This window comes from Dama dama, chromosome X (assembly GCF_033118175.1).
Source record: "Dama dama isolate Ldn47 chromosome X, ASM3311817v1, whole genome shotgun sequence".
In the NCBI taxonomy this organism is placed as follows: domain Eukaryota; kingdom Metazoa; phylum Chordata; class Mammalia; order Artiodactyla; family Cervidae; genus Dama; species Dama dama.
The window spans coordinates 162,916,368-163,204,725 of NC_083714.1; the positions used below are offsets into that span (position 1 = coordinate 162,916,368).

General features: G+C 41.0%; 1 protein-coding gene across 1 annotated transcript; it reads right to left on the reverse strand.

Moving 5' to 3' along the window:
* Positions 1–75,701: 75,701 nt before the first annotated feature.
* Positions 75,702–197,597, reverse strand: LOC133052990 (nuclear autoantigenic sperm protein-like). Its single transcript, XM_061137743.1, is given in 13 exon segments — positions 75,702–77,184; positions 77,186–77,228; positions 77,231–77,551; positions 79,692–79,797; positions 81,152–81,240; positions 105,783–105,884; positions 107,724–107,834; positions 113,365–113,531; positions 138,928–139,060; positions 158,044–158,145; positions 189,403–189,504; positions 190,421–190,531; positions 197,444–197,597. Coding segments are annotated over 13 exon segments (3,024 nt in total).
* Between the last annotated feature and the right edge of the window lie 90,761 nt (positions 197,598–288,358).

Here is a 288,358-nt window from a genome sequence, read left to right on the forward strand (position 1 = left end):
ACATGTTCTGGTTTGGTTTTTCTCGTGTGGGCTGAGGTGGGGGATAACTGCTGAACAAATGTGTTGATTTCTGCAATACTTGCATGTTCCTAGGAAATCGTCTGTAGTAGAGTGGACATTCCATGAATGGTACTTGGATCTGTGTGTGTGTCCTCCATTGCTCAGTCCTGTCCAATTCTTTGGGACCCCTTGGACTGTAGCCCACCAGGCATCTCTGTCCGTGGTATTCTCCAGGCAACTATACAGGAGTGGGTGGCCATTTCCTTCTCCAGGGGATCTACTTGACCCAGTGATCCAACTCATGTCACGTGCATTGGCCGTCGCCTGGGAAGGCACCTGGCAAAGTCACTAGGGGCTCTGACGGCTTTGGGAAACTCAGTGGTGATGAAACATCACGTGAGGAAGCCCCGAGGGCAGAGCTCACTGTGTGCTCTCCCCGGGCTTTCCCTTTTGAGCTCAGTGGGAATCATCTCTTACAAATCCGCAGGAAGGGTTCAAGCCCTGGTGGGCTCAAGGACATGAGCCTCTTCCCTCTGCCGTGTCCCTCTTTCCTTTAATGAGCTGATGCCAGTGGAGCTCCTGGGTTCATCCTCTAAGCAGAATTTTCAGGGCATTCCCTGGAGGCTCACAGGGGAACTGCCCTCCCCCCAGCTCAGAGACCCTGCTCAACCCCACAGCTCAGGGTGTCTTCCTCTCAACATCACCCAGAGATTTCCCTGCAGACAGGGAGGAGACACCCTCAATTAGGCTGGGATTTACATGTATTATCCTTTTGGGTGATTTTTACTTACTTGACATAAAAGTGGAACAGTATTGTGCCATTTTCTTCATCAAACTCAATGTAACGCATGAAAGTGTGGAATGCCCCACCCTCGGTGATCGTCTCTACGTTATCAGCGGCATTGTAATGAGATATCCATCTTCCTGTGAACCAAAAGTAAAAGTCCCTTCAGAAATCTTAGTCCATCTCTGTCAATTCTGCCCAACATCATCCCGCAGGAGTTTCCGGGCCCTTTCACTTGGGCAGAAGTTACCTATCATTATGAACACAGCCCTAGGAGTAAAATCATGGGAAAACTCATGTCTGATACAGGAAATAATTGAGGTATTACTGAGATAGCTTGAGCTATCTTGTCAATGCAAGAGCCCTAATCCAATAGCTATGTGATGTTCCTTCATTTTTACAAGAGTAGTGAACATACATGAGAGCCAATGAAGAGATGGCAGAGGTGATACAGACATCACAAACAGCACATACAGAGCCAGTGAACGGAGCAGTTTTGAATTCCAGGGAGATGGCTAGACTAAGCGATCCACATGACCAGACCTCAAAAGGGACAGTCACACGGATATAGGTTAAGACCTCCTCCCGAGCTTGGACCACCGTTCAAATGCCCCAGTACCTGTGAGTTGTCTGTCTGAGCTTCACCTTCACTGGCCACAAGCAAACCAAGGACAAGACTGAAGAGCAGAACCTTCATCTTGCTGACTCTCAAGACGCTTATTCTCCAGAAGCTGAGGGTGTCCCAGTGGTTGGAGAGGATGCAAAATTGCTGCCACATTTATGGTCTGCATCTGTTGGCGTGACACATCATGAACCAATAGTTGTTGCTCATATGACAGCAGTTACAACAGGAGGCATCTTCAGTATCCTGGTTGGCAGAGATAAACGTTTCTGGCATTCTGTCATTTTAATAATGATATTTGTTTTAAGAGAATCATATGTGGTTGTGGGCATTTGACTTTTAAAGTGAGAAATTGCAGTACATCCAATATAGCAAAGGGACAATTATTTATTTTCCTGTTTATCATGAGATCCAAAATGAGATGAGCTGTCCAAGGCACATATTCCTCACTCCTGCTTAACATTGCTTTTCTAAAAGTAAAAATTGACTGTGTGGTTTAGCCAAGGGAATACTATTTTCTAAAAGACCCTTGGAAAGACTCCTGTTATTCTGATGTGAGGAACAGGTCGCCACTAAGAAATTTCCACCTTCTCCTGCCCCAATGTGGGCTTTTTCCTCTTGTGTACTAAGAGGACGGTCTGGTAAAATGCCACTTAAACTCATTTGGAGAAAGCACATCAGTAGTTTATTTTCAGTAATTTCTTTCCAGACACCCTTTTACCCATTTAATCACTAATATTTTATTTACTCAATAACTCAGTTGTTTCTCCCAGGGAGTAAAAAAGCTGGACAGCAGTTCTTACAATTTTTATAATTTTGAATGGAAAAAACATTTCCTAACTCAAGGTTAGTTAGGAACTAAGTCACTGAAACAGTGAAAGAATCATTTTTTTTTTTTAAATCAAATTTTACTTACATTCATCTTCATTCATGGTTATTTATCAAACAAATACATTAAAAGATTTATTTTGTTCTAGCATAGAAATTAAGAAGTGAGATTCAGGGTTCCTGCGTCACCTAAGTGAGAACTGACCCAGTGCTGCCTGCTCTTGGGACCGATCAGAGCTCTGAATCCTTCATTTGCATTGAAGTCAGACCTTTGAGGAGAGCTTCTCATCTCAAGGGTGTCTTCAGCTCACATCTTCAGAGGATCACTTCCCTTCGTGTTTTCGTCGACTGACAATAGTATCTATGTTTTTTTTTCCCCCCCTTTTATTCTCTTTTCTTTCAGCTGAGCTATCATTATTTCTCTTTTGTTCATACATTCCTCTATATATTATCCTGTCGTATTTTCAGCTGGAAATTGTGCGTGATAGAAGGTTTTCATGTCTCTGAAAATCCTGAAACAGTTTCCTGTCTTTGGTCTTTGATCCAGATACTAATTTTCTATTTTTGACTGTTTCTTTATCTTGGCTGCACCATGCAGCATGCAGGTTCTTAGTTCTCCAAGGGGGATGAATCACTTACGGGCCCTGTGCAGGGGAAAGGCAAAATCCTACCACTGGACCACCAGAGAAGTCCCTGATTCAGATAATTTCAGTACTCATGTCATCACAGCCAACACCCCCTATTATCCCATCATCACCCTTCCACCCCTCCTTTTGTACCTAAAGTATTCCCAGGTCTTCCTTTTTGGGCTCTTCCCAACATGTGTCCCCAGGTAGCATATCCTAGGACCATCCGATCATAGGAAGATCTTTCTAACTGCCAGTCAAGGGGAGATTAGACACTAGTTCCTCTAAGAGATTATTGCAACAGTTGTAATAATCAAGTTGGCTCCCATTCATCTTAGCACTCTTCTTCCCTCACTGTGCTCACTATTCTGTTCTCTATATTTGCATCTCTGTTCCTCCCCTGCAAATAATATGTAGCTGGTGAGAAGTCGGTGAAACACAGGGAGCCCAGAGAGGTGCTTTGTGATGACCTGGAGGGGTGAGATGGGGTGAGGGGAGGGGGCTCAAAAAGGAGGTGATTAATGAATAATTATGGCTGATTTGCATTGTTGTATGGCAGAAGCCAAGAAAACATTGCAAAGAATTCTCCACCAATTGAAAGATAGAAGAGAAAGGAAAAAATTTTCATCCTTAGGGTAACTGATTAAAAAGAAATCCTATTGCTTTCTACTGGAAGGACTCATATGCCCTTTAATCCCTACTCTCATTAATATCGGTCAAAATGAAGGCAATAGAGTAATAAATAACAGCAGAACCATCTTACAAAAACATTACTGCTGTAACGCCCTCCAAATAGCGCTGAGCCCTGCTTGGTACATCTTCCTGTTTTCTCCTCAAATTTATTCAGGTTTTTGTAACTGCGAACTCTCGAGCAACAGGTTATTAATTTTGTTTTACTTGTCTGTTTTCCTCTGAAACCACTGCTTTTACATTTTAGATTGTGCAACTCCTAACTAAACAGTGCAAGGAGGCTATTGATCTTGGCCACTCAAAATTTCAGTTTCCCTCAATGATTCATGACCAAGGTTGCAATGCAGTTAGAGTCTAAAGTTGAGACAATAAAACACAAGCCCACTATTTTAAAGAAAGTAATTGTCTATATAGCTTTTATGACACAAATATTTTTATTTTTATTTATTAAAGAATTTATGTATTTGCACTAGGTCTTAGTTTCAACACACAAAATCTTTGTTTCATCATAGCTGGGATATTTAGTTATGGCACATGGACTCTCTAGATGTGCTACTGACAGACCAGTGAATCCGAAAAAGGAGGCAGGCAGGGACGCAAGGAATGCGACTTTATTTGGACAGTTGGCTGAGAAGATGGTAGACTAATGTCTCAAAGTAACCACCTTATCAGGGTTTGGAGACCACGTGCTTTTACAGAGCCAGAGGGAGAGAAGTTATGACAAACTGTAGTCAAAAGGCAGAATAGAGAGCTAGAGACAGTGAGGAAGCAAAGTAAAAAGGATTTTCTGTCTTGCAGAACATCTCAGGATGGGCCAGCTTTTGGAATGTCTGTGTTAATTTCTTCTTTTCATAGCTGGACAGGGTCAGTTTATCTCCCTGTGAGCTGAGAAAAGGCACTTTAACAGTCAAGCTGAAGGGTAGGGTCTTCTGAGGCAGTCCATAATGTATGATTGTAACCACAATGGCAACAAAAAGCAAGCCAAAGAAACAGTTCCAACATGGAGTCAGCTGTGGTTCCTCACTACAGTTCCCTGCTGTCAAAGTCCATTCCACAGTCTTGTGGAAACAGAGGGCAGTGACCATTCTGCTTCATGAGAAGGATCGTTCTGGGACTATTCACCATTGGTGTCAGTGTTTCATATGTTGAGATTTTGCTTCTTGTTTTCCTCTTTGGAAAGTGTCTACTGTACACCTCCTGTAAAATTCAAAATTCTGAACTTGAAACCCAGGAGACAATAACTCAAGTTAAGGAATTGAGCACTTTTCCATGCATGGGAAGACACAAGGGTCAGGGCTCATTAAAATGACTTCCTTGATATATACTTCAGCTCTCTGAGGGCATAGGATCCTATATTCTCAGCATTTCTTCAGGGTTCACCATAGGAAGTGGCTGTAGACTGACAGAACCTAGATAGCAGATATTCTACTTCTTCTCATCTAAACAGTTAATGTTGGAGGACTGTGATTGTTGGTTACAATTCTCAGGCTTCCCGCTCTTGGTCATGAATGTGACCAATATTTGGGAGATATTTTATGATCAACACTTGTCACGGCACTGGGAGGCTCTGTCAAGTTTGGGCAAAAATTTTTGATGTGCCACTCCAGGTCTTAAATTTTGGATCAGGCCCCATCAGTAGTTAAAAATTCTCTGTGGATTCTGGCTAACTAAAATCCAAGAGATATTTTCCCTTATTGCTTCATCCCATGCATAGAATCACAATGTTACAAGTATTTTATGTTATACATGTGATTTTCTCAAGATGTTTAGCCATGGCAGTATTGTTGGAGGCCTGATTACCCTTTGGGTACTGCGAGAGGCAACAGTCCTTAAAATGAGACCATATATAAAAACTGAAGCTAGTGACATTGACAGTGACATATTTCAGCACAGAGATATAAAGCACAATTTGAAAACAAAAAACAAATGTAAATAATGATTACTATAACTACTTGTAATCCAGTTTCTGCGGTGCTGGAGTTGTGAACAGTGGCTGAAAGATGTGGGAATACCAGACCACCTGACCTGCTTCTTGAGAAATTTGTATGCAGGTCAGGAAGCAACAGTTAGAACTGGACAGGGAACAACACACTGGTTTCAAACAGGAAAAGGAGTACGTCACGGCTGTATACTGTCACCCTGCTTATTCAATTTATATGCAGAGTACGTCTTAAGAAACGCTGGGCTGGATGAAGCACAAGCTGCAATCAAGATTGCTTGGAGAAATAACAATAACCTCAGCTATGCAGATGACACCTCCCTGATGGCAGAAAGCAAAGAAGAACTAAAGAGCCTCTTGAGGAAAGTGAAGAAGACCTATAGAGTCTCTTGATGAAAGTCAAAGAGGAGAGTGAAAAAGTTGGCTTGAAGCTCAACATTTAGAAAACTAAGATCATGGTATATGGTCCCATCACTTCATGGCAAATAAACGGTGGCTGGCTTTATTTTGGGGGGCTCCAAAATCACTGCAGATGGTGACTGCAGCCATGAAATTAAAAGATGCTTACTCCTGGGAAGGAAAGTTATGACAAACCTAGACAGCAGATGAAATAGCAGAGATATAACTTTGCCAACAAAGGTCCATCTAGTCAAAGCTCTGGTTTCTCCAGATTTTATGTATGGATGTGAGAGTTGGACTGTAAAGAAAGTCGAGCGTCGAAGAATTGATGTTTTGGAACTGTGGCATTGGAGGAGACTCTTGATAGTCCCTTGGAATGCAAGGAGATCCAAACAGTCCATCCTGAAGGAGATCAATCCTGAGTGTTCATAGGAAGGACTGGTGTTTAAGGTGAAAGTCCAGTATTTTTGCCACCTGATGCAAAGAGCTGATTCATTTGAAAATATCCTGATGCTAGGAAAGATTGAAGGCAGGAGGAGAAGGGTACGACAGAGGATGAGATGGTTGGATGGCATCACTGACTCAATGGACATGAGTTTGGGTAAACTCCGAGAGTTGGTGATGGACAGGGAGGCCTGGCGTGCTATGGCCCATGGGGTCGCTAAGAGTCAGACACGACAGAGTGACTGAACTGACCTGTGTCGAATTGCAGTTATCAAGTGACCCTGGGAGGGGAATAACTGATATAATGAGCTATCTGCAGTTTCATTGTACTGGCCATGCACAATTATGTATGGCTTAATCTTTGAGACAAGTGTATGTTACTGGCAGGATCAGGCAGGTAGGGAGTAAAAGATAAGTGTTTCAACTTTACTCACAGAAGGCATAACTAACTAGGTTACTAGCAGACATTATTAGTTTGAGTCGGTTTCTCTTACACCTGGAAAACAGGTTTAAACCAGTCATTTTTTTTTGATAGAAACCATAAAAATTATAACCATATTTGCTAGTTATTCAGTCCTATGCAACTAATTCTTTATTTTAGCGGCTTTATGAAGCCATCAGGTTTCCGATTAGAATTATGTATTTATTTATTTTTACTCAGTTCAGCATTATGGTCTGAAAGTCAGCAACTTGTATTTATTCAAAGGCTTTTTTTTTTCTTTTCTTTTAAATCAGTCTTCTTGAAGAGGAGGCATTTTTACAAAGGGATCAGAGTGGAACTGTACCTATCCTTAATGACAAAAGACTCAAGAAGGCAAGTTTAAACCCGAATACAATGTAATTCACACAGAACCTGGTTACTGCAGTGACATACAACACATTTGATAATAAATAGAAATATGACTAATATTCTACCAGGACATATCATGGTTCTAGGAACCCCATATAATCTCTAGAATATCTGCATCATTTAGAATATAACTTAAGACCTATTTCTCATCTGGAAACTCCTCCCACCTGATTTACCATACCACATGAAACTAACTAGATTAAGGGATTTCTCTCAGTTCTTTTAGGGACCCTTTCATGCATCCCAAAGTCAGCTAGAGGTAATTTGATTTCAGAAGTTTAGTTAAAAGAGCATTCAGAAAAAATGAAGTGTTTTAAAACACAGCAGATTCCTAGGTCACTGTGAAAAATAGTTATTTACTTAGCCAAAATGACAATACAAAATTTCAAAGGTAAATACAGATCAGCTAGAAAGAAAAAAAAAGTTAAAACACCTTATCAAAAAGAAAATGCATTTTTTGAAAGCTTGAGTTTTTTAAAAGAGAGAAAAATTAAATTTACATTTGCCTCTGCTTAGTTTAAAGATCCATTTACTCAGTTGAAGTTGTTTTAGAATCAGTCAGTACTGATTGATCATGTACAAAACACTTCTTGGGGTCATTTTCTACAAAACTTTCCGTGCTTAATATATTTGATCACATTTTAAATTCCAAGTTGTAGAATATTTGAAGAGATCATTAAACACTTATTTCCAACAATTCACTGAAAACTCATATCTCATTTGCACTCTTTCCTCAGAGGTTTTGTCTGAGTTACTTTCCTTATAACAGACATAATAAGATCTTATTTAGCTTATATTAAAACTCAGTTCAGTTCAGTTCATTCGCTCAGTCGTGTCTGACCCTTTGCGAACCCATGTTCCGCAGCACCACAGGCCTCCCTATCCATCACCAACACCCGTAGTTCATCCAAACACATGTCTATTGAGTCGGTGATGCCATCCAATCATCTCATCCTCTGTTGTCCCCTTCTCCTCCTGCCCTCAATCTTTCCCAGCATCAGGGTCTTTTCTTCCTTCCTTTTTTTTTTTTTTTTGTTGTTGTTGTTGTTTTTTGAGGGTCTTTTCAAATGAGTCAGCTCTTTACATCAAGTGGCCAAAATACTGGAGTTTCAGCTTCAGCATCAGTCCTTCCAATGAATATTCAGGACTGATTTCGTTTAGGATGGACTGGTAGGATCTCCTTGCATTCCAAGGGACCCTCAAGAGTCTTCTCCAACACCACAGTTCAAAAGCATCAATTCTTTGTCGCTCAACTTTCTTTATAGTCCAACTCTCACATCCATACATGACCACGGGAAAACAATATCCTTGATCTAACCAGTCGATCCTAAAGGAGATCAGTACTGGGTGCTCACTGGAAGGATGATGCTGAAGCTGAAGCTCCAATACTTTGGCCACCTCATGTGAAGAGTTGACTCATTGGAAAAGACCCTGATGCTGGGAGGGATTGAGGGCAGGAGGAGAAGGGGACGACAGAGGATGAGATGGCTGGATGGCATCACCAACTCGATGGGCTTGAGTCTGAGTAAACTCCGGGCGTTTGTGATGGACAGGGAGGCCTGGCGTGCTGTGATTCATGGGGTCGCAAAGAATCGGACACGACTGAGCGACTGAACTGAACTGAACTGACCAGACAGACCTCTGTTGACAATGTAATGTCTCTGCTTTTCAATATGCTGTATAGAGTGGTCAAAACTTTCCTTCCAAAATAGTAAAAATATTTTAATGTCATGGCTGCAATCACCATCTTGGCACAATGAAAATATTCTGCTTAATATTATGTCTTATGTTGGTGACCTAAGGCGTGTATATTACTTAGATCAACAAATTTAAATATTAATACCAGATATTCATTTAATACTATTTCCCAGTTTACGGGAACCTGAAATTCATTTACCTTAATTTCTCTCGTATTGAGAATTGTTTGGTTTGTAAATTTATAAGCACTTCTTCTTTTGAAACCAATCAGAAATTTTTTTACAAACCAACCACGGCATTGTTATCCAAAGACAAAGATCCATACAAAGAGAGATCTGAATTCTTTTTTCAGGATTTCAGTCCTAAGTCAGGTAAGGCATTTTGAAACCCATGAGTTCTCAAAAGAGGTTGGATTAAAATTGGGTTTCTGACAGGTGGAACAAGTCAAGCTCTCTTGCCGAGATGGCTGGATATTTGCAGAAATAGAAGTTTCTAATTATCTTCGACAAGATAATTAGAACTTCTAAATTAGGTTACACTCTCTAAAATTTGCATGTAAAAAAGGCATCACATATTAGTGATGCTGAGAAGACCAATAGGACATTTTCATCTCAAAAACATAAGCATGTGCTGCCTAGAGTGGCTTGTTTTCCTCTTTGTTTCATGTTCACAAGCATCTCAAGATTAAAGGGGAAGGGTTTTGGAGTGAAATGATTTTTGGAGCCACTCTTGTGGTGCTATAAAGTCTATGGTTGTGAAACAGGATAGGCTTGTTTTTCTTTTGGAAAGAATTTGGTGGCCACCTCAGTGAAACTGAAGGACTTGACATATACGTTTACCTGTGTTGGAAAGCTTTATTTTTCCTCATCTAGCTTACGAGAGGAGAACTCTTGGGAAGGCTCAGAGGCAACACCTTGGCTCCTGTGAGTCAGCCTGAAATGACGGGGAAAGAGATGAAGGCACCAGGAGAAAGAGACGGAGGGTTCTGCCTCTTTCTGCCTCGAGGGGAGCAGCCGGGGTTAAGTGGGCTCAGTGCTTTCCTGAGCCAACATTTACCTCATTTGCCCAGAGGTTGTCCTGCTGGGGGCAGACACTGATGGTCTGGCCTGTTCCCTTGCTCCTTATGAGGTCACAGGAAGCTACACGTTGCAGATGGCCTAAGCTTTTACCTGCGTGACTCATGCCCGCAGGAGTCTAGTTGATCTGGTTCTCGGCTCAAGGAAGGAAGCGTAAATGAGAGCCCTCACTTGTTGGGTGGCAGCTCCTACTAGGATACAGTGACCTATGCGGCTCGGAACACACGAGAGAGTAACCCTGGCCAGATTTCCTCAATTACTTCCATAGTCAACAGCCTGTCCAAGGATTCAAGGAGAGAGAAATGCAAGAGTGTGGGCAGGGGGACGTTGGAAGAAACACTTCTCATTTCAGCTCGAGCAGTTAGTACCGGAGGCCTGCCCTTTACCAAAGTAGCCAGAAAAAATCCAAGCCTAGGCAGCTGTAAAGTAGCAGTAACATGATTTCCCAGCCCCTTAAAGACCTTGGAACTTTGTCCAGAAGGATGGAGTTTTCCTTCGCAGGGGGTGCTCCCCAAACTGGAGCTGAAGCTCCCCACTGTCAAAGTTACCTGGGGTTCCTCTAGGGAAATTAAAATCAGACTGCTCGATTCCATGGGAGTATGATGGAGTCCCTGGGCCTCATATTTTATGACCAGAGTGTTACTCTCTTTTGTAAAGTTCTTCAAACTGCCAGATTCTCAAAAAGGGTGTCATTCAGGGATCATTGCACTTTTGGTCTTAACCGATGTTATGTATGTACCAATAAACTTTCCTTTAGAATAAATTTAATGTCTCCCATTTATATAAGTTTGATAACACCAAGACCAAAGGAATGTAGGCAAACTCCAACAAATAAGACACAAGAAAATTCCAGCATCAATGCACAGAGGAGCATGTGTTGTGTCAGGCAGTTGAGTCTGACTCCTTGTGACCCTGTGGACTGCAGCCCACCAGGCTCCCCAATCCGTGGGATACTCCAGGAAAGAACACTGGAGTGGCTTGCCATTCCCTTCTCGAGGAGATCTTCCCAAACTAGGGATTGAAGCTGGGTCTTCTGCTGTGCACGCAGATTCTTTACTGTCTAAGCCACCAAGGAGGCCCTTCTAATAAAGTGAAGTGTTAGTTACTCAGTCATGTCCCAGTCTCTGTGACCCCATGGTCTGTAGTCCACCCATCTCTCCTGTCCGTGGGATCCTCCAGCCAAGAATCCTAGAATGGTTTTTCAAATCACTTCACAAAATATGTAAATAAATTTACCCTACACAACATGAACTAATTCCAACCAGGCTACCCACCTCCACTGGAACTAGTTCCCTAATGAACCAGTTCCAACTGAACCAGTTCTCAGGTAAATAAAAGTTGCCCTAATCAAACAAATGATGACGGGAGCCCTCCACTCTTGGGTGACAAATCGGTCTCAGGGTGGCTAGCGGCGACAGTGAGGCCAGCGAGCTCTCCACTCCAGGGCATCCCAAAACTGTGGTTCCAGCCTTCCTCACACCCCATTCCTGGTGATACCAGCAGGGCCTTTTCCCCAGCCCCTGAGCAGCACGTTGATCAACACTCAGTGGCCCATGAAGCTTTCCAAGGTCAACGAAGACCTGCAGTGGAACATCCAGGGTACCAGGCATGTCGGCTGGCGATGTAGAGTGGCTGAAGGGCATGTCCCTGAGAGTCAGCACCTGACAAAACATGGTCCACTGGAGGAGAGAATGGCAAACCCCTTCAGTATTCAGGCCTTGAGAACCCCATGAACAGTATGGGAAGGCAAAAAATATGACACGGGAAGAGGAGCCTGCCAGCTTAGTAGGTGTCCAATACACTACTAGGGAAGAGTGGAGAAACAGGTCCATAAGGAATCAAGTTCAGTTCAGTTCAGTCACTCAGTCGTGTCTGACTCTTTGTGATCCCATGGACTGCAGCACGCCAGGCCTCCCTGTCCATCACCAGCTCCCGGAATCCACCCAAGCTCATGCCCATTGCATCGGTGATGCCATCCAACCATCTCATCCTCTGTTGTCCCCTCCTTCTCCTGCCCTCAATCTTTCACAACATCAGGGTCTGTTCAAATGACTCAGCTCTTTGCATCAGGTTGCCAAAGTATTGGAGCTTCAGCTTCAACATCAGTCCTTCCAATGAACACCCAGGACTGATCTCCTTTAGGATGGACTGGTTGAAACTCCCTGCAGTCCAAAGGACTTTTGAAAATCTTCTCCAAAACCACAGTTCAAAAGCATCAATTCTTCTGTGCTCAGCTTTCTTTTAGTCCAACTCTCACATCCATATATAACCACTGGGAAAACCATAGCCTTGACTTGATGGACTTTTCTTGGAAAAGTAATGTCTCTGCTTTTTCATATGCTGTCTAGGTTGGTCATAACTTTCCTTCTAAGGAATAAGTGTCTTAATTTCGTGGCTGCAGTCACCATCTGCAGTGATTTTGGAACCCCCCCCCCAAAAAAAAAATAAAGTCAGCCATTGTTTCCCCATCTATCTTCCCTGGACCACCAGGGAAGCCCTATAACTATCTCTGTATCTTGAGTGTTTGCTAGACCTTTGGAATCGAAACACCCTGAGTACTCCAGGGGTGCTGATCAGCGGGCTCTGCCCATTATCAAGGGAATGCACAGTCCTTGGGAATTCTCGCGTCCACTGCAGTTTGAACCATAAGAGGCTGGAAGACGATCTTTAGGTCCAGTGACTATGGTTCAGTAACCACTGCCTCATTAGGCTCTCAAGTGTCAGCTGCCGCCCCATCTTTGATTCCTTCTGTCTCACTTGTTCATAAATATGAACGCTTCAGCTCAACGGCAGAAGTCCTGGGAAGGTCAGACTACACATTACCCCTCCTTTATGCTAATGTCATCCTGCGTTTTCCGCACATAGGCCTTAGTGAGTGGAACATACATTCCTTTCTCAGGAATGAAGAAAGTGCTTTTTAGGGACTTTTCCTTAGTAAGACTCCCCCTTCTGTACAAGAGACTGAAAGTGAAAGTGTTAGTTGCTCAGGCGTGTCCAACTCTTTACGATCCTATGGATTGTAACCAACCAGGTTCTTCTGTCATTGGCATTCTTCAGGAAATACTGGAGTTGTTGCACTTTTCCTCATCCAGAGGAGCTTCCTGACCCAAGGATAGAACCTGGGTCGTCTGCATTGCAGGCAATGTTTTTAAAGTTTGAGCCACCAGTGAAGCCTCTTCCATAAGAGGATCCATAACCTTGTCTCATGATGATTTGGTCTATTTTCTCCCTCTTCCCTGGACACCTGAGGGCATGTCTACCAAATTGTCATAAGGATTGTCACTGATGAACACCTGTCCGATGAAAGGCACAGTTTCCTGTTTACTTATTGTGGACATTTGTGTGTTTTAAATGAGGTGACTTTTGCACAGACATGCGTGTGCAGGGCAAACATTTAATTGATTTATTTAAACCTTCAGAAATCAAGTAACACCAACCAGGACATGATTTAGTGACCAGGAGAGATGAGGCGGGAAAGGGAGTATGAGTGTGAAGAGAGCACGATCATGTTAATCAGGAACCAGGGGAGTCGCCTTCGTGTTGTTGATCTTGATTCCATTGAGATGAGGACGTGTCTGGTCTCAGTTACTCTTTCTGTAGGTGAAGAATACAGAACCAAAGGTTTAGTAAATTCGGCACTGTGACGGCTGACAGGGGTGAGCCTCAGGCAAAAGGCTGTCCAAGGTACAGGGAGCTGGTAGCTGATCCAACGTCCAATTTCAGGTGGACCTCAACACTGCACATCTCTGTGATGGCAGCTTCCCTGTGGAATTGTCCCCAGGATGTCCAATGCTTGGAGATTTCCCACTGGGGATCGATTCTAGGAGTGGTAATTTCAGAACGCATGTAAATGTTGGTGTTTCATCTAAACATGAATTTCAGGCTCTGTAATTGGACCAGGAAACTGTAATAGTGCAACTTCTGTCCTCTGGGTCCTCAATAATTAACCTTTTTACCTTTTTAAATACTATAGTTGATTATCAATGTTGCATGAATTTCAGGTGTACAGCCAAGTGATTCTACACACAAAAACTAGTATCTATTCTTTTTCTGACTCTTTTTCCCATTTGGGTTTTTTACCGAGTATTTCATATAGTCCCCTGTGCTATGCTGTTGGACCTTGTTCTCTATCCATCTTGTACATAAGTGTTTGTATCTACTAACCCCAAACTTCTCAGACAGTAAGGAGTCTGCTTGCAATTCAGGGGACCAAGGTTTGATCCCTTTATTGGTAAGATCCTCTCTAGAAGGGAATGGATACTCATGCCAGTATTTTTTCCTGGAGAAACCAATGGTCAGAGGAGCCTGTAGGGTTATGGTCCATGGGGTCGCAGAGAGTCGGACACGACTGAGCAACTAACCTTTTCTTTCACTTTCTCTTTTCAACAGCAAACATCCCAATACTTCTTTTCCACAATCCCCTCCCATTTGTCAACCACAAGTGTGTTCTCCACGTTGTGAGTCTGTTTCTGCTTTGTAAATAAGTTCCTCCATGTCATATTTTAGATTCCATGCAGAAGTGATATCCATGTGAAAGTGAAAGTCATTCAGTCTTGTCTGACTCTTCCTGACCGCATGGACTATAGCCCACCAGGCTGCTCTGTCCATGGAGATTCTCCAGGCAAGAAAACTGGAGTGTCTCACCACTACTATTCAACATAGTATTGGAAGTTTTGGCCACAGCAATCAGAGCAGAAAAAGAAGTAAAAGGAATCCAGATAGGAAAAGAAGAAGTGAAACTTTCACTGTTTGCAGATGACATGATTCTCTACATAGAAAACCCTAAAGATTCTACCAGAAAACTACTAGAGCTAATCAATGAATATAGTAAATTTGCAGGATATAAAATTAACACAGAGAAATCCCTTGCATCCCTATACACTAACAATGAGAAAACAGAAAGAGAAATTAAGGAAACAATAACATTCACCATTGCAATAAAAAGAATAAAATACTTAGGAGTATATCTACCTAAAGAAACAAAAGACCCATACGGAGAAAACTATAAAACACTGAAGAAAGAAATCAAAGAGGACACAAACAGATGGAGAAATATACAGTATTCATGGATTGAAAGAATCAATATTGTAAAAATGGCTATACTACCCAAAGCAATCTATAGATTCAATGCAATCCCGATCAAGCTACCAATGGTATTTTTAGAAAACTAGAACAAATGATTTCACAATTTGTTATAAGCTCACAGTCACCAGCTATTAGGTGGTGAGATTGAAAACCTCAATTCCTATTTTGTTGATAATAAACACTTTGATCTAGGGCTGTGTCCAAACCAACTGAAATACCCACAAAGGAATTGTCCAACATTTCAAGAAAAAGATACAGGCGTGATGAAATGAAAACAAATAGCAGGCACACAGTAATATAGAGTCAAAGGTGTCCAGTGAAGATACACAGTGGACCTTTCTCTGTGGGACTTGTCCTCTCTGAGAGTAGTAGCGTTAGTTGTTCAGCCGTGCCTGACTCGTTGCAATCCCATGGACTGTAGACCACCAAGCTCCTCTGTCCATGGGATTCTCCAGGCAAGAATACTGGAATGGATTGCCATTCCCTTCTCCAGAGGGTTTTTGCAACCTAGGGATTGATCCCTGGTTTACTGCATTGCAGGCAATTCTTTACAATTTGAGATACCGGGAAGACTTGTCCTCTCTGATAGTGGCAGGGAATTTTATCTTGTCCACATCTACCTGGAGCATCAAAGTTTCCACAAGGATTAGGAAGGTAATGGAGGACCACGTAATGTAATACTTTTCTGCAAAAGAAAAATAATGGGCTTGTGGTTTATCATCCAAACTTAGATTCTAAGTACACTGAAACTTTGCTCAGAAATCCTTGAGAGGACCAGCTCTTTTTGTGGTCAAGGTCAAAAGATTTATATTGTTTAAAACAGGAGTCTTGCGAGCAAAGTTATAAAACTAATGATCACAGAGAAAATAGAAAATTAAGACACATTTAATGAGCTTGGAAAAGGAGGTTTAATAGTTACAGAAACCTGGAAAAATTCAAGGAGACATCAGGAAGACATTTCCATCACAACGTAACATTATTTTGGACCAGTTACAAGACTAATGTTTTTTCAGGAGTGTTCCATTTTTATTTATTTTCTATTATCCACAATTTGATCAACATTTATTTCATGCTCTTCAGCCACTCTACAGCCACTCTACCTAGACAGCTGACATGCCTGGCACCCTGGATGTTCCACCCCAGGTCTTCGTTGACCTTGGAAAGCTTCACTGGCCACTGAGTGTTGATCAACATGCTGCACGGTGTCTGGGGCAAAGGCCCTGCTGGTGTCACCAGGAACGGGGTGTGAACAAGGCTGGAACCACGGGTGTAGGACGCCATGGAGTGGAGAGCTCCCTGGCCTCACTGTCGCCGCTAGCCACCCTGAGACTGATCTGTCACCCAAGGGTGGAGGGCTCCCCCTCATCATTTGTTTTATTAGGGCAAAGTTTATTTACCTGAGAACTGGTTCAATTGGAACTGGTTCATTAGGAAACTAGTTCTGGTGAAGGTGGGTAGCCTAGTTGGAATTAGTTCATGTTTTGTAGGGTAAATTTATTTACATAATTTCTGAAGTGATTTGGCAACCCACTCCAGGATTCTTGGCTGGAGGATCCCACGGACAGGAGAGATGGGTGGGCTACAAACCATGGGGTCGCAGAGAGTGGGACACGACTGAGTAATTAAACTTCACTTTATTAGAAGGGCCTCCTTGGTGGCTTAGACAGTGAAGAATCTGCATGCATAGCAGAAGACCCAGGTTCAATCGCTAGTTTGGGAAGATCTCCTGGAGAAGGGAATGGCAAGCCACTCCAGTGTTCTTGCCTGGAGTATCCCACGGGCTGGGGAGCCTGGTGGGCTGCAGTCCACAAGGTCACAAAGAGTCAGACTCAACTGACTGACTGACACAACACATGCTCCTCTGTGCATTGATGTTGGAGTTCGCTTGTGCCTTCTTTGTTGGAATTTGCCTACATTCCTTTGTGTCTTGCTGTTATCAACCTTATAAAAATGGGAGACATTAAATGTATTCCAAAGGAAAGTTCATTGGGATGTACATAACATAGTGTAAGACCAAAAGAGCTATGACCCCTGAATGACTCCCGTTTTGAGAATCTGGCAGTTTGAAGCACTTTTCATAAAAGTGTAACACTCTGGTCATGAATGAAGAGGCCCAGAATCTCCCACATACTCCCACAGAATCGAGTAGTCTGATTCTAATTTCCCTAGAGGAGCCCTGACAGTGGGGAGCTTCAGCTCCAGTTTGGGGAGCACGCCCTGTGAAGGAAAACTCCAACCTTTTGGACAAGTTTCAAAGGTCTTAAGGGGCTGGGAAATCATGTTACTGTTCCTTTCCAGCTGCCTATGTTTGGGTTTATTCTGGCTACATTGGTAACATGCAGGCATCTGGTACTAACTGCTCGAGCTGAAATCAGAAGTGTTTCTTCTAATGTGCCCCTGCCCACACTCTTGCGTTTCTCTCTTCTTGAATCCTCTGCGAACAAGCCATGGACTGTGGAAGCAATTGAGGAAATCTGGCTACAGTTATTCTCTCTTGTGTTTCCGAGCCACATAGCCCACTGTGCCCCAGTAGGAACTGTTTCCCAAACGAGTGAGGGCTGTCATTTCTGCTTCCTCCCTTGAGCTGAGAACCTGGTCAACTAGTATCTTGTGGGCATGAGTTAGGCACGTGAAAACCATTAGGTCATCCGCCACTTGAAGTTTCCTGTGCCCTCATAAGGAGTAAGGGAACAGGCCAGACGTTCTCTGGGCAAATTAGGTAAATGTTGGTTCAGGAGAACACTGAACCCACGTCCCGTGGCTGCTCCCCTCGGGGCAGAAAGAGGCAGATTCCTCCGTCTCTCTCTCCTGGTACCCTCACCTCTTTCCCTGTCATTTCAGCCGTCTTACAGGAGTCAAGGTGTTGCCTCTGAGTCTTCCCAAGTGTTCTTCTCTCCTAAGCTAGATGAGGAATAGTGAAGCTTTCCAACACAGGTAAACGGGTATGTCAAGTCCTTCCATATCACTGAGGTGGGCACCAAATTCTTTCAAAAAGAGAAACAAGCCTATCCTCTTTCACAACCATAGTCTTTATAGCACCACAAGATTAGCTCCAAATATCCTTTACACTCCAAAAACCTCCGCTGTTTATCTTGAGATGCTTGTCAACATTAAAAAAAAGGGCGGGGGGGGGGCTCATTCTAGGCAGAAGACGCTTATATTTTTGATACGAAAATCTCCTATTGGTCTTCTCAGCAACACTCATCTGTGATGCCTTTTTTACATGTGAATTTTAGAGAATGTAATGTAATTTTGATGTTGGCTTGTCCAAGGTAATTAGAAACTTTTTTTTTTTTCCTGTAAATATCCGGCCGCCTCGTCAAGAGAGCTTGACTTGTTCCACCTGTCAGAAACCCAAATTATATCCTACCTGTTTGAAAACTGATGTGTTTCACAATGCCTTACCTGACAGTACTGAAATCTTGAAATGAGAATGTTTCTTTGTATGCATCTTTGTCTTTGGATTACAATGCCATGGTTGATTTGTAGAAGAATTCTATGTAATTGGCTTAAAAAATAAGTGTTTATAAACTTACAAGCTCAACAATTCGAAATATAAGAGAAATTAAGCTCAATGAATTTCAGGTTCCTGTTGAAAGGTTGTTGCTGAACAATAAGACGCCGGGATTGTTGACCTCCCTAGGAGACAAATTCAATCTGGGGCCAGAGACGAGTCTGGATCGTTCAGAGCTTTTGTGTAATAAAGTTTTATTAAAGCATAAAGGAGATAGAGAAAGCTTCTGACATAGGCATCAGAAGGGGGCCGAAAGAGTACCCCCCTCCGAGTCTTTAGCTGTAAGTTATATAGTCACTCACAGTCTGTTAATGAAAAGAAAGGAATGTCTTAGAATTTAGAATGGCACCAGATAATTCATCCCTGGCCATAAAACGATTGACTTGAATCTTGTAGAAGGGCAGATTACCAACAAATAGTTTCATTTGCATAGATTAGGGGAACAGTACCTGAGTAAGTAGGTTGGGCTGTTTGGCGGAACTTACTGAGTTTGGAGTAAATTAACATAGCTTTATGATAAACATTTCCATAAAAAAAAAAGTATGGGTTAACTCAAGGTTTGAGAATAGTTAGCTTCAGGTGAAACCCGGTGTCATGGCAACACATCATTTTAAGAGAAACCTCCTTTTAAATTTGTATAGAGAAGGAAAACCATATCACTGGTTTGTTTCCTCCTGCCGCTTAAGAGAGATAAAAAAATGTCTGGCACTTGCAGCCTCTTTCCTCCATTTGGAGACCCCTGGCCTTCCTGCCTATTACCCTCTCACTGTGAACTGGGAAATAGCATTAAACTAGTATCTGGTATTAATGTTTAAATTTGTAGATCCAAGCAATATACACGCCTTAGGTCACAACATAAAACATAATATTAGGCAGAATATTTTCATTGTGCCTATGTTGTGATTGCAGCCATGAAATTAAAAGACGCTTACTCCTTGTAAGGAAAATGATGACCTTCCTAGACAGCATATTGAAAAGCAGAGACATTACATTGTCAACAAATGTCCCTCTTGTCAAGGCTATGGTTTTTCCAGTGGTCATGAATGGATGTGAGGGTTGGAGTGTAAAGAAAGCTGAGCACTGAAAAATTGATGCTTTTGAACTGTGGTGTTGGAGAAGACTCCTGATGGTCCCTTGGAATGCAAGGAAATCCAACCAGTCTGTCCTAAAGGAAATCAGTCCTGAATATTCATTGGAAGGACTGATGCTGAGGCTAAAACTCCAGTACTTTGGCCACCTGATGTGAAGAGCTGCCTCATTGGAAAAGACCCTGATGCTCGGAAAGAGTGAGGGCAGGAGGAGAAGGGGACAACAGAGGATGATGTGGTTGGATGGCATCACTGACTCAATGGACATGGGTTTGGGTAAACTCTAGGAGTTGGTGATGGACAGGGAGGCCTGGCATGCTGTGGTTCATGGGGTCTCAAAGAGTTGGACACGACTTAGTGACTGAACCGAATTGAACTGAGGTTTAATATAAGCTAAAGAAGATCTTATTATGTCTGTTCCAAGGAAAGTAACTCAGTGTGAAAAAACCCGCGAAGAAAGAGTGCAAATGCGATATGAGTTTTCATTGAATGTTTGGAAATAATTAAGTGTTTAAGGATCTCTCTAAATATTCTGCAACTTGAAAGTTAAAATTGTGATAAAATACATTCTGATGAAGTGTTTGTAGAAAATGACCCCAAAAAGTGTTTTTTACATGTTCAGTCAGTACTGACTGAGTCTAAATCAACTTTAACTGAGTAAATGAACCTTTAAACCAAGCAGAGGCAAAATGTAAATTTAACTTTTGTCTCTTTTAAAAAAACTCAAGCTTTCATAAAATTTATTTTTCCTTTGATAAGGTGTTTTAACTTTTTCTCCCTTTTCAGCTGATCTGTTTTTGCCTGGAAATTTTGTACAGTCATTTTGGCTAAGTAAGTAAGTATTTTTCACAGTGACCTAGGAATCTACTATGTTTTAAAACACTTCATTTTTTTCTGAATGCTCTTTTAACAAATCTTGTAAAATCAAATTACCTCTAGCTGACTTTGGGATGCATGGAAGGGTCCCTAGAAGAACTGAATGAAAGACATTAAGCGAGTTTCATGTGGTGTGATAAATTAGGTGGGAGGAGTTTTCAGATGAGAAAGACATCTTAAGTTATTTTCTAAAAGATGCAGATATTCTGGAGATTATATGGGGTTTCTAAATCAATGATATGTCCTGGTGGAATATTAATCATATTTCTAGTTATTATCTGAAAGTGTTGCATGTCACTACAGTAACAAGGTTCTTTGTAAATTGCATTGTAGTAGGATTTAAACTTGCCTTCTTGAGACTTTTGTCACTAAGGTTAGGTATAGTTCCACTCTGATATCTTTCTAAAAATGCCTCCTCTTCAAGAAGATTGACTTAAAAAAAAAGAAAAGAAAAAAAAAAAAAGCCTTTGGATAAATGCAAGTTGCTGACTTTCAGACTATAATGCTGAACTGAGTAAAAATAATTAAATAAATAATTATCACGGGAAACCGGATGGCTTCACAAAGCTGCTAACATAAAGAATTTGTTGCATAGGACTGAATAATGAGCAAATATGGTTATAATTTTTATGGTCTCTATCCAAAAAAATTACTGGTTTAAACCTATCTTTTCCAGCTATAAGAAAAACCACATCAAACAGCTAGTCCCTTGGTAAGTTATGCCTTCTGTGAGTAAAGTGGAAACATTTATCTTTTTCTCCCTACCTACCTGATCCTGCCAGTAACATATGCTTGTCTCAAAGACTAAGCCATGTATAAATGTGCATGGCCAATACAATGAAACTGCAGATAGCTCATTATCAATAACTCAGTTATTCCCCTCCCAGGGTCACTTGATTACTGCAACTCGATACAGTTCAGTTCAGTCACTCTGTCGTGTCCGACTCTTTGTGACCCCATGGGCTGCAGCATAACAGGCCTCCCTGTCCGTCACCAGCTCTCGGAGTTTACCCAAACTCATGTCCACTGAGTCAGTGATGCCATCCAACCATCTCATCCTCTGTTGGCCCCTTCTCCTCCTGCCTTCAGTCTTTCCTGGCATCAGGGTATTTTCAAATGAATCAGCTTTTTGCATCAGGTGGCCAAAGTATTGGACTTTCATCTTCAACATCAGTCCTTCACTCAGGAATGATCTCCTTTAGGATGGACTGGTTGAGTCTCCTTGCATTCCATGGGACTCTCAAGAGTCTCCTCCAATGCCACAGTTCCAAAACATCAATTCTTCAGTGCTCAACTTTCTTTATAGTCCAACTCTCACATCCATACATGACTAATGGAGAAACCATAGCTTTGACTAGATGGACCTTTGTTGGCAAAGTTATATCTCTGCTATTTCATCTGCTGTCTAGGTTTGTCATAACTTTCCTTCCCAGGAGTAAGCATCTTTTAATTTCATGGCTGCAGTCACCATCTGCAGTGATTTTGGAGCCCCCCAAAATAAATTCAGCCACTGTTTCCCTATTTATTTGCCATGAAGTGATGGGACCATATTCCATGAGCTTGGTTTTTGAATGTTGATCTTTAAGCCAATTATTTCACTTTCCTTTTTCACTTTCATCAGGATGCTCTATACATCTTCTTCACTGTCCTCAAGAGGCTCTTTAGTTCTCTACTTTCTGCCATAAGGTTGGTGTCGTCTGCATAGCTGTGGTTATTGATATTTCTCCTGGCAATCTTGATTCCAGCTTGTGCTTCATCCAGCCCAGCATTTCTTATCATGTACTCTGCATATAAGTTAAATAAGCAGGGTAACATTATACAGCCTTGACATATTCCTTTTCCTATTTGGAACCAGTCTGTTGTTCCTTGTCCAGTTCTAACTGTTACTTCCTGACCTGCATACAGGTTCCTCAAGAGGCAGGTCAGGTGGTCTGGTATTTCCATCTCATTCAGGCGCCGCTCACCACTCCAGCACCACAGAACCTGGATTACAAGTAGTTATAGTGATCATTGTTTACATTTGTTCTTTGTTTTCAAATTGTGCTTTGTATCTCTGTGTTGAACTACATCATTGTCAATGTCACTAGTTCATTTCTTAAATACAGTCTCATTTTAAGGACTGTTGCCTCTTGCAGTACCCAAAAGGTAATCAGGCCTCTAACAATACTTCCATGGCTAAACATCTTGAGAAAATCACATGTATAACATAAAATACTTGCAACACTGTGATTCTAAGTATGGGAAAAATCAATGAGGGAAAATGTCTCCTGGATTGCAATTAGCCAGAATCCACAGAGAATTTTTAATTACTGATGGGGCCTGGTCCAAAACTTAGCACCTGGGGTGGCACATCAAAATTTTTTGCCTAAACTGGATGGAGACTCCCAGTGCCATGGGACAAGTGTTGACAATGAAATGTTGCCCAAATCTTGGGCACATTCATGACTAAGAGGGGGAAGCCTGAAAATTGGAACCAGCAATCGCAGCCCTCCAACATGAGCTGGTCAGACGAGAAGAAGGAGAATATCTGTTATCTAGGATCATCACTCTACAGCCACTTCCTATGGTGAACCCTGAAGAAATGCTGAGAATATAGGATCCTATGCCCTCAGAGAGCTGAAGTATATACCAAAAAAGTCATTTTAATGAGCCCTGACTCTTGTGTCTTCCCATGCATGGAAAAGTGCCCAATTCCTTAACTTGAGTCATTGTCTCCTGGATTTCAAGTGTAGAATTTTGAAGGTGACAGTAGGTGTACAGTAGACACTTTCCAAAGAGAAAAACAAGAAGCAAAATCTCAACATATGAAACACTGACACCAATGGTGAACACTCCCGGAAAGATCCTTCTCATGAAGCAGAATGGTCACTGCCCTCTTTTTCCACAAGACTGTGGAATGGACTTTGACAGTGGGGAACTGTAGTGAGGAACCACAGCTGACTCCGTGTTGGAACTATTTCTTTGACTTGCATTTTGTTGCCATTGTTATTATAATCATACATGATGGCCTGCCTCAGAAGACCCTAACCTTCAGCCTGACTGTTAAAGTGCCTTTTCTCAGCTCACAGGGAGATAATCTGACCCTGCCCAGCTATGAAAAGAAGAAATTAACACAGACATTCCAAAGGCTGGCCCATCCTGAGATGTTCTGCAAGACTCAAGACCATTTTTACTTTACTTCCTCACTGTCTCTAGCTCTCTATTCTGCCTTTTCACTTTAGTTTCTCACAACTTCTCTCCCTCTTGCCCAGAGCCAACACACGAGACCCTACCCATGACAAGGCCATGAGGGAGAAAACCTGACGGGCAAGGCGGATCAGGTTTTCAGGGGTTTCGAAAAGGCCAGCTCATGAGATCCCACCCATGACAAGGTCACGAGGAGAAAGCCTGACAGGCAAGGCAGATCAGGTTTTCAGGGATTTCAAAAAGCTGCCCCCAGCGCTCACCTTAAAGATGATATCTGTCTTTCTGATGCCTGCCTCAATGGACTACTCCCTAATTTCTGTGACACAGGCAGAAGGCCTTCCCCGATCTCTTCCCAAATAAGAATCAATTTAGAACTTTAATCAATAAGTTTCCCAGGTGGTGGTATTTTATGAGATTTTTCAGGGTGAAAGGAGTGCTTTAATTTAAACTCCTTTGCTGGCAGTTTGTTAGCCAAATGCATTTATGCCCTTGGTACTAATATGCATGATTGCTTATAATATCCTAATCATAAAAAAGCATAAAGAACCTGATTATATAAAAGCCCTCATAGACATAGAGCCTTTTTAAGGGGTAAAGGAGTCCTATTAGAAAAATTATTCTATAGCTGGTTATTGGGTTGAGATTTGCTTGCTGTGTTTTGCTTTTATGTGCTAAGGTAGTGTTATAGAAACCATTGTTAATATAGATTAAGGTCTAGAGAAATAAAGACTTAGCCCTAGTGTGGTAACAATGAGATGGTTGTTAATTGTCAGCCAGGAGTGCTAGGCAGAGGCTGCCTCACTGAAGCCGCAGAGTCTGTATGGGGTAACCTTCTTAGCTAAATGCAACTGACAACTTTTGCAGAAGGATTAATTTTTATATTAACAAGGATATAATTCTACTCTGTACTATTTCCCTATGAGACTGCTACCATTCAGTTAAGGTCACATAAAAACGGAAAACAGGTTTACATTCACCTGACCTGCATAAAATGTTAATGGCCCCAAGGTCAGAAAATCATGTGCTAAGAATTACTATAGGATTAGAAAGCAAAAAACATCCTGCTTTTCCTAAAAAACAAAATGATGTAATACTAATCCTGTGTAATCATGAGTAAGTATCTTTTACCTTGAAAACGTTCTGTGAAAGGGTGTAAAACCGGTTGTCAAAAAGTAAAACACAGACTTGGCCCTATCAATGCTGGTCTCACGTGTCTTGTCTCTCTCTCTCTCTCTCTCTCTCACTGACACTGTTCATCCTGAGGGTATCCCCTGGATCCTGCCAAGGCTGGACCCCGGCACCCTCTGGCTCTGTAAAATAACATGGCCTCCCAACACTGACAAGATGGTTACTTTGAGACATTTGTCTACAATCTTCTCAGCCATCTGTCCAAATAAAGTCATATTCCTTGCCTCCCTGCCTCCTTTTTCACATTCACTGGTCTGTCAGTAGCACAACTAGAGAGTCCATGTGCCATAACTAAAGATCCCAGCTATGAGGAAACAAAGATTTTGTGTGTTGCAACTAAGACCTAGTACAGACAAATATATAAATTCATTAATAAATAAATATAAAAATATATTTTTTTGTCACAAAAGCTATATACACACTTACTTTCTTTAAAATAGTGGGCTTGTGTTTGATTGTCTCAACTTTAAACTCTAAATGCATTGCAACCTTGGTCATGAATCATTGAGGGAAACTGAAATTTTGAGTGGCCAAGATCAATAGCCTCCTTGCAATGCTTAGTTAAGAGTTGTGCAATCTAACATGTAAAAGCAGTGGTTACAGAAAAAAACAGACAAGTAAAACATAATTAATAACTTTGTGTTAGAGACTTCTCAGCTACAAAAACCTGAATAAATTTGAGGAAACCACAGGAAGATCTACCAAGAAGGGCTTAGCGTTATTTGGAGGGAGATTCATGGGGTCACAAAGAGTTGGACACGACTGAGCGACTGAACTGAACTGAACATCAGTAATGTTTTTGTAAGATGGTTCTGCTTTTATTTATTACTCTATTGCCTACATTTTGACCAATATTAATGAGAGTTGGCATTAAAGGGCATATGAGTCCTTGCAGTAAAAAGCAATAGAATATTTTTTTTTAATCAATTACCTTAAGCATGAAAACGTTTTTCCTTTCTATTCTCTCTTTTAATTGGTGGAGAATGTCTTACAATATTTACTTGGCTTCTGCCATACAACAATGCAAATCAGCCATAATTATTCATTAATCACCTCCTTTCTGATCCCCCTCCCCTCACCCCATCTCACCCCTCCAGGTCATCACAGAGTACATCTCTGCGCTCCCTGTGTTTCACCAGCTTCTCACCAGCTACATATTATTTGCAGGGAAGGAACAAAGATGCAGACATAGAGAACAGACTTGTGAACACAGTGAGGGAAGAAGAGTGCTAAGATGAATGGAAACCAACATGATTATTACAACTATTGCACTAATCTCTTAGAAGAACTAGTGTCTAATCTCCCCTTGATTGGCAGTTAGAAAGATCTTCCTAAGATGGGATAGTCCTAGGATATACTCCTAGGGGTCACGTGTTGGTAAGAGTCCAAAACGGAAACCTGGGAATTCTGGAGGTACAAAAGTACAGATGGAAGAGTGATGATTGTATGGTAAGGGGTGTTAGCTGGGATCACGTGACTACTCAAATTTATCTGAATCAGGGACTTCTCTGGTGGTCCAGTGGTAGGATTCTGCATTACCCGTCCACAGAATACAGGGGCCATATGTGTTTCATCCCCATTGGAGAACTAAGAACTTGCATGCTGCATGGTGCAGCCAAGATAAACAAATAGAAAAAAAAATTGAAAATTTGTATCTGGATCAAAGACCAAAGACAGGAAACGGTTTCAGGATATTCTGAGATATGAAAACATTCTATCATGCAGATTTCACAGCTGAAAATATGACAGGGTAATATACAGAGGAATGTATGAACCAAAGAGATAACTTGATATTGCAACTGAAAGAAAAGGGAATAATAGGAAATAATATAGATACTATTGTCAGTCCACGTGAACATGAAGGGAAGCGATCCTCTGAAGACGTGAGCTGAAGACACACTTGACACAACAAGCTCTCCTCAAAGGTCTGACTTCAATATAAATGAAGGGTTCAGAGCTCTGATCTGTCCCAGGAGCAGGCAGCACTGGGTCAGTTCTCACTTATGTGACTCAGGAACACTGAATCTCACTTCTTAATTTCTATACTAGTGAGAGGGTAACAGGCAGGAAGGCCAGGGGTCTCCAAATGGAGGAAAGAGGCTGCAAGTGCCAGACATTTTTATCTCTCTTAAGCGGCAGGAGGAAACAAACCAGCGATATTATTTTCTTCTCTATACAAATTTAAAAGGAGGTTTCTCTTAAAATGCTGTGTTGCCATGATACCTGGTTTCACCTGAAGCTAACTACTCTCAAACCTTGAGTTAACCAATACATTTCTTTGTCTTATGGAAATGTTGTCTTAAGCTATGACTCTATCTTCAAGTTGGTTCCCCCAAATGGCCCAACCTACTTACTCAGGTATTGTTCCCCTAATCTATGTAAATGAAACTATTTCTTGGTAATCTGCCCTTCTACAAGATTAAAGTCAATCCTATGGCCAGGGATTAATTATCTGGTGCCATTCTAAGCTTCGTGACATTCCTTTCTTTTCATTAACAGATTGTGAGTGACTACATAACAATAATGTACCCTGCCTGAGGACAGTCTTTGGATTAAACCCTCTGGCTAATTCTGTTATCTTAAAACATAAATTATGGGAGTAGGTCTGGTCTTTACAAGAATGTATCCTGCCTAAGGACAATCTTTGCATTAAACCTTCTGGCCAACTCTGTTATCTTAAAATGTAAATTATGGGAGTAGGCCTCGTGAGGTCTTTACAACCTCCAGACATTCTTTGGAGAGTATATAACTCCATTGCTAACACTAACAAAGGGGGTACTCTTTGACGCCTTCTGATGCCTATGTCAGAAGCTTTCTGTATCTCCTTTATACTTTAATAAAACTTTATTACTCAAAAGCTCTGAGCGATCCAGCCTCGTCTCTGGCCCCGGATTGAATCCGTCTCCTCCAGAGGCCAAGAATCCCATGTCTTATCATTCAGCAACAACCTGTCACTAGAACAAAAATAAATCTTTTAATGTATTTATTTGATAAATTACCAGGAATGAAGATCGACATAAGTGAAATTTGATTTAAAAAAAAAAAAAATAAACAAGAAAAAATGACTCTTTCACTCTTTCAGTGACCTTGAGTGAGGAAATTTATTTTTTCCCGTCAAAATTCTAAAAATTGCAAGAACTGCTGTCCAGTTTTTTTGGTCACTGGGAGAAACAGCTGAGTTAGTGAGTACATATTATATTACAGATTAAATGGGTAAAAGGGTGTCTGGAAAGAAATCACTGAAAATAAACTACTGATGTGCCTTCTCCAGATGAGTTTAAGTGGCTTTTTATCTGACCCTCCTCTTAGTACTTAGGAGAAAAAAGCCCACATTGGGGCAGGAGAAGGCGATAACTGCTTTGTGCTGACCTGCTCCTCACCTCAGAGTAATAGGAGCCTTTCCAAGGGTCTCTTAGGAAATAGTATTCCCTTGGCTAAACCACACAGTCAATCTTTACTTTTAGAAAGTAAACGTTAAACTATCTCCTCCATGTTAAGGAAACAATGTGGGAGTGAAGGATATGTACCTTGGACAGCTCATCTCATTTTGGATCTCATGATAAACAGGAAAATAAATAATTGTCCCCTTGCTATATTGGATGTGCTGCAATTTCCCACTTTAAAGGTCAAATCCCCACATCCACATATGCTTCTCTTAAAACAAATATCATTATTAAAATGACAGAATGCCAGAAAAGCTTATCTCTGCCAACCAGGATACTGAAGGTGCCTCCTGTTGTAACTGTGGTCATATGAGGAACAACCATTGGTTCATGATGTGTCACGCCAACAGACACAGACCATAAAAGTGGCAGCAATTTTGCACCCTCTCCAACCACTGGGACACCCTCAGATTCTAGAGAATAAGGGTCCTTAGAGTCAACAAGATGAAGGTTCTGCTCTTCAGTTTTGTCCTTGGTCTGCTTGTGGCCAGTCAAGGTGAAGCTCAGACCGACGCCTCACAGGTACTGGGGCATTTGAATGGTGGCCCAAGCTTGGGAGGAGGTCTTGATGTGCATCCGTGTGAGTGTCGAGGTTTGGTCATGTAGATCGCTAAGTCTAGCCATCTCCCTGCAATTCAAAATTGCTCCATTCACTGGCTCTTCACCTGCTATTTGTAATGTCTGTATCATCTCTACCATCTCTTCATTGGCTCTCACATATGTTCACTGCTGTTGTAAAACTGAAGGAAGATCTCACAGCTGTTGGATTAGGCCTCTTGCGTTTGACAAGATAGCTCAAGCTATCTCAGTAATACCTCAATTGTTTCCTTTATCTGACATGAGTTTTCCCATGATTTTATACCTAGGGCTGTGTTCATAAAGATAGGTAACTTCTGCTCAAGAGAAAGGGCAGGGAAACTGCTGAGAGTTTATGTTGGGCAGAATTGACAGAGATGGACTAAGATTTCTGAAGGGAATTTTATCTGTAGCTCACAGGAAGATGGAAATCCCATTACATGGCAGCTGATAACATAGAGAAGATCACCGAGGGCGGGCCATTCCACACTTTCATGCGTTACATGAAGTTTGATGAAGAAAATGGCACAGCACTCTTCCAATTTTATTTCAAGTAAGTAAAAATCACCCAAAAGGAAAACACTTGTAAACCCCAGCCAAGGAGAGGGTGTCTCCTCCCTGTCTGCAGGGAGCTCTCTGGGAGATGTTGAGAGGAAGACACCCTGAGCTGTGGGGCTGAGCAGGGTCTCTGAGCTGGGGGGAGGGCAGCTCCCCTGTGAGCCTCCAGGGAATGCCCTGAAAATTCTGCCTAGAGGGGGAATCCGGAAGCTCCACTGGCATCAACTCATTAAAGGAAAGAGGGACACGGCAGAGGGAAGAGGCTCATGTCCTTGAGCCCACAGTCCCCACCAGGGCTTGAACCCTCCCTGCGGACTTGTAAGAGACGATTCCCACTCAGCCCAGAAGTGACAGCCCGGGGAGAGCACACAGTGAGCTCTGCCCTCGGGGCTTCCTCACGGGATATTTCATCACCACTGAGTTTCCCAAAGCCGTCAGAGCCCCTAGTGACTTTCCCAGGAGCCTTCCCAGACGCCTGCCAATGCACGTGACATGAGTTCGAACACTGGGTCAGGTAGATCCCCTGGAGGAGGAAATGGCTACCCACTCCTGTATACTTGCCTGGAGAATCCCACAGACAGAGATGCCTGGTGGGCCACAGTCCAAGGGGTCCCAAAGAATCGGACAGGACTGAGCAACGGAGGACACACACACAGATCCAAGTACCATCCATGGAATGTCCACTCTACCGCAGACCATTTCCTAGGAACATGCAAGTATTGCAGAAATCAACACGTTTGTTCAGCAATTATCCTCCATCTCACCCCATCCAAAAACAAAAAAAACAGAAAAACAAAAGAAACCAAACCAGAACATGTAAACTCAGGTATGCATTGGGAGGAGTAAAAATATGAAGAAAAAAAAAAACAAAAACTAAATATTTACCTATAAAACATTTACTTGTTTCTTTTTCTTCATATTTTTACTCCTCACACTTGATGAAAGTGAAAGAGGAGAGTGAAAAAGTTGGCTTAAAGCTTAACATTCAGAAACCTGAGTTCATGGCATCTGGTCCCATCACCCTGAACTGAACTGAACTGATTACATATAACTGCATGTTTCATAGCATCAGTTCAGTCAATTATACCCCACCTCACCCCATGCGAAGAAAACAACCCAGAACATGTAAACTCAGGTATGCATTGTGAGGAATAAAAATATGAAGAAAAGATAGAACGAAATGTTTTATGCTTGGAGATATTGATTTATAAATATATATAACTGATTATATATTATATATAACCATATGTTTCATAGCATCTGTTCAGTTACTCAGTCTTGTCCAACTCTTTGCGACCCCATGGACTGCAGCACGCCAGACTTCCCTGTTCTTCACCATCCATCTTCTGGAGTTTCGTCAAACTCATGTCCATCGAGTTGGCTGTGCCATCCAACCATCTCATCCTCTGTCATCCCCTTCTCCTAGTGCCTTCAAACTTTCCCAGCATCAGGGTATTTTCCAATGAGTCAGGTCTTCACATTAGGTGGCCAAGGTATTGGAGTTTCAGCTTCATCACTTGATAGTATACTTACAGTTAAGTTTAAACCACTCATACAGGAACAGGGAGAAGGCAATGATGACCCACTCCAGTACTCTTGCCTGGAAAATTCCATGGATGGAGGGGCCTGTTAGGGTGCAGTCCATGGGGTCTCTAAGAGTCAGACACGACTGAGTGACTTCACTTTCATGCATTGGAGAAGGAAGTGGCAACCCACTATAATATTCTTTCCTGGAGAATCCCAGGGACTGCGAAGCCTGGTAGGCTGCCGTCCATGGGGTCGCACAGAATCGGACACGACTGAAGTGACTTAGCAGCAGCAGCAGCAGCAGCAGAATATAGGAACAGACTCAAACACATATATATCCTGTCTCAGGGGAAACATTTATGTGTTTCCACTAATTTTTTAAGAACATCTGTAATCATCCTCTTTGCAATATTTTACAATTTCTGTGTCATACGTTTAAATTTTCATGTAGCTAATCTTTCTGAAATCAATTTTGCCTGGAATAAGAAATGACAACCCACTCCAGTATTCTTGCCTGGAGAATCCCATGGACACAAGAGCCTGGTGGACTATAGTCCATGGGGTTCCAAAGAGTCGGACACAACTCAGCAACTGAACACACAAAGAGGTATAGTTACATGTAATTAAATGCACCATTGTGGAATGCACAGTACAATGAGCTTTCACATGTTCACAATTCTTTCACCATCTACACAGTCAAGATATAAAATCCCAGGCTTCCGTTGGTGGCTCAGTTCTTAAGAATACATCTGCCAATGCAGGAGACCTGACTTCCATCTCGGGTCTGGAGGGACCCCACGTGCCCTGGAGCAAGTAAGCCCATGTGCCGCTATGACTGAGCCTGTGGGATATATACTCTACCAGGGAAGCCACCATGGTAGCAAAAAGACACAACAGTCTCAAAAATAAAAACAGTTTTGTTTTTCAAAGGAAAAATATAGAATTTCTCCAGCACACCTCCTTTTCTTCAGTTCAGTTCAGTTCAGTCGCTCAGTCTTGTCTGACTCTTTGCGACCCCATGGACTGCAGCACTCCAGGCCTCCCTGTCCATCACTAACTCCCAGAACTTGTTCAAACTCATGTTCACTGAGTTGGTGATGTCATTCAACCATCTCATCATCTGTTGTCCTCTTCTCCTCCTGCCCTAAATCTTTTCCAGAATTCGGGTTTTTTCCAAGGAGTCTCTTCTGTGCTTCACGTGGCAACAGTATTGGAGTTTTCAGCATCAGCATCAGTCTTGCTAATGAATATTCAGGACTGATTTTTTTAGGATGGACTGGTTGGATCTCCTTGTAGACCAAGGGACTCTCAAGAGTCTTCTCCAACACCACAGTTCAAAAGCATTAATTATTTTGCACTCAGCTTTCTTTATAGTCCAAGCCTCACATCCATACATGACTAATGGAAAAACCATAGCCTTGACTAGACAGAACTTTGTTGGCAAAGCAATGTCTCTGCTTTTCAATATGCTGTCTAGATTGGTCATTCCTTTCCTTCCAAGGAGTAAGCATCTTTTTATTTCATAAGTGCAATCATCATCTGCAGTGATTTTGGTGCCCCCAAAAATAAATTTGGTCGCTGTTTCCCCTGTTTCCCATCTGTTTAACATGAAGTGATGGGACTGGATGCCACGATCTTAGTTTTCTGAATGTTGAGCTTTAATTCAACTTTTTCATTCTCCTCTTTCACTTTCATCAAGAGACTCTTTAGTTATTCTTTACTTTCTGCCATAAGGGTGGTGTCATCTGCATAGCTGAGGTTACTGATATTTCTCCTGGCAAACTTGATTCCAGCTTGTGCTTCCTCCAGCCCAGCATTTCTCATGAGGTACTCTGCAGGTAAGTTAAATAAGCAGGGTGACAATACACTGCCTTGACATACTCCTTTTCCTATTTGGAACCAGTCTGTTGTTCCATGTCCAGTTCTAACTGTTCCTTCCTGACCTGCATACACATTTCTCAAGAGGCAGGTCAGGTGGTCTGGTATTCCCATCTCTTTCAGAATTTTCCAAAGTTTATTGTGATCCACACAATCAAATGCTTTGGCATAGTTGATAAAGCAGAAATATTTGTATTTCTGGAACTCTCTTGCTTGTTTGATGATCCAGCTGATGTTGGTAATTTGATCTCTGGTTCCTCCGCCTTTTCTAAAAGCAGCTTGAACGTCTGGGAGTTCACGGTTCACATATTTTGAAGTCTGCCTTGGAGAATTTCGAGCATTACTTTGCTAGCGTGTGAGATGTGTTCAATTGCTCAGTAGTTTGAGCATTCTTTGGCACTGCCTCCCTTTGGCAGTGGAATGAAAACTGACTTTTTCCAGTCCTGTGGCCCATGCTGTTTCCAAATTTACTGCCATATTGAGTTCAGCACTTTCACAGCATCATCTTTGAGGCTTTGAGATAGCTCAACTGGAATTCTATCACCTCCACCTGCTTTGTTCAAAATGATGCTCCCTAAGGCCCATTTGACTTCACATTCCTGGATGTCTGGCTCTAGGTGATTGATCACACCCTCGTGATCATCTGGGTCATGAAGATCTTTTTTGTACAGTTCTTCTGTGTATTCTTGCCACCTCTTCTTAATATCATCTTCTTCTGTTATGTCCATACCATTTCTGTACTTTATTGAGCCCATCTTTGCATGAAATATTCCCTTGGTATGTCTTATATTCTTGAAGAAATCTCTAGTGTTTCCCACTGTATTGTTTTCCTCTATTTCTTTGCACTGATCACTGAGAAAGGCTTTCTTATCTCTCCTGGCTATTCTTTGGAACTCTGCATTCAGATAGGTATATCTTTCCTTTCTCCTTTGCTCTTTGCTTCTCTTCTATTCACAGCTATTTGTAAGGCCTCCTCAAACAGAATTTTACTTTAATCTTTCAGTGTCCTATCTTTTTGCTTTTTCATACTGTCATTTTCTTCACTCATCATTAAATCTCTACCCCTAGAGCCATAGGTAAGAACAAATCTGCATATTCTAAACATTTCTGACTCTTCATGTGAGAAAATTATGTATTATGAATCATTTTTCCCACCTTCCTTTACTCAGCACAATGCTTAAAACAGTTATCACTGTCTGCATATGCAAGGAATCACGTTTTTGAAGCCAAATGAAAGGAGTTACATTTTTCAAGCCAAATGAAAGGAGTTTGTCTGCTGAGATAAAACTTTGTGTATTTGCACTTATATTGGATAATTGTTGTTTTCCCACTTTGTGATTGCTGTTCAGTGATTTCAATCCATTTCAATTCCCTAATGACTAAGAGGGCTTCCCTGACAGCTCAGTTGGTAAAAAAAATCCACCTGCAATGCAGGAGTCCCCACTTAAATTCCTGGGTCAAGAAGATACACTGGAGTTGGGATAAACTATTGACTCCAGTATTCTGGCCTGCAGAATTCCATGGACTCTATAGTCCATTTGGTCACAAAGAGGCAAACATGACTGAGTGACTTGCAGTTTCACTTTCAATGACCAAGAACACTCACCACACTTCGCTCTGGGCATTTTTTTCCAAGGTGACTGTTCAACAATTAATCCATTTCCTGTAGCGTTATTTCCCTTTCAGTATTAGTTTCATGAAAGTTCTTTCTATGTGCCAAATACACCTTAATTCACATACATGTACAAAGGACATATGTGAAACCACTTACTCTTTTGTTACAGAGGAGACAATCCATATTTATCATCTATTATACTCATACATTTCTTCATAACATCATATAAGCACATCATGTGTACTTAAGGGTTTGCTTGTGCTTGTGTCTCTGTGAGTGAGAAATGTGTCTGTATACGGACATGTGTCTTTCAAGTTTAGTCCTCATATGGTATTGTGATGGAGGAAGAGTGTGTGTTTGGAGAAAATTAAACTTTTTTTAATATTTTGTGATTTTAGGCTCTCAGATTGTCTAATGATGGCTCTCTTGTTGGTTCTGTGTTGGCTCGCATCTTATCTAATAAGGGCTTCCCTGGTGTCTCAGAGGGTAAAGAATCTGCCTGTAATGCAGGAGACCCGGATTCGATCCCTGGGTCGGGAAATTCCCCTGGAGAAGGAAATGGCAACCCACTCCATTCTTGCCTGGAGAATCCCATGGACAGAGGAGGAGACTGGCGGGTCCACGGGGTCGCAAAGAGTTGGACACCACTGAGTGACAAGCACTTTCACTTTCATTGTCTAATGGATCACTGCCAGGGCTGTGACAGCACACAAGGTTCGTCATGACGGCTATGCCTCTCCGTTTTCCGAAACTATATATATAACGGAAAATTTCATTCTTTTTCTTTTTTCCTAAAATTCTAAATTTCTCTATGTTTATTGGCTTTAAACACGACCTGTTTTATATGTGCAGGCTATCTTTGGAACTACTGGTCAGATTTAGTGTGTAGACAAGCCATCCTTGTCACTTGATGGTGACTGGATCTGAGACAAGACATTTTGTCTCTTTTAAAGGTCAAATTGTTCATCCGCGCTGAGGTGATACTTGACACATATTCTTGGGTGTCATACAGAAAGAATCCTAATTATCCATCAAATTTTTATTATCTGAGTTAACTAACTTAAATATGTTTTGTTTTTAAGGGAGGATGGAGAATGCAGAGGGGAATATACCACAGGCACAAAGGATGAAGACGTTTATTCTTTTCAGTGTACGTATGAATGCTTCACTGGAAACAGTATGTTCAGGTAGAAATCAAGGCCTCAACTTTCTTCAATAACCTGATACACTTGAATTCACCTCCTACTAAAACTCAGAGGTCAGGGACAGGAACATATCCCCTCAATGGAGTGTTACTCAACGAGACCAGATCTAAACATCCTAGACGGTGAAGTTGAGTGGTCTTTAGGAAGCATTATATGAAAATACTAGTGGAGGTGACAGAATTCAAGCTGTGCTCTTTAAAATCCTAAAAGATGATGCTGTTGAAGGACTGCAAGCAATGTCTCAGCAACTGTGGAAACCTGAGCAGTGGTCACAGAACTGGAAAAGGTCAGTTTCCATTTCAATCCCAAAGAAGGACAGTAAGAAAGAATGTTCAGACTACTGCACTGTTGTGCTCATTTTACATGTGAGCAAGGTAGTGCTCAACATCTTTCAAGTTAGGATTCAGCGGTACATGATTCGACAACTTCCAGAAGTATAGGCATAATTTAGAAAAGGGAGATGAGCCAGATCAAATTGTCAGCATTCAATAGATCATGGAGAAATAACGGAATTCAAGAAAAAAAAATTTTTTTTCTGCTTCATTGACTATGGTAAAGCCTTTGACTGTGTGGATCACAACAAACTGTGGAAAATTCTTAAGGATATGGGAATACTGGATTGCTTTCCCTGTCTCCAGAGAAACATGTATGTGGATCAGTCAGCAACAGTGAGAATTGGATGTGGAACAACAGACTGGTTCAAAATTATGAAAAGAATACAAGATAGTATTAACTATCATGCTGGTTGTATAACTTACATGCAGAGTTATCAAGCTAAATGCCAGGCTGGGTGAATGACAAGCTAGATTCAAGATTGCTGCCAGAAATATCAACAGCCTCAGATATGCAGATGACACCATTTTAATGGAAGAACATGAAGAGGAAATAAAGAGTCTCTTGACGATGGTGAAAGACGAGACTGAAAGAGCTGGTCTGAAGCTCAACATTCAAAAACACTAAGATCATGGCATCTGGTCCGCTCACGTTATGGGAAATAGAAAGTGGAAAGAGTGGAGGAAGTCACAGACTATTTTCTTGGGCTCGAAAATCTCTGCAGATTGTGACTGCAGCTACGTAATTAAAGATAATTGATATTTGGAAGGAAAGCTATGACAACCCAAGACAGCTTATTAAAATACATTGATACCACTTTGCCAACAAAGGTCCGTTCTGTCAACAGTATGGTTGTTTCTTCAGTAATTATGAATGGATTTGAGAGGTGCACCATAAAGAAGGCTGAGCACCAAAGAACTGATGCTTCTGAATTGTGGTACTGGGGAAGACTCTTGAGAGTCTGTTGGACTGCAAGGAGATCAAACCAGTCCATTGTAAAGGAAATCAGTCCTGAATACTCATTGGAAGGACTGATGCTGAAGCTAAAGTCCCAATATGTTGGCCACCTGATGCAAAGAACTGACTCATTGGAAAAGACCCTGATGCTGGGAAAGTTTGAAGGCAGGAGAAGAAGGGAATGACAGGGGATTAGATGATCAGATGACATCATCAACTGAAAGGACATGAATTTGAGCAAACTCTGGAAGATGGTGGAGGACAGAGGAACTTGGTGTGGTACAGTACATAGGATCATGGAGAGTCAGACATATCATAGCGATTAAATATCAACAAGAACAATGTGACTAAGCATGAGTGTAGAATCTGTATTCCATAGGGTTCTCACAGATAATTTGCAACAGGCTTAAGAACTGAGGTCTCGGGGTCTATCTTGAGATGGCACATTTGTGCCATTCACTTTTAAAAAACGATCTTATAAAATCTTGGTCCACTCAAGGTGAGATGGTTGAACTTGAACTCAAGGAGATCATCGTGATTTCAACCATCAAGGCAGCTTCTATACAAAGCAATGGGGCTGCTGGCTAAGCTTTGTATCTCTGAGCTCTTAATAATGGCCCTAAATAACATTCTTATTTTCACATGGCCTAAGGGAAACATGTTTGATTAAAATTTAAACACATCAATATGTGATCACAACCCTTGCCTCAACTAAGTAGTCACACAGTACATAAGCGATAGCCACAAATTAGTAAAATTCATGCCTGAAATATTTCCCCATACTTTGATCAATAACTTCTGGTATTTGATGTTTTCTAAAGTACGCCTTCCTTTTTTCTTATTCCCACTATATGGTTTCCTTTGGCCGAATCATGAATGTTTTCACTATGTTTACTTGTCTCCATTTTTGTAACCCTTTTTAGCTTGATTGTTACCCAATGACTAAACAGGGAGACAAACAGAAGTGCAAGACTTCTTGGAAGGTCTCTTGGGGACCAGCCATTGCAGCCTTCAGGTTTGTCTTGGGGACTGTGAGGTGTCCCCACATCAGGCCCTGTACCAGCAGTGGCCTTGATGGTGTCCTGACGCCCAGAAGAAAGGTTTCCACACACTGTCCCATCCTTTCATGAACTTTACAGTCAACTCAGTGATGCTGCTATGCCCACATGGGTGAAGCCATGGTTAACCACAGGTGGTCAGTGATAATCTGAGGACACGCATAATCTGACTTAAGCTCTCTCAACGTGAGCAAGGCTGGTGGACTTGACGTGGCCTTGGGAAGATTGCATATTCTTGTCAGGGCTCTGAGACTCTGAAGCTGCTTTGGCTGCTTTTTTTCCCCCCAAGCTCACTAACAATTTTCAGTGTTTCAGACATGGGGCAGTGGTGTTAGCATGCTTCAGGGTCACTGATGGGCAGTTTTACATTTCATGTTGCTGAATAATTGCAGCAAGGTGAGATGGAGGCCAGGAGAGAGAGGATGGATGTAGAGGGTGTAGAGGGGACACACAGTAGGTCAGGGATGCCTCTTGTGCAGACACACGGGCAAGGCAGAGAGAAGGGGCAGCACTCCAGGTGGAGAAGGCGGTCACCACTAGGTGGTCACTGCCTACACGTTCCAGCAAGGAAGCTATTGTCACACCAACAAACACAGCAGTGGGCTGGGTCACAACCCAGTCTGAGGGGCTCGAGAAATAGAATCCTTAAAGTGTTCAAAACATTGCCTGGCCTGGAGTAGGCACTCAGGAACAGAAGGTGATGAATGCTAATTTGCTTTTGGTCAAGAGAAACCAATTTCATAGCTGGAGTAACAGAAATACAAAGAACTTTTGAACCTGGATTTGATCATATGTTTATGCTATTTGAAACACTGTTGGGGAATTCCCTGGTGCTGAATATGAATCAGCCTGGGATATGAATTCCCTGGGATATGAATCTGCCTGCCAGGGCAGGAGACATAGGTTCAATCCCTAGTCTGAGAAGATCCCACATGACATGGGGCAATAAGCTCATGTACCACAACTACTGATCCTGCACTCTAGAACCCTGGGCTGCAACTAGTGAAGCCCACGCACCCCAGAGCCTGTGCTCAGCAACAAGAGAAGCCACTGCAATGAGAAGCCCGCACACCACAACTAGACTCTACTCCCCAGTCACCACAAGTGGAGAAAGCCCATGGGCAGCAGGGAAGACTCAGCAAATCAAAAATAAATACATTAATTCAAAAGCCAAAAAATAATCTGTTAGGTTTATCAGAACACACATTCTAGAAAGCATTTTAGTAAGACAGCAAGGAGTGACTGGTTAAGTTTAGGAAAAGTTGAGGATGAGGACAAGTCATGTCTCCTCTCCTTGCCATGGTTAACGGTACCACTCTGAGCACGCATGGCCTGAGTGGGCCCATACATGAAGGGCCGTTCTTCATGCCCACCATCTGTCACAATCATCTAACTGACAATACTTTAAGGTGGCACTATTTGAATCTTTTCTCTCTCTCATAGACGCGGGTCACACTGAATTTCGGGTCGTTAGAGTGGAAAACAATGCTCTCTTAGCCGATGTTATCAATGTGGATGAACATGGCAAGGAGACACAACTGGTACAATTGTTTGGTAGGTATGACATCCTATAGTTCGCATTGCCATTCTCATGTAACACGTCCCCTGTCAGGACTTTCATTCAGAATATCAGGAGGTGCTGACAGGATTCCATATCCAGGGTGCGAGGCCTGCGTCCTTATGCTCACCGAATTCATGATCCTGGAAGGTAATCTACCAAGAAACAGGAGGTCATAGGGTGCAGAATATCACATCACTAGACATTTCAAAATGATTTCTTACTGTTGAAATTTTAAAATTGAAATTTTAATAGATTATTTTATTTTATATATGTCAGCAAATTTCAAGCCATGTCTATAATGAGGCTGACTTTATTTCATGTTGAAAATTTTATTTAACTTTTAATTGAAGGATCACTGCTTTATCGATTGTGTTATTTTCTGCCAAACATCAACATGAATCAGCCACAGGTAACCAAATGCTTGTGTGAAAGTTGCTCAGTCGTGTCTGACTCTTTGTGACCCCAGGGACTATACAGTCCATGAAATTCTTCAGGCCAGAATATTGGAGTGGGTACCATTTCCCTTCTCCAGGGTAACTTCCCAACTCACGGATCAAGCCAGGGCTCCCACATTGCAGGAGGGATCTTCACTAGCAGAGCTACAATGGAAGCTCATAGGTATATATATGTCCCCTCCTTTTTGAAACTCCCTTGCATCTCCCTCCCCATCCCACCCCTCGAGGTTAATGCAGAGGCCCTGTTTGAGTTCCCTGAGACATAGAGCAAATTCCCATTGGCTATCTATTTTAAATATGGTCATGTAAGTTTGCATGTTACTCCCTCCTTACATCTCACCCTCTCCTCCCCTCTCCCCATGTCCATAAGTTTCTTCTCTATGACTGTTTCTCCACTGATGCCCTGAAAATAAATTCATTATCAGTGCCCTGTTTCTAGATTCCATATATATGCAGATTGCATATGTATGTGTTAGTATACAGTATCAGTTTTCTGATGCACTGCAAGCCTTGGAACAGACACTTGTACGATAACTCTTTCTCCTGTTCCATGATTCAAATGCATTGTTCTTTTGAACACTGACATCACCCCATCACGTAACCAACCACACAGAGGCACTAAGAGGTGAGTGCGCCATGGAGACAACAGGGGTCTATTTCAGAAAAGGCTATGGGGTAGAGTGGTAGGTTCATGAAAGAGCAAGTCACCCCCGGTCATTATGTGTGATGAGGTAAATGTGTCCATGGAAATGGAGAAAGTTGTTTCCTACTAAGTTTGGTGTACAAACAGATATGTGTGGCAGGTACATATATGATGAAGGCGGGAGAAGCACATAGACTCCATATTAGGATGGACTGGGCTCCAAGTTCATGGAGATCCTGGCAAGTCTTTGTGGTCCAGCTCCTGATGGTGAGGAGTAGGGTGCCCTGCTCACCAAGTTGGACTGGGGTCAATTCTTAAGGCAGAAAGCACATGTCAGTGTTGTGGGAACTGTTTGAAGCTCTTAGATTATACAAGTGAACATCTGATTGCACGTTCCATTTCTTTTCTGTAGATTGAGAGATTTCTGTGGGTTTCCAGGGGTCGATAATTCTGCTTTTTGCATGGTGATTTTATAGGCATAGGAGATGATGTTGGACCAAAATGCAAAGAAGAGTTCTACAACACGGTGAGAGAAAAAGGGATTCCAGAAGAAAATATCCTGAACTTCATCGATCAGGGTAAAGGAATTACACTTTTTCCCCTGACCATACCATTCACCTGGCAAAGCAATATAAGAAAACAAATCAACTTATTCAAAATTTCTTCTTCCACAAGTAATATCTTTTTTAAGATCCGTTATTACAAGAAAGAAAGGAAGGAAGAAGGGAAAAAAGGATGAAAGAAAGAAAACTTGGAAATGCTGGGGAATGTTATTTATAAGCAGCTCTCTTATTTCTCCCATTTTGTGTTTCCCCAGATGACTGTCCAGAGGAGTGGGAAAAAAAGTGACTCTGACACTTTTGTAAGTAAACACAGTCCACTATTAATGCTGCCCCTTCCAGATGAAGTTAAGGTCGTACTGTCTTTTCATATGTATGAAATGTTTGTTTGAACAATTTAATTGTGTCACTAAAGAATTTTTTGTTACATAATTTCGCTGCTCTTGAGTCATATTATTGCAAACAGTTTGGTTGATTAATGCCAAGAAGCTGTAGTGAGAGAGTCTTATCCTGCAGGAATCTTGCAGACCAGAGTCATCAAAGAGAAGCAGAAATCCCCACAAGTTGGTGGAAATTATTAGTGTTCCCATCAGTCCTCACCTTGTGGTTGTACACACACATTCATCCTCCGAGAAAATCGGTATTAAATAGAGCTCTGCTTCCCTGATAACTCAGTCGGTAAAGAATCAGTCTGCAATGCAGGAGACACAGGTTCGATTCCTGGGTCGGGAAGATCTGCTGGAGAAGGGCTAGGCTACCCATTCCAATATTCTTGGGCTTCCCCTGTGGCTCAGCTGGGGAGACCTGGGTTTGATCCCTGAGTTGAGAAGATCCCCTGTAGAAGGGAAAGTCTTCTCCAGTATTCTGGCCTGGAGAATTCCGTGGACTGTCATGGTCCATGGGATTACAAGGAATTGGACACGACTGAGCGACTTCCACTTGCATGCTTTCTGCAAGACCAGTGTTTGATTTCATATGATTCTGACAGAACCAGTAAACGGCTTCCAACCACACTGTCTGAAACATGCATTTGCAATATATTCCTAAGCAGAAGATGTTCCAAATGTGAGATATTTAAACTTTCTAAACTAATACAGTCTCCAGAAATGACACTGATCACTGATCTAAAGTATGGTTTTTAATGTTCTGTCGAGAAAGAATCTTAACAAAAAGAGAGACTGAAAGCACTACCGTGCAGGTGAATGTGAGAACAAAGAGGTGTTACATATATTCAATGGAACATTACTCAGCCAGTAAAAGAAGGAAATAGCTCTATTTACAGCAACATGGATGGACATAGATATTTGCCATGCTGAGTGAAATAAGTCAGAAAGAGAAAGACAAATACCATAAATATCACTTATAGATTTCAGTTCATTTCACTGGTTGTCATATCCAACTCTTTGTGACCCTATGGACTGCCATATGCCAGGTTTCCCTGTCCATCATGAACTCCCAGAGCTTGTTCTAACTCATGTCCATTGAGTCGGTGATGTCATCCAACCATCTGATCTGCTCTCATCCCCTTCTCCTCCCGCCTTCACTCATTTCCAGCATCAGGATCTTTCAAAATGGGTCATTTTTTGCATCAGGTGTCCAAAGTATTGGAGTTTCAGCTTCAGCATCAGTCCTTCCAATGAATATTCAGAACTGATTTCCTTTAGGATGAACTGGTTGAATCTCCTTGCAGTCCAAGGGACTCTCAAAAGTCTTCTCCAGCAGCACAGTACAAAAGCATCAATTCTTCAGCACTCAGCTTTCCTGATAGTCCACCTCTCACTTTAGTGGAGGTAAAAGGCCATGGTTCAGATGGTCGTGAACCTGCCAAGAGTGCAGGAGACCTGCATTCGATCTCTGGGTCAGGAAGATCTCCTGGAGAGTGGAATCACAACACACTCCAGTACTCTTGCCTAAAGCATCTCCATAGACAGAGGAGCCCGGTGGGCTATAGTCCATGGGGTCACGAAGAGTCGGGCATGACTGAGTGACTTTCACTTTCACATAGATGTCACTTCTCCATGGAATTTAAAAAATGACATGTAGGAACTTATTTACAGACAGAAACAGACTCACAGACGTGGAGAACAGACTTGTGGGTGCCAAGTCGGAGGGTGTTGGGAAGAGAAGGATTGGGAGGTTTGTGGTTGAAAAGTGAATGTGAAAGAAAGGTTAGTTGCTCATCCGTGTCTGACTCTCTGCGACCCCATGGAACATAGCCCTCCAGGCTCCTCTGTCCATGTGATTCTCCAGGCAAAATTACTGACGAGGGCAGCCATTTCCTCCTATAGAGGATCTCACCAACACAGGGATCAAACCTGGGTCTCCTGTACTGCAGGCAGATCCTTACTGTCTGAGAAGTTTGGGCTTAGTAGATGCAAACTATTATATACATGATGGTTAGAGAACAAAGTCCAACTGCATAGCACAGGAGACTAGACACAATAATCTGTAAAGACCTAAATGGGAAAAGAATCTGGAAAAGAATAGATACTAACTTTTGCATGTGGAATCACTTGGCTGTACACCTGAAATTACTGTAACTTTGGTAAGCAACTATGCTCTAATATTTAAAAAAGTAAAAGAAAAAAAAATTAATTCTTGAGGACTAAAATGACAAAAGTTGCAGGATTAGAGTTGTTTGCTCCAGTTACAGAGCCTAATAATCATCTTTAGATGAAGCATCAGCATGTACATGCATTGTGAAATCATCACTCATAGACTCAATGCCCCAGTGGTAAATCTCCAACCATATGTACATCCTGGGGACAATTCCACAGGGAACCTGCCATCCCAGAGATGTGCAGTGTTGAGGTCCACCTGGAATCGGACATTGGATCAGCTAACAGCTCCCTGTATCCTGGACAGCCTATTGCCTGAGGTTCACCCCTGTCAGCCATCACACAGTCGAATCTACTAAACCTTTGGCTCTGTTTTATTCACCTACAGAAACAGCCATTGACCAGACGCATCCTTATCTCCATGGAATCAAGATCAGCAACACGAAGATGACTTTCCTGCTTCCTGAGTAACATGATCCTTCTCTTTTCACACTCACATTCTGTCTCCCATCTCATCTCTCCTGGTCACTAAATCATGTCCTGGTTGGTGTTACTTGACTTCTGAAGGTTTAAATAAATTGATTAAATGTTTGCCCTGCACACGCATGTCTGTGCAAAAGTCATCTCATTTAAAACACACAAAAGTCCACACTAAGTAAACAGGAAACTGTGCCTTTCATAGGTCAGGTGTTCATCAGTGACATTCCTTATGAAAATTTGATCAACATGCCCTCAGGTGTCCAGAGAAGAGGGAGAAAATAGACTAAACCATCACGGGACAGGGTTATGGATCCTCTTATGGTAGAGGCTTCCCTGGTGGCTCATAAGGTAAAAAATCTGCCTGCAATTCAGAAGACCCAGGTTCTACCCTTGGGTCAGGAAGATCCTCTGGATGAGGAAATGTTAACCCATTCCAGTATTTCCTGAAAAATGCCACTGACAGAGGAACCTGGTTGGCTACAATCCATAGGATCATAAAGAGTTGGACACGCCTCAGCAACTAACACTTTCACTTTCAGTCTCCTGTACGGAAGGGGGAGTCTGATCAAGGAAAAGTCCCTAAAAAGCATTTTCTTCATTCCTGAGAAAGGGATGTATGCTCCACTCACTAAGGTGTACGCATGGAGAGCACAGGATGACATTAGCTTAACTGGGGGGAAATGTGTATTCTGACATCCCCAGGACTTCTGCAGTTAAGCTGAAGGGTTCATATTTATGAACAAGTGAGACAGAAGGAATCAAAGATGGGGCGGCAGCTGACACTTGAGAGCCAAATGAGGCACCAGTAGCTGAACCACACTTCACTGGACGTAAAGATGGTCTTCCAGCCTCTTATGCTTCAAACGGCAGTGGATGTGAGCATTTTCAAGGACTGTCCATTCCCTTGGTAATGGGCAGAGCACGCTGATCAGCACCCCTACAGTACTCAGGGTGTTTCAAATCCAAAGGTCTAGCAAACGCTCAAGGTACAGAGATAGTTATAGGGCTTCCCTGGTGGTCCAGGGGTTAAGAATTCACAAACCAGGGCCGGGGATGGGGCTTTGATTCATGGTCCAAGAAGATTCCACGTGCCAGGATACAGCTGAGCCCATGAGACAGAGCTACTGACCTTGTGCTCCAGAGCCTCTGCTCCATAACAAGAGAATCCAATGCAATGAGAAGCCCGCACATGGCAACTGGGGAGTAGCCACTGCTTGCCACAACTAGAGAAAGTTTGCATGTAGCAGAGAAGACCCAATATAGCAAAAACAGATAACTCTTTAAGGAAAATGATGTAGAAATTATTCCAGGGGCTGGGAAAAACTCAGACATTTGGTCCAAGTCCTTGGAATGTAATACTAGCCCTAAGCGATATGTAACAGAATAAATGTTTTAGTTCCTTATAGATACGGCCTCGAAATGGGCTACAGGTGGCCATTGACAAGGCAACAACAATGAATGTTTCCATGGGTTAGTGGCGAGTCATGGATGTCAGGGACAATGTTCAAGTTCTCCCCCTTCTATAGCAGAGTGTATGCAGTTGGAGTTTTGACTCGTCCTCACTGAATGTCCACAAATGCTTGATTAGATGGGTGGATACACACAGATGCAACTGCACACAAATTAAGAGGCTGAGCAACTGAAGAAACACTGAAAAGGTTGAGCTAGCATAACCACGTCAAAAACCGTGAAATATCTTATACACATGTATGTGTATACATCCATACACACACACACACACATATATGTGTATATATATATATGTATGTATATATATACATACATATATATATATATATATATACAAACATGTGTTCCTGTGTATAACATCAATATTAACAAGAAACAACAATTTTTTTTCTTCTTTCCTCTTACTATTTTCTTTAAATTTATTGAAAAAATTTTAATTTATTTTTATAAGGGGAGGCTGATTACTTTGCAATATTGAGGTATTTGCCATGTATTGAAATGAATCACTCATGGGTATACACGTTCCCCCTCTCCCAAAACCCCTCCCACCTTCCTCCACATTCCATCCCTCCGGGTTGTCCCAGTGCACTGGCTATGAATGCTCTTTCTCATGCATTGAATTTGGACTGGACATCTACTTCACACATGGTAATATACATGTTCCAATGCAACTCTCTCAAATCATTCCACCCTACTTTCGCCCACAGATTCCAAAAGTCTGTTCTTTACATCTGTGTCTCTTTTCTGTCTCTCATACAGTGTCCCTGTTATCATCATTGTAAATTCCATATATATGCATTAATATACTGTATTGGTGTCTTTCTTTCTGACCTACTTTACTCTATATAATAGGCTCCAGTTTCTTCCACATCACTAGAACTGATTCAAACTTTAATAGCCTAGTAACATTTCATTGTCTGTATGTACCACAGCTTCTTATGCATTCATCTGCTGATGGACATCTAGGTTGCTTCCATGTCCTAGCTATTGGAAACAGTGCTGTGATGAACACTGGGGTACACGTGTCTCTTTCAATTCTGGTTTCCTTGGTGTGTGTGCCCAGCAATGGGATTGCTGGTCAAAAGGCTGTTCTATCTCCAGTTATTTTTAAAGGAATTTCCACACTGTTCTCCATAGTGGCTCTACTACTTTGCATTCCCACCAACAGTGTTAGAGGGTTCCCTTTGCTCCACACCCTTTCCAGCATTTATTGTTTGTAGCCTTTTGGATAGCAGCCATTCTGACCAACGTGAGATAGTACCTCATTGGGGTTTTGATTTGCATTTCTCTGATAATGAGTGATGTTGAGCATCTTTTCCTGTGTTTGTACGCCATTACTATGTCTTCTTTGGAGAAATGTCTGTTTAGTGCTTTGGCCCATTTTTTGATCGGGCCACTTATTTTTCTGGAATTGAGCTTCATGAGCTTCTTGTATATTTTTGAGATTAATTTTTTTTCCATTAATTTTTATTAGTGGAGGCTAATGACTTTACAATATTGTAGTGGTTTTTGACATACTTTGACATGAATCAGCCATGGATTTACATATATTCCCTATCCCGATCCCCCCTCCCACCTCCCTCTCCTCCTGATCCCTCTGGGTCGTCCCAGTGCACCAGCCCCTAGCACTTGTCTCATGCATCCAACATGGGCTGGTGATCTGTTTCACCCTGATAATATACATGTTTCAATGCTGTTCTCTCGAAACATCCTACCCTCGCCTTCTCCCACAGAGTCCAAAAGTCTGTTCTGTTCTTCTGTGTCTCTTTCTGTTTTGCATATAGGGTTATTGTTACCATCTTTCTAAATTCCATATATATGCGTTAGCATACTGTATTGTTCTTTATCTTTCTGGCTTACTTCACTCTGTATAATGGGCTCCAGTTTCATCCATCTCATTAGAACTGATTCAAATGAATTATTTTCAATGGCTGAATAACATTCTATGGTGTATATGTACCACAGATTCCTTATCCACTCGTCTGCTGATGGGCATCTAGGTTGCTTCCATGTCCTGGCTATTATAAACAGTGCTGCGATGAACATTGGGGTGCATGTGCCTCTTTCAGATCTGGTTTCCTTGGTGTATATGCCCAGTAGTGGGGTTTCTGGGTCATATGGCAGTTCTATTTTCAATTTTGTAAGTAATCGCCACACTGTTCTCCACAGCGGCTGTACTAGTTTGCATTCCCACCAACAGTGTAAGAGGGTTCCCTTTTCTCCACACCCTCTCCAGCATTTATTGCCTGTAGACTTTTGGATAGCAGCTATCCTGACTGACGTGTAATGGTACCTCGTTGTGGTTTTGATTTGCATTTCTCTGATAATGAGTGATGTTGAGCATCTGTTCATGTGTTTGTTAGCCATCTGTATGTCTTCTTTGGAGAAACGTCTGTTTAGTTCTTTGGCCCATTTTTTGATTGGGTCATTTATTTTCCTGGAATTGAGCTGCAGGAGTTGCTTGTATATTTTTGAGATTAGTCCTTTGTCTGTTGCTTCGTTTGCTATTATTTTCTCCCATTCTGAGGGCTGTCTTTTCACCTTGCTTATAGTTTCCTTTGTGGTGCAAAAGCTTTTAAGTTTCATTAGGTCCCATTTGTTTATTTTTGCTTTTATTTCCAATATTCTGGGAGGTGGGTCATAGAGGATCCTGCTGTGATTTATGTTGTTGAGTGTTCTACCTATGTATTCCTCTAGGAGGTTTATAGTTTCTGTCTTATGTTGAGATCTTTAATCCATTTTGAGTATATTTTTGTGTATGGTGTTAGAAAGTGTTGTAGTTTCATTCTTTTACAAGTGGCTGACCAGTTTTCCCAGCACCACTTGCTAAAGAGGTTGTCTTTTTTTCCCTTGTATATTCTTGCCTCCTTTGTCAAAGATAACGTGTCCATAGGTTCGTGGATTTATCTCTGAAAGAAAACTACAGGCCAATATCACTGATGAACATAGATGCAAAAATCCTTAACAAAATTCTAGCAAACAGAATTCAACAACATTTTAAAAAATCATACATAATGACCAAGTGGGCTTTATCCCAGCGATGCAAGTATTCTTTAATATCCACAAATCAATCAAAGTAATACACCACATGAACAAACTGAAAGATAAAAATCGTATGATTATCTCAATAGATGCAGAAAAAGCCTTTGACAAAATTCAACATCCATTTATGATTAAAATTCTCCAGAAAGTAGGAATAGAAGGAACATAATTCAACATAATGAAATATGAAATATATGTCAAACCCACAGCAAGCATTATCCTCAATGGTTAAAAATTTAAAGCATTTCCCCTAAAATCAGGAACAAGACAGGGGTGCCCACTCTCACCACTACTATTCAACATAGTTTTGGAAGTTTTGGCCACAGCATTCGGAGCAGAAAAAGAAGTAAAAGAATCCAGATAGGAAAAGAAGAAATGAAACTCTCTCTGTTTGCAGATGACATGACCCTCTACCTAGAAAACCCTAAAGACTCTGCCAGAAAACTACTAGAGCTAATCAATGAATATAGTAAAGTTGCAGGATATAAAATTAACACACAGAAATCCCTTGCATTCCTATACACTAACATGAGGAAACAGATAAAGAAATTAAGGAAACAATACCATTCACCATTGCAACAAAAGGCATAAAATACTTAGAAGTATATGTACCTAAAGAAACAAAAGACCTATACATAGAAAACTATAAAACGCTCATGAAAGAAATCAAAGAGGACACAAACAGATGGAGAAATATACCATGTTCATGGATTGGAAGAATTAATATTGTCAAAATCGCTAAAGCAATCTATAGATTCAATGCAATCCTTATCAAGCTACCAACGGTATTTTTCAGAGAACTAGAACATATAATTTCACAATTTGTATGGAAATACAAAAAACCTCGAATAGCCAAAGTAATCTTGAGAAAGAAGAATGGAACTGGAGGAATCAACCTGCCTGACTTCAGACTATACTACAAAGCTACAGTCTTCAAGAGAGTATGGTACTGGCACAAAAACAGAAATATAGATCAATGGAATGAGATTAATTTTTTGTCCATTTCTTTGCTATTATTTTCTCCCAAGCTGAACGCTGTCTTTTCACCTTTCTTATAGTTTCCTTCATTGTGCAAAAGCGTTTAAGTTTACGTAGGCCCAATTTGTTTATTTTTCCTTTTATCTCCATTGCTCTGGGAGGTGACTCGTAGAGGATCTTGCCTGGATTTCTGTTATTGTGTGTTCTACCTATATATTCCTCTGGGAGTTTTATAGTTTCTGTCTTACGTTGAGATTTTCATTCCATTTTGAGTTTATCTTTCTGTATGGTGTTAGAAACTGTTCTAGTTTCATTCCTCTACAGGTGGTTGACCAGTTTTCCCAGTACCACTTATTAAAGAGGTTGTCTTTTCTCTATTGTATATTTTTGCCTCCGTTTTCAAAGATAAGGTATCCATAGGTGCGTGGATTTATCTCTGCCCTTTCTATTTTGTTCCTTTGATCTATATTTTTGTCTTTGTGACAGTACCACACTGTCTTGATGACTGTACCTTTGTACTATCATCTGAAGACAGGCAGGTTGATTCCTTCACTTCCATTCTTCTTTCTTGAAATTACTTTGGCTATTTGAGGTTATTTTGTGTGTGTTTCCATACAAATTATGAAATCATTTGTTCTAGTTTTCTAAAAATACCATTGGTAGCTTGATAGGAATTGCATTGAATCTCTAGATTGCTTTGGGTAGTATACTCATTTTCACTATATTGTTTCTTCTGATCCATGAACATGGTATATTTCTCCATTTATTTGTGTCCTCTTTGATTTCTTTCATTAGTGTTTTACAGTTTTCTATATATAGGTCTTTTGTTTATTTAGGTAGATTTATTCCTGATTATTTTATTCTTTTTGTTGCAATAGTGAAAGGAATTGTTTCCTTAAATTCTCTTTCTGTTTTCCCATTGTTGGGGTAAAGGAATGCAAGGGATTTCTGTGTGTTCATTTTATATCCTGCAACTTTACTATATTCATTGATTAGCTCTAGTAATTTTCTAGTGGTGTCTTTAGAGTTTTCTGTGTAGAGGTTCATGTCATCTGCAAATGGTGAGAGAATTATTTCTTCCTTTCCAATCTGGATTCCTTTTATTTTGGTTTCTTCTCTGATTGCTGTGGCTAAAACTTCCAAAAGTATGTAGAATAGTAGTGGTGAGAGTGGGCACCCTTGTCTTGTTCCTGACTTTAGAGGAAATGATTTCAATTTTTCCCCCTTGAGGATGAGGCTTGTTGTGGGTTTATCATATATGATATTTAATATGCTGAGGTATGTTCTTCCTATGCCTGCTTTCTGAAGACTTTGATCATAAGTGGGTGTTGAATTTTGTCAAAGGCTTTCTGTGCATCTATAAAGATAATTATATGGTTTTCAACTTTCAATTTGCTAATGTGTTGTGTCATATTGATTGATTTGCAAGTATTGAAGAATCCTTGCCTCCCTTGGATACAGCCCACTTGGTCACAATGCATGATCTTTGTAAAATGTTGTTGGATTCTGTTTGCTAGAATTTCATTAAGGATTTTTGCATCTACTTCATCTTTGATGTTGACCTGTAGCTTTTTTTTCTGTGGCATCTTTGTCTGGTTGGTATTAGGGTAATGGTCATCTCATTGAATGAGTTTAGCAGTTGCTATTCCACTGCAATTTTCTAGAAGAGTTTGAGTAGGATAGGTGTTAGCTCTTTTCTAAATTTTTGGTAGAAATCAACTGTGAAGCCATCTAGTCCTGGGCATTTGTAGGAAGATTTTTCATTACAGTTTTGATGTCTGTGCTTGTGATGGGTCTGTTAAGATTTTCTATTTCTTTCTGGTTCAGTTTTGAAAGGCTATACTTTTCTAAAAATTCATCCATTTCTTCCAAGTGGTCTATTTTATTGCCATATAGTTGCTGAGAGTAGTCTCTCATGATCCTGTGTATTTTAGTACTGTCTGTTGTGGTATCCCCACTTTCATTGGTAATTTTGTCGATTTGATTCTGCTCCGTTTTTTTCTTGATGAGTCTGGTTAATGGTTTGTCTATTTTATTTATCTTCTCAAAGAAATACCTTTTAGTTTTGCTGATTTTTGCTATAGTCTCCTTTGTTTCTGCTCTGATTTTTGTGATTTCTTCTCTTCTACTAACTTTGGGGTTCTTCATTTCTTCTTTCTCTAGTAGCTTTAAGTGTAAAATTAGTTTATATCTTTGATTTCTGTCTTCTTTCTTGAGGTAAGCTTGTATTGCTATGAACTTCCCTCTTGGTAATATTTTTACTGAATCCCATAGGTTTTGGGTGGTCGTGTTTTCATTCTCATTTGTTTCTATGCATATTTTGATTTCCTTTTTTATTTCTCCCATGATTTGTTTGTTATTCAGAAACGTGTTGTTTAACCTCCATATGTTTGTATTTTTAATAGTTTTTTTTTTTGTTGTTGTTCCCGGTAGTTGACATCTTATCTTACCTCATTATGATCAGAAAAGATACTTGAAATGACTTAAATTTTCTCGAATTTACCAAGGCTAGATTTATGGCCCAGATTGTGGTCTATCTTGAAGAAGGTTCCAGGTGCACTTGAGAAAAAGGTGAAATTCATTCTTTTGGGGTGAAATGTCCCATTGATATTAATTCGGTCAAACTGGTCCATTGTATCATTTAAAGTGTGTTTCCTTGCTAATTTTCTCTTTCATTGATCTGTTCATACGTATGAGTGGGCTATTAAATTCTCCCACTATTATTGTGTTACTGTTAACTTCCCCTTTCAGAGCTGTTAGCATTTGCCTTACAAATTGTGGTGCTCCTATGTTGGGTGCATATATATTTATAATTGTTATATCGTCTTCTTAGTTTGATCCTTTGATCATTATGTAGTGTCCTTCTTTGTCTCTTTTCATGGTCTTTATTTCAAAGCTTACTTTATCTGATATGAGTATTGATACTCCTGCTTTCTTTTAGTCTCTAGTTCCATGAAATCTCTTTTTCCAGCCCCTCAAATTTCAGTCTGTATGTGTCCCTTGTTTTGAGGTGGGTCTCTTGTAGACAGCATATATAGGGATCTTTGGTTTCTATCCATTCACCCAGTCTTTGTCTTTTGGTTGCAGCATTCAACCCCTTTACATTTAAGGTAATTATTGATAAACATGATCCCATTGCCATTTGCTTTATTGTTTTGGGTTCAATTTTATCAACTTTTTCTGCATACCCTGTCTAGAGAAGATCCTTTAGCATTTGTTGAAGAGCTGGTTTGTTGATGCTGAATTCTCTCAGCTTTCACTTGTCTGTAAAGCTTTTGATGATATCTCCTTCCTATCTGAATGAGATCCATGCTATGTACAGTATTCTGGATTACAGATTTTTCTCTTTCATCACTTTAAGCATGTCCTGCCATTACCTTCTGCTCTAAAGGTTTCTATTGAAAGATCAGCTGTTATCCTCATGGGGCTCTCCTTGTGTGTTATTTGTTGCTTTTCCCTTGCTGCTTTCAATATTTGCTCTTTGTGTTTGATCTTTGTTAGTCTGATTAATATGTGTCTTGGGATGTTTCACCTTGGGTTTCTCCTATTTGGGACTTTCTGGATTTCTTGGATTTGGGTGGCTATTTCCCTCCTCATTTTAGGGAAGTGTTAAACTATTATCTCCTCAAGTATTTTCTCATGCCCTTTCTTTTTGTCTTCTTCTCTGACACCTATGATTTGAATGTTGGGATATCTAACATTGTCCCAGAGGCCTCTGAGATTGTCCTCATTTCTTTTAAATGTCTTTTCTTTGGAAAAGCAAATTTTCACCACAAACCCAACAAATACAGATCATGGGTAAAGTATAAACAGATTTATGTTACTGGAATTAGTACTCCGGATGTAATGTACACATTAGTTGAAAGATGTGTTACTACAATTGACACACAATGGAACAGAAAATTTCACTTGTCCTTTATCTATTAAAGGAATTGATGACAATGTTCCATAAAGATGCAGGTCAAGAAGATTTAACTGAAACTGGAACCTATTATACTGAGTGAAGTAAATCAGAGAAACACCAATACAGTATGTTAAGGCATATGTATGGAATTTAGAAGGACAGTAATGGTGATCCTATCTGCAAGACAGTAAAAGAGACAGAGAAGCAAATGATAGTCTTTTGGACTATGTCAGAGGAAGTGAGTGTGGGATGATAAGAGAAAAGCATAGAAACATGACTATTACCATATGGTAAATAGATGACCAGTTCAAGATTGAGGCATGAAGCAGGACACTTAAAGACAGTGCTTTGGGATAACCCAGAGGGATGGGTTTGGAAGGAAGGTGGGAGGGGGTTCAGGTCATATACACCATGGCCAATTCATGTCAACATACGGCAAAAACCAACACAAGATTATAATTAGCCTCCAATTAAAATAAATTAATTTTTTAAAAAAAGATTTAATTGGAAAAGTTCCAGGCAATTAAAAGAAATGTCACTAGATCGAGGTGAAGCCATCTATAAATACATGATTATATTAAAATATTTAATCCATATTAAGTATTAAATGTTTATAAAACATTTAATATATGTTCATATTAAAAATTTTCCACCCTAATTTACTCCTTAATCCCCTAGACAGAATTAGTACCTTCTGACAGATTTGTTTAAACTCTGTATATATAAGTGTGCTTTTTCATTAATGCACAAGAATACTAACATAATGGAGAGCATTCTTTGCTTTACACATATATGAGAATTAATACATAAAGAGAATCATATTTCTGCTTGTGTTTATTTGAAGTACTAGTATTTTTACAGATTGTGTTGATTCTCAGAGTTATAATTTATGAATGCAATTTCTTACATGTTTTACTATGACTGAGTCAAAGCTACTAGACTCTTGACATTATTTCTAAGTGTTTCACATTACAAAGAGCACACCTGTAATTTTTTTTTTGTGTGTGTGTATGTGTGTGTGTGTGTGTGTGTATGAATTGTTTCATAATTTCTCCAAATAGAAAGCCTTATCAAAGTGACTGAAATGCTATGGAGTTTGCTGTTGGGCCAGTGTTTATAACTCCACCTTCCTATACACTTGGGGGTGTGGGTTCAATCCCTGGTTAGGGAACTAATATCCCACATGCCACCAGGCCAAAACACCAAACTATAAAACAGAAGCAATATTGGAGCAAATTTAATGAAAAGTTTAAAAATGGTCCAGATTAAAAAAAAAAAATTCTCTAAACAAAAAGTCAATACCCTTCTAGAATTTTGACAGATACAACCAACTAAGGGGACCTTTCAAAACACATTTGCATATTTTTTTTTTCTCTCAAGTCCTACTGTGTTATCCTCACACATACACACTTAACACACTCTTCTAACTACCCTCAGAGCATCAATCAAAACTTCTCTATGGAAATATTTCCTCTTTCCAAAACAGGACTACATATACACTCTAAGTTCCCATTGTAATGTTTTATATCACATTTACATTTTATTTGGCAATATTTATGTAGTATTTGAGCTTCCCTCATAGCCTAATCAGTAAAGAAACTGCCTGCAATGTAGGAGACTCGGGTTTGGTTCCTGGGGTGGGAGAATCCCCTGGAGAAGGAAATGGCAACCCACTCCAGTGTTCTTGTCTGGAGAATTCCATGGACAAAGGAGCCTGGTGGGCTACAGCCCACGGGATCACAAACAGTCAGACATGACCGAAGCCAGTAACATGCATTTAGAATTTACCTTTTTTTGTTTTATTTATTTCTTGAAGGGTAATTGCTTTAAAGAATTGTGTTGTTTTCTGTCAAAACTCAATGTGAGTCAGCCATCAGTCAGTTCAGTTCAGTTCAGTTCAGTTCAGTCACTCAGTCGTGTCCAACTCTTTGCGACCCCATGAATCGCAGCACACCAGGCCTCCCTGTCCATCACCAACTCCCAGAGTTTACTCAGACTCAAGCCTATTGAGTCTGTGATGCGAGTCAACCATAGGTATACATATATCCCCTCCGTTCAAAACCCCCTCCTCTCTCCTTTCTCAGGAAGACTGCTCCATGTATGATGAGCTCAATTGGCTTCCTGCTGAATTCTGAGAATAGGCTCTCGTTGGCACTAAATCTGAACTTACTGAATTCAGCACAATGCGTGCACAGAAGGAATCTTACTGAACAAACGTTCTTTTTGATGCATGTGTAGGTACAAGGTGACACAGGTTCCATTTGATGCATGTGTAGGTACAAGGTGACAGCACAAAATTTATTGTCTTGTCTGTTACTGTCAGATAAAGGAGAACTCAAGAATTTCTGCAGGGCAATGAAACTCTTCCAGGTTCGGTGCACACACCTTCAGAATGAAGGGTCTGGAATTTACTGCCGTGGATGCTGGCTTTGGGTTCCACCCTGGTTATTAGCTCACAGTCACCAGCTATTAGAGTAGGGTGGAGAGACTGAAAACCTCAATTCCTATTTTGTTGATAATAAACACTTTGATCTAGGGCTGTGTCCAAACCAACTGAAATACCCACAAAGGAATTGTCCAACATTTCAAGAAAAAGATACAGGCGTGATGAAATGAAAACAAATAGCAGGCACACAGTAATATAGAGTCAAAGGTGTCCAGTGAAGATACACAGTGGACCTTTCTCTGTGGGACTTGTCCTCTCTGAGAGTAGTAGCGTTAGTTGTTCAGCCGTGCCTGACTCTTGGCAATCCCATGGACTGTAGACCACCAGGCTCCTCTGTCCATGGGATTCTCCAGGCAAGAATACTGGAATGGATTGCCATTCCCTTCTCCAGAGGGTTTTTGCAACCTAGGGATTGATCCCTGGTTTACTGCATTACAGGCAATTCTTTACAATTTGAGATACCGGGAAGACCTGTCCTCTCTGATAGTTGCAGGGAATTTTATCTTGTCCACATCTACCTGCAGCATCAAAGTTTCCACAAGGATTAGGAAGGTAATGGAGGACCACATAATGTAATACTTTTCTGCAAAAGAAAAATAATGGGCTTGTGGTTTATTATCCAAACTTAGATTCTAAGTACACTGAAACTTTGCTCAGAAATCCTTGAGGGGACCAGCTGTTTTTGTGGTCAAGGTCAAAAGATTTATATTGTTTAAAACAGGAGTCTTGCGAGCAAAGTTATAAAACTAATGATCACAGAGAAAATAGAAAATTAAGACACATTTAATGAGCTTGGAAAAGGAGGTTTAATAGTTACAGAAACCTGGAAAAATTCAAGGAGACATCAGGAAGACATTTCCATCACAACGTAACATTATTTTGGACCAGTTACAAGACTAATGTTTTTTCAGGAGTGTTCCATTTTTATTTATTTTCTATTATCCACAATTTGATCAACATTTATTTCATGCTCTTCAGCCACTCTACAGCCACTCTACCTAGACAGCTGACATGCCTGGCACCCTGGATGTTCCACCCCAGGTCTTCGTTGACCTTGGAAAGCTTCACTGGCCACTGAGTGTTGATCAACGTGCTGCACGGTGTCTGGGGCAAAGGCCCTGCTGGTGTCACCAGGAGCGGGGTGTGAACAAGGCTGGAACCACGGGTGTAGGACGCCCTGGAGTGGAGAGCTCCCTGGCCTCACTGTCGCCGCTAGCCACCCTGAGACCGATCTGTCACCCAAGGGTGGAGGGCTCCCCCTCATCATTTGTTTTATTAGGGCAAAGTTTATTTACCTGAGAACTGGTTCATTAGGAAACTAGTTCTGGTGAAGGTGGGTAGCCTAGTTGGAATTAGTTCATGTTTTGTAGGGTAAATTTATTTACATAATTTCTGAAGTGATTTGGCAACCCACTCCAGGATTCTTGGCTGGAGGATCCCACGGACAGGAGAGATGGGTGGACTACAGACCGTGGGGTCGCAGAGAGTGGACACGACTGAGTAATTAAACTTCACTTTATTAGAAGGGCCTCCTTGGTGGCTTAGACATTGAAGAATCTGCATGCATAGCAGAAGACCCAGGTTCAATTGCTAGTTTGGGAAGATCTCCTGGAGAAGGGAATGACAAGCCACTCCAGTGTTCTTGCCTGGAGTATCCCACGGACTCGGGAGCCTGGTGGGCTGCAGTCCACAGGGTCACAAAGAGTCAGACTCAACTTACTGACTGACACAACACATGCTCCTCTGTGCATTGATGTTGGAGTTCGCTTGTGCCTTCTTTGTTGGAATTTGCCTACATTCCTTTGTGTCTTGCTGTTATCAACCTTATAAAAATGGGAGACATTAAATTTATTCCAAAGGAAAGTTCTTTGGGATGTACATAACATAGGGTAAGACCAAAAGAGCTATGACCCCTGAATGACTCCCGTTTTGAGAATCTGGCAGTTTGAAGCACTTTTCATAAAAGTGTAACACGCTGGTCATGAATGAAGAGGCCCAGAGTCTCCCACATACTCCCACAGAATCGAGTAGTCTGATTCTAATTTCCCTAGAGAAGCCCTGACAGTGGGGAGCTTCAGCTCCAGTTTGGGGAGCACCCCCTGTGAAGGAAAACTCCAACCTTTTGGACAAGGTTCAAAGGTCTTAAGGGGCTGGGAAATCATGTTACTGTTCCTTTCCAGCTGCCTATGTTTGGGTTTATTCTGGCTACATTGGTAACACGCAGGCATCTGGTACTAACTGCTCGAGCTGAAATCAGAAGTGTTTCTTCTAATGTCCCCCTGCCCACACTCTTGCGTTTCTCTCTTCTTGAATCCTCTGCGAACAAGCTATGGGCTGTGGAAGCAATTGAGGAAATCTGGCTACAGTTATTCTCTCTTGTGTTTCCAAGCCACATAGCCCACTGTGCCCCAGTAGGAACTGTCTCCCAAACGAGTGAGGGCTGTCATTTCTGCTTCCTCCCTTGAGCTGAGAACCTGGTCAACTAGTATCCTGTGGGCATGAGTTAGGCACGTGAAAACCATTAGGTCATCCGCCACTTGAAGTTTCCTGTGCCCTCATAAGGAGTAAGGGAACAGGCCAGACGTTCTCTGGGCAAATTAGGTAAATGTTGGTTCAGGAGAACACTGAACCCACGTCTCGTGGCTGCTCCCCTCGGGGCAGAAAGAGGCAGATTCCTCCGTCTCTCTCTCCTGGTACCCTCACCTCTTTCCCTGTCATTTCAGGCTGACTTACAGGAACCAAGATGTTGCCTCTGAGTCTTCCCAAGAGTTCTTCTCTCCTAAGCTAGATGAGGAAAAGTGAGGCTTTCCAACACAGGTAAACGGGTATGTCAAGTCCTTCCATATCACTGAGGTGGGCACCAAATTCTTTCAAAAAGAGAAACAAGCCTATCCTCTTTCACAACCATAGTCTTTATAGCACCAGAAGATTAGCTCCAAATATCCTTTACACTCCAAAAACCTCCGCTGTTTATCTTGAGATGCTTGTCAACATTAAAAAAAAAAAAAGGGGGGGGGGCTCATTCTAGGCAGAAGATGCTTATATTTTTGATACGAAAATCTCCTATTGGTCTTCTCAGCAACACTCATCTGTGATGCCTTTTTTACATGTGATTTTTAGAGAGTATAATGTAATTTAGATGTTGGCTTGTCCAAGGTAATTAGAAACTTTTTTTTTTCCTGTAAATATCCGGCCACCTCGTCAAGAGAGCTTGACGTGTTCCACCTGTCAGAAACCCAATTTAAATCCAACCTGTTTGAAAACTGATGTGTTTCACAATGCCTTACCTGACAGTACTGAAATCTTGAAATGAGAATGTTTCTTTGTATGCATCTTTGTCTTTGGATTACAATGTCATGGTTGATTTGTAGAAGAATTCTATCTAATTGGCTTAAAAAATAAGTGTTTATAAACTTACAAGCTCAACAAATCGAACTATAAGAGAAATTAAGATCAATGAATTTCAGGTTCCTGTTGAAAGGTTGTTGCTGAACAATAAGACGCCGGGATTGTTGACCTCCATAGGAGACAAATTCAATCCGGGGCCAGAGACGAGTCTGGATCGCTCAGAGCTTTTGTGTAATAAAGTTTTATTAAAGCATAAAGGAGATAGAGAAAGCTTCTGACATAGGCATCAGAAGGGGGCAAAAGAGTACCCCCTTCCTAGTCTTTAGCTGTAAGTTATATAGTCACTCATAGTCTGTTAATGAAAAGAAAGGAATGTCTTAGAATTTAGAATGGCACCAGATAATTCATCCCTGGCCATAAAACGATTGACTTGAATCTTGTAGAAGGGCAGATTACCAACAAATAGTTTTGTTTACACAGATTAGGGGAACAATACCTGAGTAAGTAGGTTGGGCTGTTTGGCGGAACTTACTGAGTCTGGGGTAAATTAACATAGCTTTATGATAAACATTTCCATAAAAAAAAATGTATTGGTTAACTCAAGGTTTGAGAATAGTTAGCTTCAGGTAAAACCCGGTGTCATGGCAACACAGCATTTTAAGAGAAACCTCCTTTTAAAGTTGTATAGAGAGGGAAAACCATATCACTGGTTTGTTTCCTCCTGCCGCTTAAGAGAGATAAAAAAAATGTCTGGCACTTGCAGCCTCTTTCCTCCGTTTGGAGACCCCTGGCCTTTCTGCCTGTTACCCTCTCACTGTGAACTGGGAAATAGCATTAAACTAGTATTTGGTATTAATGTTTAAATTTGTTGATCAAGTAATATACACGCCTTAGGTCACAACATAAAACATAATATTAGGCCGAATATTTTCATTGTGCCTATGTTGTGATTGCAGCCATGAAATTAAAAGACGCTTACTCCCTGTAAGGAAAATGATGACCTTCCTAGACAGCATATTGAAAAGCAGAGACATTACATTGTCAACAAATGTCCCTCTTGTCAAGGCTATGATTTTTCCAGTGTTCATGAATGGATGTGAGGGTTGGACTATAAGAAATCTGAGCACCGCAGAATTGATGCTTTTGAACTGTGGTGTTGGAGAAGACTCTTCATGGTCCCTTGGAATGCAAGGAAATCCAACCAGTCCATCTTAAAGGAAATCAGTCCTGAATATTCACTGGAAGGACTGATGCTGAAGCTAAAACTCCAGTACTTTGGCCACCTGATGCGAAGAGCTGACCCATTGGAAAAGACCCTGATGCTCGGAAAGAGTGAGGGCAGGAGGAGAAGGGGACAACAGAGGATGATGTGGTTGGATAGCATCACTGACTCAATGGACATGGGTTTGGGTGAACTCTGGGAGTTGGTGATGGACAGGGAGGCCTGGCATGCTGTGGTTCATGGGGTCTCAAAGAGTTGGACACGACTTAGTGACTGAACTGAACTGAACTGAGGCTTAATATAAGCTAAAGAAGATCTTATTATGTCTGTTACAAGGAAAGTAACTCTGAAAAAACCCGTGAGGAAAGAGTGCAAATGCGATGAGTTTTCATTGAATGTTTGGAAATAATTAAGTGTTTAAGGATCTCTCTAAATATTCTGGAACTTGAAAGTTAAAATTATGATAAAATACATTCTGATGAAGTGTTTGTAGAAAATGACCCCAAAAAGTGTTTTTTACATGATCAGTCAGTACTGACTGAGTCTAAAACAACTTTAACTGAGTAAATAAACCTTTAAACCAAGCAGAGGCAAAATGTAAATTTAACTTTTGTCTCTTTTAAAAAAACTCAAGCTTTCATAAAATTTATTTTTCCTTTGATAAGGTGTTTTAACTTTTTCTCCCTTTTCAGCTGATCTGTTTTTGCCTGGAAATTTTGTACTGTCATTTTGGCTAAGTAAATAAGTATTTTTCACAGTGACCTAGGAATCTACTGTGTTTTAAAACACTTCATTTTTTTCTGAATGCACTTTTAACAAGTCTTGTAACATCAAATTACCTCTAGCTGACTTTGGGATGCATGGAAGGGTCCCTAGAAGAACTGAATGAAAGACATTAAGCTAGTTTCATGTGGTGTGATAAATTAGGTGGGAGGAGTTTTCAGATGAGAAATAGATCTTAAGTTATATTCTAAAAGATGGAGATATTCCAGAGATTATGTGGGGTTCCTAAAACCATGATATGTCCTGGTAGAATATTAGTCATATTTCTAGTTATTATCTGAAAGTGTTGCATGTCACTTCACTAACCAGGTTCTTTGTAAATTGCATTGTAGTAGGATTTAAACTTGCCTTCTTGAGACTTTTGTCACTAAGTTTAGGTATAGTTCCACTCTGATATCTTTCTAAAAATGCCTCCTCTTCAACAAGATTGACTTAAAAAAAAAGAAAAGGAGAAAAAGCCTTTTGATAAATGCAAGTTGCTGACTTTCAGACTATAATGCTGAACTGAGTAAAAATAATTAAATAAATAATTATCACGGGAAACCGGATGGCTTCACAAAGCTGCTAACATAAAGAATTTGTTGCACAGGACTGAATAATGAGCAAATATGGTTATAATTTTTATGGTTTCTATCCAAAAAAATTACTGGTTTAAACCTATGTTTTCCAGGTATAAGAAAAACCGCATCAAACACCTAGTCCCTTGGTAAGTTATGCCTTCTGTGAGTAAAGTGGAAACATTTATCTTTTTCTCCCTACCTACCTGATCCTGCCAGTAACATATGCTTGTCTCAAAGACTAAGCCATGTATAAATGTGCATGGCCAGTACAATGAAACTGCAGATAGCTCATTATCAATAACTCAGTTATTCCCCTCCCAGGGTCACTTGATTACTGCAACTCGATACAGTTCAGTTCAGTCACTCTGTCGTGTCCGACTCTTTGTGACCCCATGGGCTGCAGCACGCCAGGCCTTCCTGTCTGTCACCAGCTCTCGGAGTTTACCCAAACTCATGTCCACTGAGTCAGTGATGCCATCCAACCATCTCATCCTCTGTCGGCCCCTTCTCCTCCTGCCTTCAGTCTTTCCTAGCATCAGGGTATTTTCAAATGAATCAGCTTTTTGCATCAGGTGGCCAAAGTACCGGACTTTCATCTTCAACATCAGTCCTTCACTCAGGATTGATCTCCTTGAGGATGGACTGTTTGAATCTCTGTGCATTCCAAGGGACTCTCAAGAGTCTCCTCCAATGCCACAGTTCCAAAACATCAATTCTTCCATGCTCAACTTTCTTTATAGTCCAGTTCTCACATCCATACATGACTAATGGAGAAACCATAGCTTTGACTAGATGGACCTTTGTTGGCAAAGGTATATGTCTGCTTTTTCATCTGTTGTCTAGGTTTGTCATAACTTTCCTTCCCAGGAGTAAGCATCTTTTAATTTCATGGCTGCAGTCATCATCTGCAGTGATTCTGGAGCCCCCCAAAATAAATTCAGCCACTGTTTCCCTATTTATTTGCCATGAAGTGATGGGACCATATTCCATGAGCTTGGTTTTCTGAATGTTGATCTTTAAGCCAATTTTTTCACTCTCCTTTTTCACTTTCATCAAGATGCTCTATAGTTCTTCTTCACTGTCCTCAAGAGGCTCTTTAGTTCTTTGCTTTCTGCCATAAGGTTGTTGTCATCTGCATAGCTGAGGTTATTGATATTTCTCCTGGCAATCTTGATTCCAGCTTGTGCTTCATCCAGCCCAGCATTTCTTATGATGTACTCTGCATATAAGTTAAATAAGCAGGGTGACAGTATACAGCCTTGACATACTCCTTGTCCTATTTGGATCTAGTCTGTTGTTCCTTGTCCAATTCTAACTGTTACTTCCTGACCTGCATACAAATTTCTCAAGAAGCAGGTCAGGTGGTCTGGTATTCCCATCTCTTTCAGCCGCTGCTCACCACTGCAGCACCGCAGAAACTGGATTGCACGTGGTTATAGTAATCATTGTTTACATTTGTTCTTTGTTTTCAAATTCTGCTTTGTATCTCTGTGCTGAACTATGTCACTGTCAATGTCACTAGCTTCATTTCTTAAATACAGTCTCATTTGAAGGACTATTGCCTCTTGCAGTACCCAAAAGGTAATCAGGCCTCTAACAATACTTCCATGGCTAAACATCTTGAGAAAATCACATGTATAACATAAAATACTTGCAACACTGAGATTCTAAATATGGCAAGAAGCAATGAGGGAAAATGTCTCCTGGATTGTAGTTAGCCAGAATCCACAGAATTTTTAATTACTGATGGGGCCTGGTCCAAAACTTAGCACCTGGAGTGGCACATTAAAATTTTTTGCCTAAACTGGATGGACCTCCCAGTGCCGTGGGACAAGTGTTGATAATGAAATGTCGCCCAAATCTTGGGCACATTCATGACCAAGAGGGGGAAGCCTGAAAATTGGAACCAGCAATCGCAGCCGTCCAACATGAGCTGGTCAGACGAGAAGAAGGAGAATATCTGTTATCTAGGATCATTACTCTACAGCCACTTCCTATGGTGAACCCTGAAGAAATGCTGAGAATATAGGATCCCATGCCCTCAGAGAGCTGAAGTATATACCAAAAAAGTCATTTTACTGAGCCCTGACTCTTGTGTCTTCCCATGCATGGAAAAGTGCTCAATTCCTTAACTTGAGTCATTGTCTCCTGGATTTCAAGTGCAGAATTTTGAAGGTGACAGTAGGTGTACAGTAGACACTTTCCAAAGAGGAAAACAAGAAGCAAAATCTCAACCTATGAAACACTGACACCAATTGTGAACACTCCCAGAATGATTCTTCTCATGAAGCAGAATGGTCACTGCCCTCTTTTTCCACAAGACTGTGGAATGGACTTTCACAGCGGGGAACTGTAGTGAAGAACCACACCTGATTCCATGTGGGAACTGTTTCTTTGACTTGCTTTTTGTTGCCATTGTTATTATAATCACACATAATGACCTGCCTCAGAAACACTACCCTCCTGCCTGACTGTTAAAGTGCCTTTTCTCAGCTCACAGGGAGATAATCCGACCATGCCCAGCTATGAAAAGAAGAAATTAACACATGCGTTCCAAAGGCTGGCCCATCCTGAGATGTTCTGCAAGACTCAAGACCATTTTTACTTTACTTCCTCACTGTCTCTAGCTCTCTATTCTGCCTTTTCACTTTAGTTTCTCACAACTTCTCTCCCTCTTGCCTGGAGCCAACACAGGAGACCCTACCCATGACAAGGCCATGAGGGCGAAAACCTGACGGGCAAGGCGGATCAGGTTTTCAGGGGTTTCGAAAAGGCCAGCTCATGAGATCCCACCCATGACAAGGTCATGAGGAGAAAGCCTGACAGGCAAGGCAGATCAGGTTTTCAGGGATTTCAAAAAGCTGCCCCCAGCGCTCACCTTAAAGATGATATCTGTCTTTCTGATGCCTGCCTCAATTGATTTCTCCCTAATTTCTGTGACACAGGCAGGAAGGCCTTCCCCGATCTCTTCCCAAAGAAGAATCAATTTAGAACTTTAATCAATAAGTTTCCCAGGTGGTGGTATTTTATGAGATTTTCCAGGGTGAAAGGAGTGTTTTAATTTAAACTCCTTTGCTGGTAGTTTGTTAGCCAAATGCATTTATGCCCTTGGTACTAATATGCATGATTGCTTATAATATCCTAATCATAAAAAAGCATATAGAACCTGATCATATAAAAGCCCTAATAGACATAGAGCCTTTTTAAGGGGTAAAGGAATCCTATTAGAAAACATAAGAAAAATGATTCTATAGGTGGTTATTTGGTTGAGACTTTCTTGCTGTGTTTTGCTTTTAATGTGGTAAGGTAGTGTATTAGAAACCATTGTTAATATAGTTTAAGATTTAGAGAAATAAGGACTTAGTCCTAGTGTGGTAACAATGAGATGGTTGTTAATTGTCAGCCAGGAGTGCTAGGCAGAGGCTGCCTCACTGAAGCCGCAGAGTCTGTATGGGGTAAACTTCTTAGATAAATGTAACTGACAACTTTTGCAGAAGGATTAATTTTTGTATTAACAAGGATATAATTCTACTCTGTACTATTTCCCTATGAGACTGCTACCATTCAGTTAAGGTCACCATAAAAGCGGAAAACAGGTTTACATTCACCTGACCTGCATAAAATGTTAATGGTCCCAAGGCCAGAAGATCATGTGCTACGAATTACTATAGAATTAGAAAGCAAAAAAATCCTGCTTTTCCTAAAAAACAAAATGATGTAATACTAATCCTGTGTAATCATGAGTAAGCATCTTGTACCTTGAAAACGTTCTGTGAAAGGGTGTAAAACTGGTTGTCAAAAAGTAAAACACAGACTTGGCCCTATCAAGGCTGGTCTCACGTGTCTTGTCTCTCTCTCTCTCTCTCTCTCTCACTGACACTGTTCATCCTGAGGGTATCCCCTGGATCCTGCCAAGGCTGGACCCTGGCACCCTCTGGCTCTGTAAAATAACATGGCCTCCCAACCCTGACAAGATGGTTACTTTGAGACATTAGTCTACAATCTTCTCAGCCATCTGTCCAAATAAAGTCATATTCCTTGCCTCCCTGCCTCCTTTTTCACATTCACTGGTCTGTCAGTAGCACAACTAGAGAGTCCATGTGCCATAACTAAAGATCCCAGCTATGATGAAAGAAAGATTTTGTGTGTTGCAACTAAGACCTAGTACAGACAAATATATAAATTCATTAATAAATATAAATATACATTTTTGTCATAAAAGCTATATACACCTTTACTTTCTTAAAAATAGTGGGCTTGTGTTTGATTGTCTCAACTTTAAACTCTAAATGCATTGCAACCTTGGTCATGAATCTTTGAGGGAAACTGAAATTTTGAGTGGCCAAGATAAATAGCCTCCTTGCAATGTTTAGTTAAGAGTTGTGCAATCTAGGGATTGGGATGGGGAAGACGTGTAAATCCATGGCTGAGTCATATCAATGTATGACAAAACCCACTGAAATGTTGTGAAGTGATTGGCCTCCAACTAATAAAAAAAAAAAAAAAATTAAAAAGAAAAAAAAAAAGAGTTGTGCAATCTAACATGTAAAAGCAGTGGTTACAGAAAAAAACAGACAAGTAAAACAAAATTAATAACTTTTTGTTAGAGACTTCTCAGCTACAAAAACCTGAATAAATTTGAGGAAACCACAGGAAGATCTACCAAGAAGGGCTTAGCGTTATTTGGAGGGAGATTCATGGGGTCACAAAGAGTTGGACACGACTGAGTGACTGAACTGAACTGAACATCAGTAATGTTTTTGTAAGATGGTCCTGCTTTTATTTATTACTCTATTGCCTACATTTTGACCAATATTAATGAGAGTTGGCATTAAAGGGCATATGAGTCCTTTCAGTAGAAAGCAATAGGATTTTTTTTTTTTTAAATCAATTACCTTAAGGATGAACTCTTTTTCCCTTTCTATTCTCTCTTTTAATTGGTGGAGAATGTCTTACAATATTTACTTGGCTTCTGCCATACAACAATGCAAATCAGCCATAATTATTCATTAATCACCTCCTTTCTGATCCCCCTCCCCTCACCCCATCTCACCCCTCCAGGTCATCACAGAGTACATCTCTGCGCTCCCTGTGTTTCACCAGCTTCTCACCAGCTACATATTATTTGCAGGGAAGGAACAGAGATACAGATATAGAGAACAGACTTGTGAACACAGTGAGGGAAGAAGAGTGCTAAGATGAATGGAAACCAACATGATTATTACAACTATTGCACTAATCTCTTAGAAGAACTAGTGTCTAATCTCCCCTTGATTGGCAGTTAGAAAGATCTTCCTAAGATGGGATAGTCCTAGGATATACTCCTAGGGGACACATGTTGGTAAGGGTCCAAATCGGAAACCTGGGAATGCTGGAAGTACAAAAGTATAGATGAAAGAGTGATGATTGTATGGTAAGGGGTGTTAGCTGGGATCACGTGACTACTCAAATTTATCTGAATCAGGGACTTCTCTGGTGGTCCAGTGGTAGGATTCTGCACTTTCCCTACACAGAATACAGGGGCCATATGTGTTTCATCCCCATTGGAGAACTAAGAACCTGCATGCTGCATGGTGCAGCCAAGATAAACAAATAGACAAAAAATAGAAAATCCATATCTGGATCAAAGACCAAAGACAGGAAACGGCTCTAGGATATTCTGAGATATGAAAACATTCTATTATGCAGATTTCACAGCTGAAAATATGACAGGATAATATACAGATGAATGTATGAACAAAAGAGATAACATGATATTGCAACTGAAAGAAAAGAGAGTAAAAGAAAAATAATATAGATACTATTGTCAGTCCACGTGAACATGAAGGGAAGTAATCCTCTGAAGACACACTTGAGATAACAAGCTCTCCTTGTTATGCCCGATGTCCGAATCCCCGAGCGGGAATAGAGAAGGCCTCCAGGACAATGCAACTCGCAGCAAGGGAAGTTTATTACTGACTCGAGCCAGGACTCTCTGCCGCAACCAACGCAGAGGTGCGGGTCAGAGAGCCCCGAGCCCAAGCTGTTACATAAATTTATAGGGTCAGAAGTGGATTGGTTACACGTTTGCAAAGCAATTTCATTGGTCAAAACTTTCGCACGCGTGGGACTTTCCTGGGGGTTTCTGCCCCGTTCCTAATTTCCTAATTGGCAAACAGCGGTCAGTATTAAGTGAAAGCTAATTGGTCCTAATTGGCAAACAGCGGTCAGTGTTAAGCGAAAGCTAATTGGTTGTATCCAGATCGCCTGATAATCTTACAAGTAAGAAGGCCTACTCCTAATCTAAGCTGCATTACTTCTGCTCGCCTCACATTCCCCCCTGTCTGTTGTTCAAGTAGAGGAATCTTCCTCTTTTTCATCTTTGGCCACTGGCACTATAAGTGGACCCAGGAGGGTGGAAATTAAGGTAGTCAGCCAGGGGGAGTCTTGAAACCAAGACTCAAACCATCTCTGCTGGGCTTCCCATTCTCTCTTTCGTTGTGCATGTCCCCCTCTCACTTTTACAGAGGCTCGTAGGGAGGAAAGCCCTTGGCCTTGCAGAGATAGTGAAGCTTGGTTAAATTGCACCCATAACTGAGGTACTTGGCCCTGCGGATTGTGCCACACTCAGGGCTACCAAATCTCTGTTTCCTACATCCCATTCCCGGGGCCCATCACAAGAGGTTACACAGCTTCAGCTCCTGCAATAGTCAGCAGGAGAATTAGGAGACCTCCCGGCGGATGAGTCAAAGGATTTGACGGGTGAGGACTCACCTTCCATTCTGCTCCTGTTCTTCCGGTGTGGCTTGCCGCACGTGATTGCAGTGAACCCAGGGTCCAATCCCGTCGACCTTGACAGCAGTAGGAGTGGTAAGGAGAACAACATAAGGGCCTTTCCATCTAGGTTCTAATACACACAGGAGGGGGTCTTCCATACAGAATCTCTTATAAGGGGTGTTATGCCCCCGAAAGAGTGCAAAGGGAAGGAGGGTCACCCAGTACCCGCCAGTCTCTATTGCCAACTTTGTCAGAGTTTCTTTTAGGGTCCGATTCATTCCCTCAACCTGTCTTGACTTCTGGGGATTATCCATTTCATCCCCAGAGCTTGGGCCAGCCCTTGTACAATCTGGCTCACAAAGGCAGGCCCGTTATCAGAGCCCATAGTCACTGGCAGCCCGTACCTAGGCACTATCTCCTCTAAGATCTTTTCAGCAACCACTATTGCTGTCTCTCCCTTAGCGGGGAAGGCTTCCACCCACCCTGAGAAGGTATCTACCAGAACCAACAGATAGCGATACCCGTACTTGCCTGGCCTTACCTCAGTGAAATCTATCTCCCAGTGTTGCCCTGGCTCTTCCCCTCAGTACCTCATTCCTGTGTGCTGCTTTTTCCCTGTCCTCATCAGCTGGCATGCTTTGCAAGCCTGGATTATCTCTTGTCCAGTTGCATTTTCCTCAAACACTGATCAACACGCAGATTCAGTCCATATTTGCTTTCATTTATCTACTGAGTGTACCCAAGCTGCTTCTTCAGAGACTATGGCATCTCAGGGGGAGGAGGGCAAGGGAGCCTGAAGTAGACCTTCACAGAATCATAGATAAACCACTGTAGTGCAGTCAGAGTGCCGATCATGATGATGCGGGCAAAGAGTCCCTTCCATGCACCTCTAAATCCAAGTCTCTTGAGGACCTGAGAGGCACTGTTACCCTTCTCTTTATTCAAAACAGACACCACGGAATCGGCAACAGTACGTTCAAAGCAGGAACCTTAGCAGCTTCCATAGGAGCCAGAGCAATGTCAACAAAGAATTCAGCACTGGCAGAGGCAGCCAAATACAGTGATGTGCACCACAGAGAGGCATTCTCCTCTCCAAGCATGTTGCTGTACAAAACCTTAAAGACTTCATAAAAGCCAAACTTGCAGAGCCCCTGCAGGGAGTAGCCAATGAAGGTCAGGGCCCATCCTTTGGCCAAACCACGGAAATCATCCTCTTTGAGTGTAACTGAAAATCCATTAAAAATGCCCTTGTACTTCTGTAGGTCCATCTGCATACAGCATTTCACTAAATCCAGAGGAACAACAGCAGTGTGTGTCAGACCACAACTTAAGACCCCATCAAAGCCACACAGTGCATAAAACTTCGTGGAGCCATATTCACAACTGTATTCTTCTACCATGGCGGCTCCAGCTTTCCTTTGCTCATCTTTTACATAGCTGCTCCCATCGGTGAACCATACTAGCTCACTGTTGTCTAGGGGTACATCAGTTAAACCTTTTGTGCCACCAGGGCCTCAGCCAGTATCTCGCTGCAATCATGGAGCTACAAACGGCTGGAATGGCTTATTTGGGTTAGGCAGGGCAAGGGCTGGGGCTTCTAGTAGGGCCCGTCTGAGTGTCTGGAAAGCCTGTTTCATTGGCTCAGTCCAAGTCCAGTTTGGGGTCTCTTTACTTCCCTCATACAAGGGCTGGGCCTTCTCAGCAAACCCCATGATCCACAGTCTGCAATATCCAACAGTCCCCAGAAACTCTCTCACCTGGCAGGGGGTCTTGGGCTCTGGTATCTGCAATATTGCTTCCTTCATGGCCTGGGTTAGCCACCTTTGCCCTTGCCTGATCTTATACCCCAAACAGGTGACCTCTTGCCGGGCTATTTGTGTAGCAGAAGGACCTCTGGGTGGCAAGTAACTTTCTGAGTCTGATCTCCACCATAGAGAGGTACAAAGCCTACATTTGACAGGCTAATAGGAAAACATTCCAGATTTTCAGGGTCCCCACACCTCAGATCTAACATGTAATCTTCAGGAGAATTTTCCAGTTCCTCATGACTGCAAGTATACTTCATATACCCAGGACTCGGGGAGGGGTGCCAAGTCTTGACTCCCCTAGTCACTGTCTTTCTCCGCATATAGAACTCGAGTTCCAGGGGAGATTCTCTCTCTCTGGGTCATTCCTCTCCTCGGGTCCCTCTTAGGGTACTCGTTTTTCCAGTGCCCCTGTTCTTTGCAGTAGGCGCACTGATCTTTCTTTATGGCCTGCCTTTTTGGTTTCTGTTTTTCTCCCGTCCAGGGGTCTTGAGGTTCCCTCAATTCTGTTCCGGCTTTTATCCCCGCAAAAAGAATCTGGGCTAGCTCCCTCTGGTTCTTCCGGTTTTCCCTCATTCTAAATTCTCTATCTTCCTTCCTGATCTTCTCAGCTAATTCCCTTTCCTCCCATCGAATTCGTTCTTCCCTTTCTTCTGGGGTCTCCCTATTATTAAATACCTTTTCAGCTGCTTTCAATAAATCCTGTATCGTCTGTACTCCCAATCTCTCTATCTTTTGTAATTTCTTCCTAATATCTGGGGCTGCCTGATTTACAAACGCTAACAGAACTGCAGCGCGTGACTCCTCAGCCTGGGGGTCCATAGGCGTATATTGCCTGAAAGCTTCCATCAGCCTCTCTAGGAAGGCTGCCGGGCTCTCAGTGGGACTAAATTTACCTTTGCCAAATTTGTCAGCTTTCTTGCTGTGGCCCGCAGGCCTGCCATCAGAGTCTGGCGGTACACTCGAAGACGCTCCGTTCCTTCTGCTCACTCAAAATCCCAGTTAGGCCACAGCAGAGGAAACCCCTCGTCCACGAGATGAGGCTGGGCGGTTGGCCTCCCGTCGGCCCCTGGGACCCGTTTCCGCACTTCTGCCAGAATTCGCTCCCATTCTTCTGTGGTGCAACAGCTGCTGACAATTGTAGTGAAAGGAGGGTTTCACCTGGTCGGGCTTCTAGTTACTGAGGCTCACTTATTGTAGGGCCTTCAGAGCCTGCCAGAGTGTAGCCCTGGCCGGGACTCATCAATTGCCCCCACAACCTTTTGCCTGTTCACTGAAACTCCTGAACGAGACCAGAGACAATGCCGGCACACACACACAAACACAGACAAACACGGAGAGCCGAAGACAACCACACGGACAGACGAACGTCGGCCGACAACACAGCGCTGAGTTTTCGGGCCCCCTGAGTTTTCTCACCAGATAGGAAGCTTTCTCCTGTGTCAGATACCTTCCTGCTTCACAGCAGGGCCCCGGATTTACACTGGACTTCCTGCGCCAGACACCTTCCTGATTCACAGCAGGGCCCCAGATTTATGCTGGGCTTTTCCTGTCCTCCTGAGACAATGCCGGCACACACACAAACACGGAGAGCCAAAGACAAACACATGGACAACTGACAACACAGCGCTGGGCTTTCGGGCCCCCTGAGTTTTCCTGAGCACCGGTGCTATTATCTATCCTTCCCCTCTGTCCTGGAAGTGTTCTCTTCCCCCGGTAAAGGGATCCCGGATGAGCCCCCAAATGTTATGCCCGATGTCCGAATCCCCGAGCGGGAATAGAGAAGGCCTCCAAGACAATGCAACTCGCAGAAAGGGAAGTTTATTACTGACTCGAGCCAGGACTCTCTGCCGCAACCAGCGCAGTGGTGCGGGTCAGAGAGCCCCGAGCCCAAGCTGTTACATAAATTTATAGGGTGAGAAGCGGATTGGTTACATGTTTGCAAAGCAATTTCATTGGTCAAAACTTTCTCACACGCGGGACTTTCCAGGGGGTTTCCGCCCCGTTCCTAATTTCCTAATTGGCAAACAGCAGTCAGTATTAAGTGAAAGCTAATTGGCCCTAATTGGCAAACAGCAGTCAGTGTTAAGTGAAAGCTAATTGGTTGTATCCAGGTGGCCTGATAATCTTACCAAGTAAGAAGGCCTACTCCTAATCTAAGCTGCATTATTTCTGCTCGCCTCACACTCCTCAAAGGTCTGACTTCAATGCAAATAAAGGGTTCAGAGCTCTGATCTGTCCCAGGAGCAGGCAGCACTGGGTCAGTTCTCACTTAGGTGACTCAGGAACCCTGAATCTCGTTTCTTAATTTCTATACTAGTGAGAGGGTAACAGGCAGGAAGGCCAGGGGTCTTCAAACGTAGGAAAGAGGCTGCAAGTGCCAGACATTTTTATCTCTCTTAAGCGGCAGGAGGAAACAAACCAGCGATATTATTTTCTTCTCTATAAAAATTTAAAAGGAGGTTTCTCTTAAAATGCTGTGTTGCCATGACACCGGGTTTCACCTGAAGCTAACTACTCTCAAACCTTGAGTTAACCAATACATTTCTTTGTCTTATGGAAATGTTGTCTTAAGCTATGACTCTATCTTCAAGTTGGCTCCACCAAATGGCCCAACCTACTTGCTCAGGTATTGTTCCCCTAATCTATGTAAATGAAACTATTTGTTGGTAATCTGCCCTTCTACAAGAGTCAAGTCAATCGTTTTATGGCCAGGGATGAATTATCTGGTGCCATTCTAAGCTTTATGACATTCCTTTCTTTTCATTAACAGATTGTGAGTGACTACATAACAATAATGTATCCTGCCTGAGGACAGTCTTTGGATTAAACCCTCTGGCTAATTCTGTTATCTTAAAACATAAATTATGGGAGTAGGTCTGGTCTTTACAAGGATGTATCCTGCCGGAGGATAATCTTTGGATTAAACCTTCTGGCCAACTCTGTTATCTTAAAATGTAAATTATGGGAGTAGGTCTGGTGAGGTCTTTACAACCTCCAGACATTCTTTGGATTCATTGGAGAGTATATAACTCTATTGCTAACACTAGCAAAGGGGTACTCTTTTGCCCCCTTCTGATGCCTATGTCAGAAGCTTTCTCTATCTCCTTTGTACTTTAATAAAACTTTATTACACAAAAGCTCTGAGCGATCCAGCCTCGTCTCTGGCCCCGGATTGAATCCGTCTCCTCCGGAGGCCAAGAATCCTGCATCTTATTGTTCAGCAACAACCTTTCACAGCCACTAATGCTGAAGAAGCTGAAGGTGAATGATTTTATGAAGAGCTACAAGACCTTTTAGAACTAAAACCATAAAAGATGTCCTTTTCGTCATAGGGGACTAAAATGCAAAAGTAGGAAGTGAAGAGATACCTGGAGTAGCAGACAAGTTTGGCCCTGGAGTACAAAATGAAGCAGGACAAAGGCAAACATAGTTTTGGCAAGAGAATGCATAGCAAGCAGCTTCTTTTAACAACACAAGAGGTGACTCTACACATGGATGTCACCAGATGGTCAGTACCAAAATCAGATTGTTTATATTCTTTGCAGTTGATGAAGGAGAAGCAATATACAGTCAGCAAACATAAGATCTAGTGCTGACTATGGCTCAGATCACCAGCTCCTTATTGCAAAATTCAGACTTAATTGACGAAAGAAGGGAAAACCATTAGACCATTCAGGTATGACCTAAATCAAAACCCCTATGATTATATAGGGCTTCCACGAGCTGTCAGTTGGTAAAGAATCAGCCTGCATTGCTGGAGACCCTGGACAGATCCTGGGTCGGGAAGATATTCTGGAGGAGTGATAGGCTACCCACTCCAGTATCATTGGGCTTTCCTTGTGACTCAGCTGGTAAAGAATCTGCTTGCAGTGCAGGAGACATGAGTTTGATCCCTGGGTTGCAATGATCCCCTGAAGAAGGGAAAGTCTACCCACTCCTGTATTCTCACCTGGAGAATTCCATGGACTCTATAGTCATAGAGTCACACATAATCAGACACGACTGAGTGGCTTTCACTTTCATGGAATTTTCAGGAAGGGAAAATAGTTTAATATGAGTCATATCATCGTATATCAACGGATGACTTTCTCCAAGTTTAGTAATATTTCTAGTTTACTTCTTGGGTTTGAATTAAACATTCTTGATCTGCAACTTTATGGAGCATTCTACTCAATGCCCTTGATAGATAAAGGGAAGTAAAATTTTTCTGCTTTATCATGCATTAATTGTTGTGACACATCTTTCAAGTAATGTGTCCATTTCAATGGAATGTTAATTTCAATAACATAAATCTCTTTATAGTTTTGTCATGTTCTTTCTTTGTGTAATTCGTGTTGACAATCCATTTTAATATACAGAGTTATGAAAAGACACAGTCAAACACATATGTGCAGGTATGTATGTAAATGAGTGTAATTCGCTCACCTGTATCCAACTCTTTGTGACCCCATAGACCATATAGTCCATGGAATTCTCCAGGCCAAAATACCGGAGTACCGGAGTGGGTGGCCTGTCCTAGTGAGGGAATGCTACCAATATCAGTCCTTCCGCTCATTTGCAGAAGTGCTGGTGTGGTCAGAATATGCGTGTTTCCTCAGATGTGGTCCTTGGCATCTTCCACTTTCTCTGCATGAACCTGAGAGAGTGGAACACAAGTTCCTTTCCCTGTGATGAATACAACGCTTTCTAGGGACATCTTTGTGGAACAGATTGCCCCCTCCCACTGCAGTCAGAGGATCCATACCTCTGTCCCCTGTGCCATGATGGTTTAGTCTTTTTCCTCCTTCTCCCCTCAGTACCTCTAGGACATCTCTATTAACCCATCCTCAGAATTATCTCTGATGGAACACCTATCCCTTAAAAAGAATATGTTTCTGGATGAGTATTTTTAATATGTCTGTTTGTATGTTTTAAAAGAGAGAGTTTCAGTAAAGACACAAGTAAATCTGTTGTATATTAAACTAATTTTTTTTTTTTTTGCTTACAATCTTTATTGAAGTTATACAAAAAGAATCCCCCCAAAGTGAAAAAATACATTATATACAAAACCACTTTCCATTAGGAGGAAGGCTCTGGTCCCTCTTTTAAAATGCAATGCTTTCACCTGTAGCTCTAGCCTCCACTGTCCCCTCCACTGCTGCCCTGCTTTCAGCTTTATTCTCAGCCTCCTCCTCCATGTTTTTGGAAACTTTGGTTCCACTGGAAATAGTGTCCCCACTGCCTCCGTTCACCTCCGGCTCTTGTTTGGCTTTCTTTGCATCATCTTTCCAGGGGTTCTCTTCCTCTGGTTTTCTCTTCTTTCTGACAAGGTGGGAAATATCAGTAACATAATTTGATGAGGAAGCACCATCTGTTGGCTTTCTATTGGCAATCATGGAAACTGAAGAGCTTCCTCCGCTAGGGGTGAAACCTGAAGTAGAGCTCTCCACCAGAGTTGCTTTCAGAGCCAGTTCAGCTACATTCCCACTATGCTGGGACTCCTTTGCATCTTCTATCTTCTCTCTAATTTCAGGGAGCAGCTCCTTCAGCTCCTCAATTTCTTTCTCATATTCAGTAGGTGATCCTTCAGCCTCCTTCATCTGCTCATTTAGTACAGCCATTCTCTTCTCAATGACCTCAATAGATTTGCTGACCTGTGCTACTACTTCATCATACTGAGAGTTGTACCCATAGGCCAAGCCCAGCTGGTAGTGAGTCTCTGCAAGGAGTCGACCATGGGCTTCCAGATACTGTTCCTGCAGGTTTAGGCAAGCCTGGAACTCCTCCACAGCTTGGAGGTAATTCTCAGATTCAACACTAACTTCTCCAAGTTTAAGATGTGCCTGTGCAGCATAAAGCTGAGCCTCCTTCGTGTCTTACCTTTTAAAACTGATCTTTGCTAAATCCAGCATATCCCAGGCAAGCTCCAGGTTCCCAATCTCCTCCTCTTCATTTTCTTGAAGGAACTTGTTTTCAAGAGCTGAATCATTTAGTGTTTCTTCAGCCTTGTCATTTTCTTTATCCTCCTCTTCTGAGCTCTCGGTTTCTTCCCCCTCTTTCATCTTTTCTTCTTTGTCTTGTGCTTCTTCATTAGCAGCTATCTTAACTTTGTCTTCAGGGGATTTCTCAGTAGCCCCCTGGGCCACCTCAGTTTCCACCCCATCTCCGGCTGCTTCAGACACTTCTACAGACAGCTTAGTCTCCTGGCTAGGGACCAACTCTTCCCTGACCTTCTCTAGTCCTGAGCCATCTTTTTTTCCTATCAGTCCTTCTGCATTAGTTTGTGGTTGAGTGGAGGCATGATCCCCTGCAGCTGACAGTCCATTGACTGCACCATCCTGAGAGAGAACTGTGCCCTGCCCTCTAGGCTTCTCAGAGACTTCTGATCTGGCTTCTGCAGCTGAGGCATCTGCAGCCTGTGTTGTCACCTCTGGTGACTCTTCGGCAGAAGGCAATTCTTGCCCTACCAACTGCTCAAGAATAGCCTTTCCTGGCTCACCTTCAGAGGCAGCTACCTGCTCCTTTGGCTCATCCCTACCCATATCCAGTGGCTTGACTACTTCTATATCCACTGGAGTGCCCTGCTTTTATAGTCACAACAGGTTGTTCTTTTGAAGCTTCTTTTGGTTTTCCTCTATGCTCACAATTACTTCTCCCTGATCCCCTTTTTCTCTGCACTTTTCTTGGACATCAGTTCCAGAAACTGATTTTCCTTCCTCAGCACCCGGTATTTCCTGATCTGGCTTTTTAGAAGTGACTTCAGCTTCATTCAGTCCTTCTGGTGCTGCTGCTCCCTTTCCCTCTTCAGTGGTTTCAGTTAACTGATCTGGAGCTGATTTAACTTTTTCCTGTAGTTCCTCTGCAGGCTCACTGATATCCATATCTTCTCTTCCACCCTTCTCCATTTCAGTTTCCTGTTCTTTATCCATTTCAGGCTTTATCAGAGACTTGTCTTCTTATTGTATATTAAACTAATTTATCTAAACCCTCAGAAATCAAGTGCCACCAGACAACACATGATTAGTGGCCAGAAGAGATGAGATCCGAGAGGAAGTGTGGGTGTGAAGAAAGAAGGATCATGTTAATCAGGAATCAGGAAAGTTATCTTCTGGTTGTTGGTCTTGATTCCAGGGATACAACATTGTGTCTGGTCTCAATGACTCCTTTGCAGATGAGTAAAACAAAAACAAATAATTAGTAGAGTCAACTTTGTGATGGTCACCAAGGGCGAGGCTCAGGCAGTAAGCTGTCCAGGGTACAGGAACTGGTAACTGATCCAATATCAGAATCCTGGTGGACCTCACTAGTCCACATCTCTCTGATGTGGGCGGGGGTCCCTGTGGAATTGTCCCCAGGAGATACATAGGGGGTGACCTTTCCCATTTGAGATCGATTCTAGGAGGGATGGTTTCTGAATTCTGATTCATGGAAAAGGTTCATTTCAAGGTGGTTTCTTTGATCTGTGATTGGGGCAAGCTCCCCTAATTCCACGGTTTTGTCTTTGGGGTCTTCAAGAATCAATGTTTAAATTTTTATTTTGTATTCGAGTATAGTTGATTAACAGAGTTGTAATGGTGCCGTGGTAGTGCAAGGTTCGGAGAAGGCAATGGCAGCCCACTCCAGTACTCTTGCCTGGAAAATCTCATGGACGGCAGAGCCTGGTGAGCTACCGTCCATGGGGTCGCACAGAGTCGGACACAACTGAAGCTACTTAGCAGCAGAAGCAGTGGAAGGTTAATAATCTACATATACATATGTTAATATCTATTTTTTTTTTCAGATTCTTTTCCCGTTTAAGGTTTTTACAGAATATTGTGTTTAGCTCTCTGTGGTGTATAGTATGACTTTCTCGTGTACCCATCTTGTATATAATAGTTTACACCTGCTAATCCCAAACTTCCAGTGCTCTTCTTGCCCAGCCTCCTTCTCCTTGAGGACTGCAAGTGTGTTCTCTACATCAGTGAATTCATTTTGTTTTGTAAATAAAGTCTTCATTTTATATTTTAGATTCCACGTTCAAGTAATACCTTGTAATCTTTCTCTTTCTCCTGCTGACTCACTTCACTTAGTATGATAATCTAGTTGCATCCATGTTTCTGCAATTGGCATGATTTCCTTCTTTTATGACTAATACTCTATTGGATATATGCAGCACATATTTTGTATCATGTTCACCTGGAAGCTAAAGTTTTCTTTTGCTTTTTATCTTTCATCTTTTTTTCTCTACAGAAATTGAAAAGCCACACTTTAGGCTAGAGCAGTGTAATTTTCAAATCTCTCTGAGGCTTAATTTAGAAAGTTTAAAGATTTCACTTTAAGAAAATCTTCTTCTGAGGGGGAATATATTTCAAAGGCATGTTTCAGTGTGGTTGGAGGGCCTTTACTGATTCTATCAAAATCGTGTGTGATATAACACTGGTGTTGCAGGAACCATGAGCTCTATTTAATCCAATTCTCCTAGAGAAGGGATGTGTGTGGACAGCCATGAAGTCAGGACTGATGAGAACATGAATTAGTTTCTACCAGGTTGTGGTATTGCTGCTTCTCTCTGACACCGTTGGTCTGCAGAATTCCTGAAGGATAAGGCTCTCTCACCAAAGATGCTCTGCACTAATCAACCAACAAATTTGGAATTTAATATGGCTCAGGAAAAGAAAAATAACCTAATGTAACCTAGTTCTCTAGTGATAGAATGTAAGCTGTTGGGACAAAAAACCATTACCTACAAAATTTGGCAGGTACGGAATCACCAAGTTTCCTTTTGAATTATTTAATGGGAACAGACGTAGTAACAGACGTTTTTCACTTACACTGAGGATACTTTGAAATATGTAGTTTTCCTCAGGGAAGCTGGTCCTCGGGGAAGATGAAAAGGACAGGGGAAAAAAAAAAAAATTGCACAAGATTACTACCATTCCCCAGAATTTCCAGGGCTTTTTTTCTTTTCTTTCTTTTTTTAAAATAAGACATTATATAAAAGATTATTTATGGATATAGAAATTTTGAATAAATTGATTTGTTTCCTAATGATTTGTTTCCTAATGATTCACCTATTGGGTGAATGATACATTTAGGGAAAAGTATAATTCCATTACCACTTTCAATGAAATTCACGATATTTTTCTCATCAATCCCTTTCTCTTCCATCAGCTTCTTGAACTCTTGCAAGCCTTTTTCTTCAATATTTGGTTTAACCGAAAACTACCGTGCAGAAAACAGAATTTTTACGTCTTAGAGAAATTTACGTCCCAGAGAAATTTCTGAATACAGAACAAAAGCTTGAGCAAGCAAGTTACCATTAAGCTTCAAACAGTTTCCATTTCCCATGACACAGATGTTTTCTGTCTGTCTTAAGAATTAATCTCCATGCAACTCTGTAAATTATTCCCTCCAGCATAGGCAGCAAGACCCAAAGACTCAGAGGAACTCCATGGATTTTGGGCTCCATCCATTACAGGATAGAACCTCCTTGCTTTTTTTTTTTTTTTTTAACAAATTCCTAGTTGCTATATCTACCACTCCTGTCTTGTATTGGTCCCAAATAAATAGGAACAGGGTTCTCCTCTGAGAGAGATCTTTTCACTACATCAGACATGATAATGGGAGATTTTTTTTTTTTTTTTTTGCTGGTGGTGTTAAATTAGCCCACTGTTCTCAGATCATGTTTCTATAATAAACCCATGTTGTTCCAGTGGTATTCACACATTTCAGTGCTTCAATATGGTTATTGGGGCTGATGTCAGTGTTCATAGGAGAAGGCAATGGCAGCCCACTCCAGTACTCTTGCCTGGAACATCCCATGGACGGAGGAGCCTGCTAGGCTGCAATCCATGGGGTTGCCAAGAGTCAGACACGACTGAGCGACTTGACTTTCACTTTTCACTTTCATGCACTGGAGAAGGGAATGGCAACCCACTCCAGTGATCTTACCTGGAGAATCCCAGGGATGGTGGAGCCTGGTGGGCTGCCATCTATGGGGTCGCACAGAGTCGGACACGACTGAAGCGACTTAGCAGCAGCTGCAACAATATTCATAAAAACAATGATTTGAAAAATTGCACAGGATGAATATCTATTCTATAAGTTTCTATTCCAAGGTTTCAAGTGTACTATGCAACTGGTATCAACTGAAGAAATTGAGACTGGCCTCATTATAGCCATGGCTTGAAATACATTGTGGTGTTAAAAAGAAAAAAAAAAAAAAAAGGAAAAGTAGACACAAATGCAACATTTTAATTGCCCTCCCATTAGAAGTTTTTAAGAAACTAAGCATATTTAGTGAAGTCAGCTTATCTTTAAATTACCACAGGTCAGATAATTTTGCAATTTCTGATGATCTGACCCCCTCTACCCCTGTGAGCTCCTCTTTCTTGGTAGATTATTTTCCACAGTCCTTAATTCTGTGAACAAAAAAACCTAGGTCTTGTCGACTGAGCAATGGATATTGTCATCATGCAATGATTCTATGGATAAAAATAGTGAGGATGGAAATGTTACATGATCTTGTCCTTGTGAATCGGATGATGTCATACAAACCAAATAGTCCAGTCAGTACTGTCTTCTTGTCATGTTCCTCGACATTGTTGTGTGCTACCAGAACATTTTTGGATGCATCAGCAATTTCAAATACATGTTTGCCCTCATCTGTGTGAGAGAGAAAAGACACATATATACAACCTTGCCTTAATTTATTGTCAGTTGAATATATTGTGACACTCTGAGTATAGTAGCAAGTGTACAGGCAATATTGATCTGTTTCTGAAACCATGGGTGTGCTGAAGGCAATGGTTGTTATGACAGAAAGAAAAGCAGGTAAGACTTTTCCATTCCTAAATTTTCATACACTTGATGGGATACACTTAAATTGTAATGAAATATGTACCACTTATGCCATGTAAAATTAAGAATATATTTTGGGGCTGTTATTAAAGAACCTAGGGATAGAAATGTTAGCCAGCATCCCCATGGCTTTCAACAGAAGCTGACTTTGTAGTTGAACTCAGGATGATTTCTTTGGATTTAAGTTCATTCACAGACCCTTGAGTGGATTAAGATGTTTTACTATATATTTTTTTAAAGTGAATGACACTGATGTGCAAAATTTAGTCTCCTGCAATGTCAGTTCAAAAGGCTGTTGTAAATTATCTGCGAAAACCATATGAAATACAGTTCTCCACATGCTATATGATTGGGTAACACTCATAATCGGTTGGAGACCTCTAAGCCATGTGTTTGAACATTTATCTCATGACAAAATAAACTGATTGGAGATCTTAGGGACTAGAGGCTGCTCACCCCTCTGATTCCTCATAGCAGTAGAATTCGGCTGTGTGGGATTTCTGAAGGAAGTTGTGCCAAGATTCCCACCCAAGCATACTCTGACCAGTGAAATACTCATACTTACAGTCAACAGCATAAGAGCCATCATCTTGCTTTATTCCCGTGATGTGTTTATGTTCCCATTTTCCCTTGTGTCTTAAAAACAAAACACATTTGAGCAGGTTGATTAAAGTCATGAAAAAATTTTATATGTAATTTGGATTTTCTTTATTTCTCCCCAAAGATTAAGTGTGGCATGTAAGCTTAGTGCCGGTAACAATGTGACCTTGAAAAGAGAAGAAACATGGTCTCTAAGGCCAAGTTACTGTCAAGGGACAAAGAGGGCTTGTCTATTAAATCAGAGCTGTAGTGCAAAAGATAAACGACAACCACAAAATAAATCACGTTTAAAGCTGAATATGGAAGAACCTAGAATTTCGGGAAAATAAAAGTATACCTGTTTTTAAAAAATACTTCTTGCAAACAGTGAGTTGTGCCCATCATGGCACACCTTGGGGGTACTCACAACCCTGGAAATGAGTCATTAAAAATATGATGGGAAAAAAATCACCAACTTAGGAAAATAAATATTAAATTTTATCAAAACACAAACTCTTCTTCCATCACAGTACCTTTAAGAGGATTAAACCCTGAAAGACACAAACGTTGAGACATACACATACACACAAGGAAACACTCAAGTACACATTTTATGCTTCTTTGACGTACGGAGATTATATCTGTGTCCCTCTTTCCTGTAATGAATTGATGCCAGTGGAGCTTCTGGGACCATCTCTCAAGCAAAGGCTCCAGGACGTTCCCTGGAGGATCAGAGAGGAACTCCCAGTGACAGCTCAGAGACCCTGCTCAGACCCATAACTCAGGGGGTCATGCTCTCAACATCATCTAGAGAGGCTCGGGCTTTACCTGTGTTTTCCTTCTCGTTGATTTTTACTTGCTTGATATAAAATTAGAAGTCTAGTGTGTCCTTTTTATCATCAAACAGAAGTTTCTGAGGTAAACCCTGAATGGTCCATTGGGCTTGATCTTCTCCAGGGTACTAGAGGCAATATATGCAGTTTTCCATTGCCCTGAAAGCTAATAGCAAAATTCCCCTTCAGATGTGTAGTCCTTCTCTTTTTATTTCATCCAGCATCATCGGTCATGAGTTTCCCATCACTTGTGCAAATCAGAGACGCTATCAAAATTGACAGTAATGTAAAACTGAAGTCAGAGTGAAAGAAGGAATTGACACTTTTCTGAGATAGCTTGAGCTCAGATGTCAAATGCAAGAACTCCAAAAGCTGTTTGACTGACCCTCTTTCTATGTTACAAGGGCTGGAAAAATGCAAGAGAGGCAACTAATACACAGTAAAGATGATACACAGATCAAACAGAACAGGTATAGAGTCAGTAAATGGAGGAGTGTTGAGTTGGAGGGACATGGCTCAGCTCATGGATCCACATAACAAAACCACAAAAGAAACACACACATACCCAAGACCTCCTCCCAGATCAGACCATCCCTGGTACCTCTGAGAGACTTGGCTGAGCTTCCTCTTCTTGGGCGGCACAAACCACAACAAATAGTAAACTCAGGAACACAACCTTCATTTTGACGCTCCTGTAGTCTTTCTTTGGTCAAAACTGAGGTTGCCCCAGTAGTTGAAGAGGCTGTGACTTGCCATCTTTTACACGATCATTATGTTGGTGTGATGCATCGTGAACCAATAGCTGTTCCTCCTAAGACCAAGGTTACACAGACGTCATCTTCAGTATCCTGCTTGGCAGGAATCATCTTTCATGTCATTTTGTCATTTTTATCATGATGAATGTTTTGGAGGAAGCTTGAGGGAATCTGGACATTTGACCTTTAGAGTGAATGAGAAATCACAAAGCATATGTTTTATTTCAAGGTCAAGAGTATTTATTTTCCTTTATATCCTGAGATCAAACTGGGATACACTGTCCAAGTTACATATCCCCCACTCCTGTATTGTTTCTTTAACATTTAGGAGAAAGTTTACAATTTATTTTCTAAAAGTAAAGATTGACTGTATGGATTAGCCAGGGTAAAACGATTTTCTAAGAGACCTTTGGAAAACCTCCTGTTTCCCTGAGGTGATGAAGACAAGAGCACAAAGTGTTCACCACCTCCTCCTGACCCTCAGTGGGATCAGTCCTCCTTGTAACTAAGAGTCAGATCCGTTCAAATGCCCCTTAACCTTGTCTGAAGAAGTCATGCACACAGCCCAATTCCACCGCTCATTTTCCACACACCTGTTCACCCATCTAATCTGTAGCATATTATCTACTCACTTACTCAATTTTCTCTCAGGCCAGCGAGAAAGCAGGACAGTAGTTCTTGTCCTTTTGTTTAGAATTTTGAAGAAAAAACCAATTTTCCTTACTCTATACACATACTTATATCCAAGGTCAGAATGGCAAAGAATCTATTCTTTCTGTTTCTTAAATCTAATTTTACTTAACTTCATCTTCATTCCCGGTAACTTTTCAAATAGATACACTACAGATTTATCTTGATCTGAGTATAGAAATGAGGGAACTAGAAAAGGGAACCCTCTTACACTGTTGGTGGGAATGCAAATTATTACAGCCACTATGGAGAACAGTGTGGAGATGCCTTAGAAAACTGGAAATAGAACTGCCATATGACCCAGCAATCCCACTTCTGGGCATATACACCGAGGAAACCAGATCTGAAAGAGACATGTGCACCCCAGTGTTCATTGCAGCACTGTTTATAATAGCCAGGACATGGAAGCAACCTAGATGCCATTCAGCAGACGAATGGATAAGAAAGCTGTGGTACATATACACAATGAAATGTTACTCAGCCATTAAAAAGAATTCATTTGAATCAGTTCTAGTGAGGTGGATGAAACTGGAGCCCATTATACAGAGTGAAGTAATCCAGAAAGAAAAACACCAATACTAATGCATATATATGGAATTTAGAAAGATGGTAACAATAACTCTATATGCAAGACAGAAAAAGAGACACAGATGTACAGAACAAACTTTTGGACTCTATGGGAGAAGGCAAGGGTGGGATGATCTGAGAGAAGAGCATTGAAACATGTATATTATCAAGTTTGAAACAGATCACCAGTCAAGGTTGGAAGCATGAGACAAGTGCTCGGGGCTGGTGCACTGGGATGACCCAGAGAGATGGGATGGGGAGGTAGGTGAGATGGGAGTTCAGGAAGGGGAACACATATATATCCATGGCTGATTCATGTCAATGTATGGCAAAAAACACTACAATATTGTAAAGTAATTAGCCTCCAACTAATAAAAATAATTGGAGAAAAAGAAAAGAAAGAAATGAGGGAACTGTGAGAGTCAGAATTCTTGAGTCAGCTGAGAGACAACAGCCAGAGTCCTGACCAGTACTGGCTGCTCCCGGGACAGATCAGAACTTAGAATCTTTGCTTTATATTGAAGTCAGACCTTTGAGGAGAGCTTGGATCAAGGCTGTCTTCAACTCACATCTTCAGTTGGCCACTTCCCTTCATGCTCAGATGGACCAAAAATATTACTTTTTTTTTTTGCTTTTCATTGCAATATCACATTTTCTCTTTCGTTCACACATTCCTTTGTATGCTGTCCTTTCTAAACTTCTGCTGTGAAGTCTATGTGCTAGAAGGTTCTCATGTCTTAAAACATCCTGAACTTTTTCTCTCTTAAGTCTCTGATTCAGATAATCATTTGATTGATTTTTCCCACCATGAGCCGCTGCAGGCTCCTAGTTCCCCAACCCATGCTCCCTGCAGTGAAAGGGCAGAGTCTTCACTGCTGGATACAGGGTCAGCCTGATAAAGATATTTTCAAGTAGGGATGTGATCAAGCTAACAACTCTTATCCACCTGCCATCACCCTTCTGTCCCTCCTTAGGCACCTCCAACATCCCCAGGTTTTCCTTTTGGATTCTTACCAACATGTGTCCCCTGGGAATGTGTCCTAGGACTACCCCATCTTAGGAAGACCTTTCTAACTACTAATCAAGGGGATGTTAAGCAGAGTTACTCTAAGAGTAACAGGTTGTGACAGTTCTGTCATTTTGTAACTGAAGCAAGGCATGGGGCTTTTAATCCCAGCTAAAATATGAATTATTTCATAATTCATTATTATGAAATAAATGTTAATCAAATTGTGGGTAAAGAAATAAAAAATAAAAATGGAGCACTGCTGAAAAAACTTTAGTCTTGTAACTAGTCCAAAATAATGTTAAGTTGTGATGGAAATGTCTTCCTGGTGTCTCCTTGAATTTATCCGTGTTTCTGTAACTATTAAACCTCCTTATCCAAGCTTATTAAATGTGTCTTAATTTTCTATTTTCTCTGTGATCATTAGTTTTATATCTTTACTCACATGACTCCTGTCTTAAACAATGTGGTGAATCTTTTGACCTTTATCACCAAAAGCACCTGGTTCCCTCAAGGACTTGTGAGCAAAATTTCAGTGTAGTTAAAATTGAAGATTGGATAATAAACCACAAGCCCATCATTTTACTTTTTAAGAAAATGACTATATTATGTGATCCTCCATGAACTTCGTAATCCTTGTGAAAACTTTGATGTTTGCAGGTAGATGTGGCCAAGATAGAATTCCCTGCAACTATCAGAGAGGCCAGGTCTTCCTGGTAGCTCAAATGGTGAAGAATCTGCCTGCAATGCAGGAGACCAGGGTTCAATCCCTGGGTTGGGAAGATCCTCTGGAGAAGGGAAAGGCAATCCACTCCAGTATTCTTGCCTGGAGAATCCCATGGACAGAGGTGCCTGGTGGGCTACAGTTCATGGGATTGCAAAGAGTCAGGCATGACTGAGCGACTAACATTACTACTCTCAGACAGGACAAGTCCCACAGAGAAAGGTCCACTGTGTATCCTCACTGTACACCTTTGACTCTATATTACTGTGTTCCTGCTATTTGTTTTCATTTCACCACGGCTGTATCTTTTTCTTTAAATGTTCGACAATTCCTTTGTGGGTATTTCAGTTGGTTTGGACACAGTCCTAGATCAAAGTGTTTATTATCAATGGAATAGGAATTGAACTTTTCAATCTCTCCACCCTACTGTAATAGCTGGTGACTGTGAGCTAATAACCAGGGTGGAACCCAAAGCCAGCATCCACGGCAGTAAACTCCAGTCCCTTCATTCTGAAGGTGTGTGCACCGAACCTGGAAAAGTTTCATTGCCCTGCAGAAAGTCTTGAGTTCTCCTTTATCTGACAGTAACAGACCAGACAATAAATTTTGTGCTGTCACCTTGTACCTACGCATGCATCAAAAAGAACCTGTGTCACTTTGTACCTACACATGCATCAAAAAGAAAGTGTGTTTGGTAAGATTCCTTCTGTGCACGCATTGTGCTGAATTCAGTAAGGTCAGATTACTGAATCCAACGAGAGCCTAATTCCCAGAACTCAGTAGGAAGCAGACAGACTGAGTTCATCATCCAGGGAGCAGTCTTTCTGGGAAAGGAGATACAATATACAGAAGTTAATGCACAATTTCCAAATCAATGCCTCTTTCTAAGTTATAGGATGAAAATAGAGAAATGTAGGAAGTGGTGCAGATGAACCGCTTTGCAGGGCAGGAATGGAGATTCAGACGTAGAGAATGGACACACGGACACAGCAGGGGAAGGTGAGTGTGGGCGGAACTGAGAGAGCAGCACTGACATCTATACCCCACCGTGTGTGAAATAGACAGCTGCTGGGAACCTGCTGCATAGCACAGGGAGCTCAGCTCGGTCCTTGTGATGACCTAAGGGGCGGGATGGCGGTGGGGTAGGGAGGCTCAAGAGGGAGGGGATACGTGTACACATCTGGCTGACTCATGTTGCTGCACAGTGGAAACTAACATAGCGTTGTGAAACTATTATGCTCCAATTAAGGAAACTCAAGCAGGGACTCTGTTTCAACCTAGAGGGGTGGGATGGGGAGGGAGATGGGAGGGAGTTTTAAAGGGAGGGGGTACATGTATACCTATGGCTGATTCATGCTGAGGTTTGACAGAAAGCCACAAAATACTGTAAAGCAATTACCCTTCAATTAAAAATAAATATAATAAAAAATGGTAAATTCTACATGCATGCTACTGGCTTTAGTTGTGTCTGATTCTTTGTGACCCCGTGGGCTGTAGCCCGCCAGGCTCCTCTGTCCATGGGATTCTCCAGGCAAGAACACTGGAGTGGGTTGCCACTTCCTTCTCCAGGGGATCCTCCCACCCCAGGAATCAAACCCGAGTCTCCTACATTGCAGGCAGTTTCTTTACGGATTGAGCTATGAGGTAAGCCCAAATACTACATAAATATTGCCAAATAAAATGTAAATGTGATGTAAAACATTAAAATGGGAACTTACAGTATATATGTACTCCTGTTTTGAAAAGAAGAAATATTTCCCTAGAGAAGTTTTGATTGATGCTCTGAGGGTACTTAGAAGAGAATGTTAAGTGTGTACGTGTGATGATAACACAGTAGGACTTGAGAAAAAAACATGCAAATGTGTTTTGAAAGGTCCCCTTAGTTGGTTGTATCTGTCAAAATTCTACAAGTGTATTGACTTTTTGTTTAGAGAATTTTTTTTTTGTTGTTGTTTTAATCTGGACCATTTTTAAACTTTTCATTAAATTTGCTCCAATATTGCTTCTGTTTTATAGTTTGGTGTTTTGGCCTGGAGGCATGTGGGATCTTAGTTCCCTGACCAGGGATTGAACCCACACCCCCATGTGTATAGGAAGGTGGAGTTCTAAATCCTGGACCACCAGCAAACTAATAGCATTTCAGTCACTTTGATAAGGCTTTCATTTAGAGACATTATGAAACAATTCATACACACACAAAAGGATAAATTTTCTGGTTTGCTTTTTGTATAATGAAACACTTAGAAATAATTTCAAGAGTCTAGTAGCTTTGACACATTCATTGTGAAAAATGTAAGAAATTGCATTCATAAATTAGAACTCTTTGAATCAACACAATCTGTAAAAATACTAGTACTTCAAATAAACACAAGCAGAAATATGATTCTCTTTATGTTTTAATTCTCACATATGTATAAAGCAAAGACTGCTCTCTATTATGTTAGTATGCTTGTGCATTAATGAAAAAACACACTTATGTATAGAGTTTAAACAAATCTGTCAGAGGGAACTAACTCTGTCTAGGGGATTAAGGAGTAAATTAGGGTGGATAAATTTTAATATGAACATTCAATATGAAATGTTTATTAAACATTTAATATTTAATATGAATTAAATATTTTAATATAATCATGTATTTGTGGATGGCTTCATCTCAGTCTAGTGACATTTCTTTTAATTTCTTGGAAATTTTTCAACTAAATCTTTTTTTAAAAAATTAATTTATTTTAATTGGAGGTTAATTACAATCTTGTGTTGGTTTTTGCCATATGTTGACATGAATCAGCCATGGGTGTATATGTGCCCCCAACCCCATCCTGAACCCCACTCCCAACTTCCTCCCGAACCCACCCCTCTGGGTTATCCCAAAGCATGGCTTTAAGTGTCCTGCTTCATGCCTCAATCTTGAACTGGTCATCTATTTACCATATGGCAATATTCATGTTTTTCTGCTTTTCTCTTATCGTCCCACACTCACTTTCACCGACATAGTCCAAAAGTCTATTATTTGCTTCTCTGTCTCTTTTGCTGTCTTGCATATAGGGCCATCAATACTGTTCCCCTAAATTCCATATATACGCCTTAACAAACTGTGTTGGTATTTCTCTGACTTACTTCACTCAGTATAATAGGCTCCAGTTTCAATTAAATCTTCTTGACCTGCATCTTTATGGAGCATTGTCATCAATTCCTTTAACAGATAAGGACAAGTGAAATTTTCTGTTCCATTGTGCGTCAATTGTCGTAACACATCTTTTAACTAATGTGTACATTACATCCGGAGTACTAATTCCAGTAACATAAATCTGTTTATACTTTACCCATGATCTGTATTTGTTGGGTTTGTGGTGAAAATTTGCTTTTCCAAAGGAAAAAGAATTAAAAAAATGAGGACAATCTCAGACACCTCTGGGACAATGTTAAATGACCCAGCATTCAAATCATAGGTGTTGCAGAAGAAGAAGACAAAAAGAAAGGGCATGAGAAAATACTTGAGGAGATAATAGTTTAAAGCTTCCCTAAAATGAGGAAGGAAATAGCCTCCCAAATCCAAGAAATCCAGAAAGCCCCAAATAGGAAAAATCCAAGGCAAAACATCCCAAGACACATATTAATCAAACTAACAAAGATCAAACACAAAGAGCAAATATTAAAAGCAGCAAGGGAAAAGCAACAAATAACACACAAGGAGATCCCCATAAGAATAACAGCTGATCTTTCAATAGAAACTTTTAAGGCAGAAGGAAATGGCAGGACATGCTTAAAGTGATGAAAGAGAAAAATCTATAATCCAGAATACTATACACAGCAAGGATCTCCTTCAGATATGAAGGAGAAATCAAAAGCTTTACAGACAAGCAAAAGCTGAGAGAATTTAGCATCAACAAACCAGCTCTTCAACAAATGCTAAAGGATCTTCTCTAGACAGGAAACACAGAAAAAGTTGATAAAATTGAACCCAAAACAATAAAGCAAATGGCAATGGGATCATACTTATCAATAATTACCTTAAATGTAAAGGGGCTGAATGCTCCAACCAAAAGACAAAGACTGGGTGAATGGATACAAAACGAAGATCCCTATGTATGCTGTCTACAAGAGACCCACCTCAAAACAAGGGACACATATAGACTGAAAGTTAAGGGACTGGAAAAAAATATTTCATGCAAATGAAGACTAAAAGAAAGCAAGAGTAGCAATACTCATATCAGGTAAAGTAAGCTTTGAAATAAAGCTCTTGAAAAGAGACAAAGAAGGACACTACATAATGATCAAAGGATCAAACTAAGAAGAAGATATAACAATCATAAATACATATGCACCCAAGATAGGAACACCACAATTTGTAAGGCAAATGCTAACAGCCATGAAAGGGGAAGTTAACAGTAACACAATAATAGTGGGAGACTTTAATACCCCACTCACACATATGGACAGATCAATGAAACAGAAAACTAGCAAGGAAACACAAACTTTAAATGATACAATGGACCAGTTAGATTAATATCTATCTATATATATATACAATATTAATATGTAAGTATATATAATTAATGTAGATAATATATATGTAATTATATAGTTAATTTATATTTATATCTAGTTAATATCAATAGGACAATTCACCCCAAAACAATGAATTTCACCTTTTTCTCAAGTGTACCCAGAACCTTCTTCAAGATAGACCACATTCTGGGACATAAGTCTAGCCTTGGTAAATTCAAGAAAATTTGAATCATTTCAAGTATCTTTTCTGATCACAATGAGGTAAGATCAGATGTCAACTACAGGGGAAAAAGAAACTTTTAAAAATACAAACATATGGAAGCTAAACAACATGCTTCTGAGTAACAAACAAATCATGGAAGAAATAAAAAAGGAAATCAAAATAGGCATAGAAACAAATGAAAATGAAAACACGACCACCCAAAACCTATGGGATTCAGTAAAAACATTACTAAGAGGAAGGTTCATAGCAATACAAGCTTACCTCAAGAAACAAGAGAAAAATCAAATATATAAACTAACTTTACACGTAAAGCAACTAGAAAAAGAAGAAATGAAGAACCCCAAAGTTAGTAGAAGAGAAGAAATCATAAAAATCAGAGCAGAAACAAATGAAAAAGAAACAAAGGAGACTATAGCAAAAATCAGCAAAACTAAAAGGTGTTTCTTTGAGAAGATAAATAAAATAGACAAACCATTAGCCATACTCATCAAGACAAAGATGGGAGCAGAATAAAATTAACAAAATTAGAAATGAAAGTGGAGAAATCACAAAGACAACACAGAATTACTAAGGATCATAAGAGACTACTATCAGCAAATAAATGCCAATAAAATGGACAACTTGGATGAAATGGATGAACTCTGAGAAAAGCATAACCTTCCAAAACTGAACCAGGAAGAAGTAGAAAATCTTAACAGACCCATCACAAGAACAGAAACTGATACTGTAATAAAAAATCTCCCAACAAATGAAATCCCATGACCAGATGGCTTCGCAGGTGAATTCTACCAAAAATTTAGAGAAGAGCTAACACCTATTCTACTCAAAATCTTCCAGAAGACTGCAGAGGAAGGTAAACTGCCAAACTATGAGGGCACCATCACCCTACTATCAAAAACAGGCAAAGATGCCACAGATAAAGAAAACTACAGGCCAATACCACAGATGAGCATGGTTGCAAAATCCTCAACAAAGTTCTAGCAAACAGAATCCAACAACATATTACAATGGTCACACATCATGACCAAGTGGGCTTTATGTCAGAGATGCAAGAATTCTTCAATATTTGCAAATCAATCAATGTGATATACCACATTAACAAATTTAAAGTTAAAAGCTATATGATTATCTGAATCGATGCAGAGAAAGCCTTTGACAGAATTCAACACCCATTTAAGATAAAAAAAAAATCCACAGAAAGCATGCATAGAAGGAAAACACCTCAACATAATAAAAGCCACATATGATAAACCTACAGCAAACATTACCCTCAATGGGGAAAAATTGAAAGCATTTCTCCTAAAGTCAGGAACGAGACAAGTGTTCCCACTCTCACCACTACTATTGAACATTGTTTTGGAAGTTTTAACCACAGCAATCAGAGAAGAAAAATAAATAAATAAATAAAAGGAATCCAAATTGGAAAAATAGAAATGAAACTCTCACCATTTGTAGATGACATGATCCTCGACATAGAAAACCCTAAAGACACCACCAGAAAATTACTAGAGCTAATCAATGAATATAGTACATTTGCAGGGTATAAAAGTAATACACAGAAATCCCTTGCATTCCTATACACTAACAAAGTGAAAACAGAGAATTTAAGAAAATAATCCCATCCACCATTGTGACGAAAAGAATAAAATACTTAGGAACAAATCTATCTAAAGAAACAAAAGACCTATATATAGAAAACTACAAAACACTGATAAAAGAAATCAAAGATGACACAAAGAGTTGGAGAAATATACCATGTTCATGGATCAGAAGAATCAGTAGAATGAAGATGAGTATACTACCCAAAGCAATCTTTAGAGTCAGTGCAATCCCTATCAAGCCACCAATTGTATTTTTCAGAGAAATAGAACAAATAATTTCACAGTTTGTATGGAAACACAAAAAACCTTCACTAGCCAAAGAAATCTTAAGAAAGAAGAATGAAAGTGGAGGAATCGAGGAGGAGCCAAGATGGAGGAGGAATAGGACGGGGAGACCACATTCTCTCCTACAAATTCACCAAAAGAACAACTGAATGCAGAGCAATCTTCACAAAACAACTTCTGATCGCTAGCTGAGGTCATCAGGCGCCCAGAAAAGCAACCCATTGTCTTCAAAAGAAGGTAGGACAAAATATAAAAGATAATAAGAGAGACAAAAGAGCTAAGGACGGAGATCCATCCCAGGAAGGGACTCTTAATAGAGGAAGCTCTCAAACACCAGGAAACCCTCGCGCTGGTGGGTCTGGGGGAAGTTTTTGAATCTCAGAGGTCAACCAGACTGGGAGGGGAAGAATAAATAAAACTCACAGATTACGTGTGTGGAAGCAGCTCCCAGCAGAAAAGTACCCCAGACACCCGCATCCACCACCAGCAAGTGTGGGCAGGACGGAGAGCAGCGGGCAGCACTGCTTAGGGTGAGGACCAGGTCTGAGTGCCCTGAGGACAATCGGAGGGAGCTTTTGTGAGTTACCAACTTAAACTGTGGGACAGTAAAAGAGAGAGAGAAAATTGACTGGCCCGAACACACTGCCTGTGGTTCGCAGGACAAACGGACCGAGCAAGTCCAGAGAAGAGCTTGCAGGTTGCAGACTGGCCCAGCCCCACCGGAGGCAGAAGGCAGGGGGGAGGAGAAAGGGGAGGGCTCGGCCCCAAGGACCGCACCCCCTACTGCACTGCAAACAGGCCTCCACTTTCTAATCAAAAACCTCCTGAGCTGGGAGGGCCACAGCAAGACACAGGGCGCAGGCACCCGACCGGCGTGGGTGGGGAGTGGGGCTGGGGACACGGAGGGCAGAAGGTGCGCTGCACCTGGGGAGAGTGCGCCCGTCAAGCTCCTGGCTGCCTGAGCCACTCGGACGGTGTAGGCACAAAACGCAGGCACGGCTGTTTGTTCCACGCTTTTGTGGAACACCTGAGGGCTGGAATCGTGCGCAGTGCAGGGCACGCTCCATATAGAACAGCCAGGAGCCTGAGCAGCGTAGACGGGAAAGCAGCGCCAGCCCCTCCCCACAGCGCGACGGAACTAGCAACCTGAATAAGAGACCACCTCCGCCCGCCTGTGTCAGGGCAGAAATTAGGCACTGAAGAGACCGGCAAACAGAAGCCAAATAAACAAAGGGAACGGCTTCAGAACGGACTGATGCAACAGATTAAAATCCCTGTAGGTAATACCGACTACACTGGAAGGGGCCTGTAGATATCAAGAAGTGTAAGCTGGAACGAGGAGCTATCTGAAACAGAACCGAAACCACACTGACTGCAATAGCTGCAGAGAAATTCCTAGATATATTTTTACTTTTTTTTTTTTAAAGGAAAAAAATTTATTTTTTAGTTTTTTCTCTTTTATTTTCTTTTAAAATTCCCTATTACTCCCCCATTACTCCTTAACTTTCATTTTCATAGATTTTTATGATTTTCTTAATTAGGAAAAAAATTTTTTTTCTTCTGTTGTTTTTTTTTTTTTTCTTTTTTTTAATTCCTTTTTCTCTTCTATTTTCTATTTTCCTTTTTCTCTTATTTCCTTTTAAAGTCCTCTATTACTCCTCTACTACTCCTTAATTTTCGTTTCATTACACTATAACCTTACAAAAAAAGAGAGAGAAGCCCTATTTTTAAACTGAACTTCATACATATTTCTAAAAATTTTTTGTGTGTTTTTGTTTTGAATATAGCATTTTTAAGAGTCTAACCTCTACTCTAGACTTTTAATCTTTGTTTTTCAGCATATGATATAAATTGTGGACATTTAAGAATCCAGTATCCAGTTCCCATTTTTATTCAGGAGTGTGTTGATTATTCTCTCCCAATATTGACTCTCCTTTTTCTATCTCAGAACACCTCTATTTCCTCCTTTCCCCTTCTCTTCCCAACCAATTCAGTGAATCTTTGTGGGTGTCTGGGCTACGGAGAACACTCTGGGAACAGACAACTGCATATCGGTCTCTCTCCTCTTGAGTCCACCTTTTTTCTCCTCCTGCTCATCTCTATCTCCCTCCTCCCTCTCCTCTTCTTCATGTAACTCTGTGAACCTCTCTGGGCATCCCTCAAGGGGGAGAATCTTTAGCCATTAACCTAGAAGTTTTATTAGCAGTGCTGTATAGTAGGAGAAGTCTTGAGACTACTGGAAGAATAAAACTGAAATCCAGAGGCAGGAGACTTAAGCCCAAAACCTGAGAACACCAGAAAACTCCTGACTACATGGAACATTAAGTAATAAAAGACCATCCAAAAGCCTCCATACCTACACTGAAACCAACCACCACCCAAGAGCCAGTATGTTTCACAGCAAGACATACCACACATATTCTCCAGCAATGCAGGAACATAGCCCTGAGAGTCAACATACAGGCTGCCCAAAGTCACATCTAACACACAGACCCATCTCAAAACTCATTACTGGGCACTCCATTGCACTCCAGAGAAGAAATCCAGTTCCACGCACCAGAACACGGACACAAGCTTCCCCAACCAGGAAACCTTGACAAGCCAATTGTCCAACCCCACCCACTGGGTAAAACCTCACAATAAAAAGGAACCACAGACCTCCAGAATACAGAAAGCCCACTTCGGACACAGCAATCTAAACAAGATGAAAAGGCAGAGAAATACCAAACAGGTAAAGGAGCATGAAAAATGCCCAGCAAGTCAAACAAAAGAGGAGGAGATAGGGAATCTACCTGAAAAAGAATTTAGAATAATGATAATAAAAATGATCCAAAATCTTGAAAACAAAATGGAGTTACAGATAAATAGCCTGGAGACAAAGATTGAAAAGATGCAAGAAATGTTTAATAAAGACCTAGAAGAAATAAAAAAGAGTCAATTAAAAATGAATAATGCAATAAATGAAATCAAAAACACTCTGGAGGGAACCAAGAGTAGAATAACGGAGACAGAAGATAGGATAAGTGAGGTAGAAGATAAAATGGTCGAAATAAATGAAGCAGAGAGGAAAGAAGAAAAAAGAATCAAAAGAAATGAGGACAACCTCAGGGACCTCTGGGACAATGTGAAACGCCCCAACATTCGAATCATAGGAGTCCCAGAAGAAGAAGACAAAAAGAAAGGCCATGAGAAAATACTCGAGGAGATAATAGCTGAAAACATCCCTAAAACGGGGAAGGAAATAGCCACCCATGTCCAAGAAACCCAGAGAGCCCCAAACAAGATAAACCCAAGGCAAAACACCCCAAGACACATATTAATCAAAGTAACAAAGATCAAACACAAAGAACAAATATTAAAAGCAGCAAGGGAGAAACAACAAATAACACACAAAGGGATTCCCATAAGGATAACAGCTGATCTATCAATAGAAACCCTCCAGGCGAGAAGAGAATGGCAGGACATACTTAAGGTAATAAAAGAGAATAACCTACAACCTAGATTACTATACCCAGCAAGGATCTCATTCAGATATGAAGGAGAATTCAAAAGCTTTACAGACAAGCAAAAGCTGAGAGAATTCAGCACCACCAAACCAGCTCTTCAACAAATGCTAAAGGATCTTCTCTAGACAGGAAATGCAGAAAGGCTGTATAAACGTCAACCCAAAACAACAAAGTAAATGGCAATGGGACCAGAACTATCAATAATTACCTTAAATGTAAATGGGTTGAATTCCCCAACCAAAAGACAGAGACTGGCTGAATGGATACAAAAACAAGACCCCTATATATGCTGTCTACAAGAGACCCACCTCAAAACACGAGACACATTCAGACTAAAAGTGAAGGGCTGGAAAAAAATATTTCACGCAAATGGAGAACAAAAGAAAGCAGGAGTCGCAATACTCATATCAGATAAAATAGACTTTCAAATAAAGGGTGTGAAAAGAGACAAAGAAGGACACTACATAATGATCAAAGGATCAATCCAAGAGGGGGATATAGCAATTATAAATATATACGCACCCAACATAGGAGCACCGCAATAGGTACGGCAAACACTAACGAGTATGAAAAACGAAATTAATAGTAACACAATAATAGTGGGAGACTTTAATACCCCACTAGCAACTATGGATAGATCAACTAAACAGAAAATTAACAAGGAAACACAAACCTTAAATGACACAATGGACCAGCTAGACCCAATTGATATCTATAGGACATTTCGCCCCAAAACAATCAACTTCACCTTTTTCTCAAATGCACACGGAACCTTCTCCAGAACAGATCACATCCTGGGCCACAAATCTGGTCTTGGAAAATTCAAAATTTGAAATCATGCCAGTCATCTTTTCTGACCACAGTGCAGTAAGATTAGATCTCAATTACAGGAAAAAAATTGTTAAAAATTCAAACATATGGAGGCTAAATAACACGCTTCTGAATAACCAACAAATCATAGAAGAAATTAAAAAAGAAATCAAAATATACATAGAAATGAATGAAAATGAAAACACAACAACCCAAAACGTATGTGACACTGTAAAAGCAGTGCTAAGGGGAAGGTTCACAGGACTGCAGTCTTACATCAAGAAACAAGAAGAAAGCGAAATAAATAACCTAACTCTACACCTAAAGCAATTAGAGAACAAAGAAATGAAGAACCCCAGGGTTAGTAGAAGGAAAGAAATCTTAAAAAGTAGGGCAGAAATAAATGCAAAAGAAACTAAAGAGACCATAGCAAAAATCAACAAAGCTAAAAGCTGGTTTTTTGAAAAAATAAACAAAATTGATAAACCATTAGCAAGACTCCTTAAGAAACAAAGAGAGAAGAACCAAATTAACAAAATTAGAAATGAAAATGGAGAGATCACAACAGACAACACTGAAATACAAAGGATCATAAGAGACTACTACCAGCAGCTCTATGCCAATAAAATGGACAACTTGGATGAAATGGACAAATTCTTAGAAAAGTATAACTTTCCAAAACTGAACCAGAGAGAAATAGAAGATCTTAACAGAGCCATCACAAGCAAGGAAATCAAAACTGTAATCAGAAATCTTCCAGCAAACAAAAGCCCAGGGCCTGATGGCTTCACAGCTGAATTCTACCAAAAATTTAGGGAAGAGCCAACACCTATCTTACTCAAACTCTTCTAGAAAATTGCAGAAGAAGGTAAACTTCCAAACTCATTCTATGAGGCCAACATCACCCTAATTCCAAAACCAGACAAAGATGCCACAAAAAAGGAAAACTACAGGCCAATATCACTGATGAACATAGATGCAAAAATCCTTAACAAAATTCTAGCAAACAGAATCCAACAACATATTAAAAAACGTCATACACCATGACCAAGTGGGCTTTATCCCAGGAATGCAAGGATTCTTTAATATCCACAAATCAATCAATGTAATACACCACATTAACAAATTGAAAGATAAAAACCATATGATTATCTCAAAAGATGCAGAAAAAGCCTTTGACAAAATTCAACACTCATTTATGATTAAAACTCTCCAGAAAGCAGGAATAGAAGGAACATACCTCAACATAATAAAAGCTATATATGACAAACCCACAGCAAGCCTTACCCTCAATGGTGAAAAATTGAAAGCATTTCCCCTGAAATCAGGAACAAGACAAGGGTGCCCACTCTTACCACTACTATTCAACATATTGTTGGAAGTTTTGGCCACAGCAATCAGAGCAGAAAAAGAAGTAAAAGGAATCCAGATAGGAAAAGAAGAAGTGAAACTCTCACTGTTTGCAGATGACATGATCCTCTACATAGAAAACCCTAAAGACTCTACCAGAAAATTACTAGAGCTAATCAACGAATATAGTAAATTTGCAGGGTAAAAATTTAACACACAGAAATCCCTTGCATTCCTATACACTAACAATGAGAAAACAGAAAGAGAAAGTAAGGAAACAATAACTTTCACCACTGCAACAAAAAGAGTAAAATACTTAGGAGTACACCTACCTAAAGAAACAAAAGACCTATACATAGAAAACTATAAAACACTGATGAAAGAAATCAAAGAGGACACAAACAGATGGAGAAACATCTGTTCATGGATTGGAAGAATCAATATTGTCAAAATGGCTATTCTACCCAAAGCAATCTATAGATTCAATGCAATCCGTATCAAGCTACCAATGGTATTTTCCACAGAACTAGAGCAAATAATTTCACAATTTGTATGGAAATACAAAAAAACCTCGAAAAGCCAAAGTAATCTTGAGAAAGAAGAATGGAACTGGAGGAATCAACCTGCCTGACTGCAGACTCTACTACAAAGCCACAGTCATCAAGACAGTATGGTACTGGCACAAAGACAGAAATATAGACCAATGGAACAGAATAGAAAGCCCAGAGATAAATCCACGAACCTATGGACACCTTATCTTTGACAAAGGAGGCAAGGATATACAATGGAAAAAAGACAACCTCTTTAACAAGTGGTGCTGGGAAAACTGGTCAACCACTTGTAAAAGAATGAATCTAGAACACTTTCTAACACCATACACAAAAATAAACTCAAAATGGATTAAAGATCTAAATGTAAGACCAGAAACTATAAAACTCCTAGAGGAGAACATAGGCAAAACACTCTCCGACATGAATCACAGCAGGATCCTCTATGACCCACCCCCCAGAATATTGGAAATAAAAGCAAAAATAAGCAAATGGGACCTAATGAAACTTAAAAGCTTTTGCACAACAAAGGAAACTATAAGCAAGGTGAAAAGACAGCCCTCAGATTGGGAGAAAATAATAGCAAATGAAGCAACAGACAAAGGATTAATCTCAAAAATATACAAGCAACTCCTGCAGCTCAATTCCAGAAAAATAAATGACCCAATCAAAAAATGGGCCAAAGAACTAAACAGACATTTCTCCAAAGAAGACATACAGATGGCTAACAAACACATGAAAAGATGCTCAACATCACTCATTATCAGAGAAATGCAAATCAAAACTGTAATGAGGTACCATTACACGCCAGTCAGGATGGCTGCTATCCAAAAGTCTACAAGCAATAAATGCTGGAGAGGGTGTGGAGAAAAGGGAACCTTCTTACACTGTTGGTGGGAATGCAAACTAGTACAGCCACTATGGAAAATAATGTGGAGATTTCTTAAAAAACTGGAAATAGAACTGCCATATCACCCAGCAATACCACTCCTGGGCATACACACTGAGGAAACCAGAGCTGAAAGAGACACGTGCACCCCAGTGTTCATCGCAGCACTGTTTATAATAGCCAGGACATGGAAGCAACCTAGATGCCCATCAGCAGACGAATGGATAAGGAAGCTGTGGTACATATACACCATGGAATATTACTCAGCCGTTAAAAAGAATTCATTTGAATCAGTTCTAATGAGATGGATGAAACTGGAGCCCATTATACAGAGTGAAGTAAGCCAGAAATATATAGATCATTACAGCATACTAACACATATATATGGAATTTAGAAAGATGGTAATGATAACCCTATATGCAAAACAGAAAAAGAGACACAGATGTACAGAACAGACTTTTGGACTCTGTGGGAGAAGGCCCGGGTGGGATGTTTCAAGAGTACAGCATGTATATTATCTATAGTGAAACAGATCACCATCCCAGTTGGGATGCATGAGACTAGTGCTCGGTCCTGGTGCACCGGGAAGACCCAGAGGAATCGGGTGGAGAGGGAGGTGGGAGGGGGGATCGGGATGGGGAATATATGTAACTCCATGGCTGATTCATGTCAATGTATGACAAAACCCATTGCAATGTTGTGAAGTAATTAGCCTCCAACTAATAAAAATAATTGAAGGAAAAAAAAAAAAAAAAGAAAGAAAGAAAGTGGAGGAATCAACCTGCCTGACTTCAGATTATACTCCAAAGCTACAGTCATCAAGACAATATGGTACTGGCCCAAAGACAGAAATATAGATCAATGGAACAAAATAGAAAGCTCATAGATAAACCCATGCACCTATGGACAACTTATCTTTGACAAAGGAGGCAAAAATATACAATAGAGAAAAGACAACATCTTTAATATGTGGTGCTGGGAAACCTGTTTAACCTGTACAGGAATTTACCTAGAACACTTTCTAACATCATCACAAAGATAAACTCAAAGATTAAATATCTAAATGTAAGACCAGAAGCTATAAAATCCCTGGAGGAAAACATAGATAGCACACTTAATGAGAAATCTCAGCAAGATCCTCTATGACCCACCTGCCAGAGCAATGGAAATAGAAGCAAAATTAAACAAATGGGACCTAATAAAACTTAAAAGTTTTTGCAGAAGGAAGGAAGCTATAAGAAAGCTGAAAAGACAGCTTTCAGAATGGGAGAAAATAATAGCAAACAAAGCAAGTGACAAAAAAATAAATCTCAAAAATATACAAGGAACTCACCCAGCTCAATACCAGAAAAATAAATGACCCAATCAAAACATGGGCCAAAAACTAAACAGACATTTCTCCAAAGAAGATATAGAGGGGGTTAACAAACACATGAAAAGATGCTCAACATCACTCACTATCAGAGAAATGCTGAAGAGGGTGTGAAGAAAAGGGAACCCTCTTACGCTATTGGTGGGAATGCAAACTACTACAGCCACTATGGAGAACAGTGTAGAAATTCCATAAAAAACTGGAAATAGAACAGCCATATGACCCAGCAATCCCACTCCTGTTACACACACTGAGGAAACCAGAATTGAAAGAGACATGTGTACCCCAATGTTCATCACAGCACTATTTATAATAGCTCGGACATGGAACCAACCTAGATGTCCATCAGCAGACAAATGTATAAGAAAGTTATGGTACATATCCACAATGAAATATTACTCAGCTATTAAAATTTGAATCAGTTCTAGTGAGGTGGATGAAACTGGAGCCTATTATACAAAGTGAAGTAAGTGAGAAAGAAAAACACCAATATAGTATATTAATGCATATATATGAAATTTGGAAAGGTGATAATGATGACCCTATATGAGAGACAGCAAAAGAGACACAGATGTAAAGAACAAAGTTTTGGACTCTGTGGGTGAAAGTAAGGTGGGATAATTTGAGAGAGTAGCATTGAAACATGTATATTACCATATGTGAAGTAGATAACCAGCCCTAGATCAATGCATGAGATGGAGCACTCAAAGCCATTGCTCTGGGACAAATCAGAGGGATGGAATGTGGAGGAAGGTGGGAGGGGTTTGGGGACAGGATGACACACGTACACCCATGGGTGATTCATGTCAATGTATGGCAAAAAACACTGCAATATTGTAAAGTGATTAGCCTCCAATTATTTAAAAAAAATTAAAAACTAATAAGAGGAAAGAGGGAAACTTTTTTGTTTTTTCTTATTAATGTTGATGTTATGAATATACACAGGAACACATATGTTTGTATTAATATATGTATATATATGTGGACATTTGTGTGTTTTAAATGAGGTGACTTTTACACAGACATGCCTGTACAGGGCAGATATTAAATCGATTTATTTAAGCCCTCAGCAATCAAATAACACCAACCAGGGCATGATTTGGTGACTGGGAGAGATGAGATGGGATAAGGAGTGTGAGTGTGAAGAGAGCAGGATCATGTTAATCAGGAATCAGGAAAGTTGTCTTCATGTTGTTGATCTTGAGTCCATGGAGATGAGGACGTGTCTGGTTTCCGTGACTCTTTCTGCAGGTGAAAAAAACAGAACCAAAGGTTTAGTAGAGTCGACTGTGTGACGGTTGACTGAGGTGAGCCTCAGGCAGTAGGCTGTCCAGGAAATAGGGAATTGGTAGCTGATTTAATATCCAATTCCAGGTGGACCTCAATACTCCACATCTCTGTGATGACAGTTTCCCTGTGGAGTTGTCCCCAGGATGTACATATGGTTGGAGATTTCCCACTGGGGATTGATTCTATGAGTAATGATTTCACAATGCATGTACATGGTGGTGCTTCATCTAAAGATGATTTTCAGGCTCTGTAATTGGAGCAGACAATTCTAACCCTGCAACTTTTGTCTTTTGCATTAATTTCAGGTGTACAGCCAAGTGATTATACATACAATAGTTAATATCTATTCTTTTTCAGACTCTTTTCCCATTTAAGTTTTACAGAGTATTGCATATAGTCCACTGTGCTATGAAGTTGGACCTTGTTCTCTATCCTTCCTGTATATAACAGTTTGCATCTACTAACCTCAAACTTCTCAGACGGTAAGGATCTGCCTTTGATTCAGGGGACCCAGGTTTGATCCCTGTGTTGGTAAGATCCTCTATAGAAGGGAATGGACCCAGGTCAGGATTTTTCCCTGGAGAATCCAGGCAACCGTATGGACAGAGGAGATTGGAGGGCTATGTTCCATGGCGTCGCTGAGAGTCCGACATGACTGAGCAAGGAACCTTTCTTTCACTTTCGCTTTTCAACTACAAACCTCCCAATCCTTCTCTTCCCCAGCCCCCTCCCACTTGGCAACCACAGGTCTGTTCTCCACCTCTGTGCGTCTATTTTTGTTTTGTAAATAAGTTCCTCCATGTCATGTTTTGATTCCATGCAAAAGTGATATATATGTGAAAGTCATAGTCACTCTGTCACATCTGACTCTCTGTGACCCCATGGACTGTAGCCCAAAATGTTCCTCTGTCTTGGAGATGCTCCAGGCAAGAATACTGGAGTGTGTTGCCATTTCCCTCTCCAGGGGATCATCTCGACCCAGGGATCGAATGCATGTCTCCTGCATTGTTGGCAGATTCATTACCATCTGAATGAACCATGGCTTTTATCTCCACTGAAGTGACAGGTGGACTATAAGGAAAGCTGAGCACCAAAGAATTGATGCCTTTGAACTGTGGTGTTGGGAAAGACCCTTGATACCTTGATGGGCCCTTGGACTGCAAGGAGATCCAACCAGTCCATCCTAAAGGAAATCAGTCCTGAATATTCATTGGAAGAACTGATACTGAAGCTGAAACTCCATTACGTTGGCCACCTGATGCAAAGAGATGACTCATTTGAAAAGACCCTGATGCTGGGAATGATTGAAGGTGGGAGAAGAAGGGATTGATAGAGGATGAGATGGTTGAATGTCATCACTGACTCAATGGACATGAGTTTGAGCAAGGTCTGGGAGTTCATGATGGACAGGGAAACCTGACATACTGCAGTCCATGGGGTCACAAAGAGTCAGATATGACTGAAAGACTGAACTGAACTGCAAACTATAAGCGACATTTATGGTATTTGTCTTTCTCTTTTTGACATATTTCACTCAGCATGACAAATCTCCTGGTCCATCCATGTTGCTGTAAATGGAGTTATTTGCTTCTTCTTATGGCTGAGTAATGTTCCATTGAATATACATACCACTTCTTTGTTATCATATTCACCTGAAAGTTAGTGCTTTTAGTCATTTTTTTTCCCCCTTAAGTTTCTTTCTCGGCAGAACATTAAAAGCCATACTTTAGCCTAGATCAGTGTCATTCCCTGAGGTTGTCTTATTTTAGAAAGTTCAAGCATCTCTCATTTGGAACATCTTCTGAGTAGGAATATAAAGCAAATGCAGATTTCAGAGAATGCAGTTGGAAGGCCTTTACTAGTTCTGTCAGAATGATATGAGATTAAACACTGGTCTTGCAGAAAGCGTGAAAGTGAAAGTCACTCAGTCATGTCCAACTCTTTGCAATCCCTTGGACCATGACAGTGCATGGAATTCTCTAGGCCAGAATACTGGAGAAGCTTTTCCCTTTTCCAAGGCATCTTCCCAACTCAGGAATCAATCCCAGGTCTCCCCAGCTGAGCCATAAGGGAAGCCTAAGAATACTGGAGTGGGTAGCCTATCCGTTCTCCAGCAGATTTTCCCATCCCAGGAATCGAATTGGGTTCTCTTACATTCCAGGCAGATTCTATACCAACTGAGTTATCAGGGAAGCCCAGGGCTCTCTTTAATACTGATTCTCCTGGAGGAGGTATGTGTGGGGATAACCACGAGGTCTGGACTGACTATTAACAAGTGGTTAATAGTTTCCACCAACTCATGGGGATTCCTGCTTTTCCCTGATGATTTTGGTCTGCAAGATTCCTGCAGGACAAGACTCTCACCACAGCTGCTCAGCATTAATCAACCAAACTCTTTGCAATTTAATATGGTTCAAGAGCAGCGAAATTATGGAACAAAAAATTGTTTAGTGACACGTTTAAATTGTTGGGACAAACATTTCACACGTATGATATAACAGTGTTTCCTTATTACTTCATCATGAAGGGTCACCATTAATAACGGGCCATGTTTACTTACAAAAGTGTCAGAGTCACACCTTTTCACTCGTCTGGACAGTTATCTGGGGAAAAACAAAATGAGAGAAATAAAAGAGGCACCAATTACTAACATTCCCCAGTATTTCAAAGGCTTCTTTCTTTCTTTTTTTAAACAGCAATTCTTAAAAGAGATTACCTGTGGAAGAAGAAATTTTGATTAAGCTGATTTGTTTCCTGATATTTACACACAGGGTGAAAGGCATTGCCAGGGAAAAAAGTATAATTCCTTTACCATTATGGATGAAATTCAGGATATTTTCTTCTGGAATCCCATTTTCTGTCACCGCGTTTTTGAACTCCTCTTCCCATTGCGAATCAACATCATCTCCTTTGCCTGTAAAATCACCATGCAAAAAGGAGAATTGTTGACCCCTGGGAACCCACGGATATTCCTGAACTCTGCTGCTGCTGCTAAGTCACTTCAGTTGTGTCTGACTCTGTGCGACCCTATAGACTGCAGCCCACCAGGCTCTGCCGTCCCTGGGATTCTCCAGGCAAGAGCACTGGAGTGGGTTGCCATTTCCCTCTCCAATGCATGAAAGTGAAAAATGAAAGGGAATTCACTCAGTCGTGTCCAACTCTTCTCGACCCCATGGACTACAGCCTACCAGGCTCCTCCGTCCATGAGATTTTCCAGGCAAGAGTAGTGGAGTGGGGTTCCATTGCCTTTTCTGATTCCTGGATCTACAGAAGAGGAAATGGAATGTGCCAATCAGATGTTCACTTGTATAATCTAAGAGCTTCAAATGTTTTCCATGACACAGACATGTGCTTTCTGCCTTAAGAATTGACCCCAGTCCAACTTGGTGAGTAGGACACCCTACCCCTCAGCATCAGAAGCTGGACTGCCAAAATTTGCCAGGATCTCCATGACTCTGGGGTTCAGTTGATCCTAATATGGAACCTACTTGCTTCTCACACCCTCCTCATATATGTACCTGCCACTCATATCTGTTTCTAGACCCAGTTTAATAGGAAACACTTTTCTCCCTTTCCACGGACACATTCACCACTTTGCATATAATGACAGGGGGCGATTTACTCTTTCATGAACCTACCACTCTACCCAATAACCTTTTCTGAAAGAGACCTCTGTTGTCTCCATGACACACACACCTGTTAGTGCTTCTGCGTGGTTACTTGAGGGGGCGATGTCAGTGTTCATAAGAATAATGCATTTGAATCATGGAACAGGAGAAAGATTTATCTTACAAGTGTCTGTTCCAAGGCTTACAGTGCATCAGAAAACTGATATCGTATACTAACACATACATATGGAATCTGCATACATCTGGAATCTAGAAAGATGGTACTGATAATGAACCTATTTGCAGGGCATCAGTGGAAAAACAGTCATAGAGAACAGACTTATGGACATGAGGAGAGGAGAGGAGACAGTGAGATGTACAGAGAGAGTAACATGGAAACTTACGTGACCATCTGTAAAATAGATAGCCAACGGAAATTTGCTGTGTCTCAGGGAACACAAACAGGGGCCCTGTATCAACGTAGAGGGGTGGGAGGGAGATGGGAGGGAGTTTCAAAAGAGAGGGGACATATGCATCCCTATGGGCTTCCCTTGCAGCTCTGCAAGTAAAGATCCCTCCTGCAATGTGGGAGATCTGGTTTTGACCTCTGGGTTGGAAGATCGCTTGGAGAAGGGAAAGTCTACCCACTCCAGTATTCTGGCCTGGAGAATTCCAGTCGCCAAGAGTCAGACACGACTGAGCAGCTTTCACACAAGCATATGTATACCTATGGCTGATTCATGTCGATGTTTGACAGAAAACAACACAATTCGATAAAGCAGTGATCCTTCAATTAAAAAATAAATAAAAATATAAAAATGAAATAAATTCAGCCTGATTATACCCATGGCTTGATATTAGTTGACATGTTTTTCTTAGAAAAAGATTCTAGCAAAACTTCATTTTTAAAATTTCAACAGATAGGAATCATTTTGAAATGTCTGATGATGTGACATTCTGCACCCTATGACCTCCTGTTTCTTGGTAGTTCACCTTCCAGGATCCTTAATTCAGTGAGCATAAAGATGCAGGCCTTGCACGCTGAATACTGAATACTGTCAGCCCCTCCTGATATTCTGAGAAAGTCCTGACAGTGGACATGTAACATTACCATGTCAGCGGGAATTTTACGATGTCATACCTACCAAATAATCCCACCATTTTTGTCTCCTTGCCATGTCCATCCACGTTGAGATTATATGTTATGAGAGCGTTCTCGCCCCCATTAATGATGCTAAATTCATTGTGACCCGCATCTGTGTGAGAGAGAAAAGATATAAACAGCCCCACCTTAACTTATTGTCAGTTAGATTGTTGTTGCACAGGGCGGGCATGAAGAACAGCCCATCGTGTATGGACCCACTCACATCATGCATGCACAGAGTGCTCCCGTTACCCACGCCAAGGAAAGGAGGCATGATTTTCCTCATCCCCACCCTTTCCAACAATGAACCAGTCACTCCTTGCTGTCTTACCAAGATGCTTTCTAGAACGTGTGTTCTAATGAAACCCACAGATTTTTTCTGCTTTGTGTTTTGACTTGCTGAGTCTTTGTTGCTGCCCATGGGCTTTCTCTCCATGTGGTGACTGTGAAGTACAGTCTAGTTGTGACGCATGGACTTCTCATTGCAGTGACTTCTCTTGTTGCTGAGCACAGGCTCTAGGGTGCATGGGTTTCAATAGTTGCAAGTCAGGGGCTCTAGATTGCAGGCACAGTAGTTGTGATGCATGAGCTTAGATGTCACATGGCATGTGGGATTTTCTCAGACTAGGGATCAAACCTACGTCTCCTGCCCTGGCAGGCAGAATTCTTATCCCCTGACCACCAGGGAAGTTCCCGAGAGTGTTTTAAAACATTATGAACGTGTTATCAAATACAGGTTCTAAAGTTCTTTGTATTTCTGTTACCCCAGCCATGAAGTTGGTTTCTCTTGATCAAAATCAACCTACCTTGTGTTCATTACCTTCTGTTCCTGAGTGCCCTCGTCAGGCCAGGCAACCTTTTGAATACTTTAAGTGTTGTGTTTCCCAAGCCCCTCAGTCTGGGGTATGACATAGCCCACTGCCATGTCTGTTGGTGTGAAGACAGTTTACCTGCTGGGACGTGTAGGCAGTGACCACCTAGAGGTGACCTCCTTCCCCATCTGGTGCTCTGCCCTTCCTCTCTGCTCTGCCCATCCACTCTGCCCCATGTGTCTGCACAAGAAGCTTGTGTGCTTCTTGTGCAGAAGAAGCACAAGACCTGCTGTGTGCCCCCTCTACACCCTCTACATCCATCCTCTCTCTCCTGGCCTCCATCTCACCTTCCTGCAATCACTCAGCAACATGAAATGTAAAACTGCCCATCTCTGTTCCTGAAGCATGCAAACACCACTGCTCCGTGTCTGAAACACTGAAAATTATTAGTGTGCTTGAAAAAAGAAAAAAGCAGCCAAAGCAGCTGGAGTCTCAGAGCCCTGACAAGAATATGCAATTTTCCCAAGGCCACGCCAAGTCCACCAGCCTTGCTCATGTTGGGACAGCTTAATTCAGACTATGCATGTCCTCAGATTATCAGTGACCACCTGTGGTTCACTGTGGCTTCACCAAGGTGGGCATAGCAGCATCACTGAATTGACTGTGATGTTCATGAATGGATGGGCCAGTGAGAGTAAACCTGTCTTCTGGGTGTGACACACCATCAAGGCCACTGCGGGTCCTGGGCCTGATTTGGGGACACCTCACTGTCCCCAAGACAAGCCTGAAGGCTGCAGTGGCTGGTCCCCAAGAGACCTTCCAAGAAGTCTTGTACTTCTGTTGTCTCTCTTGTTTAGTCACTGCGTAAAATGCTAAAACAGATTGCAAAAATGGAGAAGAGTAAAGACAGTGGAAGCATTCATGATTTGGCAAAAGGAAATCATACAATGGGAATAAGAAAATGAAAGCATAATTTAGAAAACATCAAATATTAGAAGTTATCAATGAAAGTATGGGGAAATATTTTAGGCATGGATTTTACTGATTTGAGCTCATCGCATATGCACTGTGCTGCTACTTAGTTTGGGCAAGGGTTGTGATCACATATTGATATGTTTAAATTTTTATCAAATATGTTCCTCTTAGGCCATGTAAAAATAATAATGTTATTTAGGGCCATTATAAAAAGCTCAGAGATACAAAGCTGAGCCAGTATCCCCATTGCTTTAAATAGAAGCTGCCTTTATGGTTGAACTCAAGATGATTTCCTTGAGTTCAAGTTCATCCATCTCAGATTGGATGGCCAAAGACATGTTAAGATTGTTTTTAAAAAGTGAATGTCAGTGATGTGCAAACTCAAGATAGACCCCTGAGACCTCAGTTCATAAGCCTGTTGTCAATTATCTGTGAGAACCCTATGAAATACAAATTCTACACTCATGCTTAGTCACATTGTTCTTGTTGATATTTAATCGCTATGTCATGTCTGACTCTCCATGACCCCATGAAGTGTACCACATCAAGTTCCTCTGTCCTCCACGATCTTCCAGAGTTTGCTCAAATTCATGTCCATTGAGTCAATGATGCCATCCAACCGTCTCATCCTCTGTCGTCCCCTTCTCCTCCTGTCTTCAATCTTCCCCAGTATCAGGGTCTTTTCCAGTGAGTCAAATCTTTGCATCAGGTGGCCAAAGTACTGAGACTTCAGCATCAGTCCTTCCAGTGAATATCTTGGTTGATCTCCTTTAGGATTGATTGGTTTGGTCTCCCAGCTGTCCAAGGGACTCTCAAGAGGCTTCTCCAGCACCACAATTCTAAAGCATCAATTCTTTGGTGCTCAGTCTTCTTTATGGTCCAACTTTCAAATACATACAAAACTATTGAATAAAAGCATACTGTTGACTATACAGACCTTTGTTGGCAAAGTGATGTCTCTGCATTTTAATATGCTATCTTGGTTGTCATAGCTTTCCTTCTAAGGAGCAAGCATCTTTCAATTATGTGACTGCAGTCACAATCTGCAGAGATTTTGGAGCCCAAAAAAATAAAATCTGTCACCGCTTCCACTCTTTCCCCTTTCTATTTGCCATAAAGTGAGGGGAACAGATGTCATGATCTTAGCGTTTTTGAATGTTGAGTTTCAGACCAGCATTTTCAGTCTCCTCTTGCACCATCATCAAGAAACTCTTTAGTTCCTCTTCACTTTCTTCCATTAAAGTGGTATCATCTGCATATCTGAGGATGTTGATATTTCTGGTAGCAATCTTGATTCCAGCTTGTAATTCATCCAACCTGGCATTTAGCATGATGTACTCTGCATATAAGTTATATAAGCAGCATGACAGCACATACTAACTTGTTGTACTCTTCTCCCAATTTTGAACCAACCTGTTCTTCCACGTCTCACTGTTGCTGACTGATCAACATACAGGTTTGTCAAGAAACAGGTAATCTGGTATTCCCATATCTTTAAGAATTTTCCACCATGTATTGTGATCCACACACTCAAAGGCTTTAGCATAGTCAATGAAGCGGGGAAAAAAAAAATTTTGTTTTTTGTTTCTGGAATTGCCTCTCTTTCTCAATGATCCACTGAATGTTGACAATTTGATCTGGTTCATCTGCCTTTTCTAAATTAAGCCTATACTTCTGGAAGTTCTCGGATCACCTACCACTGAATTCTACCTTGAAGGATTTTGAGCACTACATTGCTCGCATGCGAATTGAGCACAAAGTGCAGTAGTTTGAACATTCTTTGTCATTGACCTTCTCTGAGATTGAAATGGAAACTGACCTTTTCCAGTTCTGTGGCCTCTGCGGAGATTTGCAAAGTTGCTGACACATTGCTTGCAGCCCTTTAACAGCATCATCTTTTAGGATTTTAAAGAGCTCAGCTTGAAGTCTGTCACCTCTACTAGCGTTGTTCATATAATGCTTCCTAAGTCCCGCTTAACTTGACACTCTAGGATATCTGGATCTGGTCTCATTGATTAACACTCTGTTGAGGGGAGATGATCCAGTCCCTGACCTCTGATTTTTAGTAGGAGTAGAATTCAGGTGTATGGGGTTATTGAAGGAAGTTGAGACCAAGATTTCTACCTGAACATCCTCTTTCCAGTGGAACATTCATACTTACAGTCAACAGCATAATAGATTTCTTTCTTTATGCCTGAGACATATTTTTCTATGCATTCTCCATTCTTCCTGAAAAACAAAATATATTCAAGTTGGTTGATGAAGATAATAAAAATATGACATATAATTAAGATTTTTTTTCTTTGTGACACCCAAGAAAATATGTCAGGTATCACCTCAGTGCTGGTGAACATTTGACCTCCAAAAGAGACAAAATATGCTGTCTCAGATACAGTGACTATCAAGTGGCAAGGATGGTTTGTCTCCACATTAAGTCTGACTAGTAGTTCTAAAGATAACCTGCAGATACACAACAGGTCGTGTGTAAAGTCAATAAACACAGAGAAATCGAGAGTTTTAGGAAAAAAGAACAAGAATGAACTTTTCCTTTATACAGTCTCTGAAACCTGAGAGGCATAGCTATCATGACAAACCGTGCGGGTTGTCACAACCGTGGCAGTGATTCATTAGACAATGAAAATGGAAGCATTATCCACTCAGTTGTGTCCAACTCTTGCCACGCCATGGACTGTAGCCTGCGAGGCCTCTCCACTGCCTATGGGATCCTCCAGGCAAGAATACCGGAGTGGGTGGCTATTTCCTCCTCCAGGGGATCTTCCCGACCCAGTGATCGAACTCATGGCACGTGCATTGGCAGGCGCCTAGGACGGGACTTGGGAAAGTCACTAGGGGCTCTGACGGCTTTGGGAAATTCAGTGATGATGAAACGTCCCGTGAGGAAGCCCCGAGGGCAGAGCTCACTGTGTGCTCTACCCAGGCTCTCAGTTTTGGGCTCAGTGGGAATCATCTCTTACAAATTCTGCAGAAAGGGTTCAAGCCCTGGTGGGGACTGTGGGTTCCAGGAATGAGCCTCTTCCCTCTGCCATGTCCCTCTTTCCTTTAATGAGCTGATGCCAGTGGAGCTCCTGGGTTCCCCCTCTAAGCAGAATCTTCAGGACATTCCCTGGAGGGTCACAGAGGAACTGCCCTCCCCCCAGCTCAGAGACCCTGCTCAGCCCCACAGCTCAGGGTGTCTTCCTCTCAACATCACCCAGAGAGCTCCCTGCAAACGGGGAAGACACACCCTCCCTCAGGTTAGAGTTTATAGGTGTTTTATTTCTTTTTCTTTTTTTACTTACTTGATATAAAAGTGGAAGTGTACCGTGCCATTTTCTTCATCAAACTCAATGTAACGCATGAAAATATGGAATGGCCCACCCTCGGTGATTCTCTCTATGTTTTCAGCTGCGATGTAATGGGTTAACCATCTTCCTGTGAACTACAAGTGAAAGTCCCTTCAGAAATCTTAGTCCATCTCTGTAAGTTCTGCCCAACATCATCCCTGAGGAGTTCCCCTGCCCTTTCAGTTGAGCAGAAGTTACCTTTCTTTATGAACACAGGTTCATAGGTATAAAATCATGTGGAAACTCAAGTCAAGTAAAGGAAAGAATTGAGAAATTACTGAGATAGCTTGAGCTGTCTTGTCAAACACAAGAGCCCTAGTCTAACAGCTATGTGTTGTTCCATCAGTTTTATAAGAGCAGTGAACATGCATGAGAGCCAATGAATAGATGGTAGAGATGATACAGACATCACAACAGCAGGTATAGGGTCAGTGAACGGAGCAATTTTGAGTTGCAGGGAGATGCCTAGACTTAGCGATCCACATGACTGGACCTCGAAAGGGACACGCACATTGATACACGTCAGGACCTCCTTCCAAGCTCAGAACACATTCAATTGCCCCTGGTACCTGTGAGGCGTCTATCTCAGCTTCACCTTGACTGGCAGCAAGCAGACCAAGGACAAGACCGAACAGGAGAACCTTCATCTTGTTGACTCTCATGGTCCTTCGGTAGAAGCTGAGGGTGTCCAAGGGGTTGGAGAGGATGCAAAATTGCTGCCACTTTTATAGCTTGCATCTGTTGGCGTGACACATCATGAACCAATGGCCGTTCCTCATGTGACCAGTTACAACAGCAGGCATCTTCAGTATCCTGCTTGGCAGAGAGAAGATTTTCTGGCGTTCTGTCATTTTGATAATGAAATTTGTGTTAAGAGAAGCATATGTGGATGTGGGCATTTGACCTTTAAAGTAAGTGAGAAATTGCAGTACATTCAATACTGTAAGGTGACAATTATTTATTTTTCTGTTTGTCACGAGATCCAAAATGAGATGAGCTGTCCAAGGTACATATCCCTCACTCCTGCTTAACATTTATTTTCTAAAAGTAAAGATTGACTGTGTGGTTTAGTCAAGGGAACACTATTTCCTAAGAGACCCTTGGAAAGACTCCTGTTATTCTGAGGTGAGGAGCACGTCGGCACAAAGTATTTATCATGTTCTCCTGCCCCAATGTGGGCTTTTTCCTCCTAAATACTAAGACGACAATCCATTCAAATGCCCCTTAACTTCATCTGAAGAAGGTACCTCAGTAGTTTATTTTCAGTGATTTCTTTTCAGACACCCTTTTACCCATTTAATCTGCAGTATAATATTTACTCACTAACTCAGTTGTTTCTCCCAGGGAGGAAAAAAACTGGATAGCATTTTTTGTAATTTTTAGAATTTTGAATGGAAAAAATAAATTTCCTAAGACAAGGTCACTGAAACAGTGAAAGAGTCAATTTTTTTTTTTTGCATTTTTAATCAACTTTTACTTATTTTCATCTTAATTCATGGCAATTTAACAAATAAATACATTAAAAGATTTATTTTGTTCTGAGTATCGAAATGAAGAAAAAAGGAGACTCAGGGTTTCTGAGTCAGCTAATTGAGAACACCTGGAGTGCTGATCCAGTGCTGGCTGCTCCTGGGATGGATCAGAGCTCAGAATCCTTCACTTCGATTGAATTCAGACCTTTGAGGAGAGCTTGTCGTCTCAAGGGCGTTTTCAGCTCACATCTTCAGAGGATCACTTCCCTTGATGTTCACATGGACCGACAATATATCTATGTTATTTCTTTTTATTATCTTTTCTTTCAGTTGCAATATCATGCTATATCTTCTGTTCATACATTCCTCTGTATAATATCCTGTCATATTTTCAGCTGTGAAGTCTGTGTGATAGAAGGTTTTCATGTCTCAGAATATCCTGAAACCGTTTCCTCTCTTTGGTCTTTGATCCAGACATTAATTTTCTTTTCCTGTCTGTTTCTTTATCTTGGCTGCACCATGCAGCATGCAGGTTCTTAGTTCTCCAACGGGGATGAAACCCACATGGACGCTGTACTCTGTGCAGAAGTGAAGAATTCTAATCACTGGACCACCAGAGAAGTCCCTGATTCAGATAGATTTGAGTAGTCACGTGATCCCAGCTAACACCCCTTATCATCACCCTTCCATCTCTACTTTTGTAGCTCCAGCATTCCCAAGTTTTCGTTTTGGATGCTTACCAACATGTGTCCCCTGGGAGTGTATCCTAGGACCATCTCATCTTAGGAAGATCTTTCTAACTACCAATCAGGGGGAGATTAAACACTAGCTATTCTAAGACATTATTGCAACATTTCTAATAATCATGTTGTTTTCCACTGGTCTTAGCACTCTCCTTCCCTCACTGTGTTCACAAGTCTGTTCTCTATATCTGCATCTGTGTTCCCTCCCTGCAAATAATAGGTAGCTGCTGAGAATTTGGTGAAACACAGGGAGCCCAGCCAGGTGCTCTGTGATGACCTGGAGGGGTGAGATAGGATGACGGGAGGGGGCTCAAAAGGGAGGCAATTAATGAATAATTGTGGCTGATTTGTATTTTGTATGGCAGAAACCAAGAGAATATTGTAAAGCATTCTCCATCAATTAAAAGATAGAATAGAAAAGAAAAAAGTTTTTATCCTTAAAAAATTGATGCCAAAAAAAAAAAAAAAAATCCTATTGCTTTTTACTGAAAGGACTTATGTGGCCTTTAATCCCAATTCTCATTAATATTGGTCAAAAAGTAGGTAATAGAGTAATAAATAAAAACAGAACCATCTTACAAAAGCATTTCTGTTGTAACTCCCTCCAAATAACACTAAGCCCTGCTTGGTACATCTTCCTGTTGTCTTCTTCTCAAATTTATTCACATTTTTGTAACTGACAAGTCTCTCTCACCCAGTTTATTAGTTTTGTCATACTTGTCTGTTTTCTCTGTAACTACTGCTTTTACATCTTAGATTGTGCAACTCCTAACTAAACAATGCAAGGAAGCTATTGATCTTGGCCACTCAAAATTTCAGTTTCCCTCAATGATTCATGGCCAAGGTTGCAATGCAGTTAGAGTCTAAAGTTGAGACAGTAAAATACAAGCCCACTATTTTAAAGAAAGTAATTGTTTATATAACTTTTATTACCAAAAATGTATTTTTATATTTATTTATTTATGCATTTATTTATTTGTCTGTGTCAGGTCTTAGTTGCACAACACAAAATCTTTGTTTTGTCATAGCTGGGAGCTTTAGTTATGGCACGTGCACTCTCTAGATGTGCTACTGACAGACCAGTGAATCCGAGAAAGGAGGCAGGCAGGGACGCAAGGAATACGACTTTCTTTGGACATTCCACTGAGAAGATGGCAGACTAATATCTCAGAGTAACCATCTTGTTGGGGTCTAGATGCCAGGTTCTTTTGTAGGGACAGAGGGAGAGAAGTTATGAGAAACTATAGTCAAAAGGCAGAATAGAGAGCTGGAGACAGTGAGGAAGTAAAGTAAAAAGGATTTTCAGTCTTGCAGAACATCTCAGGATGGGCCAGCCTTTGGAATATCTGTGTTAATTTCTTCTTTTCATAGCTGGACAGGGTCAGATTATCTCCCTGTGAGCTGAGAAAAGGCACTTTAACAGTCAGGCTGAAGGGTAGGGTCTTCTGAGGCAGGCCTTTATGTATGATTATAATAACAATGGCAACAAAAAGCAAGTCAATGAACCAGTTCCAACATGGAGTCAGTTGTGGTTCCTCACCACAGTTCCCCGCTGTCAAAGTCCATTCCACAGTCTTGTGGAAAAAGAGGGCAGTGACCATTCTCCTTCATGAGAAGGATCATTCTGGGAGTGTTCACCATTGATGGCAGTGTTTCATATGTTGACATTTTGCTTCTTGTTTTCCTCTTTGGAAAGTGTCTACTGTACACCTACTGTAAAATTCAAAATTCTGCACTTGAAATCCAGGAGACAATGACTCAAGTTAAGGAATTGAGCACTTTTCCATGCATGGGAAGACACAAGAGTCAGGGCTCATTAAAATGACTTCCTTGGTATATACTTCAGCTCTCTGAGGACATGGGATCCTATATTCTCAGCATTTCTTCAGGGTTAATGATAGGGAGTGGTTGTAGTCTGATGGCTCCTAGATAGGAGGCATTCTCCTTCTTCTCATCTGACCAGCTCATGTTGGAGGACTGTGATTGTTGGTTCCAATTTTCAGGCTTCCCCCTCTTGATCATGAATGTGACCAATATTTGGGAGACATTTCATGATCAACTCTTGTCCCATGGCACTGGGAGTTTCCATCCAGTTTAGGCAAACATTCTTGATGTGCCACTCCATGTATTAAGTTTTGGACCAGGCCCCATCAGTAATTAAAAATTCTCTGTGGATTCTAGCTAGCTAAAATCCAGGGGACATTTTCCCTTTTTGCATCTTCCCTTAGTTAGAATCACAATGTCACAAATACGTTATGTTATACATGTGATTTTTCTCAAGATGTTTGTCCATGGAGGTGTTGTTGGAGGCCTGATTACACTTTGGGTACTATAAGAGGCAACAGTCCTTTAAATGAGACCGGGTATAAGTAATGAAGCTAGTGACACCGACAAGGACATAGTGCAGCAGAGAGACACAAAGAACCATTTGAAAACAAAGAACAAATGTAAACAATGATTAGTGTAACTACTTGTAATCCAGTTGCAGTAGTCAAGTGACAGGGTGGGGGGTGGGGTGGGGGATAACCAATTTAATGAGCTATCTGCAGTTTCTTTGTACTGGCCATGCACATTTATGCATGGCTTAATCTTTGAGACAAGCGTATGTTAATGGCAGGATCAGGCAAGTAGGAAGAAAAAGATAAATGCTTCCATTTAACTCACAGAAGAAATAAGTTACCAAGTTACTATCAGTCAATATTAATTTGAGGTGCTTTTTCTTACACCTGGCCAACACATTTAAACCAGCAAATGTTTTGGATAGAAGCCATAAAAAATTATAACCATGTTTGCTAGGTATCCAATCCAATGCAACTGATTCTTTATGTTGGCAGCTTTATGAAGCCATCAGGTTTCCCATTAGAATTATTTATTTATTTATTTTTACTCAGTTCAGCATTATGGTCTGAAAGTCAGCAGCTTGCATGTATGCAAAGCAAAGGCTCGTTTTTTTTTTTTTTTTTCTTTTTCTTTTTTTCTTTTAAAATCAATCTTCTTGAAGAGGAGGCATTTTTTCAAAGGTATCAGAGTGAAACGGTAACTGTCTTTCATGACAGAGGACTTAAGAAGGCAAGTTTAAATCTGACTACAATGCAGTTGACAAAGAAGCTGGTTACTGCAGGTAACATACAACACTTTGAGATAGTAACTAGAAATATGACTAATATTCTACTGTTGCAGAAACCAAGACTCGAGAAACCAGGCACCATCCTCGGAGAGTTGGAGAACGCAGGTTTATCACATGAGCGGGCCCAGAGGGGTTACCACTCCAAGCTCTGAGCCCTGAACAAAAAGGTTATAGAGTTTTTACAGACAGACTGTAGTGGGCAACACTAGCTGTTAATTAAACTAAGGGGTTTTGCATACATGGGAACAGCAGTCAAGATGGGGAGGGGGATGTCTGACCCATACAGGCATGATTAAGCAGGTTTGCAGGGGCTGGGAGATTGCAAAAAGCAGGACAAGGGTGCCTGAGATAAACTCCAGTACCTAGTATTGCAAGTGCCCGCTTTCTGAGACTACATGACCTATGTGATCTAGACTTTGCAAGGGGCAAGCTGAGTTACAGAGGCAGAAGGAGAAGGAGGTCATGTAAAATTTTAACTTTTCCTCTTTGCTACCAGGACATATAATGTTTTTAGGAACTCCATGTAATATTTAGAATATCTGTTTCATTTAGAATATAACTAAAGATTTATTTCTCCTCTGGCAACTCCTCCCATATAATTCATCATGCCACGTGAAGCTAATTAGCTTAATGTCTTTAGGGGGGCTTTGTTTTAGGGACCCTTTCACACATCCCAAAGTCAGCTAGAGGTAATTTGATTTAAGAAGTTTTATTAAAAGGGCATTCAGAAAAAATGCAGTGTTTTAAAACACAATAGATTCCCAGGTCACTGGGAAAATAGTCATTTACTTAGCCAAAATGACAATAAAAAATTTCAAAGGCAAATACAGATCAACTAAAGAGGGGAAAAAACAAACTTAAAATACCTTATAAAAGGGAAAATACACCTTTTGAAAGCCTGAGTTTTTTAAAAACAGAGGAAAGTTAAATTTACATTTTGACTTGGTTTAGTTAAAGGTTTATTTACTCAGTTACAGTTCTTTTAAACTTAGTACTGACTGATCATGTACAAAACATTTTTGGGGGTCATTTTCTACAAACCTTTAATCACAACTTATTTTATCACAGTTTTAACTTTCAAGTTGTAGAATATTTGGAGAGATCCTAAAACACTTGTTTCTAAAAGTTCACTGAAAACTCATATCTCATTCCCACTCTTTCCTTAGAGGTTTTTTCACACTGAGTTACTTTCCTTGCTAACAAATTTGTGACAGATATAATAGATCTTATTTAGCTTATGTTAAACTTATGCACAAGGTAAGTATTATGTCTAATTATTATGCTTTATGTTGTGACCTAAGACATGTGTATATTCCTTAGATCAACAAACTTAAATATTAACACCAGATATTAGTTTAATACTATTTCCCAGTTCACAGGAACATGAAATTCATTTAGCTTTATTTCTCTTGTATTTAGAATTGCTGCTTTTATAAGTTTATAAGCACTTATTCCTTTTTAAGCCAATTAGATAGAATTCTTTTACAAATCAACCATGGCATTGTAATCCAAAGACAAAGATCCATACAAAGAGAGATCTGAATTCTCATTTCAAGATTTCAGTCCTAAGTCAGGTAAGGCATTGTAAAACCCGTCAGTTCTCAAAAGAGGTTGGATTAAAATTGGGTTTCTGACAAGTGGAACAAGTCAAGCTCACTTGAGGAGACAGCCGGATATTTGCAGAAAAAGAAGTTTCTAATTACCTTCGACAAGCCAACTTCTAAATTACGTTACACTCTCTAAAATTCCCATGTAAAAAAGGCATCACAGATGAGTGTTGCTGAGAGACCAATAGGACATTTTCATCTCAAAAATACAAGCGTGTTCTGCCTAGAATGACTTTTCCCTCCTTTGTTTAATGTTCACAAGCATCTCAAAATAAGCGGGGAAGGGTTTTAGAGTGGTAAACGATTTTTGGAGCCACTCTGGTGGTGCGATAAAGACTGGTTGTAAAACAAGGATAGGCTTGTTTTTCTTTTTGAAAAAATTTGGTGGCCACTTCAGTGAAACTGAAGGACTTGACATATCCATTTACCTGTGTTGGAAAGTTTTACTTTTCCTCATTTAGCTTAAGAGAGAAGAACTCTTGGGAAGGCTCAGAGGCAACACCTTGGCTCCTGTAAGTCAGTCTGGAACAAAGAGGGAAGAGGTGAAGGTAACAGGAAAGAGAGACCTAGGAGTCTGCCTCGTTCTGCCATGAGGGAAGCAGCCAGGAGGAAGTGACTCAGTGTTTTCTTGAACCAATGTTTACCAAATTTACCTTGAAGTTGTCTTGCTGGGGGCAACACTGAGAATCTGACCTGTTCCCTTACTCCTTATGAGGTCACAGGAACCCTCAAGTGGCAGATGGCCTAATGGCTTTTAAGTGCTGACTCACGCTGGCAGGATACTAGTTGACCTGTTTCTCAGCTCCAGGGAGGAAGAGGAAATGAGGGCCCTCACTTGTTGGGTGGCAGCTCCTACTGGGGCACAGTCGGCTATGTGGCTCGGGACACACGAGAGAGTAACCCTGGCCAGATTTCCTCAGTTGCTTCCATAGTCAATAGCCTGTTTGCTGAGTATTCAAGGAGAGAGAAATGCAAGAGTGTGGGCAGGGGGACCTTCAAATAAGTACTTATCATTTTAGCTAGAGCAGTTAGTACCAGATGCCTGTGTGTTACCAATGTAGCCAGAATAAACCCAAACCTAGGCAGCTGGAAAGTAACAGAAACATGATTTCCCAGCCCGGAAAGACTTTGATCTTTGTCCGAAAGGTTGGTGTTTTCCCTCGCAGGGGGTACTCACCAAACTGGAGCTGAAGCTCCCCACTGTCAAAGTTACCTGGGGGTCCTCTAGGGAAATTAGAATCAGTAACCTCGATTCCGTGTGAGTATGTGGGAGTCCCTGGGCCTCTTCATTTATTACCAGGGTGTTACTCTTCTTTGAAAAGTGCTTCAAACTGTCAGATTGTCTAAATGTGAGTATTCAGGGGCTATTGTTCTTTTGGTCTTACCCTATGTTATGTACATCCCAAAGAACTTTCCTTTGGAATAAATTTAATGTCTCCCATTTTTATAAGTTGATAACGCCAAGACACAACAGAATGTAGGCAAACTCCATCAAAGAAGGCACAAGTGAATTCCAACATCAATGCACAGAGGAGCATGTGTTGTGTCAGTCAGTCAGTTGAGTCTGACTCTTTGTGACCCTGTGGACTGTAGCCCACCAGGCTCCCCTGTCCGTGGGATACTCCAGGCAAGAATACTGGAGTGGGTTGCCATTCCCTTCTCCAGGAGATCTTCCCAAACCAGGGATCGAACCTGGGTCTTCTGCTTTGCAGGCAGGTTCTTTACTGTCTAAGACGCCAGGGAGGCCCTTCTAATAAAGTGAAGTGTTAGTTACTCAGTCGTGTCCCACTCTCTGTGACCCCATGGTCTGTAGTCCACCCATCTCTCCTGTCCGTGGGATTCTCCAGCCAAGAATCCTGGAGTGGGTTGCCAAACCACTTCACAAATTATGTAAATAAATTTACCCTACAAAACATGAACTAATTCCAACTAGGCTACCCACCTCCACCAGAACTAGTTCCCTAATGAACCAGTTCCAATTGAACCAGTTCTCAAACGAGGTAAATAAATTTTGCCCTACCAAAACAAATGAGGAGGGGAGCCCTCCACTCCCGGGTGACAGATTGGTCTCAAGATGGCTAGGGGCGGCAGTGAGGCCAGGGAGCTCTCCACTCCAGGGCGTCCTACAACCGTGGCTCCAGACTTCCTCACACCCCCTTCCTGGTGATTCCAGTCCCCAGGCAGCATGTTGATTGACACTCAGCGGCTCGTGAAGCTCTCCATGCTCAATGAAGACCAGCAGTGGGACATCCAGGGTGCGTGGCATGTCGGCTGCCTATGTAGAGTGGCGAAGAGCATGTGCCTTATAGTCAGTTCCTGATAAAACATGGTTAACTCGAGGAGGGAATGGCAAACCACTTCAGTATTCAGGCCTTGAGAACCCCATGAACAGTATGAAAAGGCAAAAATATATGACACTGGAAGATGAGCCCACCAGGTTAGTAGGTGTCCAATATGTTGCTAGGGAAGAGTGGAGAAACAGCTCCATAAGGTATGAAGAGGCTGGGCTAAAGCAGAAATATTGCCCAGTTGTGTATGGGTCTGGTGTTGAAAGTAAAGTCCAAATCGGTAAAGAACAATACTGTATTGAAACCTGGAGTGTTAAGTCCATGAATCAAGGTAAATTGGAAGTGGTTAAACAGGAGATGGCAAGAGTGAACATCGACATTTTAGGTATCAGTGAACTAGAATGGACTGGAATGGGTGAATTTAATTCAGATGACCATTATATCTATTACTGTGGGCAAGAATCCCTTAGAAGAAATGGAGTGACCTTCACAGCCCACAAGTCCAAAATGCAGTACTAGGGTGTAATCTCAAAAATGACAGAACAATCTCTGCTCGTTTCCAAAACAAATCATTCAACATCACAGCTATCCAAGTCCATGCCCCAACCATGAATGCCAAAGAAGCTGAAGTTGAATGATTCTATGACGATCTACAAGACTTTTTAGAACTAACAACATAAAAAAAATGTCCTTTTTGTTATAGGTGACTAGAATGCAAAATTAGGATGTAAAGAGATATCTGGAGTGGCAGACAAGTTTGCCCTTGGAGTACGAAATGAAGCCCGGCAAAGGCTAACAGAGTTTTGCCAAAAGACTCATAGCAAACAGCCTCTTTTAACAGAAGAGCTGACTAAACACATGGATGTCACTAGATGGTCAGTACCAAAATCAGATTGGCTATGTTCTTTGCAGTTGATGATGAAGAAGCACTGTACAGTCAGCAAACAAAGGATCTGGTGCTGACTGTGGCTCAGATCATCAGTTCCTTATTTCAAAATTCATACTTAAATTGAAGAAAGTAGGGAAATCCACCAGACCATTCAGGTATGGCCTAAATCAAACCCCCTATGGTTATGCAGGGCTTCCCTGATAGCTCAGTTTGTAAAGTATCTGCCTGCATTACAGGAGACCCCAGTTTGATTCCTGGGACAGGAAGATCCACTGGAGAATGGATAGGCTACCCACTCCAGTATTTTGGGGCTTCCCTTGTGGCTCAGCTGGTAAAGAATCCACCTGCAATGTGGGAAACTGGATTTTGATCCCTGGGTTGGGAAGAGCCCCTAGAGAAGGCACAGGCTACCCACTCTAGTATTCTAGCCTGGAGAATTCTGTATAGTCCATGGGGTCACAAAGAGTTGGACACCACTTAGCGACTTTCACTTTCACTTCACTTTAATGATTATACAGTGGAGGTGACAAACAAATTCAAGGGATTAGATCTGGTAGGCAGAGCTCCTGAAAAACTCTGGATGGTGGTTCATAACATCATACAGGAGGTGGCAAACAAAACCACCTCCATGAAGAAGGAATGCAAGTAAGAAAGTGGTTGTCTGAGAAGGTCTTACAGATAGCTGAGAAAAGAAAAGAAGCAAAAGGCAAAGGAGAAAAGTAAAGATATACCCAACTGAATGCAGATTTCCAGAGAGTAGCAAGGAAATATGAGAAAGCCTTCTTACATAAACACTGCAAAGAAATAGAGGAAAACAATAGAGTGGCAAAGACTAGAGATCTCTACAGAAAGGTTAGAGATACCAAGGGAATATTTCATGCAAAGATGGGCACAATAAAAGAAAGAAATGGCAAAGTCCTACCAGAAGCATAGGATAGGAAGAAGAGGTGGCAAGAATGCAAAGAAGAACTATCCAAAAAAGATGATAATAACCCAGATAGCTTACTATGACATGGTCACTCAACTAAAGCCAGACACCTGGAGTACAAAGTCAAGTGAGTCTTAGGAAGTATAACTACAAACAAAGCTAATGGAGATGATGGAATTCCAGCTGAGTTAGTTCAAACCCTAAAAGATGATGCTGTTAAAATACTGCACTCAATATGCTAGCAAATTTGGAAAGCTCATCAGTGGCCACAGGACTGGAAAAGATCACTGCTGAAGAAAAACAGTGCCAAAAAATGTTCAAGTTACTGTACAATGCACTCATTTCGTCTGCTAGCAAGAATATCCTCAAAATCTTTCAAGCTAAGCTTTAGCTGTACGTGAACCAAGAACTTCCAGACATATAAGCTAGTTTTAGAAAAGGCAGAGGAACCAGAGATCAAATTGGCAACATCTGATGGATCATAGACAAAGCAAGGGAATTCCAGAAAACATCTACTTCTGCTTTATTGACTATGCCAAAGCCTTTGACTCTGTCGACTGCAACAAACTGTGGAAAATGCTTAAAGAGGTCGGAATACCAGAAAACCTTATCTGCCTCTTGCAAAACCCGTGTGCAGGTCAAGAAGCAACACTTAGAATAAGACATGGAACAATGGACTGGTTCCAAATAAGGAAAGGAGTACATCAAGACTGTATATTGTTACCCTGCTTATTTAACTTATATGCAGAATACATCATGCAAGATGTGAGGCTGAATGACTCACAGGCTGGAATCAACATTTCCAGGAGAAATATCAACAACCTCAGATATGAATCAAGATTGCCAGGAGAAATATCAGCAGCCTCAGATATGCAGATGATACCACTTTAATGGCAGAAAGTGAAGAGGAACTAAAGTGCCTCTTGATGAAGGTGAAAGAGAAGCATGAAAAAGCTGACTTAAAACTTGCCATTCAAAAAACAAAGATCATCACAAGTGGTCCCATCACGTCATCAGTTCAGTTCAGTTCAATTCAGTCACTCAGTCCTGTCCTTTGCGACCCCATGGACTGCAGCATGCCCGGCCTCCCTAACCATCACCAACTCCCACAGTTTACTCAAACTCATGTCCATTGAATCCGTGATGCCATCCAACCATCTCATCCTCTGTCATCCCCTTCTCCTCATGCCTTCAATCTTGCCCAGCATCAGGGTCTTTTCAAATGAGTCAGCTCTTCAAATCAGGTGGCCAAAGCATTGGAGTTTCAGCTTCAGCCTCAGTCCTTCCACTGAATATTCAGGACTGATTTCCTTTAGGATGGACTGGTTGGATCTCCTTGCAATCCAAGGGACTTTCAAGAGTCTTCTCCAACATCACAGTTCAAAAGCATCAATTCTTCAGTGCTCAGCTTTCTTTATATTCCAATTCTCACATCCATAAATGACCACTGGTTAAACAATAGCTTTGACTAGATGGACCTTTGTTGGCAAAGTAATGTCTCTGCTTTCTAATATGTTGTCTATGTTGGTCATAACTCTTCTTCCAAGGAGTAATCACATCTTTCAATTTCATAGCTGCAGTCACCATTGGTAGTGATTTTGGATCCCCAAATAAAAAAAAAAATCAATTCATGGCAAATAAAAAATGGGGAAAAGTGGAAACAATGACAGATTTTATTTTCTGGGGCTCCCAAATCACTGTGGAAGGTGATTGCAACCATAAAATTAAAAGATGCTTGCTTCTTGGAAGAAAAGCTATGACAAACCTGGACAGCATATTAAAAAGCAGAGACATCACTTTGCTGACTGAGGTCCATATAGTCAAAGCTGTGGTTTTTCCACAAGTCATGTACCAATGTGAGAGTTGGGGCATAAAGAAGGCTGAGTGCCAAAGAATTGATGCCTTCAAACTGTGGTGCTGGAGAAGAATTTTGAGGACCCCTTGGACAGCAAGCAGATCAAACCAGTCAGTCCTAAAGGAAATCAACCCTGAATATTCATTGGAAGGACTAATGCTGAAGCTGAAGCTCCAATACTTTGGCCCCCTGATGCAAGAGCTGACTCATTGGAAAAGACTCTGATAGGTGGGAAAGATTGAGGTCAAGAGGAGAAGGGGTGACAGAGGATGAGATGATGGTTGAAGGGCATCTCTGACATACCAGACATGAGTTTGAGCAAACTCAGGAAGATAGTGAAGAACAGGGAAGCCTGGTGTTCTGCATGCAGTTCATGGAGTCACAGAGAATTGGACATGACTTAACAACTGAACAACAATAACAACAAAACAAATAGGGAGGTGGGAGGGGGGATCGGGATGGGGAATACGTGTAAATCTATGGCAGATTCATATCAATGTATGACAAACCCCAATGAAAAAACAAATTAAAAACAAACAAACAAAAAAAAAACAAATGAACTCATTCCAATTTGGGTATGTTTGCCCCACAAGAACTAGTTCTCCAGTGAACTGGCTCAAGGTAGAGCACAACAGAACTTCCCGTCTGCAACAGAGTGCCCCAACCAAACTGGCTTATCTTGTAAAGAAAAAGTCCAAACTGAGTGGGGGAATATGTTCCCGGTGTGTATAGCACAGCAGCTTACCCTCCAAAACCGAGCCGTTGGTTCATAACACATTAAAAAAAAGCACACAAAACCACAAACAAATAGACCTGCTGAACTGGCTATCAAATTGGGTAGACTTACAGTACAAAATGGGTCCACAGACTCAGAAGTTTCTTAGTTCCTTGCTTCAACTGCCACTTGATGGCATCGCTGGTGCTTTCTCAGGGAATCTTGAAGAAAAGATCCTCAAGGCATGGTCTCTGCGGCTACTGGGGCCTTCCCCCCATATTCCCTGACTGGGGCTGGCTAGTCACAAGAAGCAAGGCTCTTGCACGGGCTTCTCCAATTTGTTATTGAGTCCAAGCTTGCCCTGCTGTCTGCATTACAGGCCAATGAGACCAAGAAATGAGTTGTTGAGACAAGGAATGTGACTCTATTCAGAAAGCGGGCTGACAAAGTAGATGACAGACTAATGTCTCAAAGTAACCATTGTGTTGTGCTGTGGGTGGGTGCCAGGTTCTTTTATAGAACCAGAAGAAGTGGTGAGGAACAAATCCCCAACCAGGGATTGACCTCACATCCCCGATATTCTTAGACAGATTCTTAACCACTGGACCACCAGGGAAGTGTCACAAGCACAATTTTTTTTTGAGACTTGACCTTGATGATGTTGTCTATACAGTAGCTCTCGAAGGGGAAGATGCTCAGCGACCCCCAGACAGGATGATGGGTGCCACTAGTTCTAATGGAGCATGTTTGATTTTGAGCCTAGAACCTGCATATTTAACAAGCACAACCAGGATGTCATTGCTTCTGGTTCCAGGTCACAATTTTCAGCAGGGAGGTCTCCTCAAAGCTTGTCCTGTTTTAAGAGTTCCCTGTGGTCCTTACTGCCCATGTAGATTTCTCTGTCCTTAACCAGCAGCTTTGATTTGACCAGACCTGGGGAGCCATTCTAAGGCTGATGGAATGGTATCACTTCTCAGCTAGATGCACTGTGCCTCCCAGGAGAGATGCTTGTCATATATGGTGATGTTTCTTGTTTTCTCCATGGGAGGGGTAGGTGGCAACACCTTCCAACTGGTCATTGGAGATGAAGCAGGTGGTCAAACAGCCTACAGTGTGCAAGGACAACACCTCAAAGAGAATTATCCAGTCATGCCCATTGCGGGGAGGCTGAGAAATCCTGGATCGCCTGAATTAACCTGCTGCTCTGACCTAGAATGAAGCCTCAGTCATTGTAGGAACCTGTAGATTTCTAAAGGACATGGTCCTGCCTTCAGTGCCACAGGCCCACACTCCCTAACTCCTTCCCACTTCATCATCTCTTATTCTTTTTATACTCAGTCTTCATTCCTTGATGAGTGACTTCCACTCCATCATGGTCCTGGACTTTGGTGTTGCTGAGTCCCCAGTGCTAGAGTGGTGAGTGATTAAGTCATGGTGCTTCATGGGAATTTTGGATTTTGACTGACAAACTTTATCAACCATGTGTATAACAGTGGCATTTATTGGTGATAACAAAAATCAAAGAACCTGTTAAGGACTAGAATCCAGAGCCATGTGCAAAGAACGTTAGTCACATGTATGGGAGTAGTATGGCTTCAGAAGAAGGGGTCCTGATCAGCATTGTCCCGTGGACAAGGAATAAGGCTCTAGAAGGTCAGAGGACACTGGCCCATGTGTGTCTAGAAGTCACTCAGCACCCTGACTCTGTGACTGTTTGTCCTGAGAACTGTGACATCACAGAACAACAGCTGCCAAGGTTCAGTATGACAGACAGGACTGTAAAAAGATGGAAGGAAGACAAGCACACTGTTATTAGTGAGTCCATACCGAGAAGCAGATAACACAGACCAGAGACTCCTCTAAATAGTTACCCAGGTTGTACAATTTAGATTTATTCCAAGGGTGCCCCGGTAGTCTGCCCCGTTAGTCTGTTAGGAAAGATTGATCGTTTTTTCAACCAAATGTCAGGGAAACACTTTGAGGTGCACACAGCCCAAGTTAAGAACTGATAAACACAATATGAGTAGAGGAGGTAACAACTATGCTTTATCTTGAGTTTTCCTGCTAGAAATCCTCACCCTTGAAGCTGCTTTAGAGCCGTTGCTTGTCCTTTGACAGCCTCATGAAGCTCTCTAGATGGAGAGGGGAAGAGCAGTGTTAAAACAAAAGTAAGTGGCATACTCCATGACCTTTCTAATACTCGTGGCAACTTTTGGGCTTGTAGGTAGGTGTTGACAAGACTAAATTTCCCACAGCTCTCAGAGAGGACTGGTGAAAGCTTCTATTCTGTCTTGCCACTGTGTACCTTTGATTTTATGTTCCTCTCTTACTGTTTATCATTTGGAGCCCATTTGTTTTCGTTTCAGCATGCCTGTTTGTTTTTAAATAATGGATAGTTAATTATTTCGTGGGTATTTCCATCAGCCAGCCTCTGGACATTTCTCCTGGATCAAAAAGTCTATTATCAATTAAATAGGAATTGGCATATGGTATCGTAGTTCCCTGACCAGGGATCAAACTCCCATCCTGTGGATTGGAAGGTAAAGTCTTACCCACCAGACCACCAGGAAAGTCTCTAGAAGTTCAGTCAATTTGATAATCATTCCATGAAAATATATTATAAAACAGTTGATACTCAAAAGACCATTAACTGATTTGTTGATTGCAGTGTTGAAACAGAGATAATTTTAACAGTCTAGTAGCTACAACAAATTCATAGGGGGGAATATAAGAAATGGATTCATGAATTAGATCTATTTAAATCAACACAATCTTTAGAAATACTAGTCCTTGGAATAAGCAGACACAGAAATATGATTCCCTTTATGTTTTAGTTCTCATGTGTGTGTAGCACAAAGGCTGCTCTCCCATATGTTAGTATGTTCGTGCATTAATGAAGAAGTATGAGTATTTATACAGAGTTTAAACAAACAGAAATACCTAATTTTGTCTAGGGAATTTAGGAGCAAATTAGGATGGAGAATACCTCAATATGAGCTCATATGATCATGTATATTTTTTCTAACTTTAGTGACATTTCTTTTTATTTCTTGGAAAATCTTCAGTTAAATCTTCTTGACCTGAATCTTTATGAAACATTGTATTCAATGTCTTTAATAGATAAAGGATGGTAGACATTTTCTGTTTCATCACATGTCAATTTTAGTTCCTCATCTTTCAAGTAATGTGTACATTTCATCAGCAGTATTAATTCCAGGAAGATAGATCTGTATATAAATTCTTCATGCTTTTTTTCTGTTTGATTTCTGGTGACAATTTGGTTTATCCTTAATAATACTGGTATCACAAATACACACAGGAACATACATGTATCTCTATATGTGTATATATTATGTGTATATATGTCTATGTATTCTCATAGCACCAACACTTCTGATTGACCTGAAGGACTGGTACTTCTTCGTGACTGGAAGAGAAGGAATCAAAGATGGGGACACAGTTGACACTTGGGAGCACAATGAGGCAGCTGTAATTGAACCACACAGTTCGCAGGGCCTAAAGATGGTCTTCTAGACTCTTATACTCCAAAGAACAGTGGACACTAGCATTTCCAAGGAAGATCATGTATATAATTATATACACACATATATACACATGTATGTATATGATATTTCACTATTTTTGACTTCTTTGTGCCGGGTCTTGCCTTTCGCATCCCTAAAAGATTCACCCCCTCATTCTGTGTTCAGTGGCCTCTGTGTATCCACTCATCCAGTCTAGCATTTCCAGATGTACGTGAAGACCAGAGTCCGAACTCCGAGTGCATACACTCTGCTATACAAGTGGGAGAATGTAAACCTCATCCTTGACCTCCATTACTCCCAACTAAGCCATGAAAACATTCACTACTGGTGCCTTTGACATTGGCCAGCTGTAGCCTATTTGGAGGCCATGTCTGTGTGTACGAACTAAGATGTTTATTCTGTTGCTATACTTAGGTTTAGTTTTATTTTCCTATTACTTGGGCCAGATCTCTAAATATTTGCACAACCCTTGATTAAGTTCTCTATCTTTTTTTTTTTTCTGTTTGTTTATCTTTGGCTGCGCTGGGTCTTCTTTGTTGCACATATGCTTTCTCTAGTTGTGGCGAGTGGGGGCTACTCTCTAGTTGTGGTACAGGGGCTTCTTATTGCAGTGGCTTCTCTTGTTGTGGAGCACAGGCTCTGGAGCGTGGGCTCAATTGTTGTATTGCACCAGCTGAGGTGCTGGGTGGCTCGTGGGATCTTCCTGGACCAGGAATTGAACCTGTGTCCCCTGTATTGGCAGAAGGATTCTTAACCACTGGATCACCAGGGAAGCCCCATAAATCCTATATCTTGAGAGTGTCAGATCCTTTCAATTATGAACACCTCGAACACCATGCGGAGGTGGTAAGTGTGCTCTGCCCATGACATTGGGAATGTCCAGTCCCTGGAAACGCTAGTGTCCACTGCTCTTTGAAGCATAAGAGGCCAGAAGACCAAATTTAGGTCTTGAGAACTGTGGTTCAGTTAACAGCTGCCTCACTGTGTTCCCAAATGTCAGCTGCGGCCCCATCTTTGATTCCTTCTCCTCCAGTCATGAAGAAATACCAATCCTTCAGGTCAATCAGAAGTGTTGATGCTATCAGAACACATGTGTACCCTCAGTCACAGCTCATGGCATCTCACACTTTCTCTCTATGAAGTTCAGCGAGCCCAACACAAGTTCCTTTCCCTGTAATGAATAAGGTGTTTTCTAGGGACTTTTTCTTGGCCAGACTGTCCCCTCCCCTACAATAAGAAGATCCTGTCCCCTATCTCCTGTCCAGTGTTGGTTTAGCCCTTTTTTTCCCCTCTCTCCTGGACACCTGAGGACATCTCTATCTAATCCTCATCAGAATGGCCTCTGATGAACACCTGTTTTATTAAAGGCACAGTTTCCTGGATATTTAAAGTGGGAAATTGTGTGTTTGAAATCAAGTGACTTTTGCACAGACACAGATTTGCAGAGCAAATGTTAAACCAATGTATTTAAACCCTCAGAAATCAAGCAGTACCAAATAGGATGTGATTAGTGACCAGAAGAGGTGAGACGGAAAAGGGAGTGTGCATGTGAAGGGAGACGGATCACGTTAATCAGGAACCAGGAAAGTTGTCTTCATGTTGTTGATCTTGACTCCATGGAGACGTGTCTGGTATCAGTGACTCTTTCTGTAGGTGAATAAAACAGAACCCAAGGTTTAGTAGAGTTGAGTGTGTGACAGTTGACAGGGGTGAGCCTCAGGCAGTAGGATGTCTAGGGTACAGAAGCTGATAGATGATCCAATGTCAGAATCCTGGTGGACCTCAACACTCCACATTTCTGTAATGTGTGGGAGATCCATGTGGAATTTTCCCCAGGATGTATATATAGGGAAACCTTTCCCACCAGGGATCAATTCTAGGAGTAATGGTTTCAGAATGCATGTTCATGGGAATTGTTCATCTAAAGATGGTTTAAGTCTCTGTTTTAAAGCTTAAAGTCTCTGAATTACACTCTTCTCCTAATTCCAAATGTTTTGTCTTTGGGGTCTTCAAGAGTTAATTGTTTAATTTTAATTTCATTTTGAAATAGAGTTAACAATGTTGTGTTAGTTTCAAGTGTACAGAAAGTGATTTGTTTATACATATAGCTGTGAAGGTCTATTATTTTTTCAGGTTCTTACCCCATTTAGATTTTTGCACAGTATTGCATATATAGCTCCCTGGGCACTAAAGATGATCTTTTTTTGTCTATCCATCCTGTGTATTATAGTTTGCAGCTGCTAATCTCAAAAGCCTAATCCTTCTCTTCCCCAACTTCCTTCTCCTTTGCAACCGCAAGTCTCTTCTCTATGTCTGTGAGTCTGCTTCTCTTTTGTAAATAAGTTCCTCCAGGTCTAATTTTAGATTCCATATATAAGTGTTATGTAATACATGTGCCTTTCTCTTTCTGACTTACTTCACTCAGTATGACAATCTGTAGGTCCTTTCATTTTGCTGCAGATCGCACGCTTTCATTCTTATTTTATGGCTGGGTAATAATCCATTGAATATTTGCAGCATATCTTTTTATCATATTTGCCTGCAAGCTGGTGTTTTTCCTTGCCTTTCTTCTTTCGTTTTTTCCTCAACAGAAAACCAAAGCCACACTTTAGCCTAGATCAGGGTCATTCTGAGTCTGTCGTACTGTAGAAGGTTTAAAGATATCACAAACAGGAATTACCTTCTGAAGGGTAATATAATTCAAATGCATATTTAAGACAATTTGGTTGGAATACCTTTACTGGTTCAGCCAGAATCATGTGAGATCAATCCCTAGTCTTAAAGGAAAGGTGAGCTCTCTTAAATCCTGGTTCTTTTGGAGGAGGATGTTTGTAGACAACTGTGAGGTCAGTACTGATGGGAACAGTAATTAGTTTGCAGCAACTTGTGGGGATTCCAGCTTCTCTCTGAGGACTCTGGTCTGCAAGATTCCTGCAGGTTAAGGCTTTCTCACCAAAACTGCTCAGCATGTGTCTACCAACCAGTTTGAAATAGTATGCCTCAAAGAGAAATTACCTTATGTAACAAACAAAGTTCTCTAATGATAGAATGTGTTATTGGAACAAAAAATTGTCACCTGCAAACCTTGACATGTATGAAATATGAGCTAGTGGCTAAGAACCCGCATGCCCATGCAGGAGTTATAAGAGACATGAGTTTGATACCTGGCTCGGGAAGATCCCCTGGAGAAGGAAATGGCAACCCACTCCAGAATCCTTGCCTGGAGAATCCCATGGACTGAGGTGCCTTGTGGGCTACAGTCCATGAGGTCCCAAAGAGTCAGACACAACTGAAGTGATTTAGTAGGCATAAGGCATGAAATAATGATGTGTCCTTATTGATTTAACTGGGGGAGGGGAGTGGGCAGCATTAATAAAGGGCCATGTTTACTTACAAAATTGTCCATGTCACTTTTATTCACTCCTCTGGACAGTCATCTGCGAAAAAACAAAATGGGAGAAATAAAAGAGCCACTGATTACTACCATTCCCCAGTATTTCCAAGGGTTGTTTCTTTGTGTGTGTGTAATTAATTTTATGAGAGTACTTATGGAAGAAGAAATTTTAAATAAGTTGATTTGTTTCCCTATATTTACATACAAGGTGAATGATATAGTCAGGAAAAAACATAATTTCATTACCATTATCGATGAAATTCACGATATTTTCTTCTGGAATTCCTTTCTGTCTTGTCTCCTCTTTGAATCTCTCAAAGTCACTGTCTGAAACCTTATCTGTGCCTGAAAATCACCGTTCAAAAAGGACAGTGTTATTGCTCAGAACACACAGAAATATTTGAATATACACAACAAGAAATTGAATGTGCCAATCAGATCTTCACTTGTATGATTTAAGAGAACCTCAAACAATTTCCATGTCCCAGGATGCAGATGTCTGCTGTTGTAAGAATTAATTTCCATCCAACTCTGACTAACTCTAACCCTGCCAGCATCAGCAGCAGGACCCCAAAGACTTGCAGGAACTCCATGAATTTGGGACTCAACCCATCCCTGTAGGCAACTGACTTGCTTCTTTATTAACTTCTTAGAACCTGTATGTGACACTCCTGTTTTGTTCTGGACCCAGATTAATAGGAAACAGGGTTCTCCCCTTCCAGAGACACATTAACCCCATCATATACCACATGGGAGACAATTTACTATTTAATCCACCATTCTACCCAATACCTTTTCTGAAATAGACATCTACTCTTGCAATGGTACACACACCTCAGCGCTTCTGTGTGGTCATTTGTGGTCATGTCACTGTTGATAAGAAAACAGTGCTTTGTGATAACTGAACAGGAAAAAGATTTGTTTTACTAGTTTCTGTTCGATGGGTTAGAATGCATGGGAAAACTGATATAAAATGAAGTAATTAAGGTCAGCCTCATTATAGCCATGGCATAAGATTGATTAGTTAACATGGTAAAAAAAAAAAAAAAATCCTCTTTAAAATTAGATTTTTAAATTTGAACAGGTAGAGATCATTTTCAAATGTTCAAAAATTGTTTTCAGCCCCTGTTTCTTGGTAGATTACCTACCAGTATCCTTAACTCAGTGAACATAAATACGCAGACCTTGTACACTGAATAGTGAATATTGTCAACAACTCCTGATTTTCTCAGTGAAAGTACTGACAATGCATATGTTGCATGACCACAACAATGGGAATTTTAGGATGCCATGTGTGTGTGTGTGTGTAAATATCTGGGTCGTGTCCCGCTCTTGCAACCCCATGAACTGTAGACTGCCAGGCTCCTCTGTCCACGGGATTCTCCAGGCAAGAATCCTGGAGTGGGTAGCCATTCCCTTCTCCAAGTTAGGGTGCCGTACATACCAATTATTCCAACCAAGCCAGTCTCCTTTCCGTCTTCATCCACATTTTTAATATGTCCTATGATACTGTTCTCAGACACATGAAGAATTTGAACTTCATTTTGACCTGCATCTGTGAGAGAGGGAAAAGATACATACATAGAACACTACCTTAAATGTCTCGTCGGGAGGGCACAAAGAACAGTTCATGCTGTATTGATATGTGTCTCACTCCGTGGATACACCGTGGTTATGCCAACAAGGGAAGTGTGAAGACATTCCCTCATTCCCACCTTTTCTTAGAGCTAATCAGGCACTCCTTGCTGTCTTACTAAGATGCTTTCTAGAACCTGCGTCTTAATGAACCCAACAGATTTTTTTTTTTTTAATTTATTCTGGGATCTGCTTTGAATCTTTATCACTGTCCGTGGACTTTGTCTACCCGTGGTAACAGGGGGCTACTCTCTAGATGCGGTGCACAGGCTTCTCACTGTCTTCTCTGTTGTGAAGCACAGACTCTAGGGTGCATAGGGTCAGTAATTTCAGCTTGCAGGCTCTAGAAAGCCAGCTTAGTAGTTGTGGACACGGGGTTAGTTGCCCCATGGTGGGTGGGATCTTCCTGGACCAGGGATCCAACCCAAGTGTCCTTCACTAGCAGACTGATTCTTATCCTCTGACACACCCATCAAGTGGGTAGTCCCCAACAAGTGTCCTAAACAGCAAGAAGCAAGATTATGATCATATATGGATATATTCTAATTTTAATCAAATACGTACCTCTTAGGCCATTTAAAATTAGGAGTGTTGGTTAGAACCCTCACTAAGAACTTAAGAATAGATATCTTAGCCAGCAACCCCATTGCTCTTAATGGAAGTCTGTTTTTTATCATTTAAATCGGCATAGTTCCCTTAGATTTAAATTCTTCCACCATACCTTGCAGCCATGAAATTAATAGATGCTTACTCCTTGGAAGGAAAGTTATGACTAACCTAGGCAGTATATTAAAAAGCAGAGACATTACTTTGCCAACAAAGGTCCATCTAGTCAAGGCTATGGTTTTTCCAGTGGTCATGTATGGATGTGAGAGTTGGACTGCGAAGAAAGCTGAGTGCCAAAGAATTGATGCTTTTGAACTGTGGTGTTGGAGAAGACTCTTGAGAGAGTCCCTTGGGCTGCAAGAAGACCCAACCAGTCCATCCTAAAGGAGATCAGCCCTGGATGTTCATTGGAAGGACTGATGCTGAAGCTGAAACTCCAATGCTTTGGCCACCTCATGTGAAGAACTGACTCATTGGAAAAGACCCTGATGCTGGGAGGGATTGGGGGCAGGAGGAGAAGGGGACGACAGAGGATGAGATGGCTGGATGGCATCACCGACTCAATGGACATGAGTATGAGTAAACTCTGGGAGTTGATGATGGACAGGGAGGCCTGGCGTGCCGCGATTTATGGGGTCGCAAAGAGTCGGACACCACTGAGTGACTGAACTGAACTGAACTGAACTGAGCCATACCTTGGATGGATTAAGATGTTCCAAGATTTTTTTTAAAAAGTGAATGATGCTGATGTGAAATTTCAAGATAGACTCAAGTGCCATCATCTCATAAAGAGTTGTAAACTTTCTGTGAGGACCATACAAAATAGAAAGTCTACACCCATGCTCAGTCTCATTATTCTTGTTATTCAGTCACTAAGTCACACTGAATCTTTGCAACCTCATGGACTCCTCTATGGCCACCCCAGGCTCCTCTATCCTCCACTGAATCCCAGAGTTTCCTTAAATTCCTGTCCATTGAATGAGTGATGCTATGTAACTATCTCATCCTTTGTCATCCCCTTTCTTCATGCATTTACAGAATCAGGGTCTTTTCTAGTGAGTTGGCTCTTCACACCTGGCGGCCAAAGGATTGGAGCTTCAGCTTCAGCATCAGTGTTTCCAATGAATATTCAGGATTGATATCCTTTAGGGTTGACTGTTTTGATCTTGCAATCCAAGGGACGCTCAAGAGTCTTCTCCAGCACCATAATTCCAAAGCATCAATTCTTCAGCATTCAGATTTCTTTATGGTCCAGCTCTCATATTTATGCATGACTACTGGAAGAACCATAGATTTGACTTTATGGACCTTTGTCAGCAAAGTGATCTCTCTGCTTTTTAATATGCTGTCTAGGTTTGTCATAACTTTTCTTCCAAAGAGCAAGCATCTTTTAATTTCATGGCTGCAGCCACCATCTGCAGTGATTTTGAAGTCCAAGGAAATAAAATCTGCCACTGCTTCCACTCTTTCCCCTTTCTATTGGCCATGGTGTGGCCAGATGTCATGATCTTCAGTTTTTGAATATTGAGTTTCAAGCCTGCTTTTTCAGTCTCCTCTTTCACTGTCATTGAGAGGCTCTTTAGTTCCTCTTCACTTTCTGCCATTAGAGTTGTATTATCTGCATATCTGAGGCTGTTGATATTTCTCCTGGAAACTTTGATTCTATTTTATGTTTCATCTAGCCTGGAATTTCACACGATTTACTCTGCATATAATTTAAGTAAGCAGGGTGACAGTTTACAGCTTTGAAATTCTTGCACAGTTTGAAACTAATCCATTTTCCCGTGCCCAGTTCTCACTGCTGCTTCTTGATCCACACACAGGTTTCTCAGGAGACAAGCAAGCTGGTTTGGTACTCCCATCTCATCTCTTTAAAAGAATGTCCCAGAGTTTCTGGTGATTCACTCTGAAAGGCTTCAGCATAATCAATGAAGGAGAAATTAATGTTTTTCTGGAATTCCCTTACTTTCTCCACGATCCAGTGGATGTTTGCAATTTGATCTTTGGCTCCTCTGCCTTTTCAAAACCCAGCCTGTCCATCTGGAAGTTCTTGGTTCATGTGCTACTGAAGCCTAGCTTGAAGGATTTTGAGCAAAAATTGACTAGCATATGACATTATCATGACTGTACAGTAGTTGGAACATTCTTTGGCATTGCCGTTCTCTGGGATTGAAATGAAAACTACCTTTTGCAGTCCTGTGGCCACTGCTCAGTTTTCCAAATTTGCCAACATACGGAGTGCAGCAGTTTAACGGCAATATCTTTTAGGATTTTGAGTTACTCAGGCTGAATTTCATCAACTCTAGTAGCTTTGTTCATAGTAATGCTTCTTCAGGCCCATTTGACTTCACACTCTAGGATGTCTGGCTCTAGTCTTGTTGAGTAAAACTAACATTCAGGCAACAAAAGTTTGATGCATAATTAGGAATTTTTTTTAATCACACCCCAGATTGTGCTTATATCACCTTAGTACCTGTGAACAATGTGAACTTCAAAAGTTCTTCTCTGTGGAGATCATGAAACATGTTCTTTAAAAGTGTGTGCAGTATAGTGGACACTTCATGAATGGTAGTTTGGACTGTGTGTGTGTGCTCAATTGCTCACTCACGCCCAACTCTGTGACCCCATGGACTGTAGCTCGCCAGGCGCCTCTGTCCATGGGATTCTCCAGGCAATGATACTAAAGCAGGTTGCCATGCCTTGCTCCAGGGGATCTTCCTGGCCCAGGGATTGAACTCACGTATTTTATGTGGTCTGCCTTGGCAGGTACGTTCTCTACCCCAGTACCACCTGGGAAGCTCATTTTGGACTGAGGCTTTAGTAAACTCAGTGGTGATGAAATATTCCATGAGGACGCCCCAAGGGCAGAGCTCACTGTGTGCTTTCACCCTGCCCTCAGCTTCCGGGCTCAGTGGGAACCGTGTCTTACAAATTCCACAGGAAGTGTTCGAGTCCCTGGTGGGGACTGTGGGTTCCAGGACACAAGCCTGTTCCCGCTACTGTGTCCCTCTATCCTTCAAAGAGTTGATGCCAGTGGAGATGCTGGGACTCCCAGCCCCCCAAGTTAAGGCTCCATGACATTACCTGGAAGGTTCACAGGGGAACTGCTCCCCACCCCCCAACCCCCAGATCAGAGGCCGTGCTCAGCCCCACATCTCAGGGAGTCATTCTGTCAACATTACCCAGAGAGCTCCCTGAAGACAGGGAAGACATACCCTCCCTCAGACTCGGGGTTTATAGCTGTTTTCCTTCTGGGTTATTTTTACTTACTTTAAATAAAAGTCGGCCTCTACTGTGTCATCTTCTTCATCAAACTCAACATAACGGAAGTAAATGTGGAATGGCCCATTCTCCGTGATCGTCTCTTTGTTACTGGCTGCGATGTAATGGGTTCTCCATTCTCCTGAAAGTTAACATCACAATCCTATCATGAGTCTCCGTCCATCTCTTAATTCTGCCCAACGTCATCTCTCAGGAGTTTCCCTGCCCTTTCACTTGGGCAGAAGTTACCTATCTTTATGAACACAGGCCTACATATAAAATCATGTGAAAAGTCAAGTGAAGGAAGGGAAGGGATTCAGGTATTGCCGAAATTAAGCTGTCTTGTCAAGTGAGGGAGCTCCAGTCCAACAGGTGTGTGATCTTCCTTCTGTTTTATAAGAGCAGTGAACATGCATGACAGCCAATCAATAGATGGTAGAGATGATACAGACATCACAAACAACAGGTATAGAGCCAGAGAATGGAGCAGTGTTGAGTTGCAGGGAGATGGTTAGACTTAACGATCCACATGACCAAACCTCGAAAGGGACACTCACACACATATACCCCTAGACCTCCTCTAAAGCTTGGACCACCCCTGGTACCTGTGAGAGAATTTGCTGAGCTTCACTTTGGCCAGCAAGAAGCAGGCCAAGGACAAGACCGAGCAGCAGGATCTTCATCTTGTTGACTCTAGTGGTCCTTCTTCTGTAGAAGCTGAGGGTGTCCCAGTGGTTGTAGCAGATGTGAAATTGCTGCCACTTTTATAGCCTGTATCTGTTGGCATGACATGTCATGAACCAATGGTTGTTCCTCATGTGACCACAATTACGCAGAAGTCATCTTCAGTATCCTGGTTGGCAGAGATAAGTTTTTCTGGCATTCTGTTATTTTAATAATGAGATTTGTTTTAAGAGAAACTTACGTAGATTGTGGGTATTTGACATTTCAGATAAGCGAGAGATTGCAGTACACATCTGATATTTCAAGATCAGGAATATTTATTTTTCTCTGTGTCCTGATATTCAAAATGGGATGAGTAGTCCAAGGTACATATCCCCTACTCCTATATTGTTTCCTTAATATGGAGGAGAGTGCTTAAAATTTGTTATTTAAATGTAAAGGTTGACTGTGTGGGTGAGCCAATGAAGATCTATTTCCTAAGAGATTCTTTGGAAGCCTCCTATTTCTTCAAGTTGAGGAACATATTAGCACATAGCATTTGTCACCTCCTTTTGCACCAAAGCAGGCTCTTTGCTCCTTATAACTGCGAGGACAATCTGTCCCAATGCCCTTTAAGCTCATCTGAAGTAGGTATGTCTACAATTCATTTCCATTACTCCTTTTCCAGACATTTTTTACTCACCTAATCTCTAATGTAACATTTACTCACCGATAGTTGTTTCTCTGTACGTGCAAGAAAGCAGGATAGCAGTTATCATAATTTTTAGAATTTTGAATGGAAAAAAAATCTCTTTCCTAACTCTATAGGTCTGTGACTCCTTTCTTTCAAGGTCACTGAAAGATAAGGAGAATCTGTTTTTTGGGGTCTTTTTGTATTTTTTAACCAAATATTTACTTATGTTCATCTTCATTGATAGTAATTTATCAATAAAAACATTAAAAGATTAATTTTGTTCTGAGTCTAGAAATGGAAAAACAGTGAGATTCAGGATTCCCAAGTCAGCTGAGCAAGAACCTCTGGTGCACTGAACAAGTATTGGCTGCTCCCTGGACAAATACGAGTTCAGAATCCTTCTCTTAGATTGAAGTCAGACATTTGAGAAGAGCTTGTTTCAAGGATATCTTCAGCTCATACCTTCAGTTGACCCCTTCCCTTCGTGGTCACATGGACCCAATAGTATTATCTTGTTTGTTTTGTTTTTTTGCTTTGTTTTTTTTTTTTTTTTTCATTTTGGTCGCAATATCATTTTTTCTCTTTCATTCATACATTCCTCTGCATATCCTGTTGTATTCTTGACTGTGAAATCTGTGTGGTAGAAGGGTTTCAAGTCAAAAAATGTCCTGAAATTGTTTCCTCCTTTTGGTCTTTGAGCCAGATAATAATTTGGCTTATTGTCTGTTTGCTAATTTTGGCTGCACCAAGCAGCAGGCAGGTTCTTAGTTCTCCAACCAGGAACAGGACCCATACCCAGTGTGGGGGAAGTGCAAAATTCTAACCGTTGGACCACCAGAGAAGTCCCCGGTTCAAATAATTTCCAACAGGGATTTGATCCTAGCCAACACCTCTTCAGTTCAGTTCAGTTCAGTCACTCAGTCGTGTCCGACTCTTTGCGACCCCATGAATTGCAGCACGCCAAGCTTCCCTGTCCATCACCATCTCCCAGAGCTCGCTCAAACTCATGTCCATCGAGTGGGTGATGCCATCCAACCATCTCATCCTCTGTCATCCCCTTCTCCTCCTGCCCTCAATCCCTCCCAGCATCAGGGTCTTTTCCAATGAGTCAGCTCTTCGCATCAGGTGGCCAAAGTATTGGAGTTTCAGCTTCAGCATCAGTCCTTCCAATGAACACCCAGGGCTGATCTCCTTTAGGATGGACTGGTTGGGTCTCCTTGCAGTCCAAGGGACTCTCAAGAGTCATCGCCAACACCACAGTTCAAAAACATCAATTTTTTGGTGCTCAGCTTTCTTCACAGTCCAACTCTCACATCCATACATGACCCTTGGAAAAACCATAGCCTTGACCAGATGTACCTTTTAGCCTCCGATCATAACCCTGTCATCTCTACCTCTGTTCTTCCAACACTTGCAGTTTCCTTTTGAATTCTAACCATGTGTCATGTGGGAATGTTTCCTAGACCATTCAATCTTAGGAAGACTTTAATAACTGTGAATTAAGGGGAGGGAAATTAAACAGAATTACTCTAAAAGGTTATTGCAACAGTTGTGATAATCCTGATTTTTTTCAATTGTCTCACTCTCTCCTTCTCTCTCTTTGTTCACAACTCAGTTCTCTATATCTGTGTCACCATTCCTTCCCTGCAAATAATAGGTAGCTGTGAGAAATTGCTGAAACACTGGGAGTCCAACTAGGTGCTCTATCATGACTTAGAGGGGTTGGGATGGAGTAAGGGGAGGGGCTTCAAATGGAAGGTGGTATATATAATTATGGCATATTTGTATTGTTGTAGTTGATAGAAACCATAAGAACATTGTAAAGCAATTCTTCTATTAAAAACAAATTATTAAATAAAGAAAGAAAATTGACATTCATAAGGTAATCCATGCAAAAAAAAAAATCCTGTTGCTTTCTGTGAAAAGGAAGTCATATGGCCTTTGATACAAACTACTCCATTAATAGTGGTCAAAATATGGGTAATCTGATGATAAAAAAAGGACAACCATCTTACCCTAATGTTACTCTTGTAACCACCCAAAAATAATGCCAAGCTATGCTTGGTACATCTTCTTTGTTTCCTCTTTTCAAATTTATCTAGGTTTCTATGACTATGAAGCCTCTTTCTACCGGTTCATTAATTTTGCATTACTTTTCTGTTTTCTCTGTAACCACTGTTTTCACCACTTAGATTACACAACTCCTGTCTAAACAGGGCAAGGGAGCTATTGACATTGGCTACCAAAAATTCCGGGTTCACTCTAGGGTTCAAGAGCAAGGTTCCAATGCAGTTAGAATTTAAGTTAAGATAACAAATCACAAGTCCACTGGTTTTAAAGAAAATAATCGCATATGTAACTTGTATTACCAAAAAGCTCTTTTAAAATATTGATTTATTTATTTGTCTGTATCAGGTCTTAGTTGCAGAATCTTTGTTTTGTTATAGGGAGGTCTTTAGTTACAGCTCACAGACTCTCTAGTTGTGTTACCGACAGGCCAATGAATCCAAGAGATGAGATACTGAGGCTAGGAATACAACTTTATTCAGAAAGCTAGCTGAGTGAGAAGATGGCAGACTAATGTCTCAAAGTAAGTATCTTGTCAAAGTCTGGATGTCAGGTCCTTATTTAGAGCCAGATGGAGAGAAGCAATGAGGAACTTAAGTCACAAGGCAGAATAGAGAATGGGAGACAGTGAGGAAGTCAAGTAAAAAGTGTCTTCAGTCTTATAAAATATCTTCAGGAAGAGCCAACATTTGGAAGAAGTGTGTTCATCTCCTCTTTTCAGAGCTGGGAAGGGTCAGATTATCTCCCGGTGAGCAGAACAAAGGCATTATAGTTAAATAGTAGGGCAGAGTGACAGGGTCCTCTGAGGCAGGACATCATGTATGATTATAAGAGCAACAGAAATGAAAAGCGAGTCAAAGAAACAGTTCCAACATGGAATCAGAATTGGTTATTCTCTACAAGAATTCCCTACTGAGGGGGCAGTCTTAAGATGGTGGAGGAATAAGATGGGGACACCACTTTCTCCCCCACAAATTAATCAAAAGATCATTTGAATGCTGAGCAACTTCCACAAAAAACAACTTCTGAACGCTGGCAGAGAACACCAGGCACCAAGAAAGGCAGCCCATTCTCTTTGAAAGGAGGTAGGACAGAATATAAAAGACATAAAGAGAGACAAAAGAATTAGCAATGGGGACCCATCCCGGGGAGGGAGTTGTGAAGAAGAAGTTTTCAAACACCAGAACATCCTCTCATCGGCGGGTCTGTGTGGAGTTTTGGAATCTCAGAGGGCAACATAAACAGGAGGGGGGAAAACAAAACAAACAAACAAACAAAACACAGAATACGCGCCTAACTGCAACTCCCAGTTGAGAAGTAGCCCAGATGCTCCGTCAGCCACCAGCAAGCAGGGGCTGAACAGGGAGGCGTGGGTTGTATGCTTAGGGCAAGGACCGGGCCTGAATACTCTGCGGACAATCTGAGGGAGCTAACGTGAGATAGCAACCCAAACTGGGATAGCCAGAGAGAGAGAGAGAGAACTTTCCCCAAAAAACCTTAATCCAAGGGGCAGCCTGGCCCACTCACAAAGCAAAGGACTGAGCAAACACCAAAGGGGAGATAGTGGGCTGTGGGCTGGCCCATCACCCCGCCAGACGAAGAGAGGCAGGCAGGCGACAACCAGAGCCGGAAGGCAAGGGGCAATCTCGGCCCCAGAGATGGCATCCTCCACCAAACTGTGAGCAGGTTCCCAGTTGCTAACCAAGACTTCCTGGGATCCTGGGCCGTTGACATCTGCCAGGAGGATCACAGCCAGAGATCAGAGCCCCAGAGGAGACACACGGCACACCTGAGACGGCACTCTTGTGGCACACCCAGGAAACCGAGTGGCCAGGACTGGGGAGGTAATCGTGACACAGTCCACCAAGCACCTGGTTGCCTGAGCTCCTCAGACCTAGAAGGGCACAAAATGCATGCCCAACTGAGTCTGTGCTTTTGTGGAGTACCCAAGAACCTGAACTTGAGCAGCTTAGACCTGGGAAGTGCACAAAACCCAGGGCCCACTTTGGACAGTTCCCCTGCAGAGCAACCTGGAGACTGAGCAGTGTAGACTGGGAAAGCACACACCACTGTGAGCTGGGGCAAACCCAGTGTGGTCCATACACTGCGAGCATTCCCCGCACACGCCAGTGATATTTATTTGCAGTGTTCCTCCCTCCCCGTAGCACAACTGAACAAGAACAACTGAATAAGTGACACCTTCACCCCAGTGCGTCAGGGCAGATATTAGACACTGAAGAGACTTGTAAACAGAGGAAGCCAAAATAAACAAAGAAGAAGGAACCGCTCTGGAAGTGACAGGGCAACAGATTAAAACCCTGTAGTTAGCATTGACTATATATCAGAAGGGGGCTATAGGCCTTGAGAAGAAGTATAAGCTGGAATAAGGAACTATCTGAAGCTGAACTGACCCCACATTGCCCTCAACAGCTCCAGAGAAATTCCTAGATATATTTTTACTATAATCATTTTTACACTTTTTAATTTTTTTTTTTACTTTTAAGTTCTTTATTACTCTTTTAATTTTCATTTTTATACCCTACTCTTGCCTCACAAAAAAAGGCCCTATTTTGAAAGCAAATTTCATATATATATATATATATATATATATATATATATATATATATATATATATATATATATATTATAGTTTCTGTGATTCGTTTTGTTTTGTATTTTTAAGTGTCTAACCTCTACTCTTGATTTTTAATCTTTGCTTTTTGGTATTTGTTATCAATTTTGTACCTTTAAGAATCTAATCTTCAGTATCCATTTTCACATAGGGGTGGTGATTACCAGCTTGATTGCTTTCTCCCCTTTTGACTCTCCCTTTTATCCCCCAGGTCACCTCTATCTCCTTCCTCCCCCTTCTTTTCTGTACCTAACTCTATGAATCTCTCTGGGTGCTCTGGCCTGTGGAGAACAGTTAGGGAACTGATTACTGGCTAGATTGGTCTCTCCCCTTTTGATTCCCCCTCTTCTCCTCCTGGTCACCTCTATCTCCCTCCTCCCTCTTCTCTTTTCCATGAAAGTCTGTGAACCACTCTGGGTGTCCCTCACTGTGAAGAATCTTTTCACCATTAACCTAGATGTTTCATCATCAGTTCTGTATGGGTGGAGAAGTCTTGAGGCTACTGTAAGAATAAGACTGAAAGCCAGAGGCAAGAGGCTTAAATCCAAAACTTGAGAATACCAGAAAACTCCTGACTCGAGGGAATATTAATTGACAAAAGCTCATCCAAAAGCATCCATACCTACACTGAAACCAAGCTCCACCCAAGAGCCAACAAGTTCCAGAGAAAGACATACCACACTAATTCTCCAGCAATGCAGGAATCTAGACCTGAGCATTAAAATACAGACTTCCCAAAGTCATGCCAAATCCATAGACACCCCAAAACTCACTGCTGGACACTCCATTGTGCTCCAGAGACAAGAGATCCAGCTCCACCCAACAGAACACTGACACAAGCTTCCCTAACCAGAATACCTTGACAAACCACTGGTCCAAACCCACCCACAGGGAACAACCTCCACAATAAAGAGGAACCACAAATTTCCAGCATACAGAAAGGTCACCCCAAACACAACAATCTAAACAAAATGAAAAGTCAGAGAAATATTCAGCAGTTAAAGGAGCATAATAAATGCCCACCAAACAAAAAAAGAGGAGATAGGGAGTCTACCTGAAAAAGAATTCAGAATAATGATAGTAAAGAATATCCAAAGTCTCGAAAACAAAATGGAATTACAGATAAGCAGACTAGTGACAAGGATTGAGAACATGCAAGAAATGTTAAACAAGGACCTAGAAAAAATAGAAAAGAGTCGACCAATAAGGAATAATGCAATAACTGAGATCAAAAGCACTCTGGAGGGAACCAACAGTAGAGTAACTGAGGCAGAAGATAAGCTAAGTGAGGTGGAAGATAGAATGGTGTAAATAAATGAATCAGAGAGGAAAAAAGAAAAAAAATTAAAAGAAATGAAGACAACCTCAGAGACATCTGGTACAATGTCAAACACCCCAACATTCGAATCATAGGATTCCCAGAAGAAGAAGACAGAGAGAAAGGCCATAAGGAAATACTTGAGGAGATAACAGTTGAAAAATTCCTCAAAAAATGGGGAAGGAAATAGCCACCCAACTCCAAGAAACCCAGACAGTCCCAAACAGGATAAGCCCAAGGCAAAACATATCAAGAGACATGTTAATCAAACTAACAAATATCAAATAAAAAGAGCATATATTAAAAGCAGCAAGGGAGAAACAACAAATAACACACAAGGGGATTCCCATAAGGATAACAGCTGATCTTTCAATAGAAACTCTTCAGGCCAGAAGGGAATGGCAGGACATACTTAAAGTGATGAAAGAGAATAACCTACAACCTAGATTACTGTACCCAGCAAGGATCTCATTCAAATATGAAGAAGAAATCAAAAGCTTTACAGACAAGCAAAAGCGGAGAGAATTCAGCATCACCAAACCAGCTCTTCAACAAATGTTAAAGGATCTTCCCTAGACAGGAAACACAGAAAGGGTGTATAAACTCGAACCCAGAACAACAAAGTAAATGGCAACAGGATCATACTTACCAATAATTACCTTAAATGTAAATGGGTTGAATGCCCCAGCCAAAAGACAAAGACTGGTTGAATGGATACAAAAACAAGACCCCTATATATGCTGTCTACAAGAGACTGACCTCAAAACAAGGGACCACACAGACTGAAAGTGAAGGGCTGGGAACAGGTATTTCACGCAAATGGAGACCAAAAGAAAGCAGGAGTATCAATACTCATATCAGATAAAATATACTTTGAAATAAAGGCTTTGAAGAGAGACAAAGAAGGACACTACATAATGATCAAAGGATAAATCCAAGAGGAAGATATAACAATTATAAATATATATGCACCCAATATAGGAACATCGCGATATGCAAGGCAAATGCTAGCAAGTATGAAAGGGGAATTAACAGTAACACAATAATAGTGGGAGACTTTAATACCCCAATCACACCTATGGATAGATCAACTAACAGAAAATTAGCAAGGAAACACAAACATTATATGATACAATGGAACAGTTACACCTAATTGATATCTATAGGACATTTCACCCCAAAACAATGAATTTCACCTTCTTCTCAATTACACACAGAATATTCTCCAGGATAGATCACATCCTGGACCATAAATCTAGCCTTGGTAAATTCAAAAAGAAGGAAAGAAAGAAAGAAATCATTTCAAGCATCTTTTTTGATGACAATGCGGTAAGATTAGATGTCAACTATGGGGAAAAAAAACTATTAAGAATACAAACATATGGTGGCTAAACAACACGCTTCTGAATAACCAACAAATCACAGAAGAAATCAAAATATGCACAGAAACAAATGAAAATGAAAGCACAACAACCAAAACCTCTGGGATTCAATAAAAGCAGTGCTAAGGGGAAGGAAGGGAGGAAAATCAAATCAACAAAATTAGAAATGAAAATGGAGAAATCACAACAGACAACAAAAAAATACAAATGATCATAAAAGACTGCTATCAGCAACTATATGCTAATAAAATGGACAACTTGGAAGAAATAGACGAGTTCTTAGAAAAGTATAACCTTCCAAAACTGAACTAGGAAGAAATAGAAAATCTTAACAGACCCACCACAAGCATGGAAATGGAAACTATAATAAAAAATCTTCCAACAAACAAAATCCCAGGACCAGATGGCTTTACAGGTGAACTCTACAAAAAATTAAGAGAAGAGCTAACACCTATACTACTAAAACTCTTCTGGAAAATTGCAGAGGAAGGTAAACTCATCCTATGAGGACACCATCACCCTAACCTGACAAAGATGCCACAAAAAAAGAAATCTACAGGCCAACATCACTGATGAATATAGATGCAAAAATCCTTAATGGAATTCTAGCAAACAGAATCCAACAACATTTTACAAAGATCATACATTGTGACTAAGTGGCTTTATCCCAGGGATAAACCTGACAAAGATGCCACAAAAAAAGAAATCTACAGGCCAACATCACTGATGAATATAGATGCAAAAACCTGACAAAGATGCAAAAACCTGACAAAGATGCAAAAACCTGACAAAGATGCAAAAACCTGACAAAGATGCAAAAACCTGACAAAGATGCCTCTGGAAAATTGCAGAGGAAAGTAAACTCATCCTATGAGGACACCATCACCCTAACCTGACAAAGATGCCACAAAAAAAGAAATCTACAGGCCAACATCACTGATGAATATAGATGCAAAAATCCTTAATGGAATTCTAGCAAACAGAATCCAACAACATTTTACAAAGATCATACATTGTGACTAAGTGGCTTTATCCCAGGGATACAAGGACTCTTCAATATTTGCAAATCAACCAATGTGATATGCCACATTAACAAATTGAAGGATAAAAACTGTATGATTATCTCAATAGATACAGAGAAATCCTTTGACAAAATTCAACATCCATTTATGAAAAAAAAAAAAAAAAAACAACAAAAAACCTCCAGAAAGCAGGCACAGAAAGAACATACCTCAACTTGATAAAAGCCATATATGATAAACCCAAAGCAAATGTTATCCTCAATGGTGAAAAATTGAAAGCATTTCCCCTAAAGTCAGGAACAAGACAAGGGTGCCCAACCTCAACACTACTATTCAACATAGTTTTGGAAGTTTTAGCCATAGCAATCAGAGAAGAAAAAGAAATAAAAGGGATCCAGATTGGAAAAGAAGAAGTAAAACTCTCACCATTTGACATGATCCTCTACATAGAAAACCCTAAAGACACTACCAGAAAATAACTAGAGCTAATCAATGAATATAATAAAGTTGCAGGATATAAATGAACACACAGAAATCCCTTGCATTCCTATACACTAACAATGAGAAAACAGAAAGAAATTAAGGAAACAATTCAATCCACCATTGTGACAAAAAGAATAAAATACTTAGGAATAAATCTCCCTAAAGAAACAAAATACCTGTATATAGAAAACTATAAAACACTGATGAAAGAAATCAAAGAAGACACAAATAGACGGAGACATATACCATGTTCATGGGTCAGAAGAATCAATAGAGTGAAAATGAGTGTACTACCCAAAGCAATCTATAGATTCAATGCAATCCCTATCAAGCTACCAACAGTATTTTTCAGAGAACTAGAACAAATAATTTCACAGTTTGTATGGAAATACAAAAAACCTCGAATAGTGAAAGCAATCTTGAGAAAGAAGAGTGGAACTGGATGAATCAACCTGCCTGACTTCAAACTATACTACAAAGCTACAGTCATTAAGACAGTATGGTACTGGCACAAAGACAGAAATATAGATCAATGGAACAAAATAGAAAGCCCAGAGATAAATTCATGCACCTATGGACACCTTATTTTTGACCAAGGAGACAAGAATATACAATGGAGAAAAGAAAATCTCTTCAACAAGTGGTGCTGGGAAAACTGGCAAACCACTTGTGAGAGAATGAAACTAGAACACTTTCTAACACCATGCACGAAAGTAAACTCGAAATGGATTAAAGATCTAAATATAAGACCAGAAACTATAAAACTCCTAGAGGAAAACATAGGCAAAACACTCTCTGGCATAAATCACAGCAGGATCTTCTATGACCCCCCCTCCCTGAGCAATGGAAAAAAAACAAAAATAAACAATTGGGACCTAATGAAACTTAAAAGCTTTTGCATAACGAAGGAAACTGTAAGCAAGGTGAAAAGACAGCCTTCAGAATTGGAGAAAATAATATCAAACTAGGCAACTGACAAACAATTAATCTCAAAAATATACAAGTAGCTTATGCAGCTCAATTCCAGAAAAATAAACGACCCAATCAAAAAATGGGCCAGAGAACTAAACAGACATTTCTCCAAAGAAGACAGACAGATGGCTAACAAACACGTGAAAAGATGCTCAAAATCACTCATTATCAGAGAAATGCAAATCAAAACCACAATGAGGTACCATCTCACGTCGGTCAGAATGGCTGCTATCAAAATGTCTACAAACAATAAACGCTGGCGAGGGTGTGGAGAAAAGGGAACACTCTTACACTTTTGATGGGGATGCAAACTAGTATAGCCACTATGGAGAACAGTGTGGAGATTCCTTAAAAAACTGGAAGTAGAACTGCCTTATGACACAGCAATTCCACTGCTGGTCATACACACCAAGGAAACCAGAGTTGAAAGAGACACAAGTACCCCAATGTTCATTGCAGCACTGTTTACAGTAGTTAGGGCATGGAAGCAACACTGATGTTCACTGGCAGACAAATGGATAAGAAAGTTGTAATACATATACACAATGGAATATTACTCAGCTACTAAAAAGAATGAATTTGAATCAGTTCTAGTGATGTGGATGAAACTAGAGCCTATTATACAGAGTGAAGGAAGACAGAAAGAAAAACACCAATACATTATATTAACATATATATGGAATTTAGAAAGATGGTAAGGATAACCCTATATGCGAGACCACAAAAGAGACACAGATGTAAAGAACAGAGTTTTGAACTCTGTGGGAGAAGGCAAGGGTGGGATGATTTGAGAGAATAGCATTGGAACATGTGTATTACCATAGTGTGAAGTAGATGACCAGTCCAGGTTTGATGCATGAGACAGGGCACTCAGGGCTGGTGCATTGGGATGACCCTGAGGGATGGGATGAGGAGGGAGGTATGAGGGAGATTCGGGATAGAGGTCACATGTACACCCATGGCTGATTTATGTCAATGTATGGCAACAACTGCTACAATATTGTAAAGTAATTAGCCTCCAATTAAAATAAATAGCTTAATTAAAAAAAAAAAAAAAAAAGAATTCCCTACCGTCAAAGCACATTCCACAATCTTGTGGAAAAAGAAGGCAAAGACCTTTTTGCCCTGTCAGATGTGTCTTTCTGCGAGTGTGCCACATCGGTGCCAGTGTTTCATATGTTGGATTTCTCTTCTTTTTGTTCATTCCTGTAAAGTGTCCTCTTTAGAGCTGTAGACTTAGAAATGCTGAACTTGAAATCCAGGAGGCAGAATTTCAACTTAAAGACTTTAGCACTTTTCCATGTTTGGAAAGATGCAAGAGTCCAGGCTCATTACAAATATTTTATTGGTATGTACCTCAGCCATCTGAGGGCCTGTAATCCTATGTTCTCAGTGTTTCCTCTGGGTTCACCATAGGGAGTCGCTGCAATCTGATGGCTGCTAGATGGCAAGTATTCTCCTTCCTCAGGGCTCACCAGCTCATGCTGGAGGTCGGCAGTTGCTGATTCCATTTCTCAGCTCTTCCCCTGTTGGTCAAGAATTTGACCAATATTTGGGAGACGTTTCGTGATTAACTTTTATCCCATGGCACTGGGAAGCTCAGCCTAGTCCAGGAGAAACTTCTTGATATGCCACTCCAGGTGTTAAGTTTTGGATGAGGCCCCATCAATAATTAAAAATTCTCTGGATTTTGTATAACTATAATCGAGGAGAGATTATCTCTTTTTGCTTCTTCTCATACATAGATTCACACTGTAACAATTACTTCATGTTATAAATGTGATTTTCTCTAAATGTTTAGCCATAGAAGTTTTGCTGGAGGCTGATCACACATTAGTAACTTCAAGAGGCAACAGTCCTATAAATGAGATGGGATATTAGTAATGAAACTAGTAACATTGATGATGACATATTTCAGCAGGGAGGCACAAAGCATGATTTGAAAAGAACTTAAAACAATAATTATTGTAACTCGTTGTAATCCAGTTGCAATAATCAAGTGACCCAAGGAGCCATAACTGATTTAATTAGTTGTTTGCAATTTTACTGTCCTGGCTGTGCACATTTATCCATGGCTTTGTCTTTTAGACAATTGTATGTTACTGGCAGTATCAACCAGCAAGAGGAAAAGAGACGTTTCAATTTTACTCACAAAAGGTATAACATACCAAGTTACTCTACAGGGCATCCCTGGTGACTCAGAGAGTAAAGAATCGTCCTGTCAATGCTGGAGATGCTTGAGACATGAGTTCGATCCCTGGGTCAGGAAGACCCTGGAGGAGGGAACGGCAACCCACCCCTGTATTCTTCCCTGGGGAATCCCATGGACAGAGGAGCCAGGTGGGCTACAGTCCATAGGGTCACAAGGAGTTGGACAGGACTGAGTTACTAAACATGCACTCTACCAAGTTACTATAAGTCATAGTTAAAGGAGAAGATTTTTCTTATACCTGGAAAACGAATTTAAACCAGTAATGTTTTTGATAGGAAGTGTAAAAATTATAATCATATTCACTAGTTCACTCATTCCTATGTAACTAATTATTTATGCTAACAGCTGTATGAAGCCTTCAGGTTTCCCATTAGAATTCTTTAATAATTTCTTTACTCAGTTCGGCATTATGGTCTGAAAGTAGGAAACTGTGTTATCCAAAAGACTTTTCTGTAAATCGTCTTGAAGAGGAGACATTTTTGCCATGACATCAGAGTGAAACTATAAGTATCTATAATGATAAAAGACTTAAGGAAATTAAAGACTTAAATCTGATTACAATGTAGTTGACAAGGCAACCCGGTTAGCGCTGTGATATACAACATTTTCAGATAATAAATAGAATTATGACTAATAATATGGTACCGAGACATACCAGGTTTTTAGGAACTCTATGTGATCTCTATAATATCTGTATCATTTACAATATAACTTGAGATGTATTACTCATCTGACATCTCCCATGTAGTTTAATGTAACAAGTGAACCTGATTTAAGAAGTTTCATCAAAAAAGCATTCGGGGGAAAAAAAAAAAAACTTTTAAAGCACAACACAATGACAGGTCACTGTGAAAAATATTTACTTGGGCAATGTGACAATGCTGCTGCTGCTGCTGCTAAGTCTCTTCAGTCGTGTCTGACTCTGTGCGACCCCATAGACAGCAGCCCACCAGGCTCCGCTGTCCCTGGGATTCTCCAGGCAAGAACACTGGAGTGGGTTGCCATTTCCTTCTCCAATGCATGAAAGTGAAAAGTGAAAGTGAAGTCGCTCAGTCATGTCCGACTCTTCACGACCCCATGGACTGCAGCCTACCAGGCTCCTCCGTCCATGGGATTTTCTAGGCAAGAGTACTGGAGTGGCGTGTCATTGCCTTCTCCAAATGTGACAATAAAAGATTTCAAAGGCAAATACCAAACAGATCACTTAAAAGATAAACAGACTTAATATCTGTTATCAAAGGCAACATAACATCTTCAGAAAACTTGAGATTTTGAAAAAGAGAGAAAGGCCAAATTTATACTTTGCTTCAGCTGACTTTAAAGATTCATTGACTCAAAGAAAATTGTTTTAAATGTAGTTATTCTTGATTGATTATGTACAAAACCCTTCTTGATTGATTATGTACAAAACCCTTTTTGGGATCCATTTTCCACTCAATGAAAATGATGAAACTATTCATCACTCTATTTTAGCACAAATTTAACTTTTAAGTTGTAAAATATCTGGACAGATCCGAAAAGACATAATTCTTTCTAAAAGTTCACTGAAAACTCTTACCTCATTTGCACTCACTCCTTAAAAAGTTTTTTCACATCGAGTACTTTCCTTGCTAACAAATTTGTAACAGATATAGTAAGATGTTATTTAGCTTAGGGGCTTTCCTGGTGGCTCAGATTGCAAAGCATCTGTCTGCAATGTGGTAGACCCAGGTTCGATCCCTGGGTTGGTAAGGTCCCCTGGAGAAGGGCATGGCAACCCACTCCAGTACTCTTTCCTGGAAAATTACATGGACGGAAGAGCCTGGTTGGCTACAGTCCATGGAGTTGCAAAGAGTTGGACATGAATGAGCAGCTTCACTTTCAAACCTAAGCACAAGGAAAGTATTATACTTAATGGTATGTATAATGAGCTTTTTAAGGCAAGGAATATGACTTTAATCAGAAAGTCGGTGGGCAAATAAACCTCAGACTCATGTTGAAATAAACATCTTGTTGCGGTGTGGATGCAAGGTTCTTAAATAGAACCAGAAAGAGAAGTGGTGAGGATCTAAAGTCAAAAGGCAGAATAGAGAGGGGGAGGCAGTGAGGAAAGAGTGTAAAAATGGTCTTAAATCTTGCAAAACATCTATGGGAAGTGAAGTGAAGTGAAAGTCACTCAGTTGTGTCCGACTCTTTGGGACCCCATGGACTATACAGTCCATGACATTCTCCAGAATACTGGAGTGGGTAGATTTCCTTTCTCGAGGGGATCTTCCCAACCCAGGGATGGAACCCAGATCTCCCACATTGCAGGCGGATTCTTTACCAGCTGAGCCACCTGAGAGGCCCATCTATGGAAAAAGCCAGCCTTTGAAGGGGTGTGTTCATCTCTTCTAGCTCTTCTTTTCACAGGTGGGAAGGATCAGACCAGCTCTTTATGAACCCGGCAAAGGCATTTTAGTTTACGTTCAGGCAGAGGGGCAGTGTCCTTTGAGACAGGTGATTATGTACGATGATGATAATAATAGCAGGGGCAAGCAAACCGATGAAGCAGCTACAACCTGTAGTCACAACTGGTTCTTCTTTGCAACCGTTGTGAGGTGACACCTTTTATCTGGTCATTGAAGATGAATCAGGCTGTCTAACAGACTACAGTGCAAAGGAAGACACTTCACAGAGAATTATGCAGTCACGCCCATCACGGGGAGGGTGAGAAATCCTGGATGACATGAGTTAACCTGCTGCTCGGACCCAGCGCCTGGGCTCTGTGACTGTTTGTCCTGAGAACTGTGACATGAGGGAAACAGCCATCAAGGTTCAGTTAGACAAACAGGAATGCACGAAGATGGAAGGAAGACATGCACTCTGTTCTCTAGGGAGTCTCCACCTAGAAGAAGATGACCCAGAGTAGGGATTCCTCTGAAATAGTAGTCCAGGTTATACATTTCAGCATAGCTTCCAAGGGTGCCCCATTAGAGTGAGTCAGGAAAGATTTATCATTTTTCCACTCAATGTCCCGGAAATGCTCTGAGGTGCACACAGCCCAAGCAAACAACAGGTAAACAGCAATGGTTAAGAAATATCAGTGCTTCGTCAATCAGAAGTGTTGGTGCTGTCAGAACAGACATTTACCCTCAATTATAGCCCGTGGCATCTGACACTTTCTCTCTAAGAAGCTCTGAGGGTCCAACACAAGTTCCTTTCCCTGTAATGCCCTGTAATGAATAAGGTGCTTTCTAGGGATATTTTCTTGATCAGACGCACCACTCCCAGAACAGTAAGAGGATCCTGTCTCCAGTCCCATGATAGTTTAGTCCTTTCTCTTCCTCTCACATGAAGACATGTGAGGGCATCTCTGTCAAATCCTCATCAGAGTGGTCTCTGATGAACACCTGTCCTAAAAAAGACACAGTTTCTTGGACAATTAACATGGACATTTGTGTGTTTTAAATTAGGTGACTTTTGCATAGACACACATGTGCAGGGCAAACATTAAATCAGTTTATTTAAACCCTCAGAAATCAAACACCACCAGACAGGACATGATTTAGTGACCAGGAGAGATGAGATGGGAGAGGGAGTGTGAGTGTGAAGAGAGAAGGATCATGTTAATCAGAAACCAGGAAAGTCATCTTCGTGTTGTTGATCTTGATTCCATGGAGATGAGGACGTGTCTTGTCTCAGGGACTGCTCCTGTAGGTGAATGAAATGGGCCCAAAGGTTTAGTCAAGTCGACTGTGTGACAGTTGACAGGGTTGAGCCTCAGGCGGTAGGTTGTCCAGGGTATAGGAGCTGGTAGGAGATCCAGGGTTAGAATCCTGGTGGGCCTCAACACTCCACATCTCAGTGATGTAGGTGGGAGTCCTTGTGGAATTTTCCCCAGGATGTACATGTGGGGAAACTTTCCCATTGGTGATTGTTTCTAGGAGTAATAGTTTCGGAATCCATGTTCATTGGAATGGTTCATCTAAAGATGGTTTAAAATCTCAGTTTGCATTTTCTGAATTAATGTCTTCTCCTAATTCCAAAAGATTTCTCCGTTGGGTCTTCAAGAGTTAGTTGTTTAATTTTATTTTGAAGTAGAGTTGATTAACAATGTTGTATTGGTTTCAAGTGTATAGCAAAGTGATTGATTTATACATACAGATATGAATATCTGGGGTTTTTTGGGGGTTCTTTTCCCATTTAGGTTTTTACACTGTTGCATATAGCTCCCTGCATTCTATAGGAACATCTTTTTGTCTATCCTTCCTGTATATAATATTTTGCATCTGCTAATCTCAAACTCCTAACCCTTCTCTTAGCCAACTTCCTCCCCCCTTTGCAACCACAAGTTTGTTCTCTAAGTCTGTGAGTGTGTTTCTGTTTTGAAAATAACCTCCTCCAAGTGTTAGTTTAGATTCCACATATAAGTGATATATATTGTTTTTGTCTTTCTCTTTGTGGCTTATGTCATTTAGTATGACAGTCTCCAGGTCCATGCACATTGATGCAAATATCATGATCTCATTCATTTTTATGGCTGAGTAATAATTCATTGAATGTTTTCAGCATGTCTTTTTTTTTTTTTTTTTTTTTATCATATTCACCTGCAAGCTGCTGTTTTTCTTTGCCTCTTTTCTTTCTTTTTTTCTCAATAGAAAAGTAAAGCCACACCTTAGCCTAGATCAGTGTTATTTTCTGAGGCTGTTTTACTTTAGAAAGCTTAAATATTCCACTAAAAGAAATCACCTTGTGAAGGGGAATATAATTAAAATGCTTATTTCAGACAGTGCAGTTGGAATGGCTTTACTGGTTTTGTCAGAATCATGTGAGATTAAAAACTAATCTTTCAGGAAAGGTGAACTGCCTTTAATCATGGTTCTCCTTGAGAAGGGACGTGTATGGACAATCACGAGGTCAGGACTAACAGGAACACTAAGTTTCCACCAACTTGTAGTGATTCCTGCTTCTCTCTGATGAGTCTGGTCTGCAAGATTCCTGCAGGTTGACATGCTTGCACTAAAGATGCTCAGCATTAATCAACCAACCAGTTTGCAATTTAATATGGCTCCAGACAAGAGAGATTACCTAATGTAACAAAGTTCTCTAGTGACAGAATGTAAGTTATTGGGGCAAAAAATTACCTGTAAAATTTGGCATGTATGAATTTGGCAGTAGTGGTAAAGAACCAACCTGCCCACGCAGGAGATGTAAGAGACGTTAGATCACTCCCTGGGTCAGGAAGATCTCTTGGAGAAGGAAATGGCAACCCATTCTAATATTGTTGCCTGGAGAATCCCATGGACAGAGGCACCTATCAGGCCAAAGTGCATGGGGTTGCTGAGAGTCAGACAGGACTGAAGAGACTTGTTGGGCATTAAGAATGAAATAACAGTGTGTCCTTTTTTATTTATTTGGTGGGGCAGCATTAATAATGGACCATGTTTACTTACAAAAGTGTCTGTATCCATGTCACTTTTGTTCACTCCTCTGGACAGTCATCTGTGGAAAAACAAAATGGGAGAAATAAAACAGCCACCAATTATTACCATTCCACAGTATTTCTACAGTTTCTATCTTTCTTTTTTTTAAGTAATATATTTTATAAGCGATTACTTCTGGGAGAAGGAATTTTAAATAAGTTGATTTTTTCATGATATTTACATATTTACAATTTACAGGTGAATGATATAGTCAGAAAAAAATATAATTTCATTACCATTATCGATGAAATTCACAATATTTTCTTCTGGGATCCCTTTGTCTCTTGTCTCCTCTTTGAACCTCTCAAAGTCACTGTCTGAAATCTTGTCATCTGTGCCTGTTAATCAGTGTACAAAAAAGGACAGTGTTGTCTCTTAGAACCCACAGAAATGTCTGAATATACACAATAAGAAATTGAATGTGTCAATCAGATCCTCACTTGTATGATTTAAGACAGCCTCAAACAGTTTCCATGTTCCATGACACAAACATCTGCCATCCTAAGAATTAATTTCCATCCAATTCTGTAATTAAACCTCTGCCTCTGTCAGCAGGAGGAACCCAGAGACTTGTAGTTGTTCCATGAATTTGAGACTCAACCCATCCCAGTAGACAATTGACTTGCTTCTTTATCAACTTCCCACAACCTGTATCTGACACTCCTGTCTTGTTCTGGACCTAAATTATTAGGAAACAGGGTTCCCCCCTTACAAGGACATGTTTACCCCATCACATACCATGTGGGAGACAATTTAGCCTTTAACCCATTGTTCCACCCAATTGTTTTTCTGAAATAGACATCTACTGTCTCAATGGCACACACCTCAGTGCTTCTATGAGGTCATTTGGGGTCATGTCATTGTTCATAGGAACAATGTATTGTGATAACAAAACAGGATGAAGATTTACATGTTTTTGTTCCAAGGGTTAGAATGTGTGGGAAAACTTGTGTAAAATGACATCATTCAGGTCAGCCTCATTATAGCCATGGCTTGAGCTTAGTTGATATAAAAAAAAACAAAAAAACTGTAAAGTTCAGTTCAGTTCAGTCTCTCAGTCATGCTGCTTGTGTGACCCCATGAACTGCAGCACGCCAGGCCTCCCTGTCCATCACCAACTCCTGGAGTTCACACAAACTCATGTCCATTGAGTCAGTGATGCCATCCAACGATCTCATCCTCTGTCGTCCCCTTCTCCCCCTGCCCTCAGTCTTTCCCAGCATCAGAGTCTTTTCCAATCAGTCGGCCCTTCACATCAGGTGGCCAAAGGATTGGAGTTTCAGCTTCAGCATCAGTCCTTCCAATGAACACCCAGGACTGACCTCCTTTAGGATGAACTGGTTGGATCTCCTTGCAGTCCAAGGGACTCGCAAGAATCTTCTCCAACTCCACAGTTCAAAAGCATCAATTCTTCAGTGCTCAGCTTTCTTTACAGTCCAACTCTCACATCCATACATGACTACTGGAAAATCATAGCCTTGACTAGACAGACCTTTATGGACAAAGTAATGTCTCTGCTTTTTAATATGCTGTCTAGGTGGGTCACAACTTTCCTTCTAAGGAGTAAGCATCTTTTAATTTCATGGTTGCAATTACCATCTGCAGTGATTTTTGAGCCCCCCAAAAATAAAGTCAGCCACGGTTTCCACTGTTTCCCCATCTATTTGCCATGAAGTGATGGGACCAGATGCCATGATCTTAGTTTTCTGAATGTTGAGCTTTAAGTCAAAATTTTCACTCTCCTCTTTCGGTAAAATCACTGTAAAAGTAAATTTTTTTAAAAAATTTAAACAGGTGGAGATTGTTTTCAAATGCTTGAAAATTATTTTTAGCCCCTGTTTCTTGGTGGATTACCTTCCAGTATCCTTAGCTCAGTGAACATAAATATGCAGATCTTGTACACTGAATAGTGAATATTGTCAATACCACCTTGTTTTCTGAATGAAACTACTGACTGTGGACATGTTGCATGACAATGACAATGGGATATTAGGATGCCAAGTGAAGTGTGAAAGTCACTCAGTCATGTCCGACTCTTTGTGAACCCATGGACTATATGGTCCATGGAATTCTCTAGGCCAGAATACTGGAGTGGGTAGCCCTTCCCTTCTCCAGGGGATCTTCCCAACCCAGGGATTGAACCCAGGTCTCCTGCATAGCAAGTGGATTCACTATCAGCTGAGCCACAAGGGATGCCTCATACCAATTATTCCAACTAGATTTGTCTCGTTTCCTTCTTCATCCACGTTGAAGACATGTCCTATTATAGAGTGATGGGACACATGAAGAGGTCGACCTTCACTTTGACCCGCATCTGTGAGAGAGAAAAGATACATATATACAACCCCATGTTCATTTGTTTTCAGTGAGATGTAGTGCGACAGAGTTAGGGCATTAGGATAGGTATGTGCTGTACTGATTTGTGTCTGACTCCATGGGTACACTGATTCTACCGTGGTTATGGCAGCAAGGAAAGCAGGCCAGACTTTCCCTCATTCCCATGTTTTCTTAGTTAACCAGTCACTCCTTGCTGTCTTACTTAGATGCTTTCTATAACCTGTGTCCTAAGGAACCCAAGCAATGTACTTTTTAGTTTACTTCATTTTTTAATTAATTTTTGGTTACTCTGAGTCTTCATCACTGTCTGCAGTCTTTCTCTACTTGTGTGGACTATGGGGCCACTCTCTAGCTGTGGTCCAGGGACTGCTCACTGCAGTGACTTCTCTCTCATGGAGCACAGACTCTGGGGTACATGGGCTCAGTAGTCATAGCTTGTGGGCTCTTGAGTGCCGGCTCAGTAGTTGTGTCGCATGAGCTTAGTTTCCCCACAGCATGTGGGATCTTCCAGAACCAGGGATTGAACCTATGCCTCCTGAACCTGCAGGCAGATTCTTACCCACTGGAGCACCAGGGAAGCCCCTTACAGTGTTTTCAACAGTAGGAGCCTCTTTTTCAAACCTCAATTCAAAACTTCTTTGTATTTCTGATAACCCAGCCATGGAGTTGATCTCTCTTAACCAAAATGAACTTACCATTCACAAGCTTGCATTCCTGAGAGCTGAGCTTGTGCCAGGCAATGTTTGAACACTTTATGTTAATTATTGCATTTTCACTGCATTTCCCTCAGTCTGGGTTATGACAAAGAGCACGGCCATAGACATTGCTGTGAAGGCAGCTTACCTACTGGGACATGCAGGCAGTGACCATCTCATGGTGAGCTCCAACGCCACCTGGAGGGCTGACCCTCCCCTCTGCCCTGCCTGACCACTCTGCCCCTTGTGTCTGGACAAGAAGGAACTCTGATCCATTGTATGTCACATCTAAACCCTCTATATCCATTCTCTCTCTCTTGGCTTCCATCACACTCGATTGGAATCACTCAGCAAGATGGGATGTAAAACTGACCAGCTGTGTTCCTGAAATATGGACACACTACTTACTGCTCATTGTTTGAAACACTGAAAATTCTTAGTGTGCTTGAAAAAAAAAAAAAAAAAAAGAAGCCAAATCAGTTTCCCATCTTATAGTCCCAAGAAGTGTATTCAACTTTCCTAAGGCCACATTGAGTCCAGGAAACTTGGGTCACACTGGGAAATTTTTAGTTATGTACAGATGTGACAGTTGGACCATGAAGAAGCCTGCATGCCAAAGGATTGATGGTTTCAAACTGTGGTTCTACAGAAGATTCTTGAGCATCCCTGGAGAGCAAGGAGATCAAACCCATCAATCCTAGAGGAAATCAACCCTGAATATTCATTGGAAGAACTGATGCTGAAGTTGAAGCTCCAATCATTTGGCCACTTGATGCAAAGCACCAACTCATTGGAAAAGACTGTGATGCTGGGAAAGATTGAGGGCAGGAGGATAAGGGGGCGACAAACGATGAGCTGGTTGGATGGCATCACCAACTCAATGGACATGAGTTTGAGCAAACTCCAGGACATAGTAAAGGACAGGAAGGCCTGGAGTGCTGCCATCCATGGCGTTGCAGAGAGTCAGACACGATGAAGCAACTGAGCAACAAACACAAATTCAGGTCCTCAGATGATCAGTGACCCCCTGTGGTTAACCATGATGTCACAAACGTGGCCATTGCAGCGAATTCTCTGTGAAGGTAATGTAGGCAATAGGACAGTGAGAATAATTTTATCTTCTGGATGTCAGGTCTCTATCAAGGCCACGGATCAGGCTATGCTTGATGTGGGTACACCTCACAGTACCTAAAACAAAGCTAGGGAGTAGCACTTGCAAGAGACCTTACAAGGTCTGCTATTCTCTCTCCCATCTTTAGTCACTCTGTAAGAAATCCGGCTAAAAGGGATTACAAGAGTGGGAAAAAAATAAAGACAGTGAAAGCATTCATATTTCAGCCAAAGGAAAAAATAATACAGGAATAAGAAAATGAAAGCATAGTTAAAAAAAAAAATCAAACATTAGAAGTTATCGATGAAAGGGTGGCAAAATATTTCAGGCATAAATTTTACTTCTTTGTGATCATAGACACTGTGCCACTGGTCAGTTTAGGCAGGGTTGCGATTACATGAGTTCAGTTCAGTCGTTTAGTCGTGTCTGACTTTGCAATCACATAGTCATGCTTTTTAAATGTTAATCAAATATGTATCTCTTGCATGTGACGTCTCTTCGGTCATGTCCAGCTCTTTGCGACCGTGTGGACTGTAGCCCTCCAGGCTCCTCTGTCCAAAGGATTCTCCAGGCAAGATTACTGGAGTGAGTTGCCATGCTTTCCTCCGGGGAATCTTCCCAACCTGGGGATCAAACCCGTATCTCTTCTGTATCTTGCATTGTCAGCTAAGTTGTTTACCACTAGTGCCACCTGGGAAGCCTGCACCTCTTAGGCCATTAATGTACCTCAAGGGCCATTTAAAGTCAGGAATGATGTTTAGAGTCCTCATAAAGATCTTAGGGATGTCAATGCTAGCCAGCATTCCCCTTGCTTTGAACAGAAGCCAATGTTATGATTGAAGTCAGGATGATTTTGTTGGATTTAAATTCTTCCATTGTAATTGTAAGGATTAGGATCTTTTATGATTGTTTTTAAAAAGTAAATGACACTGTGCAAACTCAAGATAAACCCTTGAGATGCCATTTCATAGACTGTTGTGAATTATCTGTGAGAACCCTATGGAATACGAATTCTACACCTGTGCTTAGACTCCTTCTGGTCATTCATTTGCTAAATCATGTCCAAATCTTTGCAACTCAATGAACACTAGCACACCAGGCGCATTTGTCCTTCACTATCTCCCAGAGTTTGTCAAATTCATGTCTTTTGATGTGGTGATGCTGTCTATCCATCTCATCCTCTGTTGCCCTCTTTCTCCTTTTACCTTCAGTCTTTCCCAGCATCAGGGTCTTTTACACTGAATGGGCTCTTCCAATGAGGTAGTCAAAGTACTGGAACTTCAGCTTCAGCATCAGTCCTTCCAATGAATATTTAGCATTGATTTCCTTTAGGATTGGCTGGTTTGGTCTCCTTGAAGTCCAAGGGACTCTCAAGAGTTTTCTCCAACACCACAGTTCAAAAGCATCAATTCTTTGGCGCTCAGCCTTCTTTATGGCACAACTCACTTCTGTTCATGACTACAGGAAAAACCATCACCACTTTGACGATACAGACCTTTGTTGGCAAAGTGATGTCTGTGCCTTTTAATACACTGTCTAGAATTGTCATTGCTTGTCTTCCAAGGAGCAAGTGTCTTTTAATTTCATGGCTGCAGTCAGTGTCTGCAATGATTTTTGAGCCCAAGAAAATGAAAACTGTCACTGCTTACACTTTTTCTATTTGTCATGAAGTAATAGTACTGGATGACACCACCCTCATGGCAGAAAGTGAAGAAGAACTAAAGAGCCTCTTGATGAAAATGAAAGAGGAGAGTGAAAAAGTTGGCTTAAAGCTCAACATTCAGAAAACTAAGATCATGGCATCCAGTCCCGTCACTTCATGGCAAATAGGGAAACAGTGGAAACAGTGGCTGACTTTATTTTGGGGGGGGGGGGTGCTTCAAAATCACTGCAGATGGTGACTTCAACCATGAAATTAAAAGACACTTACTCCTTGGAAGTTATGACCAACCTAGACAGCATATTAAAAAGGAGAGACATTATTTTGTCAACAAAGGTCCATCTAGTCAAGGCTATGGTTTTCCGAGTAGTCATATGTGGATGTGAGAGTTGGACTGTAAAGAAAGCTGAGTGCCAAAGAATGGATACTTTTGAACTGTAGTGAGGGAGACGACTCTTGTGACTCCCTTGGACTGCAAGGAGATTGAACCAGTCTGTCCTAAAGGAGATCAGCCCTGGGTGTTCACTGGAAGGACTGATGCTGAAGCTGAAACTCCAATAATTTGGCCACCTCATATGAAGGCCACCTCACCCTGATGCTGGGAGGGATTGAGGGCAGGAGGAGAAGGGGATGACAGAGGATGAGATGGCTGGATGGCATCACTGATTCAATGGGCATGAGTTTGGGTGGACTCGGGGAGTTGGTGATGGATACGGAGGCCTGGCATGCTGTGGTTCATGGGGTCGCAAAGGGTCGGACATGACTGAGTGACTGAACTGAATAGTACTGGATGCCCTGATCTTAGTTTTGAACGATGAGTTGTAAGACAGATTTTTCACTCTCTTTCACCCTCATGAAAAGGCTCTTTTGTTCCTCTTCGCTTTCTGTTATAAGTGTGGTGTCAGTTGCATATCTGATGTTACTGACATTTCTCTCAGCAATCTTGATTCCAGGTTGTGCTTCATCCAGCCTGGCATTTCACATGATGTACCCTGAATATAAGTTAAATAACAGGGTGATAGTATATAGCCTTGACATACTCCTTCCTCAATATTTAACCAGTCCATTGTTCCATGTCTGGTTCTCACTGTTGCTTCTTTTCCTGCATACAGGTTTCTCAGGAAGCAGGTAAGGCCATCTGGTATTCCCATCTCTTATAGAATTTTCCACAGTTTCTTGTGATTTACTGTGACGTTTTAGCATATTCAGTGAAGCAGATATTTTTCTCGAATTCGCTTGTTTTCTTCATGATCCAGGGAATGATGGCAATTTGATCTCTAGTCCCTCTGCCTGTCCAAGACCCAGATTGTGCTTATGGAACTTCATGGTTCACTTACTTCTGAGGCTTAGCTTGAAGGATTTTGAGACTTACCATACTAGCATGGAAATGAGTGCAATTGTATAGTAGTTGGGACAGAGTTTGGCATTGCCCTTCTTTGGAATTGGAATGAAACATGACCTTTTCCAGTTCTATGGCCTCTGCTGAGTTTTCCAAGTTTGCTGACATAATGAGTGCAGCATTTTAACAGCATCATGTTTTAGGATTTGAAATAAGTCAGCTTGAATTTTGTCACCTCCCCTAGCCTTGTTTAGAGTAATGCTTCCTAAGGTCCACTTGACTTAACATTCTAGGATGTCTGACTCTAGTCTTGGTGAGTAACAGATGTATGGAGATGTTCCAGCCTAATTGTTAGTAGGAGTAGAATTCAGGTGTATGGAGCTACTGAAGAAAGTTGAGATCAAGATTTCCACCCAGACATATGCTTACCAATGAAATACCCATACTTACATTCAGAAGCATAAGTGAAGTTTTGTTGCGGCTGTGCTGTGACGTGCTTTTTTATGCATTCTCCATTTGACCTTAGAAACAAAACATATTCAAGTTAGTTGATTAAAGTAAGAATTTGATGCATATTAGGATTCTTTTTGTATCACAGCCAAGAATGTGTGTCAGGTATCACCTTAGTGTCTGTGAAAAATGTGACCTTCAAAAGAGAAGGAATGTGTTGTTTAAGATCCACTAGCTATCAAGTGACAAGGATGGTTTGTATACACATTCAGTCTGACTAGTAGTTCCAAAGATAAACTTCAAATGCAAAACACATCATGTGTAAAACCAATACCTTGGAGAAATCTAGAATTTTAGGGAAAACAAAAACAAGAAAAAGAACAACTCTTTCTTTGGTATAGTTTCTGAAAACTGAGAGGCATAGCCATCATCTCAGGCCTCGGGGCTTCTCAAAACCCTGGCAGTGATTCATTAGAGAATACGAGAGTCAAATATCACAAAAAGTTAGAGGAAAGATGGTTACTTTTCTCAAAACACACACTCTTCTTCCATTGCAATTCCAGAAGAGGATTAAACATCGAAAGACACATGTATGTATACATGGACATGACACAAATACACATATAATCAAACATGCAAGAACACATGTGTGCTTCTTACATAATATGCTTGCATGACATAAGGAAATTTTATATATATAAAATACATGATAAGTGTATATTGTCACCGATACAACAGATAAGTTTAGGTGACTTTTTATGGGTCCTCTGTGCCTGTACAAGAAAAAAAGGTATTATTTGGCACATAGTACATGTGGACACAAAACGAATATTAAAGAGCAAGACAAATTGGATTAATTTTTGAATGGACACCTTGGGAAAGAATGTCCACAATGGATTGAGCTCACTCTTCGTAGTCATTGGGCACATGCATTGAAGTTATTGGAAACAACATAACATGGGAACAAAATAATTTTCCAATAACTGCAAAACTTTATCTATGCAAACATTTTTTTTCAATTGGCTTGAAAAAACATGACTCCTTGCATACGCAGATGCTGAGATACACTTTTAAAACATTGTGCTCAGTGGTAGATACCAGGGAAAATGAGGCAGGGTGCCTAATTTTGTCATCTGAAGTTTCAGAAGAGGTGAGATTAAGCAAATTAGTTCTTGCCTGCTGCCCGAAGGGGGTAGACATTTAATGATAAGTGAAGAAAAGCAACAATGATGGAGAAATTTTAGACCTTTAAAAAAATGTTTATTTTTTTTTTCTGTGCTGGGCCATCATTGCTACTCTAGTTGTGGAAACAAGGGCTACTCTATAGTTGCGGTGCCTGGGCCTCTCAATGCGGTGGTTTTATTGTTGTGGAGCATGTATTCTAAAACACAGGTTCAGTAGTTGTGGCACACACACATGGATTCTCCCCAGTATGTGGGATCTTCCCAGACCAGGGACTGAACCCTTGTCTCCTGCGTGGACAGGTGGATTCTTAACCACTGAGCCAGCAGGGAAGCCCAGAGTTTTATATTTTGACTGTGGGGATGGTGAAACACTTATGCACATGTGAAAGCTCATTGAACTGTGCCCTCCACAAAGGTGCAGATAATTCCACATGAATACACTTCAGTAAAGATTGATTTCAGAAAGGGTGGCCACATGAAAACTTAAACAGAGGGCACAATAACTGTAAAAACAGCATAGGGCAATAATAAGTTTTCTTTTAAAAAATTAGTGAAAAGAGACAAGTGTGTCTTCTGGTATAGAACGTGTGTGCGTGTGTGTGTGTGTGTGTGTGTGTGTGTGTGTGTGTAAGCCTGTTTCTGTATGTGTGGTTGTAATTTGGTTGTATGTATACTCTCCTGGCTCAGACGATAAAGAATCTGCCTGCAATGCAGGAGACCTGAGTTCAATACCTGTGTCCGGAAGATTCCCTGGACAATGGAATGACCACCCACTCCAGGATTCTTTCCTGGAGAATTCTATGGACAGAGTAGCCTGGGGGCTACACTGCCTATGGAGTCACAAAGAGTCAGAAATGCCTGAATGATCAACATGCATTCCATACTATGAAATATATACTTATATAATATATAAGCAGTTATATATATATATATATATATATATATACCAATATCTCTAAGCATAAAACTTTTAGTTGTCTTTTTCTTGATGTTTGTATTCCTCAAAATACATATCTAAGTTTGCATTCTTTTCATGGAGAATAAGTGCCCAGCAAACTTGTGTTGGTTTCTGCCATACTTGCATGCTCTCAATGAACCAACTGCAGTGTAATGGACATTCCATGAATGGTACTTAGGACAATGTGTGTGCTCCATACCTCAGCTGTGTCCACTCTTTGTGACCCCATGGACTGTAGCCTTCCAGACTCCTCTGTCCACAGGATTCTCCAGGCAAGAATGCTGGAGTGGGTTGCCATGTCCTCTTCCAGGGGATCTTCCCAACCCAGGGATCAAGCTCATGCCTCATATCACCTGCATTAGCAGGTGCATTCTTTACCTCTAGTACCACCCGGGAAGCTCATTTGGGATGGTCACCGGTTTTGTAAGTTCAGTGGTAATGAAACATCCCATGAGGAAACCCTGCAGAGGAAAGCTCACTGTGTACCCTCCCCCTGCCCTCAGCTTCTGGACTCAGTGGAAACCGTCTCTTACAAATTCTGCAGGAAGGGGTCAAGCCCTTGGTGGGGACTGTGGGATTAAAGCACACGCGCCTCTTCCACTGCTGTGTCCATCTTTCCTTTAATGAGTTGATTCCAGTGGAGCTTCTGGGACCTCTCTCTCTAATCAAAGGCTCCAGGACATTCCTTGGAGGCTCACAAGGAATCTGCCTTCCAGGCCCCAGCTCAGAGACCCTGCTCAGGCCCACAACTCAGGGTGCCTTGCTTCAACATCATTTAGAGAGTTTCCTGCTGATGGGGAAGCCACACCCTCCCTCAGCTCGGAGATTTATATGTGTCTTCCTTCTAGGTTGTTTTTACTTACTTGATATAAAAGTCGATGTCTACTGTGTTGTCTGCATTAAACTGAATGTAACGTGCATAAATGTGAAATGGCCCATCCTCAGTGATCTTCTCAATATTACTGGATGCGATGTAAAGGGTTCTCCATTCTCCTGAAAACTGAAATCAAAATTCCTATTAAGACTTTAGTCCACATGTGACATAGATCGCCAGTCCAGGTTTGATGCATGAGACAGGGTGCTCAGGGCTGGTGCACTGGGATAACCCTGGGTGATGGGATGGGGAGGGAGGTGCGAGAGGGCTTCAGGATGGGGACCACACGTACACCCGTGGCAGATTAAGGTCAATGTATGGCAAAAACCACTACAATATTGTAAAGCAATTAGCCTCCAATTAAAATAAATGAATTAATTTTTTTAAAAAAAAGAATCTAGTCCATCTGTGTTAATTCTACCCGACATCATCCCTCAGGAGTTTCCTTATCCTTCTACTTGGACAGAAGTTACCTATCTTTATGAACACAGCCTAGGTATAAAATCATGTGAAAACTCCCGTCAAGTAAAGGAAGGAATTGCAGTATTACTGAGATAGCTTGAGCTGTCTTGTCAAATCCAAGAGCTACAGTCAACAGCTGTTTGATCTTCCTTCTCTTTTACAAGAGCAGTGAACATGCATGAAGGCCAGTTAATAGATGGTAGAGATGATGTGAAGACCATACACAGCAGGTATAGAGCCAGTGAATAGAGTGATTTTGAGTGGCAGGGAGGTAACTAGACTTAAGAATCCACATGACCAAACCCCAAAAGGGACATGCACATATACCCCAAGGCATCCTCCCAGCTTGCACCACCCCTGGTACCGGTTTGAGAAATAGCTGAGCTTCACCTTGACCTGCATAAAGCAGACCAAGGCCAAGACTGAACAGCAGAAGCTTCATCTTGCTGGCTCTTCTTCTGTAGAAGCTGAAGGTGTCCCAGTTGTCAGAGGGGATGTGAGATTCCTGTCACTTTTTTAACCAACATCTGTTGGTATTGGTCATGAGCCAATGTTTGTTCCTTATATGACCAAAGGTACACGGATGTCATCTTTGGTATCCTGGTTGGCAGGGATAAGCTTTTCTGGCATTCTGGAATTTTAATAATGAGGTTTGTTCTAAGAGAGCTGATGTAGATGTGGACTTTTGACTAAGTAAGTGAGAAATCTTGGTACACGTGATCTTTCAAAGTTAGAAATATTTATTTTTGTCCTGAGACCAAAAATGGAATAAGCTATCCAGGGTACATAGAAGTTGTCTCCCTCTCCTATATTGTTTCCTTAACATGGAGGAGAGCATTTAAAATTTATTATCTAAAAGTAAAGATCGATTGTGTGGGTTAGTCAATGAAAATCTGTTTCTTAAGAGACCCTTGGAAAGTCTCCTATTTCTGAGGTGAGGAGCACATGGGCACAAAGCGTTTATCACCTCTTCCTGCACCAAAGCAGGCTCTTTCCTCCTTATAACTGGGAGGACGACCCGCTCAATTGCCCCTTAACCTCGTCTGAAAAAGGCATGTCAACAATTTATTTTCTTTACTTCCTTTCCAGACACCCTTTACCTATCTAATCTCTAATGTAGTATTTACTCACTGACTCAGTTGTTTCTCTGGGCAAGCAGAAAATTGGGACAGTAGTTCTCATAATATTTAGAATTTTGAATGGAGAAAATTTATTACCTCACTCAATAGTTCTAGTTATTTTCAAGGCCACTTAAAGGACAATAGAATCTGTTTTGCATATTCTTTAATCAAATTTTTACTTATGTTCATCTTCATTGATCATAATTCATCAAATGAATACATTAAAAGATTAATTTTTTTTTTTTTTCTGAGTGTAGAAATGAAGAAGCAGTGAGTTTCAGGATTATCAAGTCAGCTAAGAGAAAACCCCTTGAGAGCTGACCCAGGACTGGCTACTTCCGGGACAAATCAGAGCTCAGAATCTTTCTACTCAAGTGAAATCAAACCTTTGAGGAGAGCTTCTGTCAAGAATATCTTCAGGTCACATCTTCAGTTGATCCTTTCCCTCAGGGCTCACATGGAACTTCAGTATTACTTTTTGTTTTCTCTTCCTTCTTTTCTTCCAGTTGCAATATCACATTTTTCTCTTTTATTAGCACATTCCTCTGTATAATATCCTATTGCAGTTTTGGCTGTGAAATCTGTGTGATAGAAGAGTTTCAATTCTCAAAATATGATGAATTGATTTCCTCTCTTTGGTCTTTGATCCAGATAATAATTTGCCTTTTTTTTGGGGAGGGGGGGGGCTGTTTGTTAATTTTGGCTGCACCAAGAAGCATATAGATTCTTAGTTCTCCAACCAGGAATAGAACCTGTAGAACCTGTACCCAGTGCAGTGAAAGTGCAGAATCATAACTGCTGGACCACCAGGAAAGTCCCTGAATCAAATAATTTCAAGCAGGAATGTGATCCCAGCTAACACCCTTTATTCTCCCATCATCACCCTTCCATCTCTACCTCTGTACTTCGAGCATTTTCAAGTTTTTCTTTGGGGTTCCCACCAACATGTGTCCTTGAGAATGTATCCTAACACCATCCCATCTTAGGAAGGCCTTATTATCTTCCAATAAAGGGGAATTTAAACATCAGTTACTCTAAGAGTTTATTGCAATATTTGTGATAATCCTGTTGTCTTCCATTCATATCATTCTGTCCTTCCCTCACTGTGTTGTCAAGTTTGTTCTGTATTTCTGTGTCTCAATTCCTTCCCTGCAAGTAACAGGTAGCTGGTGAGAAGTTACAGTAAATGAGGGAGCCCAGTGAGGTATTTTATGATGACCAAGAATGGTGGGATGGAGTGAGGTGAGGGGGCTCACAAGAGAGGTGATGTATGTTTCATCATAGCTGATTTGTATTGTATTATAACATAAACCAAGAAAACATTGTAAAGTAATTCTCCTATTAAAAAATAAACTAAAAAAGAATAAAACTGACATTCATAAGATAATTCATGCAAAAAAAAAAAATACTGTTTTGTACCAGAGGGAAGTCATATGGCCTTTAATATAAACTAGTTTATTCAGTTCAGTTCAGTTCAGTTCAGTTCAGTCGCTCGGTCGGGTCCGACTCTTTGCGACCCCATGAACTGCAGCATGCCAGGCCTCCCTGTCCATCACCAACTCCTGTAGCTTACTCAAACTCATGCCCATAGAGTCGGTGATGCCATCCAGCCATCTCATCCTCTGTCGTCCCCTTCTCCTCCTGCCTCCAATCCTTCCCAGTATCAGGGTCTTTTCCAAGGAGTCAACTCTTCACATGAGGTGGCCAAAGTACTGGACTTTCAGCTTCAGCATCAGTCCTTCCAATAAACACCCAGGACTGATCTCCTTTAGAATGGACTGGTTGGATCTCCTTGCAGTCCAAGGGACTCTCAAGAGTCTTCTCCAACACCATAGTTCAAAAGATTCAATTTTTTGGCACTCAGCTTTCCTCACAGTCCAACTCTCACATCCATACATGACCACTGGAAAAACCATAGCCCTGACCAGACAGACCTTTGTTGGCAAAGTAATGTCTCTGCTTTTTAATATGCTATCTAGGTTGGTCATAAATTTCCTTCCAAGGAGCAAGCACCTTTTAATTTCATGGCTGCAATCACCATCTGCAGTGATTTTTGAGCCCCCAAAAATAAAGTCTGACACAGTTTCCACTGTCTCCCCATCTATTTCCCATGAAGTGATGGGACCAGATGCCATGATCTTAGTTTTCTAAATGTTGAGCTTTAAGTCAACTTTTTCACTCTCCTCTTACACTTTCATTAACAAGGTTTTTAGTTCCTCTTCACTTTCTGCCATAAGGGTGGTGGTCATCTGCATATCTGAGGTTGTTTATGTTTCTCCTGGCAATCTTGATTCCAGCTTGTGCTTCTTCCAGCCCAGCGTTTCTCATGATGTATTCTTCTTAGAAGTTAAATAAACAGGGTGACAATATACAGCCTTGACATACTATGGTTCCTATTTGGAGCCAGCCTGTTGTTCCATGTCCAGTTCTAACTGTTGCTTCCTGACCTGCATACAGGTTTCTCAAGAGGCAGGTCAGGTGGTCTGATATTCCCATCTCTTTCAGAATTTTCCACAGTTTATTGTGATCCACACAGTCGAAGGATTTGGCATAGTCAATAAAGCAGAAATAGATGTTTTTCTGGAACTCTTTTGCTTTTTCATTAGTAGTGGTCAGAAAACAGGTAGTTGCTTCCCTGGTAGCTCAGAAGGCAAAGCATCACCTGCAATGTGGGAGGCCTGGGTTCAATCCCTGGGTCAGGAAGACCCATGGAGAAGGAAATAGCAACCCACTCCAGTATTCTTGCCTGAAGAATCCCATGGATGGAAGAGCCTGGTAGGCTTCAGTCCATGGGTTCGCACAGAGTCAGACACGACTGAGTGACTTCACTTTCTTCTCATTTCAGTCGCTCAGTCGTGTCTGATTCTGCGGCACCATGGACTGTAGCATGCCAGGCTTCCCTGTAAATCACCGACTCCCAGGGTTTACTCAAACTCATGTCCAGTGATGACATCCAACCATCTCATCCTCTGTTGTCCCCTCTCCTTCCACCTTCAATCTTTCCCAGCATCAGGATCTTTTCCAAAGAGTCAGTTCTTCACATCAAGTGGCCAAAGTATTGGAGTTTCAGCTTCAACATCAATCCTTGCAATGGATATTCAGGACTGATTTCTTTTAGGCTGGACTGGTTTCATCTCCTTGCAGTCCAAGGGACTCTCAAGAGTCTTCTCCAACACCACAGTTCAAAAACATCAGTTTTTTGTTGCTCAGCTTTCTTTGTAGTCCAACTGTCACATTCATACATAACTCCTGATAAATAACCTAATGATAAATAAAAAGAGAACTATCTCACACAAATATTTCTCTTGTAACCCCCCTAAAATAATGCTAAGCTATGCCTGGTACATCTTCTTTGTGTCTCCTTCTCAAATTAATTTAGGTTTCTGTAACTTCGAAAACAGTGGCTGACTTTATTTTAGGGGGCTCTAAAATCATTGTAGATGTTGATTACAGCTATGAAATTAAAAGAATATTACCCCTTGGAATGAAAGTTATGGCCAACCTAGACAGCATATTAAAAAGCAGAGACATTACTTTGTCAACAAAGGTCCATCTAGTCAAGGCTATGTTTTTTCCAGTGGTCATGTACGGATGTCAAAGTTGGACTCTAAAGAAAGCTGAGCACCGAAGAATTGGTGCTTTTGAACTGTGGTGTTGGAGAAGACTCTTGAGACTGTAAGGAGATCCAACCAGTCCATCCTAAAGGAAATCAATCCTGGGTGTTCACTGGAAGGACTGATGTTGAAGCTGAAACTCCAATACTTTGGCCACCTGATGCGAAGAACTGACTCATATGAAAAGACCTTGATGTTGGGAAAGATTGAAAGTAGGAGGAGAAGGGGACGACAGAGAATGAGGTGGTTAGATGGCATCACCAACTCAATGAACATGAGTTTGGGTAAACTCTGGGAGTTGGTGATGGACAGGGAGGCCTGGTGTGCTGTGGTTCATGGGGTTGCAGAGTCGTACACGACTGAGCGACTGAACTGAACTGAACTGAACTGAACTGAACTGACTGAACTTTGAGGCCTTTTCATATTGTAAGGACTTCATAAGGCTTCAAAGCTAGTGGAGGTAATGGAATTCCAGTTCAGCTATTTCAAGTCCTAAAAGATGATGCTGTGAAAGTGCTGCACTCAATATGCCAGCAAATTTGAAAAACTCAGCAGTGGCCACAGGACTGGAAAAGGTCAGTTTTCACTCCAATCCCAAAGAAAACCAATGCCAAAGAATGCTCAAACTACTGCACAATTGCACTCATCTCACACACTATCAAAGTAGTGCTCAAAATTCTCCAGCCAGACTTCAAAAATTGGTGAACTATGAACTTCCAGATGTTCAAGCTGGTTTTAGAAAAGGCAGAGGAACCAGAGATCAAATTGCCAACATCCACTGGATCATCAGAAAATGAAGAGAGTCCCAGAAAAATATCTATTTCTGCTTTATTGACTATGCCAAAGCCTTTGTGTGGATTACAACAAACTGTGGAAAATTTTTAAATAGTTGAGAATATCAGATCACCTGACCCACCGCTTGAGAAATCTGTATGCAGGTCAGGAAGCAACACTTAGAACTGGACATGGAATGACTGACTGGTTCCAAATAGGAAAGGAGTACATCAAGGCTATATATTATCACCCTGCTTATTTAACTTCTATGCATAGTACATCATGAGAAACACTGGGCTGGATGAAGCAAAACCTGGAATCAAGATTGCCGGGAGAAATATCAATTACCTCAGATATACTGATGACCACCACCCTTATGGCCGAATGTGAAGAGGAACTAAAGAGCCTCTTGATGAAAGTGAAAGAGGAGCATGAAAAAGTTGGCTAAAAGCTCAACATGCAGAAAACTAAGATCATGGCATCTGGTCCCATCATTTCATGGCAAATAGATTGGGAAATAGTGGAAACAGTAGCAGACTTTACTTTTTAGTGCTCCAAAATCAATGCAGATTGTGACTGCAGCCATAGAATTATAAGACACTTACTCCTTGGACCAACTCCTCTGACCAGCTCCTATGACAAACCTAGACAAAATATTAAAAAGCAGAGACATTACTTTGCCAACAAAGTTCCATTTAGTCAAGGCTATGGTTTTTCAGTTGTCATATATGGATGTGAGAGTTGGACTATAAAGAAAGCTGAGCCCTGAAGAATTGATGCTTTTGAACTGTGGTGTTGGAGAAGACTCTTGAGAGTCCCTTGGACTGCAAGGAGATCAAACCAGTCCATCCTAAAGGAAATCAGTCCTGAATATTCATTGGAAGGACTGATGCTGAAGCTGAAATTCCAATATTTTGGCCATCTGAAGTGAAGAACTAACTCATTTGAAAAAACCCTGATGCTGGGAAAGATTGAAGGCGGGAGGAGAGGGTACAACAGAGGATGAGGTGGTTGGCTGGCATCACCAACTCAATAAAACATGAGTTTGAGTAACCTGTGTGTGTTGGTGATGGACAGGGAGGCCTGGTGTGCTGCAGTCCATGGGGTCGCAAAGAGTAAGACATGACTGAGCAACTGAACTGAACTGAACTGAACTTTGAAACCTGTCTCTCCCAGTTAATTAATTTTGTTTTACTTGTCTGTTTTCTCTGTAACCACTGCTTTTACATTTTCGATTGCACACTCCTATCTAAACAGTGCAAGCATGCTATTGACCTTGGCTACTAAATGCTTCAGCTTCCATCTAGAATTCATGTGCAGTGTGCAATGTAGTTAGCATTTAAGCTGAGCTAATAAATCACAAGTCCAGTTTTTTTTCTTTAAAGGAAATAATTGCATATGTAACTTGTATTACCACAAAGATTTGTTTTAAATGTTTATGTATTTACTCATTTATTTGTCCAAATCAGGTCTTAGTTTCATTATGGGGAGGTCTTTAGTTCTGGTGCACAAACTCTAGTTGTGTTACCAACAGGCCAATGAATCCAAGAGACAAGGTGTTGAGGCAAGGTATACAACTTTATTCAAAAAGCAGGCTGACCAAAAAGATGGCAGACTAATGTCCCAAAGTAACTGTCTTGTCAGGGTCTGGATGACCGGTTCTTATATAGAGCCAGAAGGAGAGAAGCAATGAGGAACCAAAGTGAAAAGGCAGAATAGAGAACTGGAGACAGTGAGGAAGTCAAGTAAAAAGGGTCTTCAGTCTTGCAAAACATCTCCTGGAAGGGCCAGCCTTTGAAAGCAGTGTGTTCATCTCTTCCTTTCAGAGGTAGGCAGGGTCAGATTATCTGCCTGTGAGCTGAACTAAAGCACTTTAGTTTACCATTAGCGCAGAGGGGTAAGGTCATCTGAGGCAGGCCATTATGTATGATTATGATAGCAGCAATAATGAAAAGCAAGTCAAAGAAACAGTGCCAACACGGAGTCAGAATTGGTTGTTCTCAAAGAGAATTCCCCACTGTCAAAGCCCACTCCATAATCGTGTGGAAGAAAAGGGCAACGACCATTCTGCTTTGTCAGATGGATCTTTCTCTTGAGTGTCTGCCATCAGTGCCAGAGTTTCATGTTTCATATGAGATTTCATTTCTTTTTGTTCCTCTTTGGAAAGTGTCTACTTTACACCTGTAGACCTAGAAATACTGAACTTGAAGTGCAGGAGGCATTTTAAGTTAAGGAATTTAGCACTTTTCCATGTATGGAAGAGGCAAGAGTCAGAGCTCATCACAAATATTTCCTTGGTATGCACCTCAGCTCTCTGTGGTCCTGTAATCGTATATTCTCAGCATTTCTTCAGGGTTCACCGTAGGGAGTGGCTGTAGCCTGATGACTCCTAGATGGCAGGTATTCACCTCTTCTAGTCTGACCAGCTCATGTTGGAGGGCTGCAACTGCTGGTTCCATTTCTCGGGTCTTGCCCTCTTGGTCGTGAATGTGACCGATATTTGGGAGACATTTCATGATCAACTCTTGTCCCACGGCACCGGGAGTCTCTGTCCAGTTCAGGCAAAAATTCTCCATGTGCCGCTCCAGGCATTAAGTTTTGGATGAAGCCCCATCAATAATTAAAAATTCTCTGGATTCTGGCTAATGCTAATGTAGGGGAAACTTTTCCTTATTGCTTCTTTCCATATATAGAATCACACTGTTATGACTATTTCATGTTATAAATGTGATTTTCTCAAAGTGTTTAGCCATAGAAGTTTTATTTGCAGGCTTGATTACACATTAGTAACTGCAAGAGACAAAAATCCTGTAAATGAGACAGGACATGAGTTACGAAGCTAGCAACATCAAAGATGACGTGGTTCATCAGAGAGACACAAAACACGATTTGAAAACAAAGAAGACATTTAAACAATGATTGGATGAGCTACTTGTAATCCAGTTGCAATAATCAAGCAACCCAAGGGCACATAACTGAGTTAATGAGTTATAGGCAGATTCATCATACTGGCCATTCACATTGATGCATGGCTTAATCTTTGAGACAAGCCTATTACTGGCAGGATCAGCTTTGTAGACAGCAAAAGATAAATGTTTTAATTGTACTCACATATGATGTAACATACCAAGTTACTGTAAGTCAAAATTAGTTTAAGGAGAAGGTTTTTCTTAAATCTGGAAAACAGATTTAAACCAGTAATTTTTTTTTAGATTCAAATCATAAAAATTATAACCATATGTACTAGTTCACTCGGTTCTATGTACAATTGTTTATGTTAGCAGTTTTATGAAGCCTTCAGTTTTCCCATTAGAATTCTTTCTTTTTTTTGGGGGGGGGGGTTATTTATTTTTCTGGAATTGAGCTGCAGGAGTTGCTTGTATATTTTTGAAATTAATCCTTTGACTGTTTCTTCATTTGCTATTATTTTCTCCCATTCTGAAAGATGTCTTTTCACCTTGCTTATATTTTCCTTTGTTTTTACCAATAGTATTCTTCACAGAACTAGAACAAATAATTTCACAATTTTTATGGAAATACAAAAAACCTCAAATAGCCAAAGTAATCTTGAGAAAGAAGAATGGAACTGGAGGAATCAACCTGCCTGACTTCAGACTATACTACAAAGCCACAGTCATCAAGACAGTATGGTACTGGAACAAAGACAGAAATATAGATCAATGGAACAGAATAGAAAGTCCAGAGATAAATCCATGTACCTATGGACACCTTATCTTCAACAGAGGAGGCAAGAATATACAGTGGAAAAAAGACAACCTCTTTAACAAGTGGTGCTGGGGAAACTGGTCAGCCACTTGTAAAAGAAAGAAACTAGAACACTTTCTAACACCATAAACAAAAATAAACTCAAGATGGATTAAAGATCTAAATGTAAGACCAGAAACTATAAAACTCCTAGAGGAGAACATAAGCAAAACACTCTCTGACATAAATCACAGCAAGATCCTCTATGACCTACATCCCAGAATATTGGAAATAAAAGCAAAAATAAACAAATGGGACCTAATTAAACTTAAAAGCTTTTGCACAACAAAGATGAAAACTTTAAATGTGATTACAATGTAATTGTCAAAGCAACGTGTTATTTTTGTGATATATAACACTTTCAGATAATAACTAGAATTATGATTAATAATATTCTACCAGAACATACCAGATTTTCAGGAACTCCATATAATCTCCACAATATCTATATCATTTATGATATAGCAAGGTTTATTACTCATCTGACAACATTTCCCATGTAGTTTTCCACACCAAGTGAAACTAATTAGCTTAATATCTTCCTTTGGGGTGTTTTAGGGACATTTTGAAACATTCCAAATTTAGATAGAGGTATTTTGATTTGAGAAATTTTATCAAAAGAATTTCACACACAAAAAATTTAAAACACAAGAGAATCAAAGGTCACTGTGAAAAATAGTTATTTACTTATTAAGCTATTTACTTAGTTATTTACTAGGCAAGGTGACAATAAAAGATTTCAAAGGCAAATACCAAACAGATCGTTTAAAAATGTAAATAAACATAAACTCTATTATCAAAGGCAACATAGTGTCTTCAGAAAACTGAGCTTTTTATGAGAGAAACCAAATTTATGCTTTTGCCTCAGCTTACTTTAAATGTTCATTGACTCAAAAAAAAGTTGTTTTTTTTTTTTTTAATCTTAGTCATTTTTGATTGATTAGGAACAAAATCCTTTGGGAGTCCATTTTATACAAATCATTCATAACTTAATTTATTTTAGCACAGATTTAAATTTCAAGTTGTAGAATGTCTGGATAGATCCTAAAACACATAATTCTTTCTAAAAGTTCACTGAAAACTCAATATCATTTACACTCTTTCCTCAAAAGTTTTTTCACATTGACTTACTTTCCTTGCTAACAAATTTGTAACAGATATAGTAAGATCTTATTTAGCTTATGTTAAACCTAGGCACAATAAATGTATTCTACCTAATATTACGTTTAATGTTGGTGGCTCAAGAAATGTGTACATTACTTAGATCATTCAACTTAAATATTAATACCAGGTACTAGCTTAATATTGAACATTTCTCAGTTCCTGTGAGCCTCAATTTCACTTATCTTAATGTCTCTTCTATTTAGAATAATTCAGGCTTCCCTGGTGGCTCGACTGGGAAAGTGCCTGCCTGCCAATGCAGGAGACATAGGAGATGGGGTTCAATCCCTTGATCAGGAAGATACCCTGGAGGAGGTAATGGCAACCCACTCCAGTATTCTTGCTTGGGAAATCCCATGGCCTGAGGAACCTGGCAGGCTATAGTCCATCAGGTCTCAAAGTGTTGAACACAACTCAGTACACAGGTTCCTCTGTTAGAATAGTTTGGTTTGCCACTCTGTAAGGGCTTATTTTTGTTAGAGCAAATTAAATAGAATTGTTTTACAAATCTACTGCAGCAACTTTATCCAAAGACAAAGATACAGACATACAAGGAGAGACCTTAATTCTCATTTCAAGATTTCTATCTTCAGTCAGGTTGAGCCATAGAAAAGCCATCATTTTGCCTGCCAGGATCCTCTGTCCACAGGGATTCTCCAGGTAAGAATAATGAAGTGGGCTGCCATGCCCTCCTCCAGGGGGGATCTTTCCAACCCAGCAATCAACCCCAAGTCTCCCAATTGAAGGTAGATTCTTTGCCAGCTGAGCTATCATCAGTCCTAAATCAGGTTGATCAATAGGAAAAGCCATCAGTGTGCAAAGGAAGTTGGATTAAATTTGGATTTCTGACAAATGGAATAAATCAAGGTCACTTGGCTAGGTGACTGGATATTTGCAGGAAAAGAAGTTTCTAATTACCTTGGGCATGCCAACTTCTAAATTACATTTGTAATTTGAGAGTGTGTACACTCTCAAATGTGTGTGTTAGAAAGGCAGAACAGATGAGTGTTGCTGAGAAGACCTACAGGACTTTTTCATCTCAAAAATATAGGTGAATTCTTCCTGAAGTGAAGTGAAGTGAAAGTTGCTCAGTCATGTCCAACTTTTTGCAACCCCATGGACTATACAGTCCATGGGATTCTCTGGGCTAGAATACTGGAGTGGGTAGCCTTTCCCTTCTCCAGGGGATCATCCTAACCCAGGGATTGAACCCAGGTCTCCTGCATTACAGGCGGATTCTTTACCAGCTGAGCCACAATGGAAGCCCAAGAATACTGGAGTGGGTAGCCTACCCCTTCTCCAGAGGATCTTCCTGACTCAGGAATTGAACCGGTGTCTCCTGCATTGCAGGTGGATTCTTTACCAACTGAGCTATCAGGGAAGCCTGAGTTCTTCCTAGGATGACTTTATTATCCCCTCGTTTAATTTTTACAAGCCTCTTAAGATAAACAGGAGTGGTATGGGGAATGGTAGATGGATTTTGGGGGCTAGACTTCTTTTGCTATGAAGACTCTGTAAAGCAAAGACGGTGTTGTTTTTCTTTTTGAAAGTATTTGATGTCTACTGACGTACCTATTTAGCTATGCTGGAAAGTTTTATTTTTCCTCATTTAGCTCAGGCTACAGGGCCTCTTGGGAAGGCTCACAGGTAACACCTAGGCTCCTGTCAATCAATCCAGATAGAAGAGGGAAAGTAGTGAAGGTAACAGAAAAATGGTTTGAGTGATCCACCATGTGGTCCTGACTGGAAGGGGGGCACCAGGGGGAAGTGGGCTTGGCGTTTTGCATGAACCAACATGAGTCTGATTGCCTGGAAATTGTCTTGCTTGGGGTAGACACTAGTGGTCTGGTCAATTCTGTGTTCCCCTTATCCTGTCACGGGAGCTGTCAAGCAGCAGATGCCATAATGTCTTTGAAGTGCCTGACCCGAGCCCGCACAATGTTGATTAGCCTGGTTTTTAGCTTAAAGAAAGAATAAGAAAGGAGAGCCCTCACCTGCTTGTATGCAAGGTACTTGAGCACATTGGGTTATGGAGCCTGGAACACACCAGAGAGCAACCCTGGCCAGAGTTGCTCAATTCCTTCCACAGGCTCTATGAAATGGAAATCCGTGCTCTTGTTTGTGGAACTGAGGACTGAGCTTCATGAACATGCAAACACTCACAGTAGCACGCAAATAGGTTTTATTAAAGAGAAGGAAAGTACAAGGCTCTCAGCATAGACACTGAGAGGGGGTAAAGAATCCCCCAAAGGCGGACTTACAGCAATTTTTATATTCTTAATCGGTATCTGTCTGGCTGGTCCCTGTCCTTAAAATGCGTCGTTTTTAACCAATCAGTTTAGAGGTCAAGATGCTTAATACTTTTATGGCCTCTCTTGGTCCTTGGATTACATTGCCACCCTTTCTCATGGCCCCTGGCCATTTTACAATGGATCAGATATATCCACTAAAAATTAATGGGCACCAGTTGTTTTTTCCCTCAGGCATATGGAACAGAAGTTAATTACTGCCCTTCCCTGGATCTGACTGCTGATAATTGATCAGACCAAGGACACATTAAAAGGTCCATCTGGTCAAGGCTATGATTTTTCCAGTGGTCATATATGGATGTGAGAGTTGGACTATAAAGAAAACTGAGCACCAAAGAATTGATGCTTTTGGACTGTGGTGTTGGAGAAGACTGTTGAGAGTCCCTTGGACTGCAAGGAGATCCAACCAGTCCGTTCTGAAGGAGATCAGTCCTGGGTGTTCATTGGAAGGACTGATGCTGAAGCTGAAACTCCAGTACTTTGGCTACCTCATACTGAAACTCCAGTACTTTGGCTACCTTATGCGAAGTGTTGACTCATTGGAAAGACCCTGATGCTGGGAAAGATTGAGGGCAGCAGGAGAAGAGGACGACAGAGGATGAGATGGTTGGATGGCATCACCGACTCGATGGACATAGGTTTGGGTGGACTCCGGGAGTTGGTGATGGACAGGGAGGACTGGCATGCTGCGGTTCATGGGGTCACAAAGAGTCGGACATGACTGAGTGACTGAATTGAGCTGAACTGAAGGACACGTTCCAGCAATTCTGGACAAAGGGTAAAACTTTAGGCTAATGGATCAAGGTGTTTATTGAAAACAAGACCGAAGTCTCAGAGTCCTACACTGACTGCCTAGCAATTTCTACCTCAAACCACCCCCTCTAGAGATGGAAATTCTAACTGCCATTATGGGAAAAGGGATGAAGACCAATCTCATGTCTTTGAGCCTGTGGGGACATTGTCAGCAGATGATGGTTGGGTCTCCACCTGTGGGACGATCTAGTGTATCTCAGTATGTCCTCTTAGGCGCCATTTCCATAACCATTTGGAGTTTGATAGTTTCTTTGTGAGATATTACAGAGAGAGAATTTAGAACACAAGGGCCAAACAGCAATAAGAGCAAAGGCTTCCTACGCGGACCAGGGGTTTCCACCAGGTGGAAATTGATATCCAGTTCCATAGGGCAGTCCCAAAATGAGGAGTGGAATCGGCCATTGCCTGGACATTACTTTTCAGATCTTGAAGAGAATCAGACACATTTTGTGAGTAATCAGCTATATATACACAACGCTCTGTATGAATTGTGGCACAAGTTCCTCCCTGTGCTGCCATTAATATATCTAATGCCTTTCCATTTTGGCATACAGCTTAGCACATTAAAGCTTGTCTGGAATTGAAGGCTGCAGTCTCCATCATATTATCATTTGAAGCTTGTCTTGTCAAATTAGTCAAGGCTTCTTCTCTGAATATTATGTCAGCGGTGCCAAGTGATGGCACAAATATTGCAGCCAGGTAGTCATACCAGTGGAACACAGATGGTGTCCATCTCACCTGTTGTATAGGGAAATTGATTGGATTATGAGGTAATTCATTTAAAATTTGACTATGTGCAAACAATAATCCCAGGGTACATTTTGCAGTCCATCCTGGGGATAACTGGGGCCAAAGATTGATCCCACATATCCAGTGGGTTCCATTTGGGGCTAAAAATCATATGCCCGGACTTTTGACCCAATCAGTCCCTTGCAATATGACTGAATCTGCTGAGTTCATATGATTTACTGTTATTGTTGGCTTACATAAAGACTTTGACGAGAATCCTGAAGGTTTAGTACTGTCAGGATATAATTTGGTATGATTACTCTGTTTCCAACAAATGGGAGCTGTTTTTACCAATTGCCCCTTTTCTGGGGTTATCCACACATACTGTTCCCGGGTTTGGTGTATTTGTTGGGCAGTTTGTTGTGTGGTTTTGGTTCCCTTGCAGGCATAGCTAGTATTGCTTGCTTCTTTTATATATTAGCTATAGACATCTCTTTCTGTTTGATCATAATAAAAATGTAGATTGTGACCCAATGCATTAATAGTATTATACCAAGTCAATAAACTCATGTTAAGGACATTTAAAATTTTGGTTTGATCTTTATCTTCTTGGACAAAATGACATATGCTTAGTCACTCAGCCATGTCTGACTCTGCGACACAGTGGACTGTAGCCCATCAGGTTCCTCTCTCCGTAGGGATTCTCCAGGCAAGAATACTGGAGTGGGTCTCCACGTTCTCCTCCAGGGGATCTTCCCAACCCAGGGAATCAAACCCAGGTCTCCCTCATTGCAGGCAGGTTCTTTACCATCTGAGCCAGCAGGGAAGCATAAAATGACATACCTTTTGAAAATCAGATCCATCTAAGGGTGACATTAACCAGGGCGGTCCATGAATGGAGGTTAATGGTAGAACTCCACAGACTCAACCATCAGATCGATTTTCAAACATCGCATGAGAATGTGCCCATAAAATGAAAACTTTCTGTGTCCAATCTAAAGGGACTTGAGAGGGCATTATTGCATTAAGAAGAACAAAACAGAGTATTATGTGTCTGTGCATGTTGTGATAGAAGAGTCACTTAGCTGGGCCTTTCTTCAACAGTCCTTTTGATCTTTCCAAGAGGGTGTATTGACCACTGAGAATTCTCTTGTGATTTCTGCTCCGGGGGTGTTGGATGGTCCTTGTGATTTTTTTCTTGAAGGATTCCAAGACTTTATCCATGTGTGATGATTCCAGGTGTCTATACGTGTAACCTTAACAGTGCCTGGTGAAGGGAGAACAACAGAATAGGATCCCAACCACGTGGGGGTTGAGGTGGGACTATTGTTAGGAATGGCCTTTCCTAATACCAAGTCCCCAGGATTATATTAGGACTTTTTATTTTCTTTTTGTTGTGCGATCACATCTTTTAAAGATTGTAGCTATCTTTTAAAGAAGTTACTTAGTGACAAATGTTGTTAGTTCAACTGTATCTTGATCTAGAAGTCAGCCATTTGTGACAAATGGCCTTCCATATAACATCTCAAAAGGGCTGAGTCCTATTGACTGTGAAGTATTTCTTACTACAGCTAAAGGGAGTAGTGAAATACATGGAAGGTGAGTTTCTTGTGATAGTTTTCATAAATGTCTGTTGATTATATCATGGGCTTTTTCTACCTTGCCTGAAGATTGAGATTCTAAGGATGATGTAAGTGAAACTCAATTCCTAGGGCCTGAAAGACTCATTGCATTATTGCAGTCTGAAAGGCTGGGCCATTGTCACTTGGAATTTTTCTAAGTAGACCAAAGCAAGGAGTGACCTCATGTATTAAAATTTCAATTACTTCATTTGCCTGTTCTGTTCTACAAGGGAAAGCCTCTATCCAGCCAGTAAAGTTATCAACACAAACCAGTAGGTATTGGTGTCTCTTGCCTTGAGGCATATGGCTGAAATCTATCTGCCAGTCTTCTCCAGGACACTTTTCTGTATGTTGTAAACCTGGAGGAGCTGATTGGCTGTCATGAGGATTATTCTTTAGATGTATTTTACAGTTCAGTTCAGTAAAGTTGTTCAGTAGTGTCTGACTCTTTGCGACCCCATGGACCACAGCATGCCAGGCCTTCCTGTCCATCACCAACTGTCAGAGATTACTCAAATTCATGTCCATTGAGTCGGTGATGCCATCCAACCATCTCATCCTCTGTCATCCCCTTCTCCTACTGCCCTCAATCTTTGCCAGCATCAGGGTCTTTTCAAATGAGTCAGCTCTTCGAATCAGGTGGCCAAAGGACTGGAGTTTCAGCTTCAACATCAGTCCTTCCAATGAACACTCAGGATTGATCTCCTTTAGAATGGACTGCTTGGATCTCTTTGTAGTCCAACGGACTCTCAAGTGTCTTCTCCAACACAACAGTTCAAAAGCATCAATTCTTCAGTGCTCAGCTTTATTTACAGTCCAACTCTCCCATCCATACATGACTACTGGAAAAACCATAGTCTTGTCTAGACGGACCTTTTTTGACAAAGTAATGTCTCTGCTTTTTAATATGCTGTCTAGATTGGTCTTAACTTTCCTTCTAAGGAGTAAGCGTTTTTTAATTTCATGGCTGCAGTCATCATCTGCAGTGATTTTGGAGCCCAAAGAACTAAAGTCAGGCACTGTTTCCACTGTTTCCCCATCTATTTGCCATGAAGTGATGGGACAAGATGTCATGATCTTAGTCTTCTGAAACTAAGAAACATTTTTTACATCCCTTGACAATTTGACTTCTAGTTTTTCTTAATCCCTTTTCTTTTAAGAGACATGAAGCAACTTGGGAAGTGTTTTCAATTCCCAAATTGGATGTTTGATGTCATGTTTTAAGAACTTTGCATGAGCCATTGGAGGGTAACATAAGTTTCCCATCTGTTTGAAGCAATCCAGAGGGGAATAAAATATCTCCAACAGACAGGGAATGTCAAAGATCCTCAGGGGAATAATGGGGTTTTATATCAGTGTGAATCCTGTCCCACAGGAGGTGGTGGTTTAGTCACTCAGTCATGTCCAACTCAAAACCCCAATGACTTTAGCCTGCCAGGCTCCTCTGTTCATGGGATTCTCCAGGCAAGAATCCTGGACTGGGTTACCATTTCCTTCTCAGGGGATCTTCCCATCCCAGGGATCCAACCCAGGTCTCCTACACTGCAGGTAGTGTCCTGAATTATGGGCAGCTTCTTTACCAACTGAGTCAGGTGGGAAGCCCCACAGAAAGGGAGCATGAATATTAACAGACAGGGTGGCTGTCTCTCTTGTTTGTCGGTGGGCTCTTCTTTTCCCCTCTGTTATGTCAGAATCATCCTTTTGATGGCCCCAGCAGGGTATTACTGCCACTTCTTTGGGTAGTTGAATTGCATCCAAGAGGTGTGTAGTCTTAATTTCATCTAAAAGGACAGGGGAGATCCTGTCCCCTGTCTCCTGTCCCATGGTTGTTTGGCCTTTTTTCTCCCTCTCTCCTGTACACCTGAGGGCATCTCTATCGAATCCTCATCAGAATTACTTCTGATGAACACTTGTCCTATTAAAGGCACCATTTCCTGGGGCTTCCCTAGTAGCTGGTAAAGAATCCACTTGAAATGATGAAGACCTGGGATCAGTCCCTGGGTTGGGAACATTCCCTGGAAAAGAGAAAGGCTACCAATTCCAGTATTCTGGTCTGGAGAATTCCATGGACTAAATAGTCCGTGGGGTCATGAGGAGTTGGACATGACTGAGCGGCTCTCACATTTCCTGGATATTTAAAATTGTGTGTTTGAAATCAAGTGACTTTTGCACAGCCACACATTTGCAGGGCAGATATTAAATCAATTTATTTAAGCCTTCAGAAACCAAATACCACCAGACAGCACATGACCAGTGGTCAGGAGAAATGAGACAGGAAAGAAAGTGTGTATGTGAAGCGAGAAGGATCTTGTTAATCAGGAAGCAGGAAAGTCATCTTTGTGTCGTTGATCTTGGTTCCATGCAGAAGAGGATGTGACTGGTCTCAGTGACTCTGCAGATGAATAAAACAGGGTCAAAAGTTTAGTAGAGGTGACTGTGTGATGGCTGACAGGGTTGAACCTCAGGCAGCAGGCTGTCCAGGGTACAGGAGCTGGAAGGGGATCCAGTGGACAGAATCCTGGTGAACGTCGATACTCCACATCTCTGAGATGGCAGGCTCCCTGTGGAAGATTCCCCAGAATGTACATATGGTGGGAGATTTTCCATTTGGGGTTGATTTGACGTGTAATGATTTAAGAAGGCATGCTCATGGTGATGTTAATCTAAATGTGGTTTACTGTCAATGTGGTTGAGTTTCATTCTTCTCCTAATTCCACAGATTTTATCTATTGGGTCTTCAAGAATTAATTTTTTTTAAATTTAATTTTGGGATACAGGTGATTAATGATGTATTAATTACAGGGGTACTAGAGCCTGATTCATGTATACATACATATATTAATATGAATTGTTTCTCAGATTCTTTTCCAATTTAGGTTTTTACAGAAAATTGCATTTAGTCCCCTGTGCTATGCAGTTGGACTTTGTTCTCTATCCATGCTGTTTATAACAGTTTGCCTCAGCTGACCCAAACTCCCAGTCTATCTTTCCCAAATCCTTTCCCCTTAGCAACAGCATCTGTTCTCCACATCTGTGAGTCTGTTTCTGTTCTGTAAATAACCTCCCCCATCTCTTATTTTTCATTCCATATATAAGTGATACATATTGCAATTGTCTTTTTCTTTCTGACTTGCTTCACTTAGTATGACAATCCATAGGCCCAACCACGTTGCTGCAAATGGCATGATTTCAGTCTTTTGTTATGGTTGAGTAATATTCCATTGAATATTTGTATCATTATTTCTTATCATACTCATCTGCAAGCTGGTGTTTTTCTATGCCTTTTTTCTTTCATTTTTTTTTTTTTTTTCTCAACAGGAAATTAAAGCCACACTTTAGCCGAGATCAGTGTTGTTTTATGAGGCTGTCCTACTTTTAAAACCTTAAAGATCCCAGTAACAGAAATTACCTTCTAAGAAGGAATATGATTGAAATGCATATTTCAGACAGTGTGGTTGGAAAGCATTTAAATTCTGTCAGAATCATGTGAGAGGAAACACTGGTCTTGAGAAGCTGTGCACACTCTTTAATCCTGGTGTTTCTGGAGGACAGGTGTGTGTGGACAACTATCAGGTCAGGACTGATGGAAACACTAAGTTGTTTCCACCAGCGTGTGGGGATTCCTGCTTCTCTCTGATGACTGCTCTGCAAGATTCCTGCAGGATAAGGCTCTCTCACCACAGCTGCTCAGCAATAATCAAGCAAACAATCTCTAATTTCATACGTCTCAAGATAAGAGAAATTACTGAACAGAATAGACAAGGCACTCTAGTGCTAGAATGCAAGTTATCAGGACAAATAATTGTTACGTGCAATGTTTGGCATCTATGAAATAAGTGCTAGTGGTAAGAAAACAAACAAACCAACAAACAAAAATCCGCCTGCTGATACAGGCAATGTAGAAAGGTTTGTTCAATCCCCAGATTGAGAAGATCCCCTGGGGAAGGAAATGGCAACCAACTCTAGTATTCTTACCTGGAGAATCCCATGGACAGAGGAACCTGGTGGGCTACAGCCCATGGGGGTTGTGCAGAGTCTGACACAACTGAAGCCACTTGTTGGGCATTAGGCCTAAAATAACAATGTATCTTTTTAGATTTATCTGGTGGGGCACCATAAATAACAAATTATGTATACTTACAAAAATGTTGAACTCAATTTTATTCACTCTTCTGGACAGTCATCTGTGGAGAAACAAAATGGGAGAAATCAAAGAGCCTCTGATTATGACCATTCTCCAGTATTTTTAAGATTTCTTTTCTTTTCTAATCAATGTATTTTATAAGAGGAGCTTCCCTGATAGCTCAGTCAATAAAGAATCTGCCTGCAGTACAGGAGACCCAGGTTCCATCCCTGGGTCTGAATGTTTGCCTCGAGAAGGAAATGGCAACCCACTCCAGTACTCTTTCCTGGAAAATCCGATGGACAGAGGAGTCTGTCGGGCTACAGTCCATGGACTGACAAGAGTCAGATATGACTCAGAGACTAAACCACCATCAACCACCACTTTACATGAGATTACTTATGGAAAAAGAAATTTTAAATAAATTCATTTGTTTCCTGATATTTACATACCAGGTGAAAGATATAGTCAGAAAAAAAGTGTAATTTCATTACCATTATCAATGAAATTCACAATATTTTCTTCTGGAATCCCTCTATCAGTCGTCTCCTTTTTGAACTTCTGATAGTCTGTGTCTGAAATCTTGTCACGTTTGCCTGAAAATCACCATGCAAAAAGGAGAACACACAAAATCTCTGAATATACAGAACAAGGAATTGAATGTGCCAATCTGATCTCCACCTGTATAATTTAAGAGAGACTCAAACAGTTTCCATGTCCCATGTTGCAGATATCTACTGTCCTAAGAATTAGTTTCCCTCTAACTCTGTAACTAAATCCTGCCAGCATCAGCAGCAGGACCCCCTAAGACTTGCAGGAGTTGCAAGAACTTGAGACTCAAGCCATCTCTGTAGGCAACTGACTTGCTTCTTTTTAACTTCCCAGGACCTGTACCTGGATTCCTGTCTTGTACTGGACAGATTTAACAGGAAACAGGGTTTTCCCATTGTGGAGACACATTAACCCCATCACACACCACTTGGGGGACAGTTTACTCTTTAGCCAACAATTCTACACTGTACCTTTCCTGAAACTGACATCTATTATCTCAATGGTACATGCACTGCAGTGCTTCTTGTGGTCATTTGGGGTCATGTCACTGTTCACAAGAAGAGTGCATTGTGATAATTGAACAGGACGAAGATACTTTACAAGTTTCTGTTCCAGGGGTTATAATGCATGAGAAAACTGATATAAAGTGATGTCATTCAGGCCAGCCTCATTATAGCCATGGCTTGAGCTTAGTTGATGTATTTTTTTAAAATACTCTATAAAAATAATTATTTTAAATATCAATGAGTAGAGATTATTTTCAAATGTTTGAAAATTACTTTTGGCCTCTGATTCTTACTAGATTACCTTCCAGGATACTTAGGTCAGTGAACATGAATACGAAGACCTTGCACAGTGAATAGTGAATATTGCCAACACCTCGTGATTTTCTGAATGAAAGTTCTGACATGGACATGTGGTGTGACAGAGGCAATGGGAAATTTAGCATGCCATACATACCGATTATCCCAACCAAGTCTGTCTCTTTTCCATCTTCAGCCACATTGTGAACATATCCTATTATAGCGTTATATGATAAGTAAAGAATTTTAACTTCGTTTTGACCCGCATCTGTGAGAGAGAGAAGAGATACATATGTACAATCCCGCATTCATTTGTTGTCAGTTAGATGTATTGTGACAGACTGGAGGCATTACGAACGGCATGTGTGGTATTGATGGATGCCTCGCTCCACAGGTGCCCTGAATGCTATGGTGGTTACAACAGGAAGAAAAGCAGGCAAGGCCGCCCCTCATTTTCAGGTTTCCTACAGTTAACCAATCACTCATTGCTGCCTTAGTAAGAAACATTCTAGAACCTGTGTCCTAGTGAAACCAATAGATGGATATTTTTAAAATTTATCTAATTTAAGTTAATTTTTTGCTACTCTGAATGTTCCTCACTGTCTGCAGGCTTTCTCTACTTGTCTGGACCTGGGGACCGCTCTCCAGGTGGGGTACACTGGCTTCTCGTTGCAGTGGCTTCTCTTTGGTCGAGTAGAGACTCTAGGAGGTGTGGGCTGTGTCATTGCTGCTCGCTGGCTCTAGAGCATCACCTCAGTAGCTGTGGCACATGGGCTTTGTGCCCTATGGCACGCAAAGTCGTCCCGGGCCAGGGATCCAATCCATGAGTCCTGCGTTGGCCGGCCGATTCTTAACCACAGGATCACCGGGGAAGTCCCCAACAGCGTTTTCAACAGCATGAGGATATTACCAAACAGAAGTTCTAAAATCCTTTGTATTCCTGTTATCCCAGCCATGGCATTGATTTCTCTGGACCAAAATCAGCCTACCATTCATAAGCTTGTGTCCCTGAGTGCCTAAGCCTCTTCCTGGCAACCTTCAAAACACTTTACATTAATTACTCTGTCTCCTCTGCCCGCTCAGTCTGGGGTATGACAGAGCCCGCTGCTGTGTCTGTTGTTCTGAAGACAGTTCACCTGCTGGGACATGCAGGCAGTGAGCTCCGTCCCCACCTGCAGCCCTGCCCCTCCTCTCTGCCTGCCCGACCACTCTGCCCCACGTGTCTGGACAAGAAGCAGCTCTGACCTACTGCATGTCACCTCTAAACTGTCTACTTCCATTCTGCCTCTCCTGGCCTCTGTCACACCTTTCTGCAATCACTCAGCGAGATGGAATGTAAAACTGCCCAACTGTGTTCCTGAGACATGAAAACACCTTTCTTCAGTGTCTAAAATACTGAAAATCATCAGTCTGCTTGAGAAGGAGGAAAAAAAAAAAAATAGCAGCTGACACAACTTCACCATCTCATAACCCCCAAAATATGTACAATACGCCCAAACTGACCATGAGTCCATGAACCTTGGACCGCCTTGGAATAAATTAAGCCTGACAATGCATGTCTTCAGATTATCAGTGACCACCTGTTCTTGACCATGATTTCACCAAGGTGGGCATGGCTGCATTACTGAATTGTCTGCGAAGGTCATGGTACACAGAGTCAATCTGTCTTCTGGGTTTCAGGTCACCGACAAGGTCGCTGTTTGTGCTGTGCTTGATGAGAGACACCACACCCCACCAAGCCCTCCTGGGGGTTCGCTCCTGAAAGAGACCTGTGTGAGACGGCAAACTATTCTGTTTCCTCCCTTGTTGTTTGCGCTGTAAAACTCCAGCTGAAAGGTATTACAACAACAAAAGAAACAAGAACAGTGGAAGCATTCATAACTCAAACAAAGGAAAAAATAATATGGGAGTAATGATGCATGGAAAGATTGAAGGCAGGAAGAGAAGGGGATGACAGAAGGTGACATGGTTGGATGGCATCACTGACTCAATGGACACAAGTTTGCGCAAGCTCCGGGAGTTGGTGGTGGACAGGGAAGCCTGGCGTGCTGCAGTCCATGGGGTTGCAAAGAGTCATGTATGGCTGAGCAAATGAACTGAGCTGAAGTATATGAGAGCATAATTTAAAAATCATCACGTGTTAGAAATGATCCACAAAAGTATGGGGAAATATTTCAGGCATAAGTTTTACTTCTTTGCAGTCATTGCATTTGCAACTATGCCAATACTTCGTGTGCCTTCGTTTAGGCAAAGGTTGTCATCACATTGGATATATTCAAATTTTCATCAAACAGGTACCTCTTCAGCCACTTAAAATTAGGAATGGTCCTTAGAGCACCTCATAGAGGACCTAAGGGAATAAATCTTAGCCAGCACCCCCATTGGTTTGAACACAAGCTGCCTTTATGATTGAACTCAGGATAGTTTCCTTGGATTCAAGTACATCCACCAAACCTTGGTCAGATTTAGATGTCTTAAGAATGTTTTAAAAAAGTGATCGACCCCACTGTACAAACTCAAGGCAGAACCTTGAGATGCCAGTTCACAAGACTCTTGTAAATTTCCTGTGAGAACCATCTCAGTGTCAGTTCAGTCACTCAGTCATTTCCGACTCTTTGCGACCCCACGGACTGCAGCACACCAGGCCTCCCTGTCCATCACAAACTCCTGGAGTTTACCCAAACTCATGTCCATTGAGTCAGTGATGCCATCCCACTATCTCATCCTCTTTCTTCTCCTTCTCCTCCTGCCTTCAATCTTTCTCAGCATCAGGGAATTTTCAAATGAGTCAGCTCTTCACATCAGGTGGCCAAAGTATTGGAGTTTCAGCTTCACCATTAGTCCTTTCAATGAATACTCGTGGTTGGTTTCCTTTACGATTGACTGGTTTGATCTTCTTGCAGTTCAAGGGACTTCAAGAGTCTTCTTGAGCACCACAGTTCAAAAGAATCAATTCCTTGGTGCTGAGCCTTCTTTATGATGTGATCATCATATGATCTTTTTGCTCTCACATCCATACATGACTACTGGAAAAATCATAGGTTTGACACTATGGTTTGTTGTCAGCAAAGCAACATCTATGCCTTGAACTGCACTGTCTAAATTCACCTACCTTTACTTCCATGGAGTAAGCATCTCTTAAATTCATGGCTGTAGTCACCATCTGCAGTGGTTTTGGAGCCCATGAAAATAAAATCTGTCACTGTTTCCACACGTTCCCCTTTCTATTTGACATGAAGTAATGGAACCAGATGCCATGGTGTTTGTTTGTTGAATGCTGTGTTTCAAATGTGCTTTTTCATTCTCCTCTCTCACCCTCACTCAGAGACTCTTTAGTTCCTCTTCACTTTCTTCCAATAGAGTGGTATCATTTGCATATCAGAGGCTCTTGGTATTTCTCCTGGCTATCTTGATTCTAGCTTGTGATTCATCTAGCCTGGCATTTCACATGATGCACTCTGCACATAAGTTATGTAAGCAGGGTGACAATATTCAGACCTGAGTTATTGCTTTCTCAAATTGGAACCAATGCATGTTTTCCTGTGCAGTTCTAACTGTTGCTTCTTGATTCGCATACAGGTTTCTTATGAAACAGGTAAGGTGTCGGGTATTCCCATGTCTTTAAGAATTGTCCACATGTGGCCATGTGGCAAGCCTTTCGTCAAAGGCTTTAGCATAATCAGTGAAGCAGAAGTTAGTGTTTTTCTGGAACTCCCTTACTTTCTCCATGATCCAGCAGATGTTGGCAATTTCATCTCTGGTTCCTCTGCCTCTGCAAAACCCAGCTTGCACATCTGGAAATTCTAGGTTCGTGTGATGCTGAAGCCCAGCTTGAAGGATTTGGAGCACAAACTGACTAGCATGTGAAATTATCATGACCGTGTAGTAGTTAACATTCTTTGACATTGCCCTTCTCTGGGATGGGAACAGAAACTGCCCTTTGCAGACCTGTGGTCACTGCTAAGCTTTCCAAATTTGCTGGCATAATATGTGCAGCATTTTAACAGCAGTATCTTTTAGGATTTTCAATAGTTCAGGTTGAATGTCATCAGCTCCACCTACTTTTTTCCTAGTAATATTTCCTAAGGCCTATTTGACTTCACACTGTAGGATGTCTGGCTCTAGTCTTGCTGAGTAAAACTCAGTTTTGTGGAGACGGTCCAGCCCTCGACTTCTAACTGTTAGAAGGAGTAGAATGCAGGTGTATGGGGGAAATTGAAGGAAGTCAAGACCAAGATTTCCACCCAAACACACTCCTCCCAGTGAAACACTCTTACATTCAACATCAAATACTTACATTCAACATCATAAACCAAACCTTCTCGTTTCACCCCTGTGACACGTTTTTTTACGCATTCTCCATCTGACCTTAAAGACAAAATATATTCAAGTTGTTTTATTAAAATAGCAAAATTCGGTATATAATTAGAATTTCTCTTTGTATCACACCCCAGATTGTGCTTATATCACCTTAGTACCTGTGAACAATGTGAACAAAGAGAAGAAATATGTTGTCTTAGATCAAGCAACTCTCATATGACAAAGATGTTTTGTCTACACATTAGATCTGACTAAGATAAACTTCAAATACACTATAGGTCTTGTTTAAAGCCAATACACATGGAGACGTCTAGAATTTTAGGAAAACCTAATAAGAATGAGCCATTCCTTTATATAATTTCTGAAAACTGAGAGGAATAGCCACCATAACAGACGTTGGCTGTTCTCACAACACTGGGAGTGAGTTGTTAGAGAATATGAGACCCAAATATCACCAAGAGTTAGAAGGAAATTTTTAATTTTCTCAAAATGCACACTCTTCGTCCATCACAATCCCATAAAAGAATTAAACTTTAAAGACACATCTACGTGCTGTTTACACATTGACACATACAGACACACAAGCAAAAACACAAATACATATGATATGCTTGTATGATATAAGGAAATTACGCATATATAATATATGTTAAGTATATATTGTCACCTATGTAACAGAAAGGTTTGGGTGTCCTCCTATATTGTCCTCTGTGCATTGATGTGAAAAAAAAAATGGTATATTTGGCACATAGAATGCACAGGAAACAAATATTAAAATGGAAATAACTCAACAGGAATTGGGTTAATTTTTGAACGGACTCCTTGCAAAGGAATGTCCACAATGAATTGATATTACTGTTACCAGTCTTTAGGAAACTACACTGAACTTACTGAAGAGAATCATAAGGTGGGAACCAAAGAATTTTCCAAAAGCTGCAAATTTACAAAATTTCATCTATGCAATCCAAGCCCTTTCATGTGGCTGAAAAACACAGCTCCCTGTATATGCGGACACAAAGTTAAATTTTAAAACCATCTTTATCTTTGACTGTACTGAGTCTTTGTTGCTATTCGGCTTTCTCTAGTTGTGGTGATCGAGGGCTACTCTGGAGTCTCAGGCTTCTCACTCTGGGTAGCTTCTTTTGTGGAGCATGGGCTCTGGAATACGGGCCCTAGAGAACAGGCTCAGCAGTTGTCTCACACATGCCTTGTTTCTCTGCAGCATGTGGGGTCTTCCTGGACCAGAGATGCAACTTGTGTCTCCTGCATTGGCAAGTGGATTCTTTACCCCTGAGCCCAGAATTCTATATCTCTACTCTGGAGCTCATGGAACAGTTGTGGATATATCAAAGCTCATTGACTTAAGACTTCAACAAAGGTGCAGATTATACATAAATACACTTCAGTAAAGATGATTTCAGAAATGGTGGCTGCATGAAAAGTTAAATACAGGGGACCAAAATTGTCAAGACAGCAGAGGATGATAATAGGTGTTCTTAAAATATTAGTGACAACACACATATATATGTGTGTGTGTGTGTGTGGTATATATCTGTGTGTTTGTGTGAGTCTGTTTCTGTATGTGTGGTTATAATTTGACTGTATGTATACCATCTCGGCTCAGTCGTAAAGAATCTGCCTGCAAGGCAAGAGACCAGGGTCCCCTCCCGGGGACAGGAAGATCCCCTTGTAGAAGGGAAGAGCAACCCACTCCAGAATTCTGGCTGGGGGAAATCCATGTTCTTTACCCCTAGTATCACCTGGGAAGCTCATCTGGGGCTGTGAAGACTTTAGTGAATTTGGTGGTGATGAAATATTCCCGTGAGGAAGCCCCACAGAGCAGAGCTCACTGTGGGCTCTCCCAGTACCGTCAGGTTCCTGGCTTGATGGGAAGCATCTCTTACAGAGTCTGCAGGAAGGGTTCAAGCCCCTGGTTGGTTCCAGGACATGAGCCTCTTCCCGCTGCCGAGTCCCTCTTTCATTTAATGAGTTGATGCCAGTGGAGCTTCTGGAACTCCCACCCTCTTCTAAGCAAAAGCACCAGGACTTCCCCTGGAGGCTCACAAGTGAACAGCCCCCACCCCAGCTCTGAGACCCTGCTCATCCACAACTCACGGCATTACTCTCTCACCATCATTCGGAATTCCCAGCAGATGGAGAAGCCACACCCTCCGCTAGACTCAAAAGCTTATAGGTTTTTTGTTTGTTTGTTTCCTTCGGGGTGATTTTTACTTACTTGAGATAAAAGTCGATGTCAACTGTGTCATTTGGATGAAACTGAACATGACGTAAGTAAATGTGGAATGGTCCGCCCTCAGTGATAATGTCTTTGTTACTGGCTGCGAGGTAATGGGTTTTCCATTCCCCTGAAAACTAAAATGAAATTCTTGTGAGGAAGCTTCATCCATCTCGGCAAATTCTGCCCGACATCATCCCTCAGGAGGTTCCCTTGTCCTTTCACTTGGGCAGAAGTTACCCATCTTTATGGACACAGCCCTAGGTATAAAATCAGGTGGAAACTCAACTCGCATAAAAGAAGGAACTGAGGCATTCCTGAGATAGTTTGAGCCGCTTGTCCAATGCAAGAGCCTTAGTCCAATAGCCGTATGACTTTCCTTCTGTTTTACAAGAGCAGTGAACATGCATGAGAGCCAATGAATAGACGGCAGAGATGACATGGAGGCCATGCAGAACAGGTATAGAGCGAGTGAATGGAGCAACTTCGAGTTGCAGGGAGACGGCCAGACTTAGGGATCCACATGACCGAGCCTCAAAAGGGACACGCACACACATATACCCCAAGACCTCCTCCCAGCGTGCACCACCCCTGGTACCGGTACGAGAAGTAGCTGAGCTTCACCTAGGCCTGCATAAAGCAGACCAAGGACCGTGCTGAGCAGCAGAACCTTCATCTTGCCGTCTCTTCTTCTGCAGAAGCTGAGGGTGTCCCAGTGGTTGGAGAGGATGCAAAACCGGTGCCTCTTTTCTAGCATGCATCTGTTGGCGTGATGCATCACGAACCAATGGTTGTTCCTCTACAGCCAAAGTTACACAGATGTCATCCTCAGTTTCCTGGTTGGCAGAAATAAGCGATCTGGAACTCTGTCATTTCAATAATGAGATAAGTGTTAAGAGAAGCTGACGTGGATTTGGCATTTTGTCATTTTCATAATAAGATTTGCTTCAAAAGAAGATTATGAATAAGTGAGAAATCACAGTACACATGTGATAATTTCAAGGTCAGGAATATATATTTTTCTTTACATCCAGAGATCCAAAATGGGATGAGCTGTCCAAGGTACATACCACCAGCCTGCCCCCCACCCCCCATATTGTTCACTAAGCCCAGGGGAGAGTGTTTAAAATTTATTATGTAAAAGTAAATATTGACTGTGTGGGTTAGCCAAGGAAAATCTGTTTTGTAAGTGACCCTTGAAAAGCCTCCTGTTTCTCAAAGCCGAGGAGCATGTCTGCACAAAGCATTTCTCACCTGTCCCACAGTGAGCTCTTTCCTCCAAATTTCTAAGAGGAAGATCCATTCAGATGCCCTTAACCTGATATGAATGCCCAGTACCTTCAGGTTCTGGGCTCAGTGGAAACCATCTGTTACCAACTCTGCAGAAAGGGTTCAAGCCCCTGGTTGGCATGTCAGCAATTCATTTCCATTACTCCTTTTCCAGACACTCTGTACCCACCTAATCTGTCATGTAGTACTTACTCACTGACTAAGTTGTTTCTCTGGGTGAGTGAAAAAGCAGGATAGTAGTGCTTGCAATTTTTATAATTTAAATGGGAAAAGTAAATTTCCTAACTCTATACGTCTAGTTATTTTCCTAACTCTATATGAAAGAAGCAGAGACATTCCTTTGCCAACAAAGGTCCGTCTGGTCAAGGCTATGGTTTTTCCAGTGGTCACGTATGGATGTGAGAGTTGGACTGTGAAGAAAGCTGAGCACTGTAAAATTGATGCTTTTGAACTGTGGTGTTGGAGAAGACTCTTGAGTGTCCCTTGGACTGCAAGGAGATGCTAGCAGACCATCCTAAAGGAGATCAGTCTTGGGTGTTCATTGGACGGATTGATGCTGAAGGTGAAATTCCAATACTTTGGCCACCTCATGTGAAGAGTTGACTCATTGGAAAAGACCCTGATGCGGGGAGGGATTGGGGGCAGGAGGAGAAAGGGATGACAGAAGATGAGATGGCTGGATGACATCACCAACTCAATGGGCATGAGTTTGAGCAGACTCCGGGAGTTTCTGATGGAGAGGGAGGCCTGGCGTGCTGGGATTCATGGGGTCGCAAAGAGTCAGACACAACTGAGGGACTGAATTGAACTTAACTGATATGAAAGAATCCATTGTTTTGTATTTTTAGTCAAAGTTCATCTTCACTGATAGTGATTGATCAAATAAGTATATTAAAATTTAGTTTTGTTCTGGGTGTAGAAATGAAGAAACAGTCAGTTTCAGGATTCCCAAGTCAGCTGAGGGGCAATCCCTGCAGGGCTCACCCAGTACTGGCTTCTCCTGGGGCAAATCAGAGCTAGGAGTCCTTTGCTTAGATTGAAGCCTGTCTCAAGAACGTCTTCAGCTCGTGTCTTCAGTTGAAACTTTCCATCTTTACGTGGAACAACGGTATTATCTTTTGCTTTCTCTTTCTTCTTTTCTTTTGGTTCCGTGTCATTTTTCTCTTTCATTCACACATTCCTTCGTATAGTATCCAGTTCTGGATTTTGGCTGTGACACCTAGATGATTGAAGGCTTTCATGTCTCAAAAGACCCTGAAATGGTTTCCTGTCTTTGGTCCTCGATCCAGATAATAATTTGGTTTTTTGTCTCTTTGTCTCTTTTGGCTGCACCCAGCAGCATGCAGGTTCTTAGTTGTCCAACCAGGAATAGAACGTATACCCAGTGCACCAGAAGTGCAGGATCACAACCACTGGACCACCAGGAAAGTCCCTGAATCTGATGATTACAAGCAGGCATGTGATCTCAGCTAGCACCCCTTGTCTTCCCATCATCACCCTTCCATCTCTTCCTCTGCACTTCCAGCATTTTCAGGTTTTTCTTTGGGGTTCCCACCAACATCTGTCCCCTCGGAATGTATCCTAAGACCATCGCATCTTAGGACGGCCTCACTGCCTGCTAATCCAGGGGAAATTAAACATCAGTTACTCTTAAAAGTTTATCTCACCAGTAGTGAAAATCCAGTTGTCTTCCGTTCAACTCAGCGCTCCTTCCCTCGTTGTGTTCTCGCGTCTGTTCTCTATGTCTGTGTTTCCACTCCTTCCTTCCAAGCTGGTGAGAAGTTGCTTTCACACAGGGAGCCCAGCCATATGCTCTATGACGACCTAGAGGGGGTGAGATAGAGTGAGAGGAGGGGCTCAAAAATGAGGTGTTGCAAGGATAGTTATGACTGATTAGCTTGCTGTATGCAAGGTCTGAAGAGAATACTGAAAAGCAATTCTCCAATTAAAAAAATGAACTAAAAACGAAAATTGCCACTCATAAGGTAATTCATTAAAAAAAATTCCTATTGTTTTGTACCAAACGGAAGTAATACAGCCTTTAATACAAACTGTGTCACGAATAGTGGTCAAAATGCAGATAATCTAATGATAAATAAAAAGAAAACCGTCTTACTCAGATGTTAACTCTGCAGCCACTCAAATATAATGCTAAAGCTAGGCTTGCTATGTCTCCTTCTCGAATTTATCCACATTTGTGTAACTATGAAGCCTCTCTCTCCCCGTATATTAATTTTGTCTTGCCTGTCTGTTTTCTCTTTAGCACTGTTTTTACATCTTAGATTGCACAGCTCCTATTGTTGTAGCCATGCGTTCTGGGAAACAAACTCACTCAGAAGGACAATGCAGATAGTGGAGTGCAGTTTATTACACCGGCGGGCCCAAGGCAGAGTCTCCTCTCAGCCAAGGACCCCGACCAGTTTTTGTGAAAACCTTTTATACCCTAAGTGTACTTGCTCAAACCCACCTCCCCAGATTCTTTGCAACTAGTCTGGACAAGGTAAAAGAGAGATACAGTCAAAGTTAACCCATGATTCCTGTGTCACAAGACTAGATAAGCAGCAGATATTTATACAGGCCTGTGGTCATATCCCAATAAACATAATGAAATTTACCAGTTTGTTCTGTTACAGAGATAATTAGGATATTTTTTAGGCAACAGAGAGTACAACTCCTGAGGCTCTTTTATTCAGAGGGTCTGATTTTCCATTGGAATGCCATTTCTATAGACACCGGGCACAATGTTCAGAGTCCATTGGGAGGGTGACTATGCATGTAGCCTAATGTTCACAGCCTGGCCTAAGACTAGTCCACCTTTGTCTGTTTTTCCCTTCACTATCTAAACAGTGGAAGGAAGCTATTGAGCTTGGCTACCAAACACTCTCAGTGTTCCCTCTTGCATTCATAAGAAAGGTTCCAATGCAAATGGAATTTAATTTTGCTTAATAAACCACAAGCCCACTTTATTTTTTCAAAGAAAATAATTGCATATGTAGCTTATATTACCACAAAGATCTTTTTTAATATTTATTTATTTCCCCATTTATTTATTTGTTTCAGGTCTTAGTTGCAGCACATGGAATCTTTGTTTCCTTAAGGCCAGTTTTTAGTTATGGAGCATGGACTCTCTAGCTGTATTACCCACAGACCAATGAATCTGAGAGATGAAGTATTGAGGCGAGGAATATGACTTTATTCAGAAAGGTGGCTGACTGAGAAGATGCAGACTAATGTCCCCAAATAATCATCTTGTCAGGGTCTGGATGCCGGGTTCTTGTATAGAACCAGATTGAGAGAAGCAATTAGGGACTCAAGTCAAGAGACAGAAGAGAGAACAAGAGATAGTGAGGAACTAAAGTAAAAAGCGTCTTCAGTCTTGTAAAACATCTCTCCCAAGGGCCAAGCTTTGGAAGGGGTGTGTTCATCTCTTCCTTTCATTGGTGGGAAAGGTCAGATTGTCTCCCTGTGAGCTGAACAAAGGCACTTCAATTTAACAGCCAGGCAGAGGGGCGTGGGCCTCTGAGGCAGGCCATTATGTTTGCTTATGATAGCAATGGCAAGGAAAAGCAAGTCAAAACAAGCGGTTCCAACATGGAGTCAGAACCAGTTCTTCTCTACAATGATGCCCACCTTCTAAATCCGTTTCATAAGTCTTGTTGAAAGTGGGGGTGACAACCATCCTGCTTTATCAGATTTCTCTTTCTGGGGATGTCTCCCATTGCTGCTTAGTGTTTTACATGTTGAAATGTGTCTTCTTTTGGTTCGTCTATGTAAAGGGTCTGGAAGTCTAGACTTAGAAAGACTGCTTCAAACCCAGAAGGCAGCATCTCAAGTTCTGGAAGCATCTCAAGTTATATATGTGAAGATGAAAAATCCAGGGCTTAATGAAATGACTTCCTTGGTCTGTACCTCAGCCATCTGGGCGCCTGTAAACCTGCTTTCTCAGCATTTCCTCAGGGTTCACCAGATGCAGCGACTGAAGTCTGGTGACTGCTAAGTGACAGGCATTCGTCTTCCTCAGGGCTCACCAACTCATGTTCAGTTCAGGTCAGTCACTCAGTCATGTCTGACCCTTTGTGACCCCATGGACTGCATGTCGGAGGGCTGTGATTGCTGGTTCCATTTCTCAGGGCCCCCTCTTGGTCATGAATGTGACCAGTGTCTGTGGGACACTTTCTGATCAACTTTTCTCCCACTGTGTTGAAAGTCTCGTTTCAGTAATTTTTTGTTTGTTTTTGCCCAGTCCAGTCACATATTCTTTTTAAGCCACTACAGGTGTGATGTTTTGTACCACGTCCAGCAGTATTTTTAAAAATCTAGATTGTGTCTAACTATAATCCAGGAGACATTTTCCCTTATATCTTCTTCCCATCCCTAGAATCATACTGTTCCAATTATTTTGTGTTACACGTGTGATTTTCTCAAAATGTTTAGCCATAGTGGTATGTTGGATGCCCTATGACATATTGGTTACTGCAAGAGACAAAAACCTTATAAATTTAACAGGATATAAGTAATGGAGCTAGTAACATAGACAGTGATGTAGTTCAACAGAGAAACATGAGACATGATTTGAAAACAAAGAACAAAGTTAAACAATGGTTAGTATAACTAGTTTTATTCCAGTTGCAATAATCAAGGGACCCAAGGAGGCATTAACTGATTTAATGAACTATCTGCAGTTTCATTGTACTGGCCACACATATTTATACGTGGCTTAATGTTTGAGACAAGCGTATACTGGAAGCAAGAACTAGGTAGAGAGAAAAAGAAAACATTTGTTTTATTGACGAAAGTTATAATTTATCAGGTTGGTATAAGTCATAATTATTTTAAGAGAAGATTTTTGCCTGGAATATACAGATTTAAACTAGTAATTTTGTATATAGAAATCATAAAATTTATGACCATATGTACTAGTTCACTCAGGTCTATGTAAGTAATTCTTTATGTTCACAGCATTGTGAAGGCTTCAGGTTTCCCATCAGAATTCTTTCATATTTTCGTTTACTCAGTTCAGCATTATGGTCTGACAGTCAGAAACTTGTGTTTATCCAAAATTCTTTTTTATCAGTGTTCTGAATGGAAAGCATTTTTCCAAAGGCATAAGAGTGAAACCATAGCTGTCTATAATGAGAAAAGACTTCAGAAGTCAAGTTTAAGTGATTACAATGAAATTGACAAACCAATCCGGTTATTGTTGTGACATACAACACTTTCAGATAATAACTAGAATTATGACTAATAATATTTTACCAAAACATATCAGCTTTTTAGGAACTCCATATAATCTCTAGACTGTCTTTATCATTTATGATATAAGTTAAATTTTTACTAATCTGAAAACACTCCCATGAAGTTTAACATATCCAGTGAACCTAATTAGGTCAATATCTTCCTTTGGGGTATTTTGGGAGCCCTTTATCGTCCCAAAGTTAGATAAAGGTTATTTGATTTGAGAATTTTGTCAAAAGAGCTTTCAAAAACAAACAAAAAAAATTTAAATACAATAGGCTCATATGTCTCTGTGAAAGAAGTTATTTACTAAGCCAAAGTGATAATAAAAATGTTCAAAGGCAAATACAGAACAGATCACTTAAAAAGGTAAAGAAACTTAACATTTGCTTTCAAAAGCAACTGAACATTTCAGAAAACTTGCCTTTAAAAAAAAATTACATTTTATATCCACTTCCTTTAAAAATTCATTTATTCAATTAAAGTTGTTTTAAACTTACTCAGTCCTGAGTGATCAAGTACAAAGTGCATTTTGGCGCCTCTTATCCACAAATCTTTTGTCACGTAATTGTTTCAGCATAATTTTAACTTTTAAGTTGTAGAGTACCTGGAGAGATCCTAAAAGGCAGAAGCCTTTCTAAAAGTTCACTCAAAACTACTTTTTAATTTGCATACTTTCCTCAAAAGTTTCTTCACATTGAGTTACTTTCCTTACTGACAGATTTGTAAGAAATACGATAAGATTTTATTTAGCTTCTGTTAATGCTGACACAATTCAAATATTATACTTAAAGTTATGTCTAATGTTGATGATCAAGACAGGTCTATATTAGTTAGATCAACAAACTTAAACATTAATACCAGACACTAAATTAATATGGAATATCCCAGTTCACATGAATGTGACATTCATTTAAAATAATGATTTTCTTTTATTTAGAACTGTATGGTTTGTATGTTTGTGAGCACTTACATTCACTTAAGTTAACTAAATAGAGCTCTTTTATAAATCAACTCTGGCAGCGTTATCCAAAGACAAAGATGCATACACACAGCAACAAAGAGGTCTCAGTCTATTTTCAAGAATTCAGTCCCAAGTCAGGCAGAGCAATGTAAAAACCCATCAACTTGCAAAAGAGTTTAGACTCAAGTGGGGTTTCTGAAAAATGGAACGAGTCAAGCTCACTTGGCTAGATGGCTGAATATTTGCAGAAAAAGAAATTTATAACTAACTTGTACAAACCAACTTCTAAATTACATTACACTCTCTTAAATTTGCATGTAAAAAAGGCAGTGCAGATGACTGTTCCTGAGAAGACCAGATGGGACATTTTCATCTCAAAACTACAGGCAAATTTTTCCTAGAATGACTTTGTTGCCCTCAGGTTTAATATTCACCAGTCTCTTAAGATAAACCTGAAACTTTCTGGAGTGGTAAAGCATTTTTGGAGCCACCCTTCGGTCCTGAAAAGGCTACATTTGTAAAACAAAGACAGTTTTGTTTTTCTTTTTGAAAGAATTGCAAATGGTTACCTCAATGAAACTGAAGGACTTGACATACCCCTTTCCCTATGTTGCAAAGATTTGCTTTTACTCATTTAACTTAGGGGAGAAGACCTCTTGAGAAGGCTCCCAGGCGACATCTAGGCTCCTGTAAATCAATCTGGACCGAAGGGGAATGAGGTGAAGGTACCAGGAAAGACAGAGAAGTCTGCATAGTCCCGCCAGGAAGGCAGCAATCAGGAGGAAGTGGGTTCAGTGATTAGCTTGAACCAACATATGCCTCATTTGCACAGAAGTCCTGAGGACAAATGACCTCCGCAGCTAGGGTCTTTCCCAAATATTTTCTGATCATGGCCGGCTAGCCTCAAGCATCCAGGCTCCTGGCTGGCTAAGCCAGATTTGTTACCAAGTCCAAGCTGCTTCTGGTCACCACACAACAGGCCACTGCGTCTGAGAGAGTAGGACAGGTCACTGCGCCTGAGAGACTAGGCGTTGAGGCCAGGAATATGACTTCATTTGGAAAGCCAGCTGACCGAGAAGATGGCCGACTAACGTCTCAGGGCAGCCATCTTGTTGGGGTCTGGATGCCAGGTTCTTTAATAGAGTCAGACGGAGAGATGCAATGAGGAGCTAATGTCAAAAGGCAAAACAGAGAGAGAGATAGTGAAGAAGTAAGGTAACCTGTGTCTTCAGTCTTGCAAGACATCCCCGGGAAGGACCAGACTTTGGAAGGGGTGTGTTTATCTGTCCTTTTTTGTAGCCACTCACAGGTGGTCAGGTTCAGATGATCTCTCTATGGACTGAAGAAAGGCACTTGAGTTTACAATCACGCAGAGGGGCAGTGTCCTTTGAGGCAGGTCGTTATGTATCATGGGGCTTTCCTGGTGGCTCAGGGGGTAATAGGAGAGACCCAGGTTCCTTCCCTGGTCAGAAAAATCCCCTGGAGAAGGGAATGACTACTCACTCCAGTATTCTTGCCTGGAAATTCCCATGGATGGAGGAGCCTGGCAAGCTACACAGTTCATGGGGCCCCAAAGAGTCAGACATGACTGACTGGCTAACAACTTTGACTTTGATTATATATGATTATAATAACAGCAGCAGTGAAAAGCAAGTCAAAGAAAGAGTTCCAGCCTGGGGTCAGAATTTTTCCTTCTCTGCTGCAGCAGTTGGGGCAAATAGGCTCAGCAGTGCATCATGTGGATTTAGCTTCCCTGGAGTGTGTAGGGTCTAAGTTCCCCACCTAGGGATCGAACTTGCGGTCTCCAGCATTGCAAGGCAGATTCTTAGCTACCGGATCGCCAGGAAAGTCCCACAAGCACAGTTCTTGAGATCTACCTTGATGACCTTGTCTACACAGAGCTTCTCAAAGGGGAAGATGCTCAGTGACTCCCCAGACAAGGTGGCACACGCCACTGTTTGTGATGGAGCATGTTTAGTGTTAAGCCTGAACCTGAATTTCTTTTCTGTTTTTTAATCAATTTATTTATTGTAGTTGTAGGCTAATTACTTTACAATATTGTGGTGTTTTTTGCCATACATTGATTGAGATGAATAAGTCATGGGTGTACATGTGTCCCCCATCCCGAACACCCCTCCCACCTCCTTCCCCATCCCATCCCTTAGGGTTATCCCAGTGCACCGGCGTTGAGTGCCCTGTATCATGCATCAAACTTGTACTGGCCATCTATTTCACATATGGTAATAGACATGTTTCAATGCTATTCTCTCCCATCATCCCATCCTTGCCTTCTCCCACAGAATCCAAAATTCTTTACATCTGTGTCTCTTTAGCTGTCTCATATATAGGGTCATCGTTACCATCTTTCTAAATTCCATATATATTCACTAATATACTGTGTTGGTTTTTTATTTTTTTTTCCTGATGTACTTCACTCTGTATAATAGGCTCCAGTTTCATCCACCTCATTAGAACTGAATCCAGTGCTGAACTTGGATGTCTAACTATCACCCCAGGAGATGCCATCGCTTCTGGTTCCAAACCACACACTTTTCACCAGGAAGTGTTCTCAAAGGTTGTCACCTGTCTAAGAGTTCCCTGCCATACTGGTATACTGTGTAGATTTCTCTGTCCTTAACCAGCAGCTTTGATTTGACCAGACCCAGAAAGGTTTCTTCCAAGGGTGCTTAGGAAATTGCTTCTCAACCAGATGTGCTGTGGCTCCCAGGGGAGACACTTGTGTACGGTGATGTTTCTGGTTGTCACAGTGGGAGAGGTGGTTGTTGACACCTTCCATGTGGTTCTTACAGATGAATCAGGCTACTGAAGAGCCTGCAATGCACAGGACAGTAGCTCACAGAGAATTATCCAGTCGTGTCCATCACCGGGAGCCTGAAGGGTCCTGAATCACTTGAGTTAGTTAACCTGCTGCTCTGACCCAGAATGAAGCCTCAGTCCTTGTAGGAACCTGTAGTTTTTCTACAGGATGTGTTCCCCCGTCCACTGTCAAAGGCCCATGCTCCCTAAATCCTCCTCCTTCCCCAGTCATTCATCTCTGGTTCTTTTTATAAGCAGTCTTCATTCCCTGATGAGTAACTTCCATAATGTCATGGTCTTCACACTTTGATGTTGGCTGACTGTCCAGTGCTAGAGCTGGTGAGTGAGTGAGTCAGGGTGTTTCCTCGGAGGCTTTTGTTCCCAGTGGGCAAATTTCAGCAACCATGTGTGCCAGAGGGGGCATTTCTTGGTGAAAAGAAATATCACACAGGCATCAGAGAGGGCAGGTTCCACAAAGGGCGTTTCCATTGTGGCTCACCTCTGTGTACTTTTGGTTTTTTGTTCCCGAATTGGTATTTATCCGTTGGTGTCTGTTTGTCTCCAGTTCCGCGTGTGTGTGTTTGTTAATTCCTGTGTGGGTATTTCAGGCAGTAAGCCTTTGGGTGTAGTCTTTGATCCAAACGTTTCGTTATTAATACCAATCGTATAGGAATTAAGATTCCCCACTCCTCCTCCCCCGCCCTACTCTTATCATTGGTGTCTGTTAGCAAATGCCAGGTTGGAACCCAAAGCCAGCTTCAATAACAGTAAACCTCAGTTTCTGCCGTTCTCAAGGTGTGTGCACCAACAAATGGGACAAAAGTTTCATTTTCTGCAGAATGTCTTGATTTCTCCTTTTCCTTACATATACAGACTAGAGATTAAGTTCAGTACAATGTGCTGTAAACCTTTACCTACATATACATCATAAAGAATGTGTGTTGTGTAGGATTCCTCCTCTCATTGCTTTGTCCTGAACCCAGAAAATACAGATTTAATGCCTACAGCTGCCTAAGCCTGAGAATTTAGGAAGAAGCAGACAGACTCAGTACATCATCCAGTGAGCAGCCTTGCTGTGAAAGGAGGCAGAATATATAAGAGCTTAACAAATAATTGGGCTTCCCTGGTGGCTCAGCTGGTAAAGAATCTGCCTGCAATGCAGGAAGTCGTAGGTTCGATCCCTGGGTTGGAGAAGGGAGAGGCTACCCACTCCAGTATTCTGGCCTGGGGAATCCATGGACTGTATTGTCCATGGGGTCGCAAGGAGTCACACACGACTGAGCAACTTTCATAACACAGGTTTATAAGTTGTAGGATGAAAAATAAAGAAAGCTGGGAAAAGGTATTGATGAGCATATTTACCGGGCAGGAATAGAGATAGATGATAGATAGAATAGAGATAGGAATAGGAATAGGAATAAATTCAGAGATAGAGAACAGACATGTGGACCCAAGGAGGGAAGGAGAAGGTGGGGCAAAGTGAAACAGAAACACTAACATATATACACTACTGCATGTAAAGTTGGTTGCTAGTGGGAAGCTGCTATATTGCAATAGGACTCAGCTGGGTGATCTGTCATGACTGAGAGGTTTGGGATGGCAGTTGGACGGAGGCTCAAGACAGAGACAATGTATGTATACATATAGCTGATTCACTTTGTAGTACAGCAGAAACCAACCTCGCATTGTAAACCAGTAACACTGCAATTAAAAACAAATTTTAAAAATGTAAGTGTTAGTATGCTCTAATGATCTTTATCTTTCTGGCATACTTCAATCTGTATAATAGGTTCCAGTTTCATCCATCTCATTAGAACTGATTCAAATGAATTCTTTTTAATGGTTGAGTAATATTCCATGGTGTATATGTACCACAGCTTCCTTATCCATTCGTCTGCTGATGGGCATCTAGGTTGCTTCCGTGTCCTGGCTATTGCAAACAGTGCTGTGATGAACATTGGGGTGCACGTGTCTCTTTCAGATCTGGTTTCCTCAGTGTGTATGCCCTGAAGTGGGATTGCTGGGTCATATGGCAGTTCTATTTCCAGTTTTTTAAGAAATCTCCACACTGTTCTCCATAGTGGCTGTACTAGTTTGCATTCCCACCACCAGTGTAAGAGGGTTCCCTTTTCTGCACACCCTCTCCAGCATTTCTTGCTTGTAGACTTTTGTATAGCAGCCATCCTGACTGGTGTGTAATGGTACCTCATTGTGGCTTTGATTTGCATTTCTCTGATAATGAGTGATGTTGAGCATCTTTTCATGTGTTTGCTAGCCATCTGTATGTCTTCTTTGGAGAAGTGTCTGTTTAGTCCTTCGGTCCATTTTTGATTGGGTCATTTATTTTTCTGAAATTGAGCTGCAGGAGTTCCTTGTATATTTTTGAGATTAATCCTTTGTCTGTTGCTTCATTTGCTATTATTTTCTCCCAATCGGAGGGCTGTTTTTTCACCTTGCCTATAGTTTCCTTTGTTGTGCAAAAGCTTTTAAGTTTCATTAGGTCCCATTTGTTTAGTTTTGCTTTTATTTCCAATATTCTGGGAAGTGGGTGATAGAGGATCCTGCTGTGATTTATGTCAAAGAGTGTTTTGCCTATGTTCTCCTCTAGGAGTTTCATAGTTTCTGGTCTTACATTTAGATCTTTAATCCATTTTGAGTTTATTTTTGTGTATGGTGTTAGAAAGTGTTCTAGTTTCATTCTTTTACAAGTGGTTGACCAGTTTTCCCAGCACCACTTGTTAAAGAGGTTGTCTTTTTTCCATTGTATATCCTTGCCTCCTTTGTCGAAGATAAGGTGTCCATAGGTTCATGGATTTATCTCTGGGCTTTCTATTCTGTTCCATTGATCTATATTTCTGTCTTTGTGCCAGTACCATACTGTCTTGATGACTGTGGCTTTGTAGTAGAGTCTGCAGTCAGGCAGGTTGATTCCTCCAGTTCCATTCCTCTTTCTCAAGATTACTTTGGCTATTCAAGGTTTTTTGTACTTCCACACAAATTGTGAAATTATTTGTTTTAGTTCTGTGAAAAATAGCGTTGTTAGCTTGATAGGGATTGTGTTGAATCTATAGATTGCTTTGGGTAGAATAGCCATTTTGACAATATTGATTCTTCCAATCAATGAACATGGTATGTTTCTCCATCTGTTTGTGTCCTCTTTGATTTCTTTCATCAGTGTTTTATAGTTTTCTATGTATAGGTCTTTTGTTTCTTTAGGTAGATATACTCCTAAGTATTTTATTCTTTTTGTTGCAATGGTGAATGGTATTGTTTCCTTAATTTCTCTTTCTGTTTTCCCATTGTTAGTGTATAAGAATGCAAAGGATTTCAGTGTGTTAATTTTATATTCTGCAACTTTACTATATTCATTGATTAGCTCTAGTAATTTTCTGGCAGAGTCTTTAGGGTTTTCTATGTAGAGGATCATGTCATCTGCAAACAGCGAGAGTTTCACTTCTTCTTTTCCTATCTGGATTCCTTTTACTTCTTTTTCTGCTCTGATTGCTATGGCCTAAAGTTCCAAAACTATGTTGAAAAGTAGTGGTGAGAGTGGGCACCCTTGTTTTGTTCTGGATTTCAGGGGAAATGCTTTCAATTTTTCACCATTGAGGGTGACGCTTGCTGTGGCTTTGTCGTAATAGAGCTTTTGTTATGTTGAGGTATGTTCCTTCTATTCCTGCTTTCGGGAGAGTTTTAATCATAAATGGGTGTTGCATTTTGTCAAAGGCTTTCTCTGCATCTATTGAGATAATCATATGGTTTTTATCTTTCAATTTGTTAATGTGGTGTATTACATTGATTGATTTGTGGATATTAAAGAATTCTTGCATTCCTTGGATAAAGGCCACTTAGTCATGGTGTATGATTTTTTTAATATGTTGCTGGATTCTGTTTGCTAGAATTTTGTTAAGGATTTTTGCATCTATGTTCATCAGTTATATTGGCCTGTAGTTCTTTTTTTTTTTTTTTTTTTTTTTTTTGTGGCATCTTTGTCTGGTTTTGGAACTAGGGTGATGGTGGCCTCATAGAATGAGTTTGGAAGTTTATCTTCTTCTGCAATTTTCTGGAAGAGTTTGAGTAAGATAGGTGTTAGCTCTTCTCTAAATTTTTGGTAGAATTCGGCTGTGAAGCCATCTGGTCCTGGGCTTTTGTTTGCTGGAAGATTTCTGATTACAGTTTCGATTTCCTTGCTTGTGATGGCTCTGTTATGATTTCCTATTTCTTTCTGGTTCAGTTTTGGAAAGTTATACTTTTCTAAGAATTTGTCCCTTTCTTCCAAGTTGTCCATTTTATTGGCATAGAGCTGCTGGTAGTAGTCTCTTATGATCCTTTGTATTTCGGTGTTGTCTGTTGTGATCTCTCCATTTTCATTTCTAATTTTGTTAATTTGGTTCTTCTCTCTTTGTTTCTTAAGGAGTCTTGCTAATGGTTTGTCAATTTTGTTTATTTTTTCAAAAAACTAGCTTTTAGCTTTGTTGATTGTTGCTATGGTCTCTTTAGTTTCTTTTGCATTTATTTCTGCCCTAATTTTTAGGATTTCTTTCCTTCTGCTAACCCTGGGGTTCTTCATTTCTTCGTTCTCTAATTGCTTTAGATGTAGAGTTAAGTTATTTATTTGGCTTTTTTCTTGTTTCTTGATGTAAGCCTGTAATGCTATGAACCTTCCCCTTAGCACTGCTTTTACAGTGTCCCATAGGTTTTGGGTTGCTGTGTTTTCATTTTCATTCATTTCTATGCATATTTTGATTTCTTTTTTGATTTCTTATAGGATTTGTTGGTTATTCAGGAGCGTGTTATTTAGACTCCATATGTTTGAAGTTTTAACAATTTTTCTCCTGTAATTGAGATCTAATCTTACTGCACTGTGGTCAGAAAAGATGAATGGAATGATTTCAATTTTTTTGAATTTTCCAAGACTAGATTTATGGCCCAGGATGTGATCTATTCTGGAGAAGGTTCCGTGTGCACTTGAGAAAAAGATGAAGTTGATTGTTTTGGGGTGAAATGTCCTATAGAAATCCATTAGGTCTAGCTGGTCCATTGTGTCATTTAAGGTTTGTGTTTCCTTCTTAATTTTCTGTTTAGTTGATCTATCCATAGTTGTGAGTGGGGTATTAAAGTCTCCAACAATTATTGTGTTACTATTAATTTCCTCTTTCATACTCCTTAGTGTTGGCCATACATATGGCGGTGCTCCTATGTTGGGTGCATATATATTTATAATTGTTATATCTTCTTCTTGGATTGATCCTTTGATCATTATGTAGTGTCCTTCTTTGTCTCTTTTCACATCCTTTATTTGAAAGTCTATTTTATCTGATATGAGTATTGGGACTCCTGCTTTCTTTTGTTCTCCGTTTGCAAGAAATATTTTTTTCCAGCCCTTCACTTTTAGTCTGTACGTGTCTCTTGCTTTGAGGTGGGTCTCTTGTAGACAGCATATATAGGGGTCTTGTTTTTGTATCCATTCAGCCAAACTTTGTCTTTTGGTTGGGGAATTCAACCCATTTACATTTAAGGTAATTATTGATAGGTGTGGTCCCGTTGCCATTTACTTTGTTGTTTTGGGTTCACATTTATACAACCTTTCTGCATTTCCTATCTAGAGAAGACCCTTTAGCATTTGTTGAAGAGCTGGTTTGGTGGTGCTGAATTCTCTCAGCTTTTGCTTGTCTGTAAAGCTTTGGAATTCTCCTTCATATCTGAATGAGATCCTTGCTGGGTCCAGTAATCTAGGTTGTAGGTTATTCTCTTTCATTACTTTCAGTACGTCCTGGCATTCCCTTCTGGCCTGGAGGGTTTCTATTGATAGATCAGCTGTTATCCTTATGGGAATCCCTTTGTGTGTTATTTGTTGTTTCTCCCTTGCTGCTTTTAATATTTGTTCTTTGTGTTTGATCTTTGTTAATTTGATTAATATGTGTCTTGGGGTGTTTCGCCTTGGGTTTATCCCTTTTGGGACTCTCTGGGTTTCTTGAACTTGGGTGCCTATTTCCTTCCCCATTTTAGGGAAGTTTTCAGCTATTATCTCCTCGAGTATTTTTGCATGGCCTTTCTTTTTGTCTTCTTCTTCTGGGACTCCTATGATTAGAATGTTGGGGCCTTTCACATTGTCCCAGAGGTCCCTGAGGTTGTCCTCATTTCTTCTGATTCTTTTTTCTTTTTTCCTCTCTGCTTCATTTATTTCCACCATTTTATCTTCTACCTCACTTATCTTATCTTCTGTCTCCGTTATTCTACTCTTGGTTCCCTCCAGAGTGTTTTTGATCTCATTTATTGCATTATTCATTTTTAATTGACTCTTTTTTATTTCTTCTAGGTCTTTATTAAACATTTCTTGCATCTTCTCAATCTTTGTCTCCAAGCTATTTATCTGTAACTGCATTTTGTTTTCAAGTTATTGGATCATGTTTATTATCATTATTCTAAATTCTTTTTCAGGTAGATTCCCTCTCTCCTCCTCTTTTGTTTGACTTGATAGGCATTTTTCATGTTCCTTTTCCTGTTGGGTATTTCTCTGGCTTTTCATCTTGTTTAGATTGCTGTGTCTGGAGTGGGCTTTCTGTATTCTGGAGGTCTCTGGTTCCTTTTTATTGTGGAGGTTTCACCCAGTGGGTGGGGTTGGACGAATGGCTTGTCAAGGTTTCCTCGTTAGGGAAGCTTGCGTCAGTGTTCTGGTGCATGGAACTAGATTTCCTCTCTGGAGTGCAATGGAGTGCCCAGTAATTAGTTCTGCGATGGGTCTATGTGTTAGGTGTGACTTTGGGCAGCCTGTATGTTGACGCTCAGGGCTATGTTCCTGTGTTGCTGGAGAATTTGCATGGTATGTCTTGCTCTAAAACTTATTGGCTCTTGGGGGGTGGTTGTTTTCAGTGTAGGTATGGAGGCTTTTGGACGGTCTCTTATTACTTAAGTTCCATGTAGTCAGGAGTTTTCTGGTATTCTCAGGTTTTGGGCCTAATACTCCTGCCTCTGGATTTCAGTTTTATTCTTCCAGTAGTCTCAAGACTTCTCCAACTATCCAGCACTGATAATAAAACTTCTAGGTTAATGGCGAAAAGATTCTCCACCATGAGGAACACTCAGAGAGGTTGACAGAGTTACATGAAGAAGAGGAGAGGGAGGAGGGAGATAGAGATGAGCAGGAAAATAATTAGGCATTTAGAGTCAAAATTGCAAGAACTACTGTCTTGCTTTTTTCTTGCTTGAAAAACAAGTCAGTCCATGAGTAAATGATACATTACAGATGAGATAGGTAAAAGTGTGTCTGGAAAAACAAGTGATGGAAGTGATGTACAGACATGCCATCCTCAGACGAGGTTAAGCGGCACTTGAATGGATCCTCCTCTTAGTTATAACGCGGACACAGCCCACTGTGAAGCAGGAGGAGGTGATAAACACTTTGGGCTGCCTGCTCCTCAACTCAAGGGAAATAGGAGGCTTTACAAGTGTCTCTAAGGAAATATTTTTAACTTTGTTAAAACACACAGTCAACTTCAGTTTTAGAACGTAAATTTTAAACCTTTGCCTCAATGTTAAGGAAACAATCCAGGAGTGGGCGCTATGTCTCCTGGACAGTTTGGATCTCAGGATACAAAGGAAAATAAATATCCTAACCTTGAAATTTCAAATGTGTATTGTGATTTCTCAGTCAATCTACAGGTCAAATGTCCAGATTCAGTTGAGCTTCTCTTAAAACAGTCCTCAGGACTAAAGTGACAAAATTAGTATGACAGCTGACCTTTGCCAAGCAGCATATTGAAGATCACATCTCGGTAACCGTGACCTTAGAAGGGACAGCCGTGGGTTCATGACACATCACACTAATGTAATGGTCCTATAAAAAGTGGCACTGACTCCCATCCTCTCCAACCACTGGGACACCCTCAGCTTATCCAGAAGAAAAATCCACGAGAGACACAAGAGGAAGGTTCTATTCTTGACTCTTCTCCTTGGTGTGGTTTCTGCTACCCAAGAAAAGGAAGCTGAGCAAAGTCTCTCCGAGGTACCAGGAATGGTCTGATCTGGGAGGAGGTATTGGTGTGTGTGTGTGTGTGTGTGTGTGTTCCTTTTGTGGTTTGGTTTATGGATCCATGAGCGAATCCATCTCCCTTCAACTCTACACCTGTTCTATTTCGTCTCTGCATCATCTCTTGAATTTGACTCTCATGAATTTTTCCTGCTCTTATAACAGAGAAAGAGGATCAGCCAAACAGATGTTGGAGTTCTTGCATCTGACATCAGAGCTCAAGCTCTCTCAGAAATGTCTCAATTCCTTCTTTTCCTCTGACTTCATTTTTTTTTTTTTTTTTTACATTATTTCATACATCCTGCTTTGTTCACTCAAGTTAGATAATCTGTGCCTCTCAGCACAAGGGATGGGAAACTCGTGACGAAGGATGTCGGGCCAAATAAAAAGACGAGGATGAAAACTACAAATAGGTATTCTATTTTCAGCTTTCAGGACGATGGAGAACAGTCTACATTGGATCCACTAACCCAGAGAAGATCCAGGAGAACAGCCCATTCAGGGTTTACTTCCATCAGCTTGTGTTTGATGATGAAAAGGACAGCTTAGACTTCTACTTTTGGGTCAAGTAAGTAAAACAATGCAGAAGGAAAACACCTCTAAACCCCGAGCCTGAGGGAGGGTGTGGCTTCCTGTCTGCAGGGAGCTCTCTGGATGGTGTTGAAAGCATGACCCCTTGAGCTGTGGGGCTGACCAGGGCCTCTTAGCTGGGGTCAGTCCCCCTATGAGCCTCCAGGAAATGTCCTGAAGCCTTTGCCTAAGGCGGGGCTCCCAGAATCACCACTGGCATCAACTCATTGAAGGAAATGGGGGGGACACTGCAGAGAGAAGAGGCTCGTGTCCTGGAGCCCACAGCCCCCACCAGGGCCTTGACCCCTTGCTGCGGAATTCGTAAGAGATGGTTCCCACTGAGCCCAGAAGCCGAGGGACTGCAGCAAACTAGGCCTCCCTGTCCTTCACCAACTCCTGGAGTTTACTCAAACTCATGTCCATCGAGTTGGTGGTGCCATCCAGCCATCTCATCCTCTGTCGTCCCCTTCTCCTCGTGCCCTCAATCTTTCCCAGCATCAGGGTCTTTTCCAACGAGTCAACTCTTTGCATGAGGTGGCCAAAGGACTGGAGTTTCAGCTTCAACATCAGTCCTTCCAATGAATATTCAGGACTGATTTCCTTTAGGGTGGACTGGTGGGATCTCCTTGCTGCCCAAGGGACTCTCAAGAGTGGTCTCCCACACCACAGTTCAAAAGCATCAATTCTTTGAACACTTAGAGAACTGATTACTGGCTAGATTGGTCTCTTCCCCTTTTGACTCCCCCTCTTCTCCTACTGGACCCCTTTATTCCCCTCCTCCCTCTTCTCTTTTCCATGAAACTCTGTGAACCTCTCTGGGTGTCCCTCACTGTGAAGAATCTTTTCACCATTAACCTAGAAGTTTCTATCATCTATGCTGTATGGATGGAGAAGTCTTGAGGCTACTGTAAGAATAAGAATGAATGACAGAGGCAGGAAGTTTAAATCCAAAACTTGAGAATATAAAAAGACTCCTGACTCCAGGGAACATTAATTGACAAGAGCTCATCCAAAAGCCTCCATACCAACACTGAAACCAATCTTCACTGTAGAGCCAACAAATTCCAGAGCAAGACATATCATGCTAATTCTCCAGCAACACAGGAACCCAGACGTGAGCATTAAAATACAGGCTGTCCAAAGTCATGCCAAACCCATACACACCCCAAAACTCAGTGCTGGACACTTCACTGTGCTCCAGAGACAAGAGACCCAGCTCCACCCACCGGAACACCGACACAAGCTTCCCTAACCAGGAAACCTTGACAAGCCTCTAGTCCAAACCGACCCACAGGGAGCAACCTCCATAATAAAGAGGAACCACAAACTTCCAGCCTACAGAAAGGCTACCCCAAACACAGCAATATAAACAAAATAAAATCACAGAGAAACATTCAGCAGGCGAATGAACATGATAAATATCCACCAAACCAAACAAAAGAGGAGGAGATAGGGATTCTATCTTAAAAAGAATTCAGAATAATGATAGTAAAGAATATCCAAAGTCTCAAAAACAAGGAGTTACAGATAAATAGTCTAGAGACAAGGACTGAGAAGATGCAAGAAATGTTTAACAAGGATCCAGAAGAAATAAAAAAGAGTCAATCAATAATGAATAATGCAATAAGTGAGATCAAATGCACTCTAGAAGGAACTAAGAGTAGAATAACTGAGGCAGAAGATAGTATAAATGAAGTGGAAGATAGAATGGTGGAAATAAATGAAGCAGAAAGGAAAAGAGAGTTAAAGAAATGAGGACAGACTCAGAGAACTCCAGGACAATGTTAAATGCCCCAACATTAGAATTATAGGAGTCCTAGAAGAACAAGACAAAAAGAATGGTCATGAGCAAATGCTTGAGGAGATAACAGTTGATAACTTCCCTAAAATGGGGAAGGAAATAGCCACCCAAGTCTAAGAAACCCAGAGGGTTTCAACCAGGATAAACCCAAGTAGAAACACCCCAAGACACATATTATTCAAATTAACAAAAATCAAACCCAAAGAGCAAATATTAAAAGCAGCAAGGGAAAAGCAACAAATAACACACAAGGACATTCACGTAAGGATAACAGCTGATCTTTCCATAAAAACTCTTCAGGCCAGAAGGGAATGGCAGGACATACTTAAAATGATGAAAGAGAAACCTGCAACCCAGATTGCTATACCCAGCAAGGATCTCATTCAAATATGAAGCAGAAATCAAAAGCTTTACAGACAAGCAAAAGCAGAGAGAATTCAGCACCACCAAACCAGCTCTCCAACAAATGCTAAAGGATCTTCTCTAGACAGGGAACATAGAAAAGGTTTAGAAACTCTAACCCAAAACAACAAAGTAGATGGCAAAGGGATCATACTTATCAATAATTACCTTAAATGTAAATGGGTTGAATGCCCCAGCCAAAAGACAAAGACTGGTTGAATGGATACAAAACAAGACCCCTATATATGCTGTCTACAAGAGACCCACCTCAAAACAAGGGACACACACAGACTGAAAGCGAAGGGCTGGGAAAAGATACTTCACGCACATGAAGAACAAAAGAAAGCAGGAGTAGCAATACTCATATCAGATAAAATAGACTTTCAAATAAAGGATGTGAAAAGAGACAAAGAAGGACACTACATAATGATCAAAGGATCAAGCCAAGAGGAAGATATAACAATTATAAATATATATGCACCCAACATAGGAGCACCGCAATTTGTAAGGCAAATGCTAACGAGTATGAAAGGGGAAGTTAACAGTAACAATAATAGTGGGAGACTTTAATGCCCCACTCACACCGATGGATTGATCAACTAACAGCAAGGAAACACAAACTTCAAATGATGCAATGGACCAGTTAGAACTTATTGATATCGATAGGACCTTTCACCCCAAAACAATGAATTTCACCTTTTTCTCAAGTGCAGATGGAGCCTTCTCCAGGATAAATCACATCCTAGACCATAAATCTAGCCTTGGGAAATTCAAAAACTTGAAACCATTCCAAGCATCTTTTCTGATTAAAATGCAGTAAGATTACTTGTCAACTACAGGGCAATAACTATTAAGAATATAAACATATGGAGGCTAAACAACAAGCTTCTGAATAACCAACAAATCATAGAAGAAATAAAAAAGAAATCAAAATATGGATAGCAATGAATGAAAATGAAAACACAGCAACCCAAAACCTATGGGATTCAGTAAAAGCAGTGCTAAGGGGAAGGTTCATATCAATACAAGCTTACCCCAAGAAACAAGAGAAAAATCAAATAAAGAACCTAACTTTATGCCTAAAGCAACTAGAAAAAAAAAGAAATAAAGAACTCCAGTGTTAGTAGAAGGAAAGACATCATCAAAATTAGGGCATAAATAACTGAAAAAGAAACAAAGGAGACTATAGCAAAAATCAACAAAAATAAAAGCTGGTTCTTTGAGGAGATAAATAAAATAGGCAAACCATTAGCCAGACTCCTCAAGAAACAAAGCGAGAAGAATCAAATTGACAAAATTAGAAATGAAAGTGGAGAAATCACAACAGACAACACAGAAATACAAAGGATCATAAAAGACTACTATCAGCAACTATATGCTAAAAAAATGGAAAGATTGGAAGAAATGGACCAATTCTTAGAAAATTATAACCTTCCAAAACTGAACCAGGAAAAAATAGAAAATCTTAGCAGACCCATCACAAGCACGGAAATCAAAACTGTAATAAAAAATCTTCCAACAAACAACAGCCCAGGACCAGATGGCTTCACAGGTGAATTCTCCCAAAAATTTAGGGAACAGCTAACACCTATCCTATTCAAACTCTTCCAGAAAATTGCAGAGGAAGGTAAACTTATTCTATGAGGCCACCATCATCCTAATACCAACACCAGATAAGGATGCCACATAAAAATAAAACTACATGCCAACATCACTGATGAACATAGATGCAAAAATTCTTAACAAAATTCTAGCAAACAATGCAACAACACATTACAAAGATCGTACATCGTGACCAAGTGGGCTTTATCCCAGGGATGCAAGAATTCTTCAATATTCACAAATCAATCAATGTGATACACCACATTAACAAACTGAAGATAAAAACCATGTGATTATCTCAATAGATGTAGAGAAAACATTTGACAAAATTCAACATCCATTTATGATAAAAAAACCCTCCAGAAAGTAGGCATAGAATCAACGTACCTCAACATAGTAAAAGCCATATATGATAAACCCACAGCAAACATTATCTTCAATGGTGAAAAATTGAAAGCATTTCCCCTAAAGTCAGGAACAAGACAAGTGTGCCCACTATCACCACTACTATTCAACATAGATTTGAAAGTTTTAGCCACAACAATCAGAAAAGAAAAAGAAATAAAAAGAATCCAGATTGGAAAAGAAGAAGTGAAACTCTCATTGTTTGCAGATGACATGATCCTCTACATAGAAAACCCTAAAGACACCACGAGAACATAACTAGAGCTAATCACTGAATATAGTGAAGTAGAAGGATATAAAATTAACACACAGAAATCTCTTGTGTTCCTATACACTAACAGTAAGAAAACAGAAAGAGAAATTAAGGAAACAGTTCCATTCACCATTGCAACAAAAAGAATAAAATACTTAGGAATAAATCTACCTAAAGAAACAAAAGTCATAAAACTCTGATGAAAGAAATGAAAGATGGCACAAATAAATGGAAAAATATACCATGTTTATGGATTGGGTGAATCAATATAGTGAAAATGAGTATACTACCCAAAGCAATCTATAGATTCAATGCAATTCTTATCAAGCTACCAATGGTATTTTTCACAGAACTAGAACAAATAATTTCACAATTTGTATGGAAATACAAAAAACCTCGAATTGCCAAAGCAATCTTGAGAAAGAAGAATGGAACTGCTGGAATGAACCTGCCTGACTTCAGACTCTACTACAAAGCCACAGTCATCAAGACAGTACGGTACTGGCACAAAGACAGAAATATAGATCAATGGAATAAAATAGAAAGCCCAGGGATAAATCCATGTATCTGTGGACACCTTATTTTTACAAAGGAGGCAAAAATATACAATGGAGAAAAGGCCATCTCTTTAACAAGCGGTGCTGGTAAAACTGATCAACCACTTGAAAAGAATGAAAGTAGAACACATTCTAAAACCATACACAAAAATAACTCAAAATGGATTAAAGACCTAAATGTAAGACCAGGAACTATAAAACTCCTAGAGGAAAACATAGGCAAAACACTCTCTGACGTAAATCACAGCAGGATCCTCTATGACACACCTTCCAGAGTAATGGAAATACAAATAAACGAATGGGACCTCATTTAACTTAAAATCTTTGCACAATGAAGGAAACTATAACCAAGGTGAAAAGACAGCCTTCAGAATGGGAGAAAACAATAGCAACCAAGGAAACTGACAAAAAGTTAATCTCAAAAATATACAAGCAACTCATGCAGCTCAATTCCAGAAAAATAAGTGACCCAATGAAAAAATGGGTCAAAGAACTAAACAGGCATTTCTCCAAAGAAGACAGACAGATGGCTAACAAAGACATGAAAAGATGCTCAATATCACTCATTATCAGAGAAATGCAAATCAAAACCACAATGAGGAACCATCTCACACCAGTAAGAATGGCTGCTATCAAAATGTCTACAAACAATAAATGCTGGTGAGGGTGTGGAGAAAAGGGAACCCTCTTACACTGTTGATGGGGATTCAAGCTAGTACAGCCACTATCAAGAACAGCATGGAGATTCCTTAAAAACCCAGAAATAGAACTGCCGTACGACCCAGCAATCCTACTGCTGGGCATACACACTGAGGAAACCAGAATTGAAAGAGACACGTGTAGCCCAATATTCATCACAGCACTGTTTACAATAGCTAGGACATAGAAGCAACCTAGATCTCCATCAGCAGAGGAATGGATAAGAAAGTTGTGGCACATATGTAAAATGGAATATTACTTAGCTATTAAAAAGACTACATTTGAATCAGTTCTAGTGAGGTGGATGAAACTGGAGCCTATTATACAGAGTGAAGTAAGTCAGAAAGAGAAACTAATACGGTATATTAATGCATATATATGGAATTTAGAAAGATGGTAATGATGACCCTATATGGAGACAACAAAAGAGACATAGATGTAAGGAACAGACTTTTAGACTCTGTGGGAGAAGGCGAGGGTGGAAGGATTTGAGAGAATAGCATTGGAACAGGTATATTACCATATGTGAAATAGATCACCAGTCCAGGTTCGATGCATGAGACAGTGTGTTCAAGGCTGGTGCACTAGGATGACCCAGAGGGATGGGATTAGGAGGAAGGTGGTAGGGGGTTTCAGGATGGGGAACACATGTACACCCATGGCTGATTCATGTCCATGTATGGCAAGAAGCACTACAATATTGTAAAGTAATTAGCCTCCAATTAAAATAAATAAAGTTTAAATATAATAATAGAGAACATAGGCAAAACACTCTCCGACATAAATCACAGCAGGATCCTCTCTGACCCACCTCCCAGAATATTGGAAATAAAAGCAAAAATAAACAAATGGGACCTAATGAAACTTAAAAGCTTTTGCACAACAAAGGAAACTATAAGCAAGGTGAGAAGACAGCACTCAGATTGGGAGAAAATAATAGCAAACGAAGCAACAGACAAAGAATTAATCTCAAAAATATACAAGTAACACCTGCAGCTCAATTCCAGAAAAATTAATGACCCAATCAAAAAATGGGCCAAAGATCTAAACAGATATTTCTCCAAAGAAGACCTACAGATGGCTAACAAACACATGAAAAGATGCTCAACATCACTCATTATCAGAGAAATACAGATCAAAGCCACAATGAGGTACCATTACACGCCAGTCAGAATGGCTGCTATCTAAAAGTCTACAAGCAATAAATGCTGGAGAGGGTGTGGAGAAAAGGGAACCCTCTTACACTGTTGGTGGGAAGCCGCTATGGAGAACAGTTTGGAGATTCCTTTAAAAACTGTGAATAGAACTGCCATATGACCCAGCAATCCCACTTCTGGGCATGCACACTGAGGAAACCAGATCTGAAAGAGACACGTGCACCCCAATGTTCATCACAGCACTGTTTATAATAGCCAGGACATGGAAGCAACCTAGATGCCCATCATCAAACACATGGATAAGAAAGCTCTGGTACATATACACATTGGAATATTACTCAGCCATTAAAAGAATACATTTGAGTCAGTTCTAATGAGATGGATGAAACTAGAGCCCATCATACAGAGTGAAGTAAGCCAGAAAGATAAAGACCAATATAGTATACTAACACATATATATGGAATTTAGAAAGATGGTAATGATAACCCTGTATGCAAAACAGTAAAAGAGACACAGATGTACAGAACAGACTTTCAGACTCTGTGGGAGAAGGTGAGGGTGGGGTGTCCTGAGAGAATAGCATTGAAACAAGTATACTATCAAGGGTGAAACAGATCACCAGCCCAGGTTGGATGCATGTGACAAGTGCCCAGGGTTGGTGCACTGGGAAGATCCAAAGGGATGGGATGAGGAGGGAGGTGGGAGGGGGGATTGGGATGGGGAACACATGTAAATCCATGGCTGGTTCATGTTAATGTATGGAAGGCCACTACAATATGGTAAAGTAATTAGCCTCCAATTAAAATAAATGGATTAATTTAATAGAAGAAGGAGAAATCGCTACTGTCAAAGCCCGTTCTACAATCTTGTGGAAAAAGAGGGCAATAACCTTTCTGCTTGCCAGATGGATCTTTCTGCGAGTGTCCCCCATCGGTGTCAGTGTTTCATATGTTGGATTTCTCTTCTTTTTCTTTTCACTCCTGTAAACTGTCTGCATTACGGTTGTCAACTTAGAAATGCTGAACTTGAAATCCAGGAGGCAGAATTTCAAGTTAAGGACTTTAGCACTTTTCTGTGTATGGGAAGGTGTAAGAATCAGGGCTCATTACAAATACTTTCTTGATATATACCTCAGCCATCTGAGGGCCTGTAAACCTATGTTCTCAGCGTTTTCTTGGGGTTCACCATAGGGAGTCACTACAATCTGATGGCTGTTGATGGCAAGTATTCTCCTTCCTCAGGGCTCACCAGCTCATGCTGGAGGTCGGCAGTTGCTGATTCCATTTCTCAGCTCTTCCCCTGTTGGTCAAGAATCTGACCAATATTTGGGAGATGTTTTGTGATTAACTTTTATCCCATGGCACTGGGAGGCTCAGCCTAGTCCAGGCGAAAATTCTTCATATGCCACTCCAGGTGATAGGTTTTAGACGAGGCCCCATCAATAATTTAAAATTCTCTGGATTTTGTATGACTATAATCAAGAGAGATTATCCCTTTTTGCTTCTTCCCATACATAGATTCACACTGTAACAATTACTTCGTGTTATAAATGTGATTTTCTCTAAATGTTTAGCCATAGAAGTTTTGCTGGAAGTCTGATTACACATTAGTAACTTCAAGAGACAACAGTCCTATAAATGAGACAGGATATTAGTAACGAAACTTGTAATATTGATGATGACGTAGTTCAGCAGACAGGCACAAATCACGATTTGAAAAGAACCTTAAACAATGATTAGCATAACTCATTGCAATCCAGTTTCAATAATCATTTGACTCAAGAAGCCATAACTGATTTAATGAGTTGCTTCAATTTTACTGTCCTGGCTGTGCACATTTTTCCATGGCTTTGTCTTTTAGACAATTGTATGTTACTGGCAGTATCAATCAGCAAGAGGAAAAGAGACGTTTCAATTTTACTCACAAAAGTATAACATACCAAGTTACTCTACAGGGCTTCCCTGGTGACTCAGAGAGTAAAGAATCGTCCTGTCAGTGCTGGGGATGCTTGAGACATGAGTTTGATCCCTGGGTCGGGAAGATCCCCTGGAGAAGGGAACGGCAACCCACGCCTGTATTCTTCCCTGATGAATCCCATGGACAGAGGAGCTAGATGGGCTATAGTCCACAGGGTCACAAGGAGTTGGACAGGACTGAGTTACTAAACATGCACTCTACCAAGTTACTCTAAGTCATAGTTAGTTAAAGGAGAAGATATTTCTTATACCTGGAAAACACAGATTTAAACCAGTAATCGTTTTGATAGGAAGCATAAAAATTATAATCATATTTACTAGTTCACTCATTCTTATGTAACTAATTCTCTATGTTAACAGCTTTATGAAGCCTTCAGGTTTCCCATTAGAATTCTTTAATAATTTCTTTACTCAATCAGCATTATGGTCTTAAAGTAGAAAACTTGTGTTATCCAAAAGACATTTTTTAAAATCATATAAATTTATTTATTTTAAATGGAGGCTAATTAGTTTACAATATTGTAGTCGTTTTGCCATACATTGACTTGAATCTGCCACGGGTGTACATGCATTCCCCATCTTGAACACCCCTCGCATCCCCCTCCCCATCCCATCCCTCTGGGTCATCCCAGTGACTTTTCTGTAAATCGTCTTGAAGAGGAGGCATTTTTGCCATGACATCAAAATGAAACCATAAGTATCTATAATGACAAAAAATTTAAGAAGGCTAGTTTAAATCTGATTACAATGCAGTTGACAAAGCAACCCGGTTAGTGATGTGACATATATTTTCAGATAATAAATAGAATTATGACTAACAATATTCTACCAGGACATCCCAGGTTTCTAGGAACTCTATATAATCTCTACAATATCTGTATCATTTACAATGTAACTTAACATTTATTACTAATCTGACATCTCCCATGTAGTTTAACATACAAAGTAAAGCTAATTAGCTTAACATCTTCCACAGGGAATGTTTTAGGGACTCTTGGAAACATCCTAAAGTTACATAGAGGTATTTTGATTTAAGAAGTTTTATCAAACGAGCTTTTAGGAAAAAAGAAAAAAAAAAAAAAAACTTTTAAAGCACAGTAGAATGACATGTCACTGTGAAAAATAGTTATTTACTTAGGCAAAGTGACAATAAAAGATTTCAAAGGCAGATACCGAAAAGATCACTTAAAAGATAAACAGACTTAAGATCTGTTATCCAAGGCAACATAACATCTTCAGAAAACTTGAGATTTTTAAAAAGAGAAAAAAGCCAAATTCATGTTTTGCCTCAGCTGACTTTAAAGGTTCATGGACTGAATGAAACTTGTATTAAATGTAGTTATTCTTGATTGATTATGTACAAAACCCTTTTGGGGGTCCATTTTCCACTCAATGAAAATGATGAAACCATTCATCACTCAATTTATTTTAGCACAAATTTAACTTTCAAGTTGTAGAATATCTGGACAGATCCTAAAAGACATAATTATTTCTAAAAGTTCACTGAAAACTTTTACCTCATTTGCACTCATTCCTCAAAGTTTTTTCACATTGAGTTACTTTCCTTGCTAACAAATTTGTAACAGATATCAGTTCACTTCAGTTCAGTCGCTAAGTCGTGTCCAACTCTTTGCGACCCCATGAATTGCAGCACACCAGGCCTCCCTGTCCATCACCAACTCCCGGAGTTTACTCAAAACCTTGCCCATCGAGTTGGTGATGCCACCCAGCCACCTCATCCTCTGTCATCCCCTTCTCCTCCTGCCCCCAATCCTTCCCAGCATCAGGGTCTTTTCCAATGAGTCAACTCTTTGCATGAGGTGGCCAAAGTACTGGAGTATCAGCTTCAGCATCAGTCCTTCCAATGAACACCCAGGACTTATCTCCTTTAGGATGGACTGGTAACAGATATAATAAGATGCTATTTAGCTTGTATTAAACCTACACACAATGAAAGTATTATACTTAATGGTATGTATAATGAGGTGTTTAGACAAGGAATATGACTTTAACCAGAAAGGCAGTTGACAAATAAATGGCAGACTAATGTCTTGAAATAACCATCTTGTTGCAGTGTAGATGCAAGTTTCTTGAATAGAACCAGAAAAAGAAGCAGTGAGGATCTAAAGTCAAAAGTCAGAATAGAGAGGGAGAGGCAGTGAGGAAAGAGTGTTAAAAGGATCTTAAGTCTTGCAAAACATCTGTGGGAAGTGAAGTGAAGTGAATGCCACCCAAAGAGTGTCCAACTCTTTGGGACCCCATGGACTATACAGTCCATGAAATTCTGCAGGCCAGAATACTCGAGTGGGTAAACTTCCTTTCTCCAGGGGATCTCCCCAACCCAGACACTGAACCCAGGTCTCCCACACTGCAGGCGGATTATTTACCAGCCCAGCCACCACGGAGGCCCATCTATGGGAAAAGCTAGTCTTTGAAGGGGTGTGTTCATCTCTTCTATCTCTTCTTTTCACAGGTGAGCAGGGTCAGGTTACATCTTTATGAACCCAGCAAAGGCATTTTAGTTTACATTCAGGCAGAGGGGCAGTGTCCTTTGAGACAGGTATTATGTATGATGATGATAATAACAGCAGGGGCAAGTAAGCTGATGAAGCTACAACCTGTAGCCACAGCTGGTTCTTCTTTGCAACAGTTGTGGGGCACAGGTTCCATCGTGCAGCCTGTGGGCTTAGTTTTCCTGTGGCATGTGGCATACTAGAGATCAGACCCATGGCCCCTGCCTTCTTAGGGAGATTCTCAACCACTGTACCATCAGGGAAGCCCCAGGAGTATACTTTTTGACATCTGACCTTCTCTACACAGTGCTTCTCGTAAGGGATCATGTCCAGAGAAGGTGGCAGGTGCCCTTGGTTCTAATGGAGCACATGCAGTGTTGAGCCTGGAACCTGAACTTCTAACAACCTCCCCAGGAGATGTTGTTGTTTCTGGTTCCAAATCACACTTCTCAGCAGGAAATCTTTTGAAAGATTAATCTGTGTTCGGAGTCCCCTGGGGGTACTCTTTTCCTTAACCAGAAGCTTGGGTTTGTCTAAATCTGGGAAGGGTTTCCAAGGCTGCTGGTGGAGTATTCTTCTCAAGCAGACACACTTCTACCTCTGAGGAGAGACATTTGTCATGTGGAGTCATGTTTCTGGGCGTTACAATGGAAGACGTGGGAGGTGACACCTTCTATTTGGTCACTGGAGATGAATCAGGGTGTCTAACAGACTACAGAACACAGGAAAACACCTCACAGAGGATTATGCAGTCATGTCCATCACGGGGAGGGTGGGAAGTCCTGGATGACATGAGTTCACCTGCTGCTCGGACAGAGAATGAAGTCTCAGTCCTTGTAGGAACCTGCAGCTTTCTACAGCACGTGGTCCTCCATCTGGTGTTACAGCCCCATGCTCCCTAACTCCTTCTCCTTGCCACTTCATCATCTCCTGCTCTTTATATAAGCAGTCTTCACGCACTAGTGAGTAACTTCCACATCACCATGGGCCTGAATATTGATGTCACTGAATCTCCAGTGCTAGAGCTGGTGAGTGAGCAACTGAGGGTGTTTCATGCAGAGTTTTGTTCTTGGATGGCCAATGTGGGCAACTGTGTGTACTACAGGGGCATTTCGTGGTGAAAAGAAAGACCAAAGCACCTGTTAAAGTCTAGACTCCAAAACCATGTCCGTGGGTCCTTAGTCACACACATGGCAGTATGACTTCAGGAGAAGGGACCCAGGACAGCATTGTTTTGTGGACAAGGTAGAAGGCTCTAGAAAATCGGGAGGAGGGGGGTCACCAGCCTGGGTGTGTCTAGGAGCCACCCAGCACCCGGACTCTGTGACTGTTTATACTGAGAACTGTGAAATCAGGGAAACACAGCCATCAAGGTTCAGTTAGGCAAACAGGAATGTACAAAGATGGAAGGAAGACGTGCACACTGTTCTCTAGGGAGTCTCCACCAAGAAGCAGGTGACCCAGAGTAGGGATTCCTCTGAAATAGTTGTCCAGTTTGTACATTTCAGCATAGCTTCCAAGGGTGTCCCATTAGAGTGAGTCAAGAAAGATTTATCATTTTCCCACTCAAGGTCAGGGAAATGCTCTGAGGTGCACACAGCCCAAGCAAACAATGGATAAACAGCAGTGGTTAAGAAATATCAGTCCTTCATCAATCAGAAGAATTGGTGCTATCGGAATAGAAATTTACCCTCCATTATAGCCCGTGGCATCTGACACTTCCTCTCTATGAAGCTCTGAGGGGCCAACACAAGTTCCTTTCCCGGTAATGCCCTGTAATGAATAAGGTGCTTTCTAAGGACACTTTCTTGATCAGATGCACCACTCCCAGTACAGTAAGAGGATCCTGTCTCCGTCCCATGATAGTTTAGGCCTTTCTCTTCCTCTCACCTGGACACATGAGGGCATCACTCTCGAATCCTCATCAGAATTGTCTCTGATGAACACCTGTCCTAAAAAAGACAGTTTCCTGGATAATTAACATGGACATTTGTGTGTTTTAAATTAGGTGACATCTGCACAGACACACATGTGCAGGGCAAACATTAAATCATTTTATTTAAACCCTCAGAAATCAAACACCACCAGACAGGACGTGATTTAGTGACCAGGAGAGATGAGACGGGAGAGGGAGTGTGAGTGTGAAGAGAGAAGGATCATGTTGATCAGGAACCAAGAAGGTCTTCTTTGTGTTGTTGACGTTGACTCCATGGAGATGAGGACATGTCTCATCTCAGGGACTGCTCCTGTAGGTGAATGAAATGGGCCCAAATGTTTAGTCGAGTCGACTGTGCGACAGTTGGCAGGGGTGAGCCTCAGGCGGTAGGCTGTCCAGGGTATAGGAGCTGGTAGGAGATCCAGGGTTAGAATCCTGGTGGGCCTCAATGCTCCACATCTCAGTGATGTAGGTGGGAGTCTTTGTGGAATTTTCCCCAGGATGTACATGCGGGGAAACTTTCCCACTGGGGATTGACTCTAGGAGTAATACGTTCAGAAGGCATGTTCATTGGAATGGTTCATCTAAAGATGGTTTAAAATCTCTGTTTCAAAGTTTGCATTTTCTGAATTAGTCTCTTCTATTAATTCCAAAAGTTTGGTCTGTTGTGTCTTCAAGAGTTAATTGTTTAATTTTAATTTTATTTTGAAGTAGAGTTGATTAACAATGTTGTATTGGTTTCAAGGGTACACCAAAGTGACTGATTTATACATGCAGATATGAATATCTGGTTGTTTTTTTTTTTTTTTTTTTTAGGTGCTTTTCCCATTTAGGTTTTTTACAGTGCTGCATACAGCATCCTGCATTCCACAGGAATATCTTTTTGTCTATCCTTCCTGTATATAATATTTTGCATCTGCTAATCTCAAACTCCTAACACTTCTCTTAGCCAACATCCTCCCCCTTTGCAATCACAGGTTTGTTCTCTATGTCAGTGAGTGTGTTTCTGTTTTGAAAATAACCTCCTCCAAGTGTTAGTTTAGATTCCACATGTAAGTGATATGTACTGTTTTTGCCTTTCTCTTTGTGACTTACGTCACTTAGTATGACAACCTGTAGGTCCATGCATGTTGCTGCAAATGTCATGATTTCATTCATTTTTATGGCTGAGTAATAATACATTGAATGTTTTCAGCCTGTCTTTTTTTTTTTTTTTTTTTTTATCATATTCACCTGCAAGCTGGTGTTTTGCTTTGTCCCTTTTCTTTCATTTTTTCTTAACAGATATTTAAAGCCACACCTTACCCTAGATCAGTGTCATCTTCTGAGGCTGTCTTACTTAAGAAAGTTTAAAGGTCCCACTAAAAGAAATCACCTTGTGAAGGGGAATATAATTAAAATGCTTATTTCAGACAGTGCAGTTGGAATGGCTTTACTGGTTCCTTCAGAATCATGTGAGATTAAAAGTTAATCTTGCAGGAAAGGTGAACTGCCTTTAATCCTGGTTATCCTAGAGGAGGGAAATGTATGGACAACCACAAGGTCAAGACTGACAAAAACACTAAGTAGTTTCCACCAACTTGAGGTGATTCCTACTTCTCTCTGATGAGTCTGGTCTGCAAGATTCCTGCAGGTTGACATGCTTTCACAAAATATGCTCACCATTAATCAGCCTACCAGTTTGCAATGTAATATGGCTGCAGAGAAGAGAAATTGCCTCATGTGACAACGTTGTCTAGTGATAGGATGCTAAGTTATCGGGCCAAAAAATTGCCTGCAAAATCTGGCATGTATGAAATAGGCAGTAGTGGTAAAGAAGCAACCTGTCCACGCAGAAGATGTAAGAGATGTTAGTTCGATCCTGGGTTGGGAAGATCTCTTGGAGAAGAAAATGGCAACCCATTCTCATATTCTTGCCTGGAGAATCCCATGGACAGAGGCGCCTGGCGGGCCAAAGCACAACCAGTAGCCAAGAGTCTGACAGGACTGAAGAGACTTATTAGGCATTAGGCATGAAATAACAGTATGTCCTTTTTTTATTTATTTGGTGGGGCAGTATCAATAACAGACAATGTTTACTTACAAATTGTCCGTGTCCAAGTCACATTAGTTCACTCTGCTGGACAGTCATCTGTGGAAAAGCAAAATGGTAAGTAAAACAGCCACCAATTACTACCAAACCACAGTATTTCTAGGGTTTCTTTCTTTCTTTTTAAGTAATGTATTTTATAAGAGATGACTTTCATTCCAATCTCAAAGCAAGGCAAAGACAAAGAATGATCAAACTACTGCACAATTGCACTCATCTCACAGGCTAGTAAAGTCATGCTCAAAATTCTGCAAGCCAGGCTTCAGCAATACGTGAACCGTGAACTTCCAGATGTTCAAGCTGGTTTTAGACAAGGCAGAGGAACCAGAGATCAAACTGCCAACATCCGTTGGATCATCAAAAAAGTAGAGAGAGTTCCAAAGAAAAACATCTATTTCTGCCTTGTTGACTAGGTCAAAGCCTTTGACTGTGTTCAGTTCAGTTCAGCCACTCAGTCGTGGTCGACTCTTTTTGACCCCATGAATCACAGCACGCCAGGCCTCCCTGTCCATCACCAACTCCCAGAGTCCATCCAAACCCATGCCCATTGAGTTGGTGATGCCGTCCAACCATCTCATCCTCTGTCATCCCCTTCTCCTCCTGCCCTCAATCTTTCCCAGCATCAGGGTCTTTTCAAACGAGTCAGCTCTTTGCATCAGGTGGTCAAACTATTGGAGTTTCAGCTTCAACAGCAGTCCTTCCAATGAACACTCAGGACTGATCTCCTTTAGGATGGACTGGTTGAATCTCCTTGCAGTCCAAGGGACTCTCAAGAGTCTTCTCCAACACCACAGTTCAAAAGCATCTATTCCTCAGTGCTCAAATTTCATTATAGTCCAACTCTCACATCCATACATGACCACTGGAGAAACCATAGCCTTGACTGGACGGACCTTTGTTGACAGAGTGATCTCTCTGCTTTTTAACATGCTGTCTAGGTTGATAATAACTTACCTTCCAAGTAAGAAGCGTCTTTTAATTTCATGGCTGCCGTCACCATCTGCAGTGATTTTGGAGCCCATTAAAATAAAGTCAGCCATTGTTTCCACTGTTGCCCGATTTATTTTCCATGAAGTGATGGGACCAGAGGCCATGATCTTAGTTTGCTGAATGTTGGAGTTTTAAGCCAACTTTTGCACACTCCTCTTTCACTTTCATCAAGAGGCCCTTTAGCTCTTCTTCACTGTCTGCCACAAGGCTGGTGTCATCTGCATATCTGAGGTTGTTGATGTTTCTCCCAGCAATCTTGCTTCCAGCTTGTGCTTCATTCAGCCCAGTGTTTCTCATGATGTACTCTGCATATAAGTTAAATAAGCAGGATGACAATATACTGCCTTGACTGCATATTGACTTGACTCCTTTTCCTATTTGGAACCAGTCTGTTGTTCCATGTCCAGTTCTAACTGTTGCTTCCTGACCTGCATACAGGTTTCTCAAGAGGCAGGTCAGGTGGTCTGGTATTCCCATCTCTTGAAGAATTTTCCACAGTTTATTGTGATCCACACAGTTGAAGGCTTTGGCATAGTCAATAAAGCAGAAATTGACGTTTCTCTGGAATTCTCTTGTTTTTTGGATGATCCAGCAGATGTTGGCAATTTGATCTCTGGTTCCTCTGCCTTTTCTAAAACCAGCTTGAACATCTGGAAGTTCACGGTTCACGTATTGCTGAAGCCTGGTTTGGAGAATTTTGAGCATGACTTTATTAGCATGTGAGATGAGAGCAATTGTGCGGTAGTTTGAGCATCCTTTGGCATTGCCTTTCTTTGGGATTAGAATGAAAATTGGCCTTTTCCAGTCCCATGGCCACTGCTGAGTTTTCCAAATTTGCTGACATATTGAGTGCAGCACTTTCACAGCATCACCTTTCAGGGTTTGAAATAGCTCAACTGGAATTCCACCACCTCCACTAGCTTTGTTTGTTGTGATGCTTTCTAAGGCACACTTGACTTCACATTCCAGGATGTCTGGCTCTAGGTGAGTGATCACACCATTTTGATTATCTGGGCCGTGAAGATCTTTTTTGTACAGTTCTTCTGTGTATTCTTACCCCCTCTTCTTAATATCTTTTGTTTCTGTTAGGTCCCGACCATTTCTGTCATTTGCACCTATCTTTGCATTAAATGTTCCCTTGGTATCTCTAACTTTCTTGAAGACTTTTCTAGTCTTTCCCATTCTATTGTTGTCCTCTATTTCTTTGCATTGATCACTGAGGAAGGCTTTCTTATCTCTCCTTGGTATTCTTTGAAATTCTGCATTCAAGTGGATATATCTTTCCTTTTCTCCTTTGCTTTTCACTTCCCTACTTTTACAGCTGTTTTTAAGGCCTCCTCAGAAAGCCATTTTGGTATTTTTGCATTTCTTTTTTTGGGGGATGGTCGTGATTCCTGTCTCCTGTAAAATGGTATGAACCTCCGTCAATAGTTCATCAGGCACTCTGTCAATCAGATCTAGTCCCTTAAATCTTTTTCTCACTTCCACTGTAGAGTCATAAGGGATTTGATTTAGGTCATACCTGAATTGTCTAGTGGTTTTCCCCTCTTTCTTCAATTTCAGTCTGAATTTGCCAATAAGGAGTTCATGATCTGAGCCAGTCAGCTCCCAGTCTTGTTTTTCCTGACTGTATAGAGCTGCTCCATCTTTGGCTGCAAGAATATAATCTATCTGATTTCGATGTTGACCATCTGGTGATGTCCATGTGTAGAGTCGCCTCTTGCCTTGTTGGAAGAGGGTGTTTGCTATGACCAGTGCGTTCTCTTGGCAGAACTCTATTAGTTTTTGCCATGATTCATTCTGTACTCCATAGGTAAATTTGCCTGTTATGCCAGGAGTTTCTTGACTTCTTACTTTTGCATTCCAGTCCCCTATAATGAAAAGGACATCTTTTCTGGTCTTAGTTCTAGAAAGTCTTGTAGGTTTTCATAGAACCATTCGACTTCAGCTTCTTCAGTGTTACTGGTCAGGGCATAGTCTTGGATTACTGTGATATTGAATGGTGTGCCTTGGAAATGAACTGTGTATCACAATAAACTGTGGAAAATTCTGAAATAGATGGGAATACCGGACCACAAGACTTGGCTCCTCAGACACCTGTATTCAGGTCAGAAAGCAACAGTTAGAACTGGACATTGAAAAACAGACTGGTTCCAAATAGGAAAAGGAGTACCTCAAGGCTGTATATTGTCACCCTGTTTATTTAACTTCTAAGAAGAATACATCATGAGAAACACTGGGCTGGAAGAAGCACAAGCTAGAGTTAAGATTGCTGGGCAAAATATCAATAACCACAGATATGCAGATGACACCACTCTTATGGCAGACAGTGAAGAAGAGCTAAAGGGCCTCTTGATGAAAGTGAAAGAAGAGAGTGAAAAAGTTGTATTAAAGCTCAACATTCAGCAAACTAAGATCATGGCCTCCAGTCCCATCACTTCATGGCAAATAGATGGGGAAACAGTGGAAACAGTGGCTGACTTTATTTCTCTGGGCTCCAAAATCACTGCAAATGGTGACAGCAGCCATGAAATTAAAAGACATTTTTTTCTCTTGGAAGGAAAGTTATGACCAACCTAGACAGCATCTTAAAAAGCAGAGACATTACTCTGTCAACAAAGGTCCATTTAGTCAAGGCTATGGTTTTTCCAGTGGTCATGTATGCATGTGAGCTTTGGACTATTAAGAAAGTTGAGCACCAAAGAATTGATGCTTTTGAGCTGTGGTGTTGCAGAAGACTCTTGAGAGTCCCTTGGACTGCAAGGAGATCGAACCAGTCTATCCTAGAGGAGGTCCATCCTTTGTGTTCATTGGAAGCACTGATATTGAAGCTGAAGCTCCAATAGTTTGGCCACCTGATGCAAAGATTTGATTCATTTGAAATGACACTGATGCTGGGAAAGATTGAGGGATGGAGGAGAAGGGGGCGACAGAGAATGAGATGACTGAATGGCATCACCGAATTGATGGACATAGGTTTGGATGTACTCCGGGAGTTGACGATGGGCAGGGAGGTCTAGCGTGCTGCAGTTCATGAGGTCGCAAAGAGTCGGACGCAACTGAGTGACTGAACTGAACTGAACTGCCTGATGGGGCCGGATACAGGATCTTAGTTTTCTGAAACAAAGAAGCATGTTTTACATCCCTTGACCACTTGATTTCTAGTTTTTCTTAATCCTTTTTCTTTAAAGACACATGAAGCAAGTTGGGAAGTGCTTTCAATTCCCATATTGGATATTTGATGTCAAGTTTTAAGAAGTTTGCTTTGGGCATTAGAGGGTAACATATGTTTCTCATCTGTTTGAAGCCATCCTGAGGGGAGTAAAATATCTCCGTCAGACAGGGAACCTCACCATTCCTCATGGTAATAATGGGGTTTTATATCAGTGTGAATCTTGTCCCACAGGAGGTGGTGGTTTAGTCACTCAGTCGTGTCCAACTCAAAACCCCAATGACTGTAGGCTGCCAGGCTCTCTATTCATGGGATTCTCCAGGCAAGAATCCTGGGCTGGGTTACTATTTCCTTCTCAGGGGATCTTCCCATCCCAGGGATCAAACCCAGGTCTCCTACTCTGCAGGTAGTGTCCTGAATTAGAGGCAGCTTCTTTACCAACTGAGTCAGGTGGGAAGCCCCACAGAAAGGGAGCATGAATATTAACAGACAGGGTGGCTGTCTCTCTTGTTTGTCGGTGGGCTCTTCTTTTTCCCTCTGTTATGTCAGAATCATCCATTTGATGGCCCCAGCGGGGTATTACTGCCACTTCTTTGGGTATTTGAATTGCATCCAAGAGGCGTGTAGTCTTAATTTCATCTAAAAGGACAGGGGAGATCCTGTCCCCTGTCTCCTGTCCCATGGTTGTTTGGTCTTTTTTCTCCCTCTCTCCTGTACACCTGAGGGCATCTCTATCAAATCCTCATCAGAATTGCCTCTGATGAACACCTGTCCTATTAAACGCACTGTTTCCTGGGCCTTCCCTGGTAGCTGGTAAAGAATCCACCTGAAATGATGAAGACCTGGGTTCATTCCCTGGGTTGGGAACATTCCCTGGAGAAGGGAAAGGCTACCAATTCCAGTATTCTGGTCTGGAGAATTCCATGGACTACATAGTCCTTGGGGTCGTAAAGAGTTGGACATGACCGAGCGACTCTCACATTTTTAAATTGGAAAATTGTGTGTTTGAAATCAAGTGACTTTTGCACAGCCACACATTTGCAGGGCAGATATTAAATCAATTTATTTAAGCCTTCAGAAACCAAATACCACCAGACAGCTCATGACCAGTGATTAGGAGAAATGAGATGGGAAAGAGAGTGTGTATGTGAAGCGAGAAGGATCCTGTTAATCAGGAAGCAGGAAAGTCATCTTTGTGTTGTTGATCTTGGTTCCATGCAGAAGAGGATGTGACTGGTCTCAGTGACTCTGTAGGTGAATAAAACAGGGTCAAAAGTTTAGTAGAGGTGACTGTGTGATGGCTGAGAGGGTTGAGCCTCAGGCAGCAGGCTGTCCAGGGTACAGGAGCTGGAAGGGGATCCAGTGGACAGAATCCTGGTGAACATCGATACTCCACATCTCTGAGATGGCAGGCTCCCTGTGAAAGTTTCCCCAGAATGTACATATGGGGGGAGATTTTCCACTTGGGGTTGATTTGACGTGTAATGATTTCAGAATGCATGGTCATGGTGATGTTAATCTAAACGTGGTTTACTGTCAATGTGGTTGAGTTTCATTCTTCTTCTAATTCCACAGATTTTATCTATTGGGTCTTCATGAATTAATTTTTTATTTAATTTTGGGATACAGGTGATTAATGATGCTTTAATTTCAGGGGTACTAGAGCCTGATTCATGTATACATACATATATTAATATCAATTGTTTCTCAGATTCTTTTCTAATTTAGGTTTTTACAGAATATTGCATTTAGTCCCCTGTGCTATGCATTTGGACCTTGTTCTCTATCCATCCTGTTTATAATAGTTTGCCTCTGCTGACCCAAACTCCCAATCTATATCTTTCCCAAATCCTTTCCCCTTAGCAACAGCATCTGTTCTCCACATCTGTGAGTCTGTTTCTGTTCTCTAAATAACCTCCCCCATCTCTTATTTTTGATTCCATATATAAATGATACATATTGCAATGGTCTTTTTCTTTCTGACTTACTTCACTTAGTCTGACAATCCATAGGTCCAACCACGTTGCTGCAAATGGCATTATATCATTCTTTTTTATGGCTGAGTAATATTCCATTGAATATTTGCAGGATTATTTCTTATCATATTCATCTGCAAGCTTGTGTTTTTCTATGCCATTTTTCTTTCTTTTTTTTTTTTTTTCTTCTCAACAGGAAACTAAAGCCACACTTTAGGTGAGATCAATGTTGTTTTCTGAGGCTATCCTACTTTTAAAACCTTAAAGATCCCAGTAACAGAAATTACCTTCTAAGGAGGAATATGATTCAAATGCATATTTCAGACAGTGTGGTTGGAAAGCATTTAAATTCTGTCAGAATCATGTGAGATGAAACACTGGTCTTGAGAAGCTGTGCACACTCTTTAATCCTGGTGTTTCTGGAGGACAGGTGTGTGTGGACAACTATCAGGTCAGGACTGATGGAAACACTAAGTTGTTTCCACCAACGTGTGGGGATTCCTGCTTCTCTCTGATGACTGCTCTGCAAGATTCCTGCAGGATAAGGCTCTCTCACCAAAGCTGCTCAGCAATAATCAAGCAAATATTTTCTAATTTCATACGTCTTAAGAGAAATTACCTAATGTAACAGACAAAGCTCTCTAGTGCTAGAATGCAAGTTATCGGGACAAATAATTGTTACGTGCGATGTTTGGCATGTATGAAAAGGGTGTTAGTGGTAACAAACAAACAAACAAACAAACAAACAAAAACCCGCCTGCTGATACAGGCAAAGTAGAAAGGCTTGTTCGATCCCCAGATTGAGAAGATCCCCTGGGGAAGGAAATGGCAACCAACTCTAGTATTCTTACCTGAAGAATCCCATGGACAGAGGAACCTGGTGGGCTACAGCCCATGGGGATTGTGCAGAGTCTGACACAATTGAAGCCACTTGTTGGGCATTAGGCCTAAAACAACAATGTATCCTTATTGATTTATCTGGTGGGGCACCATTAATAACAAACTATGTATACTTACAAAACTGTTGACCTCAATTTTATTCACTCCTCTGGACAGTCATCTGTGGAAAAACAAAATGGGAGAAATCAAAGAGCCTCTGATTATGACCATTCTCCAGTATTTTTAAGATTTCTTTTCTTTTTTAAGTAATGTATTTTATAAGAGGAGCTTCCCTGATAGCTCAGTCAATAAAGAATCTGCCTGCAGTACAGGGAACCCAGGTTCCATCCCTGGGTCTGAATGTTTGCCTGGAGAAGGAAATGGGAACCCACTCCTGCACTGTTTCCTGGAAAATCCGATGGACAGAGGAGTCTGTCAGGCTACAGTCCATGGACTGAAAAGAGTCAGATATGACTCAGAGACTAAACCACCATCAACCACCATTCTACATGAGATTACTTATGGAAAAAGAAATTTTAAATAAATTGATTTGCTTCCTGATATTTACATACCAGGTGAAAGATATAGTCAGAAAAAAAGTGTAATTTCATTACCATTATCAGTGAAATTCACAATATTTTCTTCTGGAATCCCTCTGTCAGTCGTCTCCTTTTTGAACTTCTGATAGTCTGTGTCTGAAATCTCGTCACCTTTGCCTGAAAATCACCATGCAAAAAGGAGAATGCACAGAAATTTCTGAATATACAGAACAAGGAATTGAATGTGCCAATTTGATCTCCACCTGTATAATTTAAGAGAGACTCAAACAGTTTCCATGTCCCATGTTGCAGATATCTGCTGTCCTAAGATTTAGTTTCCCTCTAACTCTGTAACTAAACTCTGCCAGCATCAGCAGCAGGACCTCCAAAGACTTGCAGGAGCTCCATGAATTTGAGACTCAATCCATGTCAGTAGGCAACTGACTTGCTTCTTTTTTAGTTTCCCAGAACCTGTACCTGGATTCCTCTCTTGTACTGGACTGAAATTAATAGGAAACAGGGTTTTCCCATTGTGGAGACACATTAACCCCATCACACACCACTTGGGAGACAGTTTACTCTTTAGCCAACAATTCTACACAATACCTTTCCTGAAACGGACATCTATTATCTCAATGGCACACGCAGTGCAGTGCTTCTTGTGGTCATTTGGGGTCATGTCACTGTTCACAAGAAGAGTGCATTGTGATAACTGAACAGGATGAAGATTTATTTTAAAAGTTTCTGTTCCAGGGGTTATAATGCATGAGAAAACTGATATGAAGTGATGTCATTCAGGCCAGCCTCATTATAGCCATGGTTTGAGCTTAGTTAATGTATTTTTTTTTAATACTCTATAAAAATAATTATTTTAAGTATCAATGAGTAGAGATTATTTTCAAATTTTTGAAAATTACTTTTGGCCTTGGTTCTTACTAGGTTACCTTCCAGGATACTTAGGTCAGTGAACATGAATACGAAGACCTTGCACAGTGAATAGTGAATATTGCCAACACCTCGTGATTTTCTGAATGAAAGTTCTGACATGGACATGTGGTGTGACAGAGGCAATGGGAAATTTAGAATGCCATACATACCGATTATCCCAACCAAGTCTGTCTCTTTTCCATCTTCAGCCACATTGTGAACATATCCTATTATAGCGTTATCTGACAAGTGAAGAATTCTGAGTTTGTTTTGACCCGCATCTGTGAGAGAGAGAAGAGATACATATGTATAACCCTGCATTCATTTGTTGTCAGTTAGATGTATTGTGACAGACTGGGGGCATTACGAACGGCATGTGTGGTATTGATGGATGCCTCGCTCCACAGGTGCCCTGAATGCTACCGTGGATACAACAGCAAGAAAGGCAGGCAAGACCTTCCTCATTCTCACGTTTCCTACAGTTAACCAATCACTCCATGCTGTCTTACTAAGATGCTTTCTAGAACCTGTGTCCTAGTGAAACCAATAGATGTATATTTTTTTTAATTTATCTAATTTAAGTTAATTTTTTGCTACTCTCAATGTTCCTCACTGTCTGCAGGCTTTCTCTACTTGTCTTGACCTGGGGACCGCTCTCCATTTGGGGTACACTGGCTTCTCGTTGCAGTGGCTTCTCTTTGGTCGAGCAGAGACTCTAGGAGGTGTGGGCTGTGTCATTGCTGCTCACTGGCTCTAGAGCATCTGCTCAGTAGCTGTGGCACATGGGCTTTGTGCCCCATGGTATGCAGAATCGTCCCGGGCCAGGGATCCAATCCATGAGTCCTGCGTTGGCCGGCCGACTCTTAAAAACAGGATCACCAGGGAAGTCCCCAACAGCATTGTCAACAGCATGAGGATATTACCAAACAGAAGTTCTAAAATCCTTTGTATTCCTGTTATCCCAGCCATGGCATTGGTTTCTCTGGACCAAAATCAGCCTACCATTCATAAGCTCGTGTCCCTGAGTGCCTAAGCCTCTTCCTGGCAACCTTCAGAATACTTTATATTAATTACTCTGTCTCCTCTGCCCGCTCAGTCTGGGGTATGACAGAGCCCGCTGCCGTGTCTGTTGTTCTGAAGACAGTTCACCTGCTGAGACATTCAGGCCGTGAACTCCATCCCCACCTGCAGCCCTGCCCCTCCTCTCTGCCTGCCCGACCACTCTGCCCCACGTGTCTGAACAAGAAGCAGCTCTGACCTACTGCATGTCATCTCTAAACTGTCTACTTGCATTCTGCCTCTCCTGGCCTCCGTGACACCTTCCTGCAATCACTCAGCGAGATGGGATATAAAACTGCCCAACTGTGTTCCTGAGACAGGAAAACACCTTTCTTCAGTGTCTAAAATACTGAAAATCATCAGTCTGCTTGAGAAGGAGGAAAAAAAATAGCAGCTGAAACAACTTCACCATCTCATAACCCCGAAAATATGTACAATACGCCCAAACTGACCATGAGTCCATGAACCTTGGATCGCCTTGGAATAAATTAAACCTGACAATGCATGTCTTCAGATTATCAGTGACCACCTGTTCTTAACCATGACTTCACCAAGGTGGGCATGGCAGCATCACTGAATTGTCTGTGAAGGCCATGGTACACAGAGTCAATCTGTCTTCTGGGTTTCAGGTCACCGACAAGGTCGCTATTTGTGCTGTGCTTGATGAGAGACACCACACCCCACCAAACACTCCTGGGGCTTAGCTCCTGAAAGAGACCTGTGCGAGACGGCAAACTCTTCTGTTTCTCTCCCTTGTTATTTGCTCTGTAAAACTCCAGCTGAAAGGTATTACAACAACAAAGGAAACAATAAGAGTGGAAGCATTCATGACTCAATCAAAGGAAAAAATAATATGGGAATAATGATGCATGGAAAGATTGGAGGCAGGAAGAGAAGGGGATGGCAGAGGGTAAGATGGTTGGATGGCATCACTGACTCGATGGACACAAGTTTCAGCAAGCTCTGGGAATTGGTGGTGGACAGGGAAGCCTGGCGTCCTGCAGTCCATGGGGTTGCAAAGAGTCATGTATGGCTGAGCAAATGAACTGAACTGAAGAATATGAGAGTATAATTTAAAAATTATCAACTATTAGAAATTATCCCCAATGTATGGGGAAATATTTCAGGCATAAGTTTCACTTCTTTGCAGTCATTGCATTTGCAACTGTGCCAATACTTTGTTTAGGCACAGCTTGTGATCACATACGGATATACTCAAATTTTCATCAAACGTGTACCTCTTCAGCCACTTAAAATTAGGAATGGTGCTTAGAAAACCTCATGGAGGACTTAAGGACATAAATCTTAGCCAGCACCCCCATTGGTTTGAACACAAGCTGCCTTAATGATTGAACTCAGGATAGTTCCCTTGGATTCGAGTACATCCACCAAACCTTGGTCAGATTTAGATATCTTAAGACTGTTTTTAAAAAGTGATCGACCCCAATGCACAAACTCAAGACAGAACCTTGAGACATCAGTTCACAAGTCTCTTGTAAATTTTCTGTGAGAACCATCTCAGTCTCAGTTCAGTCACTCAGTCATTTCCTACTTTTTGCAACCCCAAGGACTGCAGCACACCAGGCCTCCCTGTCCATCACAAATTCCTGGAGTTTACCCAAACTCATGTCCATCGAGTCAGTGATGCCAACCAACCATCTCATCCTCTGTCGCCCCCTTCTCCTCCTGCCTTCAATCTTTCCCAGCATCAGAGTCATTTCAAATGAGTCAGCCCTCCACATCAGGTGGCCAAATTATTGGAGTTTCAGCTTCACCATCAGTCCTTTCAATGAATACTCAGGGTTGGTTTCCTTTAAGATTAACCTGTTTGATCTTCTTGCAGTTCAAGGGACTTCAAGAGTCTTGAGCACCACAGTTCAAAAGTATCAGTTCCTTGGTGCTCAGCGTTCTTTATGGTCTGATCATCATATGATCTTTTTGCTTTCACATCCATACATGACTACTGGAAAAATCATAGGTTTGACACTATGGTTTGTTGTCAGCAAAGCAACATCTCTGCCTTGAAATGCACTGTCTAAATTTGTCCTACCTTTACTTCCATGGAGTAAGCATCTCTTAAATTCATGGTTGCAGTCACCATCTGCAGTGATTTTGGAGCCCATGAAAATAAAATCTGTCACTGCTTCCACACTTTCCCCTTTCTATTTGCCATGAAGTAATGGAACCAGACGCCATGGTCTTCATTTTTTGAAGGCTGTGTTTCAAACGTGCTTTCTTGGGGGGAGGAGCCAAGATGAGGAGGAATAGATGGGGAGACCACTTTCTCCCCTACAAATTCATTGAAAGAACAATTGAACGCAGAGCAAACTTCACAAAACAACTTCTGATTGCTAGCTGAGGACATCAGGAGCCCAGAAAAGCAGCCCATTGTCTTCAAACGGAGGTAGGACAAAAGATAAAACATAAAAAGAGAGACAAAAGAGCTAAGGATGGAGATCCATTCCGGGAAGGGAGTCTTTTTTTTTTTTTTTTGAAGGGAGTCTTAATAGAGGAAGTTTCCAAACACCAGGAAACCCTCGCACTGGCTGGTCTGGGGGAAGTTTTTGAATCTCAGAGGTCAACCTGACTGGGAGGGGAAGAATAAATAAAACCCACAGATCATGTGCCTAAAAGCAACTCCCAGCAGAAAAGTACCCCAGAGGCCGACATCCACCACCAGCAAGTGGGGGCAGAACGGAGAGGAGCGGGCGGCATTGCTTAGGGTAAGGACCGGGCCTGAGTGCCCTGAGGGCAATTGGAGGGAGCTTTTGTGAGATTCCAACTTAAACTGTGGGATAGCAAAAGAAAGAGAGAAAATTAACTGGCCAGAACACACTGCCAGCCGTTCGCAGAACAAAGGGCCTGAGCAAGTCCAGAGGAGCTAGCCGGCTGCGGACTGGCCCAGCCCCACCAGCGGCAGGAGGCAGGGAGGAGGGGAAAGGGGCAAACTCTGCCCCAAAGACAGCATCCCCTACCACACTGCAAACAGGCCTCCAGTTTCTAACCAAAGACTTCCTGAGATTCTGGATGGTCGACATCCACTGGGAGGGTAGCGGCTAAACTCAAGGCACACGCACCCGATTGGTGCGGGTGGAAACTGAGGCTGGGGCCACGTAGGGGAGAAGGCACAACGCACTGGGGGAGAGTGTGCCCATCAAGCTACTGGCTGCCTTAGCTGCTCAGGCTGGGGAAGGCACAAAACGCAGGCCCAACCGAGTCCACGCTTTTGTGGAATACCCGAAAACTGGAACCACATACAACCCAGGGCAACCTCATATAGAGCAGCCGGGAGCCTGAGCAGTGTAGATGGGGAAAGCAGCGCCCTTCCCTCCCCGTAGCACGACGGAAGTAGCGAACCTGAACAAGAGACCAGCTCCGCCCGCCTGTGTCAGGGCAGAAATTAGGCACTGAAGAGACTGGCAAACAGAAGCCAAATAAACAAAGGGAACCGCTTCAGAAGGGACTGGTGCAACAGATTAAAATCCCTGTAGATATCACCGACTACACCGGAAGGGGCCTATAGATATCAAGAAGTGTAAGCTGGAACGAGGAGCTATCTGAAACTGAACCGAACGCACACTGACCGCAACAGCTCTAGAGAAATCCCTAGATATATTTTTACCTTTTTTTTTCATGAAAAAATTTTTTTTTCTTTTCTTTTTTCTTTTTTCTCTTATTTTCTTTTAAAATTCCCTATTACTCCCCCATTGCTCCTTAACTTTCATTTTCATATATTTTTTACGATTTTTTTAATTAGGAAAAAAAATTTTTTTCTTGTTTCCTTTTTCTTTTTTTTTCTTTCTTTATCTCTTTCTCTAATTTTCTTTTAAAGTCCTCGATTACTCCTCTACTACTCCTTAATTTTCATTTTCATTTCACTATAGCCTTGCAAAAAAAAAAAAAAAAGAGAAAGAGAAGCCCTATTTTGAAACCGAACTTCATATATATTTCTAAAATCTTTTGTGTTTTTGTTCTTGTTTTCAATATTGTATTTTTAAGAGACTAACCTCTACTCTAGATTTTTAATCTTTGTTTTTCAGTATGTGATATAAACTTTGGACATTTAAGAATCCAATCTTCAGCTCCCATTTTTACTCAGGAGTGTGTTGATTACTCTCTCCCACTTTTGACTCTCCGTTGTCTACCTCAGAACACCTCTGTTTCCTCCGTTCCCCTTCTCTTCCCAATCCAATTCTGTGAATCTTTGTGAGTGTCTGGGCTTCGGAGAACACTTTGGGAATAGAGAATTGCATAGATCTGTTTCTCTCCTCTTGAGTCCCCCTTTTTCTCCTCCTGCTCATCTCTAGCTCCTCCCCCTCTCTCCTCTTTTTCATGTAGCTCTGGTAACCTATCTGGGTGTCCCTCATCGGGGAGAATCTTTTCGCCATTAACCTAGAAGTTTTATTATCAATGCTGTATAGTTGGAGAAGTCTTGAGACTACTGGAAGAATAAGACTGAAATCCAGAGGCAGGAGGCTTAAACTCAAAACCTGAGAACACCAGAAAACTCCTGACTACATGGAACATTAAGTAATAAGAGGCCATCCAAAAGCCTCCATACCTACACTGAAACCAACCACCACCCAAGAGCCAGTAAGGTTCAGAACAAGATATACCATGCAAATTCTTCAGCAACGCAGGAACAAAGCCCTGAACGTCAACATACAGGCTGCCCAAAGTCACACCTAACACATAGACCCATCTCAAAACTCATTACTGGGCACTCCATTACACTCCAGAGAGAAGAAATCCAGTTCCACGCACCAGAACACTGACACAAGCCTCCCTAACCAGGAAACTTTGACAAGCCAATCGTCCAACCCCACCCACTGGGTGAAACCTCCACAATAAAAGGGAACCACAGACCTCCAGAATACAGAAAGCCCACTCCAGACACAGCAATCTAAACAAGATGAAAAGGCAGAGGAATACCAAACAGGTAAAGAACATGAAAAATGTCTACCAAGTCAAACAAAAGAGGAGTAGATAGGGAATCTACCTGAAAAGGAATCTAGAATAATGATAATAAAAATGATCCAATATCTTGAAAACAAAATGGAGTTACAGATAAATAGCCTGGAGACAAAGATTGAGAAGATGCAAGAAATGTTTAATGAAGACCAAGAAGAAATAAAAAAGAGTCAATTAAAAATGAATAATGCAATAAATGAGATCAAAAACACTCTGGAGGGAACCAAGAGTAGAATAACGGAGACAGAAGATAGGATAAGTGAGGTAGTAGATAAAATGATGGAAATAAATGAAGCAGAGATGGAAAAAGAGAAAAGAATCAAAAGAAATGAGGACAACCTCAGGGACCTCTGGGACAATGTGAAAGGCCCCAACATTCTAATCATAGGAGTCCCAGAAGAAGAAGACAAAAAGAAAGGCCATGCGAAAATACTTGAGGAGATAATAGCTGAAAAGTTCCCTAAAATGGGGAAGGAAATAGCCACCCAAGTCCAAGAGACCCAGAGTGTCCCAAATAGGATAAAACCAAGGTGAAACACCCTTGGGTTTATAGTAATCAAATATTGGGTTAATATTAATCAAAGTAACAATGATAAAACACAAAAAAACAAATATTAAAAGCAGTAAGGGAGAAGCAACAAATAACACACAAAGGGATTCCCATAAGGATAACAGCTGATGTATCAATAGAAACCCTCCAGGCCAGAAGGGAATGGCAGGACATACTTCAAGTAATGAAAGAGAATAATCTACAACCTAGATTACTGGACCCAGCAAGGATCTCATTCAGATATGAAGGAGAATTCCAAAGCTTTACAGACAAGCAAAAGCTGAGAGAATTCAGCACCACCAAATCAGCTCTTCAACAAATGCTAAAGGATCTTCTCTAGACAGGAAACACAGAAAGGTTGTATAAACGTGAACCCAAAACAACAAAGTAAATGGCAACGGGACCAGACCTATCAATAATTACCTTAATTGTAAGTGGGTTGAATGCCCCACCCAAAAGACAAAGACTGGCTGAATGGATACAAAAACAAGACCCCTGTATATGCTGTCTACAAGAGACCCACCTCAAAACAAGAGACACATACAGACTAAAAGTGAAGCGCTGGAAAAAAATATTTCACGCAAACGGAGAACAAAAGAAAGCAGGAGTCCCAATACTCATATCAGATAAAATAGATTTTCAAATAAAGGATGTGAAAAGAGACAAAGAAGGACACTTCTTAATGACCAAAGGATCAATCCAAGAAGAAGATATAACAATTATAAATATATATACACCCAACATAGGAGTACCACAATATGTAAGGGAAAAGCTAACAAGTATGAAAGAGGAAATTAATAGTAACACTATAATAGTGGGAGACTTTAATACCCCACTCACAACTATGGATAGATCAACTAAACAGAAAATTAACAAGGAAACACAAACCTTAAATGACACAATGGACTATCTAGACCTAATTGATATCTATAGGACATTTCACCCCAAAACAATCAACTTCACCTTTTTCTCAAGTGCACACGGAACTTTCTCCAGAATAGATCACATCCTGGGCCATAAATCTAGTCTTGGTAAAATCAAGAAAATTGAAATCATTCCATTCATCTTTTCTGACCACAGTGCAGTAAGATTAGATCTCAATTACAGGAGAAAAATTGCTAAAAATTCAAACATAAGGAGGTTAAATAACACGCTCCTGAATAACCAAGAAATCATAGAAGAAATCAAAAAAGAAATCAAAATATGCATAGAAATGAATGAAAATGAAAACACAACTACCTCATACCTATGGGACACTGTAAAAGCAGTGCTAAGGGGAAGGTTCATAGAATTACAGGCTTACCTCAAGGAACAAGAAAAAAGTCAAATAAATAACCTAACTCTACACCTAAAGCAACTAGAGAAGGAAGAAATGAAGAACCCCAGGGTTAGCAGAAGGAAAGAAATCTTAAAAATTAGGGCAGAAATAAATGCAAAAGAAACTAAAGAGACCATAGCAAAAATCGACAAATCTAAAAGCTGGTTTTATGAAAAAATAAACAAAATTGACAAACGTGCTTTTTCATTCTCTTCTCTCACCCTCATTCAGAGGCTCTTCAGCTCCTCTTCACTTTCTGCCAAGAGAGTGGTATCATTTGCATATCAGAGGCTCTTGATATTTCTCCTGGCAATCTTGATTCTAGCTTGTGATTCATCTAGCCTGGCATTTCACACGATGCACTCTGCCTATAAGTTATGTAAGCAGGGTGATAATATACAGACCCGAGTTATTCCTTTCCCAATTTGGAACCAATGCATGTTTTCCTGTGCAGTTCTAACTGTTGCTTCTTGATTCACATACAGGTTTCTTATGAAACAGGTAAGGTGTTCCGGTATTCCCATGTCTTTAAGAATTGTCCAGTTTGTGGGAAGCCTTTAGTCAAAGTCTTTAGCATAATCAGTGAAGCAGAAGTTAGTGTTTTTCTGCAACTCCCTTACTTTCTCCATGATCCAGCAGATGTTGGCAATTTCATCTCTGGTTCCTCAGCCTCTTCAAAACCCAGCTTGCACATCTGGAAATTCTAGGTTCATGTGCTGCTAAAGCCCAGCTTGAAGGATTTGGAGCACAAACTGACTAGCATGTGAAATTAGCGTGACCGTGTGGTAGTTACCATTGTTTGACACTGCCCTTCTCTGGGATGGGAACAGAAACTGCCTTTTGCAGTCCTGTGGCCACTGCTCAGCTTTGCAAATTTTCTGGCATATTCTGTACAGCATTTTAACAGCTGTGTCTTTTAGGATTTTCAATAGCTCAGGTTGAATGTCATCAGCTCCACTAACTTTTTTCCTAGTAAGATTTCCTAAGGCCTATTTGACTTCACACTCTAGGGTGCCTGGCTCTAGTCTTATTGAGTAAAACTCAGCTGTGTGGAGACGGTCCAGTCCTTCACTTCTAACTGTTAGGAGGAGTAGAAAGCAGGTGTATGGGGGTAATTGAAGGAAGTCAAGACCAAGATTTCCACCCAAACACACTCCTCCTTGTGAAACATTCTTACATTCAACATCAAATACTTACATTCAACATCATAAACCCCAGTTTCTCGCTTTACTCCTGTGATACGTTTTTTTACGCATTCTCCATCTGACCTTAAAGACAAAATATATTCAAGTTGTTTTATTAAAATAGGAAGATTTGGTGTATAATTAGAATTTATTTTTGTATCACACCCCAGATTGTGCTTGTATCACCTCAGTACCTGTGAACAATGTGAACAAAGAGAAGAAATATGTTGTCTTAGATCAAGCAACTCTCGGGTGACAAAGATGGTTTGTCTACACATTAGATCTGACTAGTTGTTCTGAAGATAAAGTTCAAATACACTATAGGTTTTGTTTAAAGCCAATACACATGGAGACGTCTAGAATCTTAGGGAAACCTAATAAGAATGAGCCGTTCCTTTATATAGTTTCTGAAAACTGAGAGGAATAGCCATCATGACAGATGTTGGCTGTTCTCACAACCCTGGGAGTGATTCATTAGAGAATATGAGACCCAAATATCACCAAGAGTTAGAAGAAACTTTTTAATTTTCTCAAAACCCACACTCTTCGTACATCACAATCCCATGAAAGGATTAAACTTTAAAGACATCGATGTGCTGTATACACATTTACACATACAGACACACAAGCAAAAACACAAGTACACATGATATGCTTGTATGATATAAGGAAATTATACATATATAGTATATGTTAAGTATATATTGTTACCTATGTAACAGAAGGGTTCGGGTGACTTCCTATATTGTCCTCTGTGCATGTATGTGAAAAAAAATGTATATTTGGCACATAGAATGCACAGGAAACAAATATTAAAATGGAAATAACTCAACAAGAATTAGGTTAATTTTTGAATGGACTCCTTGCAAAGGAATGTCCATAGTGAATTGATTTTACTGTTATCAGTCTTTAGGGAAATACACTGAACTTACTGAAGAGAATCATAAGGTGGGAACCAAACAATTTTCCAAAAGCCGCAAATTTACAAAATTGTATCTATGCAATCCAAACCCTTTCATGTGGCTGAAATACACAGCTCCCTGTATATGCGGACACAAAGTTAAATTTTAAAACCATTGTGCTGAGTGAGAGAAACCAGAGAAAATGATGCAGAGTGCATAACTTTGTCATCTGAAGATCCAGAAAAGGTGAGAATAAGCTGGTCAGTTCTTACCTGTTGCCCGCGGGGTAGACATTGAATAATGAGTGATGAAAAGGAGCTGTGATGGAGAAATTATATATATATATAATATATATATATATATATATATATATATATATATATATATATATATATATATATATATATATACTTTTTTAATCCTAATCTTTATCTTTGACTGTGCTGAGTCTTTGTTGCTATTTGGCTTTTCTCTAGTTGCGGTGATCGAGGGCTACTCTGGAGTTTCAGGCTTCTCACTCTGGGTAGCTCTTTTGTGGAGCATGGGCTCTGGAACACGGGCCCTAGAGAACAGGCTCAGTAGTTGTCTCACACACGCCTTGTTTCTCTGCAGCATGTGGGGTCTTCCTGGACCGGAGATGCAACTTGTGTCTCCTGCACTGGCAAGCGGATTCTTTACCCCTGAGCCACCATGGAAGCCCAGAATTCTATATCTCGACTCTGGAGCTCATGGGATAGTTGTGGATATATCAAAGCTCATGAAATTAAGACCTCGACAAAGGTGCAGATTATACATAAATACACTTCAGTAAAGCTGATTTCAGAAATGGTGGCTGTGTGACAAGTTAAATACAGGGGACCAAAATTGTCAAGACAGCAGAGGATGATAATAGGTGTTCTTAAAATATTACTGACAACACACACGTGTATATATATATGTGTGTGTGATATATATCTGTGTGTTTGTGTGAGTCTGTTTCTGTATGTGTGGTTATAATTTCACTGTATGTATACTATCTCAGGTCAGTGGTAAAGAATCTGCCTGCAATGCAGGAGACCACGGTCCTCTCCCGGGGTTAGGAAGACCCCTGGGAGAAGGGAATAGCAACCGACTCTAGAATTCTGGCTGGGGGAAATCCATGTTCTTTACCCCTAGTATCACCTGGGAAGCTCATCTGGGGCTGTGAAGACTTTAGTGAATTCGGTGGTGATGAAATATTCCCGTGAGGAAGCCCCACAGAGCAGAGCTCACTGTGGGCTCTCCCAGTACCGTCAGGTTCCGGGCTTGATGGGAAGCATCTCTTACAGACTCTGCAGGAAGGGTTCAAGCCCCTGGTTGGTTCCAGGACATGAGCCTCTTCCCGCTGCCGAGTCCCTCTTTCATTTAATGAGTTGATGCCAGTGGAGCTTCTGGAACGCCCACCCTCTTCTAAGCAAAAGCACCAGGACTTCCCCTGGAGGCTCACAAGTGAACAGCCCCCACCCCAGCTCTGAGACCCTGCTCATCCACAACTCACGGCATTACTCTCTCAACATCATCCAGAATTCCCATCAGATGGAGAAGCCACAACCTCCGCTAGACTTAAGAGCTTATAGGTTTTTTGTTTGTTTGTTTCCTTTGGGGTAATTTTTACTTACTTGACGTAAAAGTCGACGTCAGCTGTGTCATTTGGATGGAACTGAACATGACGCACGTAAATGTGGAATGGTCCGCCCTCAGTGATAATGTCTTTGTTACTGGCTGAGATATAATGCGTTTTCCATTCCCCTGAAAACTAAAATCAAATTCCTGTGAGGAAGCTTCGTCCACCTCTGCAAATTCTGCCCGACATCATCCCTCAGGAGGTTCCCATGTCCTTTCACTTGGGCAGAAGTTACCCATCTTTATGGACACAGCCCTAGGTACTAAATCAGGTGGAAACTCAACTCGCATAAAAGAAGGAACTGAGGCATTCCTGAGATAGCTTGAGCTGTCTTATCAAATGCAAGAGCCCTCATGCAATAGCGGTGTGATCTTCCTTCTATTTTACAAGAGCAGTGAACATTCATGAGAGCCAATGAATAGAGGGCAGAGATGACATGGAGGCCATGCAGAACAGGTATAGAGCGAGTGAATGGAGCAACTTTGAGTTGTGGGGAGACGGCCAGACTTAGGGATCCACATGACCGAGCCTCAAAAGGGACACACACACAGATATACCCCAAGACCTCCTCCCAGCGTGCACCACCCCTGGTACCGGTACGAGAAGTAGCTGAGCTTCACCTAGGCCTGCATAAAGCAGACCAAGGACCGTGCTGAGCAGCAGAACCTTCATCTTGCCGTCTCTTCTTCTGCAGAAGCTGAGGGTGTCCCAGTGGTTGGAGAGGATGCAAAACCGGTGCCTCTTTTCTAGCATGCATCTGTTGGCGTGATGCATCACGAACCAATGGTTATTCCTCTACAGCCAAAGTTACACAGATGTCATCCTCAGTTTCCTGGTTGGCAGAAATAAGCGATCTGGAACTCTGTCATTTCAATAATGAGATAAGTGTTAAGAGAAGCTGACGTGGATTTGGCATTTTGTCATTTTCATAATAAGATTTGCTTCAAAAGAAGATTATGAATAAGTGAGAAATCACAGTACACATGTGATAATTTCAAGGTCAGGAATATATATTTTTCTTTACATCCAGAGATCCAAAATGGGATGAGCTGTCCAAGGTACATACCACCAGCCTGCCCCCCACCCCCCATATTGTTCACTAAGCCCAGGGGAGAGTGTTTAAAATTTATTATGTAAAAGTAAATATTGACTGTGTGGGTTAGCCAAGGAAAATCTGTTTTGTAAGTGACCCTTGAAAAGCCTCCTGTTTCTCAAAGCCGAGGAGCATGTCTGCACAAAGCATTTCTCACCTGTCCCACAGTGAGCTCTTTCCTCCAAATTTCTAAGAGGAAGATCCATTCAGATGCCCTTAACCTGATATGAATGCCCAGTACCTTCAGGTTCTGGGCTCAGTGGAAACCATCTGTTACCAACTCTGCAGAAAGGGTTCAAGCCCCTGGTTGGCATGTCAGCAATTCATTTCCATTACTCCTTTTCCAGACACTCTGTACCCACCTAATCTGTCATGTAGTACTTACTCACTGACTAAGTTGTTTCTCTGGGTGAGTGAAAAAGCAGGATAGTAGTGCTTGCAATTTTTATAATTTAAATGGGAAAAGTAAATTTCCTAACTCTATACGTCTAGTTATTTTCCTAACTCTATATGAAAGAAGCAGAGACATTCCTTTGCCAACAAAGGTCCGTCTGGTCAAGGCTATGGTTTTTCCAGTGGTCACGTATGGATGTGAGAGTTGGACTGTGAAGAAAGCTGAGCACTGTAAAATTGATGCTTTTGAACTGTGGTGTTGGAGAAGACTCTTGAGTGTCCCTTGGACTGCAAGGAGATGCTAGCAGACCATCCTAAAGGAGATCAGTCTTGGGTGTTCATTGGACGGATTGATGCTGAAGGTGAAATTCCAATACTTTGGCCACCTCATGTGAAGAGTTGACTCATTGGAAAAGACCCTGATGCGGGGAGGGATTGGGGGCAGGAGGAGAAAGGGATGACAGAAGATGAGATGGCTGGATGACATCACCAACTCAATGGGCATGAGTTTGAGCAGACTCCGGGAGTTTCTGATGGAGAGGGAGGCCTGGCGTGCTGGGATTCATGGGGTCGCAAAGAGTCAGACACAACTGAGGGACTGAATTGAACTTAACTGATATGAAAGAATCCATTGTTTTGTATTTTTAGTCAAAGTTCATCTTCACTGATAGTGATTGATCAAATAAGTATATTAAAATTTAGTTTTGTTCTGGGTGTAGAAATGAAGAAACAGTCAGTTTCAGGATTCCCAAGTCAGCTGAGGGGCAATCCCTGCAGGGCTCACCCAGTACTGGCTTCTCCTGGGGCAAATCAGAGCTAGGAGTCCTTTGCTTAGATTGAAGCCTGTCTCAAGAACGTCTTCAGCTCGTGTCTTCAGTTGAAACTTTCCATCTTTACGTGGAACAACGGTATTATCTTTTGCTTTCTCTTTCTTCTTTTCTTTTGGTTCCGTGTCATTTTTCTCTTTCATTCACACATTCCTTCGTATAGTATCCAGTTCTGGATTTTGGCTGTGACACCTAGATGATTGAAGGCTTTCATGTCTCAAAAGACCCTGAAATGGTTTCCTGTCTTTGGTCCTCGATCCAGATAATAATTTGGTTTTTTGTCTCTTTGTCTCTTTTGGCTGCACCCAGCAGCATGCAGGTTCTTAGTTGTCCAACCAGGAATAGAACGTATACCCAGCGCACCAGAAGTGCAGGATCACAACCACTGGACCACCAGGAAAGTCCCTGAATCTGATGATTACAAGCAGGCATGTGATCTCAGCTAGCACCCCTTGTCTTCCCATCATCACCCTTCCATCTCTTCCTCTGCACTTCCAGCATTTTCAGGTTTTTCTTTGGGGTTCCCACCAACATGTGTCCCCTCGGAATGTATCCTAAGACCATCGCATCTTAGGACGGCCTCACTGCCTGCCAATCCAGGGGAAATTAAACATCAGTTACTCTTAAAAGTTTATCTCACCAGTAGTGAAAATCCAGTTGTCTTCCGTTCAACTCAGCGCTCCTTCCCTCGTTGTGTTCTCGCGTCTGTTCTCTATGTCTGTGTTTCCACTCCTTCCTTCCAAGCTGGTGAGAAGTTGCTTTCACACAGGGAGCCCAGCCATATGCTCTATGACGACCTAGAGGGGGTGAGATAGAGTGAGAGGAGGGGCTCAAAAATGAGGTGTTGCAAGGATAGTTATGACTGATTAGCTTGCTGTATGCAAGGTCTGAAGAGAATACTGAAAAGCAATTCTCCAATTAAAAAAATGAACTAAAAACGAAAATTGCCACTCATAAGGTAATTCATTAAAAAAAATTCCTATTGTTTTGTACCAAACGGAAGTAATACAGCCTTTAATACAAACTGTGTCACGAATAGTGGTCAAAATGCAGATAATCTAATGATAAATAAAAAGAAAACCGTCTTACTCAGATGTTAACTCTGCAGCCACTCAAATATAATGCTAAAGCTAGGCTTGCTATGTCTCCTTCTCGAATTTATCCACGTTTGTGTAACTATGAAGCCTCTCTCTCCCCGTATATTAATTTTGTCTTGCCTGTCTGTTTTCTCTTTAGCACTGTTTTTACATCTTAGATTGCACAGCTCCTATTGTTGTAGCCATGCGTTCTGGGAAACAAACTCACTCAGAAGGACAATGCAGATAGTGGAGTGCAGTTTATTACACCGGCGGGCCCAAGGCAGAGTCTCCTCTCAGCCAAAGACCCCGACCAGTTTTTGTGAAAACCTTTTATACCCTAAGTGTACTTGCTCAAACCCACCTCCCCAGATTCTTTGCAACTAGTCTGGACAAGGTAAAAGAGAGATACAGTCAAAGTTAACCCATGATTCCTGTGTCACAAGACTAGATAAGCAGCAGATATTTATACAGGCCTGTGGTCATATCCCAATAAACATAATGAAATTTACCAGTTTGTTCTGTTACAGAGATAATTAGGATATTTTTTAGGCAACAGAGAGTACAACTCCTGAGGCTCTTTTATTCAGAGGGTCTGATTTTCCATTGGAATGCCATTTCTATAGACACCGGGCACAATGTTCAGAGTCCATTGGGAGGGTGACTATGCATGTAGCCTAATGTTCACAGCCTGGCCTAAGACTAGTCCACCTTTGTCTGTTTTTCCCTTCACTATCTAAACAGTGGAAGGAAGCTATTGAGCTTGGCTACCAAACACTCTCAGTGTTCCCTCTTGCATTCATAAGAAAGGTTCCAATGCAAATGGAATTTAATTTTGCTTAATAAACCACAAGCCCACTTTATTTTTTCAAAGAAAATAATTGCATATGTAGCTTATATTACCACAAAGATCTTTTTTAATATTTATTTATTTCCCCATTTATTTATTTGTTTCAGGTCTTAGTTGCAGCACATGGAATCTTTGTTTCCTTAAGGCCAGTTTTTAGTTATGGAGCATGGACTCTCTAGCTGTATTACCCACAGACCAATGAATCTGAGAGATGAAGTATTGAGGCGAGGAATATGACTTTATTCAGAAAGGTGGCTGACTGAGAAGATGCAGACTAATGTCCCCAAATAATCATCTTGTCAGGGTCTGGATGCCGGGTTCTTGTATAGAACCAGATGGAGAGAAGCAATTAGGGACTCAAGTCAAGAGACAGAAGAGAGAACAAGAGATAGTGAGGAACTAAAGTAAAAAGCGTCTTCAGTCTTGTAAAACATCTCTCCCAAGGGCCAAGCTTTGGAAGGGGTGTGTTCATCTCTTCCTTTCATTGGTGGGAAAGGTCAGATTGTCTCCCTGTGAGCTGAACAAAGGCACTTTAATTTAACAGCCAGGCAGAGGGGCGTGGGCCTCTGAGGCAGGCCATTATGTTTGCTTATGATAGCAATGGCAAGGAAAAGCAAGTCAAAACAAGCGGTTCCAACATGGAGTCAGAACCAGTTCTTCTCTACAATGATGCCCACCTTCTAAATCCGTTTCATAAGTCTTGTTGAAAGTGGGGGTGACAACCATCCTGCTTTATCAGATTTCTCTTTCTGGGGATGTCTCCCATTGCTGCTTAGTGTTTTACATGTTGAAATGTGTCTTCTTTTGGTTCGTCTATGTAAAGGGTCTGGAAGTCTAGACTTAGAAAGACTGCTTCAAACCCAGAAGGCAGCATCTCAAGTTCTGGAAGCATCTCAAGTTATATATGTGAAGATGAAAAATCCAGGGCTTAATGAAATGACTTCCTTGGTCTGTACCTCAGCCATCTGGGCGCCTGTAAACCTGCTTTCTCAGCATTTCCTCAGGGTTCACCAGATGCAGCGACTGAAGTCTGGTGACTGCTAAGTGACAGGCATTCGTCTTCCTCAGGGCTCACCAACTCATGTTCAGTTCAGGTCAGTCACTCAGTCATGTCTGACCCTTTGTGACCCCATGGACTGCATGTCGGAGGGCTGTGATTGCTGGTTCCATTTCTCAGGGCCCCCTCTTGGTCATGAATGTGATCAGTGTCTGTGGGACACTTTCTGATCAACTTTTCTCCCACTGTGTTGAAAGTTTCGTTTCAGTAATTTTTTGTTTGTTTTTGCCCAGTCCAGTCACATATTCTTTTTAAGCCACTACAGGTGTGATGTTTTGTACCACGTCCAGCAGTATTTTTAAAAATCTAGATTGTGTCTAACTATAAGCCAGGAGACATTTTCCCTTATATCTTCTTCCCATCCCTAGAATCATACTGTTCCAATTATTTTGTGTTACACGTGTGATTTTCTCAAAATGTTTAGCCATAGTGGTATGTTGGATGCCCTATGACATATTGGTTACTGCAAGAGACAAAAACCTTATAAATTTAACAGGATATAAGTAATGGAGCTAGTAACATAGACAGTGATGTAGTTCAACAGAGAAACATGAGACATGATTTGAAAACAAAGAACAAAGTTAAACAATGGTTAGTATAACTAGTTTTATTCCAGTTGCAATAATCAAGGGACCCAAGGAGGCATTAACTGATTTAATGAACTATCTGCAGTTTCATTGTACTGGCCACACATATTTATACGTGGCTTAATGTTTGAGACAAGCGTATACTGGAAGCAAGAACTAGGTAGAGAGAAAAAGAAAACATTTGTTTTATTGACGAAAGTTATAATTTATCAGGTTGGTATAAGTCATAATTATTTTAAGAGAAGATTTTTGCCTGGAATATACAGATTTAAACTAGTAATTTTGTATATAGAAATCATAAAATTTATGACCATATGTACTAGTTCACTCAGGTCTATGTAAGTAATTCTTTATGTTCACAGCATTGTGAAGGCTTCAGGTTTCCCATCAGAATTCTTTCATATTTTCGTTTACTCAGTTCAGCATTATGGTCTGACAGTCAGAAACTTGTGTTTATCCAAAATTCTTTTTTATCAGTGTTCTGAATGGAAAGCATTTTTCCAAAGGCATAAGAGTGAAACCATAGCTGTCTATAATGAGAAAAGACTTCAGAAGTCAAGTTTAAGTGATTACAATGAAATTGACAAACCAATCCGGTTATTGTTGTGACATACAACACTTTCAGATAATAACTAGAATTATGACTAATAATATTTTACCAAAACATATCAGCTTTTTAGGAACTCCATATAATCTCTAGACTGTCTTTATCATTTATGATATAAGTTAAATTTTTACTAATCTGAAAACACTCCCATGAAGTTTAACATATCCAGTGAACCTAATTAGGTCAATATCTTCCTTTGGGGTATTTTGGGAGCCCTTTATCGTCCCAAAGTTAGATAAAGGTTATTTGATTTGAGAATTTTGTCAAAAGAGCTTTCAAAAACAAACAAAAAAAATTTAAATACAATAGGCTCATATGTCTCTGTGAAAGAAGTTATTTACTAAGCCAAAGTGATAATAAAAATGTTCAAAGGCAAATACAGAACAGATCACTTAAAAAGGTAAAGAAACTTAACATTTGCTTTCAAAAGCAACTGAACATTTCAGAAAACTTGCCTTTAAAAAAAAATTACATTTTATATCCACTTCCTTTAAAAATTCATTTATTCAATTAAAGTTGTTTTAAACTTACTCAGTCCTGAGTGATCAAGTACAAAGTGCATTTTGGCGCCTCTTATCCACAAATCTTTTGTCACGTAATTGTTTCAGCATAATTTTAACTTTTAAGTTGTAGAGTACCTGGAGAGATCCTAAAAGGCAGAAGCCTTTCTAAAAGTTCACTCAAAACTACTTTTTAATTTGCATACTTTCCTCAAAAGTTTCTTCACATTGAGTTACTTTCCTTACTGACAGATTTGTAAGAAATACGATAAGATTTTATTTAGCTTCTGTTAATGCTGACACAATTCAAATATTATACTTAAAGTTATGTCTAATGTTGATGATCAAGACAGGTCTATATTAGTTAGATCAACAAACTTAAACATTAATACCAGACACTAATTTAATATGGAATATCCCAGTTCACATGAATGTGACATTCATTTAAAATAATGATTTTCTTTTATTTAGAACTGTATGGTTTGTATGTTTGTGAGCACTTACATTCACTTAAGTTAACTAAATAGAGCTCTTTTATAAATCAACTCTGGCAGCGTTATCCAAAGACAAAGATGCATACACACAGCAACAAAGAGGTCTCAGTCTATTTTCAAGAATTCAGTCCCAAGTCAGGCAGAGCAATGTAAAAACCCATCAACTTGCAAAAGAGTTTAGACTCAAGTGGGGTTTCTGAAAAATGGAACGAGTCAAGCTCACTTGGCTAGATGGCTGAATATTTGCAGAAAAAGAAATTTATAACTAACTTGTACAAACCAACTTCTAAATTACATTACACTCTCTTAAATTTGCATGTAAAAAAGGCAGTGCAGATGACTGTTCCTGAGAAGACCAGATGGGACATTTTCATCTCAAAACTACAGGCAAATTTTTCCTAGAATGACTTTGTTGCCCTCAGGTTTAATATTCACCAGTCTCTTAAGATAAACCTGAAACTTTCTGGAGTGGTAAAGCATTTTTGGAGCCACCCTTCGGTCCTGAAAAGGCTACATTTGTAAAACAAAGACAGTTTTGTTTTTCTTTTTGAAAGAATTGCAAATGGTTACCTCAATGAAACTGAAGGACTTGACATACCCCTTTCCCTATGTTGCAAAGCTTTGCTTTTACTCATTTAACTTAGGGGAGAAGACCTCTTGAGAAGGCTCCCAGGCGACATCTAGGCTCCTGTAAATCAATCTGGACCAAAGGGGAATGAGGTGAAGGTACCAGGAAAGACAGACTGAGAAGTCTGCATAGTCCCGCCAGGAAGGCAGCAATCAGGAGGAAGTGGGTTCAGTGATTAGCTTGAACCAATATATGCTTCATTTGCATGGAAGCCCTGAGGACAAATGACCTCCGCAGCTAGGGTCTTTCCCAAATATTTTCTGATCATGGCCGGCTAGCCTCAAGCATCCAGGCTCCTGGCTGGCTAAGCCAGATTTGTTACCAAGTCCAAGCTGCTTCTGGTCACCACACAACAGGCCACTGCGTCTGAGAGACTAGGACAGGTCACTGCGCCTGAGAGACTAGGCGTTGAGGCCAGGAATATGACTTCATTTGGAAAGCCAGCTGACCGAGAAGATGGCCGACTAACGTCTCAGGGCAGCCATCTTGTTGGGGTCTGGATGCCAGGTTCTTTAATAGAGTCAGACGGAGAGATGCAATGGGGAGCTAATGTCAAAAGGCAAAACAGAGAGAGAGATGGTGAAGAAGTAAGGTAACCTGTGTCTTCAGTCTTGCAAGACATCCCCGGGAAGGACCAGACTTTGGAAGGGGTGTGTTTATCTGTCCTTTTTTGTAGCCACTCACAGGTGGTCAGGTTCAGATGATCTCTCTATGGACTGAAGAAAGGCACTTGAGTTTACAATCACGCAGAGGGGCAGTGTCCTTTGAGGCAGGTCGTTATGTATCATGGGGCTTTCCTGGTGGCTCAGGGGGTAATAGGAGAGACCCAGGTTCCTTCCCTGGTCAGAAAAATCCCCTGGAGAAGGGAATGACTACTCACTCCAGTATTCTTGCCTGGAAATTCCCATGGATGGAGGAGCCTGGCAAGCTACACAGTTCATGGGGCCCCAAAGAGTCAGACATGACTGACTGGCTAACAACTTTGACTTTGATTATATATGATTATAATAACAGCAGCAGTGAAAAGCAAGTCAAAGAAAGAGTTCCAGCCTGGGGTCAGAATTTTTCCTTCTCTGCTGCAGCAGTTGGGGCAAATAGGCTCAGCAGTGCATCATGTGGATTTAGCTTGCCTGGAGTGTGTAGGGTCTAAGTTCCCCACCTAGGGATCGAACTTGCGGTCTCCAGCATTGCAAGGCAGATTCTTAGCTACCGGATCGCCAGGAAAGTCCCACAAGCACAGTTCTTGAGATCTACCTTGATGACCTTGTCTACACAGAGCTTCTCAAAGGGGAAGATGCTCAGTGACTCCCCAGACAAGGTGGCACACGCCACTGTTTGTGATGGAGCATGTTTAGTGTTAAGCCTGAACCTGAATTTCTTTTCTGTTTTTTAATCAATTTATTTATTGTAGTTGTAGGCTAATTACTTTACAATATTGTGGTGTTTTTTGCCATACATTGATTGAGATGAATAAGTCATGGGTGTACATGTGTCCCCCATCCCAAACACCCCTCCCACCTCCTTCCCCATCCCATCCCTTAGGGTTATCCCAGTGCACCGGCGTTGAGTGCCCTGTATCATGCATCAAACTTGTACTGGCCATCTATTTCACATATGGTAATAGACATGTTTCAATGCTATTCTCTCCCATCATCCCATCCTTGCCTTCTCCCACAGAATCCAAAATTCTTTACATCTGTGTCTCTTTAGCTGTCTCATATATAGGGTCATCGTTACCATCTTTCTAAATTCCATATATATTCACTAATATACTGTGTTGGTTTTTTATTTTTTTTTCCTGATGTACTTCACTCTGTATAATAGGCTCCAGTTTCATCCACCTCATTAGAACTGAATCCAGTGCTGAACTTGGATGTCTAACTATCACCCCAGGAGATGCCATCGCTTCTGGTTCCAAACCACACACTTTTCACCAGGAAGTGTTCTCAAAGGTTGTCACCTGTCTAAGAGTTCCCTGCCATACTGGTATACTGTGTAGATTTCTCTGTCCTTAACCAGCAGCTTTGATTTGACCAGACCCAGAAAGGTTTCTTCCAAGGGTGCTTAGGAAATTGCTTCTCAACCAGATGTGCTGTGGCTCCCAGGGGAGACACTTGTGTACGGTGATGTTTCTGGTTGTCACAGTGGGAGAGGTAGTTGTTGACACCTTCCATGTGGTTCTTACAGATGAATCAGGCTACTGAAGAGCCTGCAATGCACAGGACAGTAGCTCACAGAGAATTATCCAGTCGTGTCCATCACCGGGAGCCTGAAGGGTCCTGAATCACTTGAGTTAGTTAACCTGCTGCTCTGACCCAGAATGAAGCCTCAGTCCTTGTAGGAACCTGTAGTTTTTCTACAGGATGTGTTCCCCCGTCCACTGTCAAAGGCCCAAGCTCCCTAAATCCTCCTCCTTCCCCAGTCATTCATCTCTGGTTCTTTTTATAAGCAGTCTTCATTCCCTGATGAGTAACTTCCATAATGTCATGGTCTTCACACTTTGATGTTGGCTGACTGTCCAGTGCTAGAGCTGGTGAGTGAGTGAGTCAGGGTGTTTCCTCGGAGGCTTTTGTTCCCAGTGGGCAAATTTCAGCAACCATGTGTGCTAGAGGGGGCATTTCTTGGTGAAAAGAAATATCACACAGGCATCAGAGAGGGCAGGTTCCACAAAGGGCGTTTCCATTGTGGCTCACCTCTGTGTACTTTTGGTTTTTTGTTCCCGAATTGGTATTTATCCGTTGGTGTCTGTTTGTCTCCAGTTCCGCGTGTGTGTGTTTGTTAATTCCTGTGTGGGTATTTCAGGCAGTAAGCCTTTGGGTGTAGTCTTTGATCCAAACGTTTCGTTATTAATACCAATCGTATAGGAATTAAGATTCCCCACCCCTCCTCCCCCGCCCTACTCTTATCATTGGTGTCTGTTAGCAAATGCCAGGTTGGAACCCAAAGCCAGCTTCAATAACAGTAAACCTCAGTTTCTGCCGTTCTCAAGGTGTGTGCACCAACAAATGGGACAAAAGTTTCATTTTCTGCAGAATGTCTTGATTTCTCCTTTTCCTTACATATACAGACTAGAGATTAAGTTCAGTACAATGTGCTGTAAACCTTTACCTACATATACATCATAAAGAATGTGTGTTGTGTAGGATTCCTCCTCTCATTGCTTTGTCCTGAACCCAGAAAATACAGATTTAATGCCTACAGCTGCCTAAGCCTGAGAATTTAGGAAGAAGCAGACAGACTCAGTACATCATCCAGTGAGCAGCCTTGCTGTGAAAGGAGGCAGAATATATAAGAGCTTAACAAATAATTGGGCTTCCCTGGTGGCTCAGCTGGTAAAGAATCTGCCTGCAATGCAGGAAGTCGTAGGTTCGATCCCTGGGTTGGAGAAGGGAGAGGCTACCCACTCCAGTATTCTGGCCTGGGGAATCCATGGACTGTATTGTCCATGGGGTCGCAAGGAGTCACACACGACTGAGCAACTTTCATAACACAGGTTTATAAGTTGTAGGATGAAAAATAAAGAAAGCTGGGAAAAGGTATTGATGAGCATATTTACCGGGCAGGAATAGAGATAGATGATAGATAGAATAGAGATAGGAATAGGAATAGGAATAAATGCAGAGATAGAGAACAGACATGTGGACCCAAGGAGGGAAGGAGAAGGTGGGGCAAAGTGAAACAGAAACACTAACATATATACACTACTGCATGTAAAGTTGGTTGCTAGTGGGAAGCTGCTATATTGCAATAGGACTCAGCTGGGTGATCTGTCATGACTGAGAGGTTTGGGATGGCAGTTGGACGGAGGCTCAAGACAGAGACAATGTATGTATACATATAGCTGATTCACTTTGTAGTACAGCAGAAACCAACCTCGCATTGTAAACCAGTAACACTGCAATTAAAAACAAATTTTAAAAATGTAAGTGTTAGTATGCTCTAATGATCTTTATCTTTCTGGCATACTTCAATCTGTATAATAGGCTCCAGTTTCATCCATCTCATTAGAACTGATTCAAATGAATTCTTTTTAATGGTTGAGTAATATTCCATGGTGTATATGTACCACAGCTTCCTTATCCATTCGTCTGCTGATGGGCATCTAGGTTGCTTCCGTGTCCTGGCTATTGCAAACAGTGCTGTGATGAACATTGGGGTGCACGTGTCTCTTTCAGATCTGGTTTCCTCAGTGTGTATGCCCTGAAGTGGGATTGCTGGGTCATATGGCAGTTCTATTTCCAGTTTTTTAAGAAATCTCCACACTGTTCTCCATAGTGGCTGTACTAGTTTGCATTCCCACCACCAGTGTAAGAGGGTTCCCTTTTCTGCACACCCTCTCCAGCATTTCTTGCTTGTAGACTTTTGTATAGCAGCCATCCTGACTGGTGTGTAATGGTACCTCATTGTGGCTTTGATTTGCATTTCTCTGATAATGAGTGATGTTGAGCATCTTTTCATGTGTTTGCTAGCCATCTGTATGTCTTCTTTGGAGAAGTGTCTGTTTAGTCCTTCGGTCCATTTTTGATTGGGTCATTTATTTTTCTGAAATTGAGCTGCAGGAGTTCCTTGTATATTTTTGAGATTAATCCTTTGTCTGTTGCTTCATTTGCTATTATTTTCTCCCAATCGGAGGGCTGTTTTTTCACCTTGCCTATAGTTTCCTTTGTTGTGCAAAAGCTTTTAAGTTTCATTAGGTCCCATTTGTTTAGTTTTGCTTTTATTTCCAATATTCTGGGAAGTGGGTGATAGAGGATCCTGCTGTGATTTATGTCAAAGAGTGTTTTGCCTATGTTCTCCTCTAGGAGTTTCATAGTTTCTGGTCTTACATTTAGATCTTTAATCCATTTTGAGTTTATTTTTGTGTATGGTGTTAGAAAGTGTTCTAGTTTCATTCTTTTACAAGTGGTTGACCAGTTTTCCCAGCACCACTTGTTAAAGAGGTTGTCTTTTTTCCATTGTATATCCTTGCCTCCTTTGTGGAAGATAAGGTGTCCATAGGTTCATGGATTTATCTCTGGGCTTTCTATTCTGTTCCATTGATCTATATTTCTGTCTTTGTGCCAGTACCATACTGTCTTGATGACTGTGGCTTTGTAGTAGAGTCTGCAGTCAGGCAGGTTGATTCCTCCAGTTCCATTCCTCTTTCTCAATATTACTTTGGCTATTCAAGGTTTTTTGTACTTCCACACAAATTGTGAAATTATTTGTTTTAGTTCTGTGAAAAATAGCGTTGTTAGCTTGATAGGGATTGTGTTGAATCTATAGATTGCTTTGGGTAGAATAGCCATTTTGACAATATTGATTCTTCCAATCAATGAACACGGTATGTTTCTCCATCTGTTTGTGTCCTCTTTGATTTCTTTCATCAGTGTTTTATAGTTTTCTATGTATAGGTCTTTTGTTTCTTTAGGTAGATATACTCCTAAGTATTTTATTCTTTTTGTTGCAATGGTGAATGGTATTGTTTCCTTAATTTCTCTTTCTGTTTTCCCATTGTTAGTGTATAAGAATGCAAAGGATTTCAGTGTGTTAATTTTATATTCTGCAACTTTACTATATTCATTGATTAGCTCTAGTAATTTTCTGGCAGAGTCTTTAGGGTTTTCTATGTAGAGGATCATGTCATCTGCAAACAGCGAGAGTTTCACTTCTTCTTTTCCTATCTGGATTCCTTTTACTTCTTTTTCTGCTCTGATTGCTATGGCCTAAAGTTCCAAAACTATGTTGAAAAGTAGTGGTGAGAGTGGGCACCCTTGTTTTGTTCTGGATTTCAGGGGAAATGCTTTCAATTTTTCACCATTGAGGGTGACGCTTGCTGTGGCTTTGTCGTAATAGAGCTTTTGTTATGTTGAGGTATGTTCCTTCTATTCCTGCTTTCGGGAGAGTTTTAATCATAAATGGGTGTTGCATTTTGTCAAAGGCTTTCTCTGCATCTATTGAGATAATCATATGGTTTTTATCTTTCAATTTGTTAATGTGGTGTATTACATTGATTGATTTGTGGATATTAAAGAATTCTTGCATTCCTGGGATAAAGGCCACTTAGTCATGGTGTATGATTTTTTTAATATGTTGCTGGATTCTGTTTGCTAGAATTTTGTTAAGGATTTTTGCATCTATGTTCATCAGTTATATTGGCCTGTAGTTTTTTTTTTTTTTTTTTGTGGCATCTTTGTCTGGTTTTGGAACTAGGGTGATGGTGGCCTCATAGAATGAGTTTGGAAGTTTATCTTCTTCTGCAGTTTTCTGGAAGAGTTTGAGTAAGATAGGTGTTAGCTCTTCTCTAAATTTTTGGTAGAATTCGGCTGTGAAGCCATCTGGTCCTGGGCTTTTGTTTGCTGGAAGATTTCTGATTACAGTTTCGATTTCCTTGCTTGTGATGGCTCTGTTATGATTTCCTATTTCTTTCTGGTTCAGTTTTGGAAAGTTATACTTTTCTAAGAATTTGTCCCTTTCTTCCAAGTTGTCCATTTTATTGGCATAGAGCTGCTGGTAGTAGTCTCTTATGATCCTTTGTATTTCGGTGTTGTCTGTTGTGATCTCTCCATTTTCATTTCTAATTTTGTTAATTTGGTTCTTCTCTCTTTGTTTCTTAAGGAGTCTTGCTAATGGTTTGTCAATTTTGTTTATTTTTTCAAAAAACTAGCTTTTAGCTTTGTTGATTGTTGCTATGGTCTCTTTAGTTTCTTTTGCATTTATTTCTGCCCTAATTTTTAGGATTTCTTTCCTTCTGCTAACCCTGGGGTTCTTCATTTCTTCGTTCTCTAATTGCTTTAGATGTAGAGTTAAGTTATTTATTTGGCTTTTTTCTTGTTTCTTGATGTAAGCCTGTAATGCTATGAACCTTCCCCTTAGCACTGCTTTTACAGTGTCCCATAGGTTTTGGGTTGCTGTGTTTTCATTTTCATTCATTTCTATGCATATTTTGATTTCTTTTTTGATTTCTTATAGGATTTGTTGGTTATTCAGGAGCGTGTTATTTAGACTCCATATGTTTGAATTTTTAACAATTTTTCTCCTGTAATTGAGATCTAATCTTACTGCACTGTGGTCAGAAAAGATGAATGGAATGATTTCAATTTTTTTGAATTTTCCAAGACTAGATTTATGGCCCAGGATGTGATCTATTCTGGAGAAGGTTCCGTGTGCACTTGAGAAAAAGATGAAGTTGATTGTTTTGGGGTGAAATGTCCTATAGAAATCCATTAGGTCTAGCTGGTCCATTGTGTCATTTAAGGTTTGTGTTTCCTTCTTAATTTTCTGTTTAGTTGATCTATCCATAGTTGTGAGTGGGGTATTAAAGTCTCCAACAATTATTGTGTTACTATTAATTTCCTCTTTCATACTCCTTAGTGTTGGCCATACATATGGCGGTGCTCCTATGTTGGGTGCATATATATTTATAATTGTTATATCTTCTTCTTGGATTGATCCTTTGATCATTATGTAGTGTCCTTCTTTGTCTCTTTTCACATCCTTTATTTGAAAGTCTATATCTGATATGAGTATTGGGACTCCTGCTTTCTTTTGTTCTCCGTTTGCAAGAAATATTTTTTTCCAGCCCTTCACTTTTAGTCTGTACGTGTCTCTTGCTTTGAGGTGGGTCTCTTGTAGACAGCATATATAGGGGTCTTGTTTTTGTATCCATTCAGCCAAACTTTGTCTTTTGGTTGGGGAATTCAACCCATTTACATTTAAGGTAATTATTGATAGGTGTGGTCCCGTTGCCATTTACTTTGTTGTTTTGGGTTCACATTTATACAACCTTTCTGCATTTCCTATCTAGAGAAGACCCTTTAGCATTTGTTGAAGAGCTGGTTTGGTGGTGCTGAATTCTCTCAGCTTTTGCTTGTCTGTAAAGCTTTGGAATTCTCCTTCATATCTGAATGAGATCCTTGCTGGGTCCAGTAATCTAGGTTGTAGGTTATTCTCTTTCATTACTTTCAGTACGTCCTGGCATTCCTTTCTGGCCTGGAGGGTTTCTATTGATAGATCAGCTGTTATCCTTATGGGAATCCCTTTATGTGTTATTTGTTGTTTCTCCCTTGCTGCTTTTAATGTTTGTTCTTTGTGTTTGATCTTTGTTAATTTGATTAATATGTGTCTTGGGGTGTTTTGCCTTGGGTTTATCCCTTTTGGGACTCTCTGGGTTTCTTGAACTTGGGTGCCTATTTCCTTCCCCATTTTAGGGAAGTTTTCAGCTATTATCTCCTCGAGTATTTTTGCATGGCCTTTCTTTTTGTCTTCTTCTTCTGGGACTCCTATGATTAGAATGTTGGGGCCTTTCACATTGTCCCAGAGGTCCCTGAGGTTGTCCTCATTTCTTCTGATTCTTTTTTCTTTTTTCCTCTCTGCTTCATTTATTTCCACCATTTTATCTTCTACCTCACTTATCTTATCTTCTGTCTCCGTTATTCTACTCTTGGTTCCCTCCAGAGTGTTTTTGATCTCATTTATTGCATTATTCATTTTTAATTGACTCTTTTTTATTTCTTCTAGGTCTTTATTAAACATTTCTTGCATCTTCTCAATCTTTGTCTCCAAGCTATTTATCTGTAACTGCATTTTGTTTTCAAGATATTGGATCATGTTTATTATCATTATTCTAAATTCTTTTTCAGGTAGATTCCCTCTCTCCTCCTCTTTTGTTTGACTTGATAGGCATTTTTCATGTTCCTTTTCCTGTTGGGTATTTCTCTGGCTTTTCATCTTGTTTAGATTGCTGTGTCTGGAGTGGGCTTTCTGTATTCTGGAGGTCTCTGGTTCCTTTTTATTGTGGAGGTTTCACCCAGTGGGTGGGGTTGGACGAATGGCTTGTCAAGGTTTCCTCGTTAGGGAAGCTTGCGTCAGTGTTCTGGTGCATGGAACTAGATTTCCTCTCTGGAGTGCAATGGAGTGCCCAGTAATTAGTTCTGCGATGGGTCTATGTGTTAGGTGTGACTTTGGGCAGCCTGTATGTTGACGCTCAGGGCTATGTTCCTGTGTTGCTGGAGAATTTGCATGGTATGTCTTGCTCTAAAACTTATTGGCTCTTGTGGGGTGGTTGTTTTCAGTGTAGGTATGGAGGCTTTTGGATGGTCTCTTATTACTTAAGTTCCATGTAGTCAGGAGTTTTCTGGTATTCTCAGGTTTTGGGCCTAATACTCCTGCCTCTGGATTTCAGTTTTATTCTTCCAGTAGTCTCAAGACTTCTCCAACTATCCAGCACTGATAATAAAACTTCTAGGTTAATGGCGAAAAGATTCTCCACCATGAGGAACACTCAGAGAGGTTGACAGAGTTACATGAATAAGAGGAGAGGGAGGAGGGAGATAGAGATGAGCAGGAAAATAATTAGGCATTTAGAGTCAAAATTGCAAGAACTACTGTCTTGCTTTTTTCTTGCTTGAAAAACAAGTCAGTCCATGAGTAAATGATACATTACAGATGAGATAGGTAAAAGTGTGTCTGGAAAAACAAGTGATGGAAGTGATGTACAGACATGCCATCCTCAGACGAGGTTAAGCGGCACTTGAATGGATCCTCCTCTTAGTTATAACGCGGACACAGCCCACTGTGAAGCAGGAGGAGGTGATAAACACTTTGGGCTGCCTGCTCCTCAACTCAAGGGAAATAGGAGGCTTTACAAGTGTCTCTAAGGAAATATTTTTAACTTTGTTAAAACACACACTCAACTTCAGTTTTAGAACGTAAATTTTAAACCTTTGCCTCAATGTTAAGGAAACAATCCAGGAGTGGGCGCTATGTCTCCTGGACAGTTTGGATCTCAGGATACAAAGGAAAATAAATATCCTAACCTTGAAATTTCAAATGTGTATTGTGATTTCTCAGTCAATCTACAGGTCAAATGTCCAGATTCAGTTGAGCTTCTCTTAAAACAGTCCTCAGGACTAAAGTGACAAAATTAGTATGACAGCTGACCTTTGCCAAGCAGCATATTGAAGATCACATCTCGGTAACCGTGACCTTAGAAGGGACAGCCGTGGGTTCATGACACATCACACTAATGTAATGGTCCTATAAAAAGTGGCACTGACTCCCATCCTCTCCAACCACTGGGACACCCTCAGCTTATCCAGAAGAAAAATCCACGAGAGACACAAGAGGAAGGTTCTATTCTTGACTCTTCTCCTTGGTGTGGTTTCTGCTACCCAAGAAAAGGAAGCTGAGCAAAGTCTCTCCGAGGTACCAGGAATGGTCTGATCTGGGAGGAGGTATTGTGTGTGTGTGTGTGTGTGTGTGTGTGTGTGTGTGTGTGTGTTCCTTTTGTGGTTTGGTTTATGGATCCATGAGCCAATCCATCTCCCTTCAACTCTACACCTGTTCTATTTCGTCTCTGCATCATCTCTTGAATTTGACTCTCATGAATTTTTCCTGCTCTTATAACAGAGAAAGAGGATCAGCCAAACAGATGTTGGAGTTCTTGCATCTGACATCAGAGCTCAAACTCTCTCAGAAATGTCTCAATTCCTTCTTTTCCTCTGACTTCATTTTTTTTTTTTACATTATTTCATACATCCTGCTTTGTTCACTCAAGTTAGATAATCTGTGCCTCTCAGCACAAGGGATGGGAAACTCGTGACGAAGGATGTCGGGCCAAATAAAAAGACGAGGATGAAAACTACAAATAGGTATTCTATTTTCAGCTTTCAGGACGATGGAGAACAGTCTACATTGGATCCACTAACCCAGAGAAGATCCAGGAGAACAGCCCATTCAGGGTTTACTTCCATCAGCTTGTGTTTGATGATGAAAAGGACAGCTTAGACTTCTACTTTTGGATCAAGTAAGTAAAACAATGCAGAAGGAAAACACCTCTAAACCCCGAGCCTGAGGGAGGGTGTGGCTTCCTGTCTGCAGGGAGCTCTCTGGATGGTGTTGAAAGCATGACCCCTTGAGCTGTGGGGCTGACCAGGGCCTCTTAGCTGGGGTCAGTCCCCCTATGAGCCTCCAGGAAATGTGCTGAAGCCTTTGTCTAAGGCGGGGCTCCCAGAATCACCACTGGCATCAACTCATTGAAGGAAATGGGGGGGACACTGCAGAGAGAAGAGGCTCGTGTCCTGGAGCCCACAGCCCCCACCAGGGCCTTGACCCCTTCCTGCGGAATTCGTAAGAGATGGTTCCCACTGAGCCCAGAAGCCGAGGGACTGCAGCAAACTAGGCCTCCCTGTCCTTCACCAACTCCTGGAGTTTACTCAAACTCATGTCCATCGAGTTGGTGGTGCCATCCAGCCATCTCATCCTCTGTCGTCCCCTTTTCCTCGTGCCCTCAATCTTTCCCAGCATCAGGGTCTTTTCCAACGAGTCAACTCTTTGCATGAGGTGGCCAAAGGACTGGAGTTTCAGCTTCAACATCAGTCCTTCCAATGAATATTCAGGACTGATTTCCTTTAGGGTGGACTGGTGGGATCTCCTTGCTGCCCAAGGGACTCTCAAGAGTGGTCTCCCACACCACAGTTCAAAAGCATCAATTCTTTGAACACTTAGAGAACTGATTACTGGCTAGATTGGTCTCTTCCCCTTTTGACTCCCCCTCTTCTCCTACTGGACCCCTTTATTCCCCTCCTCCCTCTTCTCTTTTCCATGAAACTCTGTGAACCTCTCTGGGTGTCCCTCACTGTGAAGAATCTTTTCACCATTAACCTAGAAGTTTCTATCATCTATGCTGTATGGATGGAGAAGTCTTGAGGCTACTGTAAGAATAAGAATGAATGACAGAGGCAGGAAGTTTAAATCCAAAACTTGAGAATATAAAAAGACTCCTGACTCCAGGGAACATTAATTGACAAGAGCTCATCCAAAAGCCTCCATACCAACACTGAAACCAATCTTCACTGTAGAGCCAACAAATTCCAGAGCAAGACATATCATGCTAATTCTCCAGCAACACAGGAACCCAGACGTGAGCATTAAAATACAGGCTGTCCAAAGTCATGCCAAACCCATACACACCCCAAAACTCATTGCTGGACACTTCACTGTGCTCCAGAGACAAGAGACCCAGCTCCACCCACCGGAACACCGACACAAGCTTCCCTAACCAGGAAACCTTGACAAGCCTCTAGTCCAAACCGACCCACAGGGAGCAACCTCCATAATAAAGAGGAACCACAAACTTCCAGCCTACAGAAAGGCTACCCCAAACACAGCAATATAAACAAAATAAAATCACAGAGAAACATTCAGCAGGCAAATGAACATGATAAATATCCACCAAACCAAACAAAAGAGGAGGAGATAGGGATTCTATCTTAAAAAGAATTCAGAATAATGATAGTAAAGAATATCCAAAGTCTCAAAAACAAGGAGTTACAGATAAATAGTCTAGAGACAAGGACTGAGAAGATGCAAGAAATGTTTAACAAGGATCCAGAAGAAATAAAAAAGAGTCAATCAATAATGAATAATGCAATAAGTGAGATCAAATGCACTCTAGAAGGAACTAAGAGTAGAATAACTGAGGCAGAAGATAGTATAAATGAAGTGGAAGATAGAATGGTGGAAATAAATGAAGCAGAAAGGAAAAGAGAGTTAAAGAAATGAGGACAGACTCAGAGAACTCCAGGACAATGTTAAATGCCCCAACATTAGAATTATAGGAGTCCTAGAAGAACAAGACAAAAAGAATGGTCATGAGCAAATGCTTGAGGAGATAACAGTTGATAACTTCCCTAAAATGGGGAAGGAAATAGCCACCCAAGTCTAAGAAACCCAGAGGGTTTCAACCAGGATAAACCCAAGTAGAAACACCCCAAGACACATATTATTCAAATTAACAAAAATCAAACCCAAAGAGCAAATATTAAAAGCAGCAAGGGAAAAGCAACAAATAACACACAAGGACATTCACGTAAGGATAACAGCTGATCTTTCCATAAAAACTCTTCAGGCCAGAAGGGAATGGCAGGACATACTTAACATGATGAAAGAGAAACATGCAACCCAGATTGCTATACCCAGCAAGGATCTCATTCAAATATGAAGCAGAAATCAAAAGCTTTACAGACAAGCAAAAGCAGAGAGAATTCAGCACCACCAAACCAGCTCTCCAACAAATGCTAAAGGATCTTCTCTAGACAGGGAACATAGAAAAGGTTTAGAAACTCTAACCCAAAACAACAAAGTAGATGGCAAAGGGATCATACTTATCAATAATTACCTTAAATGTAAATGGGTTGAATGCCCCAGCCAAAAGACAAAGACTGGTTGAATGGATACAAAACAAGACCCCTATATATGCTGTCTACAAGAGACCCACCTCAAAACAAGGGACACACACAGACTGAAAGCGAAGGGCTGGGAAAAGATACTTCACGCACATGAAGAACAAAAGAAAGCAGGAGTAGCAATACTCATATCAGATAAAATAGACTTTCAAATAAAGGATGTGAAAAGAGACAAAGAAGGACACTACATAATGATCAAAGGATCAAGCCAAGAGGAAGATATAACAATTATAAATATATATGCACCCAACATAGGAGCACCGCAATTTTTAAGGCAAATGCTAACAAGTATGAAAGGGGAAGTTAACAGTAACAATAATAGTGGGAGACTTTAATGCCCCACTCACACCGATGGATTGATCAACTAACAGCAAGGAAACACAAACTTCAAATGATGCAATGGACCAGTTAGAACTTATTGATATCGATAGGACCTTTCACCCCAAAACAATGAATTTCACCTTTTTCTCAAGTGCAGATGGAGCCTTCTCCAGGATAAATCACATCCTAGACCATAAATCTAGCCTTGGGAAATTCAAAAACTTGAAACCATTCCAAGCATCTTTTCTGATTAAAATGCAGTAAGATTACTTGTCAACTACAGGGCAATAACTATTAAGAATATAAACATATGGAGGCTAAACAACAAGCTTCTGAATAACCAACAAATCATAGAAGAAATAAAAAAGAAATCAAAATATGGATAGCAATGAATGAAAATGAAAACACAGCAACCCAAAACCTATGGGATTCAGTAAAAGCAGTGCTAAGGGGAAGGTTCATATCAATACAAGCTTACCCCAAGAAACAAGAGAAAAATCAAATAAAGAACCTAACTTTATGCCTAAAGCAACTAGAAAAAAAAAGAAATAAAGAACTCCAGTGTTAGTAGAAGGAAAGACATCATCAAAATTAGGGCATAAATAACTGAAAAAGAAACAAAGGAGACTATAGCAAAAATCAACAAAAATAAAAGCTGGTTCTTTGAGGAGATAAATAAAATAGGCAAACCATTAGCCAGACTCCTCAAGAAACAAAGCGAGAAGAATCAAATTGACAAAATTAGAAATGAAAGTGGAGAAATCACAACAGACAACACAGAAATACAAAGGATCATAAAAGACTACTATCAGCAACTATATGCTAAAAAAATGGAAAGATTGGAAGAAATGGACCAATTCTTAGAAAATTATAACCTTCCAAAACTGAACCAGGAAAAAATAGAAAATCTTAGCAGACCCATCACAAGCACGGAAATCAAAACTGTAATAAAAAATCTTCCAACAAACAACAGCCCAGGACCAGATGGCTTCACAGGTGAATTCTCCCAAAAATTTAGGGAACAGCTAACACCTATCCTATTCAAACTCTTCCAGAAAATTGCAGAGGAAGGTAAACTTATTCTATGAGGCCACCATCATCCTAATACCAACACCAGATAAGGATGCCACATAAAAATAAAACTACATGCCAACATCACTGATGAACATAGATGCAAAAATTCTTAACAAAATTCTAGCAAACAATGCAACAACACATTACAAAGATCGTACATCGTGACCAAGTGGGCTTTATCCCAGGGATGCAAGAATTCTTCAATATTCACAAATCAATCAATGTGATACACCACATTAACAAACTGAAGATAAAAACCATGTGATTATCTCAATAGATGTAGAGAAAACATTTGACAAAATTCAACATCCATTTATGATAAAAAACCCTCCAGAAAGTAGGCATAGAATCAACGTACCTCAACATAGTAAAAGCCATATATGATAAACCCACAGCAAACATTATCTTCAATGGTGAAAAATTGAAAGCATTTCCCCTAAAGTCAGGAACAAGACAAGTGTGCCCACTATCACCACTACTATTCAACATAGATTTGAAAGTTTTAGCCACAACAATCAGAAAAGAAAAAGAAATAAAAAGAATCCAGATTGGAAAAGAAGAAGTGAAACTCTCATTGTTTGCAGATGACATGATCCTCTACATAGAAAACCCTAAAGACACCACGAGAACATAACTAGAGCTAATCACTGAATATAGTGAAGTAGAAGGATATAAAATTAACACACAGAAATCTCTTGTGTTCCTATACACTAACAGTAAGAAAACAGAAAGAGAAATTAAGGAAACAGTTCCATTCACCATTGCAACAAAAAGAATAAAATACTTAGGAATAAATCTACCTAAAGAAACAAAAGTCATAAAACTCTGATGAAAGAAATGAAAGATGGCACAAATAAATGGAAAAATATACCATGTTTATGGATTGGGTGAATCAATATAGTGAAAATGAGTATACTACCCAAAGCAATCTATAGATTCAATGCAATTCTTATCAAGCTACCAATGGTATTTTTCACAGAACTAGAAAAAATAATTTCACAATTTGTATGGAAATACAAAAAACCTCGAATTGCCAAAGCAATCTTGAGAAAGAAGAATGGAACTGCTGGAATGAACCTGCCTGACTTCAGACTCTACTACAAAGCCACAGTCATCAAGACAGTACGGTACTGGCACAAAGACAGAAATATAGATCAATGGAATAAAATAGAAAGCCCAGGGATAAATCCATGTATCTGTGGACACCTTATTTTTACAAAGGAGGCAAAAATATACAATGGAGAAAAGGCCATCTCTTTAACAAGCGGTGCTGGTAAAACTGATCAACCACTTGAAAAGAATGAAAGTAGAACACATTCTAAAACCATACACAAAAATAACTCAAAATGGATTAAAGACCTAAATGTAAGACCAGGAACTATAAAACTCCTAGAGGAAAACATAGGCAAAACACTTTCTGACGTAAATCACAGCAGGATCCTCTATGACACACCTTCCAGAGTAATGGAAATACAAATAAACAAATGGGACCTCATTTAACTTAAAATCTTTGCACAATGAAGGAAACTATAACCAAGGTGAAAAGACAGCCTTCAGAATGGGAGAAAACAATAGCAACCAAGGAAACTGACAAAAAGTTAATCTCAAAAATATACAAGCAACTCATGCAGCTCAATTCCAGAAAAATAAGTGACCCAATGAAAAAATGGGTCAAAGAACTAAACAGGCATTTCTCCAAAGAAGACAGACAGATGGCTAACAAAGACATGAAAAGATGCTCAATATCACTCATTATCAGAGAAATGCAAATCAAAACCACAATGAGGAACCATCTCACACCAGTAAGAATGGCTGCTATCAAAATGTCTACAAACAATAAATGCTGGTGAGGGTGTGGAGAAAAGGGAACCCTCTTACACTGTTGATGGGGATTCAAGCTAGTACAGCCACTATCAAGAACAGCATGGAGATTCCTTAAAAACCCAGAAATAGAACTGCCGTACGACCCAGCAATCCTACTGCTGGGCATACACACTGAGGAAACCAGAATTGAAAGAGACACGTGTAGCCCAATATTCATCACAGCACTGTTTACAATAGCTAGGACATAGAAGCAACCTAGATCTCCATCAGCAGAGGAATGGATAAGAAAGTTGTGGCACATATGTAAAATGGAATATTACTTAGCTATTAAAAAGACTACATTTGAATCAGTTCTAGTGAGGTGGATGAAACTGGAGCCTATTATACAGAGTGAAGTAAGTCAGAAAGAGAAACTAATACGGTATATTAATGCATATATATGGAATTTAGAAAGATGGTAATGATGACCCTATATGGAGACAACAAAAGAGACATAGATGTAAGGAACAGACTTTTAGACTCTGTGGGAGAAGGCGAGGGTGGAAGGATTTGAGAGAATAGCATTGGAACAGGTATATTACCATATGTGAAATAGATCACCAGTCCAGGTTCGATGCATGAGACAGTGTGTTCAAGGCTGGTGCACTAGGATGACCCAGAGGGATGGGATTAGGAGGAAGGTGGTAGGGGGTTTCAGGATGGGGAACACATGTACACCCATGGCTGATTCATGTCCATGTATGGCAAGAAGCACTACAATATTGTAAAGTAATTAGCCTCCAATTAAAATAAATAAAGTTTAAATATAATAATAGAGAACATAGGCAAAACACTCTCCGACATAAATCACAGCAGGATCCTCTCTGACCCACCTCCCAGAATATTGGAAATAAAAGCAAAAATAAACAAATGGGACCTAATGAAACTTAAAAGCTTTTGCACAACAAAGGAAACTATAAGCAAGGTGAGAAGACAGCACTCAGATTGGGAGAAAATAATAGCAAATGAAGCAACAGACAAAGAATTAATCTCAAAAATATACAAGCAACACCTGCAGCTCAATTCCAGAAAAATTAATGACCCAATCAAAAAATGGGCCAAAGATCTAAACAGATATTTCTCCAAAGAAGACCTACAGATGGCTAACAAACACATGAAAAGATGCTCAACATCACTCATTATCAGAGAAATACAGATCAAAGCCACAATGAGGTACCATTACACGCCAGTCAGAATGGCTGCTATCTAAAAGTCTACAAGCAATAAATGCTGGAGAGGGTGTGGAGAAAAGGGAACCCTCTTACACTGTTGGTGGGAAGCCGCTATGGAGAACAGTTTGGAGATTCCTTTAAAAACTGTGAATAGAACTGCCATATGACCCAGCAATCCCACTTCTGGGCATGCACACTGAGGAAACCAGATCTGAAAGAGACACGTGCACCCCAATGTTCATCACAGCACTGTTTATAATAGCCAGGACATGGAAGCAACCTAGATGCCCATCATCAAACACATGGATAAGAAAGCTCTGGTACATATACACATTGGAATATTACTCAGCCATTAAAAGAATACATTTGAGTCAGTTCTAATGAGATGGATGAAACTAGAGCCCATCATACAGAGTGAAGTAAGCCAGAAAGATAAAGACCAATACAGTATACTAACACATATATATGGAATTTAGAAAGATGGTAATGATAACCCTGTATGCAAAACAGTAAAAGAGACACAGATGTACAGAACAGACTTTCAGACTCTGTGGGAGAAGGTGAGGGTGGGGTGTCCTGAGAGAATAGCATTGAAACAAGTATACTATCAAGGGTGAAACAGATCACCAGCCCAGGTTGGATGCATGTGACAAGTGCCCAGGGTTGGTGCACTGGGAAGATCCAAAGGGATGGGATGAGGAGGGAGGTGGGAGGGGGGATTGGGATGGGGAACACATGTAAATCCATGGCTGGTTCATGTTAATGTATGGAAGGCCACTACAATATGGTAAAGTAATTAGCCTCCAATTAAAATAAATGGATTAATTTAATAGAAGAAGGAGAAATCGCTACTGTCAAAGCCCGTTCTACAATCTTGTGGAAAAAGAGGGCAATAACCTTTCTGCTTGCCAGATGGATCTTTCTGCGAGTGTCCCCCATCGGTGTCAGTGTTTCATATGTTGGATTTCTCTTCTTTTTCTTTTCACTCCTGTAAAGTGTCTGCATTACGGTTGTCAACTTAGAAATGCTGAACTTGAAATCCAGGAGGCAGAATTTCAAGTTAAGGACTTTAGCACTTTTCTGTGTATGGGAAGGTGTAAGAATCAGGGCTCATTACAAATACTTTCTTGATATATACCTCAGCCATCTGAGGGCCTGTAAACCTATGTTCTCAGCGTTTTCTTGGGGTTCACCATAGGGAGTCACTACAATCTGATGGCTGTTGATGGCAAGTATTCTCCTTCCTCAGGGCTCACCAGCTCATGCTGGAGGTCGGCAGTTGCTGATTCCATTTCTCAGCTCTTCCCCTGTTGGTCAAGAATCTGACCAATATTTGGGAGATGTTTTGTGATTAACTTTTATCCCATGGCACTGGGAGGCTCAGCCTAGTCCAGGCGAAAATTCTTCATATGCCACTCCAGGTGATAGGTTTTAGACGAGGCCCCATCAATAATTTAAAATTCTCTGGATTTTGTATGACTATAATCAAGGAGAGATTATCCCTTTTTGCTTCTTCCCATACATAGATTCACACTGTAACAATTACTTCGTGTTATAAATGTGATTTTCTCTAAATGTTTAGCCATAGAAGTTTTGCTGGAAGTCTGATTACACATTAGTAACTTCAAGAGACAACAGTCCTATAAATGAGACAGGATATTAGTAACGAAACTTGTAATATTGATGATGACGTAGTTCAGCAGACAGGCACAAATCACGATTTGAAAAGAACTTTAAACAATGATTAGCATAACTCATTGCAATCCAGTTTCAATAATCATTTGACTCAAGAAGCCGTAACTGATTTAATGAGTTGCTTCAATTTTACTGTCCTGGCTGTGCACATTTTCCCATGGCTTTGTCTTTTAGACAATTGTATGTTACTGGCAGTATCAATCAGCAAGAGGAAAAGAGACGTTTCAATTTTACTCACAAAAGTATAACATACCAAGTTACTCTACAGGGCTTCCCTGGTGACTCAGAGAGTAAAGAATCGTCCTGTCAGTGCTGGGGATGCTTGAGACATGAGTTTGATCCCTGGGTCGGGAAGATCCCCTGGAGAAGGGAACGGCAACCCACGCCTGTATTCTTCCCTGATGAATCCCATGGACAGAGGAGCTAGATGGGCTACAGTCCACAGGGTCACAAGGAGTTGGACAGGACTGAGTTACTAAACATGCACTCTACCAAGTTACTCTAAGTCATAGTTAGTTAAAGGAGAAGATATTTCTTATACCTGGAAAACACAGATTTACACCAGTAATCGTTTTGATAGGAAGCATAAAAATTATAATCATATTTACTAGTTCACTCATTCTTATGTAACTAATTCTCTATGTTAACAGCTTTATGAAGCCTTCAGGTTTCCCATTAGAATTCTTTAATAATTTCTTTACTCAATCAGCATTATGGTCTTAAAGTAGAAAACTTGTGTTATCCAAAAGACATTTTTTAAAATCATATAAATTTATTTATTTTAAATGGAGGCTAATTAGTTTACAATATTGTAGTCGTTTTGCCATACATTGACTTGAATCTGCCACGGGTGTACATGCATTCCCCATCTTGAACACCCCTCGCATCCCCCTCCCCATCCCATCCCTCTGGGTCATCCCAGGGACTTTTCTGTAAATCGTCTTGAAGAGGAGGCATTTTTGCCATGACATCAAAATGAAACCATAAGTATCTATAATGACAAAAAATTTAAGAAGGCTAGTTTAAATCTGATTACAATGCAGTTGACAAAGCAACCCGGTTAGTGATGTGACATATATTTTCAGATAATAAATAGAATTATGACTAACAATATTCTACCAGGACATCCCAGGTTTCTAGGAACTCTATATAATCTCTACAATATCTGTATCATTTACAATGTAACTTAACATTTATTACTAATCTGACATCTCCCATGTAGTTTAACATACAAAGTAAAGCTAATTAGCTTAACATCTTCCACAGGGAATGTTTTAGGGACTCTTGGAAACATCCTAAAGTTACATAGAGGTATTTTGATTTAAGAAGTTTTATCAAACGAGCTTTTAGGAAAAAAGAAAAAAAAAAAAAACTTTTAAAGCACAGTAGAATGACATGTCACTGTGAAAAATAGTTATTTACTTAGGCAAAGTGACAATAAAAGATTTCAAAGGCAGATACCGAACAGATCACTTAAAAGATAAACAGACTTAAGATCTGTTATCCAAGGCAACATAACATCTTTAGAAAACTTGAGATTTTTAAAAAGAGAAAAAAGCCAAATTCATGTTTTGCCTCAGCTGACTTTAAAGGTTCATGGACTGAATGAAACTTGTATTAAATGTAGTTATTCTTGATTGATTATGTACAAAACCCTTTTGGGGGTCCATTTTCCACTCAATGAAAATGATGAAACCATTCATCACTCAATTTATTTTAGCACAAATTTAACTTTCAAGTTGTAGAATATCTGGACAGATCCTAAAAGACATAATTATTTCTAAAAGTTCACTGAAAACTTTTACCTCATTTGCACTCATTCCTCAAAGTTTTTTCACATTGAGTTACTTTCCTTGCTAACAAATTTGTAACAGATATCAGTTCACTTCAGTTCAGTCGCTAAGTCGTGTCCAACTCTTTGCGACCCCATGAATTGCAGCACACCAGGCCTCCCTGTCCATCACCAACTCCCGGAGTTTACTCAAAACCTTGCCCATCGAGTTGGTGATGCCACCCAGCCACCTCATCCTCTGTCATCCCCTTCTCCTCCTGCCCCCAATCCTTCCCAGCATCAGGGTCTTTTCCAATGAGTCAACTCTTTGCATGAGGTGGCCAAAGTACTGGAGTATCAGCTTCAGCATCAGTCCTTCCAATGAACACCCAGGACTTATCTCCTTTAGGATGGACTGGTAACAGATATAATAAGATGCTATTTAGCTTGTATTAAACCTACACACAATGAAAGTATTATACTTAATGGTATGTATAATGAGGTGTTTAGACAAGGAATATGACTTTAACCAGAAAGGCAGTTGACAAATAAATGGCAGACTAATGTCTTGAAATAACCATCTTGTTGCAGTGTAGATGCAAGTTTCTTGAATAGAACCAGAAAAAGAAGCAGTGAGGATCTAAAGTCAAAAGTCAGAATAGAGAGGGAGAGGCAGTGAGGAAAGAGTGTTAAAAGGATCTTAAGTCTTGCAAAACATCTGTGGGAAGTGAAGTGAAGTGAATGTCACCCAAAGAGTGTCCAACTCTTTGGGACCCCATGGACTATACAGTCCATGAAATTCTGCAGGCCAGAATACTCGAGTGGGTAAACTTCCTTTCTCCAGGGGATCTCCCCAACCCAGACACTGAACCCAGGTCTCCCACACTGCAGGCGGATTATTTACCAGCCCAGCCACCACGGAGGCCCATCTATGGGAAAAGCTAGTCTTTGAAGGGGTGTGTTCATCTCTTCTATCTCTTCTTTTCACAGGTGAGCAGGGTCAGGTTACATCTTTATGAACCCAGCAAAGGCATTTTAGTTTACATTCAGGCAGAGGGGCAGTGTCCTTTGAGACAGGTATTATGTATGATGATGATAATAACAGCAGGGGCAAGTAAGCTGATGAAGCTACAACCTGTAGCCACAGCTGGTTCTTCTTTGCAACAGTTGTGGGGCACAGGTTCCATCGTGCAGCCTGTGGGCTTAGTTTTCCTGTGGCATGTGGCATACTAGAGATCAGACCCATGGCCCCTGCCTTCTTAGGGAGATTCTCAACCACTGTACCATCAGGGAAGCCCCAGGAGTATACTTTTTGACATCTGACCTTCTCTACACAGTGCTTCTCGTAAGGGATCATGTCCAGAGAAGGTGGCAGGTGCCCTTGGTTCTAATGGAGCACATGCAGTGTTGAGCCTGGAACCTGAACTTCTAACAACCTCCCCAGGAGATGTTGTTGTTTCTGGTTCCAAATCACACTTCTCAGCAGGAAATCTTTTGAAAGATTAATCTGTGTTCGGAGTCCCCTGGGGGTACTCTTTTCCTTAACCAGAAGCTTGGGTTTGTCTAAATCTGGGAAGGGTTTCCAAGGCTGCTGGTGGAGTATTCTTCTCAAGCAGACACACTTCTACCTCTGAGGAGAGACATTTGTCATGTGGAGTCATGTTTCTGGGCGTTACAATGGAAGACGTGGGAGGTGACACCTTCTATTTGGTCACTGGAGATGAATCAGGGTGTCTAACAGACTACAGAACACAGGAAAACACCTCACAGAGGATTATGCAGTCATGTCCATCACGGGGAGGGTGGGAAGTCCTGGATGACATGAGTTCACCTGCTGCTCGGACAGAGAATGAAGTCTCAGTCCTTGTAGGAACCTGCAGCTTTCTACAGCACGTGGTCCTCCATCTGGTGTTACAGCCCCATGCTCCCTAACTCCTTCTCCTTGCCACTTCATCATCTCCTGCTCTTTATATAAGCAGTCTTCACGCACTAGTGAGTAACTTCCACATCACCATGGGCCTGAATATTGATGTCACTGAATCTCCAGTGCTAGAGCTGGTGAGTGAGCAACTGAGGGTGTTTCATGCAGAGTTTTGTTCTTGGATGGCCAATGTGGGCAACTGTGTGTACTACAGGGGCATTTCGTGGTGAAAAGAAAGACCAAAGCACCTGTTAAAGTCTAGACTCCAAAACCATGTCCGTGGGTCCTTAGTCACACACATGGCAGTATGACTTCAGGAGAAGGGACCCAGGACAGCATTGTTTTGTGGACAAGGTAGAAGGCTCTAGAAAATCGGGAGGAGGGGGGTCACCAGCCTGGGTGTGTCTAGGAGCCACCCAGCACCCGGACTCTGTGACTGTTTATACTGAGAACTGTGAAATCAGGGAAACACAGCCATCAAGGTTCAGTTAGGCAAACAGGAATGTACAAAGATGGAAGGAAGACGTGCACACTGTTCTCTAGGGAGTCTCCACCAAGAAGCAGGTGACCCAGAGTAGGGATTCCTCTGAAATAGTTGTCCAGTTTGTACATTTCAGCATAGCTTCCAAGGGTGTCCCATTAGAGTGAGTCAAGAAAGATTTATCATTTTCCCACTCAAGGTCAGGGAAATGCTCTGAGGTGCACACAGCCCAAGCAAACAATGGATAAACAGCAGTGGTTAAGAAATATCAGTCCTTCATCAATCAGAAGAATTGGTGCTATCGGAATAGAAATTTACCCTCCATTATAGCCCGTGGCATCTGACACTTCCTCTCTATGAAGCTCTGAGGGGCCAACACAAGTTCCTTTCCCGGTAATGCCCTGTAATGAATAAGGTGCTTTCTAAGGACACTTTCTTGATCAGATGCACCACTCCCAGTACAGTAAGAGGATCCTGTCTCCGTCCCATGATAGTTTAGGCCTTTCTCTTCCTCTCACCTGGACACATGAGGGCATCACTCTCGAATCCTCATCAGAATTGTCTCTGATGAACACCTGTCCTAAAAAAGACAGTTTCCTGGATAATTAACATGGACATTTGTGTGTTTTAAATTAGGTGACATCTGCACAGACACACATGTGCAGGGCAAACATTAAATCATTTTATTTAAACCCTCAGAAATCAAACACCACCAGACAGGACGTGATTTAGTGACCAGGAGAGATGAGACGGGAGAGGGAGTGTGAGTGTGAAGAGAGAAGGATCATGTTGATCAGGAACCAAGAAGGTCTTCTTTGTGTTGTTGACGTTGACTCCATGGAGATGAGGACATGTCTCATCTCAGGGACTGCTCCTGTAGGTGAATGAAATGGGCCCAAATGTTTAGTCGAGTCGACTGTGCGACAGTTGGCAGGGGTGAGCCTCAGGCGGTAGGCTGTCCAGGGTATAGGAGCTGGTAGGAGATCCAGGGTTAGAATCCTGGTGGGCCTCAATGCTCCACATCTCAGTGATGTAGGTGGGAGTCTTTGTGGAATTTTCCCCAGGATGTACATGCGGGGAAACTTTCCCACTGGGGATTGACTCTAGGAGTAATATTTTCAGAATGTGTGTTCATTGGAATGGTTCATCTAAAGATGGTTTAAAATCTCTGTTTCAAAGTTTGCATTTTCTGAATTAGTCTCTTCTCCTAATTCCAAAAGTTTGGTCTGTTGTGTCTTCAAGAGTTAATTGTTTAATTTTAATTTTATTTTGAAGTAGAGTTGATTAACAATGTTGTATTGGTTTCAAGGGTACACCAAAGTGACTGATTTATACATGCAGATATGAATATCTGGTTGTTGTTTTTTTTTTTTTTTTTAGGTGCTTTTCCCATTTAGGTTTTTTACAGTGCTGCATACAGCATCCTGCATTCCACAGGAATATCTTTTTGTCTATCCTTCCTGTATATAATATTTTGCATCTGCTAATCTCAAACTCCTAACACTTCTCTTAGCCAACATCCTCCCCCTTTGCAATCACAGGTTTGTTCTCTATGTCAGTGAGTGTGTTTCTGTTTTGAAAATAACCTCCTCCAAGTGTTAGTTTAGATTCCACATGTAAGTGATATGTACTGTTTTTGCCTTTCTCTTTGTGACTTACGTCACTTAGTATGACAACCTGTAGGTCCATGCATGTTGCTGCAAATGTCATGATTTCATTCATTTTTATGGCTGAGTAATAATACATTGAATGTTTTCAGCCTGTCTTTTTTTTTTTTTTTTTTTTTTTATCATATTCACCTGCAAGCTGGTGTTTTGCTTTGTCTCTTTTCTTTCATTTTTTCTTAACAGATATTTAAAGCCACACCTTAGCCTAGATCAGTGTCATCTTCTGAGGCTGTCTTACTTAAGAAAGTTTAAAGGTCCCACTAAAAGAAATCACCTTGTGAAGGGGAATATAATTAAAATGCTTATTTCAGACAGTGCAGTTGGAATGGCTTTACTGGTTCCTTCAGAATCATGTGAGATTAAAAGTTAATCTTGCAGGAAAGGTGAACTGCCTTTAATCCTGGTTATCCTAGAGGAGGGAAATGTATGGACAACCACAAGGTCAAGACTGACAAAAACACTAAGTAGTTTCCACCAACTTGAGGTGATTCCTACTTCTTTCTGATGAGTCTGGTCTGCAAGATTCCTGCAGGTTGACATGCTTTCACAAAATATGCTCACCATTAATCAGCCTACCAGTTTGCAATGTAATATGGCTGCAGAGAAGAGAAATTGCCTCATGTGACAACGTTGTCTAGTGATAGGATGCTAAGTTATCGGGCCAAAAAATTGCCTGCAAAATCTGGCATGTATGAAATAGGCAGTAGTGGTAAAGAAGCAACCTGTCCACGCAGAAGATGTAAGAGATGTTAGTTCGATCCTGGGTTGGGAAGATCTCTTGGAGAAGAAAATGGCAACCCATTCTCATATTCTTGCCTGGAGAATCCCATGGACAGAGGAGCCTGGCGGGCCAAAGTACAACCAGTAGCCAAGAGTCTGACAGGACTGAAGAGACTTATTAGGCATTAGGCATGAAATAACAGTATGTCCTTTTTTTATTTATTTGGTGGGGCAGTATCAATAACAGACAATGTTTACTTACAAATTGTCCGTGTCCAAGTCACATTAGTTCACTCTGCTGGACAGTCATCTGTGGAAAAGCAAAATGGTAAGTAAAACAGCCACCAATTACTACCAAACCACAGTATTTCTAGGGTTTCTTTCTTTCTTTTTAAGTAATGTATTTTATAAGAGATGACTTTCATTCCAATCTCAAAGCAAGGCAAAGACAAAGAATGATCAAACTACTGCACAATTGCACTCATCTCACAGGCTAGTAAAGTCATGCTCAAAATTCTGCAAGCCAGGCTTCAGCAATACGTGAACCGTGAACTTCCAGATGTTCAAGCTGGTTTTAGACAAGGCAGAGGAACCAGAGATCAAACTGCCAACATCCGTTGGATCATCAAAAAAGTAGAGAGAGTTCCAAAGAAAAACATCTATTTCTGCCTTGTTGACTAGGTCAAAGCCTTTGACTGTGTTCAGTTCAGTTCAGCCACTCAGTCGTGGTCGACTCTTTTTGACCCCATGAATCACAGCACGCCAGGCCTCCCTGTCCATCACCAACTCCCAGAGTCCATCCAAACCCATGCCCATTGAGTTGGTGATGCCGTCCAACCATCTCATCCTCTGTCATCCCCTTCTCCTCCTGCCCTCAATCTTTCCCAGCATCAGGGTCTTTTCAAACGAGTCAGCTCTTTGCATCAGGTGGTCAAACTATTGGAGTTTCAGCTTCAACAGCAGTCCTTCCAATGAACACTCAGGACTGATCTCCTTTAGGATGGACTGGTTGAATCTCCTTGCAGTCCAAGGGACTCTCAAGAGTCTTTTCCAACACCACAGTTCAAAAGCATCTATTCCTCAGTGCTCAAATTTCATTATAGTCCAACTCTCACATCCATACATGACCACTGGAGAAACCATAGCCTTGACTGGACGGACCTTTGTTGACAGAGTGATCTCTCTGCTTTTTAACATGCTGTCTAGGTTGATAATAACTTACCTTCCAAGTAAGAAGCGTCTTTTAATTTCATGGCTGCCGTCACCATCTGCAGTGATTTTGGAGCCCATTAAAATAAAGTCAGCCATTGTTTCCACTGTTGCCCGATTTATTTTCCATGAAGTGATGGGACCAGAGGCCATGATCTTAGTTTGCTGAATGTTGGAGTTTTAAGCCAACTTTTGCACACTCCTCTTTCACTTTCATCAAGAGGCCCTTTAGCTCTTCTTCACTGTCTGCCACAAGGCTGGTGTCATCTGCATATCTGAGGTTGTTGATGTTTCTCCCAGCAATCTTGCTTCCAGCTTGTGCTTCATTCAGCGCAGTGTTTCTCATGATGTACTCTGCATATAAGTTAAATAAGCAGGATGACAATATACTGCCTTGACTGCATATTGACTTGACTCCTTTTCCTATTTGGAACCAGTCTGTTGTTCCATGTCCAGTTCTAACTGTTGCTTCCTGACCTGCATACAGGTTTCTCAAGAGGCAGGTCAGGTGGTCTGGTATTCCCATCTCTTGAAGAATTTTCCACAGTTTATTGTGATCCACACAGTTGAAGGCTTTGGCATAGTCAATAAAGCAGAAATTGACGTTTCTCTGGAATTCTCTTGTTTTTCGGATGATCCAGCAGATGTTGGCAATTTGATCTCTGGTTCCTCTGCCTTTTCTAAAACCAGCTTGAACATCTGGAAGTTCACGGTTCACGTATTGCTGAAGCCTGATTTGGAGAATTTTGAGCATGACTTTATTAGCATGTGAGATGAGAGCAATTGTGCGGTAGTTTGAGCATCCTTTGGCATTGCCTTTCTTTGGGATTAGAATGAAAATTGGCCTTTTCCAGTCCCATGGCCACTGCTGAGTTTACCAAATTTGCTGACATATTGAGTGCAGCACTTTCACAGCATCACCTTTCAGGGTTTGAAATAGCTCAACTGGAATTCCATCACCTCCACTGGCTTTGTTTGTTGTGATGCTTTCTAAGGCACACTTGACTTCACATTCCAGGATGTCTGGCTCTAGGTGAGTGATCACACCATTTTGATTATCTGGGCCGTGAAGATCTTTTTTGTACAGTTCTTCTGTGTATTCTTACCACCTCTTCTTAATATCTTTTGTTTCTGTTAGGTCCCGACCATTTCTGTCATTTGCACCTATCTTTGCATTAAATGTTCCCTTGGTATCTCTAACTTTCTTGAAGACTTTTCTAGTCTTTCCCATTCTATTGTTGTCCTCTATTTCTTTGCATTGATCACTGAGGAAGGCTTTCTTATCTCTCCTTGGTATTCTTTGAAATTCTGCATTCAAGTGGATATATCTTTCCTTTTCTCCTTTGCTTTTCACTTCCCTACTTTTACAGCTGTTTTTAAGGCCTCCTCAAAAAGCCATTTTGGTATTTTTGCATTTCTTTTTTTGGGGGATGGTCTTGATTCCTGTCTCCTGTAAAATGGTATGAACCTCCGTCGATAGTTCATCAGGCACTCTGTCAATCAGATCTAGTCCCTTAAATCTTTTTCTCACTTCCACTGTAGAGTCATAAGGGATTTGATTTAGGTCATACCTGAATTGTCTAGTGGTTTTCCCCTCTTTCTTCAATTTCAGTCTGAATTTGCCAATAAGGAGTTCATGATCTGAGCCAGTCAGCTCCCAGTCTTGTTTTTCCTGACTGTATAGAGCTGCTCCATCTTTGGCTGCAAGAATATAATCTATCTGATTTCGATGTTGACCATCTGGTGATATCCATGTGTAGAGTCGCCTCTTGCCTTGTTGGAAGAGGGTGTTTGCTATGACCAGTGCGTTCTCTTGGCAGAACTCTATTAGTTTTTGCCATGATTCATTCTGTACTCCATAGGTAAATTTGCCTGTTATGCCAGGAGTTTCTTGACTTCTTA